General features: G+C 37.0%; 3 long non-coding RNA genes across 6 annotated transcripts; 1 reads left to right on the top strand and 2 right to left on the bottom strand.

Annotated features, from left to right (window-relative positions):
* The first annotated feature begins 47,084 nt into the window (after positions 1-47,084).
* Positions 47,085-237,002, top strand: LOC142082208 (uncharacterized). The gene is made up of 4 exons (XR_012673615.1): positions 47,085-47,134; positions 72,671-72,801; positions 203,448-203,551; positions 236,847-237,002. It is a non-coding gene; the product is annotated as an uncharacterized LOC142082208 (long non-coding RNA).
* LOC142082209 (uncharacterized) lies at positions 213,491-231,440 on the bottom strand. Its single transcript, XR_012673616.1, has 3 exons — positions 231,390-231,440; positions 224,923-225,021; positions 213,491-216,045 (listed from the first exon to the last, which is right to left on the bottom strand). It is a non-coding gene; the product is annotated as an uncharacterized LOC142082209 (long non-coding RNA).
* Positions 237,003-247,216: 10,214 nt separating the features above from the next.
* On the bottom strand, positions 247,217-276,185 carry LOC142082206 (uncharacterized). Of its 4 annotated transcripts, XR_012673614.1 has the most exons (10): positions 275,881-276,185; positions 271,926-271,988; positions 264,768-264,870; positions 263,671-263,750; positions 260,829-261,055; positions 259,832-260,174; positions 258,390-258,451; positions 253,094-253,414; positions 252,488-252,708; positions 247,217-248,975 (listed from the first exon to the last, which is right to left on the bottom strand). It is a non-coding gene; the product is annotated as an uncharacterized LOC142082206 (long non-coding RNA). The 4 variants fall into 4 exon arrangements; XR_012673612.1 differs by lacking the exons at positions 263,671-263,750; positions 264,768-264,870; positions 271,926-271,988; positions 275,881-276,185 and adding an exon at positions 258,234-258,289 and having other exon boundaries at positions 247,316-248,975; positions 260,829-261,182; XR_012673611.1 differs by lacking the exons at positions 263,671-263,750; positions 264,768-264,870; positions 271,926-271,988; positions 275,881-276,185 and having other exon boundaries at positions 247,316-248,975; positions 253,094-253,417; positions 260,829-261,182.
* Between the last annotated feature and the right edge of the window lie 12,173 nt (positions 276,186-288,358).

Here is a 288,358-nt window from a genome sequence, read left to right as displayed (position 1 = left end):
CCATGGTGCATTCATTACCTGCATATCAATCACCTTGGGTAACTATGCACAAATTAATTTTCTTTTTTTTATTTTCTTTTTTTTTTTTTAATTTTTATTTTTTTAACTTAAGCATCTTTAGTCCTTAAATTCATAGAACTCCAAAGCATAGACTCAAACATTTGACTCTTTTTGAGTGTTATTTTGCAGTATTTGTTTCTTCTTGGCAAGAAATGTTACAATGCCACCTATTTTCCATTGTTTTTGTAACTTTATTTCTTAATCATGTCTAAACCACAAATTTGACGAAATCAGAAATGTTAATGGACAACTATGAATTGAGAGTTTAGGTCTATGGTCTGTAAGATTGGGCAGAAGTCAGGAATCCCTCAATGAGTGCTTAATGTTATGGGCAGTAAAATCTTAGCCTGGGAATGCGGAAGCTCAAGAGAATAATATGATCTCAGTAGATGTTTTTTAGCATGGTTTAGAAAATGAAACCTTTTGTCTTTGTTCTGTAGGATTGGCTCTTACTTTACTACAGCCAGTTTTCCCCATAAATTGTGTTCTGAACATGAGAACCAGAAGGTTGCTGAACTTTCCAGTATCTCTATTTCTTTACTGAGTTTTTTAAAATTGTTTTCAGAAATACTTGTGGTGCGTTTTTTGTTAATTCATAACCTTAGAGATATAGATTATCTTGCCTATAGATCCATTCAGTTTTAATTCCAAATAAACAAAACGTATGCATTCAAACCTTTGTAGAAGTGTAATTATTTCAGTAGCCTTGGAGGCAACTCTTAAAAATAGGGAACATTCTTTTAGTGCAGAAGTCAGTGGATCCAATAGTGGAGTACACCGGCACTGCTTAATCCCCCTCACAACAAAGGCATTTTCAGGACAATAGCTCTGCAGCAAAAGTATCTTTGGAGAAAGTTTGATGGCATAGAACTGTCATAATAACTCTTAAAAAAGAAAAACCTTTCTCCATAAAGCTGATAAGTCTACCTGGACAATCTCAATCTGCTGTTGGCAACTAAAATGAGTAGGAGCAACTTCTGTGTTTCTCTGGCCTTTAACCATTCGATCAACTGGCATCAAGCATCGCCAGAACCCAAGGTCACCTTCTCGCTTTTCATCTGAGTGAACTTGGCTACAACGGGTGAGAGCCTGGACCAATATATACTGATATGAGAAATCAATCCTTAATTCAGCGGTAATAGCTAATTAAACATTGGTAATTTAAATAGATAGTCATAAGAAACATTTTCCTAATTAATGTACTGGCAAGAAAACTCTCTCAAGGAATGCCAGATTTACGTATTTTGAAAGCCCATTATATATATGTAATTTGTTAGTGTGATTCTGGAGAAACTTGACATCACAAACTCTAGAAAAGCAGTCTGTACTTTAAAATCTTTAGCCTAACGGAAGTTGGAGCACTTAAAAAAACAGATGGAAAAAGCTGAAGGGAAACGATGAAGAAAAGTACATTTAATTTTTAAGGTTCCAGCAATTTAGAAATATTGGCACGCACATTGAAATCTTCACAGTCTTAAAATCATATCCAACTATCCCAATATAACTGCTTATTGAAGCCCACATTTAAGTTGTTTAACCTTATATTTACTTAAAAAAAAGCAACAAAGAAAACCAGCTCCAACATTTATATATTGCCATGGTTGTAGAAAGGTTACTATGTCAGAGGAGAGAGAGTACGTCTAATGATCTTCTAAGTGTTATAAAGCACAGTCATTTTACATTTTTTGATTAAGTCAATAAGTGTATTACTATGTAAGCAATTTTCTTGACATAAATTCAATGTTTCCTCGTGTAACCTGGATTTTCCACAGTGAAGGTGTCCAAACCATAGAGCATCTCTAGTGCAACTGCAGAATGTAACAGTATTTGAGTATTCATCATCATCATCAATATTATTATTACTATTAGCAGTGGATTAAAAAAACCATATGCTCAATTTATGTCATTATTGATAGCTACTAAATAACTTACTTAACAGTAAGGTTCTGCTGTGTTTTATTTTTTTAAACAATGTCTGATCTTTACCTATGTTTTCCTGAAAAAAATGTATGGATGTATTCTAATGGTTGCAGCGGTCTGGTCATTCATATAGAATTGGAAGCAACATTCTTTCCAAATTCAGAGTTATGACATAAAAATAAATTCTACTTGTGTGCTCTTCCACAGAAAGGTGGACGTTTTGGCTAATGTTGCTGTTATTCTGTGATTCCCAAAGGATTTTTCTTTAGAAGTCAGGTTTGTGGAGTGATAGTTAGCCATGACAGCTACAGAGTGTTCTTGGATAACTCAGATTTTTGTAGGAAGACCTGTCAGAAGCCAGACAGGTTGAAGTATTTCACAAGCTGTCCATTTTTAGTAGAGAACTCGGAAAGCAGTAGTGGTAAAATTTATAGTTGAGAAAGAGCAACCTGCTGTGTAGTCTCGTGGCATTTTAGATCTAGTCATAGAAGAAAGACATTCTCTTCAGTTGTATTTTTAAGAGATCAGAAACCAATAAAATGAACAGACAATAACTTCCTTTTACAGTCTAAATTACCTTTTTTTTTTTTGAGGGGAATATAAGAGGGAGGATGTGTGACTCCTTCGTGCGCTTTCAAATTTTGAGCACCGCTGTAGCTCTTCCAGGTACCACGCTGAAAGAAACTGTGCTGAGATAGAGACATAGAATATTTTTTTTCAGAAGGGACTTCTGGAGGTGTCTGATCCGGCACCCGACTCAAAAGCAACTTCAACCCTGAAGTCAGATTCCACTTTGGATTTGAATGAGGTTGCTCAGGGCCTGGCCCAGTCGAAATCCCAGATGCATATTCCAGTCTCTCTAGACAACCCAATGGCTTTCTACCTCATCAGCAACCAGACCGCACAGATGCGTGGGGATATTGCGTCCCGGGGGCAAGGCTCTGCGTTTTCCTTTATTAAGCTTCATGAGCTTTTTCCAGCTTGTCAAGTTCCTTTGAATGGCAGCTCTACCCTGCAGCTTTTCAGCCTTTCTCCTGATTTAAATAATTTTATATTTCACCTTTCATTTAAAGTCTTCATAGAATATTTTGTGAAGAAAGGTATCGTAAGAAGTATTCAGGAAATAAGGAAACTGTAGCACAGAGATGTAGCATGAAATGTCCAAGGTGACTGAACTTTTGTAATTGTACTGCGCAGTCAAAATGGAAATGAAAAACAGTTTTTTATATGTCTTCTCTGGTCACAGATTGTACTAAAAATGAGTATATAGTGTCTGAACTTCTGGCTCTTGGGCAAAAACTCCATTCAAATACCACTGCAGAACAGTCAATGACAAAATGTGATAGCGAGGTGAAAGGAATGCAGAACACAGATCTGGAATGGAAACCTGGGGAGGAACATCATGACTGAGTTGCTTAGAAATTGCGTATTTACTACCTTCTTAGATATTTATTCTCTTAGTGGCTTATTAATATTTATCACGTGTGTGTCAATATCGGTACAGACTCCATTAATAAGAACTTTTATATAATAGAAAACATTTTAAAATGCAGCTACTTTTTTCTTTTAGATGCCTGAGTTTAAGAATGCCTGAACTGCAGCAACTTGAAAAGAGCTAATAATAGTGGGTGAGTGGCAGGTTTTTTTCTGTCTATGAGACCTTTTGACATTTCCCCTTAGGCTGAGAAAAGCAAACACCTTTTTTTTACTAAAAATCTTAACTTTGTATTTAGTCAAGTACATATATTTATCAACATTGTTCTATTTCTACATAGACTTATGGGAAAGTCTGTTCTTTTTAGATTTGATTTTTAAAGCAACTGAAAAGTCTTCTATTTAAATCCTCTTTTATACAGGAATATTGGAAAGTTTACTGGTAATCCAGTTAAAAGCCAATTAACAAACAGTAATTAACAAGCAACAGTAATAACAGGCTAATAATAAGCTAGTTACATTCATGATGAAAAAATGAGAAGCGAAATCCTACCAGTAATTTGATTACTGGGTATTGAATAACCTTAGATAAAATCCTCCAATGATAGGTTTGAAAGAAATGCATTGAACACTTAAACCTAAAATTTAAGGTGAAAACCACAGTGATCAAAATTGTCATTAAGTGTAACTTTTATGAAACCTGAAGTATTCTTTTATTCTCTATAGAATATAAATAAATTCTGCAAATCTGTACTGATAAGAGAAGGAAATATACTATGTTCCATAATTAAAGTGCTTATGCAAATATATGTTGCAATGTTACATCTGGGAGACGTGATATTGCTGCAGTACTTCTAATATATCATACTAATGCACATGGACATACACAAAACATAGGATAAATGTGTCATTAAAACATAAAAATGCTGCTAGCTGTAAATGATGCATTAATACGCTCTTCAAACATAAGAATACGTAGTTTCATGGACATTAAAGGTAGAAGGGAGCATTAGATAATTTAGTTTGAACTCTTCTGTACCCAAGGTGTTACATTTCACCTACTCCCAGGTATCCTGTCCAAAGAAACAGAGAATCTCTATTTTCATTTGTCTCATAGTTAATCATCTTCACTGCTCACAAATGTGTATGTATGTGAGTATATCTTTATGGTCTCCAACAACCCAGCCCGAAGTCATTAGGTTAAAATCATCTCAGCTAGTCCAGCTGTATTAGGCAATCATACTTTTGTTTATATGGTACTCGGGTGTTTGATATACCTTTCTCCAAGAGATAAAGAAGGACCTTTCAGAATTCAGTATTTTCCTGTCCTTCACATATAATTCTACAATCAGGTTTTCCCCAGTGCTTCTTCTGGAAAGACAAAGAGACTGAGACTTTTTTTCCTAACTATAAAAATTTTGTCTATAATTGTGACTTCTCACTTTCATAATTTTTCAGTTTTTCTTTTTTAATGTGGACATGAGATCAGGATAAAACATTTGAGCATCAGTATCTTCAGTGCTACCTAGAAGGATTAACACCACCTAACTGCTTCTGTCCGTTATTTCTGGGTTTAGAAGACAGTAAGATACCTTTATTTTAATTTCATTTTCCCATACCTAAGTTTGTTTATCCAATATAATCCCCACAATATGGTTTCCCTTGGTTTCCCTATGGTATCCCTTGGAAACCATAGTTCAGTCCCCTGTGCTATAGGTAGGACTCAGATTTCTTTTCGTTAGATGAAAAACATTGCTTTTTCTTCTTCTAAAACTCATTTTGCTGGAATGAGAAGGGATTTTTAAGGAAGACACAAATGCTTTCTACTAATACTTCAAACCCAGACAGCAGCAAAATGGAAGCTGTGCAGTCGCGAGTAGCAGGACGGTGTGCTCAATAAGCTAATGAACACTGCTGAGAGTTCAAACACACTTGTTAGGCTAACTGCATCTGCATGCCTTTTGAATCAGAGCTAACGCACGTCTGGCTGCCTCAGAGCACAGCTAAAACCAACAGAAGTCAAATAAATATAACTATTGTAAGCCAGATCATTCCAGATGAATGCGAGGCCTGATTATAATTATTTACCACTCAACCGATCCTTGCATCAGCCATAAATTTTATCAGCAGTGCTTACTTCCAAATCATTGCTCAAAATATTGAGAAGCATTTATCCTAGAGTCCTGTAGTGGAGTCCTGTATCACTCCATTACAAACAGTGCTGTATGTTTAAAGTGTTTGACTCAAATTACTTACGAAATATGCACCTATAGATGTATGCAAGTTGGAACCATATATATGTGTATGTGGTTGGAAGCGTTCTCTAATAGCAAGAGATGCTCTTAGACAACTACTTATAATTCACCTAATGATAAATCACATCTAGTAACCATATACAAACCTTTAAAAAAAAAGTGTCACAGTTTTTATCATTAAAAGGCTGTGAAAACAGCTTGCCACACATAGGAGTCACAAAAGACAAGGAGACACACTCATACCACAGAGTTAAAATGCCTGTCCTGAAAGTAAGGAATTTTGCATACTTGGTTATTTAAAACTAGTAGCCTGGATGCTGGCATCCATGTGAAAGTCTGAAATGGAAAACATGAGTGATTTTATATTCTTTAGGATTGCTCTAATTTATAGTCTCGAGCAACAATTGGATCCTCAGAAGACTGCCAGAATACCATGTACTCTGGTCACTCCTCCCCTCTCCCCCCGGACACTCTTTTCTTTGAGATAATTAAAATACTTGTTTACCACTCAGGTCTTCAATTATGCGGTCAGTATCCCCAGCTGGCCACTTAATCCAGTTTTGGGTTTGTTTTTACCAGTAGTACAGCATAAAAGTACCTTTCATGCAGCTAGATCTTGACTACTTTTCAGAAAATCAATTAAGTATTATTTGCTAATTTCATTACTGCTGTCTAACTGATGACTTTGCAGTCTTGTTCTTTATAGTATATTAAGAATATGCACAAAATCAAATCTCTGTCTGCATAAAGAAAGCACTGGTCCAAAATGCAGATGAACTAATGGCCGTTTTGTTTATTTTTGGCTCTGGACACTTCTGGCTTTAAGTATCTACTTAAGAACTGTATTTTGTCTTCAGATGTAGCACCAATAGAGAAGTATGGAGCGGTCTTCCCAGGGTAGCTCTTCCGACTTAAGTTTTTTTGCACAAGTTTAGATTTTCAATGGTAGTGCCTAGAGGACATGGAGGGATAAGAATATCATTAGCTCAGTAATTCAGATCACATTAGAGTGACCCGGCTGTCCTGATTTTAAAGGTTATTTTAATTTTATGTAAATCTGTAACTGCCATTCACAAAAAAATCTGCATAATATGCCTTGCATTTTAGTTTTGCTTGTCATCCACTTTTGTACGTGAACATGAGTTAACTTTTTTTTGTGTGTCTTCTGGTACACCAGTGTCTTCTCAAGTGAAACTTGAAGAACTTAATTAAAACTGAAGAGGCTTTTCTCCCTCCTCTTTATGAAATGCAAACTTGTAACTTTCCATTCTTATTTCTGTTTGTTCACCAAAAAATTTTCAAAATTATGTGCATCTAGAACAGAAAAAGCTGACATTCATATCTGTGAAAAGAATAATCTGAACCAAGGAAAATATTCAAATGCTTAGGCTAGACTCTGACCCCAATACTCATATTAGTGAAGGGTTATTCACCTTATTAAAATTAATCCCATGTTCATGTCACTACCTGCCCCAGAAGGCATTTCTTTATTTTAATTTTTATTGTATTTCATATTCTGTACTTTTAATTAAATTTTATCTTTAATAAATCCCCTTTTGCTTTGTTTCACCCCCTTCTGTGATTCACTAGAGAGGTTGCACGACAGGGACTCTAATTTCCTGATTGGTTAAGCCTACTTCCAGAACAAATCTCTAAAACTGAATGACCACATTTTATATGCTACCAGAAAGTCAAAGAGAAAAGAATCAATGTAAGAAAATGCTCCCTCCTCAACACGAGCAGATGATATCCTCTGCTCTCTGTTTGTACTTTCAAGGTTTTTTTTACTGTTTAAGGTTGACACTGGCCCTGGCTGAAACAAATATCAGAGCACATTCCTTGAAAATCACCTACTGGTCCTTTCCCTGTTTGGTAAAATAAAGACTTTGCATGGTAAGACATGCAAATATGCAAAAAAGCATATGCTTTTACGCTTTTTTGTTTTAAACAGAGGACATGAATTTAAGGAGGCACGAATTTTCATAGATATTGGTAACATGTAACATATAAGAAATTCACGACATCCAGCCTCAGCTATGTAAGAACTAGACATCTACTCTTAGTGGGTCTCCTAGGCCCTCTAATCAGTGCACAGAGGGTAATAAAGGGTAATAAATTAAGGCTGGAAGCCTCTATAAAATAATGGGGAGAATCACCCTTTGTAAAACTCTGTCTACCTTCAGTAATGCTAAATATCCAAAATATTCTCCAGAATGGTAAAAATCTATCCATTTCTGAGGAACAGGTTGACAATTAAACGAAGATCATTACTTTCTGTCATTAAAATAGTAAAATCAAGTAATACCACAACATCTTTTCCAAAACCTGAGTTTCCAGGTGAGGAGATGCACCTCACATACTAACGCTAGTAAATTTACCTTTCTATCCATATAGTAGAATTATTTCAGTTAGTTTTGAAGTATTTGAATAATTTGGATTTTAATTGTTCTTGGATTTTCAATGTCCTGAAGTCCATAGCAATTTAGGGTAGACCGTGAGTATCTCATTTATTTTCACATCACACTCTACACTTGTTAAACCTTCCTGTCCTTTCACACCTTTGTTCTGACTAGGAACATGGTGATAATGAAGTCCTCACAACAGCAGCATTATGTTAATCTTTTATCTGTTGCTGTTGATTCTCAACTTGACCATTTTATAGTTCTTTCTAGTTTAACTCTCACGATGACTTTGTTCATTGTTCTTGTTTTATGTTCAGCAAGGCTCGTCAGGAGATGAAAAAAAGCTTGAAGCATAAGAAACATCACAGAGACTGTCAATTAATATCTCGTTAATAAAGAAAACAACAACAAAATGAACAAATAAACAAGGAAAATAGGCTAAGTGGAAAGGTGTTACTTGAGGAAGATCTGAAAGGCGTGAAAGATCTAAATATAAAGAATTAAGAAAAGAGTGAGTTTTTCACGTGAATTCATCTGCTTGAAGGTTTGAGGAGTTGGTCCTGCACAGCTGTGATGTTGTGAAACAAGATGAAGAATAAGCGGGCACAAGCGAAATCGACAGAACTGGGGAAGGAGCGTAGATGGACAGTCAGGATTCTGGGTTAGTGTAGATGGAACAGACATTCAGTCGAAAACTTTTCATTTCGGGTATCATTGGAAAAAAATATTCCAGTCATTTCTACTGGCTGAACACCAAGCCAGTGACCTGAAGTAAAGAAAAAAATATTCAACATTCAGGACTCCTGCTTTCCTTGCAGGGCTTGGTGTGAGGGATGTGCAGCGCATCTCAGGTCCTTGGAACCCAGTCTCCCATATTGGCCACTCTAAAAATTTTACATTGTTCTCTTGACCTAGCTATGTTAAATGCCAAAATGGATGAATGAAATTCGAAGACTAATTTAGGGTTTTTTTTAGTTTGTGGGTTTGTTTTTTTTTTTTTTTTTTGAGAATGACCGGGAGAGTTGGGAAAACTGGAAAGGGGGTGGGGGGGAAGGGAGAGACAGAATCCTTCACATATAAGTCACATCTATTTAAAATCCAGTTAGGACAACCAGTGATAAAAATGAATTCCTGTGTGATAACTTTCAAGAAACAAGTTGATATGTCCAATGGAGCTTACAGGCAAAAACCAGTCAAACTAGACCTCTGACCACTGCATTATTGGCCCTCGTTGAGTATTCTAATTAATTAAAATACTTCATTTTGTTAAGGAACTTGTTTCACACTGTTGTGTAGGTCTAGCTATGATTAAATTATAAAACATATAAACAAAATATGAAGGTAATTTTGATGCATTATGTTTAAGAGAAATTTTAGTTTCAGTCTTCTGTATGATTCCCATTATTAGCATAATCATCTAGTAGTGTGTGTTATTTTTCCTCTTTCTTATTTTCACTAAGACAAAAAAAGTGTAAAGTTCTTGGGAAATTAGTATTTTTAAAGCTTTTTTTTTAAATCTTAAAGATTTTTATAAGATGGAAAAGACTAGCTGAAATCGGCACGGAAAGAAAAAAAAAAAAAGCATGATTATTTTTAGAGCTGGCCTCTTGGGCTGGGGATGGGCATTTCAGCTGAATGGAGAATCTTGTAGTTCCAGTGCCATACTTTCTCTCTTTGCATATTTTAATTTCTAATGCTGTCAAGTTAAACCATTTTATCAAAACTAAATTGCCTGAACAAAAAAAATAACAACAAAACAACAGCAAAACCTAGAGCTTCTTGATTAACCACAGTGAATAAGGTGTACAGTAGTTTTTCCCCAAGACCAATTTATTCTGTGAACCATGCGTGCAAGCTATCAAAAGCTGTAAATTAGTGGTCACCTCAGGCATTAGAAATAAGAGCTCCTTTACAGGAGCTCCCATTGAGTCAGTCTTTTTCATCTTTGCTAATTAACACTTTTTTACCATTGCCTTATAATAAATAATTGAAACTATCATGTAGGACATGATTCAGAAAAGAGAGAGCAAAAACTTTAAACTAGATCATTTTCAAAGAAATCCTTCTCTGATTGGCTTCTTCAGTAAAACCCTGAGTAATTAGAAAATAAACTGTTTTCTGGCTTTAAAAAGTCTCTGAAACTCTCTACTACCTGAACAACTTTAATTTATGCGCATATAGAACATCTTACTGGTGCTGAAAACCAAACATTTCATTCCCTGAAAAATCCAGGTAAGCCATAACATACTTCACAGTAGCACCAGGATCACAGCAGTGTACTCTAGTATGTAAGAATGCTGCAGTATCACAAGATCTTCTAAAATGAGGAAGCAACTTTTAGTATGAAAAGGAGAGAGTTAATCTTAAAGCTTTTGGATTGTGTCTTTGATCCTGACTGTACAAGCAGAACACCCAGCCAACCACACAAGCAAGGCTTTGCCCATATTTCTCAGTAGCTTTTAAAGCATCCCAACTTTGTACTAATTCTGAGCTGAGTACCACCAAACGCAGTAGTTATTTGCATATTTTGAGCTACCTGAGGTAACATGATCACAAAAGAACATTTCTACGGTCCCGCTCTCACTGCACTTTTGTGTGCTTCAAGCTATTCTATAATAATTAGACAGGCCTGCATAGCCCTCATCTGCAGGGAAGAAATTTCTGCCATACTGTCGTTGTCAATATGAAGACTGGTTTGATTAAGCTGTGTTAAGCAAACGTTGAGTGTGCCTTTTTCAGGATTGGTCCACAGAGCTCCACTGCAAGGAAATGCTGTATGAATAAATACAATTACGGAAAAGGAAAACCTAAAGGTAATTTGATAACCCTCTGCAGAATTTAGCAAGGTGTCTAAGAATGAAATGTTGACATTTCTATGGTTACTTTACATATAAAAGAGGTACCTTTCATAAAAAGCAAAGCACTTACTTAACATTCCTCAAAGGTGGATCTAGTATTCTTCATTAGCTAAGTTTCAATTGCCTTTGTCGAGCTTGTCTTCCCGGCAAAGGTCTCTGTCAACTGTGAAATCCACTTAAGGTAATTAGTATTCTGTTAGATTTAACAGAGTCTGTGAATTAGAACTGTAACAAAAGAGAACGTCTACTTGTTTCTTCATCATCAAACAAGTGGAGCTTCCAGCTCCTGTGGCAGCTGAATCTGACTCTTTTTCATGTCATACAGGCCACACTTAGAGGAAGGATTAATAGCCCTGCTCAGAAATTTGATTTTCCATTTTACCAGAAAAAATGACATTTCAAAATGTTTCAATTCTGATTCAAAACAAGAGTAAATCTTATCCTCTCCACAATCAGGAAGCAGTTCCCTCCAAATCAGTGTAGCATTTTATTTTAAAATTTTCTACAGATGTTCAAATTTTGTTTAAGAATTTTGACATTTTCTTTGAGTTTTATTTGTAATCTATAGTCATATTGTTATTTTCATATTTGATTATGTCACAGAAGCCGTGGCCATGTACAAATGTATAACTGGTACAAACCTCTGAAATTCTGACATGAGATAATATTTGAATTAGTCTAATGCTTACTTTATTTTTAACATCTGTCACTGAATGTTTGCCACCTGTTGACTGGAATGTTTTCTCTTTTCTAAGCCAAAGAGAGTTTTATTAATCCAAAAAAGCATGCTGGAATAAAACAGAAAGCTTTGCTAGCATCAAGCCTGCACAGACTTAGAAACAAAAGGTCCCAAGTAATTATAAGCAGATACAAAATCTGGACAAGGACATAAAAACTGGGGAAAGACTGGGTTATTCATTGTAAGGTCAAAGAAGAGACAAGGAGGAAGATAGTGGATCAATTGGCTGAAAACCTCACTGTCTGTATACTAGTGCCAGAAATGTCATGAATAAACAAGAGAAAAAAGGAAATCTTAAGAGTTTATGAAAACATATGTTTTGGTCTAAATTTATGATTTCGCCAGCATAACAGAATTTGATAGGGCAAGCCTTCTGACTGGAATATATTAATATTAAAACCCAATATATTATCGATAAAAATTGACATAATATGAAGTGAAAACCTGTTTTCTGTACTGACATTACACGTGCACCCTTTGAACTGCAGACTATAAACCGAGATGGTTCTGTTAGTAAAGTTAGCCACAAAGAATGGCTCCTTTTTATTCCTTAGCAGCCCAAGGAGTGTCCCCATCAGGTTTCTACTAGTTTATACTTAGCCATGCAGGCTCTTAACATTACCCATGCGAGCTAAATTCAAACTAGAATGGATGTCTGTACTGTCATCACACCTTCAGTACGTTGTGTAGACACACTTGGAGATCAAAGTGTTTTCTGTTTGTCTTATAGTGACACAGTTAGACACTTTGAAGTATGAAACCTCTTCATTACAACACAAATAAGAGACATTTTTGACGCAGAAAATCTGTTTCAGTCACTAGGAAGGGTTTGTCTACATGAAGATGCTAGTGAGAAATTGGGAAGCGTGTGAATTGAGAAATAGTAGCTGTTGCAGACTAACTCTCTGTTTGGGCACTCTTAGTAGGTGCTTACGGCCTTTCTGTGATTTAGCTAAAACCATTTAGAAAATGTTTTTAATAAGACATAGTAACAGCCACACCAGGGACTAGAAAACGTTAATGACCCAGGTCATTTCAGAAAACAGGATTTAAGTAGAAAATTTTTCTCTTGCCATGAATTAAACTGACAAAAACGTGAAAACAAGACAGAGTTCTGTACTTTTAAGTGTGACTTTGAAATTCTGAAATTTTGAGTTTTTCTTAAAATTTCACATATGATTTAGTACTCCAAGGAAAAAAAAATCTTATCAAAATAGCAGCCAGTGCTCCTCCAGGCAGAGCTTTCACATTCCCAGTTGTCCTGTGTACGTCCTTTGTAAGGGTAAGGCTCAGGGAAGGAATTACTTTGCTCCATCTCATTTGTGTGTTCGCGCAGGTGCCCTGTGGCACATTTACTACTGATAGAATTCTTCAAACAGCTTTCATATCTCTGTTGACATACGCATATAGCTTGCCTTACTATCTTATTTATGTATATATTTTGGTTTTAAATATACCGATACTTTTTCCTAAGTGCCTGCTATCGTTATGAATTGTCCAGGTGGCTTTTCAGAGCTGTGCTAATGCATACACATGCGGTGGGGGAGAAAGAAAGAGAGAGTCCAGCTTGCCATCTTATTTATGTATTTATTTTCTTTTAAACATACCTATATTTTTCCCTAAGTGCCTGGAACAATATATGCAATAAACAGTATTAATCAATAACCATGCTCAAATCATTCGGTTCCTTCAGTTCAGTGCTGTGAAACAAATGTGAGAAACTAAATAGACCTTGTAGAGTGCCCTGTAGTTCAATAAATCCAAGGCCTGTCTGATCATGGAGAGAAGGTAATTTTAGCAATTGACATCTCATCTGCAGTACTCTCCCTCTGTTTCCCTTCAGCTTCAACTGGAGAATTATGAACCTTTTTTTTTCCACTTTCGATTTATTTTAACTGTTACAACATGAAATAGGAGGAGAAATAGTTAAAAAGAAGTAAATGGGAAGGACTCAAACTGTTTCAAGACTGATAGAGTACCACAAATACCTTAATTTTTACTCGGGAAAAGAATCTGGGACAAAGAGGAGAGTAAAGAAGAAACTCTTAGTGGTAATCTCAAGAAAATACTGAAATCCAGAAGAAAACGGAGAGAAGAGAGTTAGAGGAAAAAAGAAAGTGCGTAAGTAAGCACAGCTGCGTCTGAAGTGTCAGTTGTATCTCTAGGTGTGTTTTCAGTTCTATATACTTTGCACAGATAATACCGTATTCAATATTACTCCATAGTAACTCATTCCACTAAATCTGGGAAATAATATGAAAGCAAATGATTTTGTTTTTCAAAACCATGATCATACCAAGCACTAGTTATTATAATATTGTATGTTATAAATATTGTTATTGTATGATATAATATTGTATGTATATATTGTATGTTATAAACTTTTCAGTTGCTGAAGTTTCAGACTATTAAATGGAAAAATGCAAATGTCAATAGATTCTTACAGGAAAATTAAGAAATTTGCAGAGCTATTATATATTTAGCATGTAAGTGCACTAATAGAATAGGCCTGATACAATGGAGAAAATTTATCAAATCTATATAATAAAAACTGTAAAAAGTGACAGCTAACAAGTGTTTATCAAGATTAATTTTTATTACTCAATTTTTTTAATAGCAACTCTATGATATCTTTGAAGAGTTAGAAGTTGAAATTACATGAACCCTCATAGCCCTTGAAATATAGTTCCTTTGACAGTGGTCTTTAATTCAGCAATGGAAAGTGAACACAACCCCTTCCCCTCCCTCAAAACACGTACCTATGCCAGCAGTATGTCTGTGAATTTATGTGAGAAATAGAACAGGCACATGTCTCTCTGTTGTACTTACAAATTTATTTTCACTTTAAACATACCTATATTTTTCCCCATGTGTCAACTATGGATATGAATTGTTAAGATTGGTTTTGAGTCTATGCTAATAACTTTGTATTTTCTTCATGTGTTTGTACTGCAATAACACTCAGGAGACTTAATCATGGATGAGGTCTCTCTGCGCTGTGAAGGGCGTACAAACCCAGAACAAATTATTGGTGATCCAAATAATCTGATTTTGTCTACACTTTCTTCTGTCCTTTAATAAGAATATCTTTAAAAACTGCTTTTCATCATTAGGTTTGGAGTTAGAATAATCCTTTTCTTTGCTGTGGCCTGATGATTTATTTAGCTTATATAGACTCTGCAATTTCAAAGTATATATACTATTATATTCTTTTTTAAACTGCAAGACAATTTGTTTGCAGAGGTTTTACTGGTGACCGAGTAATTATACCAGAGACAATATGTTGCATTGGCAAATCCATCTCCAATTTGTATGCACACAGCTTGATATTCTTCTACAAGGTTTGTATTTTAAGCACTGCGGTCTAGATGTTCAGGTTGATATCAGTCAAACAAAATGAAAAACTGAGAACCAAAATGCCTGCTTATCCTCAGGGATGCCGTGACAAATTAGTAAGATGATCTCACATTATAACAATGCTTTCTGTTGTTATGACAGTTGTCATATTTTAATTCTTTATGAGCTTTCATTTGGACACTATCATCAAAATTCTTTGTACTAGCTAATTCCCTAAACCTCCCTTATTTCCCACTTCTTTCGCGTATGGGCCAGCCTGGTCCCCTGTGAATCGGAGCATTCTGAGAACCACTCCATTTTCTAAGAGACTGTCTGTGTTCCCAAGGCATCGTTTCGGCAGCAGCTGATGATGGAGACGCTGCGGCCATCCCCGCTTGTCCCTGGCTGTGGTGGCGGTGCTGCAGAGAATAAAGCAACTCTGCGCTACTTATGGATTAGGCAGGAAAGTCATCTGAGAGCTATTTTAGTTGGGTTACAGCTGTTCTATGCCTCCAGCATGGCACAAAGCGTCTCTAAAACATTTGGGGCATGAGGTGGGGGGATTGTGACTGTCCTTTTGTATCCTATTCTAAGCTGTTAAGTAATGCTTCTGTTAATGTTTGTCACCAACCTGATTAGCTTCAGACTGAAAATCAGGAGATAAAATGATGCAACTATCATTCCTAATCCCTGAGTCACTTCTGCTCTCAGCTCTTGAAAATATCATGGGTTGGTATGTTGGGCCTTTGGCAAGAGGTTCTTCAGATTTCTATTGCATTTCTTCATTTAATTTGGGAAAAAAATTAACCCATCAGTGAAGAGTCCATTGTGTTTATTCTTAAGATATGAAGTGACTATTAGTAGCCTTCAGACAGTGTAGATGACATCATTGTCCTGTACAGCTGCATTGTGGATCTCCCTCCTCTAAAATAAATCTAAATAAACAAATAAAGAGCAAACCCAACCCCAGTCTCGCTCTGAGATCATGCACTTGAGTGACTAATCTAGACAGCGGAAGCCTCTGTAGACTGAGAAAAGGTGTCATTAGCTGATTCTCATTCCAGGACCAAAACCAAATAAAGCCAGAGCTGAAAACAAACAAAAATGTATTAAGCTGACAAAAAAATCTCCAGTGGGAAATGGAAGACAACTAGAAACAATGATAATAACATTTTCATGTGCTTTCATTACATGAGCAATTTGGGGATGTGCTGAACATTCAGAAATATTTCAAATTGCTGGGTATATGCCATAATTGCTGGTTTACAAATATGTCAGATCCTTTACCATGCAGGCTCCTTTTATCCATCGCAAACAATTGTAGATCAGATGTTTTCCGTTTAAACTGTTAGAACAAAATAGTGCAATCTGGAGATAGTATTAATTTTCATGGCTGCACTGATGAGGATTACTGAAGCACAATATCATCCTGGCATTTATCAATATGTAATCTTAATTTCCATAGTAATCTGAATTAGTTTCACTCTATACTAACGCAGTATAACATAGAATATATATACTTACAAAACTAAGTATAAAGCTGAGTAGCCTGGGACAGTAGTTAAAATGGACACTTGCAGAGATGCTAGAATTAAATAGCAATTACCTTTCTTTTAGATTATCTGGTTTAACATTAATGTAAGCAATTGATTTTGAACATTTATTGGTGTTTGTATATATTGTAGCAGTAGTCACCCAATCTGAGGGTTTAGCATAATAATAAATCTCTTTAATTGCTTATCAAAATTAGAACAACTTTGATATCATTGTGGCTTTCTAACTTTGGGATGGTAAATTTTATATTTAAAAAGTCCCCCCAGAAGATTGGTTACTTCGAGACCACAATATCTCTTCTTTATCTGATTTTACTGGTTCAGGAGAGAGAGAGAGAGGCAAAGGAAACCTTTTGCAATGAACTGCCAGTGCAGGCCTGGAGGAAATGCCACCACTGACCAGAAGGTGTTTGACGATGTGCATTGAGCAGTTCTCACTGACTGTTCACAACCCCACGGAAGATCAAGGCCGGTGATGTGTTGTTTAGCAGGTACCCTGCCTGGAACAAGTTATTCTCATGTGTTTCTTAATACATTTTTCCAGATTCTCATCTCCATCAAAAACAAATGCTATTCCAATGTGGTGAGAACTCCAGTGGACTATCTGCCATCTCTGAACAGCACTGGTGGGCCATGCAGGCATTGGGCAGTTGCTTTGGGATGCATCTACACAAAATTAATCTCCTGACCCATCTCTACTTAGAGTATGTCGGTTCACGTTGTAGAACAGCCTCAGAGCTTGAGAAGCACTTCCTTTTGGGCGAAAGAAAACTGGAAGATGCACACTCCGAGAGCTTGCCTTCTGCACTTCAACCATCAAAGAACCATTACCAGAGGGTGAGTATGAAGTAGCCCCGCAAAGCACATACGGTGTCAATAGTGAATTCTTGGCAACAACTGTTTTGCTTTACTTGTGTACTTCCACTCTCCTGTAGAATTTGCTTTTGGCTGGTGGAATGGTACCAGCACCAAGACTAGGTGAACAGGTGGTCTTTGGGTTTCCTCTATTTCTGTGTAAAAATTAGGGAATTCTCTAATTCCCTTCACTTTGTCACAATCCTAGAAAAAAGGAATCTGGGAAAATCTTGACAATTTTTAGTCTGCTTACATCACCAAACAGTGTCACAAAATGTGCTGGTCCCCCTGTCTTCATATGATAAATTAACAGATATTTGTCTGTGAATCATTAATATGATTCACATTAATAAGATGAAATGAGCTTTAAACAAGATTCTGGGAATTTTCATTTTCTTGCAATGCCAAAGCTATACATTGCAGAAAACACTGCACAATGTCTGAGTAAACATTTTCTATGAAACATGCATAAAGAATCGTATTTTAATTGGAAAGCCTAATCCAGTAGGGGTTTTAGAAATGGAGTAGATTGTAAAAACAAAGATTTGTTTGGGCTGGATTTGTTTGCAGAAGATTTAAAAAACAAAGAGGGCAGAAAAAATAGGAATGTATTTATATTATTTTACTTCTCTTTTGCATTCTCTGTAAATAGTCTGGAAGCAGTATCCTGTTAACACATCCATTTGGTGTAATACAATTACTATATTAAAATTTATGTTGTTGATTTAAGGATGTCTGCTAGAACTGCCAAAGCCTCCCACTTGAACCTTCTGTCACCTTATGCTATTTAATGTGACATGATTATCTTAACTGATTTTGAAATTCATATATGGATACACAATGCATTTGAATGGCTTCTTTCTTATATAGACAATTTGCATGAGATGGCATTGATATAACTTAATTACGAGATGACTGTAAGCAAAATGCTAAACATGGACATAACTGTCCAGTACTGGAGAATTGCCAACCAGAAACCCCATACTTAAAAGAGCTTAGGTCTCCAATTTATAGCTTAGGCTTGACTCTTGTTGTAATGACATTTTCCTGTTTATCCTATCATATCACTTTCGAGTCTTCCCGTGTGGATTTGAGGGCCCCACCAGACTAAGTGAGTAAATTCAGAGGAGATTATCTAGGTCTGTGTCTATAAGTAATGCAGAGGATCACGACAAAACAGTGAAATTAAGCTTATCATCATGATACATACTGGCCCCTAAATAATGACCAACGTTTTGTAGGCCAAAAATACTTCTTACGCTTATTTGTTAATAATATGAATGCAAAAATAGGTAACTAAGCATATAGGTCAGTTATCGTCTTACGGTATTTTCCTTTATGATAAATAAGCAGTTGCCTTATGTAAGGGAGTAAGACTAGAATGAAGCTTGTTGAAAACAAGCAAGCAAGGGTTCTTGTGAAGGTGCAAACTGCAAGCGATAGATTCACCATCACCGATTCGGCGCTGACAGTAACAGTCACAACCAAGAGCAAAGTCTGAGGTTTGTACAAACTTTGAAGCATTTCAGACTTAGGTCCTTGTATTTCATTCACTCCGAGACCTACTTATGAGGGAGTATTAGTGGCATATATATATCTCTGTGTGTGTGTGTACATGTATATATATACACCAACATATAAATCTTAATTAGAAAACGGTAATCCCAAAACGTCTAAGTAAAGGAAGCATTTCATTTTGTCCATTATTACGTTCCATTGTATGTGCTTCCCCATTGCACATCATATAGTGCAATGAGCTCACGTTTGACTAGGCAATAAGAAGGTTAAATCAATCCTATGTTCCGATTATGTTAACAGTGATCTGTCAAAAAACAAATAGTATATGATAGAAAGAATATGCCACAGTAGAAAGCTACAGGGAACACAGCAGTGAACAACTGCGACTACAATTTCAACCTCACCCTGAATAACATTGGTAGGGCTCTGTTCAAGAAATATTTAGGGGCCTTTCAACCACGGTCATTCTTAACATTCCTATTAATAGTAACAATGCACATATTCTTATATATCTGACACATTTGGAGAATCGTATCATTAAAATATCAGTAAATACATAAACTATATCAGATTCTGGAGCAGTTTCTTTAAAAATTAAAACTTCCTTTCTTTTTCTTGCTATCAGGAGGAGAATACTATTTTCCCTTTAATCTCTAGGAAAGGGTTTCTTTTGTAAGCTTTTAGAAAAATGCAGAATACATTGGCAAATTATACATAGAGATCTAGAGTCTTCTCTATTATTTCAAACTGTGGATAATGGCTTCTTAAGTAACATATAGTTGATGTGCAGAAGTATTATCATTTTTAAAAATAAAATTGAATATAAAATGCAAATATAATTATTCAGTGTTCAATAATAACTAATGCATTTGAGCATCTATCTTAATACATGAGAAAGTACAGGTTTTTCAGTTTGGGTCTTCTGTAATGTTGAAGGTATTTTCTTTGAAATCCTGGCCTTACAATTATTGGAGTTATTCTACTAATTAGAAAGTACAGTGAAATTGTTTATATTTATATATAACTAACTTAGCTCAAGTACAGTGAAAATTTGGAGGACAAGAAAAATGTCTGAATAGTTTCCATACCCTGCTTGTGAAAATTTCCATTCCAAATTCATCCTGAGCAGATATGATCTATAAGGAAGTCTGCCTAAAAAATAAGATCTTTCTATGAGAGCAGCTAAACTGTACAGCTGTTACTTTGGTAATGTTTTGAGAAATGTGATACACAGTGAGACAGTTCCCAAAAATGATGAGCATTCTTCAGCACTGACATTTACTAAGTATGTTTTCTTCCTTATGGACAAAAAAATGTTCTTTTTTTAACAACAGCAGCTGCACTGTGGAAATGAGGTGTTGGGTGTTTTTTTGTCAGGGAATTTGTAAAATTTGAGCATGTTTTCTTTGAAATTAAAAAGTTTAGTAAACAAATGTTGAAAAGAGTTGCTGTTTTAAGTAAAGCCCACATCCACAGCAGAGCTTTTCTTGGAACACGAGGCACACGGGACTGATGCTGTCAGTCTTTGCAGCAGCAGCACCACGGGATGTTTAACATTGTGCTCTTCCTTTGGTGAGTGCAAATAATAAGAAGCCATGAGTAGTTTTATTAGTAGAGACAGAGGCTCTACAAGAAATATTCTGGCAACCTTATTTTTAAGGTTTTTTTTTTCCTGGTATGCTTTGGTTAGAGTTTTATTTAAAATGTTGATCTTTGATACTTGACATAGTCCTAGTTAACTACTAGTTTTGTTGTGGATTTGCACTACAAGTTGAATATTGTGCTGATTCATAAACTGCCGTGTCCTTACTTGGTTTGATTTGCTCTAAGTTCTTATGTTGCACTAAGACTCTGTAGCCCAGATATTTTCTGCAATATCATTCCCAACATCTGTGTTTTAGATGGTGTTGTGAAGAGTTTAGCAGCTACCCAGCGTTGAGGACTGTTAGCCTCATTTGTCTCAGCTCTTCAGCACAAGCAGAAAGCAGCAAATAATGTTCAAGCTCAGGTGTGTATCCTGGCAGCTCAATATAATCAGGGAGATTGGTAGGCAGCGTTTTTCCCCTAATGCTGTGGCAAGGAAAAGCCTGGGGCTGAGAGAGAACCAAAATGGACACAGAATGGGGATGGATAAGCAAGAGAGGAGATTCACTGTCTGAAATAGAATATACAGAAAAAGATTGGACTGTATGGAGGGAGGATTCACAGATACGAAAAGTATGCGGATGAAGATTGAAGATTAGGAAAAAAAAACAGAATTCAGAAGAAATAGGCAACAAAAGAAGAGCAGAAATCTCGAAGTGCAGAACCTCTTAGGTGATGTCCTAAACCTCATCAGTTCATCAAGAAAAGAGAAAAGCCTTATACCGCCCCAAGAATAAGAAATACTGCAGACAAGAAGAGTATTTATCTTTCTCCTAGAGAGCAGGTTGTCTTCTGCAAGACAGAATAGCAAAAAAGAGAAACAGAGAAATGCCTTATCCGAGGTACGTACTTTCCAAGTATATGTCACCTACTCTAGGAAAAATGAGGAAGGAAAACAAGAAGAGGCCCCATTCAGCCACAGCAGCGTTCAAATTTATAAATGTTTAAGTATTCCTTCAACTTTCACAGGTTCTATATTTAAACATGCATTTTTAATTGACCGCAGAAATAATTTCAGCTTATATATAGTTTTTATAAGCCTGGGGTCTGCCCGTCCTAGGCCTATTTGAAGATTTATCTACAGAAATCTTTTACGAAGGAAGGAGGGAGGATTGCATTTACAAAGGCCTAAATCCAAGCCTGTTCTGGAATTTGGCCTAATTATTGATGTGCAGTTACACAGGGATTTCCCACACAACCTCCCAGCAGCATCAGATTACCTTGAAGTTACAGTAACCACTGTAATCTGAACAGGTCCCCTGTAGAGAGCAGAAATTTAGGTCTGGATATGAAAAAAATCTTTAATGCATTGCACACTGCCAACCTGGGACCACATTAAAACTGTTCTTAAATGATGCAGGTAGTGCCCTTTGCTACTTCAGATCCTTTCTTACCTATTTCTTCAAGGAAGAGAATCTCACAGGTTTAACTACAGTAAAAAGAAATGGATTTGCTTGGTAAAGTAAAATTAAGTGCAACTGGATAGTTTCAGGCTGAGGTCGTAGTATATGCTGGGAAGTCTTTTAAAGGTATTTGGGGTTCTATTTTCTTTTAAAGGCCCTAGCAGGATTTCCAAAAGCATATGGGAAAGAGTCCTCCACAGTATGCCTGACATAGATATTGGCTTCCTTTCTGAGGCTTTAAGTAACTACAAAATCTAGCCTACAGTTTTTTAATCTCTTTGGTAGGGTCATTCCTGTACCCATATGGCAATGCGCCTACAATTTAAGGGCAGTCTTCTTGATGATAGTCCCTGGAAATACTCTGAACATCTATGGAAGACTAATCCTCCTGTTCTTTCTAGAGCACTGTTAATAGGACACTGTGGGAAAGGTTTCATTATCGTTACCCTTAAAATAAGCATAAACATGGGCGTTCAAAAATAATACTTAGCCATCATAGAACATATATTTACCAATTTTCATTCAGCAAAAATTCAGTTTGTTTTATATATTGTGTTTTGTATATAGGGATCAGTTCAGTCACCTCTGGGGCAAAATTCAGCAGCTGTTTAATAGTGGCAGCAATGCTGCAGAACAGTTTTAGGACATAAAGAGTAGAAGAATAACTTATCTAATTGAAACTGTGTGGGGAATTTAAATAGGCAGAATGTAATTACTCAAGCTGGAATTTGGCCATTCAAATATTGAAGCCTTTAAAGAAATGTTAATAACTATTCAGAGCTTTAGGAATATATCTTCAAATCACAATTTTAATAAGAATAAAAAAGAGTAAAATACATTTAGCAGCTTATGTTAGGGAAATATTGTATTAAACTGTAGAGGACAAAAATGAAGGTAAATATTTAAATACATCTGTTACCATGGGATAAGACTTTGATGTCTCAATCCCATCTCCACTAAAGCCTCCTACTATAAAAATAAAACTCCCACATTGAAGTATGTTTCTGCTTTGCTTTTGCTATGATAAATAGCTATCACAAAAAAGGAAATTTGGCATAAAACATGGATAATAAAAGATGTGATTTCAGAAAATAACTTAAGGCAGTGGTTTTTATTACAAAAAGGTACAAAAGATGGAGCAGAGCAACGATTTGTTTTGCATAAACACTTTAAAAAATACTGTCTTTGTGATAGATGGCTTGTATACTTGCTATTCCATTGTATTACCATTTGCTAGCCAGTGTGGTTATTCCTGAAGATCAAAAAAACTGGCAGAGTTAAAAAGGTGTCCTATAGTTATATCAGAAGATAATTGTAGTGTCTATTAGGTAGAAGTAATTTACACTGATAATTTCTAGACAACCTAGTCTTCTTCAAAGTTTCACTCTGAAAGCTTATATAGCAAAATTTATGTACCCTATCAGGTTACTGACAGTGATTAGAATTTTAGCAAGTCTCTTTATTAATTCTATTTCATTAAAAAAAATTTCCAAGTCATATATAAAATGCAAGTTGAAATCTGTTTCAGTTTGGATGGTTAGTTGAAGTTTAGCCAGATTGCGTAAGAATCTGCAAGCAGACATAAAGGTCTGCACTGGCAATGGTGGTACTTATATCCTCCTCTGCTAGTGAGAGTGATACCTATTGTTATCAATCTTGTCACTTACCTGCCAAGCAAGATAAGTTTGTGAAATCCTCCTAGAAATGCAAGGTTATGCAAACTAGTACGAATATCGTCCACATGGTGCAGTGCAGTGCATTCTTGTGCAATAGCTACTGGTTTATCTTGAAAGCATCAGAGCTCTATTCGTGCAGTACTTTGTCTCAGCTTATTGTGGCTGAGCTGATGAGCTTTACTGCCATTGGTTTGGTCACGATGGGTTTAGAGATTGCTGCCTGGTGCTCCAAAACACACTGTAGACAGGCATCAAATTTATCTTAGGCTTAGATACAATTAAAAAACAATAACAACAAAAAACACAAAAGGAAACCTACAGTGCAGAGGGACAGTTAAGCATTTTTGTTTGAGATTCAAAACAGTCAGCACACTGAGTAGGGTTGGCTGCAGGATATAAAACTAACATGCTTTTTACGCATTAGCTGAGCAGTTAAGGACCAGAGTGCTGTTCTCTCCTCATGACAAAGATTTCAAATCTCATCTTTCCAGAGTCTGCCCAAGGCTAGTCTACCTGTTCCTGTTGAGACTGGGAGTACTTACTGTTGAGGATTTGTGGAGACCAGAGAAAAGGGCGCACCTGTATTTGACATTGCGGAAATGTGGTGAGTCTGGGTTTGTCCCTTGGGCCAAACTGTCCTTCCCATCCTTCTGCCCGGTAAGAGTTGCATGCATTCCTTTACATAATCATGCTCACACTGGTTTTCAGTCTGAAATGAAAATACGTGAGCGAGGAAACACTCAGGACAGTAAACAAAATAGGGAAGGTTGAATGTCAGTACCTTTTTCAGCCTCATTCCCCACAGTTGTCATCAGACTGCAATTACGTACTTTTCCAAATGCATCTGTGTGCCCGTCTGTGTGCCTCCCACATCCCCCAATAACTTCTGATAATTTCTGCACAGTTCACTGCAACCAGATTTGGTGGAAGGCAGAGGCCTCAGAAATCATTACATGGGTTTGAGTTTTGTAGCCATAGACAACCTACAGAGGGAAACTGCACAGAGTCTTGCATAAATGCAATATTGGACACCGAAGAGTCTTCCCTGGAGAGGCCTCCTCTAAACACCTTTATGGCAGGAAAATCTTTAATGAAGATTTCATTTTCTATCACACTAAACTAGACAACAAAAAAACCCGAAAATGTGGGAAACTTCGTTTCCTTAGTTCTATTGGTCATGGAACTGCCTTTTTTTTTTTTTAATATGGCTTAATCATCCATAATTGTTGTAACAAGCCTCCCAAAAGGTAATAATGATATACTATGACAAATTTTATACATTATGATACATGTCCTTCAGGCTTTATAAAGGCTCCTTGTGATGGGTTTGACAAGCTTCCCTGAGGCAACTGAGGCTCCTTTACATAGTTCATTAGTTGAAAAGAGAAATGGGCTTCACAGTGCTTTAAAAAGATTACTGTTTTTTCAGTTCACTGTTCTTTCCCCCCAGTTCACTGGGGAAAAGTGCATGTAGAATAATTCAGGGCCAAATTTGGCTTTAGTAAGAAAAATACATATTTTGGGGAAAAAAAAGAAAGATTTATAGCTGGTTGCATAGATTGATAGATGACTGTTCATGGGAACAGAATGTGGCTCAAACAAGACAATTGCTGTTCTTAATTTTAAAACAGAAGTAATTTGTTCTCTTTGTGCCAGATGCTAACTTCACACTTTCTTCTCCAAGATCACTGTTTGCGACATTTGTATCAGAGAACATTCATAATAAGCTAAGAGCATTTATAATAGGATAACCTAGGACAGGATAATGAGTATTACTCAGTCACTCAGGGAGAAAGAAGTACAAAAACCTGACTCTTGTCTTGAGCTATACTGCCTTGTCTACAGCTCAGCCATTAGTAAAGGCCTCTGCCTTAACATATTAGCATAACCTTTCCTTGTATTGTAGGTCAGAGAAAACTCCCATTTAAAATCTCCCTCATTTGTCAAGACAATTTCTCTTTTGACATCATCCAGAAGGTAGTTGCTCTTATTGCCGTATCTCTACTATTTTTGCTGGAAACAGATTATGGGAGCAGCATCCATGGTCTTCCACATAATTACTCCCCTTCTGCCTTGCTACCAATCTTGATTTTTTGAGTGTGTCATTTAAAATGAACCACCGGCTTTTCCCTCAGGTGTAAATCCCGCACAGGAGTCTCCTTAGTGGCATTCATTACAATATATCAGACAACACCAATAAAACAGATAATTAATGTTTTTATACTCCTTCCTATCTCTCTTGCAAGTCTTCTATTTATGTATATCCTTAACTAGGGGTTTGTATTAATGCTGTAGGGCTTCAAAGGTAATATGACTGCAAAATTGACTAACATCAGTTGTTGCCGGTAATAATAGTGTTCAGAAAGTTCATGGAGATTTATTCCAAGCAAGCTTTAGTGTATCTAGTAACATGTACGTAACTCTGAAATGAAGTAGTAGCAACTGTAATAGCAAAAAACATCCCAAGGAACTTATGTATAGATGTGATTTATGAAAATATTCTGTAGGTATTAATAGATGATATGTTAATATTCCCCATCAGGAAAAATTTAGAAATTTATGTGCTAAGTAACTGGCAATTTTTTGACATCTATTTTTTTGTATTTATGTCATAATTAAAATGGCCTCAATAAGTTCTGACTTTTGGTTATCAGATAAATCGTAATCCATTCCTCTTCCTTTCCTTCAGTCATTCTTCTGTTATATTTTTAAAGAGTTATAGTACTACAAAAAAATTTAAAAACTTAGAAAACTTACAACAAGTTAAATTGTTATTCTAAGAAATATCTCCAACTTATATGGCTTATTTTTTAATTACATTTAGAACATTAATGAACTGCATTTGTTATCATATGCATGTTTGGTTATTGCTGATAAAATCAGCACATACAGGCATAACCAATCTGTGAGGGAAAATCTGTAATGCAGGTCACACAAAGGATTTTTATCTCTGTCTCTACCAATATAGCTAAGTCAAGCCTGGTTAAAAAAAAAAGAATACATGCAGCTTATAATACAGACTAATACAGCCATAGGCTTTTGCATTCAGTGGAACTATCATGCACCACCACTCCGATTATATTACACTACATAAATAGGAGTGTCAATGGTTTATACAGATCCCTGTCTCTCAGTTATGAGTATTTGCATTTCAACCAAGTTTTCTATCAAAATAAAACTTGCAGTAGCTTGCTAAAGATCAGTGGCTAGAATAAAATAGGTCCCAATGTTCATTTTTTTCCCAATGTCAGTTTCACATGACTTAGTTTTAAGAACTGATACAGCTAAAAATTCCTCCTTATTCAGTATTTGAAAATGTCTACATACTGTTTGTTTCAGTCCCAAATATAATATTCTTTTAAGCACATCTGTACTACCATCTACTGGAAAGGTGAGTAACTATGTATCAGCAATCACTGTTTCCATCTGCTACTGAACCCAGACTAAAACTTAAAAAAAAATAAAAGATGAACCTTACATTTCTCCCACAAAAATTGCATCTTCGTGTGCACTTTAAGTTGTACTGACACTAGAAATCTCTCATTGGTAATCTTTTGCGGAGATGAAGTTGAACTAAGGCTGGATAGTTTTCATGAGGATATATTTCAGCCAGAAGTGAGATATTCTTTATCATTTTCTTATGATAAGGTATTGCACATCAATAGTTCTCTTTCAGCTTCTGAGATAAACAGAGGGAGGACAGCGAGTGTGCCTCTGTGTGTGTGTGTGCGCGTGTACAATTACAGTTCTCAGACAAATAAGGGACTCAGAAAATTCAACAGAGCACAGCAGAGACAGGTACTGTGCATCCTATTTTATGTGCTTCTGGATTCCAGATCTCGGTTATGTTTCCTCACGATTCTGTTATGCCACTCTCTAGGATATCTTGAAACAGCTCTGCCAGGACTGGTGAATTGTATTCTTGTTTAGCAAGATGAAGAAACATTTTCTGAAGTGAGATTAGATTACTCTTTTTTATATATACATACAGTCTGCATTCTTCGCTAACCAGCTGTGCGTACACACACACACAAATGCAAACACAATAGGAGTTTTGCAAATAGTACAGCTGGATACCATCAAGGGAATATGAAAGCAATCTCTAGCTGCCTTGCATGTTATCAGCCTCCTGGACAATTACATCATTTCTGCAACTGGCCACACACACATGTTGTTACCTGCTTCTAGGCAATTAAATAATATTTGATACTGATTACAGGCTCTTCCATTTTTGTTCTTCAAAAACATGCGCAGGCAGATGCAAGGAGAGATGTGCAGGAGTGTAAGATGAGTGTACATAAATGAAAAGCAGAGGATGGCAGCAGTGTTATTAGTTTCTGGATATGAGGAAATGGCTGTTCTCTGTACATCTATTTAAAACTGTATTTAGAATACTGCATAGGAGTTATTTTAAAGAAGGTCACTGTGTTGTTCTTAGGCACATCAAGGACAGCTAAAATAATCATCATTTGTTCAAATAACGTTTAGATGAGGAACTATTAACAAAGTGTACTGTTATTAACATACATTATTTCAGCACATGTAAAGCAGTGAAAAGTGTTGCAAAGAAAACTTTAAAAAATACATTTGATACATTAGACCAAGCCTGTAACAACCGGGATATAGTTTACCTTTGTCCTTTTGCCATCTATCAGTGAGTGGAAGAAGGAACCCTGCCTTTCATTAGGAAGCCCCATTGTGCATCATCAGAAATTGGTCTAGCAGCTCATTTTGTGTCTCTAAAAGCAGTGATAACTTATTTCCAATAACAAAACATGCAGCCCTTCTAAGAGGATGTAGAGTGAATGCCTTCCACAAAGGTACCTTCATGACATCGGGACAGACAGTGAATAATCTCCCTCAGTCTCAAAAAAAAGAAAAAAAAAAAAAGAAAATTGAAGGGAAATACGAAACAAGCTAACCAAACACACTCCTATCTTTCACACACTTTGAGTAATCCCTGCTGGATTTTTGCCTATTCTGCAGTGTCCTACCACACAGGGAGACCACAACAGTTCATGGTGATTAACATACTTTACTCTTTCATAGCCCTCCTTCAGCTTTAAACTTCATGTTTTCATGTTTCTGTTCAGACCTCATCAGTACGAGTTCTTTCTTCATCAGTACGAGTCTCCCTAACCCGAGACTTAAGAACCTTCTCTGATGCTAAAGAAAATGTAGATGGCCATTCACTCTCTTTTCTCCTTTTTACATTCTCAGCTGTGACATCTACCCCACCTTGTCTTGAATATGTCCTTCATGCTTTACTTTCTCCAAACTGGATTTTACTTTTCTCACTTCAGTGGCTGCTTTCTGATACCGTTGTATTGTTCTCTCCTCCTTTAGTATACTTAACATTAACTTCTCTGTAATTTTTAATCCTGTAGCTATTTTTTTTTTCAAATCATGTTGCTTGATTGGCTTTCTTTGTTCCCATGCTAGTTGTTCATCTTAGAAAATGTTGTAGCGTAATCTTTACTTGCACTTGCTAAAATTCAGCTGCCTTTACCTTTCACCAGTTTTTATCATAAATATTCTATATTCCCTAAGGTTGCACATACCAAATTTACTGGCAACAGTAATCACAGATGTAACACTGTTCCAACTGATAAATATCTCTAATACTGTCATTTTTCTTTGACTGTATTATCTGTGCAGGATATGACTTAAAAGTGTGGATTTTTTTCCTGATGTGATCTATAAAAATGATATCTCTTTCAAATACTTCCTCAAGGCTCAACTCTGCCCTAAGGCCTACAAAATTCTAGCTGTTAATCATGTTGAGGGAAGTGATGGGCTGTAACAGTAATTGCCTTCCTTTTCTTATTTCTTTCTTCTAATTAAACTCTCCATTACCCTCTCTCTAAGTGAAAAAAATCCCAACAACATATAATTAATAGCTATATCAGTTCTTCCCTTTCTTTATTTACTTCAACATTGTCGCTGTATTTCTTACCTATCCATCTATTGCACCTTTTAAGACTGTAAGCCTGCTGGAAACCAAGGTTTGCTTTCTCCTTACTTGTTTGTACAGCTAGCACAACCTTTCTCTAAACCTGAGGGAGGCTGTTGGATACTGCTATCAAATAAAGGCAACATCTTTTCACTAGCTCACTGCTGTCAATTATGCTAAAAACTACTCTACTTTTCCCCTTTTTTTAATGTTATGATAGAGGAGGAGAAGAGGGAAGGGAAGAACCTATCTGTTTTATTTCAGGCTAAAATACATGTCTAGTCATACTTGGGCTGGTTGTATCTGTTTAATCTGAATCATTTGACAAGACAAATTGTTTGGCTGATCTGCACAAGGGTTTGTAGAGGAATGAACTGAACTGCTGTCTGAGAATTAATTTCTCTGAGAAATTCCAATATATATGTAAATTTCAACATACTAATTTCCACCATGTAAATGGAAACATGTACATAGAAACAGGCCGTTTCCAATCTTCTGACAGCAATTTGGGGCTATCCTTCAAACTGTTCACAGATTTTTGACACTAACTTCCAGACACGTATATATCAGATGTATTTTTGACCTAATATGGGAAAGTATTAATGTAGCAATGCAAGCATCAGTAAAACCCTATCATGTTCAGAACATTTCTTCCTTCAGGTGTAGGTATAAAGTACACCACCACCACAACCAGCATGTTCCACCCACAAAAAAACCCACACAAAAAACCTCTAACAACAACAAGAAAACGCCACAACACCCCCCTCAACTTAAAGCCTGTTAAATTCTAAAGTTTGATTATACTCTCTAGTTAGGCAGGGGCCCCAGCAGGAGAAACAGTAGCAAAACAACACCCTACACCCACTCCTGGGCTGCTGCTGAATTCATGAATATTGCAGAAACATTTTAGCTTGATGAAAAGGAGAGTGAAAAGATCGAATAAAAGCACTAAGTAGGAAAAATAGTTCTCTAAGCCATTCACAGTGGGAGGAGAAAAATATAGCAAAACTGAAGTGAGGTCCTTTCAGACTAGAGAACGTTGAGATTGGAATGACATGATTTCGCTCTGTCATTATTAAAATTCATTGTTTTTTAAAACAGCACATTTATAGAGCTGTTTTTTGAGCCAGGCATGTAAAAAATGGGGCACGCTATTCTTTAAATTACCTGTTTCTGAACGTTAAATCAATCCTATTTATTGTTCTTTATGTGGCAGGTGTGAGTGAGTGGATCTAAGAGTGAAGAGTGCCACCATCAGGACGACTGGCCAAATGGAAGCAATTTTTGTGAAGGTTGGTTGCTCCCTCTTTTCCCAACTTCAAGGTTTACTTGTGGAAATACTCTCGAAAATTCTCTTATCTAATCTTACCTGAGCAATCAGACAAAGTTGATTGATTGGGTTATTTACAGGAGGTGGCGATTTCTCTGAAACCTCGCACTCTTTTTGTTATTCTCCCCATGTCACAGCACATGTGGTTTTTTGCGGTTTCACATTTTTCTGCTTGTGGTCTGTGTTGTCTTTCGACTCTTTCACACAATGGCAACTAAATCAATCCTCGTCTTTTTTTTTCCTTTTTGTTTAGTCTTTGGACAACAGTTTCTTTGGTTTCGTTTATTGATAATCAAAAGAATACTAATTGTTCCTTCATTTAGTCTTGATAGAGATCAGAGACAAGCATGTCGAGAGCCACCTTAACCTCTGAATTAACAATATATTGCAAGCTCTCAACAAACATGGCAGTCTCATTCTTCACATTTCATTCATACTGGGACTTCTTGAACTCAGAGGCATACAAACATGTTTTTGTTCTTTCACGGAATAAAAAAAATAGTCAATCAAATAAGTGGATTTCATTAAAAAGTTCATTAAAAGTGAAGCATGCTGCAACAAGCTGAGTAACAAACTAAATCTTGCCTTGGGCAACAAGCAGAATTTATTTACTTTTTGTCCCTTTATCTTCCAACCCTCTCATGTCAGACTGTGATGGATGAAGTGAAAAGAGTTTCCACACCAAAATCTGAATTCTCAGCAAATTGCTGACAGCTGGTGTCATTCCAAATTAGAGATAGGCTATTACCAGTGATCAGTTTATTCCATGAATTTAGACTTCTTGACTGCTTGCAAATGATTTGTGAATTGGTTTTGATTTTTCATGTGCATTTGTTTGTAATTGATTTTTGTTTGAGATACTGTTTGTGTGGAGAAATGTTAATCGTGTGGGAAACTTGTTTATCCCTGTATGAGCTTTGTAGTATTTTTTAGATAACTCATCTTACTGTTTTTAGTCTAAACAAAAGAGGTTATTTTCTACTTAACATTTATTCACTAACATATTTTTTGAGAATTTGTTTTGTGAAAAATTTAAATTATGACAGAGAGTTCTGCAATATGAACCATTCAACAAGTCTTTTTGATCAAGTATACTCAGCTCTGACTCTGTGAGAACATTCCTGCAAATGAAACCTGTCTATCAAATGCTTTATGACTGGACAGTATAGAAAGGTCACTGGTCACAGCAAGCACCACAGTAAAAGCACATTTTCTCTGCAAGAACATTCAAAAATAACATTATGCTTCATTTGTGTAATTCTAATTTATCAGTTTCTTTCAGATTTGTCAGCTCGCTAGACACTACCTGACAGTATCAGCCAAAGAGAGAAATTAAAGGATATGTAAAAACAAAATAGCACACCTGTTTCTTGTTTAGATCATTCCTTCCTGAAGTGAAGTAGATTGTGTCTTTCCCTTTTTTTTTTTTTTGCAACAGATAGAGATCATTTAAAGAAGCACATAAGCAGTAAAAATCTTCACATTATCTTTTTATAACTTGCTTATTATTCGCTCCCTGTCTCCTCTTGGCTTTTTTCCTAAGGAGCAGGATACCCTCACATTTGATTTTACATTCTAAATCTCATGATTCTCATTTCTGACCAAAAATTATGAGAAGGAAAGGAAGACTGAACCAAATTGTGTGGTTCTATGCTGTTTTGGTGATTATAGACACAAAAGGAACCTTGCTGCAGTGCCAGGAAAATGATCATCTGGAAAATTTTGGCAGGGAGGAGAGACTTCCCTCCACTTTCTGCATGTTGCTTGAACCAGTTCTGTTCCTTACTTATTGTAGGGCATTTTGTTCAACAGGGTCTTTAAATGCTTGTATACTATCTTTACTTCGTATTTCTCACAGCACAGAATTCATATTCATCATTCCTGATCATGTTCATTAGGAGAAATAGTCCCAGAATAAATCTTTACTCTCTGACCTTTATTTTTTAGTAGATGATGAAGTTTTGGATCATTTTTTTTCTCTCTCTTTTCCCTTCAGTTAGATCTAGAATCAAAAAAGCCGTTCTCTATATCTAGTTCACCAGTGGTAAAAGATGTCAGAAATCTCAGGAGACTTTTGTCTCATAGGAAGAGACAGGTCTGTATCACAAGTGAATTCTATTTCAAATGGACTTTAGTTTGTGGAGATCTCATAAGCACATCTCTAATCAAAATGGAGTAATTGCTGCACCAAAGCAGCATTCATACAGAATATACATTTCAATGCAGCTGAGCTTGAGAGGGAAGATTAAAATGATTTCAGGAAGGGATATGCATGATTCAACACTGAGTAAAGGAATAATCTTTAGAGAACAGAGAAAAGTGGCTCTTCTCAGAAGTATAATTTCTGCTGCGTGCAAAACGCATTAACATGAGAAAGAGGGTTGTGATAAGGTTCCATAATACTGAAGCTACATTTGTTTGTTCCGATGCTCTTTGTGTGACATCGGTATTTATTGCCTTACTGATTTGCATTATATGTCAATATGCATGCATCATTGTGGGGCTTCCATGAATCACATTGCTCCTTTCATTTTTCAGGTGCCACAATGTCAGCTGGACTCATGCTGCCTCCATTCAAGGCTGACAAATTCAGCAATGATAAAGTCACCCTCCTTTTTCAGAATATAGGCAAAATGTCTTTGCTAATTAAAAATGATCTATCATTCTAAAGGTACTTACAACACTGATGTAGTTTTCATCCCTGTGAAAACTGCACCCCTTAGAACACCCCACTGATAGAGAAATACATGACACTGATGTAGTTTTCATCCCTGTGAAAACGGCACCCGTTACAACACCCCACGGATCGAGAAATACTACTATTATTTTCATTTTACAGATGCAGAATTGCAATAGACAGAAAAAATGACTTCTCCAAGGTTATACAGTAAGTCTACAGCAAAGCGTGGAACTATCTGAGATTTCAAAGCTTCCGGCTAGCACTATAACTATTGGACCAAACATTTGTCTTCTTTTCAAGAACATACTGGATCCTAAATAGAGAAGTGACACAAATCCTTAGAGGAAAGAAAATTAATCCTAAAGCACACATTTCAAATCTGTATATAACATTATGCCTACCATACAATTTTTCCCAGTACATTTCTGAAGCTTTAAGAATATCAAGTATCAGACAAGCTTAGATTCAGGTGCTAGTCTTGTCTTTTTTTTTTTTCCTCTCTCTCCCAAATAAAAAAAAACACAGCAAGTCTCCAGCAAAGTAGAGAATTACTTGAGTTTTCAAAGCTTCAGGCTAGCATTACAGCTATTGGACTAAATATTCATCTCCTTTTCGAGAACCTTCAGCATCCTGAACAGAGAAGTGATAATAAGCTACTGCAAATTTGAAAGCAAGTAGGACTGTTGTTTGATTACTTCACTGCACAGTAAGTAGAAACATTAAAGCATGAAATTTTCATATATTTTAAACAGTGGTTGATCAGAGTTCAAGGTAGGTGATATTCAGCTAGGAAAATCAGAAAAAAGGGGAAAGACTCTTAATGTTTATTTTATTAATTCTCTGTTTTGTTTATCTCTGTTTAAAGAGAAACAAGACAGAACTTCAGATTATTGTTACTACATAAAGGTGATAAAAGTTATTAAATTGTAATCCCATTAACTTAATACATTAGCGTTTTTTTTTTTTTTTAAACTTCAGGAGTATTTCAGTTTGTCAAAGCAGACTGATTCTTAAAAATATGGTTGAAATCTCTTTCCGTCAATCTAAAATATAGGGAATAAAAAACTTTTTTCCAACAGTTTTATAAATGGAAAGGGAACAGAACAAGCAAGAGGCAATGTGCTTTAAAGCAGGTTGGGTACCATTTGCAAAAGTCATGCAACAGGCCAGTTTTATTTCTTCTTCGATTTAGTGGGAGAACTTGGGTCCCTCCTTTTAGCATGAGTGGTATTATTGAAATAATGAAGATTGGTAAGCTGAAAATGAGAAAAAGAGGGTAGATAAAATGCACAGTTCTCTTTCAAACTCTAGGATGGCTGTAAGATAAGTGGTGGAAAAAGAAGAAATAAAGAAAGAGAAAAATCATTATGATATAGATGTTTACAGACAATTCCAGAGACAGTCTAGTTTTGGGCCAAATGTGACAGTCACATTTGCAAAGCAAGGTAAAATGTTTGCTTTACCCATTTAGTTCACTACTACATTTTATTGATAATCATGTTTTAGTGAAATTTTTAACATTATGTTAATGTAGATCTATATAAGAGTCTACCCTTTAGAAGAAAGACTTGAAGGGATATGTGAGTAGGATTGTTTTCTAGGATATTTATACTGGCTGTTTCTGGCAAAAAGAATAATACAAAACCACCTCAGTATTCTTAGAAAACAAAAATGTTGACTTAAAAAAATGGGCAATTTGGCAGTGGTATTTGACTCTGTTGCTAAACTGCTCTACTGACTGCTCTCTAGAGTGGCCCTTCCCCCACACTTGCTCAATGAATATATAATTATTTACATCAGAATGAGATTTGCTTTACTGTCTTCTGACAAAATTATCTATCAGGGAACTTCCCTAAAGAGTATTACATAGGAAGTCAGTCTCCATGGTCAACATAGCCTTGTCTGGCTTTATAATCAATTAATCAAACTTGATTTTAAAAATGACAGAGAACCCCTCCAGGACAGCCACTGTATTGCAGAGCACTCCTTAGGGATATTGGAAAATGATGTTCAGGTCCCTGCTACACATCAGTCAGGTAGACTGCTTTGAAACGGTATCTCTGACTATGGGGGGTCTGACCCTGGCTGGATGCCAGGTGCCACCAAAGCCACTCTGTCACTCCCCTCCTTAGCTGGACAGGGGAGAGAAAATATAACGAAAGGCTCATGGGTCGAGATAAGGGCAGGGAGAGATCACTCACCAATTACCGTCACAGGTAAAACAGACTCGACTTGGGGAAATTAGTTTAATTTATTACCAATCAAATCAGAGTAGGATAATGAGAAATAAACGCAAATCTTAAAACACCTTCTCCCCACCCCTCCCTTCTTCCCGGGCTCAACTTCACTCCTGAATTCTCTACCTCCTCCCCCACAGCGGTGCAGAGGGATGGGGAATGGGGGTTGTGGTCAACTCATCACACGTTGTCTCTGCCGCTCCTTCCTCCTCAGGGGGAGGACTCCTCACACTCTTTCCCTGCTCCCGTGGGGTCCCTCCCACGGGAGACAGTCCTCCACGAACTTCTCCAATGTGCGTGCTTCCCAGGGCTGCAGTTCTTCACAAACTGCTCCAGCGTGGGTCCCTTCCACGGGATGCAGTCCTTCAGGAACAGACTGCTCCAGCGTGGGTCCCCCACGGGGTCACAAGTCCTGCCAGCAAACCTGTTCCAGCATGGGCTCCTCTCTCCATGGGTCCACAGGTCCTGCCAGGAGCCTGCTCCAGCGCAAGCTCTCCATAGGGTCACAGCCTCCTTCAGGCATCCACCTGCTCCGTCGTGGGGTCCTCCATGGGCTGCAGGTGGATATCTGCTCCACCACTAACCTCCGTGGGCTGCAAGGGGACAGCCTGCCTCACCATGGTCTTCACCACAGCTGCAGGGGAATCTCTGCTCCGGCGCCTGGAGCACCTCCTCCCACTCCTTCTCCACTGACCTTGGTGTCTGCAGAGTTGCTTCTCTCACATTTCACTACTTCTTTCTCCGCTGCTGTTTCTGCAGCAGTTTTTTCCCCCCTTCTTAACTATGTTACCTCAGTGATGCTACCACCGGTGCTGCTGGGCTCGGCCTTGGCCAGCGGCGGGTCTGTCTTGGAGCCGGCTGGCATTGGCTCTATTGGACATAGGGGAAGCTTCTAGCAGCTTCTCACAGAAGCCGCCTCTGTAGTCCGTCCACTACCAAAACCTTGCCATGCAAACCCAATACACCCACATTGCAGGGAAGCGTTTTCGCCACTGTTATTTGAGTACGGTGTTACTCAAATACTCTTTTCTGTCTGCACAAGGAAAGTGATACCTGGGAGGAGACGAACGGTTGACAGCCTTGTGCAGAAGGAGACAGCTCGCTGTCCAGAACTGCTGCCTGTGTTACGTAGACTAACCGTGGACTAATTGCTCAAGTGCCACAGAAAGCATCATGATCCTTTCTTTTTTCTTTTCTGTCTTAAAGGATTCTTTCTACAGACCTCTAATTTGCATTCTGTACAAGCTAAACTTCCTAACACCGAACTGGATAGCAACCGAAAGTCACACATTGGCATAGTGAGAAATCTTTGGAGCTCCTTTCTTACAGGACTACCATCAAGACATATAAAATACACACTTTTTTTTTTTTCCCTCTCATCCGTTCCATTCACTTCTAAACAGGTTAAGGCAGCTAAGTGATATGGATAACTGCATCCGTACAAAACATCTTTTCTGAATGCTTTCTTTGCTACCAATCTTCAGGTTGTCACAGATAAAAGTTGTGGACCTGAGAGTTACCTGAGTAAACAACAGAAATTCATTTAACTTTGTTGTTTTTCTTGTTGTGGTGTGTTGTTAATAAATTAAGAAAAGAAACAAACAAGGCTATTTTTCAAGTGTGACTTTGTTTTTCAACTTCAGAAAGCATCCCTAGAGAAATTCAGAAGGGGTATCAATATTACAGTGTAAGACTAGAACCTTGCTATCACTTTTTTTTAGGTCTGCCATAACTTAATAGCAAAGCATAAGGTTTACGTTACTGCAGCGTATCAGTAAGATTTGAACTAGGTTTTTCTGATACTCCAAGTGAGTGTTTCAACTACATGGCAGTTAGTTAAAGCCTTGATCATTGCTTCAGGTGAGATGATTCCTTCAACAAGTTCAGTTCCTAAGCCTGTTGTAATGCATTGTACGTCTCCAGAGTCTCTTATTGAAAAAGCCATTTTCACTGAGGTAAAATGGGTTTTGCTAATAGCAAACTTTGCAAAACTGCACTCAGCTGGGTTATGCTAAATATAATTGAAATTATATTCTTCCTTTCAGTTTTCCTCATGGCAGCAGAGACATACCTCATCACTGTAATTAAGTCATTATAAATATACATTGATTATTCTGAAACCTGTGGTCTGATATAAAATCCCAGCATGAAAACATTGCTTTGACATATTACTTACTATTACAGCATTGTACTCCAGCAAGATAGTAAACTATTCAGTACAGTACCCTCAAGGGAATGGGGGAGGGAAGAGATATAAAACCAAAAACTTGGTACTGTATCCTCTAGTATTGATTTTAGTAAAATGGTTGAGTGCTTTCTGTAAAGGGCTAAAATATTCTCCCTTTGTTTCGGCTGTGAGACTCAGACTTTTTGTCTATCTAAATTACTGAGGTTAAATCTACAACACTATTTAAATAGAGTTTGCAATCCCGCGCTTTTTAAAAAAGTTCTTCTATGGATTGACAGAAGCTGGGAGATGTAAAATACAGAGATGTGAATAGCTGGCAACAAAATTAATAGTGTGGGCAAATTTATAATGTATATCATAGAATTGTATATCCAGGATTTCTGTGTTTCATGTGAAGGTTTTGGCAGGCTCTTACTACCTTAACATAAACTGGGCGAGAGAAACTTTTTTCCTTCTGATAACTAGTGAACAAATCAATTCTACTCCTTACTGATTTTGCAACATTATTTTCAGTTTTCTTGGCAACAAGAGAAATTTCTTTAAAATTAATCTCCTATAAGAAGGCGGCCCAGAGCCTTAGTGCTGGACAACACTGCAGAGACAAAGTTTAAGCATTAAGGTTGTTCTTGCTATGCCTGTTCTATCTATTCAGAGTCTGACCCTCACTTCAGAGTCCTTGACGCATTATGAAGTTCGTGGTTTAGCTATTGTATTGTGCCGTATGTATTAGCATGTAACTGCTCCATAACTTCATAGTCTCATCCGTCAGTGATTCTCAGTTATCTCTAACAACAGAGTCCATTAAAAATACTAAATTTATCACTCACATTCATTTGCCTCCGAAGTATATCATGTAGAAAGGAAAACATAGTGTATTAATTATCAAAGAGCCCACTGTACTGTGCAGTCACCATTACCTATTAGTAGCTGCTTGTCAATAGCACTTTTGTTTATCTGAACTTTAGCTAAAGAGTTAATTTTGCTCTTTTTCAGACTTGTGAAAAATTCTGTTACCTACAAGTAGAGTGTTAATGTTCCTCAGGAGGATGCACTGGATCACCTGCAGGGAAATCGGTAATGTGTGATTTTGAAAGTGGCTAGATCTCTTAGTGCTACTCGATGTCATCCTGTCATCATCCAGAGGAGAAAGCAGGCTTGCTGGTTGCTTAGCTGCAGCTCTGTGAAATAACTCTTGGCAAGGCAGCAGAGAGGTGAATGCTGTACCTTTTGGACTTCCACTCACCACAACAGTAGCTTGACTTGCTGCTTTTCCTCCTCTCCTCTGTCCTCTGCTGGAACCAGTCATCTGAGGAATTGCTTGGGGACATGCGTTCCTTCTACAATCCTGGCCATCAGAAAGGGTTGGCCATTTGATAAGCAGAGCCACATGTGTTAGGATCACAGGAAGGATGTGGTCCACAAAAGCAGAAATCTTAGGATGTTCACTCCTATGTAGATTTCAGAGAAGGACAGAGGTGTAGGAAGGGACAGATGTAGCTTCATCTAGCTCAGGTTTGGAAAACTCCAGGGATAGGAAGCCCACAACTGTTTGGGGCAATGTGGTCTCCGTAGTTTTTTGGGGGGGCTGTATCACGCTCCTAGTAAAGAAGGTTTTCTTAATATCCAGCCTAAACACTCCAAGCCAAAACTTGTGGCCATTGTCGCTCACTTTACCATCTGCCGCTACTAGGAAGTATTTGTCTTTATCATCTGCAGTTTTATGAGTTAGATATTTGGGGCCAATCCATGCTCTCTGCAGACTTTTTTTCATGTTTGTCAGTGGTGTAATCAGCAGTCAGATCAAGCCTATATACAAAGTTTACTATATCCATTTTGGTAATCTCTTCTCAGCAAATTTGAATAACAACATTAAAGGTAATTCATTGAACCATGTCTGGTTATAATGCTGGCTTTGGTTTGCAGCAAGGGAGAAGTGCAGTGCTGGATTCTAAAATGAGTATTTCAAACCATACATTTTGCAGATCAGTAGAGGATGACTGATCTTTTTTACGCCTCTAAACATTTTCATTTTTTCACTTGTAATATACAATTCTATGGTGAGGGTTGTTTTTTTTTTTTTTTAAAAAAAAGTTAAATTCATTGCTAACCAGGTAATTCCGCAAAAGTAGTATAATTATATGCTTTTAAAACTGTGTGTTATTGTGCCTAAACGCTAGGACAAAGATTGCTTAAAATGCTCTTTATAAAGAATAGGGTTATTTTCTGGCTTTAGCTGAGGGACAGGCAAAGACACACTTCCACACCAAAAGATTTGAGTCTAATGTAGCAAAACAGTTAAGTGTGACCTTAATTCTAATGATGAATTTAATTCATAGCAATATCTAAAGGATACTTAAATTTAGCCCTTTGATCCATAGTACTACTTTTATTTTCATTTTTTTTAGTACTTCATGTCTATTTAAAAGTGCTATTCTAGTGTTAACTTTGAATTTCTGACCTTTTAACTCACAGATCTCATATTTAGCATTCGCTTAATATCTGCAGTAATAATATCAGTAATATAATGCTAACTTAAAAGTTGATCAATATTGGACAATTCTATTATGTACAGCTGCTTTTTGAATTAGGATATAGGATCCTTAACCAGATCATTTACAATTTTGGTACTACTCCACAGAACTGAAGATGGTGACATCTTTGTAGCTGACAATAAAAAGAGCAGGAACAAGAGTCATCAGAGAACTAAACAGCTAGCTTAAAAGAACTGGGATTGATAAGATTTTAAGAATGATATTGACATTGTTCTTACATCAGTATGAATATTGAGAGAAGTTAATTTAACACAGTACAATTGCATCCATACAAATGAACACTACCTCTTATCTCCAGACTTTCTGGAACTCTGGATCCTCATTCAGACAAACCTGACTGTCGCTTTCATCCTTCAAAGGTAAATTAATTGAATACCATATAAATAACTTGGAGTTCTTACGGGAAGAAATAATAAACTTGTTTCTTTACCATGGATAGGAAAACTTTTACTTCACTTTTTGTAGAAGTGCAGTAAAAAATTTGTAAAAATTTTGTAAAAAATATTTCATCTAAATAAACTGCTACTACCATCCCCATACATGACCAAGCAAGCTGTTAGCTAGTGTTTTGTGTGCTCCTGAGCTGTTGCAAACCATCCCAGTGGTGATTTATATTTTAAGTCTGCTAAAGGCATGTAGGTTCTGAAACTTACTGAAATCCTTTAGGTTAAAGGGTGCTATATAAATCTAGTAGGCTTTAAAATATTTTTCCCTGTCAATGAATGCACACATATTTTCAGACATCAAGCAGAGATTGCACTGGGAATTTTGCAATACTGATGGGATATTGTCACTAGCATCACAGTGGTTATTGAATAATACGCATATTAAGGAAAACAACTGAGACCAGAGGTGACCTCAAAGTGAAATTCCAATCAGTTCATTGCAGCTCTTTCTGGGAACAGGAGAGATCCCATTATTTTGATCTGTACTGTCATTTGCAATACAAGCATACCCTTTAGTGAACCTTTCTAAAGCTGTTTATACTTACAGATTAAGATTCACAGTCTACTTTCCTTTGCAGCCCATTTAGGGACTATCTGCTGCATGTGCAAGTCTTTATGCTTTTTATTGAACTATATGCATTTCCATTTCTTTTTTTCTTTGGCTAAACTAATCATGTGTTGATAGGAGCTCCTACTGCAGTAGAAGAAACAGCCATGCTCTTTGTAAAGTTCAGCCATAAAAGGATGAAAAGGAAAGGAATGATAAAAAAGGTTTTGCTAAATATTTTCTAATAATTTCTATGCTTTATAAAAACTTTGCACTTCTTGAAAACCAAAGAAATGTCAATATATTCATCCCTGTCTTTATGTTTGTGAAGTAAATGGTAAAATTCACTCAACAAATCTATTTTCTTTCTCTTCTTTCCCCCATGAAAATAAAATACATTATCTGTTCACCTTAAACAAGATGTGTCTATTCTTTTAGAAAGATGCCTAAGGAAATCTTCAGTTCCTAATCTGATTTTTCCCTTTTTTCCACGGCAGATAGGCACCTTCAAAAGTTTGAGAAAGTGCTTTAAACTCATATTTTAAAAGAGACATATTCAGCCATTGTGGGGATGCGTGCAGGTAGCTGCAAGATTCTGCTTCCTGGAAACCCTTCAACATTGCTGCCAAACCTTGCAATATTGTATTTTTTAGCAGAAATAAATTAGTTGATCTGAAGATCTCAGTTTACCACGGGTTCTCGGACCATAACTACAACAGCTATCCTTCTGTTAACTGGTCACTGAGTGGAGGTGCTTTTTACATAGTATCTTAATGCTGAAACCATCTCCAAATACAAGAGTTGGATTCACATCATTCCTCTGCTTGAGACCTCTTAATCCTGTTTATCCCATCTGTCCAGAGAATCCTAATTATGCCGAGCTATAGCACAGAAGGAAGCATCCTGCCTTTACTTTTGCTGAAGTTATTCCATCTTACTTAAAAGAATTCAAGACTTGTCAGGCAAAGATTACCAGCATTAGCTTGGCTGTGTAACCAGTAAGAGTTGTCTTGATACCTAGTCCTTGTTTGAATGATACCTTATCTATTCACATAATGTCTACTTCACATAAAAATACATTAAGTTATTGAAGTTAACTCTCTCCCAAGTGAAAACTTTGTCATGAGGCAGGAGTTACATCTGAAAGCGGCACTGTCTAATTCGTGCAGATTACACAGGTAGTATTCAGGCATTCTGGAATTCAGGATTACACCACCAGGTTATCCTCTCCTTGGTGTTAATTCACTTACATTATCTTTCTAGGTATCACTGATTCATGATTTCCCTGTTAGGCTGTGATTTTTTATGAAGATAAAAAGAAAAAAAAATCCTGATGTAATCCTATACTAAGCCTTAAGAGGAACAGCATGGGACTTGTCTTATCATACTCCCTTAAAGTTCTTGGGAAAAAGACTAGCTATTTTTTGTTAGTGGTGGTGGTTTTTTCGTCACTGGAGGTGCCATTATTCTAGCTCACAGTACTAGATCTGTAGAGAGTCCCTTGTGGTTATGAATTGGGGGTAAAAATCTATAGTCATACATTGACAGTGAATGTTTTTAGGCAGGAGTAGATAAAACCAACTGGTTTATATATAAACCTCTAAATTTATTTCACACAAAATAAGCTTTTACAGCTTTAACCACACAACTTCTCTTTAATTTGATTTAAGGTTTTATATTTCATTTGATAGTCACTGAAATGTATTGCATTGTCTCAAAGTGGTACTAAATTCTGAGCTGCCATCGCCAACAGAGCAGTCTTAATTTTATCCATCAGTACTATGAGAAGAGAGAAAAACATTTTAAAAAAAAGGAGGAAGAATACTTCGCAGAGTTAAGGCTTCAAGAAGACAAAGGCAATTAGTTTTTTACTCTCACTGCTCAGTCAACAATTTGCGACCTGGAGGAGTGACAAGTCAGTCATTGAATAGGGTGTCAACACATGTATTTCATCTTTTATTGTGGCATTATCCTGCTGTTTTTACATTCTCAGAAGTGGACCTGCTACTGAAACTTATAATTATATGAAAATTAGGATGATTTAATAACAGTAGTTTGATTCCAAGGTTTTCCATGTAATTGGTTATCTTTTCTGTCAATCTTTATGCAATGGCAAATTGGCAGTGCTCAGTTTTCACTTGTAGCATGTTTTTTTTTTTGAGTGCCTTTATTTTTTCTGACACTAATGTGTTCTCAACACTTGTATCTTAGCTTTTGGAATTAGAAGGCTCTGTAAACACAGATAACACAGAGGCAGATCCCCTCCCACATATCGATAAGATAAATTATGGATTATTTATAAACTTTTATTTGTTTGTTTTTTAACTTTTATACAGAGTAGTAAAAAATCAGAATTGACTTCCTGGGTCTCTCTCTGAAGTCTATGAGAGTGTTTATACTGCCTCCAGTGGGCCAAGGCCCCCTCCTCTAAAATTTACCTTAGAATGAGAAGCCACTTTAAGAGCTAAGCTGAAAGCTTCCCTACTGAGGCTAATTGTGGCACCGTTATGATGTCCCCAGAAGCACTGTCAGAGAAAAAATATTTTGATCATTGAAGGAATTGGGCCTTCAGGCAGCCACTGACAGCAGTGACAGTGTAGTCACTGGCACAGATGAATGCAGTGAATTCAGGCAAGTGCTTAAACTTTAAAGCAAATGTGTGTAAAAATCTCACCGAGTATGCTATTTTTGTAGAATACAGACCAAACAGAGTATTTTTCATTTTCTTAAAGCACAGACAGCACTGACATTCGGAAACTCCCAGATTTTAATCCCAGATTACACTCAAATTCCGCCTGTGATCATCACAGGCTACTCGCATTGCTTACTGTACTTGAATTCTCATTTTCTATAAGGGGCATGTCAGAAGGTTATTTAATGAAGGGAATTTTACATCTGAATCGATTGCCTCTGGAGCAACATATTGAGGGAAGACATATTGAGAGATTATCATGTCGCACAGCAACGGTGCATGTTTTAAACTCATTAGCGGTCCAGGCATTGCCTGGTGGCCCCTGGCTCCCCACATTTCCCAAGACAGTGTCGAACACCACCCGCCTTCCCTGTGAACTCTAGTTTCTCTCTAACACTGGGATTGTCCAGTCAGTCCGTGCAGTGGTAGGGAGGGAGGGCAGAGGCAGCATGCTTGGAGAACACAAGTGACTTTGGTCAGTACCTGCTTTTCTCCCTGACAATACTGCCTCTGTTGTGAGGGATTAGCTTCCTCAGACAGTCCTATGAGGACTGCGCAGTTCTGAGGCGTGAAAAGCTACCAAAATGGAGTGTTCAGCCTTGCCTGGACTCAGACTATTGTTTTGTAATAAAAGTTATAAATTGAACTTCAGCAAACAGTCTTAGTGAATAAATGGTGCAGCTGATGCTGTAGTCTTTGAGTAGAAGAGGCCTTATAGTTTCTGTCTCAAGAACGTCAGCTAACACATAACCTGAGGTCTGCACCATTGACATCTTGCACCTTTATTCCTATTTTGCTCAGTCTTTTCATCTGCTGACTGCTGTTCCCGTTCGTGTTGGCCTATGCCTAGGAAAGTATTTTCATTACTGAATAGGGGAGGCAGGGGAATTCAGATGCCTTCTTCAGAGCATAACAAGATTATAAGAGGAGTCATGAGACTCTTACCTCTGTTCATTGTTTGCATTAATTTAGACTTAGTAACGATGAAAATCCCTTTTCCCTGTTCAGTTACTGGATTCTTAAAGCTGTCAGCTTGTCCTGGTTGGAAACAGAATTTCAGTAAAACCCTCCTCAAAAGACTGCAAGAAATGTTACTAAGCCAATTTATTGTCATTAAACATTTAGTAAGAAGATTCAGTTTAAAACACCATGGGTTGGCCACCACTTCATTTAATTAACATTGATTCTGAAAGCACAATATAAATTTTAGTGCTTTTTTTAATCACTCTTCCTTTATATTCCAGTTGCACTGATTCTAAATCTTGTATGATTATAATCATCATGCTCAAAGTAAAAGGATTTTTCCCATGCCTTCCATTCCTTAAATTGTTTTTAGATTTCCCAAGGGGCACATATTGTGTAAGATTATGATGATAAAGATTTTAAGGCAATTATGTTTCTTTAGTTGGAAGCTGAAGTTAATGTTTTTGAAGGTTGCATTCCCAAGAGCCCTCGTAAAAAGAGAAGCCATGATGCCCCTCCTTTACATCTAAGTTGACCAACTGTCAAAAACAAGGCAGAAAGGCTAGCCTATATTTGTGAACCACAAGTCAATTTTTCACTTAATATATCTGCTTTTGGTTGACTAGAAGATGTCTGTAACAGAACATTAACAAACACTGTAATTTGCTGGGGTCATCCAGGTCTGTAGCTTTGTGACTCTGAGCCCTCTTAAATTATGCTATCAGCTTTCAAAACCTTATTAGGTTTAACCCATTTCGGCGCCACTGCCTTCTCGGAATCACCAATACACCTCTAATCAGAAAACCGCAGAGAAGCCAATCTGCTGCTATCAGAAACCTCAGTACAATTTTGTGTATTAATATTTCAGAAAGCATGTAGGAACACGTGCTCCCTGCTGAGCATTACAACCAGGCGAGCTACAGTAACAGTGGAGACGGATCGCCAGTAAACCTGGCCAGAGAAACTTACTGCTGTCTCTTGTCTGGCTGTGGATTTGGTAACCAAAGAAGGGAAAATGAAATGGGTTATTTGGCTTGCGATTAATACATTCCCATAACTGTCAAGTGAGATGACACACAGAAGTTACATCCCTTACAGGAACAGAAAATACCTAAAACAGCGTCTAAGGGCTAAAATTTTTGCACCATTCCCTATGGCTGATGTTACAGAGCTTTTGTTTTTTCTTCCTCTTACCATCTCTGGTGAAAAGACACTCGCGCAGTGTTTCTTAAGTGCTTCTGGGACACAAGCAACTGTGCATCCTCAGCGTGGATCAGGCTGCACAGAATATGCAAGCCACTGGAAAGAAAAAAAGGAAAGAGTTTTCCACTGGTGAGAAACTAGAAATCTCCCTGTCCTTCCGTTTGAAAGCTCATATTCAAACACAAGGGAAACGTACTTGACACCTCTTTGCTGGAGTGTCTTTTTTTCAGCGTAGCCCCAGATGAGCACGGCTTTTGCTCCGGGTGGATCAGGGCCAGGGCCGGGCGAGGCCGGGGCCTTCCTTCTCCTGGCGGGCCGGGGCCGCCCCGGGCGGCGGGCACGGGGCAGGGGCCCTCCCTTTCACTTTGCCAAGGGCGGCAGCGACAAACCTGAGGTGGCTACTGTAGCAACGGCGCTTTCCTTTTCCCTCAGGTGGTAAATGGGCTTCGTGTCGTCCTGCTTCCCCCAGCTGGGCTGCGGCAAGGCCCCCGGTACCTGCCCGGCCGCCTGCAGCACCCCTTCCCCCGCCGCCTCGTTAGCGGAGCCGCCAGTGGTGGGGGGAGGGGGGGCGGGCGCCGCGTTGGCGCCGGGCGGGGCCGGCGAGGGGCGAAGTCAGTGACCGCTCGGCGCTTCCCCGCGTTTCGGAGCATGTCGGAGGAGACGGAAAGGTCGCCGTGCCCGGGCGTGCAGGTAGAACCTCATCCCGACGCCGGGGTCCTACTTTCTTTGAGCCACCGGTTGTGCAGGGAGAAGGTGGTGGCTTTTTTAATTATTTTTTTCCCTCACTTTGGACCCGTTGCTAGAGGCGACTTCTGTTCGGGCGGGTGGCACGGCGGTGCGGGCAGGGCCGCCTCTCCTCTCCCTCCCGCCGCCCGCCCCGCCGCCTCAGAGCCTTCCCGGCGGGGGGTGGGTGGAGGCGCGAAGCCCGCTGGGTTCGCTGCCGGGCGGGAAGGGCGGGCTGGCCCTGCTTCCCTGCCCTCGTTTTAAGGAGCAATGCCAGTATTAAATCGAGTACTTCTAAACTTTCAGCTCTGTCAATTTAAAGTAAAATGAGAGCTACCGGGAATGTTGAGTGTCGTGGGAGGACTTAAGTCTTACCTGTATTAAAAAAAAACAAAACATAAAATACTTACAAAATCAGTGTTTCGCTGACTCTTGTGGTGTTCGGCGAGGCATTTTTCCTGTGGTGATTGAAAGGAAGTATTGTTTTTTATTTGGCCCAGATTTAACTTCCTTGAAAATCATCTTTCTGAAAGCTTCCAAAATAAGTAAATTTACAAACTACAAAAATACACTTTCGTTGGGGAAAAATACATGTGTACACACATAAGTTGGAGGGCCTATCTGATGCTTTAGTGTTTAGCAGCCTCGTCTTGCCCACTTTTTTGCATTAGATGGTAGATGTTAACAATAATTTGGGTTGCTGTTATGAAATCGGTTTAAGGGGTCCTTCAAGACTGTCTTTTTCATCTCAGGCTTTGTAACTGTTTTTTTATTATCATTTCCTCTAGACTAGTGCACAGAATGTGCTTTTGTTCTTTCGGACTTTGTAAATATCCAAAGAAAATAACTGAGTTTTAGACAGAAGCATGCCTATTGGACTTAGTAGGTTATGGAGACATACTGACCAAAAAAAATTAGTAAAACTACTATTTACATTATAATCTAAAAACATAGAAGTTTAAACCAAGAGTTGTGCTGACTCCAGGGAATCCAAATTTGAGATATTGCCAAAACTTGCTAAAGCTTACAAAGCCAACAAACCACTACATTTTTTTTTTTTCTTTCTCTTTTCTATATTGATGTTAATGATATTTTAAAGGGATTGTCCTGGGCAGATAAAAAAATGCATGCAATATTGTAAGAGTAAAAGTTGATGGTGCTTGGTACTTAATCCTAAACTACCTGTGGAGCAGGTGATGGTCTACTATACCAAAACTTAGATTTTTTTGAGCGCTTGTCTAGATCTGTAAGTCTTTCAGACGTACCTTTCTCACTAGCAAGTTTCCTCTGTGCCTTCATATCCTCTTTTACCACTGTCTTTGCGCTGAGATAGTGTGGTGTACTCATTCTTTGGCTTAATATTAACGTCATACAAAGTAGAAAAGATCTAGCAAGAGAGACAGATTTACCCTGATCTAGTAAGATAACTGGGAAATTGAACTGTTCATGCAGGATGTGAGAGATCTCTAGTTCTCAGTCATATCTCTTAGGGGAGTTCCCTAACACGTTTTAAGCTATTACATAAAAGGTAGTATTTGCACTTCTCTGCTTTTAAAAACAAGTGACTAATACTATTGAGCGATCTCAACAAGCAAACCCCTTCAGAACTACACTAAGCAAGGCGATCCATTTTGATCAGTTGATAATCTTTTGGGGATTTTTAGACCCCTTTTTACCTTCGGGTCAGTATTTTCATCAGGAAAGAGATTTCATCTCACTTCTTAGAGGTAAGCACTGTCTTTGACCTTACCCAGTCATTTAATAGCTCATGCAGGTTATCAAAGCGATACTGACTCCCAAGTTTGTGTCAACCAATTCTTTGCATATCATAGAATGACATCCAAGATGAGATTATTTGAAAACAGATTCTTGCTGTCTAATTTCCTTTGTAGTTTTCAGAGTGGTTGACAGTTTTGATGACCTTGGAATACTGCTAATGCCAAAGCAGGTCGTTAAGTCATGGAAGAAAAATAGGGACATTGGATAGCAGGAACCAATGTGGAGGCAGCATAAGGAGACCATGAACCTTACAGGCCCGAATATAGTGAGAATAAGTTATACCACATGCCCTTCTCCTATGTGTGCACATAGATGAAATGATTGCTTTGACTCTGAGCAAAACTAGGTTTGTCCATCTCTGTTCAAAGACCAAAGGATGCAAAGACTAAAATCGTTGCACATGTAGCATACTTATACCAAATTTTGTTCTGTACTGCCCGTGATGCAATTTTTATATTATAATTCGTGTTCATCTGAGAAAAGGAAGTTATAAGAATTAAACTTTTTGCAAGGAATTTTGAAGATGAGTGCTCAAAATTTAATATTTATTATATATTTATTGATCCATTCAGCACTTAGTTTGATAGTGGCTAAAGGAGGAAGCTTTTAGGCACCAGTTTATAATCAAAAATAGTTATAGTCAAAATGCAAAACTTTTGATAGAATCTGATAGCACCAGGAAGAAAAAAAACAACCATGTCTATCTGTAGCTAACTTGACATTCTTACCATTTTGTCAGTAATAAGAAAAAAGCTGTATATAAACATATATAAAGGAGCTGTTTTCAGGGTAACAACTTGTCTCTGGTGGTGCATTTTTTTGCGTGGGAGACAAAAATACTTGACAAAACCGTTTTTAGAAACATTTGCTAAACAAAGAAGCCAAGTAACTTTCTGGAAAGACAATGAGAAAGCTGAACAAAGGGAACCTACTTTAATATTTAGGAATTTGGAAATTTTTTTTTATTGCTAATAGCACCTTTAAAATGTAAAATTGGATCTACTAGTGCTATCCTTTTGATGAGTTGGAAAAGTAAGATTCTGTAAAGGGAAGGAGAAAGTTAATCTTTAATTCCACAATTATTCCACAGCATTATGAAGATAGCCATCTTAATGCCAATCTGACAAGAGAAAGAGATAAAGCTGTCTTATGGTATTGTGATTTTTTTTGTTCTCCGGAATGATGCTGGGGCAGGGGTAGTGGACTATAGCTTCTCACTGAACAAAGCTGAACCACCTTCTAATCTCTTATGCATAGATTTTTATGACAAGATTATGAAAATCCCCAACTCATCAGTTGTCCAAGGCTGGATCATAGAAATTCTCAAGCACACGAGGAACATCACTAGCTATGATTATAATCGTGGAACTCATTTCTTGTGTGAGTAATCCTAATACAAGCCAGTAAACCATTTTTTAATTATTTTTTTTTTTACCCACCTAAGCACCCTGATCCCATTTTCTGTAGTGGGTCTGTTGGCACGAATATGGATTAAAAGATCAGAGAAATGATGAAATGTATGAAGTCTCTCGTACCTGCTTTCTGGACAAGGCTCTACATGTCAAATTAATATCTTTGGAGAAATCCATTTCTAATCTAAGTAGAGTAACTAAAATAATCTTTCTTATGGCATAGACTGTTGGGGGGCCCTCAAGGAAAGGTCTTCTACCCCTCCACCCCCTCCTTTTGTGCAACTTAAAAGGCTTTGAAGTAGCAAATCTAAATCTCTTTCTCCTTAACTACATTTATATATAAGAAAGATCATTACATATGTGTGTACTTGTTTACAGAAGTGTTGAGGAAATATGCTCTCCAGATTGGGGGGAGGGGTGGGAGGGGTACAGATGTCACTGGTGCTTATCTTACAGTAATTTCATATTTTTGTACTCAAAAATTATCCTGATTTGATAGCATGCTAGAAAATAAACCACTTCTTAAAATAGTCTTGAGGCATAAATCTTCATGCCATGTAATAAAATATATTTTTCTCAATTAAGGAAAACATTTGCATTGCTTTTTTCCTAGCCAAAAAAGCTGGGCTAGGAGAAACACAGTTTTATTGTGCTTCCATGAGGTTCAGGCAAATCTTGTTTTGCTGAATTAAAAACCTAGGCAAGCTTGCCTTTTGTTACAACAAGAGGTAAAGGCCGCCTTCCAGATCTTGTTGGATCCTGAGAGGTCAGCATATTTAGATGACATGATCTGCATGGGGGCCTTATGTTTTTGCTTTGTCCATGGTCTCCTCCAGGAACCCTGGTTCACTTCTAACAGGGTTCTCCTGATGTGCTGCTTGGCTTCATCTTCCCAGAACCAGAGGCAGTAATATTGTCTCTGCCATCAAAGTTTCTAAGCCATGTTTTTTAATGTACATTTCAATTAATTCAATTTTTTTTTTCTTGCCCTCCACTTCCTGCAGTTTTATTTTGACTCCATTTGCTTCTCCAAATATCCTGGGAACTGTACTGTTAAAGAATGACAGAGATTTCTTTCCCTACTGATTAGGTACCCTGCTGTCTCACTGCCTTGTTTCCAGCAATGCAAAACTGATGAAAATCAATGAAGGTCTTGCACAGTTTTACATAACATTGTTTTTCTGTCATCTTTCTGGAAGCCACATCTTACCTTTACAATTTCATAATAACATATAGCAAGTTCAGAATGAGTCTGCATTTGATTGGAAGAATGCAGATAAACTGGTGTCAGTGAACTAATGTTTTGCTGTGGCTTTGTGTAATGCAGTTATTACTTACAACATAAAAGCTCATGTGGTGGTTGCATACTTCCTTCTGAGTTAATAGCATCTCATGCACTTTTCACAAGCTGAGTTGTAGTTCATGGAAAAAAAATTGATATCCTGAAAAGCACTCTGCATGTGCGACCAGTACAGGTGCACACATACAACGCTCATGAAATATGTGCTTTTTCACTGCACATCACTTGTCCAGTCTTTCTGCCAAGTATCAGCATAAGTAAGCACTTCTTGCAAAATTGCTTTAATTTCACCAATATGACTGCAAGCTTTTGGGCCTCTAACAGGCTTTTCTGCACCTTGTTCACACATCTCCTCTAATCACAAGGCTGTAAAGTTAACTCTTGTTTACACAAGTGTCTTGCCAACTGTTGTTCATAAATCATTCCTGATAAGCTGTGTAGTGAAGTAAACCGATAGAAGTGCATTTGTTAAGAAGCTTCAGAAACACTTGATTGTTGTTAACTATACTTCGGAATTACTCTTGTTCAGATGTCAAAATTATGTTGGTATCTAGCTATTGGGACAGAAGTTGGGAGATTAAGGGATTAGTTAGCTGTAAACCTGCCTTTGTAGATTTATTAGAATTAAAAGAGCTCAAAAATAGTCACGTAGTAGCCTAGAGTTTTTGATTCTTACAAACTTTAATAGCTGATAACCTGATAGTGCATTGCTGGAGTCTTATTATTGGTGTCAACAGGTGCATCAACAGTCTGTGTATTTGGGAGGATGGCAACATTTATGTATACATATAAATTACATATGCCCCCAATTTAATGTGTGTTACAAAAATAATGTGTATGGAAACAGACCATCAGTTGCTTTTCATGAAAGCTAAAAACATTTGTGGATTGTACCAATTCTTTCATTAAACCCATTTCTGAAGAAGGGATGTTTGTTTCCTTTCTTTAAAAAAAGAAAGCAATTGCTTTGGTGTAATGCATTCAGGACTGCACCTAGGCATGATATGATTTGTTATTGTTTATATGAACAGGTTTAGTTACTCTTCAAAAATGGTCTTTTACATGGTCTGGAAGTTAGGAGTTTTCCATACAGATATCTAATTTGTGTTAATTTCTGTAAAAACAGGATATTTTTGTACAACTGGTAAGTAAAAGCAATTTCAGGTAACAGAAAAGCATTCTTTTTTTCAGAATTTTCAACAAGCTGTCAAAAAATTCTTTTGGGTGTTAGAGGATTAGAATTGAGAAAAGTTTCTAAGCCTTCTTTTTATACTGTGTACCCCAGTGCCTAAAGCACTTGCCTGGCTGTTTTTTAAACCTAAATCTTACTTCTAAACGATAGTAATGTTAAGGTTTTTTTAAAAATACGTCAATACTTAGAGGCAGATTGGGCCTTTTGAAAGTCATTAGACTGTAAATACCTACCTACTTATTTAAATATGTTCCTATTGCTAGAAGCTAACCCTAGGAGGTTAAGAGGATGCCAAAAGTTAAACAGACCATTCTCCTTTTTTTTTTTTTTTTTTTCAAAAGTCCCCCACCCTTTTTCTCATATAACTGGAAAGCCTTCTGACAGTGTAGAGATTAAGATTCTTGCTTTGTAATTTTACTGCGTGAAATAGTTCCTTTATGATGTGATACAATATTTGGGATATTGTAACAATTAATTTGCACTTGCAGTCCATATGACACAACAGTACTGTGTCTGGTAGGATGCTTTTGCATCGTTGATTACATGACCAAAATTTTTTCTGATTGTGAAATGTTTTCAATTGGGTATGCTTCTCAAGAGATCTTGAACCCTCATCCCCTGCAAAGTCAACAAAACAAAATCTTTACAGATGTCTTTGTTAGTGTAGATTCTCTTAGTTGCTTAAATAACACAGGCAGCTGTTAATTATTATTTTAAAACTGATTTTTCCTGTTTACATATTATTACTCCAGAACAAGAGCTTTATGTCTTGTTGAGGCTTCTTGCACATCGTTGACTTCCATTCACATCAGAGGAAATTGAGTTGCATGCAGTACTCCAACTAAATTGTTCGGTATTATTCAGTATTACCTTAAAAGATAATATAATGAAATTTAGCATCCAGCCAAAGTCTGAATAACTGCTAATGGTATCCTGTCAGAGTGAATCAGAAACTCAATACTGGACAGAGCAGTAAGTGTTACTCATTTTTAACATTGCCAGCAGAAATAACGGAACAAATGGGAAGGTACAGCACTGCTAGTTATCTGTGTAATTGGCACCACCTAAAGCTGACCTTTAGGTTTCCAAAGCATTATGTATATTTTGGGTGCACAGCAAGAAGGGAAATAATGAAATTGACAGGCTGGACTCATCACTGAAAAAAATATATAATCCATTTTACATTGACACATAATTCTTTGAGATTCTGGAAGCCATCCAAAATCCATTTTAGTATTTTCAGACAAATGGCTGACACTTTAATGATCAGCTATTTAAGGTCAACAATTTAAAACAGAGTGGTCTACTTGTTCCAAATGAAATTTAATGTTTGAAAAGGAGTTTAGCGTTCAGCTCTATGTGCAGCGTCTGAAAACATAAATTGACCTCCTAGAAGGAACATGTCTGCATACGTATCCATTTACATGCACATCTCATGGTGTTAATAGTGTCATAAAAGTTGATCAGTTTGATTAGATGCATTTATCGTTCTCTAATAATGTACACAGTGGCATGTGCATTATCTTATGAAAGTTTTACTTCATGAAAGGCAAGCTGGTTATAAAATGTTCTGTCTGCAGTGACATATTGAAAGACACATGGTGTGTACACCCAAATCACATATCAGATCTGGCTTTTCTAATTAATAAACATTGTGGCAAAATTTTGCTCTAGGCAGATTTTGACTTCTACTGCATATGTTTTTAAAAGTATGTTCCAAATGCTGGTCTGTCATGTTGTATCATTCTTTATTTCATAACTTTGTAATGCCAACAGATTTTTGTAGGTGTACTGCCTGCTGAAAAACAGCGTCTTGGTCAATACAATTTATTTAAATGCAAAGAAAGCATTAGCTGCGCTTAATATCATTCTCAGCATTACACATAACTGAACCAATGCTTTATTATGCTCCAGTGGCGATATACAAAATAATACTTGCAGCAGGATGAGGTATAGTTCACAGAATTTCACAGTGCTTTTAATGAGAATAAAACTAAAGCTTAAGAGAATTAATTGCAACGTTGGATGTAGAGCACTTTGGATTATCTTTCTTGATCATTTGATTGAAAAAACATTTCCTACACATGCTTTCTCAATACAAGATCAGATAATTACAGTTGAGTAAATGCCTCAAACAAACCTCTTGTGTTTACACTGAATAAAACAATATTCTAAATTGCCCTTACCTGTGCTTATACTTTCTCCCTGCTTGCCCCAGCTGTTTTAATGAATACCGTAATGTGAAAAAAGTGTGCAGGAAAAGCTGCTTTCTCAAAAACTTTTCGGTAATTGTTTTTGAAGTTATTAGTCTCAAAAGACAGTAATTGCTCAAGAAATACAATTATAAAAAGTTGCTTGGACCAGTCATACTATAGTTCACATAGTGTGTGTCCAGTCCTAATTAAAGACATAATTAAAGATCTCTGGACACTAGTTTAGATGATGTGATAAATATTATTCAAGTATGCTAGCTAAAACTGCCACCACACATTTAGACAATACAAAATGGGGAACAGGTGAACAATTCCTTAACCTCCTTTCTCGGAGACGGTGACATGGTGCCAGATTTTCACTGGGAGCCTGGAGAAAAGTTACGGCGTGGTCCTGCGATTGGAATCCCCCTCTAGTGCTCACTCAGCTTGAAGTGACGGTGCTTTGAGCAGGGGCCTGAACCAGGGGACATCCAAAAGTCCCTTCCAAACTAGATTATTCTCTGATTTTTGTGATGACCAGCTCCCACCCCCATAAAGCAAAATCATAGTAGTGAATTTGCTTCATTCTTCTGAATCTGCCTTTTTTCCTCAGTTGCTGTCCCATTAACTCAACTCGGAAAGTAATAGTCCTGCTCAGCTGTTCTGCTGGTGGGACTCGCAGAGGCAGTTGAGCTGGGTTAGGCTTTGTGGAAACCACTTGCTTAAACCGCATTGATTATCAGCCTTTTTTTTCAGTTGTAGAACAGCACATTAGTTGTCTTAGTATTTGATGTATTTAATTTTCATCCTGTTGCTGCACACTGAGAGGAGTAATCATACCCTTTTAACTGATGGCATTTAATTTAATTGCCCGAGTCTGGATCTCGATTGCACCCTGGAGCTGATGGTGTGTCAGCAGCCTCACTCCTGCCTGCGCTGGAAGTGGGGTGCGTAGACCTGGCAACCTGAAGCTCCCACAAACGCATAGCGATCTTGTGTACGCTATGTACGGTACCTTGTGGTGGTAACTGAGCTGTCTGGAAATAAGACAAGCTTTGCAAATGCGTCCTTCCCGAAAGACTAAATCCTTGGTCAAAATGCAAATAAAATGCTTCAGTAGACAAATCCATTTGTTTAGGCCTAGTTCTGCATGACCCCCTGTTTTACAGGGAGTTACTCTCAAAGACCTTGTCCAGATTAGGAAGGCACTGCTCTCAAATGGTACCGTACTGATGCAGTGAACCCGTTTAATTCATTAATTGCTTAGCTGGTATGAGGTGGTAAGCAGTTGCGTAGGGGAGTGTGAGCTCCATCGTTTGTGGTGTCGGTTCTCTCTCTGCTGGAGCGGGGGGTGGGCCTGCAGCACAAGGCGGGAGGTGCAGCACTCCCCGAAAGCACCTGCCTGCGACTGCCAGAAGGACGACTGGCTGCACCTTCAACGTTCTTTAAACAAGGGGGGGCCTGCAGTAGGGTGAGGAGTGCTTACGCAAGCTTAACTAGCCCTGTTCAAAACAATAAACTTCCGCAACTTTCTGTGCCTTGATGAGGCAAAGAAATGGACAGGAGAATCTTAATTCTTTTTGTGATATAGAATGGATGAGTCACCAGGAAAAAATTTGAAAAAGTGAGAACACCAGGGTTTGATTGAGAGGTGTTACTATCTTCATACTTCTTAGAAGTATGTTAATGAAATAAATAAAATCGCTATACGTAAATATACAAAGATGATGATAACTATAAAAAAATCTTCCTTTAGCACTTTTACAATAGATCTTGATGTTAAATATTATTTTTTTGGCATGATGATACGCAGTCTGTTTAACATCTCAATACTAAAAGGACTAAGGACTCATGAAAAAAAGTTATTCACTAAATTTCCCATAAATTCATATCTTCTTCAGTTGTTTACACCTATTCACAGTGGATGCAAAACAGTGTTAGATTGTAATTATCTCCTTGTGTGAAACAGTGCTAGTGTTTTATCATTTACACTTTGCCTGGGTGTAAATTACACGGTCAGTCCCAAAACATTCTCTCAGGAGTGGATTACATGAAGAAAACTTGAGAATGAGGTCATCAAAGTAGTAAACTCTTAATTCATAATTTGAGTGTCAGTGTCCTGCCTTTGTTGAAAACAGTTTGTGTTTTTTTCTACTGTCAGTGGGGAAAAAATTGAAAATGAGGGGTTTATCTGAACTGCCTGAAAGGGATTATAAAGAAAGGATGGAAGAAGTTATTCACTGTTTCTTTTGGTTTGCATCAGGTTCAGGCAGTTGGCTCTGCAGTTATGTCCCAGTTGTGCTTTACAATTAATACTGCTTCGCTTTCTGCATATGGAGCTACCTGAGTGCTCCACTGTCAACACTATGGGAAGCTGTAGCAAGATCCTATATGTCATAGGAGGTAACGTGTTAGTCTTACTGAATACATCAAGCAGATCACGGGCTGAAGAGCAAGATGGTGCTTAATTACTTAATTATCACCTTTTTTTTTTGTTCACCCAGACCTTGTTATAGTTCCACATTGCTAAAGGACTGCTTAGGGACAGACTGCACCAAGAAAAGTGCAGATGCTGTCTTATGTCAGTGCTGTAATTTATGTTTTCTTTTCTCACCTTATGTTGTGAGAAATAATCATCTTTATTACTGGAAGTGCTTTTGGTCTTTGTTTTCATATCACATCTTGGATTTTGATTTGAACGGTTCTGTTTTTTAAAAAAGGGGCTCGGACAGCCAACAGGTGTTGGTAGGGGTACGCAAAGAATTTTGCGATGTGTTCAGTGGTGTGGCTTGGTAATGGGTAAACTTTGTTGCTGTTGCAAGCTCTCTGAATACACAAAAAAGACTTCAGTATCACAGGGTTAAGCAACATGCCCATGAAGAATGTGAGCGGTTCTGCTTTTGGCAAGAACGCTGAGGATGAAGCTATTTTAAGCTTGCTTCTGAGGAACCAGTTGCAATTGAACAGGTTAGTAGTTAGGATGAAAGTAATTGTGAAAACCAAGATAGCATATCTAGAGAAAGAAAATATTTCAAACAGTAGAAATCTGGATTAAAAAAAATCCATGAAGTTAGTATCATTAGTTGAAGTTAGTATCTATTAGTTGGTATATGAAGAATTCCTTGAGGAAAACATTTCACTGGGAGTAAAAGAAGATAGGGTAGAGAGATGGCAGTTTTGAAAAGGGAACATCCCAAAGGCACAGAAATGGTCTGTTTGGTGTTGAAAAGGAGAGCAAGATACCAAACATACATTTACCAGGGCCTTTCAGTGACCTGAAAAACAAAGCAGAATTGTACAAGAACATGGAAGAAGATATTGTTAAGAATGGATATAAAATAATAACATAAGAATGTTTGGACAAGTTAAGGAATATTAAGGGTTCCAGAAATACTCTGAAATCACATTTGAAAACAGGGAAAGCTAAAGGAAAGTACGGCTCTAGTGCCTAACCAAGTGAATAAGGAAATAATGGGTGAAATAAATGAGGCTGAAATGTTTAATGTCTTTGCTTTCTAATTTTTAAATTATTGGTCATCTGGTCACCAGCATGATCACAAAGCAATTTCTATTAACTATTAGGGCAATGAAAATAATAGGTCTAGGATATTTAAATAAAATACACATCTAAATCGGGATAATGTGATGAAATTTATAGTAGGCTAGCTGTGGAGTTATCTGAAAAACTCTCTGAATTCTTAGTATTTGAAAATGATCATAGGGTCCATAGGACTTTACGTGAATGGAGGACATCTGGCACACTTACAGAAGCAGAGGAAGGAAGGTCTAAAATTCTGAACAAGTCAGACTAATATCGATAACAAGGAAAACTTTGAAATAACTTAAGCAATTAAAAAGCCTCCAAAGCTGAGAAGAAACACCCTGAGCTGTTCTGCCAAAAACATTATGTCAAAAGCATTCTAATTTCTGTCTTGACAGAATATTCGTTCTAATGGGCCTATTACAGAGAAAAAGTTACGAATTACTGTGATTGGACTATAACATTCTTATAAGCAAGAAGGGGAAATAGTACCTGTATTAAAGTTAAATGCACAATGGTGTATTCCTAGAGTAGCTCCTGCAGTATAAATAGGCAAACGTAAGTGGAGCATATCAAGTATTTTTTACTTCTCTTACTGATTTGATGACAGAATGGGGAAAATATTCTAGTAAAAACTGAGCCCCAGTACTTCTGTGATTCTTGCTAGTATCAGAGAACCTGGGGACTCCCAGTGCGTAGTAACACTTGTACATTTTAGGACAGGTCCAACAGAAGCTTTATTGACTATGATCGTAGGAAGAGAACACTCCCTCCTCTGCTCCCTGCCAAGGGAGTGCAGACTCCCCACCTGTCTACTGTTTCAGGAAAAAAAAAGGGTGATAAAACCCAGTCATTTCGATGTTAACAAAGCCAGTATCCAACCCTGGGAGGGATGGACTCCTTAAATAGCTTGCTAACTGCCACAATTCGAAGAAGAAATCAAACAGAAGATAGAGAGGGTTCTCAGTGGAGCAGGGGCATCTTCCACTAGACCAGGTTGCTCAAAGCCCCATCCGACCTGGCCTTGAACACTTCTGGGGATGAGGCATCCACAACTTCTCTGGGCAACCTGTTCCAGTGCCTCACCACCCTCATAGTGAAGAATTTCTTCCTTCTATCTAATCTAAATCTACCCTCTTTCAGTTTAAAGCCATTACCCCTTGTCCTATCACTACATGCCCTTGTAAAAAGTCCCTCTCCAGCTTTCTTGTAGGCCCCCTTCAGGTACTGGAAGCTGCTATAAGGTCTCCCTGGAGCCTTCTCTTCTCCAGGCTGAACAACCCCAACTCTCTCAAGCCAATTCCTTATCCACCGAGTGGTCCATCCGTCAAATCCATGTGTCTCCAATTTAGAGACAAGGATGTTGTGTGGGACAGTGTCAGATGCTTTGCACAAGTCCAGGTAGATGACATCAGTTGCTCTTCCCTTATCCACCAACGCTGTAACCCCGTCGTAGAAGACCACCAAATTTGTCAGGCATGATTTGCCTCAATACTAGTAAGTCTAGTATCTCAGTCAACGTGAGACATTGCATCGAACGACAGACAACATGTTTTTTCATGAAGTGTAAAAATGAAAGCCTGTTTTCCTTGATCCCTGTACTGCAGTAATTTCAGCTCTTCCTTTATTCACTTTGAAGTTTATAATTCTGTAATGCTTCCAGTTGCCCAACTATCCCTTTTCAGCCAGTACAAATTCACTACAAATCTCAGCTTGTCCTTGTGTCCCTTAATTAAGAGTACATCTTTTTGTCTGGTTAACAAGCATATGCATTCATGTTGGCCACTAAGAAGACACAGCTAACGATGTCACACTTGCCTTTTCACGTTGGAAACATTTAACGTGGCTATTTTCCCTATACCAGTTTTTCAGACTCTTACTGATTTTTCACAAACAAACCTTGTAGAAACTTTGTCTTTTTGATATCTCTATCCTTCTGTCACACTGGGTTAAAATTGGCCAATAAATCATAGCTTACTAAGGAAAATAAGCACAGAATGCAATTCCAAAAAAGTTTTGGGAAACTGGCTTTAAAACCCTAACAAGCATCAATCCTGCAGCTCTATTTTAAAAGTGGTGGCAGAAAATCCAGAGGAGAAGTAGCATCATTTCAGTTTACCAGTTGGAAGTTGATAGATGAAAAAACTTTGCAAATCTACAGCTAAAAGTCTAAGTCAAAGCTGAGACCTGAAACCATGTGAAGATGTGTGATTGATAAATAGAGTGTACACAACAGTGTAGCAGATAAATACCTGGTTTTCCTCGTAGTAGATTGGTTGTGCTTGAGAAGCAGACGATTCAGTTCTTTGAAACAAAACCTGATGTCATTTGTGTGAGCTTAAAACAAAAACGTTTGATTAGTTGTTTAAATCGTGAAGGCTAAAGCAGTATATTCAAAACCAAAAAAGGGTGTCTTATCTGCCTCCCCTTTTTATGGGGCTTGTCCCAGTCATAAACAAGTGAAGCAACAGAAGAGGCAGGAGGTTCAAGCAAAAAACCTCCCATATCCTGTTATTTCATAGGATAGAATCCCTTAAAATACCATAAAGATTAAAAGTTATGATACAAGCAGAAAGGAAGGAAATGAGAGAGAAAAGGAAACTTCTGACATTTTAGAGAGAGCTTGAGAGGGTACTTAAAAACCGATGTGGTGCTGGAGAACTCTTATCAGTGCAGTTAAGATGTAGAGGTAGTGTAGAAAAGATGTGCAGGAGGAAGGTACCTGTGCATTGAGTAGGTAAAACATGGGGAAATGTTCTTCCCTTGCTCAAAACCAGTATTTCTTCATCCATGTCTGTTTTAACTAATATGTACAATACAAATGACTAGCTAAAATGCTGTTTATTGCCCTGTCGTTGTATAGCTTGTTGGCCTAAATATCTCATGCACATGCCACAAACATAAAACTGTTTAGTTAATATTTCTTTGGCAAAACCCCAAAGTATTAATGAAATTTTAATTTGTTTTGGCAAATTGTGCATTTAAAAAATTACTTTTACTGGGGTGTTATGGATTAAATTTACATGACCACTGGAAAATAGAGATAAATGGCATGCTATTTTTATAATATTTTATCTGCTTAAGTCTTCTATATCTTGGTTAACTTTTATTATTTTGCCATGGGAATAATATCTATTTTTTACCATTTGCACCTCCAGGTTTTCTTCTCATCTTCTGCCAAAATAATTGCCACATGTAACTCCTAAGTTTTCCTGAAGTGTAGGGCTTTATACAAGAGCAGCTTGTTTAATGCCCAACCAGTCTTAAAAACACCATTGTCAGGAAATCTGCAGAATGTTTCTGGGTGATTGTATTGTTGTCATCTGTTTACAGTAATTTACATTTGAATGACCTATTGATCTGTTTCAGTGGGATCGGGAGTAGGCTGTTAGGTGTAACAATGTATCTAAAATAATAGCTTCACGCCATTTTGTGTGCCAGAAATTGCATCTGATGAGGAAATCTGTATCATGGGATACAACAGACCTGTGAGATACTTAAGAGCCCCCTAGATATTTCCATCCTAGGTTATCTTGGTCCTGAGTATCTAATTCATGATTTTGTACAATAGAGAAGAAGAGAGCCAATGATACTGGATGTGCTTTGCATGTCTGCTAAACACATTTCACCGCACTACCTTGATTTATGTACTATTTCCCCTTCCCTAATTCAGAGCTAATTAAAGTCTTTTGACTGCTTTAAAGATACAAACTGCTTGCCTTTTTTTTTTTCTCAACAGTACTGAGATACTTCGAAAGAAGAAAAGAAAAACCCACACTTACTTATTGCCCCCATAAACTGCATACCTTATCAGATATGTGAGCTTTTATGTTCTATAATATTCTCCAGCTTCTGCCACTGATAAACCCATTGCAGACCCAAATACTGCTTTAAAGGCAGTTTCTCTCACCTTTTTAACTGCTACTTGTGTCCCAGGAGAAGATGGCAACTGTCTGAAAAGGAATAACATAGAGGGGAATATTCTTCTACTTCTGATCTGAATGTTCCTCATCTGTGTATTACATGTAAAATATGAAAGTGTATACTTAAAGTATGTATGTTACATTGCACTTCCACGACGGATTGCCTGGCTATTTCGTCATTAGGTCCAACTCAGTAAAGACAACAGTTATTCATTGGCTTTTTTTATTTCTTAGCTAACATGGAAGCCAGAGAGATTGCTTTTCCTCCTGCCCCTCCACTCTGAGTATCTTACTGGTGTGAGGGTTGGGACTTGACTTGACGAATGCCTGGGAGGCATTGGCTGTGCTTAGAAGAGGAAATATTACTGATGACAAGTGAAGGGTTATTCTGATGTAGGCAAAATAGCTCAGTGTCCTTTTCAATACACTGTATAATCCGTTTTAATGCCACCTGAGAGAGAAATGTTTTCTTACAGTAGAGCTTTAGTGAACCGGTCAATAGAGATGTTACTGGACAAACACTTTCAGGTTATCTCTGAAAATTTCATGAACTCCCCAACTGCTAACTTCAAATCTTAAACTAAACAAAGGATCCAGATCTCTTAAAGAGATTTATAAATTTATAATCTGGAAATGTAAATCTTAACTACAGCTATTCCAAATTTGATCTATGAGTAGTGTAGGTTAGGAAGAACAGTTTTAGGAATAAAAAAAGACTATGTTAAAAAAAAAAAGTAGTCATGAGGGTTTTTCTTCTTAGCTCTTCTTTTATCTTAGTTTTTGGTTACATAAGCTCAGAGCTTTAAAATAATTCTTTACTAGAGAAGCAAACTTAAGCCAACTTGCCAATTTAAATATTTGATATGAGCTCTCACTTGCTTTGGAATAGTAATTCCATGAAGAAGAGGTTACTTTTTGCAAGTGGAAATGCCTCATGTTGGTGAACAATATATTAAAGTGGATTAATAGCAGTATTAATATTATGGTGGACCAGGAAAAAGACAGTTTGCAGAAGAGGACTTGAATTTTAAAGTAATGTTTGTAAGGCAGCGTATATTAAAGGAAATCTTAAGTCTTTTCAAGCCATTTTACTATATTGACCAGCTGTGTTTCTTCTGGATTTATGGGAGCTAGTTGTTTTTGTGCTTGTATTTGAATAACATGATAGCGCTCATAAAATGAAATAACTGAGATCCCAGGCAAGTGGATTTTAGCGTCAAAATATTAAAGATATATAGGCTACCATCTTTTAAAAGATTACAGAATTAATCATTATATCCATTTTGCCTTTAATGTTCTAGCTGGTTTTTTATTCTTTTTATGGAAGACAGATGTACCCCTTAGATGCTATACTTTCTGCTTGTACTGCGCAACTAGTATGTTTTGTTAATATCAAATGGTACGAAGACAGTGTGATGTATAAGAGCTTGTAGATCTTGAGATTATTTGAAGAGGCAAACAAAACACCTGTCCTGTCAAACATCTAAGTCACCGGGCTGTTCAGAGGTTCTCTTAAAGAAGATCCAAAGAATGTAAGAATGATGTTTATGAAGATCAAGTAGTGATATTTTGTCACAACTGTGTGTCTTACAGCAGTGCTTTTCTTTATCGCTCCAAAGTGCAAATCCTCACAGGGATTTTCATATATATATATAAACACACTACTCATTCAGGATCAGGAATCAGGGACTTCCTGATGTTACAGTCTGGCAGTTCTGGTCACTGGAGCTTGTTTCACTTCCCAAACTAGCCCTTACAGCCAAACGGGGAGCTACATTGTCAGTATTTTCTATTGTGCTTGTATATACTCAGTATATAAAGGTTGTGGTTTCTGTGAAAGTCTGTTCTGAACTTGGTTTCATGAGTCACTGAGTTCAGGAACAGACTATGATGAAGTTAGCCAGTTGCTTTAGCTCAGCCTTGGTTAACATAAAATAAAAATATCTTTGTTTTTTTTTTCTTTTACAAGATTGCAGAATAAACACAGTTGAAAAAATTTTATACAGGTACAGATAGAGGACAATGAAAAACAAAACTGTATTTACTAAATATATAGATTGGCTCTGTGTTTTTTTTTCACTTTCTATGCATATAGCTGACAAGTTGACAGATGTTTTACAGATGTTCTGTAGGCTGATGATCTGATTTTTTTGCAACCTTGTGATGTCAGGTCTCCCTCATGGAAAGGAGTTGCAGTTTGGAGGATCCACACTTTTTGATGTATAACTTGCATATCTTTCATTTAAGGGGATTTACTTCCTCTCTTCTCTTTTAAGAATGCCTTAGTCTTTAATATTACGAGAAATCAGTTTCAACTGTTCTTTATGCTTTAGCAGTAGAAGCATTAATATCCATTGGGCATTGGTAGATGCCATTGTCACCTATCCAAGTAGGTTAAGAACTAGGCAAGCCAAAAATGTATCGTGAAGGCAGTATGACACAAAATGTTCTTTTTAATTGGCCTGGATAATGTGAGAGTAAAACCTTTCTGTGTATTTCTGACATTTGTATTAGATATAAAGATGGACATTGCCAGTCACGCCTAATACAGCCCTATAAATGGGATTAAGACAAGCACTCCATTACTGGCTGTCTTTTGAGACATGATATGATGGTTGGTAACCAGTCAATTTGGGGTGATACCAGGGCTGAGGTTCTGACTGATTTCCTGAGTGATATGACATTACGTTTACTGAAATAACTTCAGTTTAAAACCACTTTCAAATATCAGTTCCTTAAGTGATAAAAAGAATGTTATTGCTAACATGCTTGGGCTTAAAAGTTGAAACTCTTGCTGTTCTTTGATCATCTAAAATGCTAATGTGTTGAAGGTACATGCTTACAAGTATTTTTCGTATAAATATAACCTATTATATAGTTGCCAATATGATTTTTATGTAAATGGTGGAGTATGATGTTCAGAAGTGGAGGGCATTCAGGCAATAACAGTTTTTAAAATCGGAAAACACTTCACTAATGTAAGTCCCTAGTTTATATAATCTTGGACATATTAATTCATTGACCTGCAATGCTTAGCCCTCTATGCACTAATCAGAAAGAAAAAAAAAAAACAACCCTCTTTAAAACTAAGTGAAAAGAAATTATGATGCTTTTGTTGTTGTTGTTGTTGTTGTTTATACATTAAAGAGTTTGAGGCAGAAAAACACAAAACACCCCATGGACAGAAAATAGTAAACTTTCTTCAGTTTCTTGATACTCGGAACTGCTACCTTACTGCATATTCTCTTTATCCATGCTACAGAAAATAGGATCATCAGGCCAAAATTTATTTTTTTGTCTCTCTACACTTTGTCTGAGTTTTCTGTAACTCAGATAAGATAAACAAAAATTAAATATTTGCTAAACCAGCAGTGAGTCCTATCTGAGAAAAGGGTGACTTTCTAGGATGCAGACCCTGTTGAAAACTTCCCTTAGAGGGAGACAGATTTCTGGAAGAAAATGGTAACTAAAAACAAAGTTAAAACTACAGTTACAAAAAAGTAAGGCATAGTTAAAATATAAACAACTATTTTTAACTGTACAATTAACTAAGGATTAAATACTATCAGTATAAGCATATATAAACAAATTGTTCAATCTAATAGAATAAATCATGAATAATAGTTCAAGGCCACCTTTCCAACTGGCTTTTCCTTGGAACACACCTTTTCTTGCATTCTGTTTATGTACAAGTCCATTAGTTTTATCAGTCAGGTAACAGCAACATCTGTTTCTGTGTGCAGGTGGAAAGCTAATGTGTGACCTTACGTCTTTATTCAAAGAGGGATGGAACTTCCTTTGTATTTGGCAGTGAATGTCAGTACTTAAAAAAAAAATGACATCAACTTCTGTAATAAATACTGTGATTGAGTTAACTTTGTGTTGCTAGGTATTGAAAATCTATGTGAAATACAGATATTTTATGAATTTGATATGTAATTGTGCTGTAGATGAGACTTCTGAAATTCAGGTTTGCAGCAGTGGAACAGTTGACCATCTATTCTGATGAAAAGTGAATTTCCACACCGCAATATTCACCTCTCTAAGTAGAGACTGATGAAAGTTTGAATATTAATGGTAGGATGAAGACTTAAACTTTTCCAGAGAAAAATAAAGGGTTTTTAGTTCTTAATAGTCTTTAATTAGAACTCTGAAATAATTAATTTATGCAGTACATGTGTAACTAAATACTAAGAAAATGAATATTATTTAAGACATCACTATAATTCACTGTATTTCTCATATTTGTTACATGGTCAGTGACTTAGAAGCCTGCTTTGATTTCTTTCTGAAGCCTTTGAAGTTTCATTAGTTAATTGCTTAAGGTAACTGTAAATGTTTAAAACTGCATGCTAGCAAATAACTAAGTGGGAGTATAAGTTTTTTCATTATGAACATGTTGAACTGAAGGTCCATCCAAACTCTTACCTGCTTTCAGAATTACAGTTGATACATATTATGCTTCTACATTGACTAACTACTGTAAAATACCCAATAGAACTCATGAGGAGAAAATTCAAGTGGAGATTTCTTCAGTGAAATGTGCTGTAGAAAACTGAAGATTTCTGTGCATACACAGGGCAATGGAATTCTCTAAAGGAGCAATAAACACATGTATTGAGTTAATTAATGAGCTTTCAAATGAGTAAATTATTCTTCCTACATGTAAAGACATACCGGTATAAATAGAAATAAAGTGGAAAATATGGAACTTGGGGTGGGAGGAGAGGGGAAGGTGTATTTGTTGTTCCTCAACAGATAAATATAGAAAAGACCTTTCAAAAATGCATACTAAGGCAACTGTATTTATCAATAATTTAGAGGCAAGGATACAATAGTTTTTTTCTACATTTGCAATGCATTTTAGAAAGAAGTCTTGAAACGGATTTAAATTACAGAAGCAGAGACTTCAGACACTCAACCTTAACTCAGCCCTGTAGTGACACCAGGAGGAAAAAGTCTAAAATCACTTTCCTCCAAGCTGGCATCTTGGTCACTAAAAGGCTTTTATCATGTCTTCATGCTTAATGCATAGCATCAGTAACAGGAGCAAGCTGATGCCTCTCATGTCTGTTCCTACATGTTTGAAAATCTTTTACATTAAACGTTATCTAGTTTTTCGTATTCATGTACTGCTTCGTTTTGCCCAAATTTTCATATTGTTCTAATAGCTTACCTTTTAAATTATTGGTAATTGTAATTACACCTTAAGTCTAGAAATACCTTTATATTGTGTGCAACACACAGATATACTCTCCGATACATATCTTTTGTATACTAGATACTCACTTGTGTAATTTTTGCAGGAAAATTGAATATATTTTATATTTTGAGCATGATCTTGCTTTACTTTCAGTGGGAGAAATAGATTACTATTGGATTTAAAGCATTGTAATTAAGCATGGCCACAAACAAATACAAAAATCCTGAGCAGAGGAAGAATAGTGGTTTTGTTTTATACAGCAGATTTTGACAACTCCAACAGACTGAACTCATGTATGTGCTTTAATCTTACTTTGTGCTGTAGTCATGCTTCCAAACTTGAATACCTCCCCTGTTAAGAAGTCAAATGTATGAACTCTGTATGTTGATATTCCAGTGGCTTGGGGACTTTGAAGGATATGATGTTGCTCAGATGACATTAGTGTGTAATTTCCCAAGAAACAGGAGTAGCCTAATGGTATTCCTCTGGCCGTCTTTGTCTGAATGCCAGTATTGTTCAAGGAGCACCAAAAATGCCTTCCTCTTACAGACTGTGAGCTTGCATATTAGAAGCTTCATACTCTTTCCTTTTCAGTTTTCCTCATATAAAATTGGTTGGTTAGGGAAGAGCAGGGAACCACCCTCACCTGTCTCTTTTGTCTGACCAGGTAGAAGATTTGAGTCCTCAAAGTATTTTCTTGACTTCCGTTCTCCAGATCTCACAGGAGGAAGTAAGATTTTTTTGGTTTTAAGTTGTTGCTAGCAAAGAATCTCATAATACTTGAATTAGAGAAGATTAAAACCTAGCAGCAGGAGCTCACAGTGAAGGAGATGGACAGTTAGAGAGGAGGAGAGGTTGGGCAGTTTCCACTCTGTCCTGCAGTCGTGAGGGCCCAGAAACCCTTTGTTGTGTTTCACCTCCTCCTGCATCCTCCTGAGGTCTCTGCCCTTACCTGCTCCAGGATCCTTCGGCACTTCATAGCCACTGATAACTTAGGCATTCTGCGAGGAGGAACAGGGCAGAAAGGGCTTTGGGGGAGAAATGAGAGCATTGGGTCGAATAGAATAATGCATAAATTAATGCATGTGATCTAGTGTGAGGGTAAAACACCAAACAGGCAAATGTTGGGTCTGGTGCACAGCCTAAAAATCTATTTCTACTAAATGTATTCTTTTTATGGTCATAGTTGTTTTCTGGCATGCTATCTCATGATCTGCAGTGTGCTTGCTTATTATTTTAAAAATATTTTTGCACTGTAGATTGTATTTATGTAAAGCTCTGCTTCTGAGTGCTGCAATTTCAATATGAAATTTCTGTAAATGTTAAGACTGTAAGGTTTAAACACTGCTTAGCTCCTAAGGTGATATGTATATGTCCTGGTTTCTTCCTAGTAGCTGGTATAGTGCCGTGTTTTGGATTTAGTACAAGAGTAATGTTGATACCACACTGATGTTTTAGTTGTTGCTAAGTAGTGTTTTTAGTAGTCAAGGACTTTTCGGCTTCCCATGCTCTGCCAGGTGCACAAGAAGCTGGGAGGGAGCATAGCCAGGGCAGCTGACCTAACTGACCAAGGGATTATTCCATACCATATGATGTCACGCTCCATATATAAGCTGGGGGGTTGGCCGGGGAGGGGCGATCGCTGCTTGGGGACTGGCTGGGCATCGGTTGGCAGGTGGTGAGCAATTGCATTGTGCATCACTTATTTTGTATATTCTATCATTATTATTATTATCATTATTATTTTCCTTTCCTTTTCTCTTCTATTACACTGTTTTTATCTCAATCCATGAATTTTACTTTTTTTTTCCGATTCTCTCCGCCATCCTGCTGCGGGAGGGTGGAGGGAGTGAGCGAGCAGCTGTGTGGTGTTTGGCTGCCTGCCACAATGGTATAGAACACTTCCACAAAAGAAATGGCAAATTTTGTTGGATAGCCATAACTGACAAACATGATACGACTCAGATTTGCCGCTTTCCCCCATGCGCTTTATGAGGTGATGCAAACATATTTCCAAGTTCTGTGAAGGAAGTCTAAAGGATTGATAACAGTGATAGCTTTATTTGAGCAGAGTGGTCAGTGAACAACCAGGTATATTTTTTGTTTCAGCAATGAACTATTGATAACCTACCTTAAAATAATTGAATAATTGCCTGAACTTCATAATCATTTAGTATCTTTTTTATTAGCAAATAATCACTGGCAGTTTTGCTTTTTCAGCACTGTCTAATGCTTCATTTAATACCTCATAAGCAGCTTCAAGTATGAAACTCCTGGTTTGCGAACTCAAGATATGTGTATATTAACAAAAAAATCCACCATGTACTACTACTTTGACCCTAATATAGTACACGTATTTTAGAATTGTATGAAAAGTCTAGTAATAGGATAAATAGCTAAATTCACATTTTCAGGATTGAAGTATTCCTCGTGGACTAAGAAATTGTTTTAATTTCTCCTCATTTCAAACAGTATAATTAGCGACTCTCTTGCTGTTTTGAGAGCAGGCTTTCTATATAACTGAGCCGAATAATTCTTTTGAACTTTAAACCTGCAGCTGTGGCTTACCAGACTGCAAGCCACCCTCACCTTCTGCTTTCCCACACTCACTAATAACCTTCTTAAAAGTAAATAAGTAGTGCAAGTAGAATTTAAACTAGTCCAGCTGCCCCCATCTCTGAACTAGTCAAGTGCTGGGAGATGGGTCAACTTCACCATCTGCATCAGATGAAAAAGCACGATGAACAAAGGTAAATGTCACATACGTTTTGATGACATGACAGCCCCAAACAGTCTTGCTCTGTCCCTGAGAAGCTTCACGTAAACGTTGAACAAGAAAGGCAACTGAGTAGAATGATGAAAAACCTGCTCACGAGAGCCCTCTGGGCAGATGAGCAATTGTCTGACATCACCCTCTGAGACCTCCCGGAGAGGAGAGACCAGAGTCACTACGCTGATTTTTGGCCATCCTTGCCAGTGTCTGCAGATGAGTCAACAAAACTTAATGGTTCATGTTAACACAGGTCACTGACAAATCTACAATAATCAGTATGGAAACTTGACCTCTGTCTTTTGCCAAGAGGAGATCATAGACCAATTAAGCCAGTGTAGTCTTTGTACCTTACCTAGGCTGAAAGCCAGATTGAAAAGGGTCGTGGAAGTCAAAGATGCCAGATGGCGTAACAGCTGTTTAACATAAACTTCTCAGTCACCTTCTTCACTACAGGCAGTTTAGACAGGGGATGACAATTGATAAAATTACCAATACTAAGCTGACATCTCAAATACAGGTGTGTAGCTGATTATTAGAAGAATGCTGGCATTTAGCTTTTCATGTACTGATGAGAAAAGTAGCGTTGATAACACTTCTGATTATTTGATTTTTATATCTGAAGAATAGTTTCATCCTGCGTTGTTTCACCATGCCTATCAGGATATGGTTAAAATGTCCAGAATTCTTGGAATTGATCCATATATTTCTTAGCGCTGCAAATGCCTTTTTTTTTTTTTTTTTTTTAATTTCCCATTGACAGTCTATAATCTTGAATCAGAAATCTGCAGCTTCCTTTAAGACCTGGATAGTTTTATTAATCTGAAGGACATCTACTGGATACTGCTTTAACTTTTGCAGTTCAGCTGGATAAAACAAATCCGTCTCTTTTTCGTGGAAAACAATCTGATGGATCATATCAATGATATATATGTTACTATTTTGCCAAAATAGTTAATCCATAAAATTATAGATAAATTATGGGTAAAATTGTGTTTCAGAATTTTTTTTTAAATCTTTATCCATCACCAATTTTCAAACACAGAGATGCTTACATTTGAAGAAAGAAATAGTCTAATTTATTGTTCTGTTACTGTGGAAAGTGAACTTCTTACAAATAGATTCTGAAGTAAGAGTATTTCTTCTGATGGCCACTGTGATAAATAATGAAGAATTAGGTGAGATTGAATGTCTAGGTTCAATTCTGCCTACTGCAGTCTGAGGTGTTCTGGTCTGGAAATGTCTGTGTATAGTTGGTAAATAAAGCTATATCGCTGCACATGCTCCAAAAATTTACAGCTCTAGCTGATAGATGCTTAAGGTCATGTAAGAAATAGGCACTTAAACTGTAATTTCTAAAGTTTAAACCTCTTTAAATCTGCTGAAAGAGCAAATCCATTAGGCCTTGTGATCCTCAAGCCAAAACGAACACTGACAAATAGCATTGAGTTCGACCTGAAACGTAGCAAGGGAAGAGGTTTTCCCAGCTCTTATAAAACAGCCTATTGATTAGAAAACTTGCCCAAGAAGCGCAAAGCCGGGCTATAGAATTTCCCCAATGCGAGGGAGAAGGGAGCCACCACATCCCTTAGCTATGAAGGTGTCCTAACTGCACAGCCTTCGGGGCTACAAATTGGACCGTCCTCCCTGCTTCTTCTCATAACAGGCCGCTGAGTAGAAAGAAATGCAAACGGGGATTTGAGGAGTAAGAGCAAACTAGAGGACACCTGGTTCTGTAAGCATCAGCTCATTGAAAGCAGTCACAGCTTCAGGGATTGCTTATGCATTTTACAGTTAAATGAATACCTAAAATGCACAAGTAGCATTAGTAGTGTGGACCTGAAGGCAGGAGGTGGCTCTAATCCAATCTGAAGCCAGACTGATGGTCTACTAAGGTGTTTAACCTACTGAATAATAAAGCCCTATGAAGTTCTTTGAATTAAGTTTGGTTTCCTTACAGTTATTTTACTGTAGTGAGAGGATATCTTTTCAAAACATCAGATGTAATCTGAAGTTTTCCAGTGAACAGCATGCATAGAAATGGAGACACTGTCAGATACTCTGCATACACTTCCCTATTCATGTGAGACTGGACATAGGTGATACTTAGATAACAGTTTTCAGTAAAGAAAGCTCTACCCACTCAACCATGTTTTTAACAGGTATTCTGCTTGTTTCTGGGCATTTACAGAACTCATCATCATCAAAAAACCAAAGAGATTCCCAGATGGGAAAAGGAAGGAGAAGCAGCCTGAAAGACATTTGCTTTCCTGTCTGGAGCGGTATAGAAAGGCAGGAAAAAGTAGCGACTTGCATTCACTGGTAAGTGGATTTTTTTTTTCCCCTTTAGACTCCCTTGTAGACTTTACATTAAACTGTAACAATTTGAAGAATTAGAGGCATGTTCTTCCTTTTCTCCAGTTATCAGTGGCATCCTTGCAATAATAAAAGTGAAAAGAGTGATTCACCCTGATGATGCAGAAAGCTTTAATATGCTCCTTTTCCTTTACTTTCCTGTGGCGCTAATAGGTAGCAGAAAGGGGCAAGAGATGAGAGCTTTTGCACATGTGCATTTATGTTTTCAGCATTGCCTATGTGTTCAAAAGAAAAATCACTGTGGGACTCTTTTTTTTATGTGATGATCTTTTGTTGCATCCATTGAGAAAAGAAGTAATCACTTGGGAATAGCTACTTTATACAAGTTCAAAAGACTCCCAAAAGAGAAGAAAGTCATGCTTCTCTATACAATACAGCAAATGCCAGAAAAGGTGGGTCATTCTCACTGCAAGCCATAGGACACATGAGGCCAAATTTAACCCTTGTGTAAATTCCACTTGAAATGACTGGAATTATCAGAGGATGAAACTAGACAATCATTAATGGACAAAAAATAAAATATTAAGAGAGCTCTTTTGTATACGTGGCAGTTTCATGTTAGTATGCACAAAGGCTATCAAAAGCTATTGACTTGTCAAGCATTACTTACTTACTAACTTTTTTCCCCAACCAAGTGCTGATAGCTGATTAGGTACATGTTTCCTATAAAAGTAGTGGCTTCCCTACAGTCTGGAGGATATTGCTAGTCCCAACCTAGGCGACCAGGTCAGTTTGTGGAAAGGCGTAGTGCAGTCTGGATCTGGAACATGACAGAGATCGCTAGACCTTACTCTGTTGGGAAGAATAGATAATCTTACAAACCAGATTTTATTGTATGCATCTACTCTGTAATGAAGCTTTGTTTCTCTCTAGGTTGCTCACTTCTGGCTTTATATAAAGTCTACATAAAGGCTGCCCCAAAATTAAGAGAAGAATTAGGTAAAATGTAAATGATCTGCATACACAGATCAGAATAGAAATCCAGGGACAGGTAAGGGAGGAGAGCACAGATACGTATCTATGGAGATGCTATGTCCACAGTATTACATAAAAGTGAAGCCCTGTAGCTTTTGTTACAGACCTGTTGTTATGATAAGATTTTCAGAGCATGTAGTAGTTGCTTAATTCATAATCTGATTGGAAGCACCAGGATTTTTATCACTGATTTCGAAGTAAACAGAGGTTGCATAACACAAAGTGCAAGGTAGCATACCAATACAATATTGAAGAAAGCATATTTTTAAATACAGAAAACATTTAAAACAGAACATATGCGTGTATATTTCTGATTGTGTTCAAAGAATTCTTCTGCTATGAAGTCTTTGATTAAAAGTGATCCAAACCACAAGTAAAATTGCTGAATAATTACTTCCAGCATCTTCTCATGAGTCTTGTATGTGATCTCAGATGATACTACACTTCACAAAGTCTTACTCCAGGAGGTCCCCGCCACCTCTCTTTGTGTTGGCAGAAAAAAAGATAAGAATGTATTTAGCAGTAAGACTCAGGAGCCTGCCTTCAGACCTGTCAGATACCTGAGTGTTTGTATGTCTGTAGCTTCTGATAGCACCTTTCCCCTTTTGCTTCAGCTTTGGCACCCAAATAGACTCGTAAGTGCTATCAGCCTCACACTGGTCAAAGGATTCTAGGGAAGGATTATTTGTATTGCATTTTTTCCCTACTTTTTCTAGAGGAAAAGTGCATTTTCTAGTTATTTTCATTAGTCTTTTAGGAGTTTTGGCTTTTTCCTGCAAAAAGAGAGCACTCTGTTTAGAATGCCTTTCATAAACAGAACAATGGCTGGTTTTATAAAACAAGTAGGTTCAGAATGCTGGAACTTCTTGCTAAGTGTATTTTCCTAGCAGTTTTGTGGCATTCAGCTGCACTGTTCAAGCTTTTGAAGAATTTTGCCTGTATTCACACATGTATTTCTGAATCTTCTCTCAAGTAATCAGTTTTAAATTACTGTATCACTTTAAATGTCTAGTTTGTTAGGTCTACCTGCTGTAGTTGCTTTAATGCGCAGCGTTAGTAGTCATAAATCTGACACTTGCTGAATGAGCTTTAATTGTAGTGGATCACATCCTTTTTTATTAGAGTTTTTAGAAGGCTCTCCAAATTTATGCTTGACTCTATTTAAATAATATTTACACTAGTTACCATTTATTGTGTTTATTTTATTCTTTTGAAGAAATGAACATGTTCAGGGAAAAAATGGTAAGCAAGGAAAGTTTGCTCAAAAAAAAGGTTTTTAAGTATTTAATTTAAATAGTAGATACAAGATTCTGTTGCCTATTTTTATTTGTTTTGTTCTATTGTAATATTTACTCTGATGGCTTCATTAATTTCTTAATGTAAAGATATAATGTATATTGTACCCTCCTCTCATTGTGTACTAATTACCAGCTTGCAGTAAATTTGGCAAGTTAGTTTGATAAAATCTTCAGCAATTATTTTAATTTTTGCTGTTGTTGCTCTACAGTTTTTGTCAGCTACAGAAATGATAACATATTCCCCAGGGTTTCCAGAAAACTGTTAGCCCTATACTTCCGTATGTGTATTCTAGCAAAGGGTCTCCAACAGTAATTTTGAGTGTTTGCAATTTTCAACCCAGCTGGTTGCAGAGCATCCACAGTGAGAGGAATGAAGCCAGTATTACAATTTACAATAAGAACATTCCAAACTCCTTGAGGATTAAATGTAGTCTTCCTTAATCCCTGGCTTTTACTCTGAAGTATGTAATACTGTTTTAGTTAGGCAAATGCACTATAAATTGATCCCAAAAAGTGGGATAATGAAGGTTGGTTTTATTTGGTTGTTTTGGCAGCTCGATCTTTACATACTGTCTTCATTCGTCAAACGAGAGCATCATTATATTTCTTGTATGATTTTGGAAAGTTACTTTCTGGTTTTGGACAAACTTACTGTAATTGACATCTTACCACTTGTGTCTCTGCGGTTATCTGTAATACAAACTAGTGTCAGCTGTGCCCTAGTCATCAGACAGTAAACTGGCAGATTGCTAATCCTTTCTCATTTGTAGTGCATTTCCTCCTACCTTGGTGATTATAAGGTTTATTTCCCTGGCTCAATAGCCGTCATTTAAAGAACTAAATTGTTTCTCAGTATCACAATGCTCATTGGACTAATTGTATGGGGTTTTCTTCCTCTTTTTACATGTGGGGAAAAAAATGACAATTAAGTAATTTACGTTAAGACCATAAACTGCATTTGTTGCTTCTTACTAAATACAGTAATGGAAAGTTTCTGTTGCATGTATGTGTATGTGTAAAATTAATTCAGATTGTTACTCTGTGCATGCACGTACCATATAGGCCAGTTACTATGTGCTCAGAGACATTAATTTTATAGTAAGTTCCTTGTATGATCGCAATTAGTCACTGGAGATCATTTTGTGCTTCTCTGGGGTTGAGGTTGTTTACAATGAGCAATGGGAAGGCGCTAATCCTCCCTCAGAGCTCTCCATCTGCAGAAATTTCATTTCAGAAATTTGTCCTGATAAAGGGCAAAGAGCACATCTGCTTAATCACGCAAATGGCCCATTTTTATAAATGGATGCGTTCTTTTAGAACTATCATGCACACATACAAATACAGACCGAACTCCACTGTAGTTTCGGTGGTTGATTTCATTATTTTAATGGGTGATAATCCACATTATGGAATAACACGGATCCTTTAGGGCAAAGCTTTTACAAACCACTTTATTAGAACATGCTACTTAAAATAGTAAGAGAAAACAACAGCACAGTTACTACTTAACATATACATATATATGTATTTCTTCTGAATACCTAAACTGACAGACACCTAGCAACTGTTTATTGTAAAACATACCCAAAGAAAGAATTATATATGTAGCAGATATTGTGCCTGACCCAAACAAGAGAACACTATAGGTAGAATACCTTGTTTGAGAGACTGCTGCCAGAAGCACTGTCCCAGTACCCTACGCACTTTCAGTACTTCATTCTCAACTCTTTTTACCTGCAGGAACGATGGAAGAATTTTATACATATAGAACTAAACTATACAGTTTTCTTGTTAAGCCAGTACAGTTTTTAGCAGCAGATAGCCACTGAGAGAACGTACTAAAATAGAAGTGGTATGGATTTCTGAAAGAATTCTGGAAGATTTTCCATATAGTGGACAAATATTATGGTGCTGTGCAGTTTTCGTATTTTAGGAATTACAACATTATTTCTCTATTGACAAGACAGGCCTCAGCCCTAAGCAATAATAGAGCCTCCTAACTATAGCAGTGAGAGAGGCTACATGGAAAACAGTTTCCTATACTGTGAAACTTCTCAACTTTTCAAGTTCTCCCCCCATCTTTCTTAAGGACTGAGAAAAAAGGCTTAACAAGTGTGCGTGTGAGAGTGCCTAGAAGTTGATTTTCATAGAGAAGAGGAATATAGAAAAGAAATAAGATGAGACAAGTGTTAAAAATAAAACCTCAGACACACCAATTGTGATAGTCAAGTACCTGTGCTGACATCCCAAGTCAAGCTCTTAAATTATTAACATGGTTTGCCTTCTTTCCCAGTGGATGTTGTGTCAAAGCTGACTTACTTTGACTGAAGTGTTTCATTTTTGAAAACCTGGCATTTTTCCAACAGCCACAGTTTCATTAAAGCTTTTCCATTAGGAAAAGAAATGGTTCAGTGACAAGCTTCTAAATGTGGACTCCACAGTAGCTGTCCTACAGCACTGGTGAGGAATGAATAGCAGCTACATAGGGCTCCTGGAATGTAACATACCCACCAGTGCTCTGATTGTATTATATGTGGCACACAATAATGTAGAAATATCATAATGTGGTGAATATTTTATACCTTTCCTGGTATAAAATATTAATTTGGTTATTCATTCACCTTTAATGAGCTAAATTAGAATCACATTTGAAACACTGTTTAAAACATTATCCATGTTTACTTGTCTTATAACATAAACCCCTGTTAAAGATTCCATATATCACATTGTAGGCCACATTTTTCTTCAGATTCCCCTCCTCCCCACAACCTTTCTGCCGAGTTAGTGATATTTGTATGTGATATTTTGCTTAGTTCTGTGAAAAATCGTAAGTAGCAGGAAGAGCTATATAGAAGTGCAGCTGAGACAGTGGAGAACACGCAAGAACAAGTTGTCATTCCTATTCCTCCTACTTCAGTCTGGAGCGGATGCACAAAACTTCCTCTTTATCTACTTCTTGCGGTCACAGCAAGTGAGACCGTCTGACACGGCCACTCCAAATGACAAGGAGGCCTGGCTTCATTAGATGCAACCACAATTTAGACTCAGGTGGTAATACAGAATAAAAGCACTCATTTTCCATCGAGCACACTCAAAGGAATGTGGAAAGTACAGGATGAAATTGTCAGAACAAAATGAAGTAAAGTGAGGAAAAACATAATGGGGAATGGAAGAGTAATCAAAAAGAATGAGAGGATGCGAGGTAATTGACCAGGTAAATGGCATGAAAATGCGAAAGGGCATGGAAAAGAAACAGAAAAGAGTAATCAAGAAGATGAAGGAAGCGTATGTTAAGACATAAGACATCAGGTACAAGTGTTTAAACATTACCTGTGCGTTCTGTCAGATATATCTGAAGGGGAATGTTTTATGCAGTCATATTTTCAACTTTATGACTTAGTAATTACATAGCCTGACTGCCTCAGAAAAGTGAATTAAAATACAGTATTTAAACTACTATGAGCCGCTATCTCATCTGCCAGGTGTTAGGCATTTCATAGTAGCTTGAGGACTCTATTTATATGTATTATATGGCTTTAAATATTGTACAGATGTGAATACAATCACATCATTTTAAATGTGCACATTCAATGAGGCATCTGCGTTTTTCACAAACATCATAATTGCATAAAAGAGGGAATTGTGAATGAATCCTTGGATCTGTGATTTTAACATAAATATGTGGTAAATATTGTTAGCTCTCTATTAAAGGGGACACGGGCTAAATACAACGAGTGTTGAGAAGAGGTGTAATTTCCAAGTGTTTTGTGTTAAATATCTAATCAGCGTGGAAGATTCCATCTAAATCTCAGCAATATAAAATGAATGGCTTTTGTTTTATCTTTCTACTGTATTTTTCAAAGAAAAGTGCAATACATTCTACTAAAAAAAAATCGCCCCTTACCCCCAAATTCCTAACCCTTGTTTCCCAGGAAATGGCTTTCAATGTCATATTTTTATTAAAAAGATTGAGTTGAATGCAATTCTAGCTTAGATAGTTTTTCAGGGTACAGTTCTACAATGTAATGTGTTTGGTGAAGAAAAACGGGCACCTTGATAAACTATTGAAAATAATTAAAGTGTAGATACTTGTCTCTTTCAGGAGTGATTCACACCGCTATCACCTGGCAGCCTCTGGTAGGCACGAGTGGGATGAAGTAGCTACTTGCTGCCTCCCCCCTGAAAGACCCTGACTGCATCCGCAGCTCCTTCTCTAGTGCTGTTTTATGCTGGTACAGAGTAGAGGCAGTTGATCATGCAGTTGGGCTGTTGTTTCACCTGGAAGGTGAATGGTGTATTTCTGTGTGATCCCTTCTCTTCAGTCTGTTCTGTGTTGCTTATTTACTCCTGGTTTGTGCTGGAATGGAATAGGCAGAAGTACATGGTTAACTGGTCTCAGATGGGCAATTCCTCTGTGCTATAACTTGGCCATGTCAAGGGAAGGTCAAACGCTTATTCAAACCATCCTCAGTGGTTGTAAGCCTAAACCCTTGTGTTCTGAAAGGGACTAGATGTGTTTGTATTGTCAGATAGAGCAAAGAAGCAGATTGAGGTGGTTTCCTTGCCTTTTTCAGCAGTTAGTTGTGGTCTTCCAAGTGAGACTCTATGCCAATGTAACTGCATGTGTAATTGCTATGTAATTACTGTGTTTATTAAATACGAACACAACATGACTGAGGTTGTACTCAAGAGCTTGACTTCACAGTGCCACAGACATGCCCCTTGTTGTGCTGGGTCACACTGTTCAAACAGAAGATGTTTGCTACAGAACTGATCTTTGGCCAATATACCTGTCTTTGTTCTGGGGAGAGAGGCTTGGACTAAGCTATATGGGAAGTATAGTTTTATTGGGTTTAAAAAATCCCGTTGACCAGGAATGTTTTCTCATGCTGTAATGGTACATTTTTACTGGCAAAGCCATCTTCATTGAGATCTGGCTTTTCAAGTGTAGTTTATGTTACAAGCAATGTTTATCAAAATACATAGTTTTAAGGCTTTAAAAACATTAATAAAGTATGTATCTCAGTTTTTCCATAATTTACATTCAGGACTGAATGTCGTCAGAGCATGTTTTTGAAAACCTGATTTCAAGCTAAAAAATTGCTATAATTTGATAACTAAACAAACACACAATTTTTCTGAAATGCAAGCAGCAGAATGTGAGACATTTTTCATGACTTACATCACTGTAGCTCCAAGGATAGAGCTATATCAAGTTCCTGAGGAATTTGTACCTAAAACCTATACCACTACCAGTTCAAGATTATTATATTCATACATGTATTTGGTTATTTTGAGCAGAGAATAAAATTCCAAAACACCTAAGGCATTTTTATCGTAAGTTAATTTTTTTTTAACAAATTCAGCACATCCTTTTGAGGAGAGAGTTATTATTACTACTGTAAAATCATTTAGAATGCATTTGCATGGCTTAATTGACCTTGAATAATGCAAACTCTTCCACTCCGACTGACATGAGATGGAAGGAAAAGGCAGCGAGACTTGCATAATCTTCCTATTAAATTCAAACTGCCAAAATGAAAGGAAAACTGACTTAGAATTTGTCTCTAAATCACTTTCCTCTTTCCCCAATGACACAAAAATACAAAAAGAATCTGAAAAGAATTTGGTTAGCCCTCAGGAAGGAACAATCGCGCCTAATTTCAAGACATTTAATAACGGCTGACATTTTCTTTGGCTCATGGAGCTCTCCTTTATAAAGATTATGGTTTCAGCAATGGTAGTCAGGTTATTTTAAGCTTACAGTAATTTTTTTTTTTTCTGTTAGAGATTGCTACTCACCATGCTATTTCTCAGTGCATCATACAGCAATGCTGAGTTTTACTGAGATACCTAAGCAATTTTACTTGATTTGCTCATCCATCCATCCACAACCAGTCCTTTCCACAACTCTGTACAAGATGTTTGTGTTTCCCTCTAACCTGTGATGACAACTCTGGCCTTCAGCTACAATTCTTCTTAAGTACTTTCTTTGTAACCTTCGCTTCTTCATGCTGTTGGTTTTCACTTTGTGGCTTGATGTAGTTACCTTAGATATTTTAAAGAGACATTACAATTATGTCCAGTATTTCCCTTTGGTGCTGGTGGAAAAGAGCTTCTGGTTGGTAACTTCTCAACTGTCTTTCCTCAAACGCCCCCACCATATTTTGGGGTTTTTTTTGAAGGCACATATTTTCCTATTTAAAGTCTGATAGATGGGGTCTACAATTATATCTCAGAAAAAACCACACAGCTTTACTCTGACTTTAATTTTTGTGTTGGGTTTAGTGAGTTCAGTGGATTGCTTTTCTAATTCTGAAGTTGTGATTGCCTTGGAGCTACATTGCTTATGGTGCTTCTAACCACATAGGTATAGTTGAACAACAATAATCCAAATATAAGAGCTACTAGAATGCACATTACTAATCTTACTGTCGCACAACTACAGTATCTGTGGAGTGAATTGGGCTTTCTTCTTTATTTTGTATTACAAGCCTACCTCTTCAGTTCAGCATAGTGTTTCCTGCTTGATGAAGTCTGAAATCTAGACTTCTCATTTTAATCATTCCCCTGATTATTTCTGGTTTTGTTTTCTCAAGTTAGCAATATTTTTTTCATTGCTGTCTTCTGTGGTCTTGTAGGTGAATAGTATCATTTATTGTATGTCCCTTGATACAAAGCCAGCTCCATTTTTATAGCAGCAAAAGCCACTGGAGAGTCTGCGGAAAAAGTATGGCTCCGTTGCATGAAAAGTCTTGAATAGCCAACTGGAGTTGTCTGCAAAGTTATAAAGCTTCTTCAAATACTGGAGTTTCTTTGCAAAGGAGCTTCCTTCTCTAGCCTTATTAGAAACTCAGGACTGTATCGGGGCTTCAGAGTGTACTTAGTGGTTCACTTCACAGTCCTTGTACCACAGTTCTCCATACCAGAGGCTGTTTGGGATTGTGAAACAGCAGAAATCTGGTGGCTTTCCCATTTCAGGAAAAAAACACAGAATCCCAGCACATACATTAATTTTTCTCTAGTACATCTATTTATTTTTTCTTTTATTTTATTGTCTTTCTAATTATTGTGAGTCTTCCATCATCCTTTTGCTGACATTTCAGTAAATGTTAAAGAACAAAGATTAAAGAGCAGCCAATGCAAGTGTGACTTTAATTAAGCTATCAAGCCGGGATATTTCATTCTGAATATTGCTGAACTGGCATTATCTCACATTTCATTGATTAACTGCATTTAAATGTAAATTTTTATTCCACATAGCCTATATTATTTTTAGTCAAGATAATCTTGTCTTAAAATACGGCAATTTATTTCTGAATCAGTGTTAGTGAGAATACAGTATTTATTCTAGATTATTTTAGCATACTTCTTGGACCAAGGAAAAGTATGCTTTGAACTATCCATGTTTTTTCCTTCCATAGATAATGTAAGGCCTTTTGGCAATGTTTCTGGATTTTTAAGCAAATACCATGAGTTTATGTAAAGTATATCTGTGAAGTACAAGTAAGCATTGTACAGGACAGGAGGCTAAAATTATTGCAAATTCAAATATCTGACAACTTCCTTATCGCATAAAAGGAAAGCATTTTTAATACATTTAAATAAATAGTTTGTATCAGAAATAGTGGCCATTTCAGTTCAATATATGCAAAGCAATACATTTGGCTTCTCATTTTAAAATAGCAGGTTTTGTTTGAAAATTTATTTAGCCTAAGAAGTATTTGAACTCCCAAAAGATAAACCGACTTCTTTCGAATAGAATGAAATTTTTAGCATTTATTTGAAATTATTTGGAATTTTGCTTATTTTTTGCTTTATTAAAAAACCACAACTCTAAAACATTTAAACTTTAACCAGATAATTTCTTCTGTCTTCTTTACCATAATACTCCATTCTATATATTATGGTACTCTATGCCACTATATAAATCAGTTGCCTAATTTGGTGACTGAATCAAAAGAGTCCATTCTTGCTATATTTAATGAAAAAAACCCTCTACAAATTTTATATTGTGGTTGCCTGGAAAAAGGAATCAGGATCAGTAAAGGCAGCTATTTGCTTCAATTCTTTTAAAAAAAAAGTAGAATGCAGGCATCTCACTGCCACTTGTGCATTTGAAAATACCAAAAACACTGAACACGTGAATGATGAGCAGTGAATGGTAAGACTGGGTTGGTACGTTTGCTTTGTGCCCTTGTCCCCCCCTGTTCAAGTTGATAACAGCTGATATGAAAGCTCCAGCAGCCCTGAAGCATATCGCTCCATTTATGGCCTGTCTAGCAAAGGGAATCTTTTCAAACATGAGTTTAAGGTTAATCTATTTCAAGTATGCTCACTCATGGGTTAGTGTACTCTCCATCTTCTACAGCTGAGTAAAAACTAATCTCACTTAGATTATTCCCACTTATTATAACTCAACTGGGTGTTCATGCAGTTGAAGCCTCTATTGATGCTTTACTCTGTTTGGTGTGTACTTGTAAAATTATTTGATAAATATTGAGAATATCTTTGTTACATAGCTTGTCTTTTAAATTTTGGACAGGGAATGCTCATACCCTCAGACTAGTTCAGTGAGATCCATGTTACGGGTTGATGGAAACCATTCAGACTAGGCTGGGGGGGATGGCTATCAACCACCTTTGTTTCTTTTAAAGTACTTGACAGAGTGAAAGTTAGCCAGTCAGGAAGCCTGCATACCTTACAATACGCTTTTGTGAGACAAAACAATTAATGACGTTTTGTTTAGTTGGAGTAAACAGAGTGATCAAAACCAGTGTATCATAAAAAGTAAACAAAGTTAATGAAATAATTGTCATATTAACAATTACTACATATAATATAAACTCAGCTGACAAACCATGTCAGCAATTGATAATGTATTATTAAGAATTGAATGTCAATGAACTGCAAAAGCGTAGATACGATGCCTGTAAAAGTCTCAAACCGAAAGTGACTGTATCTTTCCTAAGCTTGCTTTGTATTTCAAAGTAAATGTGAAAGAACATTTACTGAGTGAAAGTCTCTAAGCAAGGTTTAGTCATCCATACACCAAGAACAACCTGGACCTTATGATGGACTAGTAGCTCCTTGCCTGATAGTCAAGGTATCAAGGTACCCAACTTTCTGAATGGCAGTGGCATTAGGTTATTAAATAACTTTTTCTAAGAACAAGAGCAAACACTTGCTTCTATTATGCTTTCAAGTGTACCATTTTGTATGCCTAGTCCGCTACTGTATGTGAATCCTTAGCCTTGCCCATTAGGCTGTAGCATCAAGGTCAGATATATGAGGTAGGCCTTCTCTAGGGTATCGACAGCCTTGCTGGATTTAAGTTGGCTTTACTTTTTACAAGTGAGATCCCACCAAACTGTAGACATTGCTTTTGTTTAAACTAGACTAGTACCTTATTATCCTTATCATCATTTTCACAGCAAATGGAGAAAAGTAAGTACTTCTAAGATATAGTTCATCTCATCCTGAGGTAGATATCTGAAGCAGGCCACGTATATCACACAAAGTGCCTGTTTATCCTCAGCGATTTTAAAGAGAGCTCAGGGTGATTAGCTCAAAAACAGATGTCTCTAGTGCAACAGTCTAAACCCAGGTGAGATAAATCTTAATATCCATGGGCAGCTATACTCTCCCTTAATGGCTTTAAATAAACAGACTCTCTTGGCAAATGTATAATCACTTCCAAAATATTTATCACCCTGCTAAGAGCCTTGACTAAAGAGGGATATTTTTTTTCTGCTTTGAGTGCTTAGCTGCTAGTTTTACATGCTAACTGTGTGGGGATGACAACTGTAAGTATCGTGTTGTTTTATGTAAGGTTCAAATCTTCCAGTAAACGCATTTTTAGAATACACTCTATCTGCTTTTAAAGTAAGTCATCTCTTAATGATAATCTTGTCCCATCAGCAATAATTCTGTGAAGATATCTGAAATCATAGGTTTTTTTCTTCTGTGCAGGAGCTGTTCTTTAATATGTATGAAATGATGAATAAAATTCTACCTTAAATCTAGGGAGTTTAGCAGCTTACTATTAGAAATTCAGGTTCTTGCTAACTCACAGTGAAAAGAATAAAAAGGAGAGTTTTTCCTGCTGAGAAATATCTCTAGTGTCAGTGATGAAAGGATTGTTCTCAGGGAACTGCAGAACAATTGTCTTGCAGCATTTGTTTAAATTAAGCCTATTTTATTGGCCTTTTGCACCTCAAAAGGACCTCTCAGATTACGGTGGGTTGAATTCTTGTCATACTGTGATAAATTCATGTGGTCTCATTTTCACAACCACCGAACAGACACCGCTCACGTTGAAATCCATGAGAGCTGTGTGAAATAGCGCTTCTACAAATGCAGGCCAAAAAGTTGTAGCGCGGTCTTATTATGCCTAGATTAGTTTGTGGGATTTGAATTTTTCTCTTGAAAGTCTGTAGGTTAACCCACCTCAGGTTAATGGGGATGCCTGAGGACGTTGTGACATGCTTCTCTAAGCACAATTTTGCACATGCTCATGCTCACACACATGCATGCATGCACACACGCAGGGCACGTAGTCTTTTGAGGAGCAGAAGCCCATCTGAGCCTTCACAGTGATAATATGCACACTCATGTTGTGATGGTGGGTATGGCCCCCACATCTCAAGGAACATTTTGTCAGTACATAAATAGCCTTCCTATTGGGTTCATATGAAAAAGTATATCAACGATGTCAAAAAGTTATAAATGTTTATATAATGTACAAATATGTTTATATATGTATAAATGTACTATAAATATATAGTAAAGACTTGGCAGTCAGTAATTTCAAGCTGGCTGTAGAGTAACTGCTGCTGAAATTAGTAGCCAGCAGGGTCACTTCCATTTTGTATTGTCTTGAAATGTCTTCAAAAGATCCAATGCTCATTAGCTTTTGTTTTTAATATTATTACTACTTTTCAATGGCTGTTTACACCAGATGTTTGCTCCTATATGTATATACTGCTATGTGATTGCAGCATTGGATTGCTGGGGACCACGCAACATAACACATTTAATTAACACCATTGTAAACATGCCCTAGTTCCTTCTTCCCCCATCTCTTTCACTGCTTCCCAAGGCTGTATGAAGAATAGGAAGGGAAAAAAACCCAACTAATTGAAGGATTTTCTTGGATATTTGATCGTTTTCCTCTTGTTTACACACAGTACTTACAAAGTCATTTCAATTTCTCCATAAATTACAAACTGACATAGATTGTCTGATGAAATCTTAGCAAGCAATATGACAGTAATGTATATAGCACTTTACATGGTTTGAGAAAAGCAGTATATCTGGAGGAAAAATGTTTGTTTCTATTGAGAAAGATACACTGTGTATAAAGATTTTCTAAAAACATGGACTTCTCTGTTGTACTTACAAGAAGAAAAGCGTTATTTTGGTTTTGTTTGCTCTATTAATCTTACATACTGTACTTAGTCTGTCAAAATCTCCTTTTAGAGTTATCTCCGTGACCGGTGAAACATGACACATGAACCATGAAAATCAGACTCGTGTGTACTGAGTTATTTTGCGGTACTGGTGGTTCTTTTGTAAGTTCAGTTAATAACAGCTTCACAGGTCAGCTGTGGGTTATAATTGAGTTAGGTCATGTCCTTGTGGCTTTGAAACAGCAGATCGTCCAGGGAAACATTAACAGCTGTAACACTTGTAACACACTAAAACCAGTCATGAGTAACCATAGTTTCAACTATTCTGAGTAGTGTCTTATCTATGAAGGTGCTACAAGTTGTTAGTTTAAATGTAGGTATGTAAGTGTATGTAAATATATGGATTTATAGAAATAAATTTTTATAGGTAAATAGACGTCATTACACATGCAGTTACCTCAGATGGTGTGAGTTTAATCAGTATACTGCAAAGCTTTACTTATTTTGAATAAAGATGGAAGAATCTATTGCAGGTTTAGAAAAGAAAAATCATATTTTGGCAAACAAAGGGATTATATTTAATTTAGGCCATGCATGGAAAATACGAGGTTTTAATGAATGCAACATGAGGTCAGGGAAGGGCTTCCCGCATTCTGCAGAAGCAGCTCTGTTTCTCATTTGTGATGCTCTTTTAAGGACCAAACGAGGTTTCTGGCAGAAATAAGCTGTGGGCTTTGTTGAACTCCTTCCCTCCAGTGAAGTTCAGTTCATATGACCAGTGTTACGGATTTTTATGGATTAGTTTCACTAGTTCTCACAGCTGAGTTTCACTGGTGGTTCCGAGGGAAGCACTACAACACTGCCTCCAAATTTCCTTCCCAGCGTTGTAGTGAACCTGTAGTGCAGATTGCTTAGCAATGAGAGCTTTACCTTGAAAAGCAGAAATTGCAGTGTTAGTGCTTCAGGGTGGGACCTCATTATGCTGCCAGAAAAGGGGAGTTGGATCCTTACTGTGATGTACAGCATGTCTGCTTCCAAAGTAGTACCTGCCCCGCAGGCAGCGGGCACGCCAAGTGTCATTTGCCAGTGTGCTTCCAAACTGGGATTGCAGCCTCTGGTTTTGTGCAGCTTCTCTGAGGCAGGAGCTGCCGAGGTTGACAAAACGGCTGGGTGATCGTGTCCCAGAAGGTGACAGGGCACTGCCCCAGGGCCCACAGGACCTCCAGGCCACCAGCGTGGCCTCCAGCGCCCACCCCGGCGTGTCAGCCTGCTGCAGCGGGCATGTCGTGTCTGCCAGGACATCAGCGTAATATTGGGATCTTCCACTTCAGAAAAGGCTCCGCATACCTAGCTGTAATGGAAACAGAAGTTAAATAATTGCAACAAAGAAAAGGGTGGTTGTAACTCCTACCTCGAGGCACAGCGTGGTCTGGTTTGTACATTGGAACCAGAGCTGCGTCACCCTAGGCGGGAGGTCTTGCTGGGCTTTGGATGCTGAGCTATGGGGCTGACGTGAAAAAATATCTGCTATGAAGTTAGAGGCCTGCCCTGGAGGCAGAATTGTCTGGTAGCAGAGATGAAAGTTGCTGCTGCTCTTTACTTGCAGTCAGGCGTCCTGCCCTGGGGGTAGAGGCACGCAGTGTCACTTCCAATGTGACAGTAGCTCCTGGAGGCCATGCTGCATGGCTGCCGTGCCAAACAGTCTCGCAGTGGAAACTGTTTCCACAGGAGGGATTTTCCAGTAGTACAGTAGGAAATATTCAGCAAAGGAATACATTCTTGGTTCTGTTGAACCATGTAGATGTAGGCCGACATGCCTCTACACACATGCTTCCAATTTTCAAAAATTCTGGAGAGAGAAGGAAACGTGTTTCCCCTGTCCCATCTCCAAAATATTTGTTGTCTGTGTGTTTATCAGGGCACTACGCTTGCTTCTAGGCTTAGCCTGTCTTGCGTAATGTGACTTTGTTCTGTTATATATGTAACTTACTGAAAAAAATGACAGGTTTGAATGAGAGATATTTATTTCTCACTGTATAAAAGAGGACCTCACTCTGGTCGTCTTTTGGTTTTGAGACCTCTGAGGTCATGCTGGATATTGGAGATACTTGTATGCAGACTTCTGGGGCTGAGGAGAATTAATTTGTCTCTATGACGTGGTCTGTGTTTCACAAGAAAAAGCTTGTGAGGGCATGACTTTGCTGCTCTTAAGGTAGAGGAGAGAATAAGCTTTCCTCACCTCTCAATGCATCTGTACCATAAGGGTGCAAAAATCCTTGTGTTCCAGTTTGCTTTTATTGGCATACCATTTTTGTGGGCAGAAGTGCTCGGATTACCTGTTTAACTGCTGGTTTGCTTTTGTGACCTGAAGAAAACTAAACCATTAAGAAATGAAGCATAGACATGAGTTATTTAATTTTTTATTTTTTTAGTTTTAATATTATAAATTGATTCTGTCAACTGGAGATATAGACTAGATTTAAAAGAAGTGGTCTGTTTATTGTATTGTTTTGGCTATTCCATTTGCATTATGTCAATGAAGTTTTAATGAAATTGCAAAAAAGTAGCACTAATCTGGATCAGAATGTTTGGTTTGATGAGTGTGTATTTTTAACTTGGAATCTGTGCCTAATACTTTTGATCATGGCAGTGCAGGACTGAGCGCTGTAGTTTGAAATTAGTCAATAACATTAAGATCAGAGCTACAACATCTTTTGTATCATCTCCTTGCTGAAATCATAGAAGAATTGTAGTAATTATCTAGGTCTATTAACAAAAGAAAGCCCTTAAAAGTAGGGTGAATTGTGCTTTATACAATACTCCATGCATATGTACTATAGGGTTGATTTCAATGTATTAGGGAAGATGTTTGCAGATGCAAAGATTTTTTTCAGTATTTTTCATTGGCTGCTAACAAAGAAGCAAATCTCTATTGTAACAAAGGTAATTATTAACATCTGAAAGTGTTTTAATTATCTTCGAAAAATTTTCTCAGGCTTGACTTTGAAGAATGACTAAGAAAGGTGTCGTTTAAGTGATGGTTCATTTATTGCCAGCCAAACAATTAACTGAAGTAGCAGGTCAGCCAAGAGAGACAGTAAAGACAGATATATAAATACAATGTCATTTTAGTGACAATGTAAGGAAGAAGCAGAAGGCATATGTAATTCATACATTTAATCATAAGGCATTGTATCGTGTGCTTTGTATGTCAGCAGTCTCGAGGCAGTTTGTCCTCTTCCAGTAAGATGACTTTCTGTAGTGGTCTCGGGCACTGGGTTCCAATTGCCATAGGGCTGAGCCAGAATTTAGCTGCAATACTCGGTACTAGAGCCATGTAGGGGATCTTACTTCAATGTGAAATACTGGTGTTGGTGGGGTTTTTTTTGCATGTAATAATTTAAACTGTAAGTGATGCTGATGAGACAAGAAGGAAAACATGAGATAAGCATTTAAGTAGGGGCTGTCCTACTGGAGAGACCTGAGTTCTCATGAAAAACATAGTTCTTACGTCTTTCACAGGCCTTATATAACTTAGTAAAACCGTGGTAAGTGATTCTTTAGATTTTGTTAATGGTTTTAGCAAGAGCCAAAATAGCTTTTCAAAAAGAAAAGATCACCCCCAAAATTATCTGCTTTGTGTACAAGCAAGCATGGGGTTTTTTCTGCTCTCTACTTCCACCTGCTGAAAATTTTTCAGCCTCCAATCTAATCAGCTCTTCACTCCTCTTCAGACCAGCTGTAGGAAATCAAATGGAGATAATAGTGTGAATCAAGTTCAGGAAGTTTCAAATCTGATCAGAATCTCTGTTTGGCTACATCTTACGTCAATGCCTACAGTAGTAAGTTTCTAAAATACAGGAAATGACACTCTTGAAAATTAAGTAAGTGTTCAAGTGGTGTATCTCCATTAAAAAAAAAAAAAAGGTCTTTTAACTAGTGATATGATGCTGCTCTGCATCTGTGGGTATGTTACAGCATTCTCTCCATGCACGTTAAAATGATGAATGATTGTTGCCTTGTCAGTAAGGGAGCATGAAATTTGGTTAGTATGTAGGAAAATATTGTATTTGCTTCTTAATACAAATTAAGAAGCGTTTAATACTTTTACTACTTTTCACCTTGCTCGTGAAACTCATTTACTTGATTTAACTGGAACTTGAAATTCTCATGTAAATTCAGGACTCCGGTATCATGAGTTATCGAGAAAGAAAAAAGTTGAATACTGTGAGACTTGTGATAAAGTTACAGTGCCTGTGACTGTAAGCTATATTTCTAGAGGAATATTTCTAAATAAATGTTTACTCTTTTACTAAATATATCCTAAATAGATTTCATAATTTAGACTATTAATTTATATGAAAAGGCTTTAAAAGCTTTTTCTGGAAGTGATTCTGGCACGAAAGTGAATATTGATACCAAAAGTCTGTTTCAAGATTTAACTGAAACTGTTGTTGTTGAAGCTGTTACTTAGATTTGTTGTATCATAGGACTAAAAGGTGGATGAAACATGTTTAATCTTCTCTATATGTATGTACATTTCACTAAACCACAAATGTCATCAGGTGTTTTTCAGCGTATATGTCTGAAAGGGGATGTCAGATATGGGCATAAATTTACAATTTGTTTTATCTCACAGAAGTAGCTTTTTTCGTTAGCCTTTGCTAGTAGAGAATTGATCCGGTGTTCAAGATGAGGTATCACCTGAGTGTTACATGTTGTCAAGATAGCCTTTTTGCTGCTATATTATTGTAGAGTACTGCCTATCCGGTAGCAATGGCTTTTGCTTCGGCTTTTCAGGAGAGTACACTACACATAGTATATAAGGACATACATTAGAATTCAATGAAAAAGATGTCTGGACTTGTATTTTTGTGTATTTGTAAAGCTCATGAAAAAGTCTGGCAAAATGATGCAATAGAGCATTGACAATTTATGATCAATAACGCGGTATGAACCAAAACATTAAGCAACCTATCGTGATATTTAAGTGTTCAGTTGGCTAATCCAAAACAGATGAGTGGGCTAGAATGACAGAGTCTTTGTAATCTGCTCAAGGTAATAATCATGTTTCCTAATGATACCTTAGGCAGCCAAGAACTATCCCACTATGATGTTTGCCTGGCGTCGTTGTTTGTTTGTGATAATATCATTAGCATGACAGGGGAGAAGCAAAGGGCTGCTATGCTCACCTTGTGTTTGCTGTGAATACCTGTGCTGATGACCCTCTGCTGTTCAGCTGTGTTGGAGTTGAAGCTGATTTTTAGGACTGAAGCTGCTCCTTTTATCTATAGAAGCATGGAGTACGGCCCCATAGCACAGGGGTTCTTCTCCTCTGAAATGCTTCCAGTATGTTTTTAAATCAAGGAGACTTTTTGTGTTCAGAGTGTCCTGGTTTCGGCTGGGATAGGGTTAAATTTCTTCCTAGTGCTGTGTTTTGGATTTAGTATGAGAAGAATGTTGATAACACACGGATGTGTGAAGAAATTTAACCCTATCCCAGCGAAACCAGGACAAGAGTGATGTATAAGTCCAATGAGTGATTTTACAGCTAAACGGTTCTGATGCTGATCTAGCGAATCATCGTGAATCTCTACCCGTTTCTGTATGTTTCAAAGCAGTGAAAATATGATCTGCAACTGTGTGTGTTACATCCCTACTGCTGACAGCAACATTAGTAAGGGTCAGGGCTTGTGGGTTTTTTAACCTTTGTGGTGTCCTGTCTTGCCCCAGAAAGATGTAAAAGATCAGAAATTTATTCATTAAGCAAAATTACATTGCCTTGTAAATGTGCATGTTGATGGCTTGTCTTAAAATATTACAAGACCCATAAAATCCTTGAAATGTATTTATTGGTTTGGAGAAGCGCAGTTGCAAAGCTTCCGAAATAGATATTAGTAAAATTCATTCAAGCACTGAAAAATCATAAGTCAAAGTAGCAGTCAGGACTTTGGAATTGACTGCAGATTTCATCAGCCATTCATAAAATTCAGTTAGTCATTGCGAAAAAAGATGAAGTACGCATAGTGCAATGTATGTATTGTCTCCTAACCCTTAGTATATATTCTGCAAAGCATTAGTGGCATATTCCTGCAGGATATTGACAGTGCTTTAGAAATCACAGGTACTAGAAGCAAACTGATCTGTCATCCTGTCAATGTATCCTTCTTCAATTACCTCTCAGCACAGGATTTTTCCTTTAACATATTCTCCAGCTCATTGCCAATTGTAACTAGCGCAAAAAAGGAATTTCCATGATTTTTCTCCAAATAACATTTCTGATTGTGTATCACTATAAGTTTTCTTGATACTTCATCTAAATTTACATTCTCTTAAATTCGTCTGATGTTGCAGAATTTTACACTTCTAGAACCATCCTAATGTTACAATCTTACAGTCTCTTAGGTGTGTTTGCATACGTCCACAACTTTTGCTGATTTGTATAGTCCTTTTCATCATGTGTTCAGTATTTACTGGTTTTAAATCACAAGTAGCACTTCCCACACTTAAGAATTGTGAAGGTTTTGCTGCAGTTTTTATTTAGGTTCTATCCAAATTGTCACCATTATTCATTGCCCATTATTGCTTCCTGTGCATCCTTAGGATAGAGTAGTAACCTGTAACTCTAACGCCTATTCATGCAAAATCCTTTTGGATCCCATTGTTTGAAGACAAAAAATGTGGTTTGACAGAGCACAGCAAAGAGAATTAAGCAATCTGGGTTTTTCCATGAAAAATATGTAGCAATTAAAAAAATTATTAAAACAAAGAAGCAGGTAAGTCCCATTCCATAAAAGTTTGATTACCAAAGTTGTTTGCTACACACTTGTAACTGTTTTGAAAATTTCTGCAGACATACTTTTTAACCAAAAGTGTACTTTTTACTGTGCAGTTTTATTTAATGTTGCGTTAAGGTAAAATGAGGCAAAGATTTGATGCTGCTGATGCAACTGAGATACAAACGATGTTGTGCTAAAACTGCAGAAACTGTTTTTGGTTTAGTCCTATTAAGTAGTAAAGCTGAGAAAGCTCTTAGTCTCTTGGTCCCAATTCTTAGTTACACGTGACTCATGCATATGACACATTTTCTTGTACAGATTTCAGTCAATATTTGGAACATATTACTTCTTAAGTGAATAAATTGTGAGCACATGTTGTGCAATATGCTTTGTATTTTAATTAAAAATGATAAACCATGTTTCTGCATTCCTATCTGCTACATTAGATTGAAAATGAAGAGCTGTGTTAAGGTGTTCTGTGAGACAGAACTAAATAATACCATAGAAAATCCTGCATATTATTTCAAATCTGATTTGTAATTTGGAGGGGGTATTATTATTGTTATTAATTTCTGTGAGAGGAAGAAAAGAGATTTATTTTTCATGCCCTAAATCTTTCCTCCTCATCCTCTTATTATCAGTGTTTGCATCCACACGGAAGAGACTTTCGATCACCTGGTGATCAGAGTGTATTGCTTTTAAACAAATTATCCTAGCTGTGTTCACAGAGATTTTAGCACTCAGTGTATTGAGCTAACACCAACTTGTCATTGCTGGCCTAACCCACAGCTGAATGCACAGAGAAGAGAACAAAGACATTAGTTTGATGTAGCTGTCTTTAAAATACCATCTCATGTAACTACAGTGTGAATAGCTGAAACATTGCAATACATAGTTATTGATGCCTGTGGAAAAATTAGGAAAACTTATATTTGAAAAAAATCTTGCTAATGCTGGTTTTTTGGTTTTTTTGTTTTTTTTTTAATTTGAGAAGATATCTAAGGAAATACATCAGTTGCTTACCCATCCGTCTTGTGTATTTTGCTCGAAATAATTTGTTGCTTATTATACCATCGTCCTGTTCTAATTACCTTTGGTAAAGGTTTGCCTATTTATCTAAGATCCGGTCCACCATCTTAAATGAAGAATAACAACAAGAACCAATAAACAAGAAACAGATCGTGTGTGTGTGTGTGTGTGTGTGTGTGTGTGTGTGTGTTTTGCTTTGTGAAAATGTTCCTGGTGATTCTAAGCAATTGAATGAAAGGAAGACAAATGCAAAGCTATTTTATAAAATGACTAACCTGCCACAGTAAATAAACAAACAAACAAACAAACACACACCAAACATTTACCAGAATGATCTCAGTGGTTTGATGGTAGTGGCAGGCAAAGGCTTGAGTACAGTGTCCCCTTTGCCTTGTAGTAATACCACCACATGCCTGCGTTGCTCTTGCAAGTAGCTTATCCTGTTGAATCCAAAGACATGGATTGCATGGCACTTCTGCACATACTAATGAAGTTTGGAAAATGTTTCGGCTAACTAGTGAATGAATAAGGACTTTAGATATGTCTAGCTCTCATTATAGTTCCTCTTAGAAAATATGGCGAAGCAGCAATCATTTTAGATCTCTGTAGAGTGGTGGGACAGACTTATGTATGTCTGGTCAGTAGGCACCATCACCATCTCACAACATTTTTCTTTCATTTAAAAGTAATGTTAATAGTCCACAAAGATATTTTCAAATGAACTTGATTTCTGTCTTCCAGTTGTGTCACTACTTTAAAAACACTCTGAAAACTCTTAAACATGAATTTTTCAAAATCTGTTGCTATTTCATTGATTGGAAAAAAGCAGAAACACTATAACAAGTTCCAGTACTGACTTTAGAATTAGAAAAAAGGTTTTAGAAACTCATGCTGTTTTGCAGTTTTAAAAATAACGCTGTTGGATGAGCATTAAAAGTTAGCAAACAGTGAGTGCTCATCGATTTAAAATGCTAAACTCCCATAGTCAACCATTCAAAGAATATTACGTAATCAAGATGGTAGCCCCTTATTATGGTGTTTAGCTAATGGACTGCAGCTTTTATGACTAATCATCAGTTTAGGAATTTAGCTATATAGAGAATGGGCACAAAATCCTTCTTTAATCTTCTGTCTTTCACTAAAATTGTGACCACTGTAGAATATTAAGATAACATTGTGATCGTTATAATGGTTTTGTGAAAGTCAGTTTTAGCAAAATGAGTTAGGCAAATCTACTTTCTAGTCTTCAGGATAGTAAATTAGATATTTACAATTGAAGAAAAAGCTCTTCACTGCATACTAACCTTTGTAATATAACAGTGCTTGGCTTTATGCGTACTGTATATACAAAATAAAATCTTTCATATTAAAAGAAGTTCTCATGCAATAGGTAACATGCTTCTTATATCTCTATAAATGAAAAAAATGGCTTTGAGTTTTGTGTGGCTGCTCAACTCTGGTGATTATTGTGTTTCATGTAGCTGTTTTTTGACCAATTTAATATTTACATGTGGGTCCTTCATCTGTTAAGTGGCAGGACAATCCAGCTAATAGTCTCAGTTATGACAAATCTAAATTTTTTAGCATGCTGTGAGAGAAAAATATGGTTGTAATTTGGGTAATGTTGGCTCTGATCCTGGAAAAGATTGACTTTTTCCTGGTGTAGCTAGAGAGTTACTGGAGTAGACGTGTTAATCTTTATGCATATGTGTAAGCTAAATCAGAACTAAGTGAACTTCATGGGTTTTAATTTAATTTTAAACTTGTCTTGATTTTTTTTCATTTTTTTTTATCATACTGGTTTTGCCTGCTCTTCACTAGTATTTATGCAGTTTGGTTTCAGTCATTCAGATGCCTGAAGGCAGAACTCTTGCATATCTTACACGAATATAAACACGTTATAGTTTATTTTCTACAAACTTGACAATGTAATCGTAACTTCTGTGACTGAAGCACAGAAAAATTGAAAATTTCTTATTTTCAATTAGAAACCACAGAGTGAATAAATTTCACAAAGGTGTGAATAATTTTAAAGATGGGAAGAATTTGTCACTATTAATATGAACATGAAGAGCAAAAAGTAGGAGTTTCATTAAATCACGAGTTACAACTTATTTTGCTCATTTTATTCAGCGCAGTTCAGTCATTACAGAAGTCATACTAGAGTGACACCAAGAGCAACAGAAGTATTAAATATTTAGGCATACATGTCTGAGAAGCAAGCTGGTAAGCATTGTGTAGACTGCGTGGACTGAGAAAACGAGGAACGAAAATCTCCAAGTTACCTGCACAAAGGCATAGTTCAGTCTGTGGTAAAACCGAGTAGGGGTTCATAGGTTCAGCTATCGGTAGCTTCTTCCTTCTGAAGCTCACTGTTACACAGCACATACAAAATTCCTCTATTAGCTTAGGAAATACTCGTGGTACTGTCATTCTAATTTAGTTGCAAATACTCACGTTCCTGGTTCTTTTACCGTGATTTACTGTTACTTTGCTTCACCAGTAGTCTTGCTGGCTTCAGGGGGCCACTCATAATAAGCCCCTCATGTCATGAGAATCGGGTCACAAGAATCTGTGTTTGCAGTGGACTGTTTTTGTTGTTTGTAAGTAACAACTCTATAATGCTGTATCTGATGAATTTAAGTTTATACAGCATTTGTTTAATAAACATGGCACAGTGCTTCTCCGAACAGATTATCTCCATCCTGAATAAGTGGAAACATTTGGATAGCACAAAAGCAAGCAAGTCAGACTTTGTGTTTAAGTTGCTTAATTTACGTGCAGATGCAGAGTAATACTCAGAATGCTTTGAAAGTCTACCACTAGCTCACTAAGGCTTCTAGCATGCCTGGATGCCTTTGTTAATATCCAAGGCATGGTGAACAACGAACAGTTCAATAATGCTATTTTGGATAATGGTATAGTTCAGTCAAGATGAGACTTTTCTATTGGATTGGCAGAAACTGCAACTCTTTTCACTCAACAGTTCGCAGGTATGTAATGTGCGTGCTGTATTCTGGCAGACAGTAGCAGCAGTGCCTGGAAAGCAGTTGAAGAAAGATGGTTGACTGACCAGAAGTGTGACTGAGCTTTTATTGTTAGTATTACCTGGTGTCAGCATGAAATATAAAGGTATTCTTAAAGTTTTTAAAAAAAAAAAAAAATGAAGTAATTGAAGTTCAGCAACCTAAAAGTGTTAAGCTTTCAAAGAAATAGATCGGACTTTTGCATAGTAAATGCAAAAGTTAGATGGTCCACAGCTCCAGTGTGCCAAACTTAGCACTGTGCAGGAGAATGGACTGCAAGAACTTTATGCATTCACATTTGAAAAAGAAGTATGACTGAGAGGGAAAATTGTTGCCTTGTTCAGAGTCCTGGTATTGTAACAATCTCAAGGAATTTTTGAGCATAATACATTTGGTATTGAGAAAGAAATACCAAAGAAGTTAGATTGGTTTGTAATAGAGCTGAGAATATTCACACATTCTGTTGAGTATGTATTTTACACATCGTATAATTTGGGATAGAATTATAGGGTGAACTGCGAGTTGTAGAAAAAGAATTGTAATGATTCAAACATGCTGTAACTCTTTCTGAGGGTGGAAAGTAATAGAAGTATCAAACTGAACAACAAAAAAATGGAATCTCTTGCATAGAAAACTGTTAAAAGAAACCTTCAAGTTATATTCTTGTACACAAATGACAAAGTTGCAGACTGCATATTTGGCAGAAGAAAAAAAAGAATCTCAGGTAAATTGAGTAATTTGAAATGTAAAACAGTTATATATAGTTTTCAGGCTATTAAGAGTAAGAAATGGTATATCAGAACCTTAGAAGGAACATAAATATCATTATGGGGGGTCTCCCTTTGTAAATGTTTCCAAGAGCAAGGATTGGTGTGATGGAGAAAACATTTCATGAGAAAGAAAATGAAACAAAAAACCGGTGTTTAATGTTATATATACATAGTTGCTGAAACTAGGTGTATAAAATATAAGACCAAGCTTGACCTGTGAATATGTATTTTGATCTTATGTGTATTGCAAACAGTTCTTTCGCCAGTGTATTCAGGCACTGTACAGAATAGCTTGTGTTTGGTTAAAGTGTATTTTTTAGATAGATGTCTAGTTTTCATTTGAAGATATTGAGAGGTAGAAAATGAATGACTTTTCCTGGTAGTTTTTTCCTAATGGTTGGTTTGAATTTGTCTGGCTTCGGCTTCCAGCTACTGAGTTGTGTTAAGCCTTTTTGTGTTAGAGACCTGTAGAAGCCCATATTTTCTCCCTTTGGAAGTGCTCGTACACTGCTGTCAAGTCACCTCTCAAATTTTCTTTGATGAACTGAGCAGACTGACAGCTGTGAACGTTTTTACAAGCAGCAGTGAAATAAATTTTTTACCTCCTTCTGAATGCTTTGAGATCGTTCTTTATAATGCCTGTCCTCAACATCATTTACCATGCCACCATTTTTGAGCTCATCACCCATAATTTTTAATTTCTTAATGATTGATATGTTGCATAACATAATCCCTAAATTTAACTTCCAAGGAATCTTACTTATATTTGACTGATGACTTTTGCTTGAAAGCTGCTTTGGGCATATATCTGCTAATCTCCTCTAAATTCAAATTAGTGTAAGCTTCGGCCATACTGTATAGTGCTAATACTATAGTTTAAGGGTTTTTTTGCCAAGCAATATATACTAGTAAATCAAACTTCTTACAGAGGTATTTATTAGTTTATATCATTGTCTGTGGAAGCCAGAATGGACTATTCTGTATAAACCATGTTAAATGTAGTTTACTTTTCTTTAACACTTACCATCTTCTTTTCCCTGGTTGATGCTGCACCTATTGCCCCATATTTTCCTTAATGATGCTGCCTGCCATTTAAAACCATAACTTGAACACCCTCGATCCCTGTTATGTATGAGTTATGCAAAAGTAATATCTCCAAATTGGGAAGCTCCTTAGGTGACTCACTTATGACTCCTGAGCACTAAACAGTGAGGCTTGCTGATGTAAAAGAAGTTCTTGATCCATAGTCATAGTATCTCTCATTCTCCTTAAAAAATAAAAACTGGAAGCTATTTCATGATTGTCATTAATGACGTTTTGTTATGAGTCACCTGAGGCTTCCAGTATACTTTTCAGCATTTGAAATCTTCAGTAGTGTGAAGTTGAGGTTTTTTTTTTCCTCTGCGTTACAAGCTGGACCTTAAAGTATAGGTTCTTTATTCTCCAGTTTTCTTCAATGTTCTGTGACACAGTTCTAGCCTGTATTTTTCTGTTGTGTGTGTTTTCAAGGTCTGTGGTTCTTCGTTATCCACGACTGGAGGGGGGAAAAAAAAAAAAAAAGCAATCATATTTTTAATGTGCATTTTCTGTACCATGTTCATCCCAGACAAATTTTAAACAGTATTTTAACATTTCGGTCTTTGTCATCCAAGAATTTCAAGTAATACCAGCGTTATCCCATTTCTTTTCAGCAGTACATACTTAAGAGGCTCAAGAAGTGGGCCCATGTGAACCTCATGAGGTTCAACAAGGCCAAGTGCAAGGTCCTGCACCTGGGTCAGGGCAACCCCCGCTATCAATACAGGCTGGGGGAGGAAGGGATTGAGAGCAGCCCTGCCCAGAAGGACTTGGGGGTACTGGTGGACGAAAAGCTGGACATGAGCTGACAATGTGCGCTCGCAGCCCAGAAAGCCAACCGTAGAAGAAGCGTGGCCAGCAGGTCGAGGGAGGTGATTCTGCCCCTCTACTCCGCTCTGGTGAGACCCCACCTGCAGTACTGCTCTGGAGTCCTCAGTACAGGAAAGACATGGACCTGTTGGAGCAGGTCCAGAGGAGGACCACAAAAATGATCAGGGGGATGGAAAGCCTGTCCTGCGAAGAAAGTCTGAGAGAGTTGGGGTTGTTCAGCCTGGAGAAGGGAAGGCTCCGGGGAGACCTTGTTGCAGCCTTCCAGTACTTAAAGGGGACTTATAAGAAAGATGGGGACAGACTTTTTAGCGGGGCCTGTTGCAACAGGACAAGGGGGAATGGTCTTAAACTAAAAGAGGGTAGGTTGAGACTAGATATAAGGAAGACATTTTTTATGATGAGGGTAGTGAAACACTGGCACAGGTTTCCCAGAGAGGTGGTAGATGCCTCATCTGTGGAAGCATTCAAGGTCAGGTTGGACAGGGCTCTGAACAACCTGATCTAGTTGGAGATGTCCCTGCCCACGGTAGGGGGGTTGGACTAGATAACCTTTAAACAAACATTCTATGATTTTCTTATTTGGGCCAGAGTGTAACGATGGCTATGAAAACAAATTTATTTTTTCTCCCTGTCCTTTCCAGGTTTGCTCATAACTCCCAAATGTGCTATATTTGCTTGGTTAGCACTCTCCTTTTCAGCTATTGTGAATTGTCAGGCTGTTTTAACTCGCATTCAGTTTAGTAGAATAACTTCTCTGTCTGTCTGTGGATGCTGATATAGCCCCTTCTGCGCAGATCACAGAACTAGCATCTTAAGCTCCATAACAGGTAGATGTCAGCATATCCAATTATTTTTTTCATTCTTCATTCTTGTTTTGAGTGTAAGGATTTTCGAAATAATTCTTTTCTTTAGTATGCTTTAAAGAGTCACACACTCACCAATTTTTGTATTTCCATGTTATCTTACCACATCTGCACTTTTTTATCAGTATCCTAGATATACCAGAAAATTTAACGGTTACGATGCATCTTGGGCACACATCTTGAGCTTTAAGAACAAAACAACCACTATATTGGTTCAAACTGTAGGCTCATCTCTCCTAATACCTCACCTCTTCAACAGCATCCAATATACAAACACAGAAGGAGCAAAGCAGAGTAGAACCTTTCCTCACATGTCCAATCGATGGCATTAGCAATTTCCTGAGGAATTGCATTCCAGATCATTGTGCTTAATAGCCACTAATGGATTTATCACATCTTTTCAAGAGACCTTAAATGTCTGGCTGTTGTTGTGTTCAGTATGGTATTCTAACAGTTCACAGTTAAGATTGTATGACTTCTTCAGATTGGTAAAAAGCAAAATTAAAAAAAAACAAGGTAGAGTTATTCTTTCTACTCCTTGTTAGTTTTCATTTTTCAGTTTAATAGGAATGCTGATACGACCTTTCTTAATAATGCTGTTAATAACAAACTCACTCAACAACTCATATTCTGGATTAGCACTTAATTTCTTTCTTTGTGGTTTTTTGATTTTTTTTTTTTTAAATGCTGTGAATGGGTAGAAAGAGTTTCTCCCACTGTCACTTTTGTAGCCTTTAGGATCTATAAAATCTTAGAGATATTGAGGGGAAATGGAACTTCTGCACCCACAAAAATAGGTGGGTTTGTAATTATCTTGTCTTTCTGGCCTAGAAAAGCAAAACAAATGTAGTGTACTCTTTCAGTTTCCTCACTCACTGTATCTTAGTGACCCCTTCAGTGTTGTAGGGAAGAATTACTGAGGAAGCAAACAAAATAGGTGCTTAAGGAGGTAAGAGGGCAAATGGTACTCACAGAGAAATCTCTTGTTGCAAATCTGGCCTCAAACTTAGTCCTCTTTCATGCTTGGAATTACAAGCAATAAAAAGAGGCAATAAAGGAGCCTACCCAAAGGCATCTTCCAGCAGTTTGAGATTTTGACCAGTTGCTTCACAATGATGAGAACAGTCCTACTTAAGATTAACTGAAATTGCCCTCAATTGACCGAAGATATAATCAGAACAGCAATTGTGATGGTAGTAAATCTCCCCAGGCTGCACAACTAGTGTGAATGGTCCTTTCGGGCCATTTAACAATCACAGGATGAGAAAAGTGGGCAGGAATTTGAAAGACAGTGAAAGTAGTTCTATCGGTGCCTTTTGATATGGCTACTCCACGTACTGATGCTCCATACAGATGTACAATTGCTTCTCACCTGTCAGTAGTTGACTTCTGTTGGCTTGTCAAACCAAAGTTTTGGCATCCTTGCCTTCATGAACTGTCCTGAACTTCATTTTGAAAAGAGACCATATTCCCATGCTTGAAAGGAGACCAATGCTCCTAAATTAAGGTTTCTGAGTCTTCTGATGGTAGCACTCTGTTCATCATTACAGTCCTGGAAAAATTAATCAATAATGGTTTCTTCAGCTGTATTGCCTTACAAACTAATTCCAGTTCTACTGGTAAACTTTACCCAAGATGAGGAATCTGTTGAAACCTGGAAATGAAAAATTGGGTACTCGGAGCTATTTATACCAGCTTTCAGTTTTCTTCTCTAGAGAGTGCAAACTACGGCACTAATTTCATCCTTGCTTTCTCAGATTCCAATCCCAAGCCCAGCGTTCATTGAGGTGGAGGAGTAAGAACTAAACTAAAAATTAAAACTAAGGCACTTTTATCGCCTGATGTCAGCTGTCAGCTTTGCTCCGCCAACCTGACAGGATTTAGCAACGGTTCAGGCTGTGCAACCCCAGTCTTTCTAAACCTGAACATTAACCTCAGTTCCAACTCTAGCTCTTATCTTTTAATACAGACTCGGCATCTACTGCTGCTGCCTAAATTGAAAATAAGACATTCAAATCACCTAATGGTTAATAAACCAGTCTCTATAGCTCTTATTTTCCTTGGGTTTTTTTTTCAATCTTCAGCTACAGCGACAATGCCAGCCGAGAGTCTGGTGTGTCCGAGTTCTGTTTGGTTTTATTTGGAAACAGCGGTTACTAATGTCTAGTGCTAATACTGTTTGTTTGCTTGCCATTAATATCATTAGTGGATTTTACATTGGTTTAATCTCCCTTGTTCCTACATTCTCCATACTGAACCTTTTTTGATAATGAATAGCTTTCCCAAGTTAAGGAATTGCTTTGTTCAGTGATTGCAGATTGCCTTGAAAGGATGGCATTTTACTAAGTTCTGTCATTTTATTATTCACGTGTGCTACTGTGCCATCTGTTTTTTGAGCTGATTTTTATTTCAGGAAGTATGTTTTTGTAAGAATTTTGAGTGAATAGCTGATGCTCTGTTCTAAAAAGAATAAAATCCACAGTGCCATTTACTGACTTGTAAACTCCTAGCTGTTGCTGTAGGTGCAGGGTTGTTACAGGACCTCACAGATCAGCCATGTCCAATTATATCCATAGGTGCAACTCCTGCCCCGCATGTACCAAGCAGTCTCTTGCGTATTAAGGAGGTCTCTGACCTGCTAGGTTTGTAGCAAATGCAAAACACTGCATATGTGGACAGTCAAATCTTGAATACCTTGTTTTCCTCAAAGCTAGTTACAATACTTGCTCAAATGATGAGGAAAGTACCACTTTCTATGTTCAAGTAAATATCAATATGGAGGGAAAAATAAGTCAAAATAAAGCATAAAATATATATTTACATTTTGTGAATATGGATTTGAATGGGCAAATCTATGAGAACCACAAGGACTGGGTATAACCAGTATTATCCAATAACAAAATGATATTCTGAAGGATGCTATGCCTTTAATCTGTTTTAAACATACAATTTATAAAGGAAAAAAAATCGGACAATGCCAATGTAACTAGACTCTATTTTACACTTTTGGGAAAATACCCTAGATTTTTACATTTCTGCTTTTAAGTGTTTATATAATTTTATTTTCATTAATCATAAAACACAATGTTTGTTTTCTCTGAGACAAAAATATTATGTCAGTCATTTTATCTGCAAACCAGATTAAGAAGATACCTGAAATGTTAGTGACTTGAAAGTGTCATCAAAATATGTTTTGAAAATGTCAGTGCCAAGTTACAATGAAGAAATAGTAGTTCAGCAAAATGAAGTAGCATTACATTTTTTAATGAGAGCTGCCCAGTGAAGAAATGTCAATTTAGCATAAAGAATTATCACTTCAACTTTCTGGACTTGAAAGGAACCGAAAATCCTACTTTTGTGAGGAAAAAACAAGTGATTTTTTCCAAAGGATTTTTCAGTTGCATTCTTTAAAAGATATGAAGGAAAGTATTTGCAGTACCAATAATATGTAAAATAATGCTAAAATGGTTATTTTTTTACTGAAAATATATGTAGATTGAAGTAGTAATGCTTTTTGGTAGGGAAGTCTGTTCTATTGAATAGAATATCCTTCTCTTCTTAAAAATCTTGACTGTAAAAAGTAATGTTTAATTTCTGGTTGGAATGGATTTTTTCTAATTTTGTGATTAATCTCTCACATGCTTTATCTGTTTCCTTCAGAGTGTTAGTATAGATGAAGAGAAAGTAAAACATTCCTTGGAAATAAGAAGTTGACAGATTTTGCTTTTGTGTTACGTGTGGCATATGTTTAAAACGAAAACTAAAACTGCTGGAATACAATTTTAGAATATAGCTAGATCAGACTTAAAACATTTTCAAAACTAATTGAGTCCAAAATGTGCAAAGATAGATGGGTCATTCTCAGATTTTATCTTCTGGAGATTCATAAATTCTGCTAGCAAACACAAAACTGCATTGCAAAGGATTGGGGTTTTTAGTAATAAGTATCTATCAAGCCAAGAGATAGCAGTCTGATAGCAAGACCACTTGCTTCAATGCTGAAATAGAATTTAGGAAGCTGATTTTAGGTACTTTTTTTCCTAAAAGTCTTGACTCTAGCTCTAAACTCACTCTATACACATCTGCATACATGATAAAGAACACTTCAGATAAACAAATACCATATGAGGAATATTGAACTTGAAAGCAAAATTCCCTCATTTTTTATTCTGTTATCATTTAGTACTGCTAACACTAAAACCATCAAATGCACCTTTTCAAAATGGGGAAAAAACCCACAAAAACTTCTTGAAACTCAGAAGGAGGCATATGAACAAGCCGCTATTAATCCAGTAATAATGACCTAAAAAGGTATTGTAATTACATACATGCTAAGGTAGATAGCACAAATGAAAAAATACCTAATCGTAAGTTAAAATGAACAACCACAACAGATGATAATCTTCACTGGTTTTGGAGTCTCCACACAGAGCTTCTCGTATCTCTTTAAATTTTCTTTTTAGTGGTTTAGACCCAATTTCTCTGCTGGCAGAAATCTGTCTCTTGAATATGTTGAGTACAGTTCCTATACTTTTGCCTAACATGGGGAATGTAAAGAAAGGAAAGGAGATTGTTCTCTCTTCCTGCTTGTGAAGAAACTATTGGATACCACCATCTACCAGCTGATTGAGTCTGGGAGAAAATGTCAAGAGCTGGCAAAGCACTTACTGGATACAGCTTTCACCGATGAAATTTTTGCTGCTATTCAGCAGTAGCCTGGGGATATATATGCAAGGTTATTTGTAAAATAGGTTACTTTCAGACCTATACAAATAGCAACATTGTGAGACCTTCAAATGTTTTGCTGTAATGTTGTAGCGCAATAACTTGATACAGAGCATATATACTTAAAACAAAAATTCGATGTGCTTATGATTATGAGAATAAATTTGTTGATTGTTTTGCAGCTAGGCAGGATACTTTGCTGGACTGAATGGAGGATACAGTTAAGGAACTTGCTCATTTTGTGCCCAGGGACTGTGACTTTACTACCTTAAAGTCAGGCTTCATGATGTTCATAATTGGCATGGACAACTTAAACTGTTTTTATCTGTGGGTTTGATCAAGAAGGCAGTAACTATTCCAAATGAAACAACAGTGAATACATCATTCTGTTCCTGGAAGCGTCTCAGTCAACTTGGAGAACCAGGTTACAGGGAGAAATGGGATACAGAGAAAAGCCTGACCCATCTGGAACTGAGGAGAAGTGTGGTAAGAAATGCTAGATAAAGCTCCTTAAAAGAAAAATAATTTTATGCCACTGAGATTGGGGTGAAACGACACTGGGATATCCGCTATCTGTTCTTCACACACAGGAAGGCACTGTTTTTCTTGCTGCTGAGGGAAAAGATTCCAAAAGATGGGAAGAAGGAGGAGTTATGAGAAAACTAAGAACAAAAGCACTTCAGGTCCTGGTCTCAGAAAATCTGGCATACAATTTAAAATACTCTTTTTTATGGCAGTATTAATTCAGAAAAGCTGGAGCTGACCAAGTTCTGATAAAATATGGAGATAAAAGCAGAAAACACATTTGATAGTTCGGTTTGGCTGTGTTATGTTAGGGAGCCATGACATCAGAGTCAAGAATGGACTTGGAGACTTAATGATGCAGACCTGTAGTTAGGAGTTAAAACTCCTGCACTCACGCCTCTACAGTTACTGTGTGAAGCAGTGACCGCAGGATAATTCAGGTAGGAGAGGACCTCAGGAGGTCTCTGATCCAACCTGCTGTTCACAGCAGGATCAGCTCTGAGGTCAGACCAGGTTCCTGAAGGCTTTATCCGGTTGGTCTTGAAAAGTCCCCAGGATGAAGACTGCACAGCCTCTCTGGGCAACCAACTCCACTTCGTGACTGTCCTGTAGTAACCTTATTGCAAAATAAAACTGGAAAATCTACTTGACACCGGTGGTCTGTATTGGAAGGGCAAGGAAACAGGTAAAGATTCTGTATGGAAGTGTTAGATACAGTGTTGTAAGTAGAAATTTAAACCCAAAAGATGTGTTTGAAATATTGGTACACCTGCAAATTGTGAGCAACGTATAAGTGGTGAGAATGCCTGACCTTCCCCAGATTTACCATCCACTATTTGCAAAATGTCTCCATCTGGTTTAATGCCAGGAGAGTACCAAGAAAATAAAGGTTTATTCACCATCTGTCATACCCACAAGGTGCTTTTGAATTTGATAACATTGATTCACAGCTCAGTCCAGTACATAAGTCATCATGAAACTGAGGACCTAGGACATAACTATCAAAATACAATATTAACTTTTTTTCTTGTGATTTTGGTTTGTGGAGTTTCAAGTTCTGAGGCCACTATTTTCCTGATAAGGAAGACTCCAGTTTGTGAGATGTTCAGGATGAGGAAAGAGTAGCATTATGACTGTATTTGACTCAGTTATGGATATGCTGAGTGCAGAGCAAGACAAAATACGTAGCTTCGCATAGAAAATCTCATCCTCGGAACCTGATCAGAATATTAACTGGGGGGATCTCACGTTCTGTGGAACAACTGCACACACTGCAAACTTGAATTTAGATATAAAAAATTACCCAAAAAGGGACCTGCAGAAACTGCAAGTTCTGCTCAAATATGGGAGGCATAGTAGAAGGTAGAGCTTTTGTGCTAGACTTCAGCGATTTCTATTAGAATGATAATCTTGAGTCAGCTTGGATATCACCAAAGATAAAATATTCTGAGAGTCCTTCTTCATCCTCTTAGCACTAAGAAAGTACCGGGAAGAATTTTCTCACAAGTATTCTTTTGTTTGGCAAACTACTACACATTGTAGGTCTCATTTGTTAGGGTGTGAGTGCATCCACTATATCAGGTCAGCTAACAAGCTTCACTTTCTGCTTTGGATTTTAATTTCACAAGACCTTATTCTGGTGTATTCTGTTCGAATTTAATAGAACATTCCTGAAAGGTACAAATGTTTAAATAATATCCTGAAGAACAAGTATTCATTTACACAGAATATCTGGATGATGGTGTTTTATGAACTTTCTAACAATTGCAACTCCAGTAAATAATTTTGCTTCTCACAGCAGTTGTAATATTTCTAGTAATTAGGGTGAATAAGTTCAGCTATCATCAGACTTTTCAACTAAAGCTATTGAAGTGAAAATCTGTAAAGATTACGTGAAGCACTGTAGATTCTCTTCAGGGAATCCAATACGGACGAGCAAGGAGGAAGTTTGTATTCGGCTGACTGTCTAGATAACTGCTGCATCTCAGTCCTTGAGATTTCGATAGCTCTGACTTAGGATAAGGGAACCTTATAGATTCATGAGAATTCGAGACAGGTAGATTCCTGTCACAGTCACAGCAATGATGAGGGGGTATCTGTACCTTACGCACCGTCTTGGTGATTTCTTACTTTTTCTCTTAGCATTTGCATGGCAAGGTCCCATATTCACAATATGGAAGTTCAGCATCCGTAGTACAGTGCAGACGCATTTGTGTTCTAGGATGATGCCAGAGATAAGTGGAGTGTCTCAGTAGAAGTCCAATGAGATGGCCAAGCACCGTGTTCTCAGAAAGGAAGGTGAATATGTGAATGCAAATGGTAACCTGCAGAGCTTTAGTTAGAGACAGTCTTGCAGCAGTGAATAGTGAGTTTAGTCTAATTTGAGTTTACAAATAGGGAATGGACACCTTCAGATCTGCGTAGACCCATGCATCTTTTCGCAGTACCAAAATGGTCCAAAATTGAAGCAAGAGACTTGAGTACCTCGACTGGAGAGTTAGAGCACCATAATTACACACAGGGCATGTGCGTGTGTATACATGTATGTATTTATATACATATAAACACACACATGGTTATAATTAAAAGACACAGCCTGCATTTTGAATTCTACTTTCCTGCCTTCTTCCTAGGATAGGAGGGTCTAGGTCAATTAGTTCTCAGTAGTCACAGGTATGTGTGGATGAAAATGCTATTTAAATAAGAGCTGATGCTTAAGGCAGTAGATTTTAACTAGCAGACTCAAAATGCTGCCTTTGTTAATAGATTTCATATGACCTTGAGCAAACTGTACTTATCCCAGGTGAACAGTGCTTAACTTTACATACAGTCCTCCTCATGAAGTTTAACTGGACTACTTTCATGATCAGTGTGAAGAGAATTGTGAGGGAACAGAGATGCGGTTAAACAATTGCTCACAGTTTAAAACAAAAAAATTCGTTAATATTCTCTTAATGTTAAGTATCTGTGGCTTCCCATATGCAAAGTGTGGAAAAAGCACTTTTTTCTTTTCTTTGTTTTGCCCAGTCAAATTCCAGTCCTGCTACTTATATCAGCCAAATATATCCCTATACAATTTGAAGACCTATTAAAGTCAAGAAGTCCTGACAGGGTCAGGTGTTAATTTGTGAGACCTTAGAAAATGTATTTGGAAGAGCGACTACTTATTATGTACACTGCAGTGTACACTACTGCAGCGGAGCCACAAGATCTGTATTTACAATTTTAATCCAGGTAATATTTCAGCTCTCTCCTATACAACATAATGAAATTCCAAAGCACAAGCTTTCTTAAAAGAACAAAATAAAACAAACCAAAAAAATTAGATCAAAATGCACCTAAGCTTGTTCTTGCAACTAGATTCACTATTGTAACCTGCTGGAGGAATATTTTCATCCCCCAAAGAAAGAGGTGATTCACAAGGGTCTGCAGTAGTCATGCCATGAAGAAAATCACCTGCCGAAAGAATAAGAATGTGTATTTTACTGTATGGAATCTGGTTTACATTCTATAGGAGATCCCTAGGAGGTTATCTTTGAAATTTTTGGCCCTGAGTTAATATAAAAATCTATTAAAATTTGCATCTCAATTGAAGCCTCCCAATTTATGTTTACACTTAACAGGAGGAAAGAGCAGGTTCTTGCAAAAATATTTTATTGTTCTTTTGATGAATGGAAATGTGTATTTTCTTGACACTCTGGAACTTTCCCGGAAAAAAAGAAAAAGCATTTGGGAAAACTGTTTCTTAAAGGGATGTGCAATGATTTTTTGAGTCCAGAGCAGTAGTTAATTTTGTTATTTCCCTGAGGAGGACGATGTGATGAAGTAGTTCTCAGAGGCAGTTGTAAACCTATTTTGTTTGTGACACTACTCATTCTTTCCCAGTTTCCTAAAGCGTGCCTTTTTGACCTGTACACTTGTTCTTTCCTTCATGTGGATCTTGGAAAGATTTGTAATGCATAGCGAACATTTCAGTAGTAGGAAAAGTTGTCAGTTTCCAGATGAGAAAACATAATAATACATCATCATATTATGTTTGGTAAGCACCCAGCTCCTAGGGAGATGCAGCTAGCACCATGAAGTAGAAATGAAATATTTGTGTTGATGCTAAAGTGCAACTCCGTGAAATGTACCCAGTGCATAAGAACTAACAGTTTCTGTGTAAATGTTTGATTCTGCTTGTTTCATCAGAAGGGAATAAAGGGAAAAAATTATTTTTCAGAGCCTCTTCAGTTGTGAGAAGGAGCACTAGAAAGAGAGGGTAGGAGAACAGACTGTTAATGTGTTACCAGAAGTAATTATTAATTTAAGAAAAATCTAATTGTTAAAATCTCAGCAAGAAAAAGTGTTACTATAATATAAATGGCAAGAAATGAAGGTCAAGAATAAGATTCAGACAATTCACCATGGTAGAGTGGGTTATTACCGAATTAATTGTTTTAAATTTGGCAAATGTAACAATTTACTTTTGTTGTACACGATATAAAAAACCCAGTAAATTAAATACTCCAGTGTAACATTGAAAACGCTGATACTGTTGAAGCACTGCAAGATGCAAAAGGGAAATATATTATGAACAAAAGACTAGATATGTGTTACAAAATAATAGCTATGTGTTAATGAAGACAAATTGTGTAGTATAAGATTTTCAATTTGATAGTGCCCTTATAATGTTTTTCACTACTTAGCGGGATGTGCTACAGGCTTAGAACAAGTAATTAGATTTTTTAGATTTATTTCCAGGCCAATGTTTTCCCAGGGCTGTGCATTACTTTATAATGCATTGCTTTGCCCTGTAACTCTTATCGTGGGAAGATGTAATTATTTTATTTTGGTCTAGCATTGGGGTACCAGCATTCTCTGTCTTGCGTCTCATATGTTGCTACATAATGTAACATTACATTACAGACTTTGATGAAAGTGGCTTTTGGTAACTTCTGTCAGTCTTCACGCTGCATGTTCCAGGAGCCTCAACTATGTAATTGCTTTCATTTCTGAGACTTTTTCTGCAAAGTGTTTGAATCCCTTATTTTTTGGACTATGGCTATTGCTACATTGGAGATATTGCTAATACTTCCCATGAGTTGCATTAAAAAAATTCTTAATGTGGACAAGAATAACAGAAGCAACCTGGACAGTATCACAGTTAGCAGCAACTGTAAAGCAGAGTCTGCTGCCTCAAAAATTCTAAGTATTTGCATGTCCAAAGGTCAGTCGACAAGAGTCCCAAAGGAATCCCTATGTGAGAAAAAATTCAGTAAAAACAATTCACTGTGAAATAAATCAGCCTGTGAGAGTTTTTCAAACTTCATACTCAATTCATGCAATTATGGTCTTTAGTGCTGTCTATTAAAAAAAATGAGTTTGAGGCTTCATGTGACATAAATAATTAAAAGTTACTTTTATAGACCCCCCAAAGCCAAAAGTAGAATTAAGTACTTTGTGGGCTTGAAAGAGTGCTCTGGTAATCAGTGAAAAATAGTTTCTGTGTGGAAAAAAAGAATTATTATTCTTATTAACAAAACAAATGTGCATATGAAATGAACTTCATTTCACCATTACTGCTCTTAACGTTATTTTTTTCTTTTAAGTTCATTTCTAGTTACCTGGCTGTGTATGTCAAACTGTTTCTAATTTATCATCTTTTAGAGAACTTCGGGTTTTTTTTGTCATTTGTTGACTTCTCAGCATACTCTGAGTCATTAAGTGCAATAAGGGATCTTCTGTTCCTGCTTTCTTGCTTCCCTAATGAATAATATTTATACCACAAGGTTAATGGTCCCTAGTGTATGTCAGTCTCTATAGTGTACTGTCAGACTTCCAGCAGGTAAACCCCAGCATTATTCAGTCTAACTGTACAACTCCTATCATATCAGGTTTATAGGAACTTCACCCCAGGTGACTATTAAAGGGAAGACTGAATTCAGGATTAACATACTGACTTTCAAGGTGCTTAACTTTGCCTCCTGAATAAATTTCTGACTTACTAACCCGTATCTACCGTGGCAGATTTCCAAATTATTTGCTGGGAATATACTTCTATTCAGTAAGACTTTCTAAAAACCTTTGAGGTTTTTTTTTTTCACCTGAATTCATTAAAGGCTTTACTGTCATCATATTTAGCCTTTTTTTTGTGTGTGCCTCTGCCTTTGAATCGCCCAGAAAGCCAATATGAATTAATCAGAATCATACCATGTACTACTATCCTTAATCTTTTTTTCCCTTAGCTATCACACAGGACCACATCAGTTTTAACGTTATATGACGGTCCTTTGGGGAATCTGCATTCAAGCACTGTTTTCTTACAGTTATTCTTGTATTTCATCCACATTTCCCAAAATCTATTGCATACCTTCAAGAAACCACAGTAGGCCTGTACTATTAGGTATATACGCAAGACTCCAACCTGGCTTTCCTTCTAAGGAATAGAGAAAGAAATTTATTTTATTGAGTTTAAAGAGAAAAGAAATCCTTACGGTTTGGAAGCATTACTACAAGATTAAGATTAAATTATTTCTGTATTTCCAGAGGCTACATTAATTTCTTGTGCTGTGCTGTATGATGCATAGTTTTGGGAAGCAGTCATAGAATCAACCAGAAACTTACACACAGATGAGAAATGATGCATCGAAACCCCGTGATTCTTTTCAGAAAGGGCCGAAAGTTAACTGGTTTCTTCAGCAAATTCTAAAATACCATTTTCCTATCTCTTTTATCTTGCCTTTTCAACTAGAGACAGTATCTTTTTAATCCCCATTGCCAAATTACAGTCTTGCTGTCTGCTGCTTTGCAGGCGGCAAATTCCTTCTTGGCTATGCTTCAGAAGAGGACGAAGCAATAGCATCATTCTGTTCTTAAAGAGGTTTGAGATTATTTTTAAAATGACACTAAGTTTCTGTTAGAATATGTGGTATTTTCTAGTGTAACACTAAATAACCCAAGCACTGTCAGCTATAGGTTGTACTTTACGAGCTACATAGAGTGAGTGTATTGTAATGTGCATCTTCTGTCAAAAGGGTCTGTCGGTCCTTTATAAACAATGGACCTGGTTACTTTAACATTTCATAGGATGAGTTGGATTCTTATAGCTTACATCTTCTTGCTGACAAGTTCAACAAGAAGATGTACTGAAGTCAGTACTGTTCACTAGCCTGGAAGTAACATGTTAAAGGTTATGTTCATTATGGCACACTATCTCAAAAGGCTGGAAGTTATAAAATGTCAGCTAACAGTGTGTAAGATTATGACAAAATTAATTAGGGCAAAGTATACTGGTTATGGTTCACTGCAAATGGCATTGCTGGGTAAGTTTCAACAATCATAGAGATAAAGGTGACAAAGTGCAAACCTATCAAATAACACTTTATCATCCTCAAATTGCTTCTGCTCATCCTTGATCTGGACTGGGCGAGTGCCTGTTCTGTAAATTTTCCTCAAGGAAAGTTCATCTAGTAAAAGAAGTTGGATAAAATTTAAACCATTTTCTAATGCCTTTTAAAGATAATAAAGTGCTCTGAAGTTAGACCATGTAGAGAAGATCCCAAGTTATATGATAAATATCCATACCTCTCTAAACTGGAGAGGTATGGAATTGATGGGTGGACTCACCGGTATGTGAGGAATTGGTTGGATGGACACATCCAGAGGGTAGAGGTCAACGGCTCAATGTCCATATGGAGATTGGTGATGAGTGGTGTCTCACAGGGGTCCGTATTGGAACCTGTACTGTTTAATATCTTCATCAATGACATAGACAGTGGGATCCAGTGCACCCTCAGCAGGTTTGCAGATGACACCAAGTGAGTGGTGCGGTCGACACACCTGAGGGACAGCATGCCATCCAGAGGGACCTGGACAAGCTTGAGAAGTGAGTCAGTGTGAACCTCATGAGGTTCAACAAGGCCAAGTGCAAGGTCCTGCACCTGGGTCGGGGCAACCCCCGCTATCAATACAGGCTGGGGGAGGAAGGGATTGAGAGCAGCCCTGCCCAGAAGGACTTGGGGGTACTGGTGGACGAAAAGCTGGACATGAGCTGACAATGTGCGCTCGCAGCCCAGAAAGCCAACCGTATCCTGGGCTGCACCATGAGAAGCACAGCCAGCGGGTCGAGGGAGGTGATTCTGCCCCTCTACTCCACTCTGGTGAGACCCCACCTGCAGTACTGTGTCCAGCTCTGGAGTCCTCAGCACAAGAAAGACATGGACCTGTTGGAACGGGTCCAGAGGAGGACCACAAAAGTGATCAGGGGGATGGAACGCCTCTCCTGTGAAGAAAGTCTGAGAGAGTTGGGGTTGTTCATCCTGGAGAAGAGAAGGCTCCGGGGAGACCTTGTTGCAGCCTTCCAGTACTTAAAGGGGACTTATAAGAAAGATGGGGACAGACTTTTTAGCGGGGCCTGTTGCGACAGGACAAGGGGGAATGGTCTTAAACTAAAAGAGGGTAGATTTAGACTAGATATAAGGAAGACATTTTTTATGATGAGGTTGGTGAAACACTGGCACAGGTTTCCCAGAGAGGTGGTAGATGCCCCATCCCTGGAAACATTCAAGGTCAGGTTGGATGGGGCTCTGAGCAACCTGATCTAGTTGAAGATGTCCCTGCCCGTGGCAGGGGAGTTGGACTAGATGTCCTTTACAGGTCACTTCCAACCCAAACTATTCTATGATTCTATGATTCTATGTTCTTTGACAAGGACCATCATTAGTATAGTGTTTAAATTAGAAATAGAGTTTTGGAAAACAAAGATTTTTTTTTTAAGTAAAATGGGCAGTGGATAACTGTGGAAAAAGATCATTGTTTCTATGGTTTGGAGTAGGTGGTAGTTTTTGAGTGTTATGTATTTCTGATTTACTGCATAGAAGGATTTAAATTAAAAACTCAACCTACAGTAGCAGGTAGGATTTTCAGCTCTCTCTGAGGTTTCCTCAGTTTAGAACTCAGGTATGGAGAAGCAAAGATGTTTATTGTGGGATTTTCTGCAATTAAGTAAAATGACTGAACGATGTTACAACGTGGTAGATAAGGATTTGGCAAAGTCTAGTGATTAAGCTGAATTATGACTTATGGAAAAGTTACGGTTTGGCAAAATCCAGTAATTAAGCGAGTTATGACTTTCGGAAAAGTTGTGTACAAAGAATAAGGAGCTTGGCGATAAGTAGGAAACAATAAATAAGGAATAGAATATCATTAAAGAAGGTGGAACGTAATTTGGAGGAACACTTTGCTAATTATAGAGCTTGTAATATATTTAGAATATAATCTGGCTTTATCTTGTATCCTGTTTTAAGATCCTGTTTATCTGTAATTGTGCTTTGGACAAAGACCAAAAATGTACTCGAAGGTCGCGAGTTGATTATAAATACTTTGCTAACAAGCAAATAAAGACAGACATGATTCCTGCTTCATATTGAAGAAGTCTCTGTCTCGCGTCGTTATGCAACAATTGGTGACCCCGACGTGATTCGACGTTGGAGAATGAAAACTGTACTATGAATATTTTGAGTCAGCCTTAGTCATAAGACGGCTGGGATAACGACGGGCGCCGCCGGAAACTGACTGGTACCAGGTGAGCGGCTTGCTTCATAATGGGATCTACTGTATCAGTAGAAGTGAAAGCTGTTTTAGCTATATTGTTATCTCTGGCAGAGAAGCATGAAATAGCTCTGAAGGAAAAGGGAGCTTTGGACTTGTTGCAATGGGGACAGAGAAGGAACATTTTAACAACAATGGATGAGGTTTTTAAGGAAGACTGCTGGCAGGCTTTAGGAAAGGATCCATGGCAATCCGTGCAAGTTGGAAATAAGGAAGCAGTAACCCTTAGTCATGTATGGTATTTAATAAATCAGTTGATGAAAAAGACTCGCGTTGAGTCTGAAATTATGGAGGCTGCAGAACGAGCATTAGGATATTCATTCCGAGAAAAAGCCAAAAAGAGTGAGCAGGCTTCTATTTCTTCACCTGATCCTGTGGTTCTGCCAGCAAATGTAAGAGATGCTAAGTCTATTTTTGAAATCCCATTGCCGCCTGATTATTTTTCCCCTGAAGAAACTGGTGCAGAGGCGGGTATGGAGTCTGCAGCCCTTACTGCACCTCCAATCAGTGAAAATGAAATAATGGAGCAAGAAAATTCGCCGTTAGAGGAACTCCGGCAGATAAAGCGTGAGGAGGAGGAATTAAAAAGGCAAGCTTCTGCATTACAGTTAGAAGGTGATAGGCAAAAAATTGCTCTCGGGCAGTTGGGTACGAGGCTGCAGGAGGTGATGAGACAACAATCAGGACCGTTACAGAATCTATATCAACAACTGCAACGACAATCAGTAACAGGTTTTAAGAGTACAAGTATGCAAGACGAAAAAACACAGACTGTGGACGCTGGTCAGAAATGGCATGGAATAATACGGGATGCAGCTATTGAAGGCGAATTCTTAGGTCCATTAAAGGCTTTTCCTGTGCACCTTCATCATAACGCTGCAGGAGCGGAGGTGCGAGAATGGCAGCAGTTCGATTGGCAGTTATTAGATCGACTGCAAAAAGCAATAATGCAATATGGTTTGGATAATACATATGTAAGAAACTTGATTGATGTGGTATTTTCACAAAATATTCTCACCCCTTTTGATATAGAAACGTTGGTATCGTTAATTTTGTCACCCATGCAAAAATTAGTTTTTAAAGATGATTGGAGAAAACGTTGTGAACTTGCAGTAATGAAAAATTTGGACTTGCAAGATGGGGACCCATTGAAATTTGCGACAATCGATATGTTGATGGGACAAGGAGCTTTTGTGCATCCTAGGGCACAAGCTCGGTTAGATCGACGAATATTACAGCAATCTCAATCTCTTGCTGCCGTCGCATTAAAAGCACTACAGGTTTCTGCGACCGCATCCCCACCTTATGTTAAAATACTGCAACTGCCGTCGGAATCTTTTTCTACATTTTTGGATAGGTTGAGAACTGCAATAGAGAAATCACCAAACTTATCGACCGAAGCAAAGTCAGCTGTAATGCTTGATCTGGCTGTACAAAATGCTAATGATGTGTGTAAGCGAATACTTTCAACGTTACCAAAAACGGCTGGGCTAGTACAAATGATGGAAGCCTGTGCTAGGGCAGATCTAGTAGCAGAACAAGATAGGGCTGTAGTATATGCCCAGGCACAAGCTAAAGCTTTGGCCGCTGCCCTTCAACCTGTTTTACAACCTAGAAATACTCGGCAATGCTTGGGAATTTGTTTTTTATGTGGACAAAAAGGACATTTTAAAAAGACTTGTCCCAAGAAATCTCAAAATAATTCAGGAAGCAAATATTGTACGCGGTGTCAGCGACAAGGACATGTTGTAGAGGAATGCCGTGCGCGATTTACTAAACAGGGGCAGCTTTTGCAGTCGGGAAACATGATAATGAGCGCCAACCAGAGGGGCGCTATGACACTAAATACCTCCAAGAAAAACCAGCGGATTCCCTATGCTTGGGTACCCAGTTCAATGGATGCTTGGACCGTCTCCGGGGGAAAACTGCCGGAAGCGCCGGAGTAGATATTAGGGTTGCTAATACTGTTCAATTATTAAATGATATGGTACAGGTGGTAGATTCTACGGAAAAGGGACCGCTGGGATATGGGCTCAGTGCTTTGATAATTGGACGATCATCTGCTTCTCGTTTGGGAATTTTTGTTCTCCCAGGTCTTATTGATTCAGATTATACCGGGACAATTAAGATTATGATTAAAGCATTGTATCCACCCATAACGATAGAAAAAGGAACAGAAATAGCACAGTTAATTCCATTCCAGGCAATGGTGCCCAATAAGGAAGAAAGAATAAGAGGGGCAAGTGGATTTGGATCAACTAATGATCCTTCTGTATATTTTTCTATACCTATCCTGAAAAACAGACCTACAATTGAAGTAGAACTTAAGCAAAATGATGGTTTTACTTTTACATTGTTGATGTTATTAGATACAGGTGCTGATATTACAATTGTTCCAAAAAAGGTATGGCCAACTACTTGGCCTCTACAAGAAATTAGTGCCATGATTCAAGGAATAGGAGGAAAACAATCTACAATGCTTAGTACTCAGTATGTGACTATGTGTAAGACAAATGAACCCCACTTATCTGCAAAAGTCCGACCTTATGTTATGCAAACAGAAATCGCATTGCTAGGCAGGGACTGTTTAACGCAATGGGGAGTTGTGTTACAGACATCGCCTTTTACTTAGCGGTCACTGCACAGCGACAGTTGACGGACCCAATACCTTTAAAATGGAAGCAAACTGCTCCTGTTTGGGTAGAGCAGTGGCCGCTAACACTTGAGAAACTGTCGCATTTGCAGACCTTGGTAGAGGAACAGTTGAAATTAGGTCATTTAGAGGAATCATTTAGTCCATGAAATACTCCTGTTTCTGTTATAAAAAAGAAATCAGGAAAATGGCGACTTTTACAGGATTTAAGAGCTGTTAATGCTGTCATGGAAACAATGGGGCCTTTGCAGCCTGGTCTACCAACTCCAACTATGCTTCCTGCTCAATGGGAAATTTTAGTAATTGATTTAAAAGATTGTTTTTTCATGATACCATTGGCTGAACAAGATAAAGAAAAATTTGCCTTTTCGGTGCCAACTATAAATAAACAAGCACCTTATAAACGATATCAGTGGCGAGTATTGCCGCAAGGAATGAAAAACTCTCCTACCATTTGTCAGTATTACGTAGCTGCCGCTTTACAACCTATTCGTTTTACCTTTCCGAATTGTATTATTTATCATTATATGGATGATATTCTTTGTGCAGCGGAAAACCTTGATTCTAATTTTATCAATTTCCTTCATCAGGCATTAAATGCCGCTGGTTTAATAGTGGCGCCTGATAAAATTCAAAAACATTCACCTTATTCTTATTTAGGATTTAAAGTTACACAATTACAGGTTAAGCCTCAAAAACTTGTGATTAATCTCAATATTTCTACATTACAAGATGTTCAAAAGGTATTAGGAGATATTCAATGGCTTCGCTCCTATTGTGGAATTTCCAATGAGGATATTGCTCTATTGGTGCACCTGCTGAAAGGAGGAGGGGGGGCGAATGCCCCTCGAAAACTTGACAAATTGCAGCAGAACGCTCTTAAAACTATTGCTAATAAAATTACTCGAGGATATGCGAATCGCATTGTTCAAAATGTACCCCTTTTTGTAGCAATACTCAACACTGAAAAATATTTAGCTGCCTTAATTTTTCAATGGCTTCCACACCAGTTGGACCCTATGAATGTTATCGAATGGAAATATCCGTCTATAACACAAAAACAAACAATTATTCCACGGATTGTAGCGATATCTAACTTAATTTATTCTACTCGTCAAAGGGTCATAGACATAAGTGGGATTGACCCTCAAGTCATTTATTTACCGTACACAGATATGCAGATACAACAAATGTTACAAACCATAACTGAATTCGCACTAGCTACTTACGACTTTAAGGGAATTTTGTCTAATCATTATCCGAAACACCGGTTGTTTTCCACCACACTTTGCTTGGAGCCAGACGTAATGTTATCTGTTACCCCTGTAGCTGGTCTTACTGTTTATACAGACGCTAGTTCCAGGACAGGAAAATATGGTTTTACATGGTACCATAACCAGCAATGGCATGATCAGCTTTTTTATGGTAATGGTTCCGCACAATTGTTAGAACTGCAAGCAGTGGTACAAGTATTTTTTACCTTTTCTAACATAGCTATCAACCTAGTTAGTGACTCTCTTTATGTTGTAGGAATTGTACAACGTTTAGAAAGATCATTTGTTAAAGAGGTACAGAATATTCAATTAAAGGAATTATTGTATAAACTTCTTGATTTATTAAATGCACGCGTATATCCATATTATGTATCACATATTCGAAGTCATACCCCGTTTAGAGAAGGCCTGTTTGAAGGCAACCATAGGATTGATACCCTTGTTTCTCCTGCTACTGTAGTAGTGCCTCATGTTCATCAACAAGCACGATTATCACATTCATTTTATCATCAGTCCGCAAAAGCATTAGCCAAACAATTTAAAATAACCCTTAATCAGGCCCGCAATATTATTGCGGCATGTCCTCATTGTGCTCCTTTGCCAGCAAGTTTACCACATGGGGTTAATCCTCGTGGTCTTAAGGCATTAGAGCTCTGGCAAACTGATATTACATTTTTTAAGAGTTGTAAAAATTTGCAACACATACATGTAACTGTGGATACCTTTTCGCACATGATTTGGGCAACTGCTCAAAGAAAAGCTAATGCTGTTGCCGCTCGTCGCCATTGGTTGCAATGTTTTGCCGTAATGGGTGTTCCTCGATGTATAAAAACAGATAATGGCTCTGCTTATATTGCCACTAGTACCCAACAATTTTTAAAAGAATGGGGAATTGAGCATGTTACAGGAGTACCAGGAAACTCTACTGGTCAAGCTATTGTGGAACGGGCGCATCATTATTTAAAACAGCAAATTCAAAAACATTATTCTGAATTTATGTCTCCGGAATTAGTACTTTTAAAGGCATTGTACGTTATAAATTGGTTGAATTCTTCAGATAAATATCCCCCTGTTTACATCCACATCATGTCACAACAGGAAAAACAGGAACTTCAAATCAGGCCTCCAGTATTGTGGTATGACGCCCGAACTAATCAATGGCGGGGACCTGCTGAACTATTAACCTGGGGAAGAGGGTATGCTTGTGTTTTAACAGATATTGGACCTAAATGGTTGCCTGCAAAATGGATTCGACCTACAGTTGCTGCCTTATCCTCTTTGCAAGCTTCTTGACCCTTGGAAGAGCTCATGCAGTACCAGTGGAATTGGCTGAAATGCAGAATCAGGACAATGTTTGGATAAGATGGGCTCAAGCGACAGACACGAATGACTTCTGTCTTTCATTAAAGCAAGTAGGAAATCCATTCCGGACCTGCTTGATCGGGTTTGCTTATGTGAATATATCAGATTTTACTGACTGGATCCAGGGGTCTGTAAATATGTCAATTATACAGCAAATGTCTAATGTTATGAGCTGGGCAATTAATACTACAGTTAATGCATTCTTAATTAAGAATTTGAAGAAGGCAATGTTGCCTCCTCAAGAGTTAGATTTGCTTGGAACATTTCCCAACAATGGATGTGTCAAATTTAGTTCCCTGAGTAGTAATGATCTGCCTACCAATGTTTCACCTCAACAATTACAATATCTAAATGAGAGTTTTTGCAATCATACGATGCAAGATATACCTTATAACCGAACCAAAGCATACGCTTTGCCTCCTGGGTATTTTTTGATCTGTGGAGATAGAGCTTGGCCCGGGGTTCCCCCATTGTCATTTGGAGGGCCATGTATGATCGGAAAATTGACGTTATTGTTGCCAAAAAAACAACATTTGCAGCAATTGCAGATGTTATACCAAGCACAGGGACAGAGTGGTCATAGACAAAAGCGATCTACCACACCGTTATTGGAGAATTGTACAGATGATGTCCTAATTTGGGGACAGTCTACTCTGACGACAATGTCCTTATTCTTGCCTCCCTTGGCCTTAATGCATTTGGGAAAGGTAGCAAGGAACTTAATGTGTTGGTCAGGAAAACAATTCAATCGCACTTCTTTAATTCTTTACGATATGGCCACAGAATTCGACAGTATTCGAAAGGCAACCTTGCAAAATAGGGCGGCAATTGACTTTTTGCTTTTAGCCCATGGTCATGGTTGTGAAGAGTTTGCTGGGATGTGTTGTTTTAATTTGACAGACAAATCTCAATCTATACAGAGTAAATTAAGAGAACTCCAGGATGGATTGGGGAAGTTAATGGAAGAAAGAAATCCTTTTGATAATTGGCTAGTTTCCCTTAATGTCGGATCGTGGTGGAGAATGATTTTGAAGTGGGTATTGATAATAATTTTAATTGTCGTAATTGTACTCATTATTTTCCCATGTTTGATTCAGTGTGCTATAGGAATATTACAGAATATAGCAAATAGAGCCTTTATAAAACAAAAAAGGGGAGTTGTGGGATTTTCTGCAATTAAGTAAAATGACTGAACGATGTTACAACGTGGTAGATAAGGATTTGGCAAAGTCTAGTGATTAAGCTGAATTATGACTTATGGAAAAGTTACGGTTTGGCAAAATCCAGTAATTAAGCGAGTTATGACTTTCGGAAAAGTTGTGTACAAAGAATAAGGAGCTTGGCGATAAGTAGGAAACAATAAATAAGGAATAGAATATCATTAAAGAAGGTGGAACGTAATTTGGAGGAACACTTTGCTAATTATAGAGCTTGTAATATATTTAGAATATAATCTGGCTTTATCTTGTATCCTGTTTTAAGATCCTGTTTATCTGTAATTGTGCTTTGGACAAAGACCAAAAATGTACTCGAAGGTCGCGAGTTGATTATAAATACTTTGCTAACAAGCAAATAAAGACAGACATGATTCCTGCTTCATATTGAAGAAGTCTCTGTCTCGCGTCGTTATGCAACAGTTTATAAACCAAATATGTCTAAACTTATAGTGCCACCTTTATTTCTTCCCTTCCCCACTGGAAGGTAGACTGGTTTAGGACTGTTAAAATTTACACCTGTTGCCAAGAGCCATCTATCCACAGACTGGGTCTTAAAGTGTCATTAGAATGGGTGAGCACAGCCAGTGTGCCAAGGAGCTCCCACAGTGTTTTCTACAATCAAGAAGGCATTTAAATGTTCCTAACCAAAGTTCCTGAGATACATATCTGCCTCTATTCAGATTCTTTTCTTCAAGCTTAGCTTTAATGTTGAATACCAAAATGCTTTATATGACATTGTGTAAGATATTAACCCTGCAGATTTTTTTTTTTTCCTCCTCTGATTTTGTGATGATTTTAAAGCCAGCTGCTACTGGGAAAAGTAATGTTTGAGGTTTTTGGCTTTATCAAGAAAAGTCAATCTGACTTGCATCTGAAATCTTGCATCTGAATTTTTAGCACCAAAAATTATGGGAAGGTAAGCTGCCGTTACCAGTGCAAAACTCTTCCTAACTCTAGTGCAACTAAATCCAGGTTTGACAGCTTCTGCTGATAACACAATGTTTAGAACAGTGGTTTGAGTATTTCAGTCTGATGAGGCTATTAAGTATAAAAGATTAAAGCACATGAACAAGATGTTCTAGCAGAAATGCTAAGAGTTACTTCGTATCATATGTGCCTTTATATTAATGAAACAAAAAATGAGCTAAGAATAACATTCTAAACTAATATGATTTAGAAGAAAATGGAATGCATGAATAATGCACAGAATTCTTAAGTAGTCTACCATTGGTGTTGGAAAAAATGTTATTTATTGGTACTTAGATTTTCAGCAAATACAACAAAAACCAGTCAACAACAAATTATATCGCTGTGGGAATATTTACATATGACAACAATATTTGAAAATGCAAGTCAAAAAGATTGTAATGAGTAATTTTTTATTAACATTCTGTTAATATTTACAGCCATTCTTATAAAGTTGTAATGAACAAATCAACCGTTAATATTTAAAGTAGTATTGAAGTATATATTTTTCCAAACTCAAGCATTGCACAGATCGTTCAAGCCTATTTTTTAATCTCATCTCTGTTACCTTGTCAATATTTCACGTTTATACTAGAATTTACTTTGAGAATTACTTCATATATGCACCTAATCATTGATACTGCAGGAAAGTGTGTTTCATTCTGCCACTTTGATTAGTTCAGATGAGATGAAGTGTATAAGTATTAGGGCCCTGATTTTAATTATTATTACTTTAATCTTCTGTCCTTAATCAGGCAAAAGGTTCATTGTCTTCAGTTTGACTGTGCCCTTTAAGCGCTAGTATAGTAAGGCAGCTATGTGAAAGAAAGGTCATAACTGGAGTGCTCCCAGAAGATAATTTCCAAAACCCTGTCTATAATCCTCCTATCCTTCTTTCTACCATATCTGAAGGTTTTCAAAACATTTATTCTATCTTCTGTTTGTTTGCTTTTTCCTTTCTGCTGTATCACTAGAAAATTCTAGTGTGGCAAATTACTGTGGCAAGTATTAAAGTTTTATTCATCATTACAGAGAGAGCTGTCTTGTTGTTATAAATTGTAATATACATCATGTTCTGATTAAAAATATTCAGTGTGTTGAAATGCGCAAAAAGAAGTTATTCTATCCTGTTTGCTTAGAACCCAGAATATGTTTTGTTTGCTTTCTTTGAGGCAGTTGCAGAGAAAATAAAACCAGTTGCGTGTAGTTTATCTTACTTAGGAATACATTATTTTTAAGTGGGAGCTGAGTGGCTTTTATCTCCAGTGGGATGTTACCTGTTTTTTTATAAAGCTCTTGAAACATAAGGAAATGGAACTGCGTGTTGACCTCAAGAGGCTAGCTAGTCTTCATCTTGATCCCAAAGCAGCATTAATAACATGCATGCAATACGTTATAGATGGTAATCCAACCTCCTCTTGAAGTCCTCAGTAACTTTTCCAGTTAAATCTCTCCTATTCTTAGACATTTGAAATCTGTTTTTGAAGTTAGAAGTGGGAATTTTGTTTGGCTTTTTTTTCCATTTATCATCTAATTTAAATCTTCTTAAGCTCCTCTGTTCTTGAACCACTCACCATGGTCACTGAAAACACAATACATTCCTTTCCTCTGTGGCCTTTTTATATTTTTGAGTATCAGTATCTTCCCTATTGCTCTTTCCTCTTGTTATGAATAATTCCAGTTTGTACAATCTATAAGAGAGATCTTATTTTCTAGACCTCTGGTTACTTCCAGTGCTTTTCTTGGACTTTGTCCAATTTGTTTGTATCAGTCTTGAAATGCAGTGTCCAAAAAAAACTGAATACAGTACTAAGCTGAGAGAAGCAGAAAGAAATAACTTCGTATGTTCTGAAGACTCTTTGCCTGTACGTTCAGAGAAAAGGTTTTGCCTTTTTCACTACAGCTTGCCTCACATATAATCCATTATATCCCACAGGTAATTTCCTGAAAAGAAATTGTCTCTTAGACTCTTGTTTTTCACCCCATATCTGTCATTTTTCTGACCTAAATAGTCTAATTCTTCTGGCCTAAATTGTCTACCTGCACTTCTCCTTTAATCGTTGCGTCTCATTTTTCAGATAGTTTCTCTGATTTGGGGTAATGTAGAAACAAATTTTCTAAAAATCTTTAAGAAAATTTCTGAGGATAAAGTATTGTAACGTATTTTCTGAAAGTCTAAGAAAATTTCCAAGGATAAAGTAGTGTAGAAATAAATTTATTTATATGCAGAGATATTTTGTAGGAGATTGGATATTCCACCCTATTCATGAGGGGAGATCAACCTTCCTTGACCTGGTACTGCAGATACAGTACCGGACTTGCACAGATAGATGATATTTGCTTAGCTCTATATGTCTGAAAAATCTACTTTACTCTGCCCTCTGTAAATACTTTTCTAGCACTTAGATTGTACTTCTGCCCTTCAAAAAGATGGGCATGTGGTGTGAAAACAGCTCAAAGCCACTGCAAAATCAATCTCAGTTGACCTATTTCTACAAGAATTTCACTGGAGGGGGGAAAAATTGGAGTATGTTAATAATCTCTAATTATCCTTCCTTATCGTCAAAGACCCAAAATCTTCCTATCTATCCCTTCCCTGTCCTTTCCCCTGAAATAGTCTTGTAGTTTTAACTTACTTCTAATGATTAATACAATATTTTTATTTCTAGTAGTGATGATTAATATAAAACATGATGGGAAAAATATGTTGTTCATGCAAGTATATTTGCATTTTAAGAAGTTTTCAGAAGGGCAAATGACACCAAAATTATTATATGTTAAACTAGTGATTATAGATTAAGCCAATGTTGTGAACATACAGTACAAGAAATACGTCTGGATAAAAAAAATCCAGAAACTTAATTTAATGTGATGTTCATTTTGCTTCACTGAAATGCAAATTTTACAATTACGTGTAGACACTATAGAATTTCAAAGCTCATATTCATTAAGGAATGACCATGCATCTAAATGTACAGTTTTTCTGGCTCTTGTAAAGTCTGGATTTATACCAAAATACAGCTTACGCACATCTAACATCTGTGTTTTTCATCAGTTTCTGTTCAAATTTGAAATATCCCACACAAGAAATACAAATATGTAAGTAGGCCTGGAATGGTTAAAAATGTGATCATCTGAATTTATTAATGAGGTTTGTTAAACAAATTGTTCCCAACATTTCAGTTAAACCTTAGTTCATGCATTTCCTGTGCACATTTAATGCGTGTATTCAGATCTTTTTGTAATATTCTTCATATTCAAAATTAGACCTCGTGTTGTGATTCAGGGCAAGTATTTAGTGCTCCTAAATCTGGGTTCCAACTCTTGAGGGGTAAAGACTGTTTTAACCTTGTGGATGTAGTTTTAATTTATTTTTAGTGGGCTAGAGGCAGCTAAAAATTATTGTTATGAAAGAACTTCTAAACATAGATTACACAGCTGAGAGTACTCATTCATTTCTGATATACGGTAAAACTTGACTGTGAATTTTCTCTGCCTAGCCAGTTCAATATTTATTTTTACTTTTTGTAATGTGGGTGAACAAAATAACCTGACTCAGTTAATGCTTTTTCCACACTATGTAATTTGGGAAGCCATCGGAGCTTCAGAATGTGAAATTAGGCATGTTAACTGGCATAGCCCATCAAGCATAAGGAAGAGCAATGGTATCCTCACTGTTACTGTAGATAATGTATTCAAAGCCTGTGACTTTCTGATCAAAGAATGTGTTCATTTAGATATTGTGCAGTTCTATACATTTAAATTAGCTGCAGGTTTTATACTTTGCTGTATGAGCGCCAGAGTCATGAAGGCTTCCACAGAGCTGAAACCCTTCTTCTTGCTGCGCTGTCCATCCAATTACACTGGATTAGGATGTATTAAAATTAGTGAATTGAGATATAAATATAGAGCCAGTCAAAATTACACTACATTAAAAAATAAGCATTCCTAAGGAGTTGTAACAAGTTGAAACTCAGGTAGATGATTTCAATGTAAAGTTATTTCCTGTAATTAACTTAGTAATATTAGGATTTGAGACTAACTTAACTGTGATTAGACGAAATAATTCAACGTTTAGGAACCAGATTTTTTTTTTTTAATCTGTGCTGTTTATTTAGAGCATCAGCAATGGAAATACAACAAATGGATTTCTACAGAAATTTTTTTGTTGTCTAACTGAAAAGCAATAGAAGTTTACTGTCTCAAAAAATCTGGAAAACTATGGAAACTTCTTACAAGGATAAATTCTGAAATTTAGTAATAAATGGGTGTGTGGGACACATGTAAAGAGAGATTTCCTATTAGCCACTTAGGAATATTTACAGAAGATGCTATTTTAAGAAGGTCTGATTGAGTTTAAAAATTTCATTGGGTTTAAGAATTTCTTATTTTATATTGGTTGGAAGTTAGTATAAAAAAGCTGATAGTTTTTAGTTCAAACTACAGATGTATATATATTTTTAGACAGTATACTGGCCAAAAACTGTTGTCAAATTGTATTTGAATCACAAAATTTAAATCTGTATAATGAAAATCACTTTTTAGATGGATAGTTTTAACAATATAGTTTGTGGAGTGTGATATATTATTTCCATTATATACTGTATATGGGGGAAAAGGAATAGTATAGAATATTTTTCTGTTTAAGTAAATTAAATAGTGTCTCATTTGTGAGGTTTGGCTCAAGCATAAAATTGATACTTTATTTTGCTAACTGAAACAAAATAACTTCAATAGATATTGCTTCTTTTTCATAAGCAATTTATATTGATGAAAATATTTCTTTTAAATTAGGGTTTTGGCAAGGTCATATATTTCCATACAACCACATAAACCTGAAATTAAATATATGTATAACCTAAAGTTGTAATCTGTATAAAGAAGAAAGCACCTGCTTCAATTTTAAATCAGAGATAGCAGTAGCTCAGTGTATCAAGATTTAATTAACTAATTAACACTAAGCAAGAGCAAGCTAGAATGTTAATGTTTGCAAGATCCTTCAGATCCTCACATCCCAGATCAAAAGACATTTAAAGCAGAATAATTATGTGATGTGCTTGTCTCATTAAAATACAATATCTAACTAGCATTTGAAACTATGCTAGTTTTTAAATCTGATTTAGCAGCTGTTGAGAATTTTAGAACGTTTACCATACCATTGGATCTTCTGTCAGTGAGTGCTTGCATGTCGTGTGGCTACCCTGATGACGATGGTTTTTAAATAAATAAAATCATCAACATGAAGAAAAGGTTTCTTCAAGGTTGCTAAATATGCTGCTGCTGACGCAGAAACCTAAGGAATTTGCAATGGAATATTGAAACCAGGTAGCCGGTATGTCACTGTATTCAGTACAGTAGTAGAGAATAAAATTACTATTCATAATGCAAGCACTTTATCACTGTTCCTGCAAAAAAACTGCCATGAACTTTGAGACCTTGAAAACTAATATGCCAGAAACAATAGCGGAGAGATGGGAAGTTAGAAAAGGTAATTATTGAGCTGTTGTTAAATAAAAACCCTTTTGGGTCCCTGTATCTGGAAATATAGAAAAAGAAGAGAGTTTGCTAGCCGGAGAGCTATCAGAAAAATGCATTTCAAGTCAAATCATTTTAGACTAGAGGGAATATAATTTGGGGTTTCACAGAACCTGTAGAGTTTTATAAACAGTATCAAGAGTTTTGTTAAAATAAATAAAAATGTAAAGCTGTTTCAGATAAACACTTCCCTTTCCCCAGGGGAAATTAGTTGATATTCACTAAAGCAGGGAGTGAGAGATGGTAGAGGGGTAAGGAAAAGATGGGATCAACATCCAATATGCCAGGTTTTTTTGACTGGCAGTAATCTGATGAACACTCTGGTCATAAAATTTGTAAAAGCAAAGTTATACAACTATTTAGAAACAGAAACAATAGCACCATTTAGGAATAGAAACAATTTAGAATAGTTTTAGTTTGAAATGGACCTCCTTTAGTTAGAGGACCTTCTCTTCTTTTCTGATGCCCATTTTTCTCCTGATTATTTTGCAGCTGTTCCTCTGTTTTTCCAGTTCTTAGCTCTCCTCTGTACTGTCAGGCAGTATTTTCCCATTTCTTTTTTTTTCTTGAGGAAGGGAGTACCCAGAACATGGTAGCTGTGTGAAATGGAGCAAAGTTCAGAGGCAGATTTGAATGGCAAAAGGAAACATATTGATTTTGCTGGTAAAAGAAGACCGGTTCCGTGTAGGTGTTTAACTTTCTTTTGCCTTGGCCCAGGAAACCCCAGGAAAGTGTTTTCTATGTTTCCAGTGAGGGTTTTGTTTGTTTGTTTGTTTTTGTCTGGCCTGAGCTATCCTCTCACAGCAGTTTGTGATAGGGGTCAAGAATTTATTTGATTTTTTGCAGATTTCTGTGCTTAAGCACACGCATACAGGCCCCATTTCAGATGTGTATGTATGTGTGGGACACAAAGTAAGAAATATTATCAGGAAGCCAGGTATTAAGAAGGCATACTTTGATGTTTTAAATGTGTAGTGTTTTTGTATTTGATGTTGTTTGCAAGCTGGGGAAGAATTTCAGTTTTCCACATTAAAGCACTATGGCTAATACAGATGTCTGAGGTAACTGTGAATATTTTCTTCCCTATTATCACCTTCTGCTGGTTTGAAGTCTCTTTTGTTCTATTAGGAAGTAGTGTCTTGGTGCATTCAATTTTTACCTTTGCGACTGCTGAAAGTTGTAGGATTTTATTAGAGAAATACATAAAATCAGATCTGTAACATTGCTTAGATATGATTAAAGTCTACCTTGCAATCCTGTTGGCCTTAGTGACCATAGTGTGGATGCAAATCTTGACAAATGGAAATATTGATGAACCGTCAGTCAAAAATTAAAAGAGGAAAAGATTTTTTGGAAGAAAACATGCACATCCTACTGTGATTATGCCCTTGCAACCAGGGCTTCAGAAAGCTTTTCAGATGGATACAGCTTCTGCTGTGGCACCTTGGCAATCTAAATGGGGAAGGGGTAAGTGCAGAAGTTCTGATAGGATCACCATCTTTATGTATCGTCACATATTTGTTAATCTTTCTGTTTTAGTACTTCCTGTACTCAGGAAGAAAAAGAGATCCTCATTTTACTTCAGAATACAGATCCTCATTGTATTACATTTCAAGTACAAAGCATGCAAGCACACCACCACACTTAAATTATTTGCTGTTTATTAGAAGCAAGAAAAAAATAGCCACTTTGATCAATTTGCTGCCTTGAAATGCCGTCTAATTTAACCATTATAGAATTATATTTGATAGTGGCTCTACCAAATAAGCCACTTTAGAAATGAGGAATGTTTGTGTCAATTAATGCTCCTGTCACTTGTGCATCATTCGTCTAAATAAAAATGTAGGCACTGAATTTCAGCAGATTATAGAGTATGTTATTATATGAATATTTGTATTCTTTTTAGTTAGCTCATATTTGAGAAGTATGTCCGTGTCTGAATGTTGAGAATATCTTTATAACCTCTTCAATAAAGCTTTAAATTAGAACTGCTGGAATACAATCTATATTTTAATGAGGAGAGTGATTCTTCGGTAAGATCAGTAGGCCTAGCAGGAGAGTGTGAAGACTTTGTAATTGATAGTTGTCTCGAATCTGTGCTACAGCAACTGTCAAGTCAATTAAAGAATGTAGCAATATGTAATGAAATGGAATTTAGGGATCTTTTCTCAGTTGCTCTTTCATAAATAGATGTGCTCTCAGATATTTTCATGAATAAACTATTGCTTTAAGTATATATATGCTTTTAGGTTAAGTTTGCTTTGCTTGAAACTGTTCTGTTTCTAACAAATGCCCAATTATCTCAGCTCTTGATGGATGGGGCTCAAGAGTGTATGGGACTTGTGGGTGCTGATGCTTATCCGGTGGATTAATAACAGTCGGAACAAGAGCACAGTCATGGTGTATTCACCCTTCATCCCCTTCCCTCCATGCTGCGTAGTGTGCTGTCTTTTCTAATCTGCTGTGAGTTACAGTGTTAAGACGGTAACAAAGCATGTTGTCTTGGCAAATCTACTTAACCACTGAAGGATAGTAACAGTGCTTTTGCTTTGTGCAGCAGCTGTACTGCTTTTCCCCCTCTCACCCTCGTCAATAATGTTTTGTATCATCTGAAAAGAGGCAGAATTAAATGTGTATCCTAGCTGATTAGTCTGAAAATGTCCCACCATACCTGGCATATCCTGCTTTCACTTTCTTCCTAGAACATACGTATGTTGTATGTCTGAATGCACATTCAGAAGCATCAGAAACCCAAGGTAGGGCTGATCTCATCTAACCTTAGCCATGGAAAAGTCATGCAATTGTCCAAGCAGTTCTAGGCTTCCTGCCGTAGACACCAGGATACTCAGTTGTCCTAAAATAGGATCTTAAAATCTTAATCGGCTCCGCTGAGACGTCATGTATAACTTTCACCTGAGGAAAAATGAGAGACATCCTATCGTGCAAAGCAATTCCTCTGGTAACTACTACCCGCCTGCTTTTGGGTAGCTTGTTCCTATGGGTGAGCTTTCTGAATACACACGGGACAATATTTGTGTGTGGCCTCCTGTGAGATTACAAAAAAAATCAGTTTTCTGAATTGTCTTTTTTTTGTTTCCTTTTGTTTGAGGTTCAGCTATTGACTTCATTGGCTATGGGATAATGACTGTTGTGTTTGCTTTGCATGGTTTAGGAGAACTACCAGTAATTCTGATGACCTCTTGTGACAATCTCTTGTACTCTTACCGATCCACTACACAAAATCTGCCTGCACTGATGATGCTATTTTGTTAGCACTGTGTAATTCAGCTTGCAAGGGAGAAAAGATGGCATCAAATAGAGTGATGTGATTTGCTTTTATTTGCACTTTAATTACAATGTTTTTTAAAAAACTTTTTAAACAAAAAAGTAATCAACAGCTGCCTTTTTGAAAGGTAGTAGTGAACTTGGGGCGTGTTTAAAAAAGAAAAAAAGAATGCTGAGCAAAAGAAAACCACGTAAACCCAAAATGAAACTCCAAAAATATAGGGGAGAAAAAAAAACCTGTATTTTTGGCACAGAGGAGATCACACTTTTTTGTTCTCCATTGCAATGAGTCCATTTAGCACTGTGCGTGCTCTCTTTCTTATATACCATATTGTTCTAGGGGAGATAACTGAGGCACCTTTTTGGATAGTAGATAGGCTGGTTGACTGTGATAGCTAAGTAGGGTGCATTTAATGCTACGTAGCAGTAGACCTGCAGTGGAATTTTTATGCTGTTTAAATTTGCTCTGGTTTAATAAAGAGAAAATAGTCAGTATTTGTTTCAAATGTATGTATATGTGTGTGTCTATATACCTTAATTCTTCTGCTTAAGTCCATAATTCCTCTGCTTTAGACCAAGAAAGAATGAAATTGAGTAAATCCAAACTATTCAAAAACATTTTCTACTGTATGTCCACTCTTGTAACTTGCCGTACCTTTCACATGTTCAGTACTTTGCACTGGAATTTTCCCTTTGTATAATCATCCATGGTAGAGAAATACATGTAATAGTTTAAGAAGGATCAGTCTCAAGAAACGTGCATTGCTTTGGTGTTGCAAGCTGAGGATTTACAAAGAAAAAACCTCTAAATTTACCATATAGTTTATGAAATTTACCATTCTTGGTGTTTGTCACATAAAAGCTGCTGTTCGACGTAATACATATGAGTAGTACCTTTTTATAGATAAAAATTATGGCCTACCATCCTGCATGAAGTAACTTGGAAAAATGCAATCATAATTAATTTACGTACATGGTCATTGTATCTATTTTATCGCAGCTTTAAATAGAGATCGAATGTACTCAAATGAAAAGAGAAAATGTAGCTGTATTCGAAAGGCCTGAATTCTACTGGTGTTCCTGAACCTGCTGTTTCCTAATTGTATCTTGATGGCTCCCATTTTATCTCAGCAGTTTATTTAAGCGTCTGGATTGCTTTTTAGAGGCTTGTAGGAAGTGTTGACCTTTCTCTGTTGACCAGGTACATGAATCTACCACAGTATTTCCCAGGGTGAAAAAAACATGAATGTGGTGTTCAGCTGTGTATGCATTTTCACAGGTTGTCTTGAGTATTGCATTCCCTAGACTGAAACTTCTAAGTGATGCAGATATGTCTGACTTACTTAAGAGAATTAACCATCGTAAGGGTGGTAGGAATACTTTATTCTGTGTTTAGTTTAAAATACATCTCTATTCAAACGCTTTCAGAGTGCTGTTTACTATTCAGCTATAACTTTATCTTTGTGGCTGTTATGGGTCTACAAAACAGTTGCACCTTATGACGATGTATGTCTGCAAACTGCATAGGATGAGGTGATTCTGTCAGGAGGTATCTAAAGGAAAGTCACTGGTAGAAAAGCTTTGTTTCAAGAGTGGCATTAGTATAGCAGTAGCTAAAGTCATAGCGTGGGCTACAATTCCATTCAGATACTGTATGTTTAAATTTATTACTGTTATAATTTTGTCCAGGCTTTGTCCAGGGAAAAGGAATGTTATTCACAGTAAGACTAACCTGAATGTTACATGTAGGCTTACGGTATTTATGTATTTAAAGAAGCAGTTGTCTTCAGAAAAGTATGTTAACTGCAGCTGTATCCATACTTGAACCATTTAGGGTGGGGATGCTCAGCTCCTTGACGACTGAGATCAGGTTGAGTTACAGAGTTCTGGTAGGTTACAGAAGTTAATGAAACATTGCATTGCAGCTAAATGAAAGTGTCCCAGGCCCAGGCATCAGTAGGTAATTTTGATATGGAATATCAAGAAGATGAAGATTGGAATTAGCAGTGTAATAGGATGTAAGGGTAATAGACACAACTATTTGCCAGTGTATTCGATCTTTCTGTTTGAGGACAATTTCTTTTGCAGTTACCATATTTTTTCTCATTTCTGTTTGATGTTATTCCCAACACAGTTTGTGTTTAAAATGATGATTTGTCGAAACGAGATGTTCATGTGGAAGGTGGTGATTGTGACTAATTCCTGAGGGGTGCAAGATTTCTGAAGAAAGCATTTCAGAATTATTTAGAGATCTTATCTAAATTGTATTGTAAGTATTATGATCATCTAATTTTTTTACCATGATTTGGAAAACTTCTCACTGTTAGACTTTTAGCCTTTGATTTGGTATGGTGCGTTCTTATTTGTTGCTTTCTCTTTTGCATGGCATGAGAAAAGATGAGTATTAAGACATTAGTTTTCTTGATGCTGAGTTTCTGTATCTAATCTAATTCATTGAGCCTTTTTAGCTCATCTATACCTTTTCTGCTAATACACACACATCAGGAGAACATCTGGTGTTTATGAACGTCTTCATAATTTGGAGTTTTAGCTTATGCTTATGTACAGTCTTTTGTTCAGATATTTCACTAAACCGTTGTTAGTAAGTAAAATGTTTGTGTTGCTTGCCAGTGCTGTGTCTACATGTGTGTAGGCACATGAACTATGTGGATTTAATCTGCATACAGGAAGCACTCTACCTATAGTAGCACTGCTTACTTCTCTGGAATCTACTTAAATTTCCTGCATATTCCACAAATGAATGCAAGCGTATTCTGTATTTAAATAATTCATTTTAATAACTAGGGACAGTATTAAATGATCAGAGTGTATGTATGTAATACTATTTTTGTAAACTTTCACTTGCATTTAAATGGAAGTGTCAGATAAGAATGGTCTCATTTAAAAATTTTGAAAGCATAAAAATCAATTTATATCAAATATCCTTGTGTAGTAGAAAAAATAAAATATGTAATACTCGAGAGAAAGAATATTAAGATTTTGGGCTACATTCAAAACAAATCCTATCCACCACTTTTTATGTTTAAAGTCCTTGAAACATGCCTGAATATTCCTTGAAGGATGCTAACCTTTTGGCTAAGCAAACCTTGCGATTATGGTCTACAATACTTTCATCCACAAATCAGAATGCGCTTTACAAAAAGCAATCAGTAATACTTCATGCAGAGATGGCTTCTTAATAACACTTTAGTTAATCATATGAAAGAAAATAGTAATGATAGGAGGTGATATGGTATACAGAGAGGAGACAGTATTCTCCTTGAAGTTTTTCAAACCCGCTGGTTGCTTGAAAAGCACTGATTTTCTAGGAGTTACTTTAATTATCCAAAATGCTTCAACTAATAAAACTAGCCACTAAAACATTTTTTTTTCCAAAATTCACACCTGAAAATATATTTTAATCTTTACAAATGTATTAAAATGCAGGATAATTTTAACTACCTAACTTGACTTAGTGCTTATTGATCCTAACACAGTTTGTATATAAAATGATGATTTGTCAAAACAGGAGATACTCATGTGGAAGGGGGTGAGGGGTGCAAAATTTTTAAAGAAAATATTTTAGAATTATTAAAATATGTAACATAGTAACAGCAATGGCTCTATGAGAGTTAATCACCACACATTGTGTTCTCATCTCTATCCAAATGACAAAATTATAATACTGAGTTATAGTGAATTGTACTATTCAGATGAGTATTACATCGGTAACATTTTCCATGTATAGAGGAAGCAGACTTCTGTTCATTATCTGATGCCCAAATCCAGAAGAAGATAGACAACTGAAGGAGTTCTTCATAAAAACTTTCTAATACCTATGTTTTCTGAAACATACTATCCCACTTTCTCTTGTTAAACATAGTTCAGTAACATTTTAATTACATGGAATTCCTACACCTGAGAAAGAAGCTTCTTGCTTGTTTTGAATATACCTTGGGACTGGACTTGAAATCACATTTTCTTTAATACCTCAGTGTTATTCTTAACTCACATGTGGCATACGTTGTCCTTTTGGGAAATAATGTTGAAAATGTTATTGATGGAGTTTGGATCTAAAAATCAATTTATATTAAACTGATGCGAAAAGAAATGTATTGAAAAAGGCATGCACGAGAAAGCATGATTTTTTTCATCCTAAGAGCTGTTTCAAAATTTTTTTTAACAGTGACAATGTGGCAGCATACCTTAAGCAATATTCTGAGTTATTCTGATGAACTTCAGGTTTCCTTCCTTAAGTTCTTTCCATTCCAGTTTGATTTTGGTCTAGAAGTATTGTCAAAGTGGGTGAGTGCTATTTGATCAAGATATTGCTCAGAAAAAGCCTTCCCTAGCATAAGTTCCTCATTGTATTTACAGATGCACGTATACATACGTACTTACATATCATCTTGGAAAGGTTAGACAAGATTACATGCTTTCCTGTGCATGCTTATTTCAGCCTGTTTTTTTTCGTAGCAGCTTAACACAAGTTTGTGGATTCAAACACCGAAATCATTCATATAAGTACATGTTTTCTGTAGATTGAGGGAAAATAGGAAGATTCAGCTTCCAGAGAAGGTTGTGGGAATGTTCATGCAACATAGGAGGCCTAATCTTTGGGAAGTGCAGAGGCTTGCTCTGAGGCAAAAAGAGTAGGGACTGGTAAAGTGATCCATTTAGAGAATACAGTTTGGTCACAGATTATATTCCTAAAGAATACAGAGAAACACTGTATGAACTTTATTCACAACATTGAATTTAATCCAGAAACATCATTATCTAACTGTCTGTTCTGATGCTTTCGTAATATGATGAAAACATAAAAACAGTTCTGTGCTTGATTCACTGATAATACAGGCAACATAGCCGTCTACATTGTAGTGAATTATATTTTGTCAAGTAGTCCAAGTAGCATGTGTGTGTTTGTGTGCTGTATGTCTGCATGGGTGAGACTCTAAAAATATATGAAGATTACAGGGGATCTATTACTATAAGTACATTTCCTTTGCAAATACTGATGTAATTGGAAAATTCAGTAACCACAACACAAGTATTCAATTCTGTATCTTACCTCCCGCCCCCCAAATAATACGGTTAAGCTTGTTTTTAAAGCTCAGATATTTAGATTGCTTATCAAAAGCAAAATTAGAAAATTAAATCAAGGGTTAAAAAGAGTATTGCTCTATTAATTATAAACAGTAATGCAGAATTAAGAATTATTTTGGAAATGTTACATGTATAGACAAAGGATTTTTTGTTTTTTGTTTGTTTAATAAAATGATTAATAGGGTTTTGCAGGTAGGACACTCAAAGCTATTAAATAGTTGAATTTATGTGCAATATAAATACCAGATTGCCATGACATTATAGATACTTCAAAGAAGCTTTTGGTACCAAAACTGCTGCTGTTAAGAATGTGAACTCTAAATAGAGATTGCATTACTGTTTTCCAGATGACAACAATGAATTTTTAGAACCTTTTTAATTAGTTTTTTAACACTTTCTACAGTAAAATGTCAAATACAAGTAAATTAAATATAACAAAACAAGTTAGAAATATGTGTATGCACACAAACACTAATAAGGAAGAGCAAGGTTATAAGGAGCTATGACTAGAACTTACAAAGAATTAAAGGACAGGCTCATAAATTGTCTTATTAAATTGTCTAAGAGTCTGGAAGGCTCTTAGAAGAACCCTCCTTAAATAAAGCTGAATTTCTTTGCAGTTTGTAAAGATGCTAGTGGATGCTCTCTCCTTTAACACCACTTTTTGGGATTTTCATGAAAGTTTCTAGCAGTCTTGACCTTCAGCATTTCTTCTCTAACTTCCTCAAGTTGGATGCTAGAACTAAAAGCTTCTTCCTCTGAAGTTTCTTTCTTTAGTGGCAGCTTAATAGGAACTTTCAACAAAGCCTGCTGTTGTTATGAGTACATCTCGTGGAGAGGTTCATTTTGGACAGACAAATCACAACAGCTACAGCTGAAGTCTTTGCGCTCTGACTGGTAGTTAATCTAAAAGGAGGCTTTTAATTCTTTTGGGTTTTTTTTGAAAGATCTATCCCTAAAAGACGTGTGCTCATTCATTGTCCTAGACACACAGGAACACAGTCAAGATGCCTGGGATATGATTTAATTAGGCTTCAGCTGTACTAACTCATCTGGGAAGTATCCGGCGCTAATTCAAATAGGGTAGGTCATGATTCTTCTCTGGTGGAAGCCTGGATTGCTTCCTGATTGATGTTACTGTCCACCTGTCGAAGTGGCCTGGTACCAAAAGTCTTGCATACCACCTGGGTGCTGGCACTTTTAATTACTGATGCAACCGCTCTCTGTGTCAGGGTGGTGAAAGGGAGGGAAGGGGCAGGGAAGAGCATTATGATGGTGCTGTGAGGATTAGATTTGTTATCTTGTCTTGAGACGTTAAGAAAAATAAAACTAATATTCTTTCTTAAAAACAGGCACTCGTCATTGCTTTATTAGAATGCTTAGCAGTATTTCCCAACATCTAAAAATAAAAGCCAGTCTATGCCAACTTTGCTGTAGGGAGATTAAACCGTAACTGAAACTAAAACCAAGGTCCTTATCATATTTCTTTGGCAGCCTCGAGCCTGTAAGCAGAAAATAGACATCTCCTTACATGTCTACTTTTTCCCTCAACGTAGCACAGCAAGTAACTGCGAGGTATTTGTTTCCCCAAAAGAAATAGTTATTCTGTTCCTGTGGTTTCTGCACCCCCGCAGCTGCTTCTGGCTGAACATTTCTCTTAAATGAAGTAATTTCAACAGTGGCTAGTGTGCTTGGTGTTATCAGTTATCAGCCTGTACTGATACAAAATACATGAAAATCACAGATTCTGTGGGGGGTAAGGAGCTGGAGCAGATAGTGGCTGTGAAAGAGATCTGCTAAATCTTACGGTAGTTTTGCTAAATAAATAAAAATTTCAGACAGAACTGAACACTTATAGGATACATCACCTTCATAGGATTTAGGCATTTTAGATTGCCTTGAATTACATGGCTGCTTTTTATATATTTATGAAGAAAAACTCGTTCTTTCCCAGATTAACATAGATGATGTAGCCTTACACGAAACATTCAAAAGGACAAGCAGTATTTCCTATTGAAACAAAGTTTCAGTTTAAGTAATAAATAAAAAGACTGTTGATTCATTAAGTTCATGAAATTAACTCAGTGGTATTCTTAAAATGAGAATGTTTGCTTTCCACAGAACTTTAGTTTAGGAAATATTTTGGTTCATTAGAGATAACATCTGGTCAGCTGTAAGAAGTTTTTCTTACTTCAAAAATGTTTTTACAGGCGGCTCCGCTAGTGCAGATATTTCCACTGGCACGTGGTTCTAAACCATGGATTCATCTATCAAGGGAAATGGTATACGTGTTCAATCTCTTGCCACCAAAGTTATAAGGATTTCGCGTAAATGCAAAAAGAAGGGAGTGTAACAGATGACTTCAGGCTTGTTTAATGCTCTTTCTCTGCTTTTTCAATTCATATGAGTCCTGTATATTTAGCTTCTAACGTTGATACATATTTTAGCAACTCAATATACAATTGGTTCTGCTAAAAATCCTATCAACCCTTCTGTTATACATACTATTTTTTTGAGAATGTTGTTTCATTTACACCTCTGTTTGAGCTAAAATGCCCAAGATGATATTACCAGTCTCGCACAGAAACTTGTCACCTATCTGCCTATGCCCGTTGCTGGAACACTTAGCTTGGTAATTGGAGAGATAGGTACCTCAGATTCAATTTTTAATCTGTTTCATTCATTGAGATTTAGCTTTCCATTCAGTGATCTTGTCTGTGATTTTAAAGGTAGCTCACCTCAAGAATTTCAAATTATCTGTCAATTAGGTAGTTTTCACTGATCCTAAAGACTGGTGTGGTATTGAAAAAGGTGATTTTTTTGATGTATCTTATGCTTTGCTCTTTTTTTTGTTTTCTTTTTGTAGTGTTTCTTTACAACACAATTGTAATTCAACACAATTGTAATTCAGTCTTCTGCTAGTTTTCATTGCTTCCCGAGATTTTTTTCACTTACTGTCACTGAATTGGTATTATAGCAGAAAGGATTCCATTTTATATCTGAGAGCAGGGTCTTTTTATTAAGTAGAATAATTTGTGTGTATACATGTAATATACAGAGATACATGTAATATAGAGAGATACACATTTGGGGAAAAATATTATGAGAATGTTATTAACATAGCAAAGTAGCTCATTTAAAATGTAGGAAATACTAGAATGAAAATCTTTCTATGCAGGCTTAATTGGCCTTCCCATGTATGTTATCTTCTTTAATTAGATGATTACTTTCTATTTTTCACTTTCAGAGTCCATGCACAGGGTACACTGCGTTACTGTATGTGCGGATATTCACAGTATTGTCATTATCATCCCACAGACATAAAGGGTGATGCTGGTTTAAAAGTCTCAGGAGCTACAGCGTTGTATGGATCATGGATCCCACCCTCTGGGGTCTCAGGTGGTTGCGTTAGGAATGGAGGAACCCGGTGGGGAGCCTGGCATGTTGTCCGCGGGGCCTCACCTACAGGGCTGGGTGCACACATAAACATGCCTGTCTAAAGGAATGGCATCTATGTCACCTGCTTCGACGTGTTTCAAGGTTGACGAAATGACACTTGCCGCTAGGGAACAACAAGCAAGCAATTCCAGTGGAGAATTTCTAAGCAAGTTAATGTTGCCCTCATTTTAGAGGTGTAGAAGTGAGACACTGAGAATTTAGATCGAAAATTTTGGGTAGAAAAGTTGGTAAGTCGGAGAACAGACTTGTCTGGAGTAAGTGATTTTGCATGCTTGAAGAACTGCCCTCCTTGTCTTCCAGTGTAACTCTGAATAGTCAGTTCAACCAAATCTCTACCTGTCAGGGTAAGCACCCTGAAAAATGAATTAATGCATACTTACGATAACATTGATTCATATACTTGCCCAGTGTTAAGTGGCAACTTTGTGGGATAAAGTCCAGGTTTCTAATGTAGCACTTGCCTGCACTAATGTTCTCAGCAGTTAACAGCGCCGAAGTCTGTGTGTAAGATAAAATGATGTCAGTAATTTATTCTTCTTTGTATGCATTTCTTAATATCTCAGGAACAAGAAGCATGTTTTTCCACTGAGACCAAAAACTATTTCTTAGGTAACAGAGGAATAGTGTGACTCTGTGAAATTCCAAAATCTGGAATAGACATTTGCTGTCTGTGGTAAATCTCTCTTACCATCTCTTGTCTGCTGATATTCTTGACCTCGTCCTGCCTCTGCTTTCTGCTCCCTTCCTGTGTTCCTGTCAACTTCGCCTTATGATTCCAGTCCTGTCCTTTCCCTACTCCATCTGTTCCTTAAATTTACACGAATTTTTTTTAAATATATACCCTCCTGGTTTTGCAACGAAATAGGATAGTTAAAATTAAATAGAAAAGGGTAGGATTTTTCATTGTAATTTTCTGCTTTACTTATCATTTCTCAAAGCAAAATTCAGATGCTGTTTTTCAGTTCTAATCCGTATTTATCAATTTTCATACTAGAACTATGGCTTTGTGAGCTTTACAGTCTTAGCACATTGATATTCGATGTGCCTCTTTCTACTCTTCCGAAAATGCAACCATGAAAAAACACAAGAAAGTTATGCTAGTATCATTTTGAAGAGTACCTTACTTGACTTGTCCCTTTTAATATAGATGAGAAACTCATACGTAATTCTGACGTTTACTAAATGATACCTGGTGAGTAAGGCCGCCTGGAAAAATTGGTTTATCATTAAGTTCCGTAATGAAACAAAAGATGTGTAATTTTGCTCTGGGTGTTTAAACATCTCTCCTTCATGGCACATGCTGCATTGTAAAATAGTGTGTTGTAGGTATCTCTTTTCACACTTCCTATTTCAGAACACCTAACGTTCTCCCACTGAAAGAAAACAACAATAAACCCCTTTTTAATTCAGTTCAGTAGAGAGCAAAAGGCAGGCAGTCTTTTTTTTTTCTTCTTCTTTTTCCAGAATGGTTTTGATATCAGACACAGTGGACTCACTGTTCTGTTGAGAAGCATGAATACAGCAATCAACCTGAGTTATTTTGGAATTATACTTAGGTATGTGAAAAGGGTGAAATTTTCCTACACCTACTATTCCTCAGTAAACATGGAAATTGCAGATGTTTCTAGTATGTGTGTAAGTTCACACTTGTATAATATATGCTCCTTTCAATTAATATATATTACTGATTAATTTGAAGAAAGGCTTCTGTCTTTAAATATATGAGTAAAATGAGGATCAAATATACTTGACTTCTAGCTCTTCAAAATTATGCATTGCCATGTTTCCCTAGTAGGTATTAAGCCATAATGTGAAAATCAAGAACTCTTGTGTTAGATGCCTAATTTTCCCATATAGTGTGTGCGTAAGAAGTAGAACACTATATAATCCGGAATGAAAACATGGTACTTGAAGATTGTTTAATGATAGCATGGATGAAATAAAGAGCAAAGGTGTGTACTCTGAATTTTCTTTATTTTGCTAAGACTTAGGAAACAACCTAGAATTACCAGAAATTCTTGCCTTCACTCAGACTGCCAGCCTTTGAAGTCTCTCATGAAGTGGGCCACATCATCTTTTTTTCTCTTTTTCCTACCCCCCTTGCCCCCAAAGAAATGAACAAAGATGATTTTCTGGAGAAGGTGCATCAAGTCCTTCTGCTTCCTGCTTCAGGAGTGCAGGTTCTTTTCTGCAACTGTTTTTCTTTCCCCAAGCAGATGAGCAGTTTACTGCTTATAGTTGCACAACGTATCCGTTGCTTCTACAAGGAGGATTAGTAAAAGCAGTTGATGCTACTTTTTGTTTGTTTGGGGCTTTTTGGTCTTCGTTATTCTTCTGTCTACTTTGAACTTATGCCAATAGGATACAATAGGGTGTTACACGCTTGTCAGGCAAGTTACTGTACTAATTTGTGAGACAATTCTAAGCGGGATTATCAAAATAGGACTCGGGACTCCTTTTTTTTCTAACTAAATCTTTACTATAACTACTGTTTTTTTCACATCAGCCAGAAAAATCAGGAATTATGCGCTAAGAGTGTGGATTCAGTTTTGGTGGCATGAATCCTGGTGTCTGCTTCAGAAGATTCATTGCCTTTTTATAAGTAGCCTTTCAGTCTGTTTGAAGTACTTAAAATCGTTTCCTTCCCTTTAGAAATACATTTTGCTGCTGAATTGTGTTATACAGAAGTGAGTCGATTTATGTAAATGACTATTCTGCATGGTGGAGATAAAAATAAATATATAAATAAATTAACAGTTTCAGACATCTGTGACAGAATTTCTAAATGAAACAATGGGAATAGTTAAACTGAAAAATTTGAGAAAAGTAATACATGCTCACCTTTTTAATTCTTCAAGTTTAAATGTAAAATGCTACTTCAAAGGGCAAGAGTAAATCTCACACCTTTGGAGTTTTAAATCATCGTTTTGCTTTTAAGCATGTCAGTTGTTTGAGTTAATTAGTTTAATTTCCTGATTTCTACTTAAATAAACTCAACTGCACAACAGAATATTATTCCTGAGCAGTCCCTGCCAATGGAGACTACCTTACCATGAGAAAGTTTTATTGAAAGGTTGACACCTTAAACAAGATCAAGCTGGTTTTGTTTAAGTAAAAAGATCCATCTTCTTCCTCCTGAATTCAGTTCTGTGGGTCTGTCTTCAAAGGCAGACCTGAAGGTTTCCAAAAAGATAGAAGTGCCCGATCTGAGATATCAGAGAAAGTCTGAATGTTAAGAGAAAGTACCTAAATTTTCAAGGCTTTGTGTAATGAGACAAAGCATTTAACTCTGTGTTTTCAAGAATTTTGAGGTGTTCAGAGGGTGTTCATAGTAGGACAGCCGAGGACACCCAAACTGTCTTGGAAAGAGGTTTGGAGATTCAGATCTGATAGTAAGATAGATATGTCAAAGTAGCGTGCTGTGCATACTAGTTGGCCCTAATAATGAGCGAATATCATTAGTTCAGGTACAATGTTGTGCTAGCAAAACCCATTATATCTAGAGGCTGAGATGATATGTCTGCACACCCCTGTGCTGTGACGTTTCACTCATCAAGATAGAGTCAGCTCCTGACCAGCTCTGTGTAGTATAATGCAGGCCTGTCCTAAAAATAGAGATATGTTGCACCTAAGCAGCCAAGTCCTTTAGGACTTTAGCTTTTATCTTTTCTCTTGGTAGTTGTACCATCCACGATTTCTTCATCAGTCTTTCTGCTGCTGCTGTTTCATTAGCAGGAACTTTCTCTCCCTTGCTGATTTTCATCTAGAAATGCTCTTTCAATGGTGACTGAGATAGGCAACTAGAAACCTACAGCAGATTCTGTTTGCACATTGGTAGGTGTGTTTTCCTGCACTCTTAAGATATTCACATACACACGAAGATCTAGTCCAGAATACGTCTGATAGTGTTGTTAGCAGATTTATTTTTCTTGTTTTCCTCCTTATTTTCTCTTAAGCCATAAAATAACATCTCAAGAGTTTTCTCCACATAGAATATCTTTTTCAGTAAATTACTGTCTGCCTTTAATCTTGTAATGTGTAATTGAAAACTAAAAATGTGATCAATAAGTTCTCAACAGGTTCAGATAAATATAGTAGGATTACTTTTTTCCTTTCCCTCCTGAATTTGATTCAAATTGTTTCATACCTTCCCTCTGAAAGGAAAATATCTTTTGGAAGAGTTCGGTTTTCAGGCCTGGTATTTTATGTAGGTAAAAGCATCTGAAGGTAGATGATTTGCATAACCGCAGTGTTACAACTTTATGTGTACAAAGTAGCTTAGGTTGATTATTCCAGTTACTGAAGGTAGAAAGGACCAATTGCCCCTTCGTGTAGCCCTGAGCACTACTGAAACATGCAGATTTACTTAAAAGAGTCTAGACATAGCATAGCAAAGATTTCCAAAGAAAACTTCCATTTATCTAGTTACATTATCTTTCCACACCATGAATAAAGAATACCAATGAAAACTAACCACACCTTCTTTCCCATCAAGTAATGACCGCTGACATCCACTGTTAAAAAGACTGCAAGAGAGAAAGGCCATTAAATACATCTTTTGTGAGACAACCCATCCTCAAAATCATGTTGTTACTTCCACATAAACCTTGAGAAGATGAAAAACTATAAGATCAGTCTTTTAATTCTTTGGCCACCTCCAAAATTAACAGAAAAATAAAAGTATCCATTTTCAAAAATACTGAAGAAATTCTTGCAAATAGGTGAGTAGAGTTTGCATGAAAAGCTTTTGTCAGTCCATCTGGAAAAAGTGAAGCAGGGTTTATTAATAATCATTACATCTGATATATTATTCTGTCCTAATATAACGACTGTGCTTTTCAGACAGTGCAGATGAGCTAAGATTTCAGACATGCACCAAAAAAAAGTATGTAGAAGTTACCAAAACTACAAAGATAGGTTAGACTTATTTTGGTCTTATGTTTCACTAAAGTCTACATTTTACATGGCAAAAAAAAAAGGGGGGGCGGGGAAGGGGAAGCTACTCTTCCCAGTGTTATTCCTCTAGACAACAATGTTGTGCAACTCCCCTATAGGAATCTTTCTGGAAATGAATGATACCTACAACAAGGTAAATAAAACATGGAAAATGCAAGATATCACAGTCACAATTCAGGTTAGAAACAGTAACTCTTTGGGGAGTTCTTATTTTCTAAACCAAAACAAATAAAAAAAAGATCATCTTATCTTTCAGCTATAAAAAGGCTGTTAAAAGGGTAAGAATTTCTCATGTACACTGAGAACCAAAAGCTACAGACCTGAGCCAGAGGGACCTATGAGAGCATGTAACACATGCAGGGCTTGGCATTAATCAGTATTGCTGGGATATTTACTGGAGGAAAACCTGCAGAATCCATGTAGAGTGAATAAAGCCTTAGGCTGGAACAAACACTGCAAAGTCACTACAAAACTGTTCCACAGTCTGAGAAGGAAAAAAGTTTTCTTCTTTCTTACTATTCGTTGTGGTAGTGAGGGCGGTTTGGTAGGGCCTGTTTCAGTTCTCAGCGACAAGGTGATTTTTCCAGTATTAATGTGCTGGTGGCATCTAGGTTTGGGGACATGCTTACACAACATATAATCACTCAAAGGTTCCTAAATTTGGGCTGGCGTTTCTTCTGTTTTTTTCTGATGAAGGTGAACAATTCCTATAGAAAGGGTACCACCTGTAGACCTGTGTCCTTGTCTGTTTGCTAAAAATGCCTTTATTTATGTGTGTACTCACAAGCAGTCACACACGATAACAGTCCTTTCACAGTGTCACGTTCGTAAGGTAGATGGCTGAAGTCAGGTGAGAACCTTTGTTTTATGCCAGTTTATGAAACGTGATTAGTAGCGGAGACCATCATCTTATGTCTTAAATGCGGATGAGAACAGGGCTGAGCTTATGATTAACTGTTATTGTTTACCCTTTCACATTTTATTTCAAGCTGGTGTGCAGGGAAATGAGAGAGGACTTGATGGGCGTAAGTCAGTCATTCCCAAAGAGCAATCCCATGGCAATCCAACCATCACCTCTGGCAACTAATCGCAGCAGCCTGCAGAAGTGAGGAGCCCTAGGGAGCCCGTGGGCGGCGTAGGCTCCGTGGCTGGCATAGCACCTACACAAGGGACGTTTGTCCAGCCATGCTGAGGAGATTCATGTTAGCTTGTGGAGATCTGAAAATTTTAATCCAGATAAAAATGAGCGCCTATCTGTGAAGCATGGCAAACTGCAGCATAAGTATTTTAAAATTAATAGAAATAAGAATACATTTTGCAAATGTTGCTTGGGAGGATTTATCTTCACAGTTAATGAGAATTTTCCTACTTCCTACTTCTGTTTTTTTAAGATAATGTTAGATATAAATAGTGGAAAACTTGAAAGGGCACATGAAGAGACATCATGATGTAACTGTCTTTCCTGTTACGTTTAAAGATTCCAAAGTAAGTTGCGTGATTTTCACTGCGAGCAAGCAAGCATGCCTTCAGATGTTTTTGTTATTTTTTTTCCTGTTTGCTTTTGTTTTCATTCCTCCACTTAAGCTCTGAGCATTATCAACAAATGATGGTAAATTACAAGCTTTCCACCACCCTGTTCCTACGTACCACTTACTGCTTCAACAGGTTTTCTTTTTCTTAAAAACAAAACAAAACAAAACACATTTTGTTTCCCAAGAAAGTTCTTTGCCTCACTTACCCTTCTCCAAAAACTTGTATTGACTAGCACTGAGGGAAACTGAACTGCATTTTTTACTTCTGCAGAATTTCATGCAAATGCTTACTACTACTTAGAGCTATGCTTACTTAGCATTGGTTCTATTAATAATGGTGTGAAAATAACAGTGCTATAATAAGTAAAGCCGTAAATGCTGGCCTAATAATTATATGCTACCATCTAGTTTATGGGTTTTATGGAAACTGCAGTTAGAACATTATGAAGAATTATACAGATCTTTAATTGCACAATCTTTTAAATTATGCAGTCCATGAACACAGTTTTTTCTAGTGCTTCATACTACAGCAGTTAATTTTATATCCCCCTAGTTCTGGAAACCGAAGAGTTTCTTCTATAACAAGTCTGTGTTTTGGTATCAGCCAAGTTCTGAGGTTTTCTGATTTTTTTTGTTGAATGTTTTTTTCATAATTGTTCTGAAAATGGTTACGTGCAAAATTACCCTCAGTTTTAATTTTCAAAGAAATATAAGCTTCCTACTGGCAAGAAATTACATATTGTTTGTGGAGAGAGGGAGTGAGAGAGTGAGTGGTTTACTCAGTAGGTACCAGCATGTGATATTGAAGGTGCATCTCCATGGCTCTCTAAACAGCAGGCAGCTCCTCGGATTAGCACTCCAGGGTTGGATTCTTGCACAATACAACTCCGAAGGCAAGCTCCCTAGTTCACATGTGTATCTCACAGGCTTCAGCTAAGTGAATGCTTCGCTTCTTTTACATTTAGTGACCAAAACCCAATAGGTTAGTAAGCCCAAGAAGGCACAAATACCATGTTTTGATGTTGTGGTGTTTTTTTTTGTGCTGGGAGTTCTACTGTATTTGGAGATTGAGCAAAACATCAACCTATCCACTGGCTTTTATAATGGCAACAGAAAGTGGTGTAAGTCTAAGCCAGCTATGGTACAGAGGAATTGTACCAGCATCATTTGGAAGGTTTCTGCCGTGAGATATCATCATCTGATCTATAGTCAGATGACCTCCATGAAAAAAATCAAAATGGCTTTTTTTTCCACCACTGATACTTAGATGGCAAGTGTTTTGTAGCTCAGAGTTTACCAAATGTGGACTTCATTTTTTTTTTTTTTTTTTAAAAAAAAAAAGGGTTTATCAATTCTGATACCTATTTTCAGGTATGAAATGTAGGTCCTAATGTGTTTAAGAAGAAATGTTTATATTTGCTTGCCTTTCTGAAATGTTATCTGTGCTTGATTTGGTGTGGATTTCACGGTTAGTCAATTCTGCAGAGCCAATTTCCAGAGAGGACTAGGGGTCAGTCTAGGGCTGAGCTCATGCACCTTTCTGGGAAAGAAAATGACCTTTAATAAGCAAAATCTGCATTATATTAAAAGCATATCCTACTGTGCAAACTGGGTAAATTTTTATTGTATATTGGCCTATATTATTGGATACAATACAAATATTTTTCACATTGAAAAAGAGGCTGAAAAACATTGTGTTTCCAGTGTGTGTCAGTGAGAAGTGAAAGGGGAAGGGCACAAAGACTGGAGATAGGTGGTTTTTTTTTTTTTTTGAAACTTCCCAAGAAAATGTGATTAGATTACATGAATTCTCTTAAGAATCTGTTCCTCGTTCTCTCCACCTTATCAATTATGCATACAAGTGCCTGCAGTATGTGTACTTTCTGTACTGAGAAAGTGACCCGGGGGGTATCTACATTTTCCTTGGGAAAAGAAGCTAAAAACAAGCAAATATAGTTTACCTCAAGATGTTTTATACTTTGCTGAGATTGGATGATGATTTACTCAGTTGTAGGTGATGGGGAAGAGAAGTCACTGAAAATAAACTCAAGCTTGAAGGACTGCAATGACAAGCAGCAAAAAAAAAAGGAAAAGATTACAAAATAATGATGCTTAAATTGACTGTCCTCTGCTTTAGCAGCTATGGCCAGCCTTTCTCCAACACATTTTCAATCACAATCCAGGAAGAAGGAAAATCCTTTTAGTTATGTTCTGAATTCATTGAACTGTAATCTCAGAATAATATATTCACATCTCAATCTATGTTTTTGTCGGGTAAAAAAATCTTCTCTGGAATATCACTTCTGTGTTGTTTCTTCATTGTAGAAAGATGGACCAGGATTTTTAAAAAGCTGAGGTTAGAAAAATGCCTTTGAGTGAAAAACAACAGATGTCTGATTATTCCATGGGAACCTTATTGTCATTTGTTCTAAATCTCTTCTTGATGTAATTTAACATAAATAATTCAGAATAAGTAAAATAGAGTACGAAAAATGTCATTTGACAGAGATAAAGTTCTAAAGTAGTTGAAAGTGGTGTCAGGATTTTACTAGCTGAATTAAATGTTTACTGCAAGTATACGGATGTTTCATCTGAAGAGAAAAAGACATTGATGTTTTTATCATTTGTATGTATCAGCATAAACACACAATTCACCTTCCCAGTCATAAACAGGAATGTATAATAATTGTATTCTAAGATGCTGAGTCAATACCATGTTGTACATGAATGAACAAGTCTTACTGCCTTCAAGAAATCCTATTAAATTTAAGTGACTTTTTGTAAGCAATGATGGAACATGCATTAGAGCATCAGGGCAAAATTTGGATCAGAAACCAAGCAAATTAACAGTATTTTTACTAATGAATATTGAGGGATATTGAAAGTGCTAGAAATGAGAGTAGACTGTAAGACAAAAGGGAGCAAAAGTAATAATATTGTAGAGAAATAGCTTATTTTACATTATCAGTTGAAGGAAAATTAAATTATTCACTGATATTTAAGGGTTAGACTTCAATTAAAGTTTCATTTATTCATGCCTTTAAAAATTATAATAAATGGTTAATGACTAACAATTACATTAGTAACTAATGATGTAACTGATATGTATAAAAGATTTTAGGTGAATCTAGCAAGCAACTTTAGCATATATCATTTCCCATTTTTTCCAGAATTCTTTCAAGGGAAGTGTTACATACTTGCATGCAGTGTAAAATTTTATCAGTCACATTTTAAAACAATGAAGAAGTTCAGTTTACTGGACTAGAAATAGCAGGCTTGGTTTACAAGACACTTGAGATTCATATTAAGAGATAGGCTAGAGTTCAATTATACTTTCTGATACTTTATTGATAATACCTACAGTTATTTATGTTGGTTGTTGAAATGTTTGCATTGATTTATATATTTCACTTATTTAAAAAAACTGTTTTATGCTTTTTTATTCTTTCTTGGTGAGATACTGAGATACCTCTTGAAGAGTTGATGACCATTTTCATTTTTCTGCTTTTATCTTCCCCTACAAAAGATAGCAATTTAAATCCCAGTATTAGGAATTCTGCCATTAATTTTAGGGACTCTTTCTATGGCTATTGTTGTTTCTCTTAAATCCGCCAGACTGTTTGCTAGAAAATAGTACAGTGTGATTCCTGAATAAGTCCGTTATGTCTAGATCCACTTGGATCGAAGGAAAATGTGGGTGAATGGTTGGGTGTCGACTTTAGGGACCAGCTTTTGGTCTTCGGACTTCGTCTTGCCTTGATTTAGGAACCCAAGTCTTTTCATGAGCCTTATTGTTTCTGTATCTCTTATTTGGGAAAGAGGAATAACAGTGTTTCCATACCTCTCAGGATGAATAATTAAACAACGAGTGTTCTTACACTTTCTTACAAACAACTTTCTACATGTTACCTTGGCTATTTCTACATGTTACCTTGACTATAAGGTAAACTCAATGTTTTTACGAGCAGGGCTTTTCAAATATAGATCCTTCGAAATCGTGTCTGCTGAGCTTAGCTGCTGAGATCAAACTGATTGTAATAACCTTGTTTTTTAAGCTATCCTGGTGTGACAGTCTGTATCCTATATGCTGTGCTGTCCCATTGCTCTGAGCAGCCTAAACAGAGGTGATACATGAGGTATTCACCAAACAAGGCTTGCGAGAGGATAGAGCGCTCTGGTTCCTTCCTACAGCATCACCTTTAAAGAGGCAGAGTTTCTACACACTGCATCTTGCTCTCTGGGATCACGCAAAAGAAAGGAGTTGAGTCACTCCTGTTGACCATGGACTATACTAGAGTACTTTTCTTTCTTGTGTATATCTTAAGCAGATTAAAAAATTAAATAGGATTTAAAAGTTCACAAAACATTTACAGTGTGAAACAGCTATCAAGCTATTTTTGAGATATTTATGTCATTAAATTTCCTTTAATGATATTTGTTTTAAATAGATATGTAGCTTAACTTGTATTAATTTTGATTTTTTTTTTTTAGCTCAAGCCTAACAATATTGTACAGCTTAAAACTTTCAAAAGGGAGAAGCAATTCCCTTTCATTTGGAAAAGATGTTAACTACACTGAAATATATGATACAGGATATAAAATCTTGAAAGAAAACAAAAAAATTTCCATATAATGCCTTAAAAAAAAATCTTAATGCAGGGTTCCATTTTCCTCCCCGAAAAAGGAATAAACTGTGTTAGAACTCTTCAACGCACTTTGCAGCTTCAATAGATCAAGTTAAATAGGTCTCTTTTTACCTGGATTATCACTGCATGTATATTGAAATCATGTTCCTTGTGAACTGAAATTTCATCTTTGTTAACAAAGGGAACTGGCAGAGCTTTTTAGAAGTTAGCACCATTATTATGAAGCCTCTTCCTATCTTAGCATTAAACTACTAGAGCCAATTATGACATGACACTGTTTTGTCAATTAACGCTTAAAACAAATATTTGAAAATAACTATAACTTAAGAACATGATAGCTATTCATTAATATTTCATCTTTCCTTTTAGTTATACCCTAAAAATGAATCCTTAAAAACATAAGAAAGTGCTTGTTTAGTATTGCTTTTAAGATATTTCTTGTATCAGAGAAGTTCCTAGCCCTGAATAATGATTCCACCATGAAGCGGCATAGCTTTCATTAATTTCAAAAGTCTATTTCCAACTATTGTCAGCTTCTGTACCACCAGACTGTAGCTTCCTAGGAATATTAAGTAAGAGTGGCTGAAAATGTGCAAGAATCACAGGGGTATATGCACATAGCTGTTAATTACAAAGAAACAGTTCATAAACATTCCTGAAAAGGAGTTGAAAAAAACATGATAAAAACTAGTAAGAGGGCAAATCCAAAAGCTGAAGGCTAATGAGTTTTCTTACTCATTCGGACAACTTTGCCATATGTACTGTAGGTATACTAGGCAAATGAACATTTGCGAGGTGGCATCTTCTACTGTGAAATCAATGACTAAAGAAATGGAACGGTTATTATTAAATGTGATTTCTGTTTAGATTTGTATTAGACCAATGTTTTGTATTCTCCAAAAACTTCCAGTGTATTTGAGATTGATTTTTCTATTTATTTCCTGCTCTTATACATTATTCATTTGATGCTAGATCAGTCTTGTACCGTAAAAGATGAGGAAGGAGCAAATTTGTTCAAAGTAAAACCTGAGGTATCGAGGCATGTACAAGGTTTTGTACACTGAAAGTATGATTTTTGCAGCAAGCGGGAGAACACCAGGAGGAAATAGGATCTGCCAGACTATTACTGGAGACAAAGCGTGTTCCTTGTTCAGTATTGGACCTGTAAATTTTCGCAGCTCAGATTGCAATGATAAGCATGAAATGAAAATTAGAAGAAGTGACAGAATCTGGCTGACAGCCTTTAAGAAAATTTGCTCATTTGCGAGCCTTTGGTGAACACAGGTTCGGCATGAAGTTTGTGTCCCAGAAAAATAGCATGACATCCCATAAAATACTGTTAAGTTTATTGCTTAACTACATCTAAGATTGTCTGATAGAATCAAAGCTTGAAGATTGAACTTGCTTAATCTGCATGTAGCGGCTAAAATTGTAAACCCATGATTTATTACATCTCTTCATCAGTAAGGTTCCATACAGATTTTTCAGAAGTGATTGAAAACCTTCACCTTGGATTGTGTGAAAATACGAAGTGGAACATTGATTAAATAGGTATGTTTTAAGTAAGTTACTTGATATCCTCATTTCTTCTCTCTCCAGTCGTCTTTCCAATGAAATTCATCACTTTTACCTTCTGGCTATTGAAACTCTTCAGAGAAAGCAGCGCTTCTTTGGTAGCAATCAGAGGTCTGAACAGCATGGCATCACTTCCCTGGTTTAGGGAAGTTAATTCCTCTCAGATTAAAAGATAGCTGATTTTTTTTTCTGGGTTGTCTCCAGTTAGAATATGTCTGAAAAGTATTTTAGAATAAAATCTTCAAACAGAGGTCCAGGCTGCAGTCAGCAAAATTATTTGGAAGGGTAGCAATGTGACTTGAAGGACAGGCACAAACTGAGGAGATTTCAAAGGACTGGGAAAGGTCACAGTAGGGAGAAGGGGCTTACAGGTAAAAAAGACAGAACAGAAGGATGAACTGAGGAGGTGAAGAGGACAATAGCTCTGCAGAATATAATACATAGTGAAAATTGAATACATAAAAGATGGAAAGCAACACTGGAATAATAAAGATATACTACCTGTGCACTACAAAGTCTGATGAAAAAGTAAAGGGGAGATTCTTTCAAAAAAGGCTATTTGAAGACAAAGCGAGGATATAGAGAAAATTTCTGTAGATCATGATCAGAACGGTTAGAAAACATGGGAGGAAAAAATAAAAGGGAAGTCTGTGGAGTAATATAATTGACAAGGTTGACAGCCTCCTTACCAAACTGAAGAAGATAATGAGCATGTGGAGTTACATATTTTTAAATCTGTTGAACAAATTGAGAAGGCAAAACGTATTAGTGGGCTTATTTGCAATGCCACTGACCATGGAGAATTTTAGAAGGGAAACTAAGCTTTTCTGACAAATATTGCAGGAAAAACAAAGCAAAAGATCTTTGCTTTGTAAGAGCATAACTCTTAGAAAGAAGTTATGTGGCTGATTTTTTAAATTTGTCAGTGTTGGTTAAGTAGATCAAAATGCTAATTGATACACAGATATTGAAAAATAGTCTTTCCAAGTATTTGCATAGAATGTCCATATACAAATGGGGAATTAGGCACATAAAGTACACTAAAGCAAAAAATGTGATGAATATAAATTACATTTTTAAATACATTTTTTTTTAACACTGAAGTAAGCATTGCCATTAAGCATTACAATTAAGCAGTCAAATTTTTTTGTCTGTGACTTTAGCCAGTGATGGTCTTGAGATATATTAAAACTTTTGTGATATTATTTGTTGAAGACAGTAGACACTAGTGCGTGCCATGTCATAGAGAAAGGTACAGGGTATTTCCTCTTTCGGTATGAATCCCAATCCACTGAGGCCAGCTAAAAGGCTAATTTTGATGGATCTGGTGTGAGTGTAAAGATGGAGTCAGGCTCTTTTTAGCGGTGCTCGGTGACAGGACAAGAGGCAATAGGCACAAGCTGAAACACAGGAAGGTCTGTGCGATCCTTGCTCAGACACTGGGGGTGCCACTGGGATTTGTTTACATATAAAGGTGATGTATAATTTTCGGACTGGCATTAGCCTGTCAAAATGCATCAGCAAAAACTTATGTTCTTAGGAGGGTTAACTTTGCAAACTGTTGATTAGGGAACGTGATTTTCTGTTCGATGAATGAAGATGGAATTTAGTATCCAAAATGTGTTTATACCAGTGGCATCTGGTTAATCAATCTTACACCAGTCAAATGTGTTTGGTATTAAATAAAATTGATATATAATACTTACGATGACACCACTCCATTTTTTCATTTTCAGAACTTTAAGTTGACCTATGCCCTTTTTTACCTCATCACCTTTGAAATCACAATGGAATCTAAGTACACAGCTACGGGTAAATAATTTAAGGTTTTTTCAAACAAAGGTGATCTCTCAAAAGTGATAAAGTACTATTCACTCTTGACCCTTTTACTTGATTTTTTTCATCTCTTACAAGGTGCCTAAACTTTTAACTGCTCTTAAAAATGACTTGCTGACTTCATCTTCATATAGGTAATACCAGAATACAAAGTGAAATTCTTTTTTGAGCTTTCCTAGTCATCAGTTTCCACTCCCTTTTCCTACTTTAGTCTTTATTTCTATCCACATCCCTAGAGTACCTAATTTTGATGGAAAATGTTCTTCATCTCTAGACTCCGAATACCGTGAATCTCAATCATATTGCTCTTGATGGTTTAGCCTTCTTAATGGTTATAAATATTTAACAGTGGGTGCAATTAGGCTAATTAGTGGTATATGCTCTAATCATTTCACATGTGGACTCTTACAGAATTTTCCTGTTTAATAATTGACACTTGAAATCTGTTAAAAAAAAATAAAAACCTGTTCTACAAATAGCTTCTTGCTATTGTACTAACTCTCAGCTGGGCCATCTACCAGTACCACATCAAGATTTGAAAGATACATCTTCAGATGTAGAATCCAGCTTTTTTCAGTAGCCAGTTAAAAGCGTAGAAGTTAAAGCACAGAAATACGTCCACAAACTATGTCTGAAAGTCGTGCAGCGAGTAGACTGTTACTCGCCAGCTATTAACGCTGCTGAATATCGACATAGGCCTACGCAGGCTAATACATGGCTGAGCACAGGCCGACAAATACACTTTCTTACCACTCACTCACGTACACTGTGAACTATTAATCTCTTGTTTTGCTGATAGCTGCAGCTATGGTGAAACTTTTTGCTGATATATAGGATTTTTAGGGATATTTATTAGCTTGTGTAATGAAGCAGCTATTGATATGAAAACTTAGATAGAAAACTAGGACAAAGTTAGCTGAAAGTAGGATGATTTAATCATCTTACCAAATAGACACATCCTGATCAGGTTTTCTGTGTGTTTACACATTTTCTATGCATTTCACTGTGTTTCCACACAGTACATGTGGAAGCTAGCAGGAATTAGTCAGTAATTAGTGAAATTAGCCTGTAGGCAGCATAGCACTAACACTATGCAAGGTGGTCATCTCCCCTTCCCCACCAACAGCCATCCATCAGGATCTTGTCTGAAGCCATTTGCTTTTTTTAAACTATTCAGGGCTTTTATTCTTTCGAGTAAATAGAATAAGCTTGTTCTAGATCTACCTTTTGTGCTGTATGCAATATCTGCATGACACTTAAAAGTACCAGTCAGAAAGTAGTCAGCTGTTTGTTCCTCCGTGTTTGGCTTTCAAAGTCATTGCTGACCTTTTATAACTGAATTCAAGTGGTTCTTTGAGTAGCCTGCTTTACTAAGTCTCAGCACCTTTCCTCTATTTGGGGAGAAAAAGCAAGCAAACATGATTTTCCCCGTTATGAGTTGGTGAAAGCCAGCTGGGATTCTCAGAGGAACCATGTGGAAGGGGTGGGAGATCTGCAAGGTCGTAACGGGAGAGCAGGCAGAGTCTGTGGTCAGAAGTGATGGTAATATATCACATTATAGGCATTTTGGAGGGATCCAGGATGCCTCTTGAATTTCACATGTGACTATTTGATGCATAAGTTTTCATGCTATCTTTTCTAAGATTTCAGTCTTTTAAGAATCCCTGTGCCGTGTCTGATTATGAATTTTGCATGCCTTTCCTATCTTTGTTCCCTAATAATGCACTTTACTAAGACGTGAAGACCTTATGAAATTGGAGCTGTAAGTGTCATTGCAGTGTGGTTTTCTCAGATGGCAATTTCAGTTATCACCAAATATTTGTGAGGTATGAAGTAATCTGAAGTTATATGTGTCAGGTACCCTAGAACTTTCTATCAAAAGGACGAAGACCTTGTGCTCAAGAGAGAGTGGCTTCTTGGGAAGAGGCTGAAATGGTAGAATGAACTTCCACATAAAATGGGGACAGCTGTACGCTTTTACTATTCAGCTCAATCTTACGCTATTTCAATGTGTGCAACGAAATAAAGGCTAGGAAAATAAAAAGAAAATTAAAAATACCCCCTTAAAACCCTTCTGTAAAAGCATCTTTTCAAACTAGCAAACTTACTTCGGGCTTCCTTATGAATGTAAAAGTTAACGAAAAAACTCTAACAAAAAAATTAAGCCTTGAGAATAAGTGGGTACTTTAAAAGACATGAAGAAATGACAACACTCTCTTTCCTGTGGACTTGTCTTTTATAGAATATTTCCATGAGTAATCCAAAATCGTTCTGTGAATATTATGCTTGCATACTTGTGAACTCCATAACCATTCAGTGAGTAGTACAAGTGTATTTGAGTGACAATAAAAAAAAGAAACACAATGAAAAATGGTGAACCTACTACCAAGTAAATAAAAGTAAAATCCAAGTCGTCTTTTATTACCAGGACTGATGAGGCGTGAAAAGGAAAGAATCCATTGTGAGATACAGATCTCATGCTTAGTTTTCAGGGCTGACAGATGAAAAAATCCTTAACAGATAGCAGACAAAAGCATGTCTGGGTTTTTTTTCTTTCGAATTCTTAGCATGCTGACTAGATTACTAGTCACCTTCCACTCTCAAATCACGATCAAAGTTCAATATAGGTTTTGTATCGTTTTTATCAAGTATTTTTCCACTTTAATTTCACACAAAAAAACCCCTCAAAATTGTGACAAAACCACATAAGATTAAAACAACAATAAAAATTCTATAGAGATGGCAGAGAACATTTTTAAAATTATGCTTCTACAAGTAGGTAAGATGAACACTGAGAGCTGAAGAAAGAAAAAAGGGAAAAACCAAACCAAAAAGTAATAGCAAACGTCAATATTACTGAAAGTTACAAATTTCAAAAGCACCTAGTTTTTACTAGGCAACTTAATCCTAGTTTCAAAGCCCTTAAGGAGCCTTAACCGCATGGATTTTCAATATCACTTAGGGCTAAGTTTCACAGAGAAGCTTACACAGAGAAGTTGCTTCAGGGCCATATGTTACCAAGCCTCAGCTGCTATGCAGTAATTGCCTTCACTTTGCAATAATTGTGATTTAGTCCATAGCAAATGCACGGCCTTCCGAGATAATTCGACCCACAATTAGAACGCCAAGGGGACTTCACACACGATGCAGGCAACAATTGCCAATATCAGTGGTATCCAGTAACTTCTCTGCATGTCTTGTTTATGTATACTAAGTGTATTTCTAAAGAATTTCCATTTCAAAAGTGCAAATAGGTACCAAATAGAAGTTTTTAAAGCCAAGCTCATAAATACGCCTTATAGTATCAATAGAAAAGTGTCTTTAATTGCTTTTTGAAAACAGGATTTAAAATTAGATTTATTTATTGCAAAAGTTCATTAATGTTTCCTTTTAATCCCAATATTTTACTTAGTATGTAGGAAAAGGAAGAAATCCTTATGCAAGAATACAAATACTGTGCAAACAAAGTTGCATTTTTATCTAATGTGGAAGATATGTTTTCATACTATTTAACATAGGTTGCTTAAATCTATATTATTAAAAACAGTTGATGCAAGTTTTGAAGGACTAATCTACAAACTTTAAAACTTCTCAAAAAATTACTAAATTTAGTGGTCCCATTGTATAAGCTAGAGAAAGAATGTTTAGACTACATCAGGAAAAAAATACTTTTTACCATTATAAATTACAAAAAAATCTTTTTTCCATATGGCTTTCAACCTTTTAGCTGCAGAGGGTTGGTTTTTTTTTTTAGAAGCAAACCCATGAATACTGAAGGTCTTATAATGATTGATTCAAAGATTAATGCTACAAGATATATGTTTGATTGTGGAAAATAATGCTAATGCTGAAATGGGAAGCTCAAGAATCATCAAAAACACTGGGGAAACCAAAAACATTGAAATAGATTGTCCTGTTCCAATACAGGAAATTTATAAATATCTTTTGTTATGTGATTTTCTAAGGTTCATTTTTCCAATGTATAATAGCTATTTCACAGAAGAAGATGTTTTAATTGTATTTTTTCTGCATTCTGAGTTTGATTTTTTTTGCATCTATGCCACTTCCAGTTTCCATGCTCATTCTGATTTAATGTCTGAGAAATCACATCAGTGAACACAAGGAATAGAGACGTGGTGTGATATTCTTTCTAATTCTTGTTATGATCTTCGAATAATGGTGAAAATGTATTCCAGAAAGGCAAGTAATAATCAAGCACGCAGGGTAAAAGTCTTAAAGCACTCATCTTCATGCATGGGAAACAGTCTTTGGGAGTGGGTTTTGCACATTTTTAACCTGTCACTATCAGTCAGCGGAGCGAAACAAGAGCTTTGGGTTCAGTTTACCACATTGCCGCCCCAGTCAGTTTGAGATGTGGTGTTTTGCATGGGCTGGGTTCTGAATGCCTCCCCAGCCACAGCTGAAGCCTTACAGAATTAAAACTCATCCTCACGCAGGACAGTAAAGCAATTTTTAGAACATCTGTTTCTCGCATTTATTTATATAAGGAGTTAAAAAGTCAAAGTCTGTCTTTAAATCCCCATTTAAATTCACACAGGTGCAAGTTGCAGAAGCAGCTTTCAGACTGCTGGGTGCGGTGATGTCAGCTTTAACTGCACTGGCCCTTGCAGGCTCCATCCTTGCCTGACCTGAGCCTGTGTGTCAACTGCGGTTAGATTAATTACGGTTTCTAGAGAAAAGCAAGGGCTTTAAATACAGAACGCTTAATGAGTTCATGTAGCGATATGACAGGGAAGCTGGGATGAACCCATGTGTGTTTTGGTACATGGCTGGATGACAATAATTGATGTCCTGTCTTAGTTGTCAGCTCTCTCTCATTTTGAGCATACGGCATATGACTGAGCTAACAGCAAGACGATACGTCATTGTCAGCGTTTGGGTGTGTCTTTTCTCAGTGCGTGGGGTACCTGATGGGACACCAACAACAAATTACAGTAGGCTTGGATCTGATTCTCTTCTTGATTAATGACATTAATTGAAGTTAAAGTCTGCGCACACATCAAGGGCAGAACAGAACCTTCTTAATTTGCCTTTTTCTACACAGCTGACACCCACTCTTCGTGGAGAAGTTCCAGCGAGCCTAGGCTTATAAACATTTAAGGTACCTGCTTTCTTGCCATAGGATGCTAATAAATCCCACCATCATATCAGTTTTGATGCGAGTTATTTGTGCTCTACTTCGGTTTTAAAAAAAAAAAAAAAGAAAAGCTCTAGGATCATACATATTGCATTCTGCTAAGCATTTCTTAAAAAAACCCCTAAGCTTTATAATGATAATAGGAATGACATCTTACTTACTAACTGGTTATGTTGAAACTCAAAGTTTGGAGCAGAGTTATCAACATACTGGACAAGATTCTCAAACCTGTCAGTAAGATCAGGTCAGGTTTTCTGTTATGTTTGTGGGTGATTTACTGATTTTCTGGTTATTGATGAAGAAGGTGCAAGTGTGTATTGATGCTTGGCTATGACTGGAAACATAGAACAAATACAGTAATTTTTCTGTTTTGCTTCTAAACTTGGGGTCAGTCTTGGGGCCGTAAAATAAAGTTTTGGGAATTTATAATTGAAGAGAAGTGAGCTCTTGCCAGCTCAAAATTGATGAAATTTATATTGCTCTGATTTATGCTACTTACAAAAAGCTAAATAAACCACTAACAATTATCTGTCATTTAAAAGGGAAAAATGAATAGCTGATGATGTCTGGGTAGCTTGAAATCCTTGCTATTGTACAGTTCATATCTTTGCAAACTTCCTTTTTTATTGTAACGAGTAATGAAGGGCTTTCACAAAAAAAAATTTAGAAGTTTTAAGTTCAGAACTGTTTAAAATAGTAACTAGTAACTGCTGTTAGCATAAGTTTGAAAGAAAACTAGAACCTCTTAAGATAAAATATTACTTCTCAACCACTCAAAAATACAGCTTTTTGATCTATTCTTTTGGCTTACCCAAAGGAACCCCAGATTAGTTTGAAGCCTTTGTAGAGTACAAATCTGAGATCTTGTAAAGGCATTGGTGAACTGGAGTTCGAGGAAGAAAATATGGTTTGCAACCTTACACAGTGGAGAAAGAGTTTCTGAGGGGACGATGCCTCTGTCCCCTGCTGCAGTGCATATATTCAGATGATACCATGCTGCTGTGTTTGTGTATCTCTCCAGTCTATCTAGATAACCAGCTGCTTGTGACACCTTTGTAAATAAGGCCATGCAATAAGCACAGAAATTACCTCCTCTTTTATCTAGAGTGTTAGAGATTGGAAATATATCTGCTGAAAGACAGAGAATTAACAGAAGATCCTTGGAGACTTTTTAGGAGTTCTGCAAGTTGCTGAGCATTGTCTTCCATGAGCTGAAGTGGGAACTGCCCTTGCACAGCACCACCTTGACAGTTTGAGTCCTTGGGAGCTGCAGGTACTGACTGTAATTGGCACTGCCAGAACTACAGTGCTGCTGTACACGCTTACGTACTCTTGAGCACCCTTTGGTGTGACACAGGACGTAGGTGGTGATCCTGTTCCTAGATAGCGACTGGATTCAGCCCACTTTTTACATGTTCCTAGGCATAATGAAACCTTAATTTTGTTTTGGTTCCCACAGCACTTCTGCAGTAAAATTATGATACCAACCTACCAGCAGTTACTTAGTCTATTAATATGCCAGTATGTTTCTAATTAGCAATAATGTGTTTGGCCTCATGATTTCAGATTGAATTGCAGAAGCGGCATTTAGAAGCAGGAGACAAATCAAAAAACCGTAACCCCAAAGTAAGCTTTTTGTGCTCCAGTGAAAAGTAAACAAAAACTTGAGTCACCTGTAAAGCAATTTTTGGCTAGAACTGTGTATGTGACCATATTTGTAAAGTTTTGGGGACTTGGATTCTGGCCCAAGCACTGCTGTGGTGTTGCCCGTGTGACAGATGGGATAGGTCATTTTCTGTCTTTTTCTCACTACTAAGGTGGTAAATACTGACCTCTTTTGTAGATCCCCTTGATAGCTGTAGTCAAAAAGTTTTTATTAAGGTTAGTAGTAGTACTCAGTATTGGGGCCAGTTCTGTTTAATATCTTTATCAATGATCTGGATGAGGGCATTGAGTGCACCCTCAGTAAGTTTGCAGATGACACCAAGTTGGGCGGGAGTGTTGATCTGCTCGAGGGTAGGAAGGCTCTAAAAAGGGATCTGGACAGTCTGGGTCAATGGGCCAAGGCCAATTGTAGGAGGTTCAACAAGGCCAAGTGCCGGGTCCTGCACTTCGGCCACAACAACCCCATGCAATGCTACAGGCTTGGGAAAGCTGCCTGGTGGAAAAGGACCTGGGGGTGCTGGTTGACAGCCGGCTGAATATGAGCCGGCAGTGTGCCCAGGTGGCCAAGAAGGCCAACGGCATCCTGGCCTGTATCAGAAATAGTGTGGCCAGCAGAAGCAGGGAGGTGATCATGCCCCTGTACTCGGCACTGGTGAGGCTGCACCTCGAATACTGTGTTCAGTTTTGGGCCCCTCACTACAAGAAGGACATGGAGGTGCTGGAGCGTGTCCAGAGAAGGGCAACGAAGCTGGTGAAGGGCCTGCAGCACAAGTCTTATGAGGAGCGGCTGAGGGAATGGGGGTTGTTTAGCCTGGAGAAGAGGAGGCTGAGGGGAGACTTTATCGCTCTCTACAGCTACCTGAAAGAAGGTTGTAGTGAGGTGGGTGTTGGTCTCTTCTCCTGAGTAACTAGCGATAGAATGAGAGGAAATGGCCTCAAGTTGCGCCAAGGGAGGTTTAGATTGGACGTTCCGAAAAATTTCTTCACCAAAAGGGTGGTCAAGCCTTGGAAGAGGCTGCCCAGGTAAGTGGTTGAGTCACCATCCGTGGAAGTATTTAAAAGACGTGTAGATGTGGTGCTTAGGGACATGGTTTAGTGGTGGACTTGGCAGTGTTAGGTTTATGGTTAGACTCGATGATCTTGAAGGTCTTTTCCAACATAAACGATTCTATGATTCTGTGATTCTACTGTTCACGCCCTATGTACTTATGAAGAATGTCTTATAATCATCCACTTATAGCATAGCAGGTAAGCTATAAAAATATGTAGATAAGCAATTACAAAATAAACAAATGTTTGGCCTGGAGAAGAGAGGGCTCAGGGGGAATCTCATCAATGTGTACAAATACCTGAAGGAAGGGTACAAAGAAGATGGAACCAGGCTCTTTCCAGTGGTGCCCAGTGACAGGGCAAGAGGCAATGGGCAGAAACCGAAACAGAGGAGGCTCCATCTTAACATCAGGAAACGCTTTTTCACTGTGAGGGTGACCGAGCACTGGCACAGGTTGCCCAGAGAGGCTGTGGAGTCGTCTTCCTTGGAGATGTTCAAAAGCCGTCTGGACACAGTCCTGGGCAACCAGCTGTAGGTGGTCCTGCTTGAGCAGGGGGGTTGGACAAGATGCCCTCCCGAGGTCCCCCCTTCCATCCTCAGCTATTCTGTGAATCTGTGAATTATGTCAAATATGTTTGAGAATAAACTTTTTACCTTTTGAGGGACGCTTCCCCCCCTCTTTCTGTAGCAAGAAAACCTGTGTAGCAAGAGGCCTATTCTAAGCGTAGCATTTGAAAGAGCAAAAATGTATGCTACGTTATTTTAAGTCTTTCATGATATAAACAGAGTATTATGTCAATGCTATGGCCATTCTGTTTAAATTTATCTTTTTTAAGAACAGAAGGGATTGATATTTTGACGTTCGCCATAATAAAAGTATTATTTTACGTATTTCCACTTTATCCCTATTACTTCTGACTGATTGGAGAAAAATCTTTAGAAACTAAACCTAACTTTTCTAGTGCTTCAAGGAGTGGAAAATAAAATTTCTATAAGTAATTAATTTCATTAATATTTTTGTACTGTTTTCAGGACTACCAATTGTTCTTGCAAGTCTTTGAAAAACATACAGCTTATTAATGTTCTTTCTATAAGGCAGATCCAAATGTGGGACATTAGTAATAGTATAATTAGTAGTGGCATTAGTACTCTTTTCAAGTTTAATATGTTAATGTTCCCTGCATACAGCTTTGTTCTGCTGCTTAAAAATGAGAATTGTAAATTTCCACTCATATTAATGTTGGGTTTCGGGGTTTTTTTGCACATTAGGAAGAGATTCAGACTGGTATTGTAAAGACCACTAGGTGAAAGAGGATGTGGAGTTGAAGGAAGTTTTGTGCGTGATAGGAAATTTGTCCATCATTAGGATGTCTGGGTGCTTTGTCGGACAGTTGTTAAGATGAAGTTACTATACATAAAAAATTAAAGTTTATTAGAAATATTTTTGTAGCAAGGTTTTAGTTAGATCTTACTTAAGTTTTTTTCTTTAAAGTTACTGGAAACTGTCTGGCTGCTTGAAATTTTTTTACTGCCTCCTGTAGTGACAAGACTTAAAAGCGGTCTGAGGGAAAACCAACACTAAATCCTCTGTATTGAGGGACCAGAATAGTGGGACAACATTGAACCTGCACAGTGGACTGTGAGTTAATGGAATTGGGTAGGAATTGTCCAGTTTTTATTAGTGCAGCCAAGAACAATGATAGTATACCACGACTTGATAAAATAAGGTGTCTTAATCAGAGTAGTATGTACTCCTGTCTATTTAAGGAGTCTGTATCTATCAACCTTGCTGTTGGACAATTAAGTGGCAAGAAAAATAATCACCATGCCTGTTGTTAAGTGTAGCAGTATAACCTCATTCAAACCTAAGCCAGAGATAACAAGTGCCCTGAAATGCCTAAAACAGCAATAGTGTCCCTTGGGTTTGTAGCGCTCTGCTTTTGCTTTTAAAACAGATGGAAAGCCGTGCTCTGCATTTTTCATGGAGATGGGCTGATTATCTGGCCATGGAAGCCAGGGGTGTTTCAGTGCCTCTGGTTCCTAGGAGAGGAGCAGAAGACAATGCATAGGTTGCAGGGAGACAGTATCCGTCAAATTCCTTCTTTCACATCAGGACGTATTTAGAGAGGCAGTGCATTGGTAATTTAAATGACTGCTTGCTGCACACAAGCAGAAGTTATATTCCCCTATGCATATATTAATATACAAAGGAGTCGGTCCCTATGGTAGCTATAAATCTGTTTTTCACTTTGTAAACTGGTAAGGATTGAATGCTTCAGGAAGTTACTATGTGATGCAGTATGAGGCAAAATTATTTTACTGGTCAGTTAAAATTATAGTACAAGTCCACATAGCTGCAAGTTTCCTTGTGAAGACCTGTTAACCCATCTGCACTGACAATTGCAGACTGACCTTTTGAAGGCTTCAGGTGTGCTAGCCCTGCAAGCTTGATACACAAACACGACATCTGTCTGGATTCACAGTACTGGACATAAGCTAATATTTGTAACACTGAAAAAAATGTATATAATGCATGGAGACATGGTTACTAAGCCTGGATGATCCTATGTTATGGAATAAATTTACTCAACAAGGTCTCTACTAACTTCAAAATTTCTGTGTCGTGCCCTGTTCTGCTCTGTTTTAGAGAATGAAGTATCAGTCAGAAATAGTGCACTATAAATTCAAATCCAGTTTACTGAACATTAAATTTTCCCACACAAAGAAGCGTTTGGTTGTTTTGGGTTGTTTTTTTTTTTTTTGGAATAGATTTTTATATCATCTACAATATCCCTACATGGACAAGGCAGGTGTAAGAAAGGCAAAAAAGCCTATAGTTAAGTAATAATATATAGAAAAATACAGAGCAAAGTGTTCAAGTGTTTTGCCTCAAAAGCTCTAGTGAGCAGTGCCAATAGAAAAATATATAAACTGTAGAAGTTCAAATGTAAAATGGAAATTAGAAAGTAAGTGAAAACTTGAGGAGCAATTAGCTAATATTAAAAAGAACATTGGTAAGTATATCCAAAGCAAGAAGCCTTTTGCTTCTGTGGCAGAGTTATGGAAGTAATTATAGATGATGAAAACATTACAGAAAAATACTTGATTTATTTACTCAGTTGAAAACAAACATCCTTCCTCATTCTCTTGGAGAAAGAACAACAAAAAAAGAAGTGAAGAGCTACTAATAACTAAAGGTAGATTTAAAAAAAAATTTTTTTTTTACACTCTCCAAGCTCTGAAGAAATGTAGAGGTAGAACAGCTTTCAGTACCTGGATCATCCAGTTCACAGTGACATCCCACCAAGAATGAAGTCACTGGCGTGACACTCACAAAGAGGTCTGGGATTAAGTTTGCACAACAGGACCAAACAGCAATAAAGGACAAATACAGAAAGAGGTTACAATTATTGAAAGAGTGTAAAATCACAGATGGAAAATGGTTCTTTTCAAGACTCAAATATTAAAAACTGAATATAGTTAAGAAGAGGAGGGAAAATAGGTTTAATGTGAGGGATAAAAGCAATTCCTGTCAGTTAAGTATGAGGAATAATCTCCCAAGGGGAAATAATGATACTCCTATCACTTAGCGCTTTTGCAGTTGGGTTGCATAACACGTTCTGAAATACACAGTACTGAAGGGAACAATTCTGCACTGTCAGGCCATTAATTTGTTACTCTTAATAAACCTCTTCTGTATTATGCTTATAAAATGTAAAATGTACAGATACTTTTCCTTCTTGGTAGCCTAAGCACTTCTGTTGTGTGCAGCACTCACACGTATGCAGTGATCTATATGCATAATTAATTTAGCCATGTAGAAAAATGAACCACAAGTGTTCACAGTAAGAGAGTTAATCAATAAGTCTCAGAATATATCATTGTGAAAGGGATGCTGTGTTTGTTGACTTTAAGACCGTCCAGGACTTCATTAACTTGATTCTTTCGAAGATATTATCTGAAGAACAGACTCACCTAGATCATTTACTGCATATAATTTGAATTTGCTCAAATGATGTTGACATCGGTGATCAGATAATGATGTGCTTATCTTGTTTCAGATGTTTTCAGTACATCATTGATGATATATTTCTTTTGGGGCTCAAAATCTAGTCTAAATAAATTTGTTTTCACTAAATGTGATTATGTCAACTTCGTAATCCTAAAGAAGACCAGAGATTTCTAAGGAATTCTCATGTTCTCCTTTTGTTGAATTAACTGCATTTAATCTTCTCTAGCTATCTAGCACAGAAGAATAAGATTTCAGGACTGACTGCTGTTAGCCAAATTCTTTACTTTCTCAAAAGAAAAGGAATTTCTTGTGTACAATAGTTAGAGTAAGAACCCAAAGACATAATGAAGATGCCAGACCCCTGCAATTATAATCCGGGGGGGGGGGGGAAGTAAGCATGTCTGAACAGCTAAGAACCAGATAAAGATTACAGAACAGTTTGTGAGTTACACAGTTAACCAAACGGACTTAGGCTTTTTTCTGGAATTAATAATATAAAAAAAAAGTTTACATGTATAGGATACTGAACTGATACTTGGCTCACAGCTGGACACAGAAAGGTGCATAGTTTTAATTTTTGCTATCTGGAGCTGTTCCATTCTTTTAGATTGGATTTTTAAAAGCTTTTTCTTAATTTTATGAATGTATTTTTAGAATCGGTTAACAATTGAACTTGTACCAACATTTCATTTTCTTTCTCTTTCCTGAGACAAAGCCTCCTATAAAAAAGGAATGCAGACCCATGCTTTATGGATGCTTTTACTTCTGTATTTCAAGAGTGAAAGCAAGTAGTAACCCATTACAGAACAGGAAGGAAAGAGGAGGGGAATAGGGATGGAAGATCTATAGATTTTTGACCTTGGCTTCTTTCTAGTCATTATTATATTGTCAGTCATTGTGTTTCTTAATAAGCATATTAAGCAGTGGAAATCTGAAGACAACATTACTGAAAGGCAGGACTTCTCTGTCTGCTCCAGTAGTATATGTGTAGAAAAAGGGCTTGAAATCATCTCTGTATTTACTGTATTTCAATGCACAGATGAATGATTACTCAAATTGCTTATTGATCATAACTAGAGACTTGCACAGCTAATTACATAATATATTGAAATCCATGTATTTCTGCTGAATTAGTCATGCATTTGCAAGAAGAGATGTTTGTGTACATTATATTGGTAGAATACATAACAAAATAGGAATCAAGCTTCTATCAAAGTACAGATTTTAATAAGAATCTAGACAGTAATGTCAGCAAAAGTCATTAATGTAGAAAAGCAAGCCAATTTTGTCTCATTGTCAATGGCAAATATAAAATATAGTTCCAACTTCTTTTAAAAAAATCACAGAGGATTATTTAATGAAATGAAACCTTTAAAGAAATCTTTTACTATATTGGTGATTATACTATTCTTTACTCTGTTCACCTTTGTCTTTTCCTGCTTGAAACTCTTATTTTCTTTAGTCCTACACAGAATACTATATAAGGCTCCATGATGCTACATTTTATAATAGTGGAATTGCTGTAATTTGGAGGGAAGCAGCAAAAAAAATGACAGAGGAGAATAGAAGAGGTTACTTTCTATCCAGGGTGCCAGCACTGGCTTGGGCAGGACAGCATAGATTTTATGCAATGAAATGTTGGTTTGAATGATTTTTATGCAGTGTTGAGATTTTCCTACTGGGAGGCTGCCAGGCTGTCTGGAGCAGGCAACGTAAGGAAGCCTAGGATTTAGGATTGCTTCTTGAAGGAAAAAAAGAGTTTAACTGTTAGCAATGGAGAAGCCTGCTGTGCCTATGTATAGCAAAGCAACAGAATGCTTAACACTTGATATATGCAGTGGGCTGGAGCAAGGAGCATTTTTTCCAGGCATTTAAGCAACTAGAATCTTAAAGGGAAATATCATATTGTCAAGTCTGAGAACCTACATGTTATTTGCTCATTTGTTTTATTTCTTAGACTCACATCCTATTTTGGTAAAAATTTGATTTCAAGCAAATGGTCGTCGTTGCCCAACTAAGGATAAAAATGTGTCTGGGTTGGAATACCACAGTCTCTTCTTTTCTTTCATGCAGAGGAGTATTCAGAGATGATCAAAACTTTCATTAAGTCAGAAGTGTCCACTCTAAGGATGTACCATAAATGACAGCATTAAACAGCATCTTCAACCTGCTGATCTGAGCCCAGTTACTATCACGCTGGATTTTGAGAGATCTGAAGGGTATTTCCTGATGGCTTGTGAACCTTTAGCTATCTGTAAAATTTAGCACTTGAGAATAGCTTCAAAATCCCTACCTGAAGCTGTGACCTCGTATTGTGTGACTCAATAGGACTTAAACTCTGACCTCTAAAATCAGTAAGTTCCATTTCTAAAATAGTTTTGGTATTTGAAGCCTAATAAAAGTTGTCTTGAATGTGAGTGAAAATATGAGGAAAATTAGCAATGATGCATCTCAGCCAGTTCCATTCTGCTGCCAAAGACGTTTACTTGGCGGGAAGACGTATGCATATGAAGAAGTCATAGATGTGGTTCTTCAACCAAAACAAATTATAAATAAATCAAGAATGCAAATAGATAGTTGCAAATGTTTATCACATAAAGTAATGATAGGAAAAACTGATTCTAGAACACTCACTACAAATAATCACCATTTCCTAAGGATTGATGCATTTAGCATGATTGTGAATTGTGAAATGTGTTATGCAAGCACTCAATTTTACTTACAATGGTCTAATTCTTTAACTGAGGGACTCGGAATCTGTATCTTTACAGATACTTAGAAAAACTGTAGGATAGCATGCTACTTAGTATACTGAGAGAAGTACACAACAGACTTCCGTATTAATAGCTTGTGCCTACAGCTGAATAGATTTAAGGTCAGGAAGCATTAGGGCCTAGAAGGGGATCAAAAATCATCACGAAGAATGACAACATAGCTAAAAAATGAAGATTGTAAGTGAGGAAGTAGTTGTCTGTTGAAACCTTTTTGAGAGGTAAAGATTGTTTCTTTTGCTAGGTGGAGGAGCATCCTTCTCCTTTGACAACAGAGTAGATGTTGTTCGTCTGCTGAGAATCCCTGTTGGATTATGCATCATAGGTGGGAGAGCAGCCTCTCTGTGCTTCCTGGGAGAGCTTGGTTTGCAAGACAAATACCTGAAAATGGGGTTCCTGTAAGTATGCCAAGAAGCAGTTTCTAAGAGCCTTGACAGTTTGCTGAAAACGCTGGAGAGGCTTAAAGGCTGTGATTATATTTTTCATTAAAATTTTTGTTCAATAACGATTTTAAGAACTTTATCTTTTGGATCCGAAACACATAGATCCCCTAGACCTATGGATCTGGGTCCTAGCAGTTCGTTGAAATGTTAACTGAATCTCCTCTGTATCAGTGATTTAAATGTAGTTCATGTGTTGTAATCGTTAGAGAATAACACATAGAAGTTTCTTAAAAGACATTGTGCACCAGCCATCTGGCTGATTTCTAAGTGGCTCTCCAGATTAGAATATCTTGAAGACGGCTGTTTTTGTAAAATAGCAGCGCCTCAATGTTGTACATACTTGTTGGTAGTTGGTGTAACAGTTTATCATAGTTACTGGTGGTATGCAGGGATAAGATAAACATCACATAGCTCAAATCTTAATATTTGGAATTTTCTTTTGAAGTGTGAGTCTTAAATTGGCCCTTGACAGAATCTATAGAAAGGAAGGATAGCATAATTCATGGTTTGGAAAGTGATAATCATTATAGTTCAGTCAAAAGGACATAAATAGCTAAACTCATTGCTTCTTCAGATTCAGCAGTGTACTTGTAAGCATTTTGTATGCAAATACATTTATTGATATATCCATAAAGAACTAAAAAAAAGAAAATTGAATAATCCAGTCATACATCTTATTGTGGCTGAAGATATTTCTATAAAAGCATGCAAACAAAAGCAAAAGTGGACTGACTTCACATTGTAAAGAAAGGAGTGATATTTTGGTGGAATCTACTAATCTAATCTAAAATTATCCTTCAGGTTCCTGATCCTGACCAATTAAGACAATAGAAACATTGATATGTATTTTATTTAGCATTGAATTTAGTCCTATAATGTGGAATAGGATATCATGAGGTCATAGTGTAAAGTAGCTAACAATAATTAACTATTGCATTTTTCTTTTCTTTCTGATCTTTGCATCTTTCAGATGCTTTATTTCAATCATACTGTTTCAAAATGTAAATTAAGCGGTGTGTTATATGTCTGACAATGGTCAGGAGCAACAGAGCAACCAGGAATTCCAACATGTTAGAGACAATAAAGCAAAAAGGTGACAATAAAGCGCAAGTAGTACCTAGCAGTTTTAATACAATTGTTTGGGCATTAAAACAGTATTAATATAAATCCATTTCTGCCAGTTAAAAAAAAAAAAAAAGTAAACTTTGTTTTCTAATGAATACAGCAATATTTTAGTTTATCACCATACTTTTAATAAGGCAGATCTTAGTGCTGTTGGGTATCATTTAAATTGACCTTGTTGAGACTAAGGTTAATGAGTGCATTTACCAGTGTGATCTAAGAGAATGTTCTGTTCAGAACAGCTTTCTAGTATACTACAATAACTTTGATAAACCCTTTTCTTTACAAGTTAACGAGTGGAAATTTCTGAAGGGAAAAATGTGTATTTATGGTGTACTGAGTATTTATGCACACTTTGAATATGCCTTCACTTTTCAAAATTAGAATGAAGAATGTGTGTATGTAAGTATGACGATGTATTTTTCCTTGGCTTATATTCATACTAACTTGAATAGGGTTTCACAGTGTCTAATTTAAGGTGGCGCTTGGGCTACTGTTTGTTTAATTTACACTGTTTGTCTTCTATGTATTTTTTTTGCCCTCTGTTCACATTCTTCATCAGTACTCTGAACAATCTATACCTTCTTCATTCCTACAGAATATATGAAGTTATATTTGAACTCATGTTTAGGATGCAAACTACGTCCTCTTTATAGCCTTGAGAAAGAAAAGTACTGCTATCAGGAATAATTAGGTTTTAATTGTCATTGACAAGTTGCTATGTATGTGGCTTTGTCAGACCTTGTTTATTGCTTCATGCTTTCTTTCTTTCCTGTATTTAGCATCCCTGCTATTTCCTTCTGACTATATCAATTTTGATTTCTTGGATAAAAAAACTAAACTCACGGTTATTAAAAATTCTGAAAAAAACACGAAGAAAAACTTAGTACTGACTTGGTACTTGCCAGGATCCACTTACCTTTTCTTATTCCTCCAGTTTATTTGAATTGCGCTCTGGTTTAATTCTATTAACCAGAGTAAAGAACACAGAGGGTCAACAGATGCTGCACAGAAATTGCTTAAAAGTGTTCAAGACTTTACCCCTTGGCATTGATAACTGATCAATATCTGGCCAGATTTTGTGTTCTTTTGGGGGAAATACGGTGATTGAAAAAAGCTTATTCCTTTTATAAGTAATTATCTGCTTAAAAGACTCCTTGGCCCTTCTAAACCCCATTGCTTTTTGAGTGTCATGCACAATCCACACTTACCCTTTTGTCTAATCAATAGGTATTAGATGTTCATCCACATCTACTAGCTGTGTCAGCTTTTAGGTCCCTATTCCTGGCTATGATGTGCTACTGTTTTACCTCTTTAGGAGGACTTTTCTGAATGCTGTGGAGTTGCTACATTCCTTTTCGTTTGGTGCAAGTGCAAAAAGAGTGTCAATACTCTCCTTAGTGTGTGTAAGAAAAAAATGCTGTAAAGTGCTAGAGCCTTCCATCATGTCGCTCTCCTTCAGTGTGTAGAGGCTCTTAGTTGTAAAGCCGAACAAGACCGTGGCCCATGAGCTAAATTCCTCTCTAAACAATCCCTGTTTTCCTCCTTGCTTAAGTCCCCAGCACCAAAAAGGAGAGAGCAAAAAGATTTAAGGAATAGTTCAGGGATCACAGCTTCATGCTATAGTGCAGCAGCTTTTCACAGAGCAGAAGTGTTGAGGTGGTGGCCCTTTCTTCATAAAGGAGAAATACCTACAGGCAGAGCCCTGTAAAGAGCCTTCAACTTTGTCATTCTTTTCTGACGCCTTCTGTAATATCTAGCTACCCTGACAGAATGTTTCAGAGCTCATTTCTGTTGGATTGTTTGTGAAAGGTGGAGAAACAGATGTGCAAGTTAAAGTAGACTGGGGGTGGGAATGCTAGGCGATCGTTGGCTGCCTAGACACTTGGATGAGTGTCTCTGTCTGTGTGTACTCTTGTTGGCTTTTTCCGTATGCCCGCTCATGAAAGCTATGCTCTTATTAAAATACTTCCTTCTTTCTTAGTCAGAAAAAAAGTTAATGCAAGTAAAGTCATTCTAGAGGACATTCTCAGAAACACAGGAAAAAACAGAGGGGAAATGCCAGGGAAGGAGAATGCATTTTGCTGCATTTACGCAGTTACATTTTAAAATGCCACTAGTGTTTGGCATTTAGCCATTTGTTAGAGAAAACACATTCCCAGTCTCAGAGTCCTAATGATGTACTAGAGATTAGAAGGGAAAATTATAATTAATTTTGTGTAAAGTCCAAAGGCGAAATGCACTTGAGTTGTTAGAAAAAAAAATAAAAATAATTGTCCTATTTCAAGTGCTGGCATTCTTCAGAGTGATGATGGGGACATATACAGGAAGAGGAGCTAATGAGCTGCTGTTTTCTAATCAAAGCAGAAAAATCTAGTGGCAAAATGACAGGCTTCCCATTTCAATGTCATTTACAAAATGACAAAAATAGCCCATTGCTTACTCAATGAAGAAAGAATTACAAAGTTTATTGCTAATGAATATTTTTGTTGTTGTTTTGCTTAATAGGTCAAATGTATGTGTTTAGTTCAGTGTATCTTATGTAAAAATGACACATCTACCATATTTCTTACAGTTTATTGATTAGTAAAAGAAGGCAGGTATTGATAGATGCTGTCTTTTTTTACAAGCCTTTCCAGTTGAGAAAGTCTTCCAGTTCCACATGTGTGTATATCTGTGTCTGCCTATCTGTCTTGATTAATAATAGATACATAACAAAGTTAAGAGTAGGAAGTTTTGTGCAGAGGTGCAGGCCGGCAGTTTCCTGAAGAAACTAGAAAGAAAATGTTGAGAAATATTGATTTGATCCCAAATGGAAAAATGGTCTGCCAAGATGATTGTTGTGGTTTAACCCCAGCCAGCAACTAAACACCACACAGCCGCTCGCTCGCTCCCCCCACCTCCGGTGGGATGGGGGAGAGAATCGGGAGAGTAAAAGTGAGAAAACTCATGGGTTGAGATAAAGACAGTTTAATAATTGAAATAAAGTAAAGTAGTAGTAGTAATAATAATAATAATAAAAATAACAGAATATACAAAGCAAGTGATGCACGATGCAATTGCTCACCACCCAGCCAGTCCCTGAGCAGCGATCACTGCCCCCCGGCCAACTCCCCCCAGCTTTTATATACTGAGCATGATGTCATATGGTATGGAATACCCCTTTGGCCAGTTTGGGTCAGCTGCCCTGGCTATGCTCCCTCCCAGCTTCTTGTGCACCTGGCAGAGCATGGGAAGCTGAAAAGTCCTTGACTAGTGAAAACCCTACTTAGCAACAACTAAAACATCAGTGTGTTATCAACATTCTTCTCCTACCAAATTCAAAACTCAGCACTATACCAGCTACTAGGAAGAAAATTAACTCTATCGCAGCTGAAACCAGGATAACGATACACTTGAAAACTACCAAAAAACCTCTCAAAAATGTGAGTGGGGAGAAACAGAAATGGAGAAGAATGATATAATAACAGAACAACCTAGAAGGAAAGGCCGATTCACCTAGGAAGACCTTGTTATAGAGAAGGAGATACCAAAAAAAGAAATACGTTGAATAGTTTTGAAAAATCGCAAAGTAACCTTGACTCCCTAGATCTACTTCAAGTTTAAGCCATTCTCCAATAAATCCTCTGATTTATGTTTTTTTTTTTTTAATGTCATCTGCTCCTATATTTCACAAGGTAGTAGTCAGGTAAGCAAGACTGATGAGTAAAACAAACAGGAAATCCTGAGAAAGAGCATCTCTTAAGGCTTTTTGAATATTTAACCAGATGGAATTCCCTTCACTTACTAATATTTTATAAAGAAAAAAACAACTTTATGTTCTAATTTTTCCGAGATTTGTACCCAAACTTAGCAATAGCAGTAATGTCCACTATAAATCATGCTGTGCTAGCAGTCTCGAGAGAAGAAACAGCCCTTGAAGATTTGACATTAAATTTGTGTATATTTCAAATAAGAATAACAACGCTAGCCTTTAAAAGTGAAGTAGTCTTAAAAATTATGTCAAGGATATTTTTCTTCACCTGTATAAAAACGTCAGGTTCTCTATCTTCCATGAGTCAGGTTTCTTGAAGCACCCTCTCCCCTTCACCTCTTCCCAACCTATAACTAATCAGGTTACCCTATATCACGACATGTACAAGTATCATTTTCCATGACTTTAAGATTTGGACCTAGCTTTAAGCAACAATTCTTGTCAATGGTTTCTAGTGTTGCCTTGTTTTATTCTTATTCAAATATTTTGCAAATATTTTATTTTCTTTTGTCTATGAGACAAATCCTTGCTGCTCAAATTTCTCTACTTCAGCTCTCCCTGCTAACTGCTCTTCCTGTTTTTTCTGCCTTTGACCCTTCTTTCCTTTTTAGTGCTTTTTTCTTTCTTTTTTTTTTAACCTGTCCCAACGCCTCTGGATTCCCCACTACCACTCCTCAAGGCTCTGTGCTTCTGTGTGTACTGATGGCACATCAGGAGGAAGTCAGTTCAGTAGAACAGTAGCTGGTTCCCTCTGTGTGTGAGGGACGACAAGAAAGGGCAGCTGGTGAGTACACGTGCACCTTCAATACCAGTTCAGTTCCCTGTTGAATTTTTAATCCAGTGCCCAGTTTCATCCAGATTAGTCAGAGCAAATACTGATATGTGACATATTGCAACTCTCAAGTTACATGAAAATAAGCAGCCATGTAGGAGACTAGACTAATTACACCCCCCAGCTAAGGAATCATTCCAATATGAATTCCACCCTTAGTTGGATATCCTCACACTAACAACTAATCCATAAGAAATACATTTCAGGTAGATCCGTAAGAATTAAGTTTCAGACAGATCTGTTGGTTTTTTCCTTCAGAGGTAATGAGAACTTGTTACGTGAAATTAAAGAGAACCTGCATCTTGATCTTGGTTCATGCATTGCTCTGGTAGAGCAGTGTTAAACTGTAACTGGGAAGATGAGCTGTCTCCTTACAGCTTGGCTTGGTTCAGCTAAAGTCTTAGGACTTAGCAATGAACTAGTTTAGATGCAGAACAAGATTTCATAACTTACAAGAGCTTTCAGAGTTTTGTTCATCACACTCATTCATGCTCAGACTTCAGCAACTGAAAGATTCAGTTAACAGATCTAAGTTTGTGATATATTGCCATATATTTCAAGCCTTTTTTTTTCTTCCTTGCCAACTTTGTTTTGTGAAGTGAACCCTCATTTTGCTGCCTGATTGTTCTTGTGATTTGCTCTGCTAAACTTCACTTGGATATTTTCGTTTTCCTGCTATGTTGTAATTCTTTTCCAATGGACAGCTGCCTGTCAAGTCTAGTCAGTTTTAGTCTCAGAAAAAGTAAGTGTATCTGAATGATTTTTGGAACTGCAATTTAGCTTCAAAGAACACAAAAGGCACAGGGTGGGAGGGAAACAACTGTCTGCACTGTATTCATGTTTAATATGAATGTAGTGTTTTATTCATTGGGTAAAACAATTCGGACTGCATATTTTGGAAGCCTTTGTCTTTGTTGCAAAGGTAGATTTACCTTTTGCTTATATACAAATGTCTAAATTAAAGTATTGAGCAGAAGAGCAAATATGCATAGGCTGAAGATTACATACCTGGTATGGCTCATTGTTTTACCCAGAAGAAAATGGCTTTTTGCTCCTGTATTTGCCTAGACAATTTTATTACAGAGATTATAGATGCCTTTCAAATATATTCTCATGCGTGTATGGTTTGTATGAAAGTAATATTTTAAAAAACATGTGAAGGATTGAATCTGGTAATTTTCAACTGTATACAGTATGAAGTGTGTAATATATTGGCACAAGTAACTATGGTTAAAATGTGAGTATAAAACAAATGACACGAATATCCAACAGTCTGCACAAATATGCTTCTAACTGAAATGATGTGCCTTTGGAAAAGCTCTCAGTGTAAGTGATTTAAAATTGAGATAACATGAGAAAACTATTAAATGCCCTCTGTGAAATTAATTTGATAGTCTAAGCTCATACCCAGAAAACAAATAAAAACATTCCCCATGGGGGAAGTAGACATCCCCTTTTCTTGCCTTCACCCCATCATGATTAGGAGCGGCTGCACTGACAAGAGGTGAGGCGATCCCCGTGGGTCAGGCTGCAAGGTAAGGAGGTTAGTAATAGTAACATACTGTTGGCTTCTTATGTAGAAGTGATTCACCTCAAGCCCAAGTGACTAACAGTAAAACATCCATTCTGGGGCAAAATAGCTGACAAGGCTTCTTTGAGAGCCGTCTTGTGCTGCTCGGAGAGTGACAGCCAAATGCAATGGGAAAGTCAAGCACTTCATATGGGATGGGGAAGCAGCAGAACTACAAATCTGTTAAAGGGGCTTACTTAAAAGTGTTAGAAGGAAAATAGAAAGAGGATGAGCAGAAACAACAGCTGCCTGCATGGAGGCACAAATCACTCACAGAAAATAATAAAACTGAGCCAGTCTGGCATGGGCACATGTGTGGTGTTTGGCCCAGCAGCTGGAGGCAGGGCCATTAGAAAGACCCAACCTGGCAGAGATAGCTTAGGCAAACCAAGTGTGCTCATGAGACAGCCAGGGTGAAACCAGCCCTCATGGTGGCTTTGAGGAGTGTCTATTCTTCGGTGGCCAGCCTGGAGTGACCAGACTCTGCCCTTCAGCAGGCAGATGTTTTGAATTAGAAAAAAAGCATTTTCATGTGCTTTTATTGGTTTTTCTTGCATGCCATCCTCATATGTTGCAGGGATGCTTGTCCTTGGGGTCATTGGTCGTACAAATTGTCTGGTCTCCAAGCTTGTCTTCACTGTCCAAGGCACAATTCAGAATTTGAGATGGTATATCTGCTGCCTCCTAAGCCCTCTGGAGCTCTGTGCTGCCTCCTTAGTCCTGACTATTCCTCACATCTCCAGCAAGCAGGTTTGTTCTGTCTACAGCAACCACACTGTTAAGGGAAAGACACCAAAAATCTTCTGAAGATTTGGGTGAGGTCATTACTGATGAGCAGGGAACTTTATGACTTAATCAGCAGACCCGTGTCACTGCGCAGACCTTTGCATCCTCCATAAGGATAAGGGGAGGGCTGGCATCTCTCTTGCTTGGGAGTTGGGGAAAAGGTTGGTTGTTGCTTTTAAGCCTGTTAACTTAAGCCTGCCTATTGTATCGGCAAAACCTCTAGTTTCCAGTACGTTCCCCAGGATCCAACAGTGGCCCCACTCAGCCTCCTTTCCAAGATCTGTATCTCCCCTTAAGCCTCCCTACTGTAAGATCTCCTTTTCCCTGTCCTTCCAGTTGCAACACAAATGTTGGGGTCGGGGAAGCTGCTCTGAAAGATACTCCGGGACACCAGCTTCTCAAGAACCAGTGGGTTTCAGGGACTGGAATCCTTCTCGGTGATGTTTATAATCCACAACTATAGATACAGCCATTAGTCGGACGACCAGGATATAGAAACTTAATACTAAGCTACGCTTTTTTTGTTTGATAATCAAAGACCCGCTGAGTTACCTGCTCAGCCCTCAAGCTGATACTCAGATGTAAGTCCAGCTCAGGAAGAGACACACTGAGGGGTATTGTAATGTGCAGAGCTGACAGCAGCGCAATACCTATTGCATGGCACAAGATTTATGTGCGCCGGGTATTGATCTAATTCGTACAGAATCCACAGGCATATATAAGAGGTGAGAGAAATCAGTTATTTGTGACACTAAAATGAAGTTTCAGTGTAAAGTTCCACCTTTAATTTTTATCAGTCTTGTACATCTTGTGGCAGCCAGATACAATGAACTGTAAAAACGGAAATAAAATAAAAAAGTCAGCTAGATTCTGTCAGCTAACATCTGAAAAGAATGACACCTATAGAGCGAAAAAGCCAATAGCTTATACACATATCACAGTGCATTGTAAGAACACCGAAATCATTTTTTCATGCCTATTTTTGCTTTTTCCCATAGACAAACTTTGTGACGTATCAGAAAATGAAGATTTTAATTAAAATTTATAATATTGAGCCAGCTGCTGCTTCTGGCCTTCTTACTAAAAGGCAGCAGGCTTTTCTGGAGCAGCGGTATGGAAATCCAGGCTAGGAGACTGCAAACTGGTAGTAAATTTGAATGGCACATACTGTAATGGTAAATTCAGAATGCCAATATTAATTAGGAAAATTTATTTAAAATACATTTTCCTATCAATCAGTTCCTTGCTGCCAATGTGCATTTTCAGATTTATCTACTTAAATAAAACTGTTCAACATTTTTTCTAAAAATAGAATTAGAAAAAAATACACATATCAGGATATGTGTAATCATGCCCACCAAAATATATAGTAAGCTATTTTATGCCAATAATACTTAATGCCGATTAACCTGACTCTAGCCATGTAGATCCCTGAGATGCCAGTATGTCTCATTCTGACTTTTTGTTTAGTTACTTGATTCCTGCTGTGGAGTGAACAAATGCCACACTGAATCCCATCTGTATTAATCATTTGACCTAAGAACAAGACCTCAGATTCATCTCATGCTCTGAGCATGGATGCTAGAGTTGATATCCTTCTAGCTTTAGGTAAACAACAGGGAGAAAACTGCCCGTCCTCATAAAACAGTGGGGCTGGGAAACTGAGCTTCCAACAGCTTAGATTGACACGAAGGCTTGGATAAACCTTATTAAAAGTGAACAAATATTACCTGAATAAGTATGCATAGCTTTACAGTTAACTGAGAAAGTCATGTAATTACAGGCAGTAGCTGTAAAGTTGGAACTGTATTAAATGAGTTATTTCATCAGTGCGCTTGAGGAGCTACACAAATGATTGAAAGGAAATAGTGGACAAGACTTGGCAAAGATCTCGCTTTTTTGTCAAAAAAATAGAGGACCTAAATCCATCTCTGTCTTGAAATACAGGACAAATTTGCCAGATCCACTGCATGTAGTTGTTGTTACATTTTTCATTGAAATGGTGGATATCAAATATCTCTAAAACAAATAGAGATATCTCTGTATCTCAGTTTCACTAAAACAAATAGCTTTAAATTTAGATTCCTTGACACAGTTTTTGGTACTCAGCTTTGTCAAAATACCAAAAACTGTATCAGCCTTTAACCTTAACTCTATGTCAGAAATAAAATGTAGCCATACTTACACTGTAAACTTTTCAAACTGATTACAGAAGTGTGAGTTCTAAATAGTCTTATTCTTGGTTACTTGTTTCTGTTTTGCCAGAAGTTAGTAAGTTGGAGCATAAACAAAATATGTGAATACATTGTCGTATGATGTAGTTCCTGAATGATACAATGTTGCCATGCATAGATTCATTCCCTAAGTGTTATGTTGTTTGATGTTAGGGTGTTACCATCCTATATTTATTTTCTTTCCTATATATTAAAAATCCTGCTACTTTGCTTTTTAATAAGGGTAATTTGTCGTCCAGTTTCAACAAAGCAGAAGAAAATACATATAAAGAAAAACAGTTCATGCTTTATTGGGATTGTCCTCCAAAAATTCAGTCTTGATGGTCAGTACAGCAAATAGTGTTAACTAAAAGAGAGCCTTCAGGGTTTTTTAGAAAATTTTAGAAGAAAATTAACAGTTACATTTTATTTACATTATATTTGCTTTAATAGAAATTATGATTTTTTTTTCAACCTGTTAATAATAGTTTAGTATTTTTACTGAAAAAAAAAAGTTCAGATGAACTTTATGCTACAGAAATATATGTATTCCTCCAAAGTGTAGGGCCTTCTGCTGGTTTCCTAGTCCTTTTGCCGAATTCAGAAGTTTTTGTTGTTATTGTTGGGGGTATTTTTACCCTATTTTTCCTGTGGAATTTATTTTGCATAATATTCCCACAAAGGCACTTATAGATGCAGCCAAAATACTCCTCTTTGATTACCTAAACATATTAATCTCTGTCTGCCTCCTGTGTTAAGAATGTTTTCCAGTCCTGTAATCATCCGTGGCTTTCTTCTCAACCAGCTCTGACTTAACAGCATCTTTCTGAGCCAGAGGTGTTAGAACTGGACACTGATTTCTGGGAGGGCTTTAGCACTGTCAGAGAGGTACTTTCATTTTTCTGCTCCAACCTCAGTCTCTCCCACTTGTGTATATCCAAGAGAACCATTGGCCTTGGATCACAATATTCTGCTGAAGGCTTTGTGCGCTACTAATTCTTAGGGGAGACCTGGTGACTTTGTAGGGTTTTTTTTTCTGGCTTCTTCACTTTCATTAGAACATTCATTAGGTAAATATGATTTGCATATGTTTGCTTTACCAAGCTACTGTATTTTTTGTATCAGTCATCACTCTTAATTACTTATTATTCCCTTCACATATTATTTCTCTGATGTGATTTTGTGGATCCTTTTACTTCAGTGCTAAAATTCTGAAAGAGGGGGAGCAGGAATCCCTTCTTGTGGATCGCTAAAAGCACCTCTACTTAGCAACAAATTATCACAAAAAAAAAAAAATTGGAGAGCCAGGCAGTCAGTTTTTAATGCAAATATTAGATACTGTATTGATTTTGTGTTTTTCTAGAAACTCCGTCAAAACTTCGTGTACACATTGTCAGTTACATAAAATGTGACTATCTTTATTAAATTTCTCCTTTTCATACGTAGAAAACAGATTGGTTTGGTAGGATTTATTTAAATCTGCTCACATAGACAGGAATTAATTATATTACCACTTTTAATTCTTCAGTTCTTTATTATTTGGGTTTTGTAGCATGCTTTTTTTTTGGAGACTAATAAGCCTGTAATTACATACCTCATCCTGTTTATCTTTTTATATGCACATTATCAACGCATTAGTTTTCTATCAGTTGCCTAGTTCTTCCTCAGCATTACAAGACTTAATGGAAAAGAACATTAATGGTTGAAAGTGGTTCTCAGAGAACTCTCAGATGCAAGTTTTCTAGACTTACTGACTTAAAATGACTTAACTGTTTAACTGATCCATTCTGTAGAATGAAATTAAAACTACTTTCTCCAAATGCAGAACAAATCTGTTACCTATTAACGACTGTTAGTTGCTAGTTATCTGCTAGTATCTGTTTATTTGTCAGCAGCTTTTTGATTTTAGTGGTGTTTGCTGTTGCCCCATGGGATCACAAATATTTTTTGACTCTTCAGAACTATCATTTTCAATTCAGATAAAGGAAAGCTTTTCCAGCTTCACATAGAGAAACTTGGATCATCTGCTATCAATGACCATCACAGAATGAAGTGCTCAAGTCACTCTAAAAGAAAATAAAAATAATTTAAAAAAATACAAAGTTTCCTATTTCCCAAGCTCCCTTGCCTGCAGGGAAGATCACCTAGCAACTAATTTATATTACAAGTTTTGATTGCCAAAAAGGAGCAATTAAATACTCTAAGTCTTGAAACCTCAGCAATGATTAGAGACCTGTGAGTCATTTTCTCATTTTAATGCGTGTTTTCATAGTAGAGGTGACTGCCTTTCATTCTGTCCAGCAAATTCAAGACAAAACTTTCTGCCAAAACCACCATCATGCACTGACCCTCAGTCATCGAGTAGGCACAGTTACCAAGTGCTTTTCTTCATGGCATTTCATGTCACGTCTTTCAAACTGTCATTCAGGAGTCACAAAGTCTGCTGTTTGTGATGAGAAGTACAATCATGAACCTGAAACACTGAATATATTAATTTTCCCCTTTTCACAAAATGAGCCAAGGCTAATGTCAGCCCTCTGAAGAAGTAGTGGTGTGCAGAGACGTGGCTTGACACAATGGCAAGGAAACATCACTCAACATCAGGTACTATTTGTAGAATTTGAATAAATTCACCAATATGTGATGACTACAAAAGGATCACATAAAATTCCTGAATATTTTGAAGTTTGAGGAATCATAGTATATGAAGGTTTATCTGAACTTCATGATTTATCACCTTCTGTGGTGGGTTAAATCCATAGCCTGGTTCAAGACATTCAGACTGCAGGCTGAACTAGATTTGTTTTCCGTGTCTTAATAATGCAATTTATATATATAGGGAGTTTTTTAATCTCTATATAAATATTGAGAGAGAAAAGTTTTCTACATTTATGAAAATATTCTCTGAATGCTCACACATGTGAACATAACAGGAGCAGTGTAATGGAAACATCTGCAATACTTCTCTGATTAACTTTGGTATCAGGCTAGATTTGTTAGCTATAAAGTTTATAACAAGTTTTGAAACCTGTTTTTTTAATTTGTAGTCAATCATGGAGGTCATTTCCAATAAGAAGTCAGTTCAGTTTCAGTCCTTGCAGTGTATCAGTAGGATTTTTTTGTGATTTATACTTCTGTCTTCAAGCAATGGACTAAAATGGTGGGCTTAATTTAGTTTAAACGAAATTTGAATTTCTTTGGGCCAGATTTGTAAGTTTATTTAAACATTTTAAAATGCCTAATGTTGTTGTGCTATCAGTTAGTGCTGCACGGATCCTAAATAATCAGGAGGTTTACTAGTTTGCAGCGTGCACCACTGAACTTTAAGACAATACAATATAATATCAGTTAGTTACAATAAAAAACAAATGGTTCCTTGCACCATTAATGTTGCCACATGGCAGTGTTGGTTTTCTTTAAAGGAAGGAAGTATAAAAATATATGTTTGTTCCTGATGAATGGATGCCTTCGCCATAATAATTTGTTAAGTGTTTGTTTTAGGGAGAGAGCTTTACTAGCAGCTACTCTGTAATAGTGATTTTCCAGAAAAAGCCTTGTGATTAAGTAAGGTTCCTACTAATTTTAAATAGCTCCTTTCAGTAGAATAAGGAATAATTTATGACAGCGAGGATAAACCATGTGTATTGTACATGAAATTCATGTACTATTTAATTCAATCAATAAAGTAATTCATAACTGAATAACATCTTGTTTGTTCTGGGCACTGCAGAAAAGAATATAGCCAAAGAACCAAATAGCAGAAGCTTAACTACCCTCTGTCATATTAGTTTAATGAAGAATAATGTTAAACAGGTTTTTCAGGACTGAGTTGTAGAAGCGTAAATCATAGAATGATGACAAAAACTTGCAGAATACTACAGCATAACACATTTTTGTTATTTGAAGGGAAAGATTTAAATCCTTCTTTTCCCTTATTGTTTCTTCTTCATTCATTTAGATTTTTGCACAATGTTCTCTAGTATTGTGCTGACTTCTATACCTTGTCAGAGCCCTGCCTGATAAGGTAATATGTGTCAATGAGAATCATGTTGTCTTAGTAGATGAAATCAGTTTTGCTCTGGTTTTTTTCCTTTCTTCTAGTCTAGGGAACCTGGAAAAAATTGGACTAGGGCCTATTCCTTCTTGTATGCTTGTACTGGGGGGGGCAGGTGAACAGTTTTATGCAACTTTCAGGATAAACTGCAGTTACAAAAAAGCCGAGACAGGTTAACTGCCTGGAACAGTGGAAGACAGCAGAGCTGTACCAGCAAACTTGAGACAGAATATTTAAGTAAATTCCACCTTCATGGAGAAACTCTGATACCAGTTATACTTCTAAAGACTATCGAAGACGGTGATGTATAATGTAAGTGAACTTCAAAGACAGCACAGATTGCACAGTTGTTTCTAAGAGGACAGTTTGACCATATAATCTGCTGGATGTTTTTCCTGTAGCAAGAGGAGATGAATAATACATTAGATTACTCATACACATGATAACTCAGGAAAACTCTTATTCCATGAATACTGAGTTCTTCTACTTTACCGTATTTTGAAGTATTTGACAAATTGTTTATTAAAAAAAAAAATTCATTTTATTCTTTCTTCTTTCGGTGTTCTTTTCTGTTCCCGTATGAACGGTTAACAGACTAGAAGGAAATGTTGATGCTATCCATGGAAATGCTCTCCTTGTTACCGTTCATAAAATGCAGTGGTGTTTTCCATGTACATATATTTTGGGTCACATGAAGCAGTTTGGCAGTTTGCTACCTTGCGCTTTCAGTTTTGCTACACAGAACCTCATATTTTCTCCAGAGTGAGTCCTGCTTTAGAAAATGCATTTGGAAATCAATCTCTCTTTCTCTCTCTCTCTCTCTCAATTTAAGAAAGAAACAAGAGATTGATTTCCAGATCTATTCTTTCTCTCCATCTCTCTCTCCCACACATAAATACATAGATCTATGTATACACATATATATATGGAGGTATATATTCATACATGTTGATGTATGTCTCTGTAAATAACACAACTGCCCTTGAGTTCTTTTGTATACTTCTACTAGTAAGCCCTTTCTAAAACTAGATCTGTTTCATTTCCTTAAAGGCCTCATAAATGATCTGCAGTGATTCATCTTCTACCTGAGACAGGCACAATGCAAGCTTCCCCTTCCTTTACTTGACCTGCAGCTATACCTTCCCTGATGTGAGATAGCTAATCATTTCTCACTTTGCCTTGTACATAGTGGTTTCATTTCCTTGTATCATAATCCCTTCCTGAATTCCTATGAATATTTATTCAATATTTCATTATCTTGTGTATAATCAAAGTGACAGTACATTTGGACGCTGAATGCTGAGGCACGTAAAGATGCGGCCCCTGTGTAAATGGTGGAAATCCTAATTTTCTCTGAAATGTTTATTCCAAACGTTTTCTGAAACACAAGAGCAGAATAAAAGAATTCTAGTTCCATAATGATACAACGCATAGCTGAGACTGGTTACAAGAGGTCTAAATGTCAGAAGCTTCTTCTTTTCCGCAGTCTCGCAGATGAGACTCCAGCCCCACTGGGGCTTTCTGCTTCTGTCACTATGCAAAGAAGCCCTGGAACTGTTTAAACAGGGAGTCTTTTTGGTTTGTTTTTCCTTTTCCAAAGAACCATTTGCTGTGAGCTTATCTCCAGTAAGAATATAAATTGATGCTATATTTTTAAAGGAAAGTGGTCATTGTTATGGATTGTTTAATAATCACTGCTAAGTAGAAAACAAATAATAGCAATAGAGAATCTGATTTGTGTCACACATGACACAGAAGCATTAGTCCAAGTAATTGTACGAATTCATTGCAAAATGCATTAATCATCCCTTGCTACTACACATTAGCAAGATATCTACACATGGGTAAAAAGGCAATATTTGCTTGTGGTGTTCCAAACTGCAAGATGTTAATAATTTATCTTTCTTTATGAGGAAAAAATGGAATAATTAAATAGCTAAGTGGACTTACTCAAATTCTGACTGAAGAGAAGTATATGAGCTTCAAATTAGGTCCCAAGGTACATAGCTATCCAAACCATAAAATATGAAAACCAGGTTTTTGATCAAAAGCAAGCCCTCTTTTTCCCCTCTCCCCCTCCCTGAAATATGACACTGCACCATATAATTGCACAGGAAATTAAAACTCTTTTCACAGGTTTAATAATAGATGAGATATAGGCTTTGAAATAATTGTTTTTATTGAGCTCTGCCATTCTCTAGCACAGCATGCAAGCTGTGGCTCACAACTTGCACCTCTGTCAGCTCAGAGATAGATTAGCAAAAACAATACGGGGTTCCATTTGGAGACCACAGGAAGCAAACAGGTGCCAAAAACACAAGTCACTCTCCTCTTCACTTTTTTTTTTCTTCTTTTTTTTTCATTATGAGTGCTTGTTTTGAATCACTTAAATCCATCTGGAAAAAGCGCTTTGTAGAGTTGTACTTTATGGGCAGCAAGCTCCTTAGCTGCTGCTGCTGTGGGTCAGTATCTTCTGGAAGCTCCTGCCTGTTTTCACACCCTTCGGTTCATTCTGCTCTTCTTGCCAAAGGTGCCATTTTTAGGTTCTGAGTGTCCTGACAAGGGACTGAGTGGACTTAATGAGGTATAGACCCAGAATGTGACTTCAAGGAGAAAATAGCCCCACCTACAGAATTGTTGAGCTGTCACCCTGAACCTGGGCAGTCCAAATACTGTCTAACTTCGTATCAAACTGACAAATACTGCGTAATCAAACACAGATATACTTGAAATCCAAACCCATGACTGAACCTGGGGCTTTTCTCATCTTGACAGTATTACGATTTTCTAATAGCACAGTGGTGTTGGAGTTATACCAGCCGTATTGTTTCAGCTTGTCAGGCACTATGGTGTTTGAGTTTGCCTATACCTCTTCTTTTTCTGTTGGCTGAGTCTTAGATATTGTTGATGATCTACTCAGACAGCGCTCTGAAGGTTGTTTGAGAGTCTCTTGGGTAGGAGCAACAAGAGCTGGCTCTACATGCAAAGGCAATTGGGACCTTTCATTCCTAAAGTTGTCTAGAAAAGGAATAGACTGTAAATTATAGGATGAAGTTCACATACTTTTTGGGAAGGATGTCCCAAAATTCCTGTTTTCTTTTTCAGAAACAGTGACATTTGAAGGTTTTAAACTTGTGTCTTTGTTTTTGTTTTGCTATGCTTCTATTTTCTGGTTTGCAAGCAGAAGATGCTGAAAAGAGATGTTATTTCAGAAGCAGAGAAAAGAAAACTGGGAACACCTTGTGAGCAAGAAACAAGAGATTGGGCTGGCAGAGATTGATGTTGCTTGGTAACCTTCAGCAGGGAAACATTTAAACAAAGTTTGCATACTTTGGAGCAAAGGAATGGGTTTGCTTCTCCTTGGTTTTTCATTGTTCATTGCCTGTCAGAGTTCAAGGAGTGTCTGGTTGACACTCTTAGTCATATGGTTTAGTTTTAGGTAGTCCTGCAGGGAGTTGGACTCGATGATCCTTATGGGTCCCTTCCAACTAGAGATATTTTAGGATTCTAGGATTCTATGATTGTTGTTGTACTCTTGACTTAATGTTATTTTTGCTTGGTGCTCATTTGAGGTGTTTGTCAGCAGAAGTCTGTTTTTCTTGCCTTTTTAGTAAGGATGCAAGATAAAAAGAAAGAGCTGTTTTCTTAAAAAGTCATCAAAATTGTGTTTGTTATATGGTATTACTGTGAATCCACACAGTCGTCTGTACCCTTATCTCTTCTTATAAGACTCCAGGGGTATCATACACAAAGCAGCGAACGCATTTGTATCATTCAAATGTTGGACCTGCTCTGTAAAATGCCTGGCAACCTCATGTCTCATTTCCTATGACAAGATTTGGGGGTGGCCACTACTAGAGAGAGCTCAGCATCCAGGTCCATGATTATTACAATGGCCGATAGTCATGTGCTAAAATTGAACAGAGAAACAGCATGATGCAGAGGAACTACTTACTCAAGGAATAATAACAGCGTTATTAACATGTTGCGCACAGTCATATTTTGGTCATACTTTGTATTAAGGATATACAATTACAAAGGTTAGCCAATAATTGGTCAATATTTTAGTAAGGAAATAATTAATAATTTGTTGTAGCACCCAAAAGGTGTTATCAGGAGCTTGCATCATTCAGATGTCTGTAACGTGCTTGTAACGTCTCATGTGCATGTATTAATACTTTTTTAAATCTTGTAAATTCACTTTTAGATATATTTGATATTTATTTAACGTCAGTAAATATGTTGGAGTGAAAATAGAGCTGATACTTTCTATGAATAGTATGGAAGGTTATACAGTAAAAATAGTTATCTGTGACAATTTTATGAGGACTGCAGGATTTCTCAGCAAAGAGAATTTACTAAACTATAAGATTATCATACATCTCTGTTGATTAAGGTGTTCAGGAAGAATGAATACAGAACAATTACTTTTAGACAAGCAATATGTGAGCAAACAGTTAGGGGACCAATTCCCAAACTCTGGATCACTACCCTTCCTGGAGCTGCAAGTCCAGAATTACGACTGGAAGTGGGAAAGTAGAAACAATTGGAAATTGTCAATTTAGGATATACCTATGGTGCGGTCACAGCAATTACATATTACAGTACATCACAGGCGTGCATCAAACAGCAAAGAGCTCGGTAGTTTAACCTATTTCTGGGGACAGTCGTCTTGTCCATGCTGAACTCACTGCTGAGGACAATTTGCACCTAGGAATATATACATACATACATGTGTGTATATATATATAATTATATATTCTCAGAAGAAGAAGAAAGGTCAATTATTAGAGAACTCTGATGGGGAGGAGAGTTGGCAGTCTGTAAGGATTTGGGACTTTTCAAATCTAAAAGAAAGCAAGGCTTCAAGAAAAGCTACAGGAAAAGCATGTGTATAAATTAGCATACTGGTTTTGGTCTAGTATTTTAAACTGTTTTTCTTTTGATACTGATGCTTACTTTCAAGAAAGCTCGCTCTTTTCTAATCACTGCTGTCATTGTTTCCAGAAGGGAGGGAAAGGAAGTCTGAGTTTAATTTATGCCAAGTGTTAGTACTGTAATCCTGCAATCTAGAGGCATATAGGGAAAAGGGAATTGTGTGAATCTGGTGTAAGGTTATCAGGGCATGAGTGTCTGGAAAAATGTGTGAAGATCTACAGGGAGCCACACCTATTTCCAAATTTAGGGTGAGTGTGGCAGACCCTGAGTTAAATAATCTAAACTAATGTGGAGTGCTGATTTTTAGTGCTTGATACTGCCATGCTTTAGCTGGCCAACAGTTATTTCCTATCCAAAGATAACATGTCTCAAAAAAGATTTTTTTTTTAATCTTAGTAAAGTGAGACATGGTATAATTTTATTTCAGTACAGTCTTATCTACATTCAGACAGAGCTCTGAGAATTTCTTCATGCTGTTAGTATGTTTCAGTACATTTTAATACCATCTTAATAAACATACACCCCAGAATGACTTTTCAAGAACCATAACATTAATAATTTGTAAGCTTAAATTGTAAAAAAGAGTATGAGAAGTAGGGTGTATTTGATTTCTCAACACAGACCTCTGAAAGTATGCTGGTGTCTTCTGTCACCAGGACATGAAGGCAGAAAAGCACAGGGATTTCTTTCCTCAAAAAAGCCACAAAGCAACTGATAAGGTTTTCTAAGCTGTGCACTCTGAGAATGTTGTAGGTACATATATACAGTCAGGACTGACACAGCTGAATGAGTACGCAGCATCAGTTCAGCGGTGTGTGTCAATTCTCGGGAGGTGCAAATTCAACCCAGCGAAGTCGTTTGTGAGGAGGTTGAGGTCAGCTGCAATTATCTGTGCTCAGGACAGCTGATGCCGGGGGCAGTTACTTCCTAGGCAGATTTCTGCTATGAGAATTTGAGGCCGAATCTTGTTTGTTTTTTTTTTTACTTCTGACTGGACATCTTTTGCAGAGTATTCTATATTCCCAGCTGTGTGGACCATCCATGACTTAAAGAATTGCGACTGAAATTCGTGGGACTTAGTACAGAAATGAATCGTTGTATGTTAATGGCCTTCTCTTCCACTCTGAAACCAGTTCAGGGATCACAACGTTAAATTAATGTTTGGACATGGTCTATCGTTTCTCAAGCAATTTCTTTTGCCTGGTTTTTGTCAATTAATGCAACAGTAAGTAGAGATTTTTTCATTCCTATTTGATTCAAGCAATGATCATGCAAATAGATGAAAGTGTTCTTTCACCCATTAAGAGACAATGGATGATGAAAAGACTGAGCCTTTTGTGTCCCAGTTGATGCAGACATCTTGACTTAGCTGAATATTATCTGAGATGCTGTTCCACCAGGTTGCATGACAGGTAACAGCACAGGCTCAATCCACCAAACTCTCATAGCGTATCCAGGGTTAGGTGACAGAAATGATGGGCCATGTAACAGCAGAAGAAGGAGCTGCCTAGGAGCTGCCTAGTTTGTAGAAAGTTGCTACTCAGAAATTGGGTCAGGGCTTTTCCTTACCATTGTGATTTTACAGCCAGGTGCAGACCAAAATACGAGAGTCAACCGTAATTTAATACAATTGGTGCTGTGAATGCATCAAGTTGGAGACTGGGAGACAGGGCATAAGGTGCACGCTGATGGAAGACAGCCATAAACATCATTTATATGTAACCATGGCTTCATATAAATTATGTTTATGGCTGTCTTATTTAGTGACCTCTGGGTTTGAAGAAGCTTATCCAGAGGGTCTCAAGCAGAGAATGCCCAAATGAAGGGAGAAAAGAAAGTTTAAATGTGTTGTACAAGACTGGATGGTGTAGGCATTGACTGATGTATAGAGACAGATTAAGCACTGCGTATCTTCAGTCTGACAAGCTTTCACAGGTGCATAGAAATGCCCAGAATTTTGACCGGTAATTTGACTTTCAGCGGTAAGTCAAACACCATTCGGACCAAACAGATTTAATGATGTAGACCCATATTCTGCATCTGTAATTCTGGAGTAACACCCTTGGTTGAGTGACATTGCTGTAGATTTACCCTTTGTAACTGTAAGCGTAATTTTCTCAGCCGGTGCAGATGATGTTTTTTTTTTCTCTTTCCCTTTTCAAAATAAATAAAATAGAATAGTTTAAATAAAAACACCTGACAAACAAGGACTAACATGAAATATGTATAGATGCTATTTTAAAACATTGTGTTGAACGATGAATTTAGCAAAAGATGCATACAAGAGAAAGACGTTTAAGTTCTAATAGCTGGAAACTACAAATTCCAGTTTGGATAAATTCAGCCTGTAAATAAAGTTGACATTTTCTCACAGTGACAGGAATTAAATGTTGGCCCAAACTCTGTAGAAAAGTTTGGCAGACTCTTTGTTGGCTGATAGGTTTAAATCTTTAAAAGAGATTGTTCTTACCAGCGGTACTGGAAGTCATTCAAAAGCTGTGGTTTTAAGGTAAGGATCAGCTGACAAAAATGTACAGCGTTTGTTCACAGAAAGGCAAATCTGCGCGTGTATTTTTTTGGGGCGGGGTGTAACAGGTCTTTCAACTGCTGATGGAATCATTTTTGTAGCTACCATTCTGCTTATAGGGGAAATACAGGAAGGTGTTCAGTTTTAGGTTTGACACCTTGCCATAGACATTTTGATCTACCAGGTACCCAAATGGCACTTGTTGGGAGTTTTGTGTCCCAAGTCCATCAGGCAGGAGTAATTGGCTGAGCAGCTGTGGGAATAAGTATTTTGTAGCACTGTGCAATAAGCTATTTTTTTGCAATCAAAGGCTTGAGTGATTGAGTTTAGTATGGGTGTATACATCTATTACCAGTGTATATACACAATAACAGAGTAACCTGTGTATCAATATTTATTTTAAAAGTGAAAATCAGAGGGGAGAAAGTCTACATTGTTGATCCGTGCCATTGAGTTACGTTGATTAATTGTTGCCACTAGAAACACACTTTAGAGTTAGCTGGATTTCCAGAGAAAGCTTCATCTTTTTCTTTCCTGGAGTTATTAGCAAAGCAGTGTCTGTGTGGAACTTGAGCACTCTGTGGATAAGGTAGGTGCTTTACCCTGTGCTAATTTTTTTTTTATGGCCATCCACCTCTTTCCCGTTTTCTTTTGGGAGATGATGTTTCGGTAGCCAGCAAATGATTATTCTGAGATCATAAGACATTGTTGGCAACTGCCTAATGCTGTTTTCAATGCTATTTTCAAAAGTGTAGGTGGACAGAGGCAAAGGGCAGACTGCCTATTTCATGGTTAGGTAGGTGCTGCTGATTAAGATAAGGTCTAAAATGCTGGCCTTATCCCAGTTATTTTAATATAGTTCTACAAGGGATGAAGCTGGTCCTGTGTTTGTTTTGTAACTGTTTCCCGGGAGACAATCTGTGTGAGCTGGCTAAATTCTCAAGAACACATGCTAATAAATAAATAAATAAATAAATTCATAATTAATGGGGCTGACTGGTGTTGGCCTGGCTGCCACATGTGCCGTTCCTCTGAAGTGATGATTTACAGTTCTTACAGACTGTGAGTGTTTGTTTTGGGGGCTCTATCATACTGTAAATGATTTATAATGCTGTGGCTGTGATTATTTACTGAGAATCCAAATGCACCGAGTAGGGATTACAACATGGTTGGTATTACACAGACAACAATAAATTTTAAAATGAGGGATTGTTTTAGGATAAATACTGCAAAGTTCATTATTATTCATATGTGCCTGGTAGCTGATGCTACTGTACTAGCCATTAGAATTATTATTGTGTTGCAATACAAATAAAATAATAGTTTATAACTTAGTTCTCTTGGAGTCTATAACACCTCGTTATTTATACTGAGAAATGCCAAGAGATGATGTGACTCTGATTCTCCTTCCATGTGTACCTTCGTAAATCAGGCATCCACCAAAGAAAGCACAGCTACTGTGATATGGAGCTGGTACATGTGAGAGGAAGGAAAGCAGGCAAATAGTGACTGAACATCTGTCTGTAATGTTGCAGGCAGCTCAGTATCACCCAAAAGAAAGCTCTATATATACATTTAGTTACATATAGTTACATGTTTTGTGACGGCAGTATGAGATAGGTAGTTTGCGAGTGGGAATCAGCTCAACAAATGCAATTAAGTTTTAACTAATATTTAAATCACAGTATTGCTAATTTTTCACTCCCATTTTAAAATTAAAAAGCAAAGAGTTAAGAAAAGGGTTATGGTGTCGGTACTGAGGAATTAGACAAGGTTCCTCTTATTCAACTCCTAGACTTCCCAAAGTTTTTGTTTGTGAAACTGGGCAAATCTTGTGTGTTTACTTGGTAGTCTTTGCTTCCTTTGCATGCTTCCATCTTTTGTGCTTAATAATTTTGGGATTAAATAAACAGAAGAATGTCTCAACCTGTAGCTTAGGCAGTCTGCCACCTTGATTTCCTGCCCTTTAGAAGCTAATAGCCTCACCCTTCATTGCCAGGGTTTAGATTGAAAGTGTCCCCATTTTGATGAAGCCTGTGGCTTTACATGTGGTAAAAACATACTTCTGGAAAACACAAGATGTTATAATGGGAGAGGTTTGTATTAGGTTGTCTTTTCATGGGACTAACTGTGCACACATTTACACATACAAAAGCTCAGATGGATGTAGAGGACTTCTAGTGAGTGGTGTTCTCAGTAATTAAGACACTTACAATGCCTAACTTTAGTTGCAGTAGCCTGATCGCCCTAGGGTGTTTTTGTAATCAACTGGGGGGGACAGACACGACACCACAACTATTCAGACAGTTGAACTTAACCTCAAGCATTTGAAATCACTATTAGGAAAAAGGCCCTTATTCTTTTTTCACTGACTATAAAGAATAAAAAGGGGATGCCGTCTTCATCAGTAACCCTCCTGTGTGCCACTGTTCCACACATGCAGAATGGAGGTACTGCATCCATATCACAAATTAAAACACACTTACGACTGTTCTGTGTTTTGCCTGTGACGAAATGAATGAACAAGTGAGACCCATAATATAAATTTTAACTATGTTGTTATGAAAGCAAGGAAGACTGTTGTTACTGGTGTCTTTGACGGTTTTGTTTGTACTGAAGACTGTGCCTTAGGACATGATTACAGATTTCCGTTCTACTCCAGTTTTATGAATTAAACAAAGCAGAGCAGAAACAAAACAAACAGAAAACCTTGATAGACTGATAAAGCCAGTGTGTAGAGCTGTAAATCACTGAAGACAGGATGGTAACTCTTTAAACTTACTGTGCACAATCTATTATATTTACATTTAAAGTGATTTTTTTTAACTCCCCACTTCTTTTCTATAATGCACATTTATCACAGTGTAGAAGAAAGAGCAATCAAGCTTTATTTCGTAGCATTTGTTAGAAACATATTAATTTATATTGAAAGCAGAGATCTAGAATGGCTGCCTATTCATTAAATTTGTATCACTAGGCAGACACCTCAAACAACTTTATTCTTCAATTAGAAGTGAATCAATTTTTTTATAACATGATAGCAGGCAGGAAGGCTTCTATGACGGAGCACTTGCTGAGGTAGGAAGCCAGATCTACTGTAAATAATATTAACATTGTAGCTAGAAAACTGTTTTAAATGCACCTTTTACAATACCTTCAATATATAAATCAATCAATGAAGGCATAATACATTATATATTCTTTTTTGATATTTCCTAATATAGCATGCCCATTAACCATCATCAAAATCTTTGCGACTGTCATATCATTTAACTGTACACACAATAAGAAATCATATATGCAGTGCTGTGTTTTTCATAGTAGAGATATAGCTGCTAGCAATGTCCTTGGAACATGTTTTTTCAGGTTATCATGGTAATACACTTCAGTTTCATTGTTTCGGTTGTTACTGTGATTTTAAACAACTTGAGTTCTAAAAACGCCGAAAATATTTTTTAAAATCTTTTTCCTTGCAGTTTATCTTGTGTCTCTGCTGATGTACTACCACTCTGTCATAGTGAAAGTTGTAATTATCTCATTAGGTTGTTATTGCAGGGCTGTTCTGAAAATAGCTCAAGTAATTTTTTTTAAGATTAAAAAAAAAACCAAACAACTTTTCCTAAGTGCATATTATCCCTACTGATTATTCAAAAAATGTTAGTCTTAATTTTCATTGTCTGAAAAATCTATTATGCAGGAATTTATCTACAAGCATGTGAAACCTGGTATTTTTAAGTGGTAGGCTTGCTTTCAGATCCAGTGAGTGTAAAATCTTAGCATTTACGGAGGCTTTATGTTTGAACCGTTGTAAAACAAAATGAACAAGATTGGTTTTCCTCTGTTTTTTGTGCCAAGGTGTGGAAAACCTTGATACCTTATTCTTTAAACAGAAAATAATAAATCAGTCAAACAAAATCTACAGATGGGTCTGGGATTACTCATAAAAGTTCACAATATAACTTTACTGGATAGTAAAAATCATGGACCCGATAGAGATATCCATTTTATGACAAGTGATAATTTCCCCTCTCTCTCCCAAACTATCGTGTCATGCACTACCAGCAATAAATCTTCCCTCATCCTTCACTGTAAGAGAAAACTATCTTATCGCCTTTTCCCGTTATAGTATTTCCTCTGTTCAATAGTCCTAACCACCTTTTCTCTTAGGTATTTCCCAATTAACATGTCTATTTAATCTCAGAGCTAGTGTTCTCTGCTTGCATTACCTTTGAAAATTGATTTTTTTTTTCAGACCGGGAGAAGAATGCATATTGCTGAAAGACTGGCTGTATGAGTTTGTCTAGTATAACGTGTTGTCTTTCCGACGCACTATCACGCCTGTAACAACCCTGTTAATAATAACATTACATTCTTACCTAGTACTTCAGTACTGCAAAAATTTCAGAGTGAAGTAATGTTTTGTTTAGTTCAGGGTTTCCTAGTGGAAACAAGTTTTGTAATTAATAATTCACTGATAGTGTGGAAATTGTTACAAATTCTGAGATTAATGGGGAAAAGAAGAGGATATTGTTGAGAAGACGATCTAAACTAGGGTCCAGCCTCTGGACGTTGTTCCCTGTAAACTGATTTGATACTCCTTCCAATTCTTGTCTTCACTTCTGTCTGTTAAATTGCATTCATCTAAAAATTTAATTCTACTTATCCAGGTAAGGTGTTTTATATTACAGACATTATATTCAGTTAGAGGATCATGTTAGAGCAAGTAGAAGAATAAGCTTTTTATTTAATTGCGAGCATGAGAGTGTGTTTCTTGATACATTACCTCTCTTACAATGGGGTCCATACAACGAAAATTTGGATTATGTCCCATTTCAGATTAATTTCAAGCTTAGAAGCACAGTTAAGTTTAGTCATATATTACGGCCAAGAATATATAAGAAAATAGTAGGGTTCTACAAGTTCCTAGAAACCTGTGAGAAGGCTGTGATGTGATACTGCCTGGGCAGGTAAGCACGCTATGGCTGTTACAATCTATTTCTACTTTCAAAACCTGTTTGGCAATGTTCATCCTCAAATGGTCTTTAAAAAAATCCCCTAAACTTTCAAAGACCTAAGGAAAAAGATGGTTACTTCAATGATTGCATGCAACTGCGTGTGATAAGAAAAAAAGGGGGTAGAAAATGATGAGTTATCATGACAGAGAGGGATTACTACTGGAGGCACACAGTAACGTGGTCTGAGAGCTGAGCTGTACAACGTATGTGGAGAGGGAGTTACCAGCAAAGCTACAGGTGAGGCTCTGCAGATTGTACTTAAGATTCTAAACATTTTCATTCTTTTATTCTGCTGATAAAAATGGGCAATGCTACTTTCAGGATGGGAAACCAGCTAACTGGAGAACAGATCTGAAATAGTTTGCTTGACCATCTCTTACCCAATTTTGGCAGATGATTGGTTTTTTTCTTTTTCTATTTCACTTTAACTTTCGCTGACTTTTATTATTTATTTCTAAAGATTACTGACTTGTGTCTTAATACTCCATTATACTGTAGTCTCAGGAGTCAAAGAAGTCAAAGACTGCTGGAGGTGTCCAGAACTGCTTAAAAGTTACTGGCAAGAGTAAATCTGCAGGGAGGGATAAAGATCATTTTTGCCATGGGACATTTTCTAAGCTTTCCCTGCTTTAGCGCATAATTCATTTGATTATCTTACGTGTTGAAATTTGTGAACTATGAATTTTTGAATCTTGCATGACAAAATAAGTTCTTGTTCAATACTCAAATCTTGTTCAGATGCGTTTCTTTGAACTGAGCGCCTGAATTAGAACTTAAACATCTTTTTCATTAGGTGAAAATGTCACTTCTCAGTTCTTAGATAGGACGCACATTTAGTAGCAAATGTTAATAGGGAGGAAGTAGGTCTTGGATTTTGTAGTTACACTGAATTTCTTCATATCAAAAGGTTATGGAGTTAGAGATGTTGCCTGCCAAAACTCCTGGAGTTAGTAGTCTTCAGTTGTCCTTTACTTTGATTGACGTATGTTGGAAAGTCTATAAATAAATAATTGAGGTTTTTTGCAAGGTTCATTTACTGTTAAGACCAATATATGCCTTGCCAGAATGTTTGAGTGGTATGTTGCTTATTCTGAGCTATTTAAATATATTGATAGGAACTTTCTTTCTACTGCTATCCTCAAGCATAGCGCATCTGTTCTGCATCTCAAAGAACAATAAACGATGGGAAAGGTGTCTTTTGTGCAAAATAGTTAAACTATTCTTGATGCATTATTTATATAGGCTAATCTTTCTCAATCAAAATATTGAAGCATTTAGTGGTGCGCTCTCAAATTTGTATCAACTGTTACCTTTGCTCAATGTTTTTAGCTTAAGACGGTTATGAACACTGATGGGGCAAAATTTGAGGTGTTTATTCTTTAAGATGCATGAATAGCTTACAAACCATATTTTTGATTATGCTACTAAGGGTCACACTTAGAAAGTTGTAAATGTGATTTACACAGAAATGAGCAATCATGTTAATTCACTCATTCAAAACTTGTTCAGCAAAAGACACGGTTTTCAGCAGGAAGATGAAACAGGAAAATTATATACAATGAGGCTAATTGCCATCAGCTTCTTAACCCTTTCAGTGCAATAACTAATGGAAGTGCACTCTTGGTTTTAGTGAATTTTATTACCCAGGTTTTCTGGTAGAATGAATTCAAATGATTAGCTGAGGAGGTCAGTCTTTTTGGTTGACAGGAGCTGGAGCCTCTCTCTTCATCTGCTATTATTAGTGGTTTGTGTGTCCCCTTTTGCCATTGATTGTCTGTCAGATCTTTTTACAGTGTAGAGGCCTACATTTCACTTAGTAGATCTACAGATCTAAGAGGAATATATAAATATGTATTCAATGTATTGTTTTACTTTTTATTTCATTATTTTACCTTTAATCTTTTGAGGACACAGTGAGCAGTGCCAGATAGACAAAAGCTACGTGTATAAAAATAACTCTCATTTTCTCATAAAAGCTTTCACAGGAGCCACACATTTTTCATTTGTTCTTAAAACAGTTTGCATCAGTATATCTATACCCTATCTATTACTGAAGCAAAAGCTGAAATGAGTTTTGGATTAGGACTTACTCTTTTAGGGCTATAAAAGGATACATATTTGATTAAGGGGAAGTGATGTGAAAGAGGACTTCGCTGGCATCTGTTGACTTCACCGGGTTGATACCTGTTTACCTACTGAAGCTGCTGCAGGGAGATGGTGCAGGGTTTCCTCGGTCTCCCTGCACCACTGTTTATATACATAGCCAGATAACGCTGGCTGATGCAACGAAGTAGGAGGAGAGCAGGAACGTGACTCCATCCACTCCTCAACCATTATTTCTTTGCCTGGAGGGGACAGGGAATAGAAAAGAATCTGAAAACCCCACAATAAAAAGCATGCATTTTGGGGCAACCGTGAAAACAAGAAACAGTTCTCTCTTCTCTTGGTCTTGTAATCCTGTCAGCTTTCATTCGCTCTTTTAGAGTTGTAGCTTTACGTAGGTATATGCCAACATGTATTTAAACAAGCCGTTAATTTCTTGTCTTGTAGAACTTCTTCCCAGGTACAATTCTTACTATCTTTTTATATAGTAAAATTTAGGCTTGAATTAAGACTGAGAAATGCTACAGTGTCTCATAGATGAAGAAAGAATTATTTATAGGAACAAATTCATTTCTCATCTACTAAAGCTGAATAGCCCCTATCTGTGTGTTCTGTCGTTGTTTAAGTATTGCTCTGTTCAGATGAACTCCTTGATTGCAAGTGGTTTAGAGTGTGCCAAAGTTGTTAAAATACATTTTCACTTGAGTATGAACTTTCCAAGAATAATCACTTCTGAAGAAAGAAAACACGAGAAATGGAAACCACAAAAGAGTGAAAAATGACAGTAAATATATCTATCCCATGGTTTCTTCATTTATGCCTCCAGTTAGTCAGCTTTATTTTATGGTAGAAAACGATTTGTTGTCTTGTAAACTTGTCACCATAACCTTAGCTGAGCAAGCATCTGAACAGAGCAGAAAACAGGGTAATCCTTATGCAGACCGTGTTCGGCATCCCACATGTAGGCATTCCTGTTCCCGGAGCACGCTTAAAACCAGACAAGTGCTATGGTTGGACTGTGCCCTCCTCCAACGTTTCTTTCTTCTGGGGACTCTGTGTATTTCTTTTTATTGTTAAAATATTTGTTAATTAAGTTTTAAAATTAAATAACATAGGATTCAGAAATGACCTGCATTTGTGACATTTTTGCCAACATTTTAAGACTGTGAGCTACTCCTGTAGTGTACAAAAATATTCTTCTCCTAACATCTGCTGTTTTGTTAAGTACACAATGTTGTCCTGTAACTTAGCGTGTTGAGTGAGTTTATCAGTAAACTCTGAACCACCGTTGTTAACATTCTCCATGAACAAAAGAGCAGCCTTGATAAGTGTCTGTGCTCCTTTGAATTTGCACACCAGCGTTCTTCAAACTGAAAACTCATTTGACTAGGCTGTGTGTTCCTGATAAACACAGCAAATTCTAACAATGTAATATGTCAAGAGCAAATATTCTGTAGCTGGAAACACAAATGAACAAACAAAAACTCTCCCTGCCATCTCCCCTCTTTCATCCCCCTCAGCTTGTCTATGACAGGAACAAATGCTTTGAAACAAGGTGAGTCAAGAAGTCCTCCAGCTTTCCCTTCAGAAGTAAGAAATAAGTACAAAATGGTAAATCCAGATGTTTAGTGATGGTCTAAAGATTATTTTATATTAGCAGAAATACCAAGGTTAGTATAAAAATTAGAAATTTTTTATGACTACTGTGGAATTGTCTGCTCCTATTGACACATCTAAACACGGTGAAGAAAAGAACACCATGTGCTCACCAGAAAGGGATGGTGAAACCTATAATTCCTTTTCATCCTTCATATGCTCAGCCTGCTGACCTGGGAATCTTTAATGAATATTACAAGTGACTCTGCCTTCTCCCCAGACAGATACATTATCTCATGATGCTTCCCAATGTTTCTACTTGGGCACTGTAATTCTGTATTGCTCGCTCTTTGGGTTTTGACCCAAAGGCAAAGGCACTACATTAAATCTATGTTCAGCATCAGGAATCCTTTAATTTTTGGCATAGATTACATCTTTATTTGTGACATAAACACAAAACCATAAAGATTAGTACCTATTCTATCACTTTGTTATCTGCTCAAAGCATGGAGTTACATTTGATGCTGTTATTAGAGCTTTGTGTAATACAGTATAAGAAAAAGATACATAATCAAGTGTTAGCTAAAGTGTATACTCTAGTAAATAGATAAACTGGCTGTTTAATTTTGGAAATACTAGAAAACTTAAAGTAATTGTTCTCCTTCCATTAAAAAATATATTAATTTAGCTCTATATTGCATAAGGTGTTCAATTTAAAGAAAAACTCTTAACACTTTTGGGTTTTTTCCCTACTATATATGTGACTAAATATGAAAACAAATTGATTGATAAAAACCTAGTTATTATTTAACACTTATAAAAAGCTCTGAACACCTGTATTAATCTCTACAGGTGCTTTAATCATTATTTTAAGGTGGGCTATGATGACATGAAAGTGAGTGAGTATTCAGTTTGATCTGCCCCTGCAGATCCAAGAAATACTATTACCAATCCCCATTTGTTGTAAGAAGAAGGGGAAAAAAAGCTGATTTAGGACTCTCAGATTTGATCTATAGGGGAAAAAAAACATTGAATATACAGTAGATTAGGTTTTTTATACCACATACTGTACTACTTTATACCAGATACTTTATTAACTATGTGTTAATAAACACACCATTTTGTCAGTCACTGATTACAAAAAAGTGAAACGTAGATGTCAAAGACACCTGTAAGAATTATTGCATGTAAGTCACTATAGAGGAGCACAATAAAATGGTTTCATACACATACCTCCTATGAAATCAGAGCAGACATTCTTGCAAACAGATTTTCTCACATGATAAGGAAGTCTTCTTCATTCCACAATCCTGAGGGGGTGGGAAAAAGTCCCTTAAAAAGCCCAGAAAAGTTCTAATACATCAAAGCTGTTCATTTCTCAGCTCAGTTTTTCAGATAATTTAATGCCTTTGGCAATCACACAGAAGTTTTGACTGACGATGTGGCATTAAACTGCGTTTTAAGTGCCAACAGAAGACGCGGCAACATCATTACCTTGAATTAAAGAGCAAGAAGAGCATTCTACTGGGAGCATTATGGTACCTATAGGAAGGAAATAATTCACGAGTGCTCTTCATGAAATTAGCTTTTTACCTCGATTCTAGAATAAATGATAAAATTGTCTACAGAATCTGTCCTAAATCAGTAGAAAGCTGCCCCTCCTAAATCTCAATAACTGTCTAGGGTAATCTTCAACAGCTGGGCGCTGTTAGAGTTTGTACTAATGGTTATAATGTGGAATCCTCTAACCCAGAGCTTATTGCTACTTATCTAACATGGGCTTGAAATGAGATGACATAGTAATGAGTTGTTACAAATTACTTTTACAACTTTCACACCGCTTCTAGACTAAGGAAAGCTATTGTCTGCTTTTTTGAGAGAATCTTAATGTGTTCCATTTGATTGAATATGGCTGTTTGTTAAAATATTAGAAGAAGATGTGTCAGTGGTTTCCATTCTCTACCTCCCCTTACTCGCTCTGGTTAGACAAAATTACTTACCTGGCTTTACCAAAATAATGATATTTGTTTTGCTGATGACAGCAAAACAGACTTCTGGATGGTGCATGAGCACTTGCTGTTGTAACACAGCCTAACTGTTAGAATAATTTGCAGCTGTGTGTGTTAGCTAATGCCAATTGGTGTGACTATACTTATGGCACATCAATCCATAATTAAAGAGTATACCTGCAGTCACTTTATACTTCCTGACCCAGCAAAGCATTGTCATAAGCAGAGTGATGACTATGCGCTTGATTCCTCCCTCATAGAAATCGGCGGGAAAGAAGATTGGAATGGTGCAGCTGGATTATCTGAAAGCAGATGCTGTACATGACAAGCCCTTTAGACTGTCATGAATTTGCCTTGACAAGCCCTTTAGACTGTCAGAAAGAATTTGACAGACAAGCAAGTTTTACGTATGCAAGGAGTCACTGTGGAAGAAGCACAAGATACTCTTTCAATTTTGTGGACTTGTAAAATTTACTCTCTGTGCTAGACTTGAGTGAATAATTTTCACAGAATGCTTTATTCAGTGTATTTAGCTGCTTTCTCTTCTTATAAAACAGACTGTAGTTTCCCACTAAATTATTATTTTTTGATGATTCTTTTTCTCTGAATGTTGTTTTAACTTGTGTGAGTTGATCTCAGGAATGTTTCTTCTGCTATTTGATACTTTTCAGACTGTGCGAAGTAGTGAATCAGATAAAATATGAGAAGAGACTGTGCTGAAGATGGGACTGACTGCATGTGCAGGCACTCCCAGTGTGGATTTTCTGACCATCAGGTAATAATTTCACATCTATCAAGAATCGTTCTTGTATAGAATCGTGATCATGCAGTCTTTTTACTGTTATCGTACAGGGCCATAGAACGCCCTGTGGATGAGCAATAACATCACTCTATGTAAAAATGTATCACTGAGAGGTAGTTAGAACCTTAAATGATTGAAAACTTCTAAAAACACAGAAAGCACGGTTATTTGTTTGCTTTTTTTGTAATGTAACATCTCTAAATGTTTTAGATATTCATCTCCATATTAAGTAAACCTTGTTATGAATTATGGACCGACCCAGAAACAAAGTCATTGCTAAGTTGGAAGAGGCAGCACGCAAAGTAAAAGAGGCTGCAGTTTGTAATGTGTTTGATCAGTGTTTAAAGAATTAGCTCCGGCAAGTTTTATCCACACCGTATGGGCTTTCGTGGGGCTCTGAAGGATACTGGATCACTTTGGTGATTGTTTGCTTCAGGTTAATTTCCCAATTTCGTGTGCTTGTGTCGGGCATCCAACCAGACAACTTGAGGATAAGCACGTATAGGATAGCAGTGGATTGGGCCGCTCTTCGCAGAGCACACGGAGCAACACAAAGGGTCATACAGCTGCATCCCTCCTCCTGTCACTCTTTCTGGACACATTACAGCAGTGAATTTGTACTTTCTAAGTGTGCCTGAAGTTGGGAATTGTGATTGGGAGGCAGAGCTTTATGGCATGGATGGATAGCAGATTTGGCAGTAGGCCTTGGGCCTTGTCAGGATGTGGTAAAATTAAAAATGAAAATGTGTCCTCCAGTGCCCAAGATACACTTTTCTCAGTAATTTCAGAGTTGTGAGAGAACACATGCAAATTCCCAATCCTTTTTTACTTCTTACTAGGTAATATATTCCAACCTTGAATTCATTGCTCAGCATTTCTGGATATTCGTTCAACACTGCTGTCTTAGCTTTAGCTGTGTTGTTTATTACATCTATTTATTTACGTATTTAATCATTTGCATAATCTTCTCCATCCACGTCAGTAAGGTGGTGTTTCAGAGGGGGCAGGTACCTCTCGGCTTCTCTGGACTGGTATTCCTATTAATAGCATAAACATCTCAATGTGATACTATGGTAACCTACATGATCAGTATCTATGATGTTAAATTACAGATTTGGCTGTTGAAGATTATTGATTGCACGTGTAACTTTCTCACCCTCCAGAATGTGGCATCTCCCCGCCTGGTGCAGAAACTGGACCCTCTCAATACTTTTCCCACTTTGCTGGGGGGCAGGAAGGAGGGGTTGTCATATACGAGTTCCGAACTAAGGTTCCCATATAGTTTGAAACCACTTCTTCTCAATCGAAGTTCAGGAATTGTCATCATGTTGTTCAAACTCAATATATAAAAGAAAATTACTAAACCCATATATATCTGTAGAGTTTTTCAGTGGTCCACATGAGCAAAGGCAACGCCTTTGGGAAGCCAATTTTATGAGAACTCTGAATTTATTAGAATTATTATCTTTAGGCTTGATTTCTTTTCCTTCAAGAACGGGCTTTCTAATGGAGTCCTATCTGCAGAGTAATAGACAGGTCAAGGCAAAGCTAATATAATTTGGTATCGTTTATATGGAAAAGTGAATTAAACATGAGTTTTTTTATGCTATACCCTACTTAAAATTCGTGGCAGAAATGCCACTTTGTTGGGATGGCTTGAAAAATTTCTGAACTATGTCTTCGCAGAAAAATAGGGTTGTCATATGTATCATCTGTAAGAATGTATTTCAGAGACTTCAGTTAAAACAAGTCTGACAACTACCATTTGCTTTACAGTTGTGATCAAATTGTCAAGTGTTGATGAGATTCACTGCTAATGCTCAGCAATGGGGGCCTGAAATGGAAAGAGTTATGTCACGATTAATCCACAAATGGTCAGGACACTCAAATTTCCTGATACCATGCTGGCCATCCTGCTTGGTGCTCCAAGAGAGAGTCCAGAAGTTCAGGAAATCATAGAGCTGAGTTGCCCATCTGGCAGGAAACGTAGGTGGGAACTCGGAAATCCCAGACAACTTGTTCCATACACAAGCCTCTGGGATGAAAAAGCTTCTTATGAAATTAGGGGAAGATTAGGACTGAGAAAAATCAATGTGATACATGCAGAAAAGATAAGGAATCTGTTTAAACATCACCGAAACTGAAGTGTTTTTGCAAAACATTTTTTACGTTTCAGAATTTTACAAGTAATAGTAACCAAAAAGCCATGGAGTATTTTTTTTCTTAAATTCGATACTTGCTTTCCTTTCAGAAGGAATATTTTGTTGAGGATTTTTTTCATTTCTAAGGTCCTAATTTAATACTTGCAGAATAAGGCCCTCTTTTGAAAATGGAGTTTCTAGAATCCCTCATACAAAACCTCCATTCCACCACATAAAGGAGGAGTTTTTTGCTGTTTAATATCTATTGCTAGTTGTTTGGAAATTTTATTTCCGAAGTGCCTTTCCTAAAGCTTGACTTGAAATACAATCCTAAATTCTAGGACTATCCAAGTTTGGACCTAATTACCTGAGTAAAAGTATATTATGTAGATGGAAGTGAGCCTGATGTTACCTGTTGAGTCTGTCAATTACTTAGAATCATAGAATCGTCTAGGCTGGAAAAGACCTTTAAGATCATCGAGTCCAACCATAAACCTAACACTGCCAAGTCCACTAAACCATGTCCCTAAGCACCACATCTACATGTCTTTTAAATACCTCCAGGGATGGTGACTCAACCACTTCCCTGGGCAGCCTCTTCCAATGCTTGATAACCCTTTTAGTGAAGAAATTTTTCCTAATATGTAATTTAAATCTCCCCTGGCGCAGCTTGAGGCCATTTCCTCTCGTCTTGTTACTTGAGAGAAGAGACCAACACCCACCTCGCTACAACCTCCTTTCAGGTAGTTGTGGAGAGTGATAAGGTCTCCCCTGAGCCTCTTTTTCTCCAGGCTAAACAACCTTTACTCCCTCAGCCGCTCCTCCTAGGGCTTGTTCTCTAGACCCTTCACCAGCTTCGTTGCTCTTCTTTGCACAGTGAGATTGTGTAGGATGAAGCCTACCCAAAAGCACCTCTCGGATAACTGAGGCCTTCATCACATCTGCTCAGCGATCCAGTTATAGGTGATCTGGTAGGAGCTAGAAAAACAAAGGAGCAGTAGGTAAATTAAGTTATAATGAGCTGTAGCCCTCCCCGGGAAGAGTGGAGGAGGTGGAGCTACTATGTGCAGGGACCAAATTGCCATCCAGGACCTGACGTGTTGACTGGTTTTGGTGAGTGCCTTGTTCCCTGGGTGAGTGGTGCTGGTAGCCTTGATTTGTGTGAGTGTCAAGTGTCTGAGTGTCCCAGCGCAGAAGTCTTGGAATAGAGGTTGCTATCCATACACTGTACCCACCCAGCTAGTAAATAACTTCTAGATTTTAACAATTGGTGGTGAGAGCGGAAGGAGCATGTATCAACACAGCTTTACAGCAGCTATAGGTAAGCTATACTGATTCATGCCAGCTTTACATTTACAGCTAATCTTAAGAACTAATAAGTGATGCTGGGTTTATACTGACTCATTTCTTTGATCGAAGATTGCAAATTAATAGCTTGAAACACAGTAGTTAATTTTAGTTCAAAGACTTCCTTTTTTATTTTTTAAATCTGGTAGTTGATAGTCTTTTTCCTCTGCAAAGGAGGAGAAAATAAGCAACTCCTTCTTTGAGAATAAAATAATGAAACAAGAAAATGGCTCACAGGAAGAGATTTTAAGACACTTTTATCTGAACTGATACTGACTCTTATAAAACTCTTAGCAAAAGTGTCCTTCAGAAAAGCAAAAAAATCCCCAAAATAAAATGAAAAAGAAATCTCAAAACATTTTTCACTCTTTCTGCCTTCAGTAGTTCACAGGGAGATACAAAAGTATTTTCCCCAGTTCTTTTTTTTGCTCTACGTGGCATATGTGCCTTTTAGCTCTTTAATTTTCTTCCACATCTTTTTCCCTCTCTGCAATTTAATGACTCTCAATTTCCTTTGTCGTACCATCTGGTTCACTCCATGTCTGTGAGACATTATTCCTTTCAGACACATGGTAAGTAACAACACCATGCCTAATTTTTTAACTGTATGTAGCATTTTACAGAACTAATTGTTCAACAGTTTTGTCAGTGGAAAATAGGGTCACTCTCCCGAAAAGAGGACAATGGCTAATGAAATAGAGAAATAGTGTAACTCAGTTATTTTTACTACTTGAAGTGTTTTCCAAATATTGGTCTTTGTGTATTGGTGTTAACAGCAAAAAATTTTAGGATCAGGTAACACTGATGAAATTTTTACAATTTATGTGTAAGAAACTTCCCAGATCCTATATTCCTGACTTAAAGAATATTCAGAAAAGAGAATATTCCTTGTTTATGGCCTGCTATGACCATTACTCAGCCAAGAAGTGAGAATTTTCCTTTAACGCTTTTTTGGAGACATGCTGCTATACCTGTTGAGACAGTTTTGTGCTTGCTTACTGTGTTTAACATTCTGCTTTGTCCTTTAAAATAATTTACTAATTCTCCCCAAGCAGTAGTTGAACTTGTCCACATCCTTGGGCCTAGCTAGTCCCGAAATTATGGTGTTGGTGGATGGGAAGAAGGACAGGATCCTGTGTCAGAGTCGTCCAATAGTTATTGCTTCAGCTGCCTAATTGCATAAAGGAGCTTAATGGTTCTTTACATCTGTCCTAAATGACAAGTGACTGTTAACACCCACCACTGTCAGCAATTCATAACAATTTCCATAACCTATCCATAGCATTAAATATTTAATCAGGGTTATAATAAATAAGTTATGCATGCAAGTCAAAGTGCAGTCACTCATACCTACACTGAGAAATAAAGAGCGCAAATAGACTTTTAGAGTAACTCTATGTTAAAGAGAAACCTAGTAAAATTAGGAATTCAAAAGCAATTCAAAAAGACCTGAAATGCAGACATAATGAATCATAATAAGGGACTTCTTAATTGAAAACTGATGATTTTTTCACATTTTCATTACACCTAAAAACTTTGCATTGCTTTTAGACCGATATTTTTCTGCTTCAATCACTAGGCATTAGACAACTCATTTACTTACAGTTTCCAGACAGCATATTAATGATCACTTGAGACCATTTGTTCGTACTCATCCTACTCTATTTTATTTTTACCATTATTCACTTCTATTTTCCTTTGCTGAATCTGAAAAAGGTATTTCATTCCTTCCAACCTGCAGACTTTAAAAAGTTTCATATTGAGTATGACATCCTCAGATGTAGGATTTCTATATATTACAGCAGGAAGTCAGCAGGATGACTTGTCAGCCTTGTTTTGCATGAGGCATTAAGTTGTATCTGTATCTGTCTTCCCTTCCAGGAAGAGAAGAAAGCTGGGGAGGAGGTGAGCATTGCAGGTCCTACTGACCTGGAAGAGAACAAGTTAGCCTTTGAACTGGAAACGTTGGCCAGAAATGCATTCAAAAGGTTTCTGTTTGAGTCAGCTTGTGCCTGAAATCAGTGTCGTGTTAAGAATACAGAACCATGTCCAAGGTGATAAAACCCACAGATTTTGTCAGTCCAAAGCTGGTGGTCTCCATGGTGCTGCAGCAGCCTATCTGGATTTATCAGCCTGCCTTACTTGCACATCTACCTCCGGTATTTAATCTTAAGTTTCCTTAGCACTGCTGCCTACCTAAAGATGATTGTCAGTAAAGGGCTGAGGGTAATACGGATGGCCTCAAAGAAGAAAGTCAACATTTCTTTATAGGCAATCTAGTCGATGTGATACACAGGCCTTTCTTGCAGCCTGCAGTGGACACTCTGCTCATTATTTCCATGACGTGTGTCATCTGTCAACTAATCTGACAAATCATTTTTAGTGATTTTGAACCAAATGTTCCTGAACACTAGTTCATCATAGCATGTAACCACCTGTTTAACTCTTAACTGTGTAATGGATAGCTACTGACATGGCTGCCTAAGCACAGGTTTAGCTTTGAGACTTTAAAAAAACTTCCAAATAGCCTTAAAAGATATCGTGTCCCTGGGAGTCTTCCTCTAGTATGTTTTTAAGTGATTTCAGAATTGGTTAATACATATACCAGCTGTGCAAGGTGAGGGAATGGGCAGATTTCTAGTCTCTGGCTTTCGCTGAGCAAGTGTAGTCAAAAAAAATTTAAACTTTCTGGATTTCATACCTAACTTACCTAACTTGGGACATAGATAACATTTCCGTAAACAGGGCCCACGTGCACTACCGTTCATCAGCATTGAATAGAAGATGCACCTGATGAGTTCACTGTTCAAATTCAGTATGTATCCTGTGAATATTATTTCCTCTTACTGATGCTGCTTACTGAACGCAAACAACAACAATTTCAGAAAAGTCATATAGAAGAAGAAATAATCAAGGGGATTTTGTGTCTGCATGTAGTTAAATATATGTGACTCATATGTAGTAATGAATTAGAAGATTAATAATCATATTAATCTTCCTAAATGACAGAGAATTAAGTTTCAGTATGTCATGTATTTACCAAAAAAACCCATTTAGTAATAAGTTAGCACATATACGTGGATATATGTATATTCCTAAAGTTTGGAGTTTTACATAACAAATAATGTTGCAATTATGTTTTATGGGAAATATTGACTACTATTTCTTTTTCAAGCATAGCTTGAGATTCTGACTTGAAAACCGGATTGACATCTCTCTTTCATCTATTGCTGAGTAACTGTAGCATTCATGCTTGGCATAATCCTCTCTGGCGTTCATGGAAGATTGTTTTCTGTTGCTTCTGAAAGAAACATTAGCAAAAGGTCAGCTGTGAAATTTTCTCATTCCCCTGTTCCTTTAACTGCTGCCCACACATACTGCAAACCCCACACTTAACTCTGCACGGATCTGTTCTGGCAACTAGTCCTAGGTGGTTATTAAAATTTAAAACGACATAAGAAAGCAGGGCAGTTATTCTGAAACTGTCTCCTTGACTCACCAGGCTAGCTTTGGGCAAGTTTGCATCCAAGGGAATAAACGTGGGTAAAATAACAGTGGTGTTACAGGTTGCAGAGAGCATTGCAGTCAGCCATTTGGTTTAGTGACTGATTGTAGTGAGCGTCTGGCGGCTGCAAGTGAGGAAAACCAAGGAGGAAGGAACAGACCTTTTTTTTCCTCTTTTTTCTTTTTTTTTTTTTTTTTTGTGAGCTATAAGTAATTTGTCAAAGCAGACGCTGTTGGCCTGTGTTTTGTTCTCCCGCTTCTTACAGTGCTGGTCTCCTGGCGGACCTCTTGGAGCCACCGGTCAGTAGAGAGGGGTCCTCAAAATACATTGCTGGTGAAAGGGCTGGAAGGCATGTCCTATGAGGAGCGGCTAAGGACTTTGGGTTTGTCTAGTTTGGAGAAAAGAAGGCTGAGGAGCAACCTCATTGCTCTCCACAGCTTCCTGAGGAGGGGAAGTGGAGAGGGAGGTGCTGATCTCTTCTCCGGGGTATCCAGTGATAGGATGTGTGGGAATGGTTCAAAGCTGCGCCAGGGGAAGTTCAGACTGGACATTAGGAAACATTTCTTTACTGAGAGGGTGGTCAAACACTGGAGCGGGCTTCCTAGAGAGGTGGTCGATGCCTCAACCCTGTCAATGTTTAAAAGGCAGTTGGACAATGCCCTTAACAACGTGCTTTAACTTTTGGTCAGCCCTGAAGTGGTCAGGCAGTTGGACTAAATGATCGTTGTGGGTCCTTTCCAACTGAAATATTCTATTCTATTCTATTTTATTCAAAAGTTGAAATGAGAGAAATTAATAGAGTAAGTTGTTTATTTAACAGGTTTGAAAGAAAGATGGCTAAGTAAGTTCAAAACTCCTGTTATCAAAAGCTGGTGAGTGGAAAGAGTCATTCCTCTTTGCCTGGAATGTATATTGAAGAGGAACTTGAAAGGCCACTATCAAAATACTACCAGCTTTTAATTGTTTTTAATATTCCATTGAGGAATTTCTTATGTCAGCTTCCTGGTCTTTGAACAAATTTGTAAATTAAGCTTTATCTTTACGGTTGTTGTATCAGACTCTTTTCTAAGGGGCCTAATGAGAGACCTATTTTGACCTCCTTTCGGGAGAGCTAGAAGATGACGCTTCCTCAAAGGACTTGCTTTTTGGCATTAAATATTTAGAAGACAAAGAGATGATCTAAATGTCTGACTAACTGATGTCACAGCTTTACTTTCAGTCAGATTTCTACCATCAATAGCATTAAAGGGTATTTGCAGATCCTTAGAGTTGTAGGTCTAATTAGCCAAGTTAAATTAAAATATGAATCTCTGTGGGATAATAGATTATTAGATTATCTTTTCAATATTGACAACTAGACTTACTCCTAGAAGGATTTTTCCCTAAGCAACTCACTTAACTCTTGTTATCCTGTACCCTCTGGGTTTGAGAACTAAAGATGATTAGAGACAATGAATCCAGATAATGAAAGAATACCAGAAGCTGTGAGTTTTTGATTAAGTAAAAGATTTGTCTTAGCTCAACTGCTTTTGGTTGTCCACATTGTAAGCAGGAAAAGGAGAGGAGAAAAAGCATACATATGTTTTAACTTGGGTGGAAAATTGTGGTCATTGCAAATGCATGATGTTTTTCAAAAGAATAAAAGCAAGGAGATCTAGATGGATAAGCATCAGAAAAAATGAGGTAAAACCAGAAGAAAGAGAAGCCAATTTCCATGATCAAATAAAACTCCTTGCTCAGTAGCAGGAAGAAGCAATTTCCGGGGTTTCTGTACCATTGTATTTGTTGGATTTCCTCCATCTCTGCCTAATGGAAAGAAACAAACAAACAAGCAAAAAAGACATTTTGAAAGGGTAGTGTATCTCACATGGAGGGTTGGAGATTCAAGATAATTTCCTTTATATAATTGGCAATTTTTCATCCATCTGTTGTGAAAATTATATTCAAGATAAAGGAAACTTAGAATTTAGACACTCTCCTTTATGCGACCACAAACTTTTGTTTCATATACTGTCTAATAGTATGACCCTATACATGCTCAAAAATGTGTATACCGTTGTTTTGGTTTTCACATTGCTGTATCTTATAATGAAGTTCTGGCTTCCTTGAATTGCTTATAGAAATACTTTTTTGACATCATAATTTCTATATTGTGTTAATTCCTTTATATTGTCTTCAGCTTCTGAGAGTAACTCTGATGTGTGAGTTAAAACTTGTTTATATTTGGATTTTGTAAAAGGATTAGAGATACTTCAGCAACAGTTAGGGCTTCAAAAGAAAAAGTCATTACGTTACTGCTGTATGATTAATATTTGTATTTATGTTAATAAAAATCAACAGGATAGAAAAAAATTAGTCTTCATGAGAAAGAACAATGCATCTGTCAACTTTAAACATATTGAAGCCGCTCTGAAGCCATTGCAATTTGATAGCTGCATACGCTACAGTGTACCTTCCAGAATGTGCCTAAATTTTTTTTAACCTGTTTGTTTTTCTGAGTACCGACTCTTACAGTAAAATTCCAAAAGGATTACTTTTGCTGGATTTATGCTTTTCATAGGAATAACATTATTTCTTGAATTTTTATTGGATATTGTAGAAAAAAGAAATTCTTAACAAAAAGGGTACTTCATCTTACCTGAAAATATTTTGAAAATTTGTTTTTCTTGTTTAAACAACTCAAAAGGAAGAAAATTAAATACTACAGTCTCTCTATTATTATTTGCCACTCCTCAAAATCATATTTCAGTTTTACAGAGATTCATGAACAGGAAACTAAGAGTGACCCAAGGCCAAGAATAATTATGTTCTGTAAGTTCCAAAATGAGATAGATAGAAAAATCTCGTCTCCACCTATAAAAGATGTACCCTTAAATATGAATAGGCATTTATAGATGACTCTAGACTTCATGTAAAGGATTAATAGCCTTTATTTAACTTTTCCAATGTTGAAATTAGCGTGATGATTTCTTTCATCCGTTTGCCATAATAGGTGAAATAACTCTTTCTTAATATACATAAATGCCTTATCTGTGAACCTAAGAGAAATATGGCTGTACTGCAATTACCTGGAAAAGTTATAATTTCGTGTTAGAAACATAAAACCATGCAGTGCCTTGTGTCAGTGCAGTACTGAATTGCAACTGTAACATTTATGGTAGAATAGTAGCAAATGTCGTTCTTGAGTTCACATGATACTCTGTGTATTTTGAGGCAGCTGCACAACTGGCACTATTCTCCTGTTCTTTACCTTGAAGCCATTATTTGGTGTATTATATTTAGCATCTATCAAGGTAGGGAGAAAGCAGCAGGTATTTTAATTTGATCTGCTTCATTCTGTGTGTTAAAAATGCTGTCAAGTTGAAAAAATGAAATGAGCAAGATTTCAAACATTAAAAGTGAGATTTTTTTAATGTTTCACCAAAACTCTTTGCAAATTCTTTCCTTGCCTGAGGGAGATACTTAGAAGAGTGCTTTAAAAATAGGGCTAGAATGAGTCAGACTTACTTTTTTTTGCTGTGACTTAATGGAGAGAATATTGCTTTTTCTGTGGAGCATTTACATTTGAAAATTTGATTATTGCAATGCACAGCACTGGTAGTATAGGCTATTGTTCAGGGGCCTCGTGCTACAATGACCACTCATGCTTAAGTTGGGAACGTTCCTGTTGAAATCAGTAGATGTAATGAGAGAATTTAAAATTATGTACATGTGCTAAAACTTTAAAGAGTTACGTATCTGCTCGACTTGTGAACCCTGTCATTTTTCTCAGTAGAAGTACCTTTAGAAATGGAAAATTGACTGAACCTCAGTATTTAATGAATAAAAAAAGAACAGTTTCTTCTGACCACAGAGACATTATTTATATCAGAGACATTCTAAAACAGATTCAAATTTACGTGGAATAGAGCACAGTGTGCCTCTGCTGACAAGAGAGAGCGCAAGATGTTTTTAAAGAAAATCTTGTTTATCCTCAAATATTTTAACCTTAGACTAACCAAGGCCTGATGGCCCATGGGAATGTTTGTAGTTGTAGGAAGATGCACAGATCTTAAACAAGATCTGTTTAAGTCTGTTTTCTGTTTGTGCACACATCTTTCAGTGCGTGTACGTTTAGCTTTTAGTACCCTGGAATTAATTGGTTGGCATCCTGTGCTCAAGACCAAATGCGCTTTCATGTCTGAATAATAAAATCTGAGGCTCCATGTTTATTATGTTGATCTATGTGGCTGACTTGAAAATATAATGCTTCTATAGGAGCTGTTAGGACTTTGTGCTTATAAAGTGGAATCAGTGGTAAAAGTAAAAAATGAAAATAAAATAACATAAAATAACATAAAAGAAAAGAAACTTAATGAGATGTAAGAATGAGGGTGACGAGGAATCATTCATTATGAGGACATTCAACAGGACAGCTTCTCTTACTGGGTCTGTCTAGGTTGCAGCATCATGATTTCCGTGCTGACATTTGGGATTGAGGAATTAACTAAAGAGAAGAGGATATTGCTGTGCCTAGAAAGTCTCACTACCAGCTGCCCCCCCGGAGTGGGGTTTAAGTATACCCTAGCACCTGGATAGACCATAAAGACTGCTAACTGGATGCATAAAGCAAGCAGCGTCTTTGGCATAGGCTAAGTAATGTCTGCAAGTGGTTGCCGTGTAGGATTCCCTGTCTCTTTCTCGGCTGTAAGCCTCATTCACACCGTTCCCTGCACCAAATCCGTTCCTTTGTCGGGGCAATGACATGACTTTCTTCCCATCCTCTGTGTGGGTGACTGTCTTTGTGCACGTCTGCCTTTCCTTGTATCAGAAACTCTCCCTTTTCCTTCAGCAGTTGGTCCACGCATTGTAAAACCCTCCTCTGTCGTTGTAGTGAACTTACTTTCCTTTTTTACGCTGGAGACATCCTGGTAAAGACTGCCTTCTCTCAGGCGGGTGCGTTCTCAGGAGCCTGGCTTTACCCTCCGGTCAGAGTTAACCTGTACACTGGAGAGCATTCGTCTTCTGGGGAGGGTGTCACAACCCCACCTGCTGTAGTCCTGTTGTGTTGTTTAGTGTCAGTGGTAGTAAACAAGAGGGGGTTTTCCCCTTTGTGTCTTATCTTTTCTGGTGTGAGGGCATGAAGGGAGTTTGTTGTGGTGGTTTTGGAGTGCTTTTTAGTTTGTTTCCATGACACGGGTTTGAATATTGCTGTTTTTAGTGTGTCTTCCCTGAAGACAGAAAATCCTTTCTTCACTTTTCCTCCCATTTGCCCACAGAGCTGATAGATGTGGTCTTTATGCTGTTTTGCTGCTGCACTGCATTACATTTATCATTAAGGAGGCTGCATGAGGCCAGATATCTAATTAATGACATTAGAAGGGCACAGGTTGAGGGAGAAAGGGAATACAGTTTCTGATGAGGTCAGGTTGGTGATTACATCTAATGTTCTTCAGGCAGCCTTGCACTAATCCATGGGAGCAAATCTCATACACCTATAGGAGAAAGGCAAGTAGAGTCTTGTAAGGCACATATTCATGATGTTCACTAAAATAACACTGGTTTTTTTCTTACTTGTCTAGAAAACCATACCTGCCTGCTCAAGAAACAGCAAAATACTAGTCCTTTCATGTGATATTATGGCTAGTACACTTTCTGTCTCTGAAACTCCACTTCACGTTGCCAGCAACGTGTTTAGACATCGTTGTGTCATGTTGTGTTGTGCAGAACATTTCAGGCTTTTAAGGGAAAAAGGGTGATGATGGTTTCCTGGTAATTTGCATTTGCAGCTTGCCGCCTGTTTATGTTTTGGAAATTACTATTGTATGGCTCGGTCTAAATGAGAAATGATGTTGATAAAAGGTTTAATGGAGAAAGGGAAAAATAAAAAAAAAAAAACTTTAAAAGTTATGCTTACATTAAAAAAGCTCTTTAAATATATGTATTGGCCCTAAACAAAAGAAAAAAAAACCCAACAAAAAAACTCCCACAAAAACCCCAACAATTTTCTAGGATTTGTTTTACAAAAGAATTTCAGAGCTTTACCTTCATAAAATAGAAGACATTTGAACAATGTCATTGTCACACCATAAATGTTCACTGATTTTTTTTTCTTTAATTCCCTACTTCATCCTTGTTTTGCTTGTCTTTTTTTATCATATTACCATGTGCTCAAAACCCACGTTCTGTATAACGTTTTCTGTCTTTTGTGTTTGTGTCTGCATGCTGTTTGTAAGAAGTAGGGGACGTGGCAAGGCAGATAATGAAGGCAACACTGAGGGTAGCAAAAGCGACCTGACTTTCCCCTATGAACAGTCACTGTGGCAAGATTCCTACTTGGGTCATGCAAAGTGCGTGGGGGTGGGGATGGTGGGAGGGCGTGAGGGGCTTCATTTGAACCAGGCAAATGGAAGAGGGAAGAATGAACCTTTATTCAACGCGCTGGTTACAATTTTGAGCAACTGGTAAGAGACTGACAAGGAGCATGTGGGAATTGAAGTCAGAATAGAGTCTACTTCCTACCCCCCCCCTTAGGAAAACAGGCAGAGCTGGTCTGCAACTGCACGCGTATGGTTTGACTTGCACCGCGAAAACAAGGTAGCAATTATTTAGCATTCTCTGCCCTTGTGGCGCTGGGAAACTTCCTGCTCTCTAGCAGTCAGTGGAGATGGAAGAGGGTTAAAGGAGTCTGAATGATTTATGTGCTGCCTGAACAGATTTCCAGCAAACGAAGGAGTTTCTGATGCCAGGTTCATTCTTCAAAAAGAATCATTAGTCCCAGTATTGATATTTTTATGACTGTTGCCCATGTTGACATGGAATTAAGTTGTATTCTGGCATCCTGTCCAGCTCTTTGTGGTTTGGGAGCTGGAATCTGGTTAGACATGTGTTTTCTGTCTTAAAAGTATGGTCCTCCTTCTTGCACTCCTGCTTCAAATTCCTTTATCTCAATTGCACGTCTACAGCACTTGCATTTTGGCCCAGCTCAGGCATAGTCACTATGTTCTTTTCTGTGTCTTATCTTACAAAATTTGTAAACTTTTTTTTCCCCCCCATAGACTAAGAATGTCTGAGCTGTGTCTGTGTTTTGGAAGCAGTGCAACAGGCAGGCGGGAAGGAGGAGTTCTCTTCCCTTCAGGCAAGATGTTCAAGGTACTACCAAAGTATTGTAGATTGTTGCAGTGAAAAGCAAAACAGACATACAAACAAGGGATAATGCCCAGCAAGCAGTAGACACATGGGAGTGACTTACTGAAATAGGATGAGATGCTGTAAAAATTGTCAGATGGACCACCAAAGCACTTCAGCATTGAATGATAGGCACGAAAACAGAGCTGCAGTTTAATTTTCTCAAGCGGAAAATGATTTATAGGTAAGACAGGAGTAAAACATCTGGATTTCCTCCCATTAACCAGGCTGTGTTGTGTTCACACAGATGTTTTTACATTTATGCAGCTGTCTTAATCCAGAATGAATTGTATGTGTAGACTGTCTTTGGTGATTTACCGTAGTCAGTTTTGGCCAAAATATGATTTGGAAAATAGTGTGAGTATCTGTGACAACTTAAAGTACCTAAACAGACAGCTTATACAGTTTGCTGTTGGGAACTCTTTGTACAGGACAGAAACCAAAGGCCATTCTGAAGGGGGAGACTGTTTGTGTCCATACTTGCCTTCCCTATACTTGAAGTTGAAGCCTGCAGGAGCTGGCAGTTTGCTACTTACCCTGCGTACTGCTGCTGCAGTACAGACACAGAAACTCTATAGCAAACTTCAGTCTTTAGTGCAAAAAACCTACAAAAGCTATGGACTGGCAATGAAAAAGATGAAGGGGATCACTGATGTCCTAGGTCGATGGAGCAGCAAGAAGGAATTTGTCAGACAAACTGTCAGGAGAACCTGTGAAGTGAGCAACTAACTCTTCAAGCTATAAGAAAAAGCAAAAATATTTTCAAATTACTGCAGCTTAGCCTGGGAGAAAATTCTTTTGTAGCCCCATCCTGGTTAAACCTGAATGCATGAACAATCTTGGACATGCTCAGCTCTGCTTCCTATCTTACACGCTTTGTGTTCTCCACAACTGTATTTAAATAGGAACAAACAAACAAAAACCCTCATGTTTTACAGTAAACAAAGGAAAGACTGCTGTAATTAGCTCATGCTGTTGTGCAGCCATATGACAGATAAGTTAGCTATTTGTCCTGTTGCCTTGTATTAAGTTAATAGATATTCTATGTATAAAATGAATGATATTTTGCAGTATTTGTGTAGGGGGAAGAATTTAACAGGCACTCATGCAAAATAGATGTTTTAGTTCTTTTTCATCAACTCATGTCTGCTTTTCCGAGTTACAGGATATGCTTCTGAAACAAAAATGAACTCTAAGTGTTATCATGACCAATAATACTATTAAAACTTTCCTGTATTAAAAGTTGTTGAGCTGAAAACTTCTAGGTTTTTCACTGTATATTTTTAAATGTTGTTCAGATTATGTAAAGTCAAGAGGAGACTTAATTTAGTACAGAAGCCAAGAGGTACTGAGAAGATGATTAGCTAAACAGAATGACAAGGCTTGAATAATGGACAAGGGAAAAAATATTAGCTGTTTATTCTGAGTTTAACTGAGGAAAATATGGAGAAAACAGAGGTGATGGAAAGGAAGAGTTTGCAGACACGATGTATGAATAAAAGATGCTTTCTTCTTGCAGCAGAAGGGTAGAAAGCTAGACTAGGGAGTAGGGAAGGTCTAGGTACTTCTTTTGCATTAGGAGAAAAGGAGTTTTTAATGAGTTCGTTTGACAGACTTTACTGATCCAAGCTAGGACAATTTAAGAGGTTATCACCTCCAGCTGTCCATCACATCCATTGAGTGGTGCTTACAAGTCCCAAATCTGGCTGAAGAGCAGTGGGTCTGGTCTTAAAGTGCTGCAATTCAAAATCTAGCATATTAATGCAAACAATCATTGATTTTAGTCTGTGTTAATATATTGATCTATGAACTACCGTGGCTAAGAGCTCTGATGCATGATCGCTGTGGGATTTAGCAGCATTTAGGGGCCGAAGCCAATTCGGCCATGTCAGCTGAGAGCAAGGAGAGGCCATGAGACTAGAGAATGCCACTAAGAGGTAAAATTGCTTTATCTGACCAGCCAGTCATGACAGTGATAGCCCCTGGGTGTGTGTAGAAGTGCTTTGCTTATACTCCTGGGAGGTTTTGCAATGACAGTTCATATAACAAATTTGGGGGGGGCAGGGAGAGTCATTGGCTTACCTCTGCACAGCACACTGGTTTAAGGCCAGCATGGTATCAGCTTTCAATAGCTTACTCGCTGTATTAGCCCTGTATATATGAATTCACTGAACAGCTCCTTTTCCCTTTCCATTCTATCCAATTATGTTGAATTATCTTCTGGATAGATTGGTGGCACCTTGGTGAGTGCTGCGGTGGCTGGCTGGCATGATTTGCTGGGTGCCAACAAAGTCAAAAACTAGCTTTGGTTAATTAAACGACGTTCCTTGCATTGCCAGTTGATGAGCTGCTGGTTTCAGGCTCAGGCTGGCACAGCATCCTTGGGGATAAGCTATACTGTATAGCAGGCAGAGTCAGGTCTCAAAATCATAACTTAGCCACTTCGTTCCAGACTTAGGTGTCCTGAACACGTTTCATACCGTATATGCAGCTAGCACTTCTGTACTTACAGGCTTTTTGGGTTTGTGTGCATTTGTGGGCTTTAATAAAAGCCAGTCTTATTAAAGGTAATACATTTTACTGGAACATTCACAAAGTCAAGAAACCCAAAAGTTTACATTCCAACAGTAATGATAATATACTGCCTCCTCCATATAATAAATTTAAATGGATGGCATATGTCTTTTTGTAAGGAATAATTTTAAGTGAAAAGACACCAGATTCGAATTGCTGAAATCTTAGCAAAACAATTCACATTTTACATTTTTTAGTTTGCTTTTTGAAGATTGAAATTAAGCAGATAATTGTGAATTGAACACGGTAAATGCTTGCCTTACTGTAATACTGACATTGGAAGATTTTTTTTTGTTATTTTGATACAGAGTTGCATTACGGGTGACCTGAAAGTGGGGGGAGGAATATCGCTTTTTAAATTTTATTACATTTAAAGGTGGACTAAAAATACTGTTAGTATATCACTATCTGTTTACAATACAAAGCTAAATATATTTGTCTCACCCACCTGAAGTATTCCAGAGAATATGAGGGGGTTTATTGCTGATAGCTTTAGAAATATTTGGGAAATGGACGTAAGAACAGACAAACATTCAGGTTGAAGTAAATGAAATAAAGCGGTAAGAACGTTCTCATTACCCTCTATAGGCCATGAGACTCCTTTGTGAGGCTTGAACTCCCATTATTCATCATCATCATGAAGCTATCACCATCTTCAAAGGGAAACTATGAGAACACCAGTTATAATCTAACAATGAACTTTGGCACATAGAAGGGGGTGGAAGTAGTCAGAATTATAATTGCAACTTGCATGGTGTAGCACTCTCTTAATTGAAGACCATAACGTTTTATTTTTTATCTAAAGGTCAAAGGGAATTGTTCTTGTTCTTGTTTTTTGTTTATTCCCCAGAAAACTCTTAACTTTGTAGAGAAAATATTCCTTGAAATGACTTGCCTTTCATTTTCTCATCAGCTTTTGGTATATCATTATTCCTTAAGTTTTTTGTTCATCTCAGTAACCAGACTGCAGTGACAAAGGACGAGCTGTTTCACACCTTTGCTCTTACTATTGATTTTTCCAAATACGTGTTCCTGTTGCTATCTATTGCAGCAACTATGCCTTTGCAATAATAAAAAAAAAAAAGAATTCTACTTAGAACATGTTAGACATTTCATAATGTGGAAAAAACTGAAGAAGCACTGGACTAATAGGATCATATTCAGTGAAAAAGGCACTCTCAGGTCACTGAGATTTCTTCTTGAGGACCTTCCTTGCATGCACTGAAACATTTACAGTTTTTGCCCTGCATGGCATGTGACTTTTAATCAGAAGTATCACTACAGTTCTGATTAAATTGGAGCTATATGAGCACGTACTTATTTCAGAATTCATATAGTGAAAATCTCTTGTCTTCCCCGATTATGAAGGAGGATCATGAAAAGCCCTGCAAGGCTCAGAACTCAGAGGCAAATAATAAAAAGAAACTTTTAAATATTAGCTTTTAATTTTTGGTAGTGTAATGTTAGTGAAGAGCGGGCTTTTTAAAGGGATTGGTTTTTCCTAATGAGAAGTTTCTCCTACAGATTTTGAAATCAATAGTTTGCATTTTTTTTCTTTTTTTTTTCTAATGTAAGAAAGAACATATTAATAATAGGGCATCAATATTTGTTGCATAATACTTTACATTTACGTTTTCCAGATCAGGCATAAAGCCAAGAAAATCCAGGTTCTGACAATGTGGTGTAAATATCTATGTATTTTTGTGAATATAAGGTAAAATAACTTCAACTACCTCAGAGAAAGAGCATATATATGTAGGCTTTTAACAGAATGGCCAAAATACAGTAAATCTACCTCTCAATAATTCATTTGTGTAATTACACCCTTAGGCGTCTTAAATTATGTCAGAGACTCATTCAGGAAGTGTTACTAGTTTAGAATCAAGAGGCATGCATTTTTTTATCCCCCTAAGAAATTCTGATTCATAGTCCAGAGAACAGAGTAAAGAAATTTCGTGGGGAAATTTGAAGAGAAAGAGGGAATTCCCTAATTCTGAAAAATGAGTTGTATGCTGCATATTTGCTTTTATAAGAACTCTTGGCGTTCTGGAGATAAAGGTGATTCCAATGTATCAACAAACATACGTCTTCCATCTTCTGATGTAAAATTTGCTGTTGCTACTTCTTTTTTAATTCGACTGAAGTATTTGTATACCAATTAAAATTTGTATACCATTTGTCAATATAAAAATACGGTTTTCTTCTGGGGTATAGAAACAGAACGCAGGGATTTTGAGAGAAAGTAGAGATTTCAACAGATCTGCTGTGGAACGTGCTGACGCATAGCTGCAATATTTTCTGTTGTCAGCAGCCAGCGTGAAATAATTCATATAGAAGCTGTGTGTTTAGCTCCTCGGATGCAGTGCAAATGTTCTTTTTTAGCTTTTATTCATTGTTTTGCTTTCTACTTTTTGTGGTGATCACTTAATGTAACAATTCGATTTATATAAGAACTCAGAAGAGCTAAGAAAGATTTTAAAAGTTAGTGAAGGAATAATGCATTTCCGCAGGTCAGGTATTTAGTTTTGGGATTTCCTCAGGTAAACCCTTCTAATTCAGTTTTCGAATGTTTATCTGTACCAAAACCTGGGCATTTTGTTTGTTTACATATAGCTAATATGAACATGATAGAATACATGAGTCTGGCTTCAATGTACGCAACTTCTACGCTATTGAATGAAATGTGAGCCAGTTTGCCCTGCGGCTAAATTTGGCTGGATGTCTCCAGATAGCCACTGCTGGTCTGTGAAGGAGTTGAACATTTATGCATATATTCATTTTCTTCTTTCACAATCACACTTTTCTACCCCAACTCTAAAGGAAAAAGGCTATTTTGCTATTCTGTTTCCTTTCTAATTCATCCAGCAGAACAGTTTACTCTATTAATTATTCATTACAGGGAAATCAACCATGATTTTGAAGCTTAAAAAGAAAGAGTAGGAAAAATGTAATGTTAACTAACTTGTGAGCAGAAGGTTCAGGGCCTATCACATCAAACTTTATACAGTAAATTAACTTTCAAAAAGTAAAACTTCTCAGACGGAAAGGGCAGTGATGAATTGTTTTAAGCAAGAACGTAAGACCAGGGTCTTCTAATGAAAAGTCCTGACCCATGAATGTTCAACAATCTGCTGATCTCAATTGAGCAGAAAGATTGCCAAATTTAAAATGCACTGGCCAGATGATTGAGTCTTGTTTCCAGCATGTACACATAGTGGAAGTAACTCTATTAGCATTCATATGCATCAAAACTTCTATGTTTTACAAAGCTCTTCTTCAAGCATCTGGAGCAAAACTATTACCATGAGATGCTGTTAAGAAGCACATTAACACAATTGCAAAATGGGTGCAGCAAAAGTATTGAGGTTCAATAAGGAGGAAAGGAGATACTTAATTATGGTACAGCAAATGCATATTACAACACTTTGGCTGGAAAGGTGATGTATCGTTGACTTGTTTTGCTAAAATACAGTAACACTATTGCAAATAGATGGAATAGATTACAGCATTTTTAAAAGGAGGGAACTTACTGAAAAGTAATACAAAATTCAGCAGACAGTTGATAATATAAAGACTCTTTTTACATGTGAAAGTTAAATTTATATTTTTAGTTGCTTTGAGTGAAGTCTGATGAAATGAAATGAAATATAATGAAATGAGCCCAGTCTCAGTGGGTTTTTTCATAGCCTGAAGGTATTCTTAGCATTTATTTTGACGTTTGGAATAGGTTTAGGCTTTTGCAAGCTGTGTAACAATAACCTGTAAAGATGCTGTACGAGCATATTTTCAGTTAACCATGAAGTTATGCAGGTAAGTGTTTATGAAGAGCTTTCTTCCAAAATTAAAGTCTGCTGAACCTTTAGCGGCCTTATCTTTTTTTAAACAAACAGTAGCTGTCGGTGTTCCTTTATCTATGTGGGCAAAATGGAGAATATTGCAGGAGATGGTATGATCGAGGCCAATCAGCATACAGAAGTAGTGTCGTACACCTCCTGTTCTGCCTCCTCAAAAATCACATTAAAGCTTATTTTCTTTCTGCTTACTTTCTTAATTATTAAAGAAAGTAACAGAACCAATATAGTATTGCATAGAAACTAACTGTTGTTGAACTAGAACAGTGCAAATTGTCCATGGAGAAAGACAGCTGCAGTGATATCTAGATTATTGCATATAAAACAGCATGTTGAGAAGAGAAAATTTGAAACAACATTAAGAGTAGAGTATTCTGAACTGCACTTCATGGGGAAATGCACTAAAGAATTCCTCATTAGATGCAGAAAACAAAATGGAAAATAAATGCTGAGTGCTGCGTAAACATCTATAAAGGATCAACAGCATACCAGCACGTAATATAATCGTTTCCCTGCTGATCTAGAAAATCTTTGAGTATTTTAATTTTAAATATGAGGGTATGCACATTATCTAAATTAAAACCTCCAATACCATATCTTAAATAGAAGTAGAGTAGAAACAAAAACATTTTTCTGAAATCCTGAAAATTATGGTGGTAACAGACCATAAAATTAGATATTTTCCTTTAACCTTGTGGCTTTTATCATGGTATCTCCTAACATTCATATGATGAGGTGGAGAAAATGTCATCTTCTTACTTTTAATGGAAGTGATGTCTATTAGTCCACAGCAATAAGTGGCATGTTCTCATGGTCCAAAGAAGAGTGGGACTGCATCAATCATTCAGCTCCTTTTTACTGGGGAAAAAACACAAAATAAGTAGTGCATAGCATACTTAGCATAAATTGTTACCTTGCTCAGATCATTTTTTTGGCTAGTTGCGGCTAATTTAATCTTGCTTTATTTTTACGCTTTTTATTCCCTCTCCCCCATTGCTTTGCACTGATCTTTTGGCTCCTAGCTCCTCACTTTACATTTCCTTCAATGAACTTTTTGCAGAAGTCTGTGCGTTTTCAACTAGATAAGAAAACCTAGTGATGCTGAACTAAAACTGTGTCTTCTGCAATCTTCTTAGGTGCCTAACAAATAAGAACTTCTGCCTTGAGCAGAAAACTAGGAGACATCCTCAATATGACAGGAGAATTAAAAAGTACAGGTGGAAAGGATTTGTTAAAACAATACCAAGTAAGCGAACAGTCGCATGAGGGAGGGGGGTGTCAGCATGGGAGGTACCAATGCGCTCCCCAGTGACTCCTCTGAGCCACAGTGATCCCTGGCTGTTTCAATCCCTTGACGAGCCAGCTAGCCAGCCCCCCTTACAAGTTTTTGAACGCTTTACGCTATTTAAATCCTGAGGATGGAAAGAGAGTGTTTAGATCCATGCCTCTAAATTCGGATGCATGAGCCATAATGTTACCTGGTTAGATTCTGGGACCCAAAAAAATGCATTTCAGCTTTCAGCTTGACCCATTATCCTACCACTTTGTTTTCTAGGGCCTGAATCTGCTGACCTGCATGACCAACAGGACATGCTGCAAAACGAACTTGATATTTTTTAGGTTTTTCAGCTTTGGAGGATTAGTGGGATTAAGTCCTAGAGTTTGTTCTAGGTTTGAGAAGGCTTTTGCAAAACCTGTTCTCAATCAGCGATGAGCAAATGAATTGTCAGTCAAATATTTGTACCGTTCAGCAAATTTAATGTTTTGATTTTATCTAATTCAAACATCCACTGTATTTGATCATTCTGCAGAAACTAATATGTTGTGTTTGTGTTGGGAACTGAATTAGGAGGTAGCGATGTCTCTATAAAAGCCTGAATAAACCAACCATGATACCTGAAAGCACTTTTTACCAGAAGCGTAAAGTTCACATACTCAAAACTGACTGAATAATCAAACCAAAAAGTATTGTATGAGTGTGTGTATAGAAAAGCTGTGTGCTGCATTTTTCCCCTATGCAAAATGAATAAGCAAATGTTCATGTAGGTCTATGGTTTACTGGTTTGAATACTTATCCTGAAATACGGCGTGCACTGGAGAAGTTTATGGGAACAGTGTAGCTCAGTTAAGAAGAAAATGACTGAATAAAATGGAAGTTGTTTTTTTCTCCCCCTGAAATAAGATAATCTCAAGTGTTCTTCCAGAGAAAAATCAACAGGCACCTTGGAAAAAGTTGAAGGGCAGAGCTATAACTTTTTCATTTCCAATTATGCAACTTTTATTTTGGTAGAGCAAGTGTGTTTCACTGATAAGGATGACTTCTAAAATGTAATTGAATATTTAACTTTTAGTATATGCATAAGTTGGTTTATTATTCCTCCTTTGCCATAATATATAACCTTTTACATCAGGTTTACATTTTTTTCAGACCAAGTGTTTTATAATCAAACCTGTTTCACAGTTTAATCTTATCATTATATTACAGTCCGGTACTCTTTAACATTTTTATTATTAATCGGAAGTTGGCAAGATTCCGTATCGCGTAGCTCTTCCTTGCTTCAAAAATACAATATCCTGAACAAAAAAAAAAGAAAAAAAAAACCTCTCTAAGATTAACAAAAATTCTAATAAAAAAAAAAGACGAGGTGAAAAATAACACTCTGGTAATCTGACTCAAAGTTATGAAAGTCAGTGATTTTTGAGAAATGTTATTTGTAGTTCATTATTTTATTGGATAGCTAAGTTTATGTATTAGATTGGTCTGAAATAATTATTTTTCTTTCATATGTGCTTTTTGCTGATGTGATTTTATGACTCGCTATTAAAAATGGTAATACTGAAAACTAAACTAACAAACACTTTTGCAAAAACTTTCCTATTATCTGAATTTTCTTTTGAGATTCTTCTTGCTTACCTTCTCTGTTACTGTTTGTACGATGGCATTTCACTAGTTTTAATATTTACACACAAATTTGAAGGCAGGAGTTTGTAATGGGCTTCTAGGCTGATTTCTTCTGTTAAATAAGTTCTTTCCCACACATTGCTTACTGAGTTCTGGTGACTAACAAATTTTTTAATATATTTGAGCCTCCTTAATACAGTTAAGCAGTTTTGTTAATACTTGGAAATACTTAGGGATAAGAATTAATAGCTTTTTTCTTAGTCTGTCCCAAATTGCTTTAAAAAAGTCAAAATAAAATCAATGTGGATGACAGTATCTTTTTGGCCTTAAATGATTATGGCATTTGAAGATGACACAATGCTAATATCAGCTATAAGTACCGATGTTTCTAACACATTTCTGAACTTTTTGGGTGCAAGATTAAAACTGTCAGATCACAATTAAAACTGTTCTGCAACTGAAATGGTGGCACTGCTTCAGACACATAAAAAATCAGTACTATTGTAATAAATAAAAACCAGATCATTGCTGCAACCATTCTGAGACTTCTAACACTATAGGTCTCCCATGGGTAGCACCTCCTCAACTGATTATATGTGGTGTTTAAAATCAATAGCAAAACAGTATAAATCTACTGTTATTGTCTACCTAAAGGCTGTAAAAAGACGTCTCTGATGTAGCCTTGATAATCTGAGACTCGATAACATTCTTCCTTTAACTCCCCACTATCAGATATAGCAAAGGTTAGTAGGTCATAAAGATACTGTCTTAATTAACTGTTAGAGAAATTATTCCATGCTTTATGTTTAAGTGCAAATGCAGATATATTTACTATTATAATGCCACAGCTGTTACAGATTGTACCTTGATAACTAGGACAACCTCCATAATCAGTAGTAGCCTTCTGGTGCGTTAAATCATGAACGTTTTGGAATAGCCTAAAATGTAATTTCTCATTTATCTATGACATTATAAAGGTAAATGTAGTCTAAACCTTTCATTATAAGTGTATATTTTCTTCCTTGGAAATGCAGTATGTCACTTTCAGTATTACTTCTTGATAGGTTTCTATACCATAAGTTTCAAGATAAGATTTTAAAAGCTTCAAAGTGACTGAGAAAACACCGTTATTTTTTGGTTGACTGAAAGGATGATTTTGGCAAAAAAGGGTAACTTTTGACAACTGTAGGTTTGCCCAAACTAAATCTTGTAAAAGTTCTATAGACTATTAAAGAAACATTTGCTGCTGCAAGAAACCTGACGTCTGGAATATAATTGGTAGTCATAATCTGACTACCCATTGCATCTTTCAATATGAGAATATACATTTGCATTTTTTTTCAAGTGTAAAATTGAAAGCTGTAAGTTAAAAGACAATTTAATATGTCATGCTACAACTGTGCCATCTAATTGTCTTTTTTGTTTCATTTGCCCAGAGACGCAGTGTTTGTGAAACACCCTGGCTTGTCACATGTCAAAGTTTTGTACAGGAAACAAGAAAGCAAAGTCGGGGGTAACCACACACACACATATATATCTATAAAACTATGTGAGAAACACAACACTTACCAATGACAAACAGATCAGGCACTTTTTTCATTTTTAGTGGTGGTTGGAAGAGAGGGTCTCTTGAGACCAGTGACTCTGATAGGATTCTTCAAGCTAGAGATCTGCAGCAGCCCTACTGTCTTAAAGCTAGAAGAACTGTTTATTTCTATCCAACCTTCTCAAACTACGGTAACTCTGATGATGGTTTTGCTTTTTATATACACAACATACTTGGGATATTTCTTAGTTGCCAGAGATTAATTACCAGAAATATCACACAGAGATTATATTGGCCTAGAGGAAGCTGATTCAGGCTTTGAAACTGAATTTACCTGAAGCCTTGATTTCCTTCCTGTTCAGGATCCAGAACGGGGAACACCCTGGAAACCCTTATTTAGGCTGACCGGGATGAAACAGAGCGGGGCTTTTTCTCCTTTCTTATAACAGGATGGACTATTTGTGTATCTGTTTACATATGACTGCAATTAATGTATGTGACATAGGCATGTAAAATTGTCAAATACAGTAGTAATTTTGTATTCTGTAAAAAAAATATGTACAACAAAAATGTTTTAATCAAAATCTGTATTTAGATATGGGAAGTATTCATATATATTATGACCATACCATTTTAAGTGAATTGGTAAAATCAAATGTATTTATACTACTGTAAAAATAATAGTCTGACGTGTCAAACAGAATACTTATTACAGGTGAGTGATACTCGTCACTTACAAATGTCAATAAGATCAAATTTCTTTCATTTAACAACTTAGAAATCAAATTGCGTCTATTGTGCTAAATAAACATGGAGCTCGCTGATATTTTATGAGTGATGAGAGTGTTCTAGTGGACCTCATTATTCACAAAATATCGATAAACCAAACATTTATTCAGTTCAGCAAACCAGAAGGAAAACTGAACTGTGAATTTAAATGATAGGAAAATAAAAGGATATAAAATAATGTGTAAGTAACTGCACATAATCGAGAAGAATCATCTCAGCTTTATTCCTTTAAACATGAGATTACTTAATGTTATATTGAATTCTCATCGATTTAAATATTACGCAAGTATATAAAGTTAACCTGCTCCAGGTTCAGCAGGGGTTCTTAACTCCTATTTACATTCCTAACCTCCTGCTGAAATCACGTTTGCAGTATCAGACTGTTTCACATGGTTTTCTGTACACATCATTTATTTACCCTTTTGATTTCAGACATAAAATTGGCTTATTATCCACTCCAGGTTTTCAGAAACAATGAAGTGTTTAGAAGCACAAGCCCTCTGCTGAAAGTTATAAAATACCAGCTCTTCATATTTTTGTAGTTCCTTTTTGTTACAATCGCACATACTTATGTACAGCAAGAGGGCCCTTAAGAAAACAGATTTGTCTCAAAGGAACTGAAATAATCCTGTCTGACCAACCACTAGTTCAGAATGTATTACATACAAATCTGCATACAGAAATGCTGGAAAAGATTAACTTGAAAAACAAGTTCTGATGGAAAGATAGTTATTTACCCTCAAATAGCTAATTTCCTACTTATTATTGCAATACGTTTTGGTAAAGAGCTCAGGATGTCCACACACACTTTAAAAAAATCTTTGCACAGAACACTGATGCTTATCAATTTCTTCTTCCACCCTCTTGATTTGTATTTTCAATACTTAAAAAGGAAAGAACAACTGCAAGGCTTAAGGGTTGAGTCTGACCGCTGAGTCTGGTGGAACTTTTGATCTTTCCTTCTCTCAGTGCTCCTGACCTGTTTGCATTTCAATGGCAGTAATAATACTTTTATTTCCCACAATTGCTGGTTATGCCCACTTCACCGTCTCCGTCCAAGTCCTACCTTCTTTAGTAATAACACTAATAAAGCTCTCCATCTAGGATGCTGTTGTTGCTGTTACATTGCTAAAAACACAGTCTTCAAATGCATTTCAGTCTGATGAGAAGTGGCTTGCTTGCTGGTTTCAAAAAAATAAAAGCTCCTTTAACTAGCAATAAGGAGAGAAATGAAAAACTATTTGGACAAATGTTTCTTTTGCAACCCACAGACTAAAGCTGCCTCAATTACATTTTGCTCTTGTTATCTTTTACCAATATTGCAAACCCCTGTATCATTTATGGTTTAGATACTTCTAAAATATTGATGTTTCTACCTAAGTATAACAAGCTTTTTTTTTTTGATTTTGCAGTTTTAGTTTGACCTAGTCTAACAATATAGCTTAGGAGAAGACGACCTGAGATCTCTAATATCCTTAAGACTATTTTTTTCTAATTTTCTTTATTCTTACGCTGCAGATTTAATCTCTTCTGTGTACTTAAGCTGTGTCTTCATCTGTTCACACATAATTCAGTCTTACGGCTCTGGTCACACATTTCTATAAACCTATCCTTTAATCTATTAAGGATATGAATCATCATGTGTAAGAAAACCCAAAAGAAGAAGAAATCATTTAATAATAAAACAACAATAACATCAACAAAATAACATAAAATGACTTTGTAATGCTTCAGCAGCCCCATCTCTCCACTATCAATATAACAAGATAAAGGGAAATTGGAGTCGTGAATTATTCTCTTTTTCAAATATGTCCTACAAAAAACTAACCCTGGAACCTGATTATAAGTTAAAAAGAAAAGAAAATAGATTGTAACACATTAATGTGTATCACATTTTGCAGTCAGGTCAAGAGCAAGAAAAAGCAAACTGATTTTTATTTTTTTCTATACATCAAACATTCCTCATAGATTTTTTTCCTATATGCTTACCTGATAAATCCTTTCATCCACAGTTCTGCAGATGTAAGAATAACTGCAGATCTGGAAAATATTGACTATATGGGAAAAATAAATACATTTTGGTTTTTAGCTTGCATTTAGATGAATGGGCACACAGAAAATACAAAGTTTGCAGCCTAAGTTTAAATAAGAATTAAGGAAAACAAAGGCATACATGAAATGCAATTCACAAGAGACACCAGGATTAACAGCAAGCATCGTATGTTGTTATTGGAAGAAAGTGAAAGAAAATGTTGGTCCAGTGCTTGAGAAAATTATCAGCAAGCAATGCCACTGAAAGCTGATTATTTAATTTTCAGTTCCCACTAAAAAAGGATCTAGTTAGCGCAGTTACTATTGATTATAAGAAGAAAGGTCTCAAGCCTGTAATTACAAAGAAACAAGTCACAGAAAGTTTAAGTTAGGTGCTGTCAAACTCACTGGGCCTCATCAGCTTCATCCTGGGGTGCTCGGAGGTTTGCAGGACCTGAGCGGGCGCAGCCCTGCGTTATCCAGTCTTGACACAGTGCTTTGAGCAGAAGTGGGACTGGAGACCTCCCAAGTCCCTCCCAGCCCCGGGTATCCTAGATCCTGTGCCTGTGATTTTACTGTGCCCCCTTTGGAGAACTGGAATGGTACAGTTTAACTGAACAGAGCTTATAGGGTAGCTGAAAAGAAAGGAACGGCTAAAGGAAAGGGTCTAGAAGGTAAGATTGAATGAATCAAGGATGTTAGGTCTATTAAAAAGGGTGGTCTCAGATGTTCTCTCACTTAAGACTTGCTGCTTCTAACAGTACAGCCACACCAAAATTTGCAATCAATTGACACATTATACAGAAACACAATAGGAAAAAAACATCCTCTTCTTCGTCGCCTGAAAGGTATTTCATGAAAACAAAAAAAAACCCCAAAAAACAACAAACCCCAAAAAAACCCAACAAAAACATCGACAAAAAAAGCCCCAACCAAACCAGCACATTTAATATATAAGTGCAATAACTGAGAATGGTTTGCTGCTTTTTTCCCACCCATTGGCAGATTCTGTAAATCCTCCAAACTTCGACAAATGTGCCTCCCCATTTCTTAATAATTTGTGTATTAATTTCTCATCTAGATGTGTATTCCATGTGTGTTCTAAAACAAGGAATTATAATATTGCTTGGAATAAAATGTACGTTGTCTTGATTATCCACAAAACTCCTTTTCATTTATTTCAGTGAGAGACGGTATATTATGTGAAAGTTCTCTTTGGGTTTTGAGGAGCAAGGGATGAAGTTCTTGTAGAGGAAAGTCAAGTGATGCAAGTAGCATTGTTTGATGGCCACAAATACTCCTGAGCAGAGAGCTCCGCAGCCAGCCTGTGAGGAAACATTCCCCCAGTGATGGATTTGGGGAACAGCAGGGAAAGGAGCAGCAGATGGGCAGCAGTGCCTGTGGGTTCACTGGAGACCATTGCTTTCCTTTTTGTCATTGTCAGATGATCACGCAATCTTAAGGACGTTAAGATGGAGACATCATTATATTCTTTTATGCTAAAAGTCTGCAATCATTTCTAGCTGTCCTGTGGCCAGTAGAAGAGTCTCTGTGGCTCTTTCCGTTTCAGGGCACGGTAAGAAGGGGGCTGATGGAGTCACTCAGGTGCTACTTACAAGTTAAAACGAAAATGTTGTGAGCCATCACTCAAATTAATTTGCCTTTGTAAGATAATCCTCTTGAACACAAGATATTTGAGTTTCTACGCTCGTCACTGAAGCCGGGTGAAAATGATAATTCTCTGAGAAATGCTGTGTATTATCAGTTTGGGGTAGAATTAGGCTCTTTACTCAGCCTGTAAAATTATGCTGCTAGGAAGTAACCGTAAGAGTTTCTGATTGAAAGCTAGAATTAAAAAGTGACAGGAACATAGCTGCAAATGTGCTAGCATGACAAAGTTAAAGTCATGTCTGACATCTTGAGTTTACCAATACCTAAAAGAATGACTAAAAAAAGGGGGAGCTAAACCAGCTGAAAGAAATGGGGTGTAAAGAAGAATAGGTGCTCCTTCTGTGAAGGAACGAAATGTGAAGGGTAGGGTTTGGGGTTTTTTCCCCCCCTTCTTTTTTTCCATAGGTGTCTAGCCTATGCTTCATAAGTTATAGAAAATAGTGCAAGGGGATTTTACATTCCCCCATACGATGATGGTCTAGACCCTGGCAAGCTCTCAGTGGAAGGCAAAGATTAAGTTAAATTTTTGCAAGACTCTTAGGATTTGACCGAGACCCCTTAATATGCTCAGTTTGCTGTTAGAATTAATTGCTGGCAACCTTGAATCTCTTATGTACTGATTAGGCTTTTCTACTAGACTGTCAGCTTTACTACAGCCTCCAAGTGGAAACTTTACATTCTATTTTCTGTTCCTTTTTCCTTAATGTGGTCTTCTATTAAGTAATAGCCAGTGACTGCCGTTTGTGTAAATCGCTGCCTCAACATTTTAAAAAGTCTCTTAAAATGAGAAACGTTACCGTGTAAAAGGTTTTGCTAGTTAAAAGAGGACCACTAGACTATACGTGAAATACATCTTTAAAGAATGGGTTTCAGTGTCTGACTCTTAGGAAATAAGAGAAACGAAGAGCTACTTACTTAGGGCTAGTGTGGTGAAACATACTCACTCTGCTGACTTACAGCATTACATATGTAAGTGCTCATGAATAAGTGATGTTTCTGTGCGCAAGGCTTGCGCTCCACTTTAATCTTCAGTTAAAGTTCTTGTCTTGTTCCGAGTCTCCACAGAGAGAGACATTTAAATTCCAGAGACTGGAAAGCCACCCTCAGGTCGCTTAAAACAATAGCTGTGCTGAAAGATTTTGTAGAGGTATGTATAGGCATATTGCACAGATTGCATATGTATATGTGTCTGATGCATGCACACACACACATCCCTACATCGCTGTGTATGAATTTCTGTACATAAGCAATAATCAATCCCAATAAAAGGTAAATTTAGATAATTTCTGGGAAATGTCTGCTGAGGGTTTTCTGGTTCTGCCTGAGTACAAGCAAAATGCTGAGGACTCATATGGATTATACGTACAAATGCCTTTGAACACATTGTGTTGTTTTTGTTTATATTCATATACAATTGATTTCATTCCACAGATCATGGGAAAAAATGATGCATAATTGTATTCAGCTATATAAAGTGATTATCATTTGACAGTTTCTAGAGATCACTGCAGAATTACGTGGCAGTGGGAGTAAATATAAATATTAAGATCTTTTTAAATAGGTTTGCCCTGCTCCTTGAGAATTGTGGGTACTGAATGCAATACAGTATATACAACTGTACCATTATAGGAATACGTATTACATTGCTTAATGCTGAATCACTCTAAGAAGGAAATCTGAGCATCAGCCATCTGTTACCGGGCTCACGCTGTATTTTGAAGAAACAGTGACTAGGCCATTGTGTGTGATCCTAGAGGAACTGTAATGACCAAGAAGTAGAAGAACCACATCAATACTCAAAGATGAAAGAGGATTCGGATAAAAATATAGAATTATTGGAGAAGATGAAATAGATATCTGTCATTGTCATTGGTATTTCTTTGGCACTTATTATGCAGTAAGTTTCAGACGAATACTGCTTATAAAAACGGAGAGGAAACTTCAGGAACTGGCCTCTGTTTCTTCATAATTCCCCTAGTCTCCTGTTCAATTTACACACGTAGGGATTGTTTGTTTGTTTGTTTTATTTTCTGTGTTTGCATTGAGATGGATAGTGGTGTATTTAAATCACTAAGAGGGAATGAAGACCGTATGAAGGCCACATAAAAGAAATTACCTATGAAAACGAGAAAGAAAGACTTCCTTTTTTCCAAGATATTGTCACCCAGAACAAAGATATGAAATTAAAGGTTGGAAAAATTGGGCGGATGTCAGGAAGTCTTCAACAGTGTGAGAAGACCCAGTGGCTGAATAATTGCTTTTGACAGGTGTGCTACAAGGGCCAAGCAGGCAAGATCTTCAAAACTGTTTGTCATCTTCTCTTGCAATTTTTTACAAGAAGAAGAAAAACGAAAAGACTGAAGGGAAAAACGTATATGTGTTTTGAGGTTATGAGGAAAGTTACCAAAGGCCCCAATTTAAAGATTTCAGAGCTGTGAACAAGAAATGAAATGTTACAAGATTTATGAGGGGTTGAAGTTCAGTAAATGTGTGTCTAAAGAAATGACTTGCATTTTAATGAAGTGTATTACACTTGAGAGGCAATAGCTTGGTTATCCTTTCTGAACAATGACTTTGACTCTGTGCGGCTGTCAAAGAGAGCTCATTATACCAAAGAAGTTATAATTCAGCTCTATAGATTGATATGATGGCCTCCAATTCGTGGTATGCTTCTAAAGGCAATGGGACCAGCAGTGAGGGGCATCCAAAATGGTAATTACTTGTGGGAAATAGCTTCATGGTTTCAACTTACAATTCAAAGGGCTTTTTTCAAGAAAAAGAACTTTTAACTCGGTCTGTAACCTAAACCTCAAGGCTACCCTACAACTTTGCAGAGCAGCTAAAAAATTTTGAGTCTGTCATATCGTACAGATTGAGAGAAAGCATTTAACGTATATTGCTTCTGAAGCAGCAGTTAATAATTTACATTATCTTTGTAAATATCGTGGGTTTGTTTCTTTACATGCTTTTCCCAGCTTGTAGAATTTCTTTGCTCGCTTGTTTCAGCCGTAAATGTTGATTTGCTAAACTTTAGTCGTCAAATCAAGTTAACACTTTTTGTTTTTCAAAAGGGAGTTCTTATAAAAAATATTTTTCCCTCTGTTGATGCTGTCGTCAGCCAGGAGACTTTGCTTGCTTGAATTTTTTTCTATTTGTGCTCTGATTGATCACCAACTATTTCTGCTTTCTGAGTAGACACCTACAGCTGCATTTGGTATGAAAATATGAACATGGGTAAGAAGATCTTCCCATTGATATCTCTATTTCATATGCATATATATGTCCAAAGAAGAGCTATCCTCCAAGCCTTAGGCTAGCAAACGAATTTATCACAGCGATATTCTCTGTAAAATAATACTGTAGCAAGAGTATATACAAGATTAAATGAAACACTGCTTGAAATTCTGATACATATTCATAGTTCTGAGGTTTTGTTTATTCATTCAGATTTATTCTTTTTATAGCAACATCCTGCCGGGATGTTTTTTACCTGCTACATCAAGGAGTTAAATGAAAATCCTACAACCGCAGAACAAAACCAGGCTTAGTTCATATGTTAATGAGTCAGGATAATTGCAGCTTTCCCTAGGTAATCTCAGTGTCAATTATTCATGAACCGTTGACAGCAGACATGACATTTCCAACTGACAGCTTTCAGTCGTTTTGTTTACAAGTATGAAATGCTTAAGTATGAAACGTTAGATAGGAGTTAAGATTTGTGATTTTTATTGTTGTTTTTTTCAGGAAAGACGGAAAAATAAGAAAAGAAAAAAACGGAGAGACAGTGAATTTTCCTTATAAAGTACAGAAGAGGAGCCTGTTCCTGCCAGTAACTTTCGCAGCGTTGTTGGAATGAAGCTATTGCTCAGGCATTAAGATCCATTGAGCTCCAAAATCTGCGCTGAGCCCAGGTAATGCTATGTCCCAGCCTGGCACAAAGATCGTGGTATGCCATTGTAAGGGGCAGGAACCATGTTTTGCTTCCCATCCCCTCAGTGCTTGTTCCCACCTAATGCACTAGTGAACATCACATATAATGCAAGTCTGGAGAATACCGCCAGGCTCCCGGCTTCAGTTCTGTCCTTTGCTTCATACCCCTTTACACTTCCAGAAAACCTAACGACAATCAGAGGCACGTTCTCCACTTTCCCTTTTGTGAAACCGGACTCCCCTAACTTAAAAAAGCTGCATAGAAGTGAAATGCAAACTTTGCAACCTGCAGTATATAGGTTCTCTCGCTAGAAGTTAAATTTTACCCACTAAAAGTTAAATTCCTGTGTATCTTTAAGTGCCTTTGAAACAGTCTTATTTTATGACTGCTGTTCTTATATCTGTGAAGACATTAGAATATTTTCCAATACTAGCACCCTAATTGAAATTAATTGACAATCATACAATAGGGAACAAGTTTTTAAAGGCATTTAAGTGCCTAAAGATGCAGATAGGTACTTAGTGAGGTTTTTCAAAAGATTCTACACACCTGACTCCCATTATGAAGAAGTTTAAGGAGTCTCAGTCCATTAATAAGCTATTTTAGTTTTTCAGCCTTCGTACTAATTTTGAGATAATGACTATTTAAGAAAATGCTCACCCAGGCTAAGCATTTACATTTTTTCTAACCAAGTTATTTTTCATTTGAATACATGTATTTCTTAGCATAGCATTACAGATATTTTTTAATTCTTTTTTTTTAAATAAAAGGGCTGGCAAGGCATAGTGGAAGAGCTGGGTTTTAATAATGATTAGGGTTGCTTTAGTAATTGAAGTGGCTGATTTTTAGGGTGCATCAAAACTAGATGTACAATACCGTATTTCCAGAAATCCAGTCTCAACTAAAGTGCAGCACCCAAGAGCAGTGCGGGTGCAGCCACAGCCTTGGCGAGACATGGACCCAATTCTCCATATTCTTTTAGCCCATCTCCCCATATTAACTCTAATCTTGCAGCTTGCACTCGTAATTCACTCAGCTAATCCTTCACGGTTCACAAACTCTGGTAACCTGTATTAACGCTGGTCCCTCTGGACTCTTGCTGCTTCTACAGTTTCAAGACATATTACTTTTCCACTTCATTATTTAATTGACAGTGTTCAGTTGTCAGATTGAAAAGAGCTATGTGGAATTTACCAAAAGCAATGCTATTTTAATACTGTTGATTATTATTGTCAACTTGTCCATGTTCATACAGTCTTGTATAGTATGATCCTTCGTCAGTCCTTTAAAAAAATGTTACTTTTCACTTTTTTTTTTTTTAAATTCAAAGAATTAGGTAGATTTGGGGTTCTGTTTTATGGGGGAGTTAGTTAGCATAGTTACTTACATGAAAACAACCTTTTTTTTTTTTTTACTAGACAATAAGTTGCAGGCAGCAACAAATTTTTAAAATTGTTTAAATTAATATAATTCAGATGGGCTATACAGTAAAATACTCTGAAAACATCTATCTCAAAACCACAGAACCTCAGATGCTTCTTTCTTTTAATCACCTGGTTTTATATGAAACCATTTGTGTTGTTTAGCAAACATGGATGCACTGGAGGACTTATTTTCACCTTGCAGTGAGCACCCAAAAGTCCCTCTTGTCTCAATGGAACATGCAGCATGAAAATCAAAACTGATCCATGGTACATATGGATTAAATACATATCCCTCAGCACCCTCTTGCTATTTTTACATGTATATGGAGGTGTTTGTAGTCTCAGCTTTCATGCTGATTCACCTTTTGAAGGCAGAAGGGGAAAGAGGAAGGGAAGGCTCCTTGTGTGGGTTTTGCAGGTTTTTAAATCATTTGTGTCTCAAGCTGTTGTTGCAGTATAGTGCAACGTAAAATACCATTGCCAGATACACTAAAGCAGTGATTTTATGAAATATCAATTAAAATGCCGAGGGAAATAACATTCCATCTTAGAAAACTCAAAATATATTAATGTTGATAAAACGAACTGTTTTCCTTGACTTCTGGTATTGATTGATTGAGTTCTAAACCACTTGATAGTCCAAAAGTATTTCAAATAAAAGGCAAACATGACCTTTTGCCATGATTACGTTCCCCAGACGGTTATTCCTGTTTGCATGCACAGACAAGCAGATATTGTACTGACTTTTAAAGATCTTCCATAGATGCTGCAAAAAGAGGTAACATTTCCAATTCTAAAATAGATAATAACATTAAAAGCATCCCAAAAGACAAGTGAGCAATTTTTACTTGGAAAAGTTTCATCTCTCAAGTATAAAGCAAAACTAAATAGTCCAAAGGAAACTGTTTATTTCATTTCATATCCTGAGGAAACCATCTGTGATTAATTCTGCCATATAAATATCTACCATCACCTTCCCAAAACTGGGACAAAAGTTGGCCTTTTTCACAAGATTCCCCATTTTTTAAATAAACTGCACAGTAGCAACACTAGTATCCAATAGCAAATGATGTGAACTGTTCAAGAATCGCTTGTTTAAAAGTTTTTACAATTGCTCTTTAACTATTATGAAGTACTAGTGCATAATAGGTAACTCCCTTTTGTTAGAGTACTCTCCAGTCATGCATCTATCTTGTATTTCTGATGACCACCTATTGCTAAATTTCCTCAGAATTTCAGTTCAAGGATAAGGTACCACAGAAGATTTCTAAAGTTGACTTTCCGTTTCAGTCCTTACCTTTTATTTTACAGAGTGTCATTAAGGAGACTGAGCTTTGCCCAAGAGCCTGTGCTCACCTCAATGGATAAAGCACTTACGTACACACACAGTACTCCTCAAACTTGTCCACAGTTCAAACAAAGGGATTGAAATAGATATATGGGGCTTTTGAGATTCTCCTCATTAACACATTTTCTCATGCTCTCCAAAACGGGGTCAGGTTATTGTTATTGACTGAGAAAATTATTGTACAAACATGGTTGTTAAAGTGTCCAGAAGAAAGGGTGAAGTTTATTTCCCAGCCTCTTAAATAAAAAGGGAAAATAAGTAAATCTAATGTTAATTTTGAAAAGCAAAAATGTGTTTTGCAAATCAAAATGATTAATTTGTCATTCCCTTGGAAAAAGCTCTAATCAGTCAGAGTAAGGGACTCGTAACGCATGCTAAACGAAACTGAGAAATCTACAGAATAGCTTAAGCTAAAATAACCTTTCAAAATAAACATTTTCTATTATTTTTTATAACAACAATAAATGACTGGCTTGATCTTAAAAGGCAGCATTATTATTTAACATAGCAAATATTGATATTGTAGAAAATTGCAAATCAGTTTGAAAAACATTGACACGGCTCAATTGACATTTTCTGTTTACTAATATGAGCTGAAAAACAGCTCTTCCATTATAGATGTCTGAAGCCAGTTTTATGCTGGCGAAGATTTCATCTTCGCGTCTAAATATAATGGAGTTGAGCACTTCGCAAAATAAGAATACCTTTCGTCAGGTCGGCTGTGAAAAGTTTTCCATGAGCTGTCATTTGCGAATCAGTGCCTTTTGGGGCAGTCCTAGCCTAGCCATGCACTGGTGCGTAAAGCTGAAGGTGGTGTACGCTCCAGGGGAGATGAGTAGCAGATAAATTGCTTTTATACAGTGGTAACTGCTCAAGAACAAATTTTAAGGATCCCTCTAAGCAGAACGATAACATTACAAATGGTCTTTAACCCCTAAGGAACGCGCTTGAGAATGAGGAGGAGAGGGAGGAGAGGGATACCCACACAGTCTGGGCACTGAGCAGCAGCAGTAGCGGGGAGCTGTTTCTTGGCATTTACACCACCCTGAATACATACGTGCAGACAGACCCAGAATCACTTCCCTTTCCATCCCTTTTAAGGAAACACACACTCGTTTCAGCTGGGTTTTCACTTTTTGTATTAGAAGAATGAAACTGTGCTATCAGTTATGAATATCACATTTAGCCTCTACTTGTATTGAATCTGTATCAGATGCCAGGTCTGATACTGAAGATATATATACCTGTGTTAGTTTTACAACACTAGTATCATCACTTAATATTGTGGTTGAGACCAAAGCAGAAATTCCTTATTAGACAAAGGGGACGATGGTTGGAACGATGGGATCAGGCTATCCAAACAGCAAGCAGTATGTTAGCAATGTTACCAGTTTTAACCACAGGTGAGGGATGATACGGAGACTTGGCCTGGGCTTGGCAAGGCAGGCTACAATCCATTATATATATATATATATATATATATATATATATATATATATGTATTGTAAACACGAAAAAGACACGTGCCAGAATCCGGCATCCTTCAACTCTAGCTACAAGAAGTCTGACTGCCAACGAGTCCATGCAGGAAAGCGCTTTTCTTTGGAAGAGGAGGCTGTAGGGACAGCCCCCATCCATCTTATACATGGGTCAGGTAAAACACAGCCTGAGGCTGTCAGTGTGTTTAGATTCATGAATCGATCAGGTTTTTATCTGTCTTTTCTATTAAAGCTCCTATTTCAGCAAAACACTTCACTACTTTGAAGTCTCTTGTTCCAGTCCATTCCTGTTCAGCAAATCATTTGTTCGTGTTTAACGTATACTTTTGTGACACTTTACCTTCAGTAGGAAATTCGGCTACAGTGAAGATATATTTATCTGCTTAGCCTTAGGGCTTATCTCTGAAGTGACAATGAAGTAAGTGAGGAAGCGCAACAGGTTAGTTATTCCGTATCAATTCCCTACATGAACTTTTAAGTGAGCAATAACCCTTTCTGAGTAAGCATTAGTGCTGCGTACCTGTTCTACGGTACTGTCAGCAGGTCACTTCTTTTGTTCTATAGTAAAGAAATCTCCCTTTACCTTCTGTCTGCCATAGCACCTCTCATCATGACCTAAGATTTTGAATCAATTCTATAAATATAGCATGTGTATTATAGCAGTAGTAATTACGTGTTTTATTCTATATTAATTATCTATTATGTTATGTTATCGTAGATTAAAAATATGTCAGAATCATAAAAACATAAAAGCAAACAAGAAGATAGCTTTTAAAATTAAAATTGGATTATAATTTCACAGTTTTCGTGCAAATATATTCTTACCTACTATTTCTCTTTGTAATTGCAGGGGGTTGTAAGATGTTAGAAAAACAAGACCCAACAAAATTGTAATATTTGTGCCCAATATATAGTTATAAATAATAATGAAGTAATGCTTAGTTTTCCCAAACTAACCCATCTTTTTTTATGATTCACAAAATGGCAGATCTCTACTAATTAATACATGGCTCAAAGTTATTTAATGAATGTTGTGTGCATGTGCTTACCCTCATGGCTAACTAGGAACCGGCTGCCATTGTGCACTGGCTATCTGAAGTGACTTAGATGCATTTGATTCCTTGGTTGGAAGTGGAAATGCAGAATGTGCTTTCTGCTAGTACCTGCGCCTGAAGGAATTTGATGTTTTCTGATTTACTTGCTTTCACCGAGTTCACCCACGTGTTTATACTAGGCAAAAGATGTGGAGAAACCTCAGTCATCGACCAGATTGCTGTCATCCCAATGAAGACAGTACTGCCGGGCACAGAAATACCAGCTCACAGCGTAAGCGTACGTGTTTCTTAGCTTTACTGTCCCAGAGCTAGATTTCCAATAAGATTGAGATTTCTGTGAATACAATGTGCTCTTCAGAAGAACTATTAAAAAAATGAAAAAGCAGAATGTACTTTACTGATCCTGTTAAATCAATGACAAAACTCCCATTCATTTCAGGAACAAATTGTTAACCCACAGTGACCCCACAATAACTCTAATTGTCTGCAAGCTGAAAGATTTTCTAATATGCTGCTTTAAGCCTACCACATCAGGTCCTAATGTCCCGCTATAAATAAAAAACACATTTTAAAGCCCATAATTATATGTTTATTCAGATTTCAGCAATAGGTCAAGGAAATTTATCTGCATTCTATAAAGCCTCTGCATTACGTGCACTGTAAAATGTCAGAAAATTTAAGGAGTTCTTAGTTATTATCTCTTTTGGTTGCTTTTAGATACACATGATAAATATTTAAATAATATTTAAATACTATTACAGAAATCCAAAATAATTTAAAAAAAAGAAGTCAACAAAATTACAAAGGAAATTGGATTTCGCGTAGCAACATCTACTAGAAAACGAGGCTTAAGCAATCGTTTTCATTTCAAATGAAAGGTAAATTTATGGATTGGCTTTAATTTCAGGCTTTTAAAATTCCTTTTGCTTTCCATTTTTATTCCATTACATGATATCACAGAGTTGCAACCCGTCACTTTTTTTTTCCCTGCTTCTCACTTTGCCATTTCACTTCCTTGCCTTCCTTTATTCTGTTGACTTTCTTTCATATTATCACATCTTCCTCCTTCTTTTGTTTTTCCTTCTTTCCTCAGTGTTATTTTTTCTCTTTGTTTTAGCACATAAATTATGTAGTTGTTTAGCACATAAATTTGTTTAGCACATAAATTAGTCCTTCGCTGGTAAACCTCACTCATGGTACAGTGTTACAAGCTCCTTCCAGTAGTTTTCCAGGTTATGCTTGTTCTCATTTATGTGTAGGCTTCTTTGCAGCTCACCTTCGTGATCACATAAGTCCACGCTATATGTTATGCCAGGGAGATCAGTAAGCCTGACGACAACTCCCTGTATGTTAGTTCCCCTGTACTTTTGCTGTCAGGAGCTCACATTCAGGAACCATTATTTTTTTTTAAAGTGGTAATTACTGAGTGGTGAGTACAGAAAAACAAAACAGTTGTTGTGAATTGCTTAGTTAATTATACTTTGAAGTGAAATTCTGAGCTTTTTGCACTATGAACATTTTATTTCTTCACCAGCGAAAAGCAGATCATTTTAGAGATAGTAGCTTTACCTCCGGTGTCCTGGGCTGCAGTGCGACGATCATCAAAACACAAGCTGATGTACAGCAGGGAGTTCCCATCCAGTTTTTACTGCCACTTCCTTCTTCATCCTTCTCTGTCCCCACAGCTGCACTAGTGGAAGTACGTGGGGAGATGGGCCACAGGCCTGATTTGCATCTGTGGGGAAAAAAAAAGTATTTTCAGTCTGAGCATGTTCCTGATCGAGCTTAAGATGGAAGAAAGATGGCTACTGGTGCTGGCAAAACATAGGCATGGGCACATGTACCTGAGGACAGGGGAGAGGAAAAGGCAAGACTCTAGGCAGACGCCCAACATTATGTCAGTTTAGGATGATCATAAAACCTCAGCATTAGGAATGAGGACACGTTAGGAAGCCATAAAAATACAGTATCACAACGGTAGAGTTTGTATCCACATATAAAGTATCTTAACACGTGCTTAATGTAGCCAGCAGTATTCAGAAAGTGACAAAACGGAGCAACTGGAGCAGGATTCTCGTCCTGCAACTACATATGCACCCTCTTGCTGCATAGCTGTGAAAGAGTAAACCACCCTCACGCAATCCGTCACAGCGCCTCAGCTGAGAGACGGTATTTCCTAAAACATCCATCATCTGCTGTAATTGACTTAGGAAGTGTTCCTGCTTTATTTCACTGTATGGTTAAATGGATTAGTTGAAGCTAGTACTGAAGGGTAAGGAAGCTGCTCCTTGCACCTTGCTTCTTCAAGTTTGGTATGGAATATAAACATTTTTTACATTGTTTAGAAGCTCCTCAGAAAAGTGAAAAGTATTATTTCGTCATACTAGTATTTTAAAAATACTTGTAAAGCTTTCCTTAAATTGAATAAGGGCTTGTCTTCATGCGGCATTCGGTGAAGTACTTTCTTCATTGTAAATCATCTGGAATAGATGACCTTACTTGACTTTTGTGGTTACTAAGCGACTTTGCACTCCATCAGTAAAATAGATTATGTACTCCACAGTTTCCTGGCTTTGGAAATTGTATCTTTTGACTAGAACCATGCTCATGCTTTAGACTATCATCACCGAAGGAAGCTTCCTAGACTGCTTTTCGCTGCACTACGCATGCAAGTCCTCCTGCTCTAATACCAACTCTCTGGGGACATCACCCAAATTAAGGCAGAATAATTTTCCAAATGAATAGAATTCAGAAATACCGAACTGTCAGCGGTGCTATAGTTTAAATTGAAGTCATTATTGATTCCTAAGTTTTTACTTTACTGTTCCGTAGAGCATAATCTTGGTTTATTCAACTGATGTCTCATAGTGCAACAACCTTGAGTAGCTGGAGCACATCTGAAACAGCCCTTGGTAAATGCAATAAACCCGCAACCTCGGTTTTATCATCACTCATACTTCTCTGCCGTTACTTGACAAGTGTTTTGATGAACAAGCACGATAGTTCATAAGACATTTGACCAGACTAAAACATCTGTCTTTTGTGCCTACGTGAATTGCAGTGCCCATAGAAAACCTAAAGTGCTGGCGGTCCACTTCAAGTTTTAACGCTTACTTTACAGAGGTGCAAATGGCAGCATAAGATAAAGCAAACTTGAATGAGCTGTGAAATTACAAAAACTGTTAGATTCACACCTTGTGAAATGATTTTAAAATTCCTCCTGGATCAGATACCAAATACGCTAAACAAATTTTGGGATTTCTACATTAGAGGGTTGCAAAAAAAAAAAAAAATCTGTTAAGATGCTAACAATATAATGCTATTATCATATTTATGGAGGCGATGTGACAAATAAGCATAGTTCCAGAAAAGAGGATTGAAAAGTAATGTGGGGTTTTTCAGCTAAAACCTCACCTTCTTTTCTAATAAATTTTAAATTAACCTGCAGTGAAATTATATTTTATATCAGCTACTTGTCAGTACAAATTTGAAAAGGAAGGGGGGGTCTGTCTATATGTGACTTGCCTGTGAGAAAGGATAATTTTGATCTGTAAAGTGAATACTCAGCAAGATCAATTCTGCCAATTATGATGACAAGCATATTATCTAAACTTGCAAATATTTACTATCTCTGAGTATTTCTGGCTGGATTATTCTATTCTAATAAGAAACTTATGCATAATAAAATGTTTTGTTTTCTGACTTTGCTTTGCTCTGTCAGTAATGGATTAGGTTGTAAGCTGAAGTAAATTAGCACTAGAGTTTTTTTACAGTGACTGACACAAGAACAGGTACAAGTCCAATATTTGATTCCTTTTATGAGGCCTATATGCATAGCCAAAGTTTTATACACAACTGGATAAGAGTTTTAATTCTGCATTGCTGCTTTTACAAGGTGATCTAACAGCTGAAAACATCAATGCTTTAAAAGATTTCTTTGGTGATTAGAACTCTTTTACCCAAACTTCATCACAGTTTAAAGGAAGCTTAAGATCTAGCGAGCGCAAGACAACTCCACGTCTTCAAAGGTTGGTTTTGCAAGCCTGCATACCAAACAGAAAACTTACCCCTGGAACGGACAACCTTGGAGGAACAAAGCTGTACCAGATTTACCTGTCAACTGGGTCAAGACAGCAGCTGGGAAGTTACAGTCCTCTCACGGTGCCAGAGAATTTTTGTTTCAAATTAAGCTCAAGTCAAGCATGAGTCGCAGTTTCATTCACATTAAAATAAATTGTGGCGTTATTCAGCTTGGAAATGTGAAGGTTCAGTATGTGTGTGTGTGTGTGTGTGTGTGTGTGTGTGTATTTTTTTAATATGTATGTATATTAACTCATGATGAAAATGAGAAAGTTCTTCCTCAAGAGGTACTGGTGTAGACAGAGAGGCACAAACATTAACTTCTAAAGGTTTCTTTTCCTCTGTGTTCAAGATAAACATTTGTCTCTGAGGCTATAGAGTTTTCTTTGTAAGCTTTCTGAATATTTCATTTGATATACATATAATGCAATTGCTTTATCAGAATAAACAGACCACTTATATACTGTGCTAAATGAACCTGAGTTTTTCTGACCCTTTGTGAATAATTCAAGACTATTGACCTCTTTTTCTTGTTCTTTCTCTCAAGAAAACTTTTACTTTCATTCTCTCTATTTCTTTGATTCTATGTTTCCTTTGTTTTTTCTGTCCAGTGCTATATCTGAATTCTGGCTGAAGAATGAGGATAGAAGAGGACCTGCTCTGAGGCTAGTAGCAAATTAATATTTTTGTAATGTAAACTGGCATGGACGAGACTAAGGAGAGATACCAAAATCACAAATACCAGTGAAGGATCAGCGATAGACAGAAAATTGTTTTGAATATTTTTCTATATGCAGTTGTGTAGAACAGTAAATGCAAACAGGTTTATAAAATCTGTACAACGTAGTATTACTTTTTAAGCAAAATTCCAAGGCAAAATTATGTCCTTAGTTATTAATTATTATGTATTGACCAAATCAGTGTTTTAAGTTATGGTTTAATTCTTCACTGTGATGCTCGGCCTTGCCTTTGTAGAGTTGCTTGTTACACATACCACAGATGGGTTTGGGGCTATTTCACACATCCCTCTCAGTCATTCTAAAGCTATCGCTTCTCCGTCTGTTCTTAAACTTCAAAGTGGGCTTTCATAGAACATGTTTCAACATGTGAAAGGCTGTTAAGATGCAAGTCAGCCTTTGTGCTCTGGCTCTCTAAGCACACTGAGCAGTGCTACCAGCCCGCCCAGTGCAGCGCTGGCAACGGCACGTAACCACACAGTCATTAAAAGAGTCTGTGGGAATCATTGCTGATGCCAAAGTTCTTGTAAGCAAAGTCCCCTACCTGCTTTTCCAAGCATCACTCAAGTGGCCCTAAGTCCAGAGGTCTAACGATTCATCTTGGTTTGTTTTGTTCTCCAAAGAGTAGCACTAACTGGGGGAAAAAAAAGTTAGAATCAAAAAAAAAAAAAGGGAAAAAGAATGAACAAGCAAGAAGCAGATAGCGCTGTCGGGGAAGAAAAAGGGCTTTGGTACTGGGTAATGCAGTATGCTGGGGAAGGATTTTTTGGTTGTGAGAAAGACAGGCAGAACAGTCATCATGTCAGCGGTTGGAAGCAGCACCCCTCCTTTCCCTTGCGCCTCCCTCAGCCCAGCTCGTGACTGACAAGGGTGAGCGAAGTCCTTCTGAAAGAGCCCCCGTATCGATGCCGGGGGTCCCGCTCCCTCCCCGTGGCAGGCGGCCTCTGAACTGGTTTTTCACAGTGACTGACAACTCTTTCCAGCAGTACAACTGAATTCATGTTCTGCAACATTTTTTTCCCTAAGGACATTCTTTCTTTTTGTTAATACTCTGTATGTATTTGATCTTCTCGGCTTCACAAGACAATCAAACATGGCTTGTCAGCAGTTTATTATCGAAAGAGAAACAGGAAGGGCAGAGAGGGGAGGAAAATGTCAGGTTTAGATAAAAAATTATGAGATCTGATCCTTTGGCAGATATAAGCTTGATATTTTAAAATCATGGCTTTCTGTAATCAAACCAAACATGAAGCTGAATTAATAATCATGCAAACCATTATTTTTCTTGAACCAGAAGTAAATTGTCATTTTGATGCTTTTCTGAATGCTGCAAGAATTGAACCAAAACAGATTTTTGGTTGCAAGCTAAACACTACAAACAAAAATAGACAGCTCCCTAGCAGGGACTCACTCAGTATGAGCCTTATTTGCACTTGATAGGAGCTTCAAAGCAACGTCATGTCACAGCCTATTCCCCTCTCTCCTCCTTCCCACTCGACTCGCAGGCATGTATAGCCCAAACTTTCACTCCAGCTACGTGACATGGAGCTTCTTCACGCTGCGCTACACCAGCAGGGAGAGGTTGCGGGGAGGGGTGGTGGAGTCTCCGCCCTTGGAGATGTTCAAAAGCCATCTGGACATGGTGACCATGCTTCAGCGGGGAGAGGGGTGGACTAGGTGGTCTCCAGAGGTTCCTTCCAGCCTGAACCAGTCTGTGATTCCGTCTCAAAGGGCTTATTGCTCCCGGAGATCAGGTAAAAGATTTGCCTGTACAGGAATATTGGCCTGCATAGAGAAATCTATATGGGGAGTAAGGGAGAAAAAGTCAGAAATGCAGGCTGTACTTTACAACTGCAGAATTGATAATGGCCTCTCACATATATTTCAATGTACGTAATAGAAAGGGCTTACCTGTCATTGCAACAGGAGGTTTGATTTTAGAATGATTTAAAAGTCTGATCTTGATATATAACTCTAGTAAAATCAGTGGAGATAGGCAGCTCTGACAGTAATATGTAAAAAGTGGCTGACTGTCTTGTTTTAAATTACTGATTCATATTAGTTTTACTTCATCAGTTTCATGGAGCTATTCTAGATTTATATTGATGCAAGCAAGATTAGAAACAAACTCGACATCTGCAACTTTTACATTTGTTATTAAGAAAGCTGTGATTTTCAGACTGATCAATTACTGTTACTATTACTAGCCTCCCAGTCCCATAATATACCTTTTCTGCTAAATGGCAGTGAATATATTTTTATGACTTTTAATGCTATAGCATTTAATAGAAATCTGACCCTCTTGCTTAGCCTTATAAGTTGTCTTCTCCCTGCAGAATGAACATGCCATCACCTGTAATTTGTGTAAGTCCAGATCCCAGTAGTCCACTATGAAAGACTCAGTGAGTTGCCTTTAACCATCGATGGACTTCAACTGCTTTCTCACACAGAGGCAAGGAGTCCTTCACTAATCACTGTGACCTAAAACTACGGTCAGAGATAGCCATAAGATGGAAACAGGTAGTGCATTAATTCTTTCACCATGCTCTATTGGTATATGGATGAGCAGAAATTTGGCTCTTGACAACTGAAAAGCATGCCAAGGTTCAGTGCTTCAAAGAATTTTTCTTAATTATTTTGAGTGGCATAAGTAACTTCTTCACTTCCACCAATTATATAGAAGTAAATCTAGAAGCGTTCATTTTCCTGAGCTCTGCCTATGCTTAATGTATAGCTGTAGTCCTCCTTCACTGTCGCAGTTAGTTCATTAAAGCTTCTCAAAAGTACAAGTGGTCTGCTCTTTCAGTTAGGTTTCCAAATGTTTAAACAAAAGCAAGTGAAATGTTCTCTTTGTGTAGCTAAGATTAATTTTATCTGGAAGGAAATAACCAAATAATTCATAAATACTGAAGCTTCTTCAAGACAAATATTTTCTAGCTAACTTCTTCCTTTTACACAAAGGAGTAGAAAAGCAAACTTTCATCACGTATGTAATCCTTAGACACTGGAGTGGCCTTTGTATTTCTCCTCATGGCAAAAATCAGATTGAGAGTAGCAAAATAGTATTTTAGAACTAAGTAAATAAATTTAAAATAATGATTCATATAATACTGAAGCCTGTGCGATTTCTTTTTTTCAAGAAACTGAAACAGATTGAAACAATTTCAAAAGAAATTGTTTATTATATTGACTTAGCATACCTACTCTGTCTTCTTGCCAAAATGTATTGTATAGGGAAATGGGGGGGGGGGGGGAAGAAAGAAATGGAGGACTGACTTACAGAATTTGCAATATTATAATTTGAAAAATATTAACTAATGTGCAGGCATGGGGATGGATTTTGGCATGTGTGTTGACCCAACGCTATGGGTTCAGCACAGTCTAAGTAGCTCAAGAGAATCACTGTGGCTCTGGAGGGGAAAACATTCCCTCCCTCTTTGTGTAAAGGGAAGTGGTGTACCCATCCAACAGATATAACTCACAAGTGACTGACTTACAAGCAATGCACGTATATGAAACCCAACAAAGTAATATCTTGTATTAAGAAAATTGCATTTGTTTTGCAATAGAAATGAATAACAAATCAAAATGTTCAAGATGACTAAACATTAAAATCAACAAATAAAACATGCATAATTTATATGAGACACTGTTCAGATGAAAATGATAATCTACTAAACATAGATAATTCACTGCATTATTTTATTATTTGGTTTGATTTTATATAATAAGAACCCAGACTACAGCCACAGATCCAAATTACTGATAACTAGCTTGAGTTGTTTCAGCTCACGCATGGACTGTCAATGTGTCTCTCAACTCATTTCACACTTGACCTCCTGGAGGGCAGTGGAGCTATATACAAATGTACACTATTCTTTCTGGTCGCTGACTTTGTTAAAAAGGAAAAAATGCATCAGAAAATCTATATTGAATTAATACCCGAACAGAAAAACCTTATCTCTGAAAGTCTTAAAAAAAGGAAGAACGGAAATAAATTCATGAATTGAAAGCTCTGCCCAGCTAAAGAGTTATAATGCCTCGTAAGAGTAGCACTCCGATGCATTAATAGTGGAGGCAGGAGCTCAGTTTAACTATCGCTGCAGCTTAAGGTACACAATTACATTCTTCAGCGTCGACATTTTCACCTTGATAAGCATAATAATGCCATGCAGATGCAGACTAAAACCCATAATTTCAGCACTCTGCTTCTACTCACGTTGATTATAATAAGGTACGGCACTGAAGCATGCACGATCCTACATTTAATTGTCAGCATAGCCCTTCATTTAAACAAGAAGTTAGTTAACAGTATGCCTTCTGCAGGGAATGTGGGAGGCATCTCAAATAGCTGTGGCTAAACAGAGAATGTTAAATGCACCAGTAAAAACGTGCAAAAAGCTGGTGATGGCTTAAATTCACCTCCAGTTTCTCTGTGGGTGTCAATGCAAATTGAAAACAAAATATGATATGTTTATATTTGCAAGAAAGGGCCTGCTTTTTTTCTTTCCTTTTTTTTTTAAACTAGGAAAAGTTTCTCTGCAGTTAGCTTTACAGCACTATAAAGCAGTAAGCCAGATGATGACAGTGAAGGACAGATTCTGGTATGTATAGCAAGAAGTGAAAAATACCTGAACATAAGAAAAATAAACATACGTAAGTTTGAAAAGTGAATATCTAATATTAAAATTAAACATAGGAAAATCACACAAGACAAGAATGTTGTACATTGCCTTTTGATGACTAAGTCACTTCTGGGAGGAAGAGAAAAACAACATATAGCAAATAGAAAACTTGATTTAAACTAGGACAATAGTCATATACATATATATTTCATTCATACATATATGTATGTATGTGAATCTATTGATTGAAAAATATCTAGCTGATAAAAAGTGGATATCAACAATACAAAAAATTCTATCTGGAAGATAGAATTTCGTGGACCTTTTAACCTGTGCTGTATTGTTGCTTGATTCTTGAAGAGTAGTAGTTTGAAAATAAAACCACACCCAAAACATCAGAATAGCATCGTTTACAACCACCACATAATTCTCTCTTACGTTGCCATAATGCCTTGATAATATATTTTAATGCCTTCTGATCATACGAAAAGGAGAGAAGGCTCTCGAAAAGACATCATTTTGAAAAGGAAGGTTTTTTGCCCTGGCTTATTAAATGCCACGTTATGCTTTCTAGGCGTAATTAACACTCAAGCACTATTTGTTACGTGCACTTTGTCAGACAACATATCCCAAGAGTTGCAGAAGTTCAGTGGCTCGTAGTTTTCTCACTCCAAATCGAGATTTACCTCGCGATTGCCAGTGGAAGGACAGCATATGTCAAACGCAGAGCTGAGAAGCTGGTGGAAGGTCTGGCAAGAGGTCGGGTAGGTTCTGTGGCTGGCTCACATCGGACCACGTCTTCTGTTAACTGAAGTTAATGGCAGCCCCAAACTTGGTTCATCAGCATCTGGCACTGGACGGACTGGTTTATTGTGTTGGAAATTTCATGGTGTTGCTGTTCTGTTCTCTATCAGAAAGTAAAAAGAAAAATGTAGACTCTCTGGGATATCCAGCTAGTCTGACAAGACGCCTCTTCATTGGTTTAGCAGCAAAGCTATAAATTACTGTGCTGGGTTATATATAATATAAGACTATGCAGAAGTAGCTAGAATAACTTAATTAGCCTATGAGCTTATAGTAAATACAGACTTCAACGCAACTACTGTAGCAGATTTATGCACACTTTTTGCCTATTTATTTCTAACTCAGTCTCAAACCTAACGGGGTATAATACTTTCAGGTCAAATCTCTGCCTTAGATTATGACGGATGCAATTCATAAACTTGCAATCAGTTGAGGTTTCGTTAAAATGACTCTTTTTATCCTTTTATATAAATGAAACAGGAACTCACCAGCTTCAGTTAAGTTTTGCAGACTAGCAAGCCAATAGGTAGACTTGGGAGGAAATGCCTTTGTAACAGCTCGTGAAATGGATGAGGTGCTGAGGAGCGCTGTACGGTGTTCGGAGGCAGATGGACCATGGACTCGGCATTGCAGAGAGAAGCTTTGTTCTCCCGTGTCCCGTCTGTTCCTTGTTCACATTTCGTCAGAGGAGCCCAAGAGTTTCTGTTAGTCACGTTAGTTATTAGTGGCACTGCAACTGGAAGCGGTGGCACAGGCCATCACTCTTTTTCTTCAGCTACCACCCCTACTCCCGTGGTAGGAATGCTGTGCTGCTGGCCACATGGAAAGGAACAAACTTAATGAGCTTTTACAGAGATGCTACACTACGTAGCACTAGATATCGTCAATAAAAGACATTTGCCATAGTAAGTGGCTTGCAAGGTCCTTCCTCTGATGAATGTGCTGCTTGGTAGGCCGGAGTGCAGAGGTGGCAGCAGCACAAAGCAGCTGGATAGCAAAATATTCTAATGGAGAATAATACTACGTTGATGGTAGGGTTTGCAATTAATTTAAAAAGTGCACTATAAATTAAGTGCTCATAGTTTTGAAGTGAAGTGTAGTGCAATTCAAATGTTGGGTGCTGTAAACTCCTTGAGCTTTAATTAACCACTACATTCATTTAAAAAAAGAAAAAAAGAAAAGGAAAATAATACTTCTTTATGGGAGAAAACAGTTGAATGTGTTTAGATGAATCATTTAATATCTGTCAACAAATGATTACCAGATCTCAGAGGCAAAAATCATCTAATTGGCCCTTAGCTTTTAGAAGCATTTGAGTGATTGGGAGGATACTGTTACATAAATATTGTCACATATTATCTTATCTTCATAACTAAATTATATAGAATTTATATGACAAATTATATTGAAGCCATTTGTTATTCAGAATGCGAGGTGAAATGAGACAACAACTAATCCCCACAACAAACAGCGCTCTTTATACATTAATACTGATAAACTGAAGTAGTCAGGCTAAATTGCGCCTAGCCTTGCCTATATAAGCCAATTGGCACGTCTGAAGTTGTCCTGATTTACCTCGAGAGAGTTCCTTCAGTGATTTCATTACATCTACATTAATTTTGCAGCATGTTTTGTATTTCCATTGTGCTCAGAATTATTCAACGATGATGTTTACTACTTCATGTGAAGTCACCTTTCAAAACTAATGATAAAATTGATGTTGGAGGGGGAACACGTGTGACAACCTTCTCCTGAAAATCTTGCTAAGATTCCTTTGCAGGATGCTGTAAAATCAATAGAACACCATTATCATAATGCAACCATTTTCTGTGCATTCTTCCTGTGGCTGGTCGTCTCACTTTCCTGTTAGGATTGTATCCTCCTCCTCTGCTTCGCTGCTGCTCTGGCCACATTTTTCTGTGCTCTAATGTGGGTGAGATGAAACTGCCTTCTCCCAGGGCATATCTTCCTCTGTGGACTATAATGGAGCCTAAATAACTTGTCTGGGTTAGATCATCTGATGCAGAGGTTAACTCCAAGGTGACATGAGCCTTACAAATCATTATATAAAAACAGGTCATCTAGCATCCGACTAGTATCGTGGCGTAGTTTCTCACACCTATCAGAGTTTTTATTCAAGATCCTAAGGCTGCATTAGGTAGCAAAATTCTACTTTCTTTTATACCGTTCTTAGTTTTGCTTTCTGTCTTCCCCTTCTACATACAGATATAGGTCTTCATCTATAAATACACAAGTCCCATACAGAAAAATTATGTTCTTACAATACTTGGCGGGGGGAGGTGTTTTGGAAATACCACAATCACGAAAACGGTTCAAACTCTTGTTGTTTCAGGGTTTGCCCTCACAAGCCTAAAGTGACTTTTTTTTCAAATCTAGAACTAGTAGGTCAGATCCTGATGTCATTTAGACATACAACTTATATGAGATCAGTCTGAATTGCAGAGCCATATGTGGCATAGATATGTTAAATTTAGATGTGATATTCCCAAAAGGCTCCTTTATTGCTGTCTGTGTGCAGAAATTGGCCTAATTTTCTTCTCACTGGTTCCGCAGTAACAGAAGAGAATCTTCATCGACACTGGCATAATGCTTACATAAATAAGATCAGTACTAGGCTACCTGCCTCTCCTGTGTTATGAAGAAAACCAGATTGCATTTCTACTTGATTTTTAGAGAAAAAAAAAATGTCAAATTCAGAATCTACCATTTCTTCTTTTTGTCCAAAGATTAATTCCATACATTAAAGGCAGTGTCTCTGGATAACAGTTGATATTTGAGCTTATATGCGTTCTTGGAAGAAAGGGACCCATTTAGAACCGAGTCTTAATACTGAATCAGAAAATGGAAATCATAGATGTAATCTTTTGAACGCAAAGGTATAAACTAATATTTAAGATCAAATATAATCTAATTTGGATGTGCTTATATTGTCCATAATCATCTTCAAGTGAACTAGGAAAATTAATCAAAAATTTTATATAAATATTTATGAATATGTAAATACATGTTTGCTTGTTTCTAGGTCTTTTCGTTTTCCTCAGAGTATATAACTTGTTTTTAAATGGCTCTTGGTTTTTCCACATTATTATTTTCACATTCCTGCAAAAAATTACTTAACTATGATCCATTATATTCTAATGTGAATATAAATTCATGTATACACACAGAACACACTGTACCATCTGAAATTCATTTTTGTAGGGTAAAAAAAATCTACTACATGTTCAAAACAAAGTTAACATTCATTGTGGGGAAAAAAAAAAATCACTTGCTAATTTTGTTTTCCCAAAAGTATTTGGCGAGAGGTAAAATCGCATACAAGCAATAGCATCTGTTTATAAAATTTAGAAAACTTGACCTTATAACGTATTTTAGTTTTAGAAAGAAAGTGAGAGAACATACTGTTTTTGAAAAATTGTGAGATTACTGAGAGTCCCACTGGCAAAATTAAGGGATTGCTAATGAAATACAACGTGCTGCCTGCCTTTTCTGCTGGTTCAGGTCTGTATCCTGGTGTTTAGGACTGGGAGCAAAGCAGCGATACCAGTAATAAGTGGCACCAGTTACAAGTCACATTCCTGTATTATCTGTCCCTGGTTTTCCTTAATACATTTAATTTGCAAGTTCCACCCCCGATACGGATAAGGCTATCTATCTGGAATGAAAGTAAGTCTGGTTTTGAGGGTTATGCGGTTAATGGCTATTTGCATACAATAGGCTGACTTGAGCCACCACTGGTATAAGTCCTGGTCCAAGCATCAGGCTGGGGCTCCTTCCAACCAACATTTTTATGATTCTTCCTTAGTTTCTCATGAGTTCAGCTCATCGTGAGAGAAGGTGCCATAAAAGCAACAGCAATACCGTAACTGCTAATATGACAGGAATAGATATAGATGCATATTTCACTTTCCCACTGCTGAACAGCTTGTGTAGATGTCAGAATCAGAGGTTCAACAGTTCTGGATTTTCTACTATAGCTAACACTAGAAAACACAGTAAAATGGGAAAGTTAGAAACACGCTGATGCTGGTTTCAAAATAAATATTGTACTCAAAGTGTATCATAAATATAAAATCCCACAACATCGAGTTCCTGAAAAATAATCAATAACATTTCCTTCTCAAAACGTTGTAAAACAAATCACAAACATCAAAGCATTCTACACTGAAGAAAAACAGGTCAACTGCAATAGTGTTGCAATATGTAATAAATTCAGTGAGGTATCTTAATGCCTTTTTTTATAGAGTCAGTACTGTCTTAATCCAAAAGAAATGTCGTGAAATGAATGTTCGTCATTGCCTCCCAAACCCCACTGGGCACTTGATATGCAGTTCATAATTTTCTAGAGCAGAAGGGATAAAATCAAAACCGAAGTGAGTCACAAATCTTAATTGAATTTTTTTAATAGCATAATTTTCAACAGCAATTATTTCATGCTTTCAAATTAATTTGAATATAGTTGAGTTTATATTTCTACTTTAACCCTCTTTACATTCATTTTTTGGGCACATTTGTAATGTTGGTACAAGTATACCAAAAAGATGTGAGCATGGGTTTGGGTTTTTTTTTCCTTATTAGCTGTTTAATTTTTTTATTTTTGCATCTATCAATAAATATGCCAAAGCTGCTATTATGCTAATTCAGAACAGTGTTTTTTTCTCTGGGTTATTTTGATAAGGAGAAAAATGTTAACCAACTGTTGTTGTAGGAGGAGGAAAAATAAAAAAGCGTCATATGAATATTAAATAATTTTTCTACTGACTGAATTCCGAGTATTGTTTAACTGAGTCAAAGATGTTTGTGTCTACTTTCAGATGTGGGCATGATGCAGAGTATTGTTGAGAGAATGAACTCCTAGTACAAGTGCCTTGGGTCCATAGAGAGTTGAGAACACTCTTCCAATCTTTATGACAGCATCTTTAGTAGTAGTTTTATATACCGCCAAAAAAATATTTCTGAAGAAAATTCAATTTGATCTTCTTATAAAATTTTCATATCACCATATAATAGAGGCACAGAGAACAATATTCATTTCACCCGAGAAAATTGCCACATGTGTTAGTGCATTTCAGCTAGTCTGTTGAACTTCCCATATGAGTACATAAAATGAAAAAAAGAGATATTTAAGGTAAGATTCAGCACATCCACACCCTAAAAAAGTCTTCAATGACTATAAATTAATTTGAGGATGACAAGCTCAGCTCTAATGTCTGCAGTGCAGGCAGCTAAGCTTAGGTGAGATTAATTCATCCTCACGACACAAATTTTGCCCGTAAGTCTTTGGATCGCTTTGATTTGGATGATCGCTTTTACTGAATGTGGAGACTTGAAAGCATGATTGCCCTTAAAATGGGTGCATATGCAACTATGTATTGCTAAAACACGTAGCAATGGGTTGGGGCAAGCGTAATACCAGGATACTTTAATATGCTCCCCCCAGGCCGGCAGGCACCTTCCTGGGAACATACCAACCCTCAGCCTTGGTGAGCGGCCACCTCCTTAGCATTAATCTTTCTCGTCATGTCTGTACCTTTTTTCTCCCAATCTTTGATGTTTTCATGTCTTTGTTTTAAACTGTGACTAACCATAATCAAATCAGAAACTTGCCTCCGTGTTCTTTCTCTCCAATGTACTTTCATTAAAACCGCAGCACGTGGAACTGACTTTGGGACAGAAGAAGGAAGAATCTGTAAAGTGTCCTTATTTCAGCATTTGTTTTACCTTGAGAAATGCATTTTGTCGAATCAATTGTTCTATACAGACCTCAGGATTCTGAGGTTTCCTCTTTCTCTTCTAACTTCTCCAAACATTGCTGCTGTCTCAGTCTGCATAGAAATGAAATAGTGTCTGTTTAGTTATTTCCCCTATAACATTAATTTTGGATATTCTAAACCTTGGCCTATTGTAATACATCTGAGCTCTTTGACCTAGTTTCCTGTTTATTGCAGCTTAATTATTACACTGCTCACTAACCAGACAGTTAACATGGTTTCAATTCAATTTTTCCGATATTAAGATTGCTTGCAACAGAATTAAGCTAAAATTAAATTGTAGTAACTCAATTTTTGCTTCTAGTCATTTGGGAGGGGGGTTTTTGATAATTCATTAAGAATTAAATTATGTTTGTTTGTTCAAAACATCCCACTGGCCTTTAATATCTTGAAAGATATTAATAATTTAATATCTTACCCTCACCTCCAGAGAATGACTCCTTATTTTATGTGAATTTCTCCTACTATTTGCTAAACCCTGGAAGATACAATCATTTTCTTCTGCCTATTTTTTCTCTCAATTCCAGTCAAGGAAGCTGAATTTTGGTTTTGGAGAAGGGACTTATGCTAAATTACTATCACAGAAACGCAATGTGCACAGTAGTAACTGACAAATCTTGGAAGAATTTGGATAAATCAGATATTCAGGCTTTGCCTCGATGGTTTTTCTTTTAATGAACCCAATTCTCAGATATTTCAACCCTCCGTGTCAAAGGCTTTTGGCCTCTGCTTCAGTTTATTAGTTATTTATGAAATTTGGATAAAGATGTATGTTCAGACTTTAAAACAGGTTGAGGTTAAGACTGTTTGATACAGTCCTTGTCATTCAGTTGTTGTTTGGTTTTGTGGTGTTGGGTTTTTTTTTTTCAAAAAGCACAATTTGTCAGATATTACTCAGGGATTGAGACAGAAGGATGTTCAGGAATATATAATGTGTGTATCCAGTCCTTTCTATTTTTGTAGAATTATTTTATTTAACACTTATCATCTTGTCATAGTCAGAGCTATGAAAACATTTTTATTTCTTCCTAATAGTTGTTCTTGATTTTCCTTTCTTTTGTTCCATTTTTGTTCTGTTGTCTTTGTGTCCTCAGTGCCTTGCCTTGCCTTCCCCTCCATCTCCTTGTTTGATTTTTCTTTCAATCAGCTACATTTCTCCCATGGCCTTGTGGAAAGCACTCTTTATCCTATACTAAGATTTGCTTTTTAGCCTTTCAACATAAGCATTCGCTTCAACTTGCACATAGGCACTGTCACTTACTCTTCTTTTTTCATACCAACAAATATTTAAATGGTCACCATCCATTTATGCAGACACTTAGACACTTGCTACCATCCTCACATATTCACTGGGAGAGCAAAATGCTTCCTTATTTTCCTACTTGAGAACAGAAAAAGGTTGCTAAGTTGGTCCTTATCCTGGGACAAAGGTACTTGCTAGGGCTCCCTGTGCCCAAGTTGCTGTCGGATGCTCAGGGCAGAAATGCCAGTTTAGGACCAGTCTGACTTCTTCCTTCTCCTGGAGTTCACCACAAAGCCCATCCACCGCAGTCAAGTCTGCCAGGCCAGTTTAGCGTGACACATGCTGTTACTGCCAGGTTTTCTCTTAAGAAACCGGCGGCATATGAGGTATGAATTTGTTTCTCCAGTTGTGTTGGAAGATCAATAAATTACAGTAGAGGTGCTGTAGGGGGTCAGTAACATCTTAAACTGGCATAGCTGTTTCTTCTATAGTGTAATAAAACTTTGATGAGGAAGAATTCCAGTTGTAAATGGCCTATTCAAGATAAAGGAGAAAAACAGAGCTTTTTAAAATACATAAGTTCAAAAGGTAGGCATATTTTATTTTGGTAAGAATTGAAAAAGAGCTGGCACCTTCCTCTTCTCTTTTTGCATTATTATGCCTATAATTTAAATACTAGTTTGACCGATCGTTTACCTATTATTCCTGACCTCCAACTACAAAAAGGCCCTTCAGAAAATGGAAGTCCTACTACATCAGACACTTACATTTAAAACACAAGAAAATACATAGATACACCCACTTTCTAATGCAGCTTTTCGGACTTAAAACAATTACTCGCTAAAGGAGAAATATTTACATGTACTACAAAGAAAAAGTTTATGAACAGTTTGATTTAGCAAAGCTGAAATAATGTACGGCATGACACGTATATGATCAAAAGTTGTTGTAGAAGGCATAACGTAGCAGCAAAAGTAAAAACTCATCAGGCTATATGCAGCTGCTTCTTTTCCTGTATAGTGCCCCATATTTTTTCCAGGACCAACCAGCACTCTCCCACCACCATCCCCTGCATCTTCCTTCTTTTCCCTACAGCCCTCCCTCTACCTACCCCCATATTTCACTTTTCTCCTGACATATGTATTAACGCCTGCAAGCAATTTTCACTTTAGATTTGTTAACAAGCACTTATCAGCTCTCTCTGGAGAAGGAGAAGCAGTGCCGTCATTCACTATACTGCTGGATAGGAGAACTGCAGGTAGTTTAAGAGAACAAACCTAAGATACGAAGTCACAGTACCTGCTGTACTTAGAGGCAATACTGGCTAACTCTTATTTGGCTTGCTGAGCAGAAGGTAGCGGCCAGCTTGCTTGTTGCAGGTACACCGGGTTGCCGTACACCAGCTGGAACAATCCCTAAGAAAGTAAATAATCGTGTCTGTAAGGTTATTTCAGAACTTTAAACGCTAAGATTTAAAATCTCTCCTGTGAGCACAGATGGAAACAATGCTGTCACTGCAAAGGTTGCCATTAGAAACAGATTGAGCCCGATAATCAGACTGGACTACTAATGGCTACAAGTACACTTTGCCTAACCAGTACTGGCAGAATGCTTTCCTTACAGTGATAAATATACAAGCTGTGACTTGCATTTAATTTTCAACCTTGGCAGGCTAAAATAGTCTGTTAATGAATGAAGACATCTTTAAGCATGCGGTTGTATGCCAACAGCAGTTGGTAATCCTCCATACCCATCTTATTTCATTCCATTTACAATTCCACTTGTAATCAAGCAACGAATAAACTACTGATGCTTGGCCAGCAATACCCACATGACCTTAGAAAGTGTTTGAAATCTGCAAAAAAGAAAAATATGCTTGTCACTGGTATTGCTTACATTTTCACTTCAGCGTGCAGACAAGCAGTGCATTTGAAAGTCATTCTGAAAATAAACTGCAGCAAACTCAATCAAAACTTTTATTATTAAACATGACGTACAAAAAAAGCCTTTTGGAACTGGCTATTAAGAGTAACATTCAGCATGAGATGTTTCTGATATAGCATATAACAGAGTACATAAAAAACAATAACATAATTTCAGTAAAAGCCAGAGATTTATTTTATCATGATATTGCCACTAAAGAGGCTGAATTCCACAGAAAGCTGGAAACCTTTGGTTGTATAATTCTCAATATTAAAAACTGTTTTTCTTATTTTGTCTTAAGGAGAAAACAAATCAGAGCAAATAAAGATACACTAAATTTCAGTACTCAGTCACCCTCTGCATAATATACTTTCTCTTTTCCTTAGGCATGTATAATCACTACAGGAAAAAATAAAAGTATTTCCTCATTCCTTCTTTTGCCTTGAAGGAACTGAGCTGCTGCCAGTCATTAAAAAGCCAGCTGTTTTCTGACTAGAGGAAATACTTTAGTAGTAATTACTGCTGCTTCTCATCTTACATCACAACTCAGTTTCAATACTTTTCTTATAATTTCTTTATTATTTCTCCCCCTTTACAATTCAGTCAATTAAATAATGAACAGTAAAGAATTATTGTTTTTCTAGCTCTCTATGATCTCCTTCGGAACTTCTACGACTCTACTGTGACCAAAGAACCGTCTTAAGTGATATTGCAAAGTTCACCTTACATTTGCATTGCAATACTTAGTTTAATTGAAATACTTGGAGTACCTAAAGAATTATGTTACAGAAAAGCATATAGCACACGAAGGGATCTCTTTCAACACACATCTGCCGCCTAGCAATGAGAAAATCTCCCCACCTCTTCAAACTTCAATGAAAGAGAAGACTTATGGCAAATCAACACTTAGTCCTTAAAAGTCAGTACTGCAGGGAACTTGTATACTTGCATTTCAAATTTGTTGTTTGGAAGTAGATTTTAATCTTTGTTATAAAAACACAATCTGGGCTAAGAATTTTTAAAACATCTTTATTGTAACAGACCACTTAGAGGCCATATAAGTCATATACATTCCATGAATTTGAAGTTTCATATACAATTTATCTGACGTTTATTGTGGTATAATACCGTATTTATCACTTCAAGATGAGCAACGTGTAAGTGGGTATGATCAAGTGTTTACTTAAGCTGTCAGATAAAATAATTAAGCCCACAGTGAAACAAAGAAGTCTACCAAACTGTTCACTAAATTACTCAATATATCACCGACTAACACTATTTTAACTGTAATATCTTCTAACTATTAGCAAGTAACTAATTACTATGTAATACCTAGAGTCAAAGGTAGTCTATATTCTAAAAAGTTTTTAGCATTCCTGGGTTTCATTGTTCTTGATTCTCTAGGCTAAGTAGAAAAAATAAATTAGTGTCTTGTCCATCTCTTACCAATACTTTCTTCAGATACATTGGGCGTGGGGGCGGTATTTGGATATGAAGTGTGGAGCAAAAGCAGCATCTGCGATTGCTCCCCTGTTCGGAGGTGGAGGTGTGCAGTGCCGATGGGTGCTGGCCGGGACGCCGGGACTCGCCAGGTCCCACTCTGACCTCTGCTGCTCAGCTCCGGGCTGCTAGGAGCAGCAGAGTGACACTAATGCAGGCTCCAGCGCTTCGGCGTTTGGCAATTTCACTTTGCTGCTCCATTTCTCTCCTCCACCCACCCAGCTACTCTGCTCCCAGCCAGCCGCCGCAGCCGCAAAAGGAACAAGACCTCTGAAGTGCTATCCCCACGGCGCTTCCAGAGACCTCGTTACCGTCACACTTTGATGCACAATTTGACGCCTCTGGAGGTAGGGGAGAGGTGAAAAAGCCTCAGGCGTAGGCACAACAGGTAGGAGGGTGATATATATCCTGCAAGCTACTTGATGAAAATCAGCAAAAGCATGGGAAACTAAGCTAAAAATAAAAATTGTGGATAAACCAGAACTATGATTTATGCAAACCCAAACTGAACTATTTTTAAAGGCCACAGTCAGTTCAGAAAAGAGCCGCTAGTGCCTACATCTGTCCTTGGTTCATGAGCTTCAGCAAATCTGAACAGATTTCTTACCTGCTAGATGTTTGTTTCTCCCCTCTGCAGTCTCACAGCAAGGATCAGTTTTTGCCCAACTTCTTTCTCTTCCCAATTGTCTTTCAGATGAAAAGACACAGAATCAGTAAAAAGACCACTAGTTTTATTTCCCCCACTCTTTCTCACTTGCCAGCAAAATTTGTAAATTTTCCAAAAACATACTTTAATATTTTCTGTAGATGGATAGAGACCATTATGGATGAAGCTACCACTTCATCCACCAGATAGCTAACAGAATTAGGATCTTCATAACTTAATCTGCCCTGGATAACATTTCTGATCAGTCCTCACAATGGAAAATTTTGCCATAATTGGAAGTTTTGGCTTGATAAAGCAGTGTTTTTGTATCCAGCTGAAGAATAAGGTTCAGTGCCAAAGCAAGGAGCTCTCATAGCACTAGTCCCAGCTATAGGTAATGCCATTAGCTGTTAATCTGTTCAGAATTGTTTTTTGTAAAAATGAATGAGACAGAAAAGAAGGATTTTTTTTTTTCTCATTATGTCCAGATTCTTTCCTGTTTCTCTAAGCTAGGTATGAAATTTAGTAAATCCATTGATTCATTACACTGCTGAGAAGACACATTCTGCTGCATTCAACAACCCTTAACATTTTGGTCCAGATTCCTGGCAATCCTGAGGAGATACTGATGGAGGGAGAGAGAAGGAGAGAGGGAGAACTTGTTAGGAGGTAAAAAAATAATTAATTTGAATCAATAGGAATAAAAATAACAATGAAATTTTGGCAAATGTATCAGTTTAAGTGGGGGGTTCTAAGGAAATGTATATACCTCTAAATTTTTTTGGTGCATAGCTCTGACCGTGGCTGTGTAAATACAGTTTTGTTCTATCAAAGAGAAAGTTTGGAATTTGTTACTATATAGCTTCTGCAACTTACTGATAAAAAGCTGTCCATCAAAAGGGTTGGTGACGCAGACATATCATCTCACTGGCAAGCTATTAACAACACAGATTGATTTACATGAAGAGTGTAGAAAGATAGCTTATCTTTGTCCTGTAGAATTTTATACTGATTGAAAAAGTGAGGGGAGTTTGAAAAAGACTTTTGCCTTAAATTACCTTGAAACAAGTTTGAACTGTATCACTCAACCCAGGTTCTTCTTTACAGTCTTGCAGTGTTGACCTCAGTTGTATCAGTTAATCTCTTTGAACCTTTCTTCCTCTAAGAAAGGAAGAGAATAATGAAATCTATTTAATGTAAATTTTCAGGGCTCTTTTTAAGATTTAAAATTTTGGGTGTATATAACTGGTGTTAATAGCTACCTACACTGTGTTAGATATTAAGATAGACAAATCTTTTCTACAGTTCCAATAGCTAAGGTCCGAGGTGAATAAATCAAGGAGGCTGTGGAATTTCTATCAATCACAAGTGGTTTTAAAGAACAGATTAGACAAACATCTGTCCACACAGACAGGTATGGCTGATCCTACTTTTTGGCAGGAGAGTAGAGTAGATGATTTCCCAAGCTCTATTCCACTTTTTTGATTCTAAACTGTTGCTTTTGTGGCCTTTGTCCTAGGAGTGTAGCATCAATACATGGCTTCAGGTATTTCTGACCTTTTGGGTAAAAAGTATATTATGAAGTCAACATTCCTCAAGAAACAAATTTTTCTCTTAAGATGAATTTTTTCCCATGATTAGTCACAGCATCTTCTATGTTGCTTTTATAATGTACAGAGAGCCGTGAAACCTCAACTAATCTATCAGTTAAGAATGAGCTTTTCACATTGAATTATTGTCTTGATTTTTCTTTCTGAAAATCTACTAGCACTTTTGATATATGCTGTACGTGCACACTCCAAAATCAAATTTGGCAGGTTTTATCAAGTAAATATAAGAAGTGAAAGTGCTGAAATGAAATCAACATCATCCCCTCCATTTTCCTTTCTCCCCTACATATTTTCTACTATGTTTTTGTAGTAGAAATATAGTATAGATGCCCTTTAAAATGCAAATGACATTGCTTTTGACAACAAAAGCTTTGTATCATGGCTTAAGTTTAGGTTGGAAAACAACAAAAACTGCAAATTGTACAGGGCACTCACAAGGAAAAGCAGTTTTAGTGAGAGTCAGGGTATTCTCAGTTATCATAAAGAAAGTATTCAGCATCAATTTACAGAAATATTTGTTTATTTACATCATTAACAACTGCCATAATTTGGAGCTGCTAGAATGTCTTCTCAGATAAATATTCCATTCGGAGATCTTATTGTAAATGGGATCCCAAAATGTATTTGCTGACTGAATGATAAAAGTATGTTTAGGAGGAACATAGTCACAATGGGAGAATTAACCTCAAACTGACATAATTTTCATTTAACAAAAAATTTGTCATTATTTCTATTTTATCTTTCACTTGGTACATGAACGTGAAAAGAGGAAACCTGCCGAGCATTCAAATATTTAACAAAGAAAAGTGATGGAACACCCAAGCTGTCTATCAAGGTCTGATGATTTTCAGAAGTAGAAGATAATATCTAGGTTAGAAGAAAGTGGAAAGTTATTGAGAAACACTTTGTGATTTCTATTTTCCATGAATCTTGGATGGGTAAGCATTTCAGACATAGATCCCATTTTTTTAATTACTTTTTTTTTTTAGCTTAGCTGCTAAGCAATTTTGAATAAAAATACAGATCATTCAAACAAACAAACAAAAATTAAAAAAAGCTGGTATTGAAGCTAAACCTGATACCAAGTATAGTTTTTGGGTTCTCACAGTGCTTATGTCCAGTCAAGCATACTTTTTTAAGAGAATTCACTCACTCCCTAAACGTCCATTTTGACAATGTCTATCAGGATAGGACACTATTGAGAAAGACAGGCATCTAGGGTACTCCCTTTGGTTTACCTGGGGGCCATGATATCTGTAGGTGCTGGCTCCAGTAAGGGTTCACACATGCTTAAAACTTAAACAAAACAACTGCTTTTTGGTTGTGTAGCTACCTAGTCATCTACATTCTTGCTTTGGCTTGGAGGTTTCTCACATATTGCAGGAGAAGAATTAAATCTTTAACAGTAGGATTACAGTAGGATTCACAAAAATTCAGTGCACGTGCTTAAGGGAACAATTAGAAATTGTGATGGTGGAAAACTGTGCCTCAAATATGGATCCCATCAGAGGCAGACCCCTCTCCCTAGTTAGGATTCACAGGGCGACTGCCTATTGCAGCAAAAGCAAGGTGACTTAACTTACCTGGACTATTTTTACTCACACACAGGCTGACCCATTTAGAACTAGGCAGCTTTCTAGTTAATTTATTTCCAAGCCTATGCCCTGAGCTTGAGTGTAAGAGACCTGAGTTCACTCTCTTCTCTGCTTGGGAAGATCTGAATTCTTACCTTCCAGGAGAATATCCCATAAGATATTCATGAGGGAGGAAAATATTTCCCCCCTCCCATTTCAGCCTGAAAGCTGTTCCACTTTGCAATAACTAATTAAATATTCAATGCACCAAAAAAAGACTAAACTTGAGAGCAATTCCTTAGCCAAGGGCTATAGGTACCCCCCTTAAGACGAAGAACCACGAATCCAGTTCTTGCTCCACTGAAATCCTTGACTCGATAATCAGGGAAACAAGAACTAAAATATTTGCTCTCAAGAGAGTGAACTACTCTACACAAAGTGAACAAAATAGGACACATCCTACTTCCCTAGCCAGTATAGTAGTTATTTTAGAGATATGCATTAAACGTTTTGTTGAATCTCTTCATGCAAAACTAAGAATTGACAGTGGGACTCCGGCAAGTAGATGGAATAACCATAGAGCAGGGCCACCACTGGCTTTGTATCAAAGCCAGTCTAATCAATGTACTCTGAGATTGAATAATATATTGAGACATACAAGCAGGAAAAGCAGTAGTCCTTACTGTGAAGACCAAGGCGCTTCTGCCTAAACGCAGCATATTTACCCATTTACTTAGAAAAATGGGCTTGCAATATAAAGATGGTTATATCATTTAGAAAATGAATTATTTCACTACTTAAATAAATTATTTAGGGGGTTGGACGTTCCAAACCTTAAGGGCTATTGTTTGCTTAGAGCAAAGTAACATAGAATGTTTAATTCTTTTATTCTATAGCATTAATAACTCAGTGATAATAATTAATGTAGAAATATGCCTATCCTTATAAGCCTGAAAGGATAAAGTGATTTGTTAATTGGTTAACTATAGTAATGATTAATAATAAATAAAGGCAGTCATATTTCTTTCCTAGGGATATCATATCAGTCCTTTTAGCAATTTATAATGGACTGCTGGGTCACTTGTTCTAATTAGTAGGTTGAGACACTCTTATTAAACATGTACTAAATAAAACCAAATTTTATTATAAGACGATATATACTTTATATAGCATATACCATGAGAAACATTTCCAACAGTAGAATACAGAAAACAGATTATTCTCTCAGTGGTACTTAAAAATCTAATTGACTGGGAAAACCACAGAATTTTATAGCATTGTAGCCATTTGTACCAAGAAGCTATTCTTGCTCCTGTGGTTACTATTATATTTTTAAACTAAAAGAGCTTAACAAATCATGGATGATCAGGAAAGCTATACAGCACTACATGTATAGTACAGAAATTTCATTGTTGTAAGTAAAAGTCTGTGGCCAAATCTTAAAAGATAGGAATATTTTTTTTGACACCCCAAGGAAGTCATGAGAGTAACCCAGAGTCTCCCGGGTGTATGGGGTCCTACTAAAGAAACACCTTTTTGCTGGCATGTTTTGGCACCAAGAAACTCCCGGCGTGGGCCATGCCTAACCTGCTTGTGTATTACAGACCAGTTTTGTGGATACATTTGTAGTGTTAAGTTGTCAGAGTCTGATATTAGGATGAATATGACACTACTCTTCATATTGGAATAGTTGAACATGATGTCCAAGTTGATTGACATGTGTGTCATCTTGACTGCAGCCTCCCACAGTGAAATGAAGGAGCCATAAAGGAGGAAGAGGAGAGAGAAAGAGAAGAAAAGAGGAGGGGGGAAGAAAAGAGAACCCTTTACTTAGGGGTTAATTTTTAGCTAAAATGCTGAAAAATGCAAAAGAGCCTGTGGCAAGAAGAAATCGCACATAACTACAAGGATAAGAGGTTGGTCTTTCTAGTGGTTGGATTCTTCTGAGCTACCTTTAACTATTACTATTGGGGGATTTATCTATATGACAGAAAAGTGACTGACTACCTGACAATGGATTTTTTGGGGGGCTTGGACAAAAAAAATTTAAGAGCTTATCCAGGAGAAGAAGGGAATGATTAACTACTGCACCAGCTACTCTACAATTGTAGCAGAAGTAGTGGTTTAAAAGTATTCTTATTCTCAGCTTTGGTGGATTATTCAGTTTTGCCAAATGGTTTTGTAAGTGTGTTTTGCTTTTACCCCTGATTTTTTTCTTTTATAAAGGTTGCTTGTGAGTGGGAAAGTATTGACTTTTCTTGAATGCTCCACTGGAATGAGTTTCTAGATCTGGGAAAAAGAGGGCAGTTTAAATTTTGTATTCTTCTCTACAGAGTTAAGGGAAAGCTATTGTAGAAGGGACCTTACAATTTCAACATTTAGAGATTGTCATCTTCAATCTTAATTAGTTTCTATAAACAAGGGTATATTAAATTCATGCCCTTAGTTCTGTATAAGTATGATGCTGAATTGTAAGTTCTAAATCTTTTTTCTTTTTGATTGATAGAAATTAATTTTAGTTTTCAACCGAAAATTAGTTTTGTCACACTTATGTTTGATTAACTGATTTATGGTTCACTGTTAATGCTGTAACGTGACACATGACATCGTTTAAATGTGGCTTGATCATTTAAGACTTCTTTGTGAAGGTGCTGAACATAATCCCAATGCAACAAAACATCTGACCATGAAAACAAAACCACTTTTAAATAAGGAAGAAAACTACTTTTTGAAGGCTACTTAACACCAGAAAACATGGAAACAATCCCTCTCCTCAACAAACAACACTAATACCTGCTTGTTTTAATAGAAATCTAACAATATGTTTTAAACTGAAATGAATGCTCAGGAATTTCAGGAGTTAAACTCTACTGATTTTTTTTTTATAAACTTTTTTTCATATATTGCCATATTTTATTCTTTGTTTCTCCAGAAACCTGTTACCCAGAAGTAGCAATGTTGAAGCCAACACTGGAGTTGTACAAGATTGAAATACAGATCTTGTGGAGATTTGAGGAGGACAGAGGGCTTCTATTTTATAAAGTAGCTTTCTGAATTTTCTTTAAATGATATATATCAACTTGTTTAAATGAACAGGTTTTAAATATGAAAGTGTTGTTTTGCCCCCTCGCCCCCTGTATTTCTCACAGGGTTGACTAATAAGTTATGAGTGATTTAGAGTTTACTTGATAAAAAAATCAACCTTAAAAGAGAAAGAATAAGTTGTTTCTAAATAAGAACTGTAGCTAATTAAATATACGTAATTTCATTCTTTCATTTTCTTTGGCAAAGCTTCGCAAGACTTAATATTACTTTAATCAGTATATTCAAAATGAAGCAATAAAAATTGAAATTAGGTTTGAAAAATGGAAATTAAGCAAACACTTGCAAAGAATTCTGGTTTTTTGTCAGAATGCCAAAGCAGAATTATGAGTCAACTTTATGAAATTTATTAGAGAATTAGTACAGTTACATGAAAGAGAAAATACAAAATTTTGCTGGTTTAATTATATGCCCAATTTGGTGCTATTACAGTAGTTTTTCTTGATTAAAATTTTTAATGGGAACACTACATAGAAATATCTGGCATATTGACAGTTTGAAGAGTTGAATGAGCCAGCTATTGAGGCCACTAAAGAGCACTCTCATCTTAATCCTGAACACTTTGTTCTTTCTAATGGAAATGCATGTGAAACAGCTGCCTGTAAAAAAATACCATTGAAGGTAATTTCATCATTCACTGAATCACACCACAAACTCTTATATATAGTAAGGATTCATTTAGGATGTTCATGCAACAATGCAATGATCTGTAAGAAAACCTTTCAGTTTTGTGTGGCTGTTTCTTCAACTATTTTTTAATCTATTGATAGCAATAGGGTTGGTTTTTTTTCATTCATTTTAGCAATATTTGTCTTTGATCTTTGTACCCCAGATTGTCATAACTGAGCAAAATTAACAATATTACATGGCAAAATTGTAGTTGAAATGCTTTTTCAACTGTAGTTTGCTTAATTATAAAACTTAATAGTGTGAACATTTTTAGACATCTACATCTTCTGAAAAGTGAATGTCAAATATCCCTGTTAGGCTTTTATGCAAGTAAACCTTTTCCTTAGCTTCTCAGAAAAAATTCTCATTTCTCTAAATCCATGATATTTTTGACTGTTAAGCAGAAGTCTGCAATTGCGCTTCATAGCTTAAATGCACCTAAGAAGTCTTTGGAGGCGTTCTCTGAGGGTATTAATTTTAGGTGCGGCTCCTACCCGAGCGTTGTTCCATGCCCGATGCCAAAACACTGCAACTGGAAGCAGTGTTTTTCCTTATTAAACTCTGCAGGCAAGCTAACAAGAAACCTTGGCCCTATTTCAGGTGTTAGAAGATCTAAAAAAAGGTGATGGAATAACAAAAGAGCATTTTGAGTTCTGTTGGGGCAAAGGCTGCTACTATCCCAACACAGTGAATTAAGGAGAGGAATATTCACATTTGCCATTGGGACAAATTGGACTAGTAAGGAACTGGAGTGCATAAGAGGAGATGATAAAAGGCCTCAGTTTACTTTGATGGAAGTGTTACATCTTATTACAAAGATTTTTTTTCTTCCCCTTCCTTTTTTTCCCCTTCAAAAGCAAAGCTAAAACAGCCTGTATATCCCGCAGGATGCAGCTGCTGTGGAGATCTGTAAAAATTCATGCACAATTGGTGTGTAATTACAAGTAATCTCATTAAGAAGTGGATAGACAAGGGTACTGACTTGAGTTTAAATCCAGAAATCCAAAACCTAGCAGAGATACTCCTGAGCAGCACTTCACACCTGTTCTTCACATATTTAAATCACAGATAAACAGCGTTTGCCAAACATTCCCAGGTTCAGTTCCCCCAATGAATAGTGAAGGATCCTATTTGGCTGCTACTTGTGGGACAATAATGAAGGCTATAAAGGAAAGGAAAGCATTCAGAGACAGAGAACTACAGGTCACTCCTTGCTGGGGCATAAACCACAATGTTTTGTCAGACTTAAAAGTTCACACACCTACTTAGAGGATCAACTCCAAAGCAGAGGTCTTCTCCTGATAGATGTCCTCTCTGTGACTCCCTGTTGAGTTACAAGAAAAGTTATCATCAGACTCATCAGGCAAAGTAAACTTGGAGGGTGTATGCATATTGTATTCTCTCTCACTCTCATGTCTTTTTTCCCCGGTTCATTAATTCTGCATATATAAACCCAAACTCATTTATGTCTATTACACTGACATACAGAGGCCCATCTAATAATCTGTTCTTTTTTGCTCTTCTGAAGTCTATATCATTATCACTTTTCCCCACATTATCCTTATTTCAGATAATTTTCTAAGCAGCATTTTTTATCTTTTCTCTTCCCAGATCCACTTCAGTCCTCTCTCTTTATCCGTATGGGTATTTTCAACATTTCCCAGCTAACTATCCACTCCAAAATAGTAATATGCTGCTCCTGCTCTTCCACAGATGTTAAGGACGACTGGACTAAGCGGTGATTCCTGCAGCTCTCTGCTAGCTACAGTACTTTTTGGTCATTACCCTTTACTTGTCATTGCCTAATGGCAGAGTTCTCATCCAAGATAATTTTTGAATTATGTTTTCACTTAAGAAATGCTGCATCAAGTGGCTTATCAAAGATCATGTGCATTGCGTGCAGCTCATATTCTTTGCCAACTAATGTTTAATTCTCTTTGAAAAGAGAAGTGCCCACCACACACAGGCACCGCACACCCGCAGGCATATTTATCCCACCTGCACTCCGACCCAGATGGATTTTGCTGTGCTGGGATCAGGGAGCTGGCGCCAGTCGCTGACGCTGTAATGTGGAGCAGCAGTGAAGTAGAACAGAACTGATGCAAAAAAAAAGAAAAAACCCCATCCGTTCAGATTCTTTAGGCCTACTCCAGTGCTTTGACCCAAATAACCTGATCTGCAAATAGCAAATAACTTCTCCTGTGTTCTAAATCAAAGGGGAAAAATAAGCTATTTGGGTCAGAGCATGCAAAAAAAAGGCCTACCCAAATGACTAGTCTCTCCCAGACACTGGGGTGTGCGTATCTTGTGGATCTTTTTAATTTGCAATTTTCCCATGGCTCCAGACAGATGTGTCAAACAGAGCTGAACATTAAAAACATTACCTAAAGCCACAGTGATTTTTAATATCTTCTATTAATATATTTATTTTAAATACAACATTCTGTAAAACTAGCACGGTCTTCCTAAATGGTCTAAAGCATGTGGATGAAGGATTAAAAATAAAACCTTCGGCTTTATCTTGCAATTTCCACCCCATAGATTACTTTGGTGTTCACTTAGTATAATGACATTGTCTCTTTCCAAAGTGATCAGAAACATCCTGACTTCTCTCCAAATCCAGCTTCTGTTCACTCTGGTGCATTACTCATCACCCCCAATGGATTTTTTGAGGCTGTGCACAAGGGATGGTATTCAGAACGAAGAGCTTACAAGCATATTGCTTCAGTAGAATACAATCATTTATAAATTTCCTATTCATTAAGTTCTACATTCCCAAGAAACTTTAATACTAAATTTACACTCAGTTCCGAGGACTCAGCTGGATCTGTATCATAACTTATAATGGCACAGTGAGGAAATACCCCATTACTATAAACAATGAATTAAAGGTGCAAAAGGTCCTCAGAAACAACCAAAACTGAAAGCAGTCACCAATTATGTTTTTTAAAGGATCCTTCTGTATTTTTGGCCAACTTGGGAGCCATTTGCAGGAGAAAAATAATAGGTTTGATTATATCCAATGATGGAAATGATCTTTGAAAAGTTCCTGTTTTATACTAATTCTACTTTGTACACATCATTTGGGACTATGATAAAGGTTGTATAATTTTAGCATATGCAAATGTAATATAGCAAAAGAAATATATACTTTAAAACATTTGTTTGAATCTTGTTTGCTTCATTATCATAATTCAGAGTGTTCACAGAGATAAATGACAGCAAGAAGCATCCTTGCACATCCCAGAAACTGCTTTTATATAGTCGGCTATTATTCTGTTCAGGAGGAGAGACTGGGCTGGATATGAGTCATTTGGAGAACTGAAGAGAGCTTGAAAATTTATCTGTAAGTAAGCAGCTTTTCCAGGGAGAGGCAGTAGTCAGAGAGACATGTAGGGAATTCACCGAGGTTGGGAAATACAAGTGACTGGCCCAAGAAAGTCACTTCACAAAGATTATAATTTTCCCAGTGAACTGACTTGGGACAAACATTATAGCCATCCAAGTCCTCTCAATTAAATCCACTTGGGGGGCTCCTGCCCCCATCACAGACCTGCCAAAAAATTGATTTCTCTAACCGGTGATTAAATAGGTCTTACCCTGATCCCCCTGAACCAGATGTGATTTATTAAAAGACCAGCTGACTAAAGAAGTCGGTCTAGATACCAGCACAACATATGCCGGCAAAAGCTGTTATAAAAAGATAGTTCAAACAGCCTGGTCTCTCATGACGTGACAGTCTTCATACATCCCTATGAAGAATCCAAGCTTCACAGTGCCAGGACCAGGACCAGGACCCCAGTCCCCTCTCTCCAGACCCGTCTCCTGCAGAATAAAAGATGTCTTCGAGCCCCTTTACATATTCATTGGATGCCTGAAGAAATACAGGACTAGCAGCGCTTCCCCGAGTGCCTTTTTACAGTACCTGTGACATACAATACTGTGGCAGTAACACTTTCTACCGATGGTTTTCCATTTTCTTTTTTCCCCTGCATCTGATTGCTTGAATCAGAAGGCAAAGCAGTGTGTCACATGTTTTAAATAAGAGAATTCTATATACTAACTCACATTTTTCTTAAACATTAAAGACTAAGGCTGTTTACAGCAAGTCCTTAAGCAAAATTGAAAATAACAGCATGAGAAACATCACACCTGGTTGCTTAAATTGGATGAGAAAATTGTGTTGCCTGCATACATATATCTCTATAGTTATTTTAATCATCATAACATTATTAACTGTTTGGAGTACACTTTGCAAGAAAAATTTAGGAAATTTTAGATATCTCATTGTGAATTTTCATAATTATCTCTTAGCATCTAAAAGTATATATATCCCCCTCAAACTATTATCTGAATGTCAGTTCACTGACAAATAATCCAAAGGTGCCAGAGGTATTTCAATCACTGAAATAATTCAAAGCCAGCTGATACTCAGCTAACACTTAGAAACTGTTGCCCACCTATACGCTTGAAAACATCTTTGGAAATCCCTGAATAAAGTTTGTAATAATGCATATGTAAAAACAGAAACAGATTTCAAAAGACAAGGATATAGAACAGCAAGATCTGATGTTCTGTGGACATGTGATGATCTGTGGACCTAACATTATAATTTCCATTAATTACTAGGCAAAATCAGGACTAATCAGAATTCATTTTATATTCCTGGTATGAAGAAAAAAAAAATCAATAGTTAATAATCTATTTTATTTTTTAATACTAGGAATGTAACTTTCTATCCTGACATTCTGCGGTATACAGAATGTAAATCTCATTTGGGTTTTATTTTGCATCTATAACACTGTATTTTCTCAGCAATGTACATTTTAAAGTATTTTTGCACATTGGTATACATGCAGAAGTAGATCTGGCAATGACTACTGAAGTTAAAATTGCATAACATTTCATATACGAAACTGCTTTCAGATACCCATAAATTACTGAAAGTTTTACTTTTGGAGATTAAGCATTTTATAGAAAAAGCAGCCTTTAATTGAGTTGAAGTCCTAGTGAAGAGTTGAACTTAAATGCAGTTCTGCCTGTGATGGGACTTAAGCATGTTTTCAAATGTTTTCCTAATTGGAGCTTTAAACCCATGATTTAAATCAACTCCATAATGAATGCAGTCCCTTATATTTCATCCTACGTTTCAGTGGTCTGTGAAATACTTAGCCATCTATTCCTCTTGTGACATTTGGTGCCCTTGAGCAACTTACCGTTTGTGACCCAATTCCTTCAGACTGTAAAATGGATAGCATAGGAAGTATAAATTTTTCCGTAGTATGGTCATCACTATTCAGCAGATCGCTATTCAGCTCCCAGCTTCATTGTACTAAGCAAATACAATAAAAGACGGCTCCTTTCACAAGGGAACAAGATAGAGGAAAGAAAGAAGGAAAGCATTATCATCTCCGTTTTTACAAAATAATTTCAGTGGTATTTATGAAAATCTATGACATGCCCGTCTTCCTTGGGAGGTACCAAAAATACCGTGGAAGTGTGCTGAGAGAAGAAAAATGTGACTTTTGTTTTCCGAAAAGCAAGTGAGTTGCACTTGGAAAGCCTTCAGGTGCTTTTGAAAGATCTGTCCCTAAGCATTCAAGACATGCACAGCCTAGTTAGAAATTGAATCCAAGTATCCTAAGTTTTGCTTCATTGCTTTTCTGACAAGACTGTCCTCTCCCAGTTCTCTTCCTCATAGCTAAATACATATGAGTTAGCACTACAAAAGGACTGTGAAGTGCAGAAAACAGTGCAGTAATCCTCAGAAATACAATTGAGTGTCTGCACATTAGCAGCTGGCAAAAGAAAAACACTTCTAAAATGTTGCGTTTCAGTTCAAACAAAAGACAAAAAACAAAATAAAAAATAGAAAAGGTCAGATGCAGTAATTTTGCAATGAAAAGAGCTGTGTGTTTATTCATTCTCCCCTCACTGACAAATGGCAGAACTGGTTTTGCCCAAACTTGCCATTAAAATTCAGCCCCAGGTAGAGAACAAACAGGATTTTCAGTCTAAATGGTGAAGGTTTCTGAGACTGAAGAGCCACTAAGGAAAGCTGTTGTGCTATCTGAGCAATAGCAGGTCATGACTAGAACACTGCTACTATAATAAAGATTAATTTAAATGCATCTCCAAGGAGAAGGTAAAAACATGCAGGAAAAACTCTTCTAGGTTTTACGGGCAAGAGCTCCTCTGACTTACCACTTAAGTACAGTTTAGATTGAACTGTATAGGTTTCCTCATTCTTCTCCAAACTTCCAGGGTGTGTTGTGGGAGGGAACACTATGAACATATAGATATCTGGAATGGAACGTAATTAAAAAAAAATTTAAATACTAAAGGCTGTACTGTTAAAAATATAATTCTCATATTTCCCTTAAAATACCAATAGAGCAACTAGATGGAAAAAAAAAGGGTTATTTTTTTTTTTCCTACTGTTTTATGAAAGAAGTGAAAACATGGCAGTGGTTTTTATTTTGGTTCATACTGCCTTTAACCTTTGATTATAGGTAAGGACCATCATTTCTGCTACATACTTGCTTCTGTGTGTTAGTATGTAAACAGTACATGATATTAATTGCTTGCAGGAGTAGCCAACTGCAAAAAATTGAGTTTTCTGCCTTTCCTTTCTGTATAAGAATGAGACAGCTCAGAGAGCTGGGCCACCCGAGTCCGGCAGATGAGTCACTTCACTCTGTCACAGTGGAGAGCAGAAGGGAGTTTTGTGGAGAAAGAAGAACTGTGCGGAATCAGTAAGTCTCACTCTAAAAATATATACCAGAAACCTGTACGCACAAGTGTGTGTGTATATATACAAACATATACATATTTTGCTTGTTTTCCTATATGTGTGTGTATTTATATATGAAACCATATGTGTGTATATATATGGGGGGTGGGGGGGGGGGAGAGAGAGAGAGAGAGAGGAAAAAAAACAAGCAAAATAGCCAAAGTAATCCTCAATGCCTTTTTACTAGAATGAAATGCCTAGCAAATATTTTTAGGAACATTCTGGTATTCTATTAACCCTAAAAACTTAAAATGAACTTTTTCTCATTAAAATGTGTGATCTAAGAATTGCATTCATTTGTTAATTTTGAAAATAATGAATGCTCTCAAGACTTTTTCATGTTATTTCACATCATTTAGTGTTCCACCCAAATAACAGTGAGATTGCAATATTTAGTTTCCATACATAGTTTCCCAGGGTAGGATTTTTTTTTTTGAGATGCAGATAGTAATATTCTCTCACCCAGTGTTAGCTGAAATTAATTAACAATATATAGAATGGAAAATTACAGAAGTTAGATAAAAGCCATTCATTAACTGTGCAAAGCTTTAAATTTGGGGAAAGATAAATGATTACCAAAACAGAATAACAATTAAACTAAGCATTAAACATACTTGTACTACATTTTTTCGCATTGTAATTGCTATATTTACAGCCATTATTAATTAGAGTTCTCATCGAGCTAAAGAAATCCCTACATCTGTCACCTCTGTTGGTATGGTTGAGAAGAAAAGACTGCAGACAGAGAAGAGGAATTTTCCCCTTGGTGATTTTATAGAGAAATTTTCATGATAAGTTACCCAAGTTCCACCTAAAGTCTTGGGTTGGACTGCAAAACAAAACAAATTTTCCTTCCTTCTTTAATTGTGATTGATTCTATTACCTTTTTTTTTTTTTAAAGAATTTGGAATAAGATTAGTAGATGATTGGATTAAAAATAATTTTATAAGAGTACTATTGGATAAAAAATAGACATTGGTTGCTCAAAGTATTCCAGCTTGCAATTTCATAAAAAAGAAATATCTGTCAGTGGATAGATTTTTCTTTTAAATACGTGATTTCCACTAACTGGGGGAAAAAAAATTACATCCCATGAAATCAATTATGCAGACCAAACTTGGAATTTTTTGCCATTCTGGTGTTCTGCCATGATGCCTTATGGGTGCTGCAAATGTGGTACCTCATTTTTCTGATCTGTCATCTTGGCTGGACTCCCAGTTTGTTGGCATATGCCCTCATGCACAAGGACAGCTATTCTCCATCAAGCAGGTGAGTTTCCATTATGTAATTTCCTGCAATCAGCAGTTGGATTTGTAATATCCTAAGAGCCAAACATAATTTTCTGTATAAATATAAAACCTTTTTCTCCAGACATTTCTCATGAAAGTTGTCTGTCTTAAAATTCACTCTGTGTGCCCTTGTCAGGGTTATATATTAATATTTTCTGTCCAGATATTCTTGCCCTTTCTATCCTTTGCATTAACGCATCATAATCACGAGGAAAGGTAACCCCTGTCTCTGAGGCATCTGGACAATTTGCAGGAACAGGTTTTCTGGAATTTGGAAATGTGAATGTATTTAATACAACAAAAGAAACCCAAGCTACTTGATTGCCATAGTTACGTCTGAGTCCAAATTTAATATGCAGACTACAAGTGAAAAATATGTTACTGACAAATTTTCTAGGAATTTTGTGAAACAGCTGAAAATGTACCAAACAATGGTAGTACATATAGTCACTATTTACTTCATGTTACTACATCTATTTCTGGAAGCTATTCACCCCGGTATTTCTGAAATGTGAAGTGTCTTGGAGATGTATTACTATTCCAAGATATGAAGGACCTGAATCATCCCCCCTCAGTAATTTTGGAGTAAATCAGAAATAACAGCAGCAAAATAAATGTGAGTAGACCAATGTGTGATAAAGAATCAAGCCCAACATTTTACACAGAGATATCTACATGGGCATATAGCAAAACATAAATAAAGGCTATAATATTTAGGAGTTACTTTGAGAAATACTTGCACTGATATTTAATCACCTGGCAATAAATTATATATATAAATGGTCTATGTATTTATTACGTACATGGCTTTACATGTTTACAAACATATCTCATTGCTGTGATTTGTGCTGCTTGTCTCCTAATCTGAAGGCATCCTGTTAGAATTTGGGGAAGTATTGCCTATCTCTCCGAGATGCATGTTTTATTCCACAGTATTTTTTAAGTATACAGTTACTAGAGGCCAACTCAAAATACATAATTAAAAAGTTGCAGATTAACCACACACTTCCTTCCATTTAATTGATGCTTATGAATATTATTCTTTAATGACCAGAGATAACATGATGTGAATTAAATATGAACTATGGGAACAGCAACTAATTTACATACTGTACAACACATTGTATAGATACCATTCTATACTAGAGAAGTTATTATGCATGTGACTGACCTATTTCATCTCATATTTATGTAAATGGTATTTTACTTTGATGTGTAGGACCATGCGGATTCACTAGAATATATCTTTACATCCTTGCACGTTCACTTGGTAAATTTGTTTTAGACATTTGAGAGAATGAAATTAGTCAGTTAAGTCAAAATTACTTTTATATGCTAATAGCTAGACAAGCTATTGTGCAAATGGTAGGATTTCATTTTGATGTTAGCATTTTTTCTGACCTCTTTGCTCAAGCTACTGCACAGCATTCACGGCTGCCTCCACGGGTGCTGAGGCTGTGCAGTACAGGGACCATTGCAGAGCACAGTGTCTCTATTGAGAGGCTACAGCAACCTTGTTCTGCTGACAAGTCCATCCTGGTGTTTATGTCGCAAGTGTCACAATGTGTGAATAAATAGAAGAAATGTTAAATAAAGGAACCATTCCAACCGTTCTGACCTGGGACCATATCAGAGTAGGAGGCAGCTGAGAAGGGAGGACCTATCTCTAAGGGCATGGCTATATCACGGAAAGATGAAAATTAATTCCAGCCTTGAACTGATCTGAGCTGGTGAGTCTAAATGCTTTATCCAAAAACCAAATCTGCCAGCTATTAGGAAAAAAGTGCAGAGGCACATCCAATTTGAGTATAGAGGCACATTTGATGTAACAAGTCCTGCACCTTGTACTGGCATTGGCTTGAGCTGACCAACCCGGCAGGTGCACACCAATGCCAAAACCTGTCCTTTCATCATTTTCAAATTCTCAGAGCGGGGCACTTGATAAATGCTATGACAGCATAAATAGCCAGGGTAGCTATCTTGGAAATACGATAAGTTTTTTAAAAAATTCCTTCCAACACCTGGTTTGCCAAGGCAGGCAGGGGGCAGATTTGGCGCCAGAAGTGTCACACCTCAAGAGAAGAGGCTCTGCTCAGCAGGCTGCTGCTTATTCTGAAGCCCAGGTTTTCTAGGGAGCTCTTCCATCCCGCAGCACCTCATTGATCTAGCTGTGGTTAATCTAGCGCCTGGACCAGAAGGAATACAGCTGGATGAGCATGGCTCAGAGCCGGAGCTAGTTACTGCAAAGCTTCTGTGTCATGCCGCACTGGGTAACGTAAACATGCCCTCAGTCTCTGTGATTAGGTCTGGCCCATTTGGCATGAGGAGTTCAATGCATTGAACCTGACCCCCTTATATCTCTGGATGCTGCCTCACATTGTCAGGGCAAGGTATTCAACTGGCCGCTGTTTCACTTCTTAACTCAATGAGAGCAAGCCTAATGGTGCTCTCGGCTTCAGGCACATATGAACAGCCAACTAGTTTCTGCAAGCTCTGCTATCATATGAAGATTAAACATCTGAGCAAATAATCACAAAGCCAAAAGTAGCCATTTTCTCAATAACATATCTGTCAGGATGAAATCCTGATCCTTTGTGCTTTGTGTGTGCTTTGATTGCCTAGGGAACTGGAATGCTAATTTTTGCTTGGAGGTTATAATATTGAAAGTCTGGCTTTTGTTTAACAGTCAATCTTAACTCTTGGGCTGACATTTTCCTGGAGTTTCCAACGTGATCATGTAATTATGTTTCGTAAGTGAAGGACACACTTATGTCCTAAAAAAAAGGAGATATAAGGGTGTTAGTTTGTCAATCAAGCAGTAATTTCACATAAAACGATTAGTCTAAAACAACTCAAAACAGCTACATGGGTAGGAAGGATTATTTACTTTTTAAAGGCAGCTATGCTCAGTTAGGGAAAAATAGATAAGGCCTGGATCAAATTTTAATTATTTTGTTTGATTTTTTCCTTGCCACAATGAGAGGAAAAAAATCATTCAAAGAAGCAACATTCAACAATTAAGCTACTCAAAATGAAGCAGAACGGAAGTGCTGGATTCACAAGCTGTAGATTTTTACTTCATCTTATCCAACAGTTCAGAATTATATTTGTAGCCCCTCAGGTGATTTCGAGGTTGACCTTGATCCTTCTGAATAACTACTGGGCTGTACAGTACAATACTGTACCAATTACCATCTCAATAACTATTCTGATATTTAGGAGTAGTGGTCTGAATTCTAACCTATGGTACATACCGAAGACAATATAGTAACATCAACCTACCCACTCCCTCTTTCATGGGTTCCTGGTATCCCTCCTTTTACTTTTCCCTGCTCTCATCACCAATTAAAGTACAACTAGAATCAAAATCCCATCTCTCCTTGCACATAAGCCTTCTGTATAGATAAGGACTTCCATTAAATCTCATTTCCCCCCAGGCCAATCCTTCTGTTTCTTTCACGTCATGCTGAAAGCACCTGGTTTTTTGGTTACTCTCCCGGGCACTAGAGACCACCCCTTTCCTCTGGATCTCTCTAGCTCCATGTGCCAAATAACATTCAAAGAGCTACATGAACATAACTATTTCCATCAACTCTCTAGAGACAAAGACCTATTGCAGAAGCCACAATCAGGGTCGTAATTATCCCCTGTTCAGAAGGTAAGCTATACCGTTTGCAAAGGCAAAACGCACAGGAGAGCTTGGGAGAACACCTCATTTCAGGGTTCCTCTTCCCATCGTGAGGTACAAAGCAAGACAGCGCTGTGTGAGTGCACTTTGATGATCTACTGATGATACCACTTGCTCCATTTCTCCTCCTTGGTCACTCCTTATCATCAAATATGTATAAGATAATCTCACTACTCTGATGCTTCTGTCATGCTTGGGACATAAATTACCATGTTCTCATCTCTACGAATAACAAAGAACCACATATTCCTTGCATTTTTTTTTTTTAAATAACTTTCTGTATAGCCTTACTTGCCTTCCTTTGACTGGGATTTCTATTTCTATTAATGGTGGGTTGGCTAAGAGAACTGTTCTCTCTTTGTTGCCTTTTAACTTTCCGCAAAGCTGCACAGGGACCCAGCTGTAGACCAGACTGTCCCATAGGTGAGGGAAGAATTATAACTTTATCCGTACAAGTTAATCACCAAAAATTTTCAGAGGACTTGATCATTTCTGCTGCTAATTAAACCACATCTCATGTCTTTCTTCCTGTATGTCCAGAGACACATTTTTAGAGCCTGCCTGCTGCAGATGCACATAATCTGAAAAAGCTGAATGATCCTACTTGCCTTTCTGCAGTCTTTGTTTCAGGGCCTCTATCTGCAAACGCTCTCGCCTAGAGAGGCTGGAGCCACACCTTCAATACCTAAAACTGCAGATATTCATTGGCACAGCACAAATTAAGTTTTTATACCTGATATCAATCTGTTCTTTTGTGGATGAAGTCAAACACAATTGCTAAAGTAGTATGGTAGCGAGAAAATAATTTGCACCTTCCATTGAAGTGCTGGTAAAAATAAATCACCCCACTGAAGAAAAAATGCTATTTCTTGTTTAGTTATTATGAGTTAAACTCAACACTGTATTCCACAATTCAGGACAAAAATCAGCAGTTCATTTAATATTGTCAATATTCGATAAAAAGCATAGTAAGGGTACATTGTTCAGATGGTTTCAAGCTTGTGAGAGATCTTTGAACTCTTTAAAACTACAGATTTCCCTAGAATAAAGACCCAGTAGATCTTTGTTTGGATTACTTGATATTACCTAGACTACCTGATTTTTTTTTTTAAAGGAAGATATATGTAGAAATCAAATAAAAAACATATTTATTCATTGCTATCTTTAGTAAACAAGGAAATTAAACCCTATGTCACATCATTCTAAGCCTATTCTGTCACATCAAGTGTTCCAATGCTATCAATAGCCAATTTTTACAAAAAGGTCAGACCTCAGAGAAATTTACTTATGATGAATTTGTCTGCCTTATAATGGAATTCATTTATTCAGTAATTACTTGATATAACACAAAAAGGTTCCTGTCTGAAGGACAGGCTGGATATATTAAAACCACGTGAAATCATTCCTCACTGTAACACTCTTTTCTTTGCTTCTTGTAAAGCCTGTCCAAGCTTACAACACAATTCTCAACAAGAAATTTTTGTTTTTGTTAATCAGTTATAATATTATGAGAAAAAATCTGATTCCATGTCGTACAGATGTGACTATTCAAATACATATCACAGGAAAGCAAAACGACTGTCTCTTTTCTGCTGCACAGAAAAGAATACATACTTGTTTGGGAGCAGGTTTTTGCTATTTTCTAGGCCTCAGTCCTCAAGTGGTTGTCAGCAACCCAGGGGATGATACGTACAGCATGTAAAAGCGTGTGCCCAGCCAGCAGCTCCATATTTCAGGATGTCTATTTCCAGATAATTAGAATGAATGGGGAACGCTTGATGGAAAACTTTTCTTTAGAGGAATAAGATCAGGTTAGATAGAAAGCTAATTTTCACAAGTGTTCAGGTATGTAAAGCTTCCATTTAATCAAAAGTTATTTTACAGATAGTACTTAAAAAACAATACAAGATTATTGTGAAATACTGTGCTTTCCTATGAGGTTTTACAACATATTTACAGAAATGAGGTGTATGTCTAAGTATCTTTGAATAGAGGTGCCATATATAATAAAAGTGGAGAATTTGTTTGTGGGTATTGACTAAACAATCGTTAATGGCTCATGGCTATTTACTGCTTTTAAGAAATACTACAGGTAATTTTCTTTAATCCAGAAATGCAAATGTTTTATCTAGTTTATATCGGCTGGCTGAAAGAAGGTTCCAAAACAAGCAAAATAGGTATCTCCACTAAAACTATTCTAATGCAAGTGATTCTTCTATTGAAAAGGGAGATTTCAGGATAGTATGTGGAATTACTTTTTCTTCATGCTTTACAATTATGATGCAGCTTCTCATATATATAGAACTACTAAGATTTACCCAGCTGAAGAGTTCCACTTTCCTCCTCTTTCATATTTTTAGGTGAATGTCTATACCAAGATCCACATCTTAAACTTATACGATTCTATACCTTCCTTCATACCAGCAGTGTTAATTTCAGTTTTCCTCATTGAAGATGAAAGATGAGGTTTTGAGATACCTGGCAGCTTTTCACCCCCGTGACGGATGATGCCTTTGCTTCCTTCATTGGCTTGAAATGAAAGGGCAGTACAACATGTACTTTGTGTAAGTTTGCTTAATACCCTTTTGCCTAGAAAACAAAGTTACTGGCATTAAATTTGTTATGTCCTTTTCATACCAGCTTGTTTTACAGAGATTTAGAGGGTGATTAGTATTGTTACCAGACCTTATTTGTTTCAGGGCTTTACACATTACTGGTCAGGTCAATCAAATCATGCATATTAAAGCCAGGTCAAAGGGACCCGTGCACAGAAGGAGAAAAAGCACACGAGAAACTTGAGCTAAACCACTATCATCAAGTATTAACGTCACGGGTTAATATATGTATGACCGTATTAGCTCCATAGAGGGACTTAAATATGAAAGTCACAGAATGGACCAGGTGATAAGACTGAAGAATGGTGAGACTTAAAAATAGTTCTCACGTCTTGAATCACCAGAGTTAATGACCACGAGAGCACAAACTACCTATGCCTCTACACTTTACAGTCTTTTCAGAAAAAAAAGAATTAATTTCCATTAAAAAAATAGCATGCAAATATAAATAACAGAAGAATAAAACCAATGATGATCATTACCCTTTAGCCTGCCTTGGAAAGCCACAGTTCCAAGGTGAGATCAGGGCACCAAAGCTCTCATGGTTTTCTATGCTTGTTTTATAAGTGAAGAGCTAAAGCCTACATAAAGTAAAAATGAGACTGCCAGCATTAAAATGCGATGCAAGATGGGACACGGGGAAATGAAGGTCAACAGGATTGTCTACTAATAAGACATGAACTTGCATTACTTAATGATACCCTTGTAATCTGTCAGAAGTAGAAAGCTTAAGGAGTTAGTGAGCAAAGAGAGTCAAATGGAAATTAAACTGGAGTTCTAGCAATATTTTAAAGAGAAGTAAAGAAAAGATTCAGAATTAAGCCATCTCAGAAGCTAAAATCCACAGGCAAGCAAGTATGTTTGAGAAGGTACATCCAGGACATATCATTCATGTTCTTTTTTTCAAAAGAGCACCTTATTTTAATAAAGATTTCATTAACCCCTTGAGTAGAGTATTCCTGTTTTTTTCCTTCTAATTTTTATTTATGTATTTAGAGGCTACCTAAATTTTTTGGACTTAAATTGAATGTTTAGACTTGGCTTAAATGTGCATACGGTAGTTTTAATGATTTTTTTTAAACATTAAACAGTAATGATAGTAGGGTATCAGAGTCTACAACAGACATTTGGCTAAAGCTTTCGTCAAGATGTTTGTGTTGCAACAGATAAAAAGATGTTGATATAAATCTTTTTGAAATATTTTCATTTATATTAATTTAAAACACTATTGATATATATACAGATTTCAGTGCATTAAATTTCTACCTATCAGTACAATTTTAAGGTTTATTTTTTTCCTCTTAGAAATCAAACCACTCCAGTAAACATGAGAGATCTCTTTAGAAATTGAAACATGCCAATAAGCATGGGAGAATGGATATAATACATAATCTCCATGGTTAGTTTATGTAACACAAATTCCAAATGCATTTTCCTTTTTTGTTGTTGTTGTTGTTGTTTTATTTGTTTGATTTAGTGAGAAAATTAATCTCCTATCTTCTTCCCAGCTCGGGTCTTTTTTATGTTACTTCTTCAAGGCTGGTCAATACGAATCCCCAATTTAGAGAGCCATCCTCAGCAATTTATTTAGATTGCATAAGAAGCCAGTGGCGTCAGAGCAACAGCAAGAGCTGCTCACCTGTTTCTCAGCTGAAATACCACCTGCCAATAAGGTAGAGGTTTCAGATAAACCCTACCAACTGAATTCGGAATTTTAAAGTGAAGACCATTTAATTGTAAAAAAAAAAATCGGACAAAATCCGCAGTGGTTGCGGTGTTGGCAAATACAGTCAGTCTGATAGTTCTGCTTTTTTCAGAAATCTTTTCCATCAAAGGCTGTACTAGCATAGTCTACGTTTCGTGTTGTAATCTGTGTGGCAGAATCCCTTTTGCAGCTCACGATCAGAGATTAACACTGCCTTCCGGGACAAGTCATTACACTTTATCCTCATAAACTTCCATGCATTTAGTCTCACAATCTCCTTTCAAATGTGGCAAGTTCTAAAGTTACAACATGAAAATATTTTTATTCCTGTTGGTCCTTTCATGATAATAACCCCTCCATATAAACAGATATCTATACCACAACAAAAGACTCACAAGAATGTGAATTTTTAAGTTTGAACTATTTTTAAATTAAGTTGATAAAACATCAACCAGAGCGTTGGTGTTCTTAGACTATTTTACAGTAGCAGCAATGAAATCAGTATCCCTATTGAGATACTTTTGCATTGTCCGAGTGTGGAAACGGGACCTTAGCATAAACAAGGGATAGAGCTGTCATTTCTTTGCAAGTCAACAAAGATCAGACTATCCTTTCAAATTTGAACTGGAAAACACTTGACAAGTACAATCAGCTCCATCTTTTGTGCTTTGACATACTGAAAGGAACTCAGAGCAAAGGGGGGAAAAAGGCTTAATGGGTTGGAAGGGATGACACATAAGAAAAGCTTAGAAAGATTAAATATGTACAGCTTGACTAACCAACAATTAAGTGGGGGGAGAGGGAGGAGATATATCTGTCAAAAGCAATGAGAAGGTAAACACCAAGGGGCAAGAGTAATTATTTAAGAATACAAATGGGACATATCCAGAAATAATGAGATCAAATTGAGAAAAGGACAATGTAGTCTGAATTTGAAGAATGACTTACTGTAACTGAGATAGGGTATTTCCACTTTTTTCTCTTGAGATTATTCCACAGTGTGCTAGATCTTCCTCAAAACAATTAAAATGAAATGGGTAAAACACAAGGGACTATATTCTATGTTACAATTCTGTATTGGCAAGGCTTTGCTTTTTGTCCTAAGAGATCTTTTCTAATTGCAATGACTTTTTTCCCAAAATTAATAAACAAAAAAAAGCAAAATAAAATGAGAAGTTATCAAATAATAGGTGCTTGGGGATAGGGAGAAAGCTACAGGAAACACTGAGGAAAAAAAGAGTAAGCTTTGTATCAATTAAATAAATAATGATAGGCCATGTCAAAGCATTTCCTAAGGTTTTCCAGTCACTTCCAGTGTACTACAAATCTCATGTTTCCAGTCACTCCATTATGTGACCTTGCACAGTCCCTTGAATATCCTGCTTTTTATTTAATCAGATATGTAAGCATATTTGAGAACAAATATTTTTAAATTTAAAAAAAAGGCTAAATATGTATTCCTTTTAAGTTGAAGCTTATGGATTAAAGGAGGAAGGCAAAATGCAAAACAGTTACAAATTTAAACTGGAAGAAATTAATTCAATGATTATGTTAAAACATAATATGCCTACAAGAAAGAAAGGAGTAAAGAGAATTTCTAAATT

The sequence above is a fragment of the Calonectris borealis genome, chromosome 4 (assembly GCF_964195595.1).
Source record: "Calonectris borealis chromosome 4, bCalBor7.hap1.2, whole genome shotgun sequence".
Classification (NCBI taxonomy): domain Eukaryota; kingdom Metazoa; phylum Chordata; class Aves; order Procellariiformes; family Procellariidae; genus Calonectris; species Calonectris borealis.
Note: the sequence above shows the minus strand (reverse complement) of the source record. Positions and strands in the feature narration are given on the sequence as shown.